General features: G+C 39.9%; 10 protein-coding genes and 4 long non-coding RNA genes across 17 annotated transcripts; 8 read left to right on the top strand and 6 right to left on the bottom strand.

Moving 5' to 3' along the window:
* Positions 1–44717: 44717 nt before the first annotated feature.
* On the top strand, positions 44718–45717 carry LOC116726795 (uncharacterized). Its single transcript, XR_004340665.1, has 2 exons — positions 44718–45549; positions 45630–45717. It is a non-coding gene; the product is annotated as an uncharacterized LOC116726795 (long non-coding RNA).
* A 9063-nt stretch (positions 45718–54780) lies between these two features.
* LOC116726800 (uncharacterized) lies at positions 54781–60785 on the bottom strand. Its single transcript, XR_004340670.1, has 2 exons — positions 59170–60785; positions 54781–56017 (listed from the first exon to the last, which is right to left on the bottom strand). It is a non-coding gene; the product is annotated as an uncharacterized LOC116726800 (long non-coding RNA).
* A 76-nt stretch (positions 60786–60861) lies between these two features.
* LOC116726786 (transmembrane protein 100) lies at positions 60862–65161 on the top strand. Its single transcript, XM_032573671.1, has 2 exons — positions 60862–60976; positions 61175–65161. The coding sequence occupies exon 2, from the start codon at positions 61349–61351 to the stop codon at positions 61820–61822; it is 474 nt and encodes a 157-aa protein (XP_032429562.1). The 5' UTR covers positions 60862–60976; positions 61175–61348; the 3' UTR covers positions 61823–65161.
* A 33966-nt stretch (positions 65162–99127) lies between these two features.
* Positions 99128–102927, bottom strand: LOC116726761 (solute carrier family 2, facilitated glucose transporter member 11-like). The gene is made up of 2 exons (XM_032573640.1): positions 102142–102927; positions 99128–102107 (listed from the first exon to the last, which is right to left on the bottom strand). The coding sequence occupies exon 2, from the start codon at positions 102045–102047 to the stop codon at positions 100452–100454; it is 1596 nt and encodes a 531-aa protein (XP_032429531.1). The 5' UTR covers positions 102048–102107; positions 102142–102927; the 3' UTR covers positions 99128–100451.
* Positions 102928–103084: 157 nt separating this feature from the next.
* On the top strand, positions 103085–108221 carry LOC116726767 (uncharacterized). Of its 3 annotated transcripts, XM_032573649.1 has the most exons (7): positions 103085–103192; positions 103258–103397; positions 105839–106180; positions 106291–106410; positions 106562–106885; positions 107502–107628; positions 107749–108221. In XM_032573649.1, exons 2-7 carry the CDS (start codon positions 103295–103297, stop codon positions 107903–107905), a joined length of 1173 nt encoding a protein of 390 aa, XP_032429540.1. In that variant the 5' UTR covers positions 103085–103192; positions 103258–103294; the 3' UTR covers positions 107906–108221. The 3 variants fall into 3 exon arrangements, with proteins under 3 accessions (XP_032429540.1, XP_032429541.1, XP_032429542.1); XM_032573650.1 differs by lacking the exons at positions 103085–103192; positions 103258–103397 and adding an exon at positions 103424–104240; XM_032573651.1 differs by lacking the exons at positions 103085–103192; positions 103258–103397 and adding an exon at positions 105686–105729.
* A 141-nt stretch (positions 108222–108362) lies between these two features.
* On the top strand, positions 108363–112097 carry LOC116726775 (Fc receptor-like protein 5). Its single transcript, XM_032573660.1, has 6 exons — positions 108363–108569; positions 108966–109007; positions 109673–109948; positions 110503–110748; positions 111102–111293; positions 111517–112097. Exons 1-6 carry the CDS (start codon positions 108473–108475, stop codon positions 111603–111605), a joined length of 942 nt encoding a protein of 313 aa, XP_032429551.1. The 5' UTR covers positions 108363–108472; the 3' UTR covers positions 111606–112097.
* Positions 112098–117182: 5085 nt separating this feature from the next.
* cox19 (cytochrome c oxidase assembly factor COX19) lies at positions 117183–118867 on the bottom strand. The gene is made up of 3 exons (XM_032573672.1): positions 118676–118867; positions 117642–117753; positions 117183–117558 (listed from the first exon to the last, which is right to left on the bottom strand). Exons 1-3 carry the CDS (start codon positions 118755–118757, stop codon positions 117471–117473), a joined length of 282 nt encoding a protein of 93 aa, XP_032429563.1. The 5' UTR covers positions 118758–118867; the 3' UTR covers positions 117183–117470.
* Positions 118868–120700: 1833 nt separating this feature from the next.
* LOC116726769 (arf-GAP with dual PH domain-containing protein 1) lies at positions 120701–149240 on the top strand. Its single transcript, XM_032573653.1, has 11 exons — positions 120701–121161; positions 131503–131630; positions 134998–135089; positions 138866–138948; positions 142065–142177; positions 142272–142418; positions 146127–146210; positions 146903–146965; positions 147539–147610; positions 147692–147920; positions 148252–149240. Exons 1-11 carry the CDS (start codon positions 121071–121073, stop codon positions 148278–148280), a joined length of 1131 nt encoding a protein of 376 aa, XP_032429544.1. The 5' UTR covers positions 120701–121070; the 3' UTR covers positions 148281–149240.
* A 2384-nt stretch (positions 149241–151624) lies between these two features.
* sox8a (SRY-box transcription factor 8a) lies at positions 151625–157539 on the bottom strand. The gene is made up of 3 exons (XM_032573647.1): positions 155919–157539; positions 154207–154454; positions 151625–154121 (listed from the first exon to the last, which is right to left on the bottom strand). Exons 1-3 carry the CDS (start codon positions 156317–156319, stop codon positions 153397–153399), a joined length of 1374 nt encoding a protein of 457 aa, XP_032429538.1. The 5' UTR covers positions 156320–157539; the 3' UTR covers positions 151625–153396.
* Positions 157540–157951: 412 nt separating this feature from the next.
* On the top strand, positions 157952–172521 carry lmf1 (lipase maturation factor 1). Of its 2 annotated transcripts, XM_032573638.1 has the most exons (11): positions 157952–158162; positions 158762–159071; positions 159735–159745; positions 161506–161654; positions 164885–164950; positions 166950–167117; positions 167264–167444; positions 168031–168184; positions 168700–168883; positions 168957–169069; positions 170102–172521. In XM_032573638.1, the coding sequence occupies exons 1-11, from the start codon at positions 157952–157954 to the stop codon at positions 170286–170288; spliced, it is 1734 nt and encodes a 577-aa protein (XP_032429529.1). In that variant the 3' UTR covers positions 170289–172521. The 2 variants fall into 2 exon arrangements, with proteins under 2 accessions (XP_032429529.1, XP_032429530.1); XM_032573639.1 differs by lacking the exons at positions 157952–158162; positions 158762–159071 and having other exon boundaries at positions 159735–159833.
* Positions 172522–175416: 2895 nt separating this feature from the next.
* On the top strand, positions 175417–257662 carry LOC116726780 (ras-related protein Rab-26-like). The gene is made up of 9 exons (XM_032573664.1): positions 175417–175992; positions 179281–179391; positions 209826–209867; positions 212096–212162; positions 224669–224721; positions 248063–248128; positions 250021–250077; positions 250664–250740; positions 255025–257662. The coding sequence occupies exons 1-9, from the start codon at positions 175816–175818 to the stop codon at positions 255125–255127; spliced, it is 753 nt and encodes a 250-aa protein (XP_032429555.1). The 5' UTR covers positions 175417–175815; the 3' UTR covers positions 255128–257662.
* LOC116726770 (uncharacterized) lies at positions 234728–240456 on the bottom strand. Its single transcript, XM_032573654.1, has 3 exons — positions 240161–240456; positions 238455–239491; positions 234728–237156 (listed from the first exon to the last, which is right to left on the bottom strand). The coding sequence occupies exons 2-3, from the start codon at positions 239449–239451 to the stop codon at positions 237116–237118; spliced, it is 1038 nt and encodes a 345-aa protein (XP_032429545.1). The 5' UTR covers positions 239452–239491; positions 240161–240456; the 3' UTR covers positions 234728–237115.
* LOC116726789 (uncharacterized) lies at positions 251463–276446 on the bottom strand. Its single transcript, XR_004340660.1, has 3 exons — positions 276264–276446; positions 267032–267035; positions 251463–251473 (listed from the first exon to the last, which is right to left on the bottom strand). It is a non-coding gene; the product is annotated as an uncharacterized LOC116726789 (long non-coding RNA).
* Positions 276447–276504: 58 nt separating this feature from the next.
* Positions 276505–282756, top strand: LOC116726792 (uncharacterized). The gene is made up of 2 exons (XR_004340663.1): positions 276505–276775; positions 281508–282756. It is a non-coding gene; the product is annotated as an uncharacterized LOC116726792 (long non-coding RNA).
* The last annotated feature ends 5602 nt before the right edge of the window (positions 282757–288358 follow it).

Raw genomic sequence — 288358 nt, 5'->3', positions numbered from 1 at the left:
AAGCAGAATGTTCCAGAAGCTTCAGCAGCTTGGGAATACGTGTCAGCCAATCAGAGATTGTAATTTTCCCGCGTGTATGACGTGCTGCTGCCTCACGCCCTGTCCTTGCTACTCAGGAGTAGGTGTCAGGTTACATTGTGGTGCATTCAATGTTGTCGGGAAAAAGAGATTCATGCGCTTAACGTCTGATTTGCCATAACTATTTATTGAATTCATAGTCGCCAGCTGGGGTGGCAAGGCTCTCATTTGACCCCAGTAGATCCGCCCCTGGGGCTGCATCCTTAATAAATCTACTGGATTTATTGGATTCTGATACTGGATAATGGATTCTCCAACGCTCAACCATGGATTCGTTCACGCAGAGCTTACATGCAGCGGCTCTATTTCCCTCCTGTACTACCAGATCGATAGCCCTCAACTTAAAAGCTGCATCAAATGAACTTCTTCGTGTGGTTTCCATGATGAGGGGGTATAAGTTTGAAGAAATTTCTCCGTGGAGAAATTTGCTGCCAGCATGTGCTTGTTCTAAATGAAAATTAGCTCTTTCTTCAATGACTCACGTTCTGCTAAGGAGCCCCGTGGCGGTTGAAGAAAAATCCACAAAAAAGCCACACCGGGCTATCCACCTTATTCCTGCGAGGCTTACTGGGGAAACGATTGTGGGTCTTACTTCTGGCGCCCACCGGAAGTAGCTGTATTTCACTGTCATTTGTCGCTTCTCTGCCTTTTGGCTAAGACAGCAGTCCCCTCCATTGGGTGGTGATAGCGGTGGTCTTTGTGACTTGGCTATTACCACTGATTTAGAGGTCCATTAAATCAATCAATCAATCAATCAAATTTTATTTGTATAGCACATTTCAGCAGCAAGGCATTTCAAAGTGCTTTACATCATTACAAACACAGAAACACAATGCAACATAGAATCAACAATCAAAACACAGCGTTAAGTCAAATTCCATCAATAAATTTGTAATTGATTACATTTCAAATACAATTCTAAACAGATGGGTTTTTAGTTGAGATTTAAAAGAAGTCAGTGTTTCAGCTGTTTTACAGTTTTCTGGAAGTTTGTTCCAAATTTGTGGTGCATAGATGCTGAAAGCTGCTTCTCCTCGTTTGGTTCTGGTTCTGGGGATACAGAGCAGACCAGAACCGGAAGACCTGAGAGGTCTGGAAGGTTGATACAACAACAGCAGATCTTTAATGTATTGTGGTGCTATGCCGTTCAGTGATTTATAAACTAACAACAGTATTTTAAAGTCTATTCTTTGAGCTACAGGGAGCCAGTGTAGGGACTTTAAAACTGGTGTTATGTGCTCTATCTTCCTGGTTTTAGTGAGAACGCCAGCAGCAGCATTCTGGATCAGCTGCAGCTGTTTGATTGATTTGTTGGACAGACCTCTGAAGACGCTGTTGCAATAATCAATACGACTGAAGATGAACGCATGGATGAGTTTCTCTAGATCTGGCTGAGACATTAGTCCTTTAATCCTGGAAATGTTCTTCAGGTGATACAAGGCTGACTTTGTAACTGTCTTTATGTGGCTCTGGAGGTTCAGGTCAGAGTCCATCACTACTCCCAGGTTTCGGGCTGATCGCTGGTTTTCAGTTGTAATAACTGAAGCTGTGCATTGACTCTAGATCTATAACTCTAGATCGTTCCTCTTTAGGACCAAAAAAAATAACTTCAGTTTTGTTTCTGTTCAGCTGGAGAAAGTTTTGGCACATCCACACATTTATCTGTTCTAAGCATCTGTTCAGTGATTGGATGGGCTCTGAGTCACCTGGTGACATTGTATTAAAGAGCTGTGTGTCATCTGCATAGTTATGGTAGCTAATATTATTTCCTGTTATAACCTGAGCTAGTGGGATGTTGTTGCGCAACACCCCCCCCCTCCTTTCTGTCTCTACTGTCTCACTCTCTACTTCCTCTTCTGAGAGGGGAGATGTGCTACCAGCTCTCCTTCTAACGGGTTAATTGAATTTCCTAAATCTGCCGGGATTTACCCTGTCCAGGACTGAAGTAAACTCTGTTTAAGCTGGTTTCGAGAAACGATTCGCCTGGTTTTCTGACGGCCTACATCCAGGTGTCCCACCCTTCTTCCCCCTGTGAATTAGCCAGACTGAGCAGCCTACAGCCAACTAGTTTCACAGAGCACACCTGTTAACGGTCGCTCGTTCTCTATTTTACAACTTGCATTTGTTATTGAACCAGGTAGGTTTTAGTGACTCGGGCGAGTCCCAAGGATGACGTTTTAAATTTGGGCTACCAGCAACCTAAAAACATTTTAAACTTTTTCCTCTCCAGAATCAAACATCATAGCTATTTTACAACCATCAAAGAACTTTAAGGTGACTCATTAACTGAATGTCCACAACATCTTTTAGATTTTCTTTATGCTAAATATTTTATTAATAAGGCATTTTTGCAAGGGTCAGTACAGCTTAATTCAGTAGCAGAAATAATCAAATAAGTAAAATCAATCATCTAGTCTGTCTTTCCCTACTGCTGATACTAAGAACTAAAAAAAAGGGAACCTTTGAGAGAGACGGACGGAGTTTGGCGTTTCGAACCCCAGACCTGGCTTGATGATGAAGAAGGTGCTGCAGCAGGAGGAAGATGTTGATCGGCGAAGGCAGGAATCTCTGTAGGTCTGATGAGCTTCTTCTCCGCATGGATGGTGAGGTCACACAGGACTTGGTGCTGGCAGGAAAAAAGGCACCAGTTCTTCTTCTTTGTCTTTGCCTTTGTCTTCATCTTTGTCTTTGGGGTCTGAACCCAGCTGATGAGAGAAGTGCGATTTGAAGCCACAGATTGTGGGCCTGACGGGTTGGTCTCCATGAGAAGGTCAGTCTTCGGCTCCGTGGCCCCGGCTCTTCTTCAGCTGCAGAGTTCTTTGTCCATCTCTTGGCTCGAAGCTGCCCGGAGGATCCAACAAAAGGTTCCTCTTTTGCACCCACCTTATATAGGGTTTATCCACCTTTTGGTGCGTTTTCATTGGCTAGTACTGTTGCTGTGCTTGTTTAATTGGCTGACTGCTCAGACAGATGATCTCATATCCATCACTGTCTTAAGAGACATTATGTCCTGATGTCTGTGCTAATGTCTCAGGGTTGCTCAACCTCCTGTCCATTGCCTGCACAACCTTTTACCTAAATAAGGCGTTGATCATCTCTGCTCTCCTGTTAGTTCCTTGCCTTTCACCTTTCACCTACTCTCTACCTCCAACATATCAGTGATGTTTAATTGCAGTTACACCTTTTTACACCATTTCAAGTTCAATGTCAAAATCACATTTATATCACATTTATTTTCTTTAGCTTCTCTGATTTATCATTCATTTATAATTTTATAACCATAACTTATTAATTATATTTATTTTCTTCAGCTTCTCTGATCTATCATTCATTTATGATTTTATAACCATAACTTATTAATTATCCTTATTATAATCCTAATGTGAGTTATTACAGATGTTTTTCTGAAAAGAAACCAAGAATAATTCATGATTCTAATTATTTAATACTAAAGTTACAGTTACTTGTTTTTCTTGTAAGTGTTTCCACAAATGTTCGTGTAAATATTATTACAAGTAAACCAATATTAATATAAGTATTTTACTTTGAATCTTATCAAATTACCCAAAATGTTTTAGATTTCATTCTTTAAAACTTTCATGTTTTAAAATAAGAAATAGTCTCAGCTATTTTTATAAATCTGCAGGCTGGAAACTTACTTCCTCTTTTTCCAGGAAACCTGCTTTTCCTGTTTAATGACTCTCTCTGACTGACTATGATTTCTTATGATTAGATAGAAAAAAGTAGAATTAAAGCAAAGTTTGCATGAGACAAAACAACACACACAACCAGATTTATTTTATTGACACTTAAGTCTACTGCTGGGCCTAGATGTCACTTGAGTGATTCATTTTAAAGATAACTTTATTTTTTATTACTGCTAAACTAAAATCTCCAGCATGGGGAAGTGGGATGAGCTCGGATTTTCTTGACAGGGAGCATATAAATATTGAATAAGAGGGGTCCTAGGATTGACCCTTGGGGTACCCCACATGTGACCTTTGACCTCTTTGATGAGAAGTTTCCAATTGAAACAAAGAAATCCCTGTTCTTTATGTAGGATTCAAACCAGTTAAGCACTGGACCGGAGAGTTCGACCCAACTCTCCAGTCGATTCAGTAATATGTCATGGTCATCATTGTCAAAAGCTGCACTGAGGTCCAATAGAACCAACACTGTGGTTCTCCCACAGTCTGTATTTATATGGATATCATTGGACACTTTTACGATGGCGGTCTCTATGCTGTGGTGAGCACGAAAACCAGACTGGAAGGAGTCAAAGCGGTTGGTTATCCGGTTATCCATTCAGTATACTAAACATGGCTAATAAGTAAGAAAAATAGCTTATAGCTTATTTAAGCTAAAATGCTTAAATAAGTGATGCGCCTTTGTAGTCCTAATCAGCTGCTCTGTGTTCCGTTGCTATGGTAATTAAGCATGTCTGCCAGCTGTGAGTGAGACACAGCAGCTCCCCAAGCTTTTTCTCACTCTAATGGAGCGGCAGTTGGTGCCATGCTGGTGACTCTCCCCATGCTTTTCGAAAAAGCATGGGGAGAGTCACAAGCATGTTGACTAACATGGACTTGAACCATTCAATATGATGAAATTATTGTATAAGCTAAAATTGGCTAAAATGCTAATGTAAGCCTAAATGCTATTGTTATTATAATATAATATTAGTTCAATAATATTAAACATTATTTAATTTTTCTTTGAAATCAATAAAATATTTTAAAATTTATACGTTAGTTACTTTTGTCACTTATACAGGTAAATTAATGTACTTCATAATAGTGACAAAAGATTTTATTTAAAAAACCCACACAAACAACAGATCACGTTTAAATATATATTGAACTTATGTTAAAGATTTCTTGTTAGGTAAATTGTATTAGTAATTATCAAATATTTGTTGTATCATGTAGCTTTGTAGTTACATTTTGGATAATGTTTCTGTGTGTTAAATAACTTTGATTCTATCCTGAGACTTCCCTGGGAAATAGAGGTGACAGCTACTCTCAGCAGCTGTTGCCCTGCAGGACTTCCTACAAGACAGAGGTGTTAATTGCTCCCAGCAGAGTTTTACATGCCTGACAATAAACTCTGCTCTGTGCTTCTTTGTGATACAAAGCCGTTGCTTTGAAGCTATGCAACGTGTTTTGGTCGACACCGTGCCTGGGGAAAGAAAGATTTAGAGTATAGATAACATGTGTCTAGATTAGTGAATGTTATTTAGCGCTGCAACCATGTTTTGACTCCACCCTTTTAGAGTTGCAGCGCCCCGTGTGGCAGGGTTTCCTAAAGATCAATAAAAGAGAGGAACAGACAGATGTGTTGCAGAGCGGTCGGAGGTTTGTAACTGTAAACACATCTCTGTCTGCTCTCCTCGCGAGAAACAAAGAATCTAACTCTCTTGTCTTTCCTGTATTTGTTTAAATTGTCTCTAATAGGTATTTAGACCTGACATTATTTGGTCCTTCGCAGCCGGATGCCAATATACCGGAAGGATTCCAGCGGGCATGGTGGACCCCAGTAAAGACCGTGCGCACGGCAAGTTTCCTAGTGGAAACTTATGAGATCCTGTTCAAGGGCTGGCGCTCTGCCTGCCTGCTGGGATCTTACGGTTGACGGCTCTGAGGGGAAGACAGAGGGTGAGTGGATTCTTGTTTAAATATGTGGCGAATGACTGAGGGTCATTGCGCGAATAAGAAAACCCTGTCAATTCTAGACTCTAACAGGTAAAAATAAAACATAACATCCGTGAAGGGCGTCCGAAGTCCTTGGCCAAAATTTCGTGGAAAAACAACAGGCGCACGGAGCCTAGTATAAACCTGCAGTAAAATTTAATAAATTGGAAGATAAAAAAAAAAAAAAAATAATAAAATTTAATCAATTAGCCGATAAAAATAAAAATAATGAAATTTCCTCAATTCGATATATAATAATAAAATTTAATCAATAATAAAAATATTTAAATCAGGCATTAAAATTGTAATTGGAACGGATGGCGGAGTCCGGCGAAGCAGGTGCTTAAGTTCCGCAACAAACGTATGATTGTGAGTGTGATTGGAGATATAAATACCGCTTGGTGTTTTATCTCATATAAAAACAGTAGGGTTGTAACCAGCAAACCTGTCTTGGATGCAGAGGTAAGAACCTCCCACTCGAAAGAGTTGAAGCGGGGGTTACCACTACAGGTATTTTTAATTGCTGGCCTACTGAAAAGATCTCCAGTTTATAGGATTCCCTATGAGTCGGACAAACTGGGCTAAATTGTATAAAAACAAAAAAAAAAATGGGGAAGAGTCTAAGTAAAATTAAGCTGACAGCCAGTTTAAAATCAAATGACTGGAAATATGTTGAAAATCAGGATCCGCATAAAATAAAACATTTAGATAAATGGATAACAAACTATAACTTTGACGGCCGTCTAAACTCACAGAAACTAACAGTACTACAGGATGAAATAATGCAAAAAACACAGTCAAACCCAAAGAAAATGCGCAAAGAAGGGTATGAGGATGTAAAATTTTGGTTGGAATTAGCACAAAAAAGAGAAGAGGAGGAAGAATCGTTTGATGAATACAGCCTGAGAATACATCAACATTACATAGGATTGAAAACTGGGATTTTAGATGGATGCATTAACCACGCTATACACGTAGAAAAGGTCTCAAAAGAACAGACAAAGGTTTCAGGAGCCTTTTTCCCAGATGAGGAGCAAATATTATATCATGACAGGAGAGGAAGAGGAAGATTTAGGGGCAGAGGTCAGAACCCCAGAGGACAGAGAGGGAGAATGGGAAGAGGGAACTACAGACAAAATAATTACAGACAAAATAATTTCAAACAAAATGATTTAGGATGTTGGTGTTGTGGGAAGGAAGGACACATAGCCAGACATTGCCCAGAAAAAATACATAGATCAGTCAGCATGACTAGAATCAGAAAGTTTAGAGAGTGAAGAAGTCCAATTTAAATCTACAGGATTTATTATCTATGGACAGTGTAAGACCAGAAATAACACTTTTCATGCAGGGATGGCCTTATGTAGCTAGGATTAGTTTTGATTCCAACCACTGATGGGCACATAGCGGTTAACAGGCAGTCGAGCAGCAGGAGGGGGAGGGGAAGTAGCTGAAATTACCAAATACCAACATAACAAAACAGAAGGGGAGGAAAAAATAGTACAAAATGCAAAACTATACCCCGACTTGCCCGCACCCCCACACTATGAGGAGAAAGGTAGTGAGGGGTCTAACACAAGATCACAAAAAAGCAAACTTTAAGTGGTCTAAGAACTGGGGAGAAACTTTTCTCCCTCCCCCATGTTGCCCTTTTAGAAGAGCCAAATAGTCAGCCACACACGACTGATCTTTATCCTATTATACAGTTAGCAAATCCAAATGTAGGGGAAGATGGAGCAGCGTCCACAATTCTGGTATATAGAACGTGGACCTCCCCGCATGTAACTCTGTTTAAATAAACTAAAAATAAAAAATAAAAACATAAAAAAAAAAAAAAAAACAAAACCCCAAAACACAGATGATGTCTTTTCTAGGGTTAACTAACTATTGTCGAGACTGGGTGCCTAATTATGCAGTAATAGTGGTTCCTTTAAGCAAACTAATATATGAAAAACAAAAAAAAAAAAAAAAAAAATTTAAAAATGTCTTCCTCTTTGGAATGGACAGAGGCAGCAGAAACAGCACTAAGTGAAATAAAGCAGGCCCTAGTGTCAAGTGCTGCGCTCGCCTTACCAGACTATAAAAAACATTTTTTCCAGATGGTGGATTGCAAAGGTCAGTATATGACCTCGGTGCTAGTTCAGCAACATGGTGATAAAATGAGACCAATAGCATATTTTTCTTCCAAACTTGATAGTGTGGCATGCGCCCAACCTCCCTGTGTGAGAGCAGTGATTGCTGCTTCTATGGCAGTAGAAGTTAGTGGTCCTATTGTACTGTTTCATCTGTTAACATTAAAAGTACCACATGCAGTTTCAGCACTATTATTACGAACAAATATGATTTTTTTATCGCCTGCGAGGCATCTCTCCTGTATGAGCACATTATTATCGCAACCTCGTCTGACTATTGAAAGATGCACGATTTTAAAATCCTGCAACTTTGTTACCTCTTCCAGATGATGGTACAAAGCATGATTGTCAGGAAATGGCAGAACAAAACGCAAAGAGTAGAACTGATTTAAAAGATCTACCATTAGATCACGGTGAAATACTTTTTGTTGATGGTTCCTCAAAGAAAAATGTACAAGGGACAACTCAAACTGGTTATGCAGTAGTGACTGAAAAACTAGTGTTAAAAGCTGAAAAACTTCCCTCGCATTATTCAGCTCAGGCTGCAGCATTGATAGCGCTAACCACCGCTTGTAAACTAATGAAAGATAAAGCAGTGACGATTACACCGATAGTCAATATGCGTTTGCAACAGTACACACGTTTGCACAGTACTGGCAAAATAGGGGTATGATAACTTCTACAGGAAAACCAGTAACTCGTGCAGACCTATTAAAAGATTTACTACAAGCTGTACAGCTACCAAAACAACTAGCAATCTGTAAATATGCCGCACACACTACAGGGAAAGATAAAGTGTCTCTAGGAAACGCCTTCGCTGATGAGATGGAAAAAAAAAAAAAAACAGCGGAGGGACAAATAACGATTTTATATATGGAAAAAATAAAAAAAATCAAACATATGACAAAAGATCCTAAAAGACATGCAGCAATTAAGTCCTGAAAAAGAAAAGGATCTTTGGCTTAAAAATGGAACGGAAAAAAATGGAAGATCAAATTTATAAGTGACCTGCAAATAGGCCTATCTTGCCAACAGAAAAACTTTGTAAAATGGGTTGCAATATTGAGCCATGGCGTTTTCGCATGTCTCAACTGGGGGGATGGTAAGACAGATACATTAACATTACTCTATTTATGGATTTATTTCTTTTTTAAAAACTTTTAATGCATTACAAAAGGTCATTTCATTTCAAAAAATGCCTACAGAAAGAAGAGAGGGCTGCAAATGAAATAAGGAAATATGATTATTTTTAATGCTTAATACAGTTAATCTTAAAAGGTATATGGAACACTCTTATTTTGAACAGGTTTGTGTTAAGCATTTAAAACTAAACCAGAGGGGTAAGCATTCAGAGACACAGGAACCAAATGCAGATTACGGGAGATCACTCAATGGGACCCCCACTGTGGGGCCAGGCCACAGGCGAAGCCATAAAATTTGCATTTTCCTTGGGAGACAGAGACTTTAGATTTCTCAGGTATCTGTGAGGTCTTATCTCAGGTCGTTCTGTACTCAGAATGACCGTGGGAGCCACGGGGGGTCAGGGCCAGCTATCCGCTCTTTTGTTTCGGTAGAAGGCAGATGGCCCTTTGATCTTTGCGTAGATCAGGGGGAGTTTCCAGTTGGTCAACAAGGGGAACGCCTAGAATGCATAAATTATATAGAGAAACAGGCTCTAACTGTAAGAGGCATTGCTCAGATAACAACAAACTGCAGTATGCAACCGATTCTAGATAGTTTCACAATCAGTCTTTTTAAACTGACCAAAACTTTAGGATAGATAAAATATTATTAAATCTACAGGACAGAATAAAATAGAAGTAACTCACTTGTTGACTAAGAAATTGATTGAATATAGAAAAGTTTGCTACACTGTACAAATTTGTTGTTAAAGGATAATATTAAGTTTGAAATACCTTATGGGTTAATGGTAAAGATCATATGGAACTTTTGTAGAGATCAGGGGACTTGCAGCCCCCCCTTGCAGCCGCTCCAGGAGGGCCACAGAGCTGGGCTGCAACTGCTACCCCACTAGATTCAACTAATTAACATGTGAAGCCTTTTTGAATACCATTATTTTTTAAGTGTGAAGTAACCCCCACTTGCAGTAGCTTCGCAAGACAGAACGAGAGGGTGTGATGTAAATCACTTTCGCTCCCAACATCTAAAAGTACCTCCTGACAAAATATCAGTAGTGGTACGACGAAAGGTTTTTTTTTAAGTTCAAATTTTACAATTAGAGACTAAAACATATCTGATGCTTTACGTGCCAAAGCCTACTAAAGTATTTAAAGAATTGGGAGTTCTTCCTGACATCCTTATCGGCTCTCTTTCCTGCCATATAAGTCAGTTCCTCCGAGAGGTGAAAGGGGGTTTTATGGTGGGCTTCAGAATTTGTTTTATGGTCTGACAATAGAGATTGCTCAGAATAGTGTAGTGACTTTAAAATATAACTTGTGAAATATAAGCATATACGGATTTCATAAATTTTAGAGAGTCTTTATCATTACATAAGGCAGGTTTGTGCTTAGATTTAGTGAAACATTTTCTCTTTAATGTAAATAGTTTAAGCAAGTAAATACTTAGTGAGCAAGGAATAATGTGGAAAATGTTAAATATAAGTTTTTTTGCATCCAAACACTGATTTGCTGTTTTCCTTTAATATTACTTTATATATCGATTAGTGAGTAGTTTGGATTTTTTTATTTTTTTTGAATTTTGTTTTCGTTGGTCTGACTTTTTGTTTAGCTATTTGCTGTGTATTCATTTAGTTAACTTTAAGTGTCCGTTCTTTATATTTTGTTAAATATAACAAATTAATTTCTTTCTTTTGAGTTACCAGTTTCCTCTGGACCTGTTGCTCATCATACAGATGAGCTCCAGCTGATTGGTGTCCATATATGGGTGTCAAACTTCCTTAGCGGGCCGTTCCATTTGTTCACCTAGGGAGGGGGAAATTTGGTTTTTAGTTTAATTTCTTTCATTTGTAGATTTGGTAATATTCTGACCAGTATTTGTTAGGTTTTTGTGTGTTTAACTACCGCTAGTGTGTGTTAATGGTCTGATCAGCCACTATTTAAGTTCCCCTCATGTCTTGTTTGTTAGGTCAGTTTGTGTTTGAGTTTGTTTTGTTAACAACTGAATTGTATTTGTTATGTTGATTTTAATTTGGGCCCAATTTATCATTTTTGGATTTCCTTTGTAGACTATAGTTTTTGAATTTTCTTCAACGTCTCTCTGGCTGGTTAATGCAAACACCTTCACAGAGTCTTAATTGGTGAACACGCCTTGTCAAACACTAGTGAAAATTTTTGAGGAGTTTATAAAATGAATTATTTGACAATTATAAGAATACAATGAGATAAGGAGCTTTAAAACTGTAATGTAAAGTGTTTTGGGAAAATAGTAATCTTGAAGATAAAGCATGCTAACATAAATTGTTTTGTTTGTTTTGACGGGTTTTACCTTTTGGGAAAAAGGCAGCATTGAATTTGGTAGAATTTCTCAGGGAACATCATAAACCTGTTTTATCAACATCGTTATTTAAAAGTAGTGGAAATGTGATGCGTTAGCAGATAATGCATCAACAGGGGGGAGAATGTTATAGGGTTATCTTTTATATTACTTGAATATTACTTGAATAATATTTTTTATTTTTGAAGAACATGTTTGATCCGTGTTACACATAAAAAGTGAAAGGAAAGATATGGTCTGGTGAAATATATGTTTCTTTTGAATGGATTTGAGTCGTTCTCCATTGAAACATGTTCTGATAATGAGCTAAAGGATTTTGAAACAATAGATAACAAATTTATAGCGATTAATGAAGCATATTTTGGTAAATTAACTTAGGAAAACAATTATAGAAATTAAAAATATTATTGTGTTAGCCATTTTCAGAGCATTAATTTAATGGAGCAAGAATGTTTAAAGAAATGTTTTGAAGAATCTGTTCTTGATTAAAGTTATCCCTAATCAGTAAAAGTACTCAGGTGGGATTATAATGATTTTTCTAAACTTGATTTTTGTTTTGATTTACATCCACTTAAAACGATTTTGAATAAAACTTTAAATTCAATGACAAGTAAAAGACCTAGGTAAAATTGGTATATTCTGAAAATGTCTAGATTTGTTAAATTATACATTGACATTATAATTGCTCCAAGTTTAACTCTTTTGAATTTTGTTTAAAGAAAGCATGTTGAATGTTTTAGACAAATAACCAGTAAGATCCAGTTTGTACTATAAAAGTAATTTAAACCGGACTGTCTAATTCACTTTGATATTCATTGTTTTGATGATAAATGTAAACTGTACAACTGCAACAAATTTTAAGCTTTTGTTTATTGTTTTGTTTTGTTTGTTTAGTTTTATTTTATAAGATTGATTTAAGAGAAAGATCTGCATATGTTTAACATTTTGGCAAAACATTACTTTGGAAACATGTCTTTTGAAGCTGGTGGTAACAGGGTTTTGTGCATTAGTTTTCTCTGTTATTGCCTGTATATGTATGTCCTACATTTGCTGAAGATCTAATACTTTCTTTGTCTAGTGTTTTATTTCAGAAGAGGCAACACTTACAGAAACGTGAAGTGACATGGAAAAATACAGATATTGATCCGACATACATCGATGCCATCGGAGTCCCTTGTGAAGTGCCTGATGAATATAAATTAGTTGATCAGGTTGAGGCTGGTTTTGAATCTACAATTTGTTGGTGGTGCACGATTGACAAAAACGTAGACAGAATAAATTACATCCATTACAATGTGCAAAGACTGGGAAATTGGACACAGGCTGGTTTCGAGGCAGTGCATGAGCAGCTGGCTGCTACTTCACTGATGGCTTTCCAGAACCGTATAGCTCTTGACATGCTGCTGGCTGAGAAAGGAGGGGTGTGCATGATTTTTGGAGAAAAATGTTGCACATTTTTACCAAACAATACAGCAGCTGATGGAAGCTTAACGAAGGCCATTACAGGGCTTCGAACCCTTAATGGCAAAATGAAGGAACACTCTGGAGTGGATACTTCCATGTGGGATGCATGGATGGATGCCTTTGGGAAGTATAGAAACCTTGTGTCCTCTGTCTTAGTATCAATTGCAGTATTTGCTGCAATTTTGACTTTGTGTGGATGTTGTTTTGTTCCGTGCCTGCGTTCTTTGTTTAACCGTCTCATTACCACAGCGATTTCACCCATGGAGGACCAGATGGCACAGATGTATCCTTTATTAGAGAAAAAATCTGATGTTGACAAAGAATACTCTGATGATGACTCTTCTGACAGGTATCCAGATCCTAATTTTTGGACTGGGTATAACCCCTGAGTGTAAAAATGTTTGCTTTCCAAAAAATCATCTCCCAGTTGAAAATCATTTGAAGTGACTGGTTTTGAAGGGATATGAGAAGTACACCAAATATCTGATAAACAGGGCGGAAATGTTAGGTAAATTGTATTAGTAATTATCAAATATTTGTTGTATCATGTAGCTTTGTAGTTACATTTTGGATAATGTTTCTGTGTGTTAAATAACTTTGATTCTATCCTGAGACTTCCCTGGGAAATAGAGGTTACAGCTACTCTCAGCAGCTGTTGCCCTGCAGGACTTCCTACAAGACAGAGGTGTTAATTGCTCCCAGCAGAGTTTTACATGCCTGACAATAAACTCTGCTCTGTGCTTCTTTGTGATACAAAGCCGTTGCTTTGAAGCTATGCAACGTGTTTTGGTCGACACCGTGCCTGGGGAAAGAAAGATTTAGAGTATAGATAACATGTGTCTAGATTAGTGAATGTTATTTAGCGCTGTAACCATGTTTTGACTCCACCCTTTTAGAGTTGCAGCGCCCCGTGTGGCAGGGTTTCCTAAAGATCAATAAAAGAGAGGAACAGACAGATGTGTTGCAGAGCGGTCGGAGGTTTGTAACTGTAAACACATCTCTGTCTGCTCTCCTCGCGAGAAACAAAGAATCTAACTCTCTTGTCTTTCCTGTATTTGTTTAAATTGTCTCTAATAGGTATTTAGACCTGACATTTCTACAAACTTTTTACAGGTAAAGTTTACAATGAACAAAAATTACAACTCCTTCCCTAAATGCTGTCAATAGCATGTGGGGTATCATTAGAATGTTGTGTGTAATTGACCTACTCCATTCAGTATATTAAACATGGCTAATAAGTAAGAAAAATAGCTAGTAGTTTATTTAAGGTAAAAAGCTAATGCTAATGAACCTCAGAGAAAAATATAATGCATGCTAATGTTATTGAGGGGGATAGTGAGGCTTTTATTTTGAAAAAAAAAACATAAGCTTCATACTAAATGATCACACTAATCCAATGTCTGACAATGTTTGGGATAAATTCGTTATTTACTGGCCAAAACAGCCAGTAGTTCTAAATGGCAGCTCAGCCCTCTGTTTTAATTGAATGTTGATTAGAACTACAGAGATGCGTATTTGTAGTCTTAACCAGCAGCCAATCCCCTCCTGTGTTCCGTTGCTATGGTTATCAAACCTCTGCTAACTGTCGTGTGTGTAAGACAGAGAGGTGGAGAAAGAATTCTATCTTTGTGAGACACTCAGTGAGTTTATATGGAAAACGCAGTCTGAACAACCCTTTCCCGTTCAGGAACCGAGAGACATATTCGAAAACCGTTTGAAGCGTATGAGAGGGCTATTTGTCGTCTCCCATATTACCGCGATTCATATTTGTAGCTCACTCACAGTAATTGCAGTGATGAGACAAAGATGGTGTGTGTTGAGCTCAGAAATTTTTCAGGAATACATGGAAGTGAATCTGGGAGATCTGTCAGTTACCCTGGCGCATGATTTCACTCTGAAACACCTTGACAGAAAACCGTAAGCCCTAGAGAAATTTCGAAATCATTTTACGGGAGCAGGCATTCGTATCAATGTCATGACCAAGTTTGATACCAATAGCGCAATATTTGTGGGCGTGACAGCAATTTCAAAATTGTTTTGGGGTCAAAATCCACTTCAATTCTCACTCTAACAAAGCGGCAGTTGGTGTCAGTTATGCTCTGCGTTTCGGCAGTTGGAAATTTTGCTCGTTTTTCGCTTTTTACGTTGCCATCGTAACTCCGATTCCCAACAAAAGTAATGGGCTCTTTGCACCTCAGCTTCCGCGTTCGAGAAAAAGCGGCTCGATCGTTTCCGATCTATTGAAAATGGCACTTTACACTGGGTATTTGCAGGGCTTGTCCAAGGTAACAATTAATGATGTACATCGATACGAAGCCCCAACAAGTAAGCTGGAGAAAGGTTTTAAGATGTTCGCCTCGTTATACACAGATACGAAGGTGAGTTTTACTTTCTTTGAACTTTGTGGCTAACATGCTTATGCAAGTAGGCATTATTCTCAGACATTTTTCTTGTAAAAATGTGCTATTTAAGTATCTAAACATTTTTATCCATTCTAATGGACAATGTTTTTACCTTATTTTCAAGTATATTACATGTGTTTATTGTCGTTAGTGTCAGAGACCAAGTAACGGTGGATTTTACGGTTCAGGCTTTTTGCTTCTGAAGCCTGAGGAACAACAAGCCCATAGCTTAACAGTAGAGCAGCTCTGGTGTCGGAGTTCTAGTTCAGCTGACGGTTCAGGTTCAAAGTTGTTGCTTTTAGAAAAATATGGCCGTGTTCCTGAAGGTCTCCGTGTTATTTCGCTTTATTAGTTTTGCATGCTTCTTGTGAAGCAGGACAGTGTTTACAGCAGTGTGTACAGGCGGATCAGTAGCTCGGCTGTCTGGCTCTGGTCTGCTCTCTGGTTCCCATAAACTCGCTCTTTCAGGCTGAATACAGAAGTGATTCATTCATGGAAATAACACAGAACGGCTCCTCTACCTTCTTCTTTAGACTGAAGAAGTTGATCCGGAGTGAATTGAAGGCTGCAAACGTTGCTGTGCAGCTTTAACTGGCTTTAACTGGTAGCGACGAATATTTACAAGCCATCGTCTTCTTAATTTGGACCGTTTGGAAATCCATGAAAACTTAAAAGCCCATTATATTAGGAAGACAACAAAGTGCATAGTATTGTTTTATTTGGGTCTGAAATACGACTTTGTCTTTTCTAGCCGTCATGGTAACTCAAAGCGGGAAAAAGAGAGCCGCATTTGCGCATGCAGTTGTGACGTCAGCGAGGGAGGTGCAAAGAGCCCATAGCTCCCCTCCTGGCATTGAGCTGCACGTTTTGATACCACTTTTGTGGGTGGGCACGCAGCGGTACGAGCCGCATTAACGGTAGTAGGAAGCGGCAGTTATTTTGAGGTGTAGAACAATAGGTGCCTGCCATGCAATGCATAGGGATTGCATCCCTATGCATTGCTATGGGCAGGCCCCAATAATAATAATAAAGAGGCGTTCTATTAGGTGTAGAATAATAGGTGCCTGCCATGCAATGCATGCTTTGCAAGTCAGTCACTGCTCTCCTTATGCATTGTTATGGGCAGGCCCCAATAATAGGTGGGCAACTCATACAAAAAGACCGATAACTAAAGCTGTGGAGAGAGTTATCCTTAAACACTTTAATATAAAGTGTCATCATGGTTTTTTTGTCATATGAAAGGAGGAGTCCAAAATGGAGGGTGGAGGGATAATTGCTGATTGGGGTCAAAGAGACAAAACAGAGGTGATGTAAAAGCAACAGGATTCCCTGCTTATTATGACAGGTAAATGAATAAATAAATAAAAAAATAAACAGTCTGTGTGCAGGATGCGTGGAGTCCTTCATGATGTGAACACTGACGTTTGTAGCTTTGGGACAAAAACGTGCAAAAGTTACAAGAAGGAATTTTCATGGCATCTGACCTCATTGTCCTTTTCTACAGGTGTTGCATGTTAAGTGGAATTAGTGATGCTGAGGTTATGCAGCCAAAGTCGACCAGCAGTTGCTTGCTAGAAGCTCTTTCCCTCCAGGAAGGTGCGTTGTACAATTGATACCTGTCATTTTTATGGTCTTTCTGCATCAAAGTCTATGAATCGCTCTTGGTCTGTCCCCGTCCTGAAGCCTTTATGCAATCTGGTGATGGACATCTGGTGCCATCACCACATGATGACTTTGATCATCTGGTGATGAGTTTCATCATCTGGTGAGTTTCATCTCCACTCACAGACAGCCAAGACTTCAAGACCATAGGGGTACTCGAACCCCTCCACCACATTAAGGTGGCGATTCTGCGAAGGGGAGGAAACCAGCAGATTGCATCAAAGCTCAGGATGCAATCTCCCATCCTGAGCAAGCACGGGGCTACAGTGGAGAGGTAACACTCCCCTTTCAAAGGAAGAGACCTCTAGCAGAACCAGGCTCAGGACGGGCGGCCGTCTGCTTCGACCGACTGGGGTTGGAGAGGACAGGAAAGTGGACAAGACAAAACATAGACTGAAGCTCTGGCTCTGATGGAAGAAAAAAACCTAAAAATGACAAAGAACATGTTAGTGGGTCGATATTGTTGTCTGAGTGGAGTTACAAAAGCAGCTCATAGACGTCTTCAGGATGACCTAGATGTGGAGGAAAACATAGTCAACAGAACACCAAAAAGACTAAGTGACAGAACATTACAAAAGCATCTGAGGTTTGTTGAGTCTGGGGCCCGTCTAATGTCTGGATTTGATGAAAGACAAGAAATCAAAGACAAGGGGCAGGAGAGAAAGTGAGACAGGATAGGATGAACAATGGAAATGTGACTAGCAAAAACAATATGCATTGCACAAATACATATGTAAACTACTAATTCAAGGATACTTTGTTCTTCATTTTCTCGGCTGCTCTCTATCTCTGTGTGCATGTAACTGTGATAGTGCCTGTGGTTGTGTCCTAACTGATTTACCTAATGTGAAATCTGCATTTTTATTGTTAAAGAAAGTTATCAACAACATGAATGTACTGTAGGCCATTCCTATGCAACAAATGCCCCATAGAGGCATCTCACCCTGTATGGACTCTAGAGGACAGGAACAACTTATAACATATAAATTGTTTATAACATATCAGTTATGCCAATAAACACCCATGGCCATAGATGAGGTAACGAAGTCTAAAAATCTCAGTTTAAACATAGCCCCTCCAGCGTGTCCTGAGTCTTCCCCGGGGCCTCCTCCCTGTGGGACATGCCCGGAACACCTAACCAGGAGGCATCCGAACCAGATGCTCCAGCCACCTCATCTGGCTCCTCTCGACGTGGAGAAGCAGCGGCTCTACTCTGAGTCCCTCCCGGATGACTGAGCTTCTCACCCTATCTCTAAGGGAGAGCCCAGACACCCTATGGAGAAAACCCATTCCGGCCGCTTGTATCCGCGACCTCGTTCTTTTGGTCATGACCAAAAGCTCATGACCACAGATGAGGGTGAGAACGTAGATCAACCGGTAAATCGAGAGCTTCGCCTTTTGACTCAGCACTCTCTTCACCATGACAGACCGGTACAGCGCCCACTTCACTGCAGACGCTGCTCCAATCCGCCTGTCGATCTCCAGCTCCCTTCTTCCCTCATTCGTGAACAAGATCCTGAGATACTTAAACTCCTCCTCTTGGGGCAGGACATCACCCCCGACCCGGAGAAGGCACTCTACCCTTTTCCGGCTCCAGTACCCTCTCGTTCCGGGGTAAACCCCAATGTACAGGCACCGAGATGGGGAGCAACAAGTATGCCCACTCCTGCCCGGTGCCTCTCACCGTGGTCAACTCCAGAGTGGAAGTACATCCAGCCCCTCTCAAGGAGACTGGTTCCAGAACCAGAGCCTAGCTGGAACCTCTTAACCTCACACACTAGCACTGGCTCCTTCCCCACCAGAGAGGTGACATTCTACATCTCAAGAACCAGCTTCTGCAACCGAGGATCAGACCGACAGGGCCCCCTCCCTTGGCCATCACCCATTCCACACTGCACCCGACCCCTTTGGCTCCTCTCACAGGTGGTGGGCTTATGGGAGGGTCCTGAAAACATGCTAGAGGAGGAAACCAGAGAGCCCATAAAACCCCAACTTACAAACCTGTCCTTTAACCCTAAACCTTAATCCTCATCCCAAACTAGACTAAACTAACTACCAATTATTAAATTTAATAATTTAATGTTTGTGTGATCTGTAGTTTAAGAAAACCATGGGTGATTGAGCAGCTCTTCCAGTGTGGGACGCTCCTCTGGGTGTGTCTTCAGGCACCTAGTCAGAATATCATGGCAGTCTGGAGGGTACAATGTTTGTCTCACTTTTGGAAAGACTTTTTGTGATCTTCAGCTTCTTTTTGAGAAATTTGTTGGTCTCAAAATTGATATTGTGAAGAATTTCAAACAGGACCACTCCCAGCTGCTGTCATGTTGGGTTTAACGTTCTTTGCCCACATGCAGAAACACTCACAGAGAGACTGGTGTAAAAGTTCAAAAGGGTTTATTTTTCTTATTCACAAAAACTCAGAACTGGTAGTTGGACTTGGTATCAATAAAGGGTTTCGGGTTCAGCCACTCATTGTGGGAGTCGGGGTCCGAACAGAGGAGGAGGAAGGCCAGGCACCAGGAGGTGGGTTTGTCCAAAGGCGACAGCTGGGCAGAGAGTCGGAGGGTGGACAGGTTGTGCTTAGACCGCACGGAGAAGTAATGGAGCTGACTGCCAACTGAGGACTGCACCGGTAAGTAACTGGGAAGGTGATGGTGAGGCTCGGGCTCCCAGTTAGAACTCTGACAGCGCCTCTGGAGGATTCCTTCCAAAGAAGGGATGGCTCGAGTTCTCCTGAAGGCTTCCTGGAAAAAGGATCACAAAGGGAGTTTTAGATCTCCAAACAACTCGAATTTCAACAAGTGTACTCAGCGAAACAACTCTAGGGGGCTCAGTGTACCAGTTCAGGCAAACACTCTGGCGAAGATGTGCTGGCAGTCAGCTGCTCATATACTCCACCAGGAGATGGCAATTCCCCACAGGTGCGTCTGGTTAGCACCTGCCGGCACGCCCTCCAAGAACCAGCTGTCATCAGGCGCCCTCTGGTGGATGATCTGAAAAGAACCCACCAGCCTGGTACCTAACAGCTGCCACACTGTTGTGGGTCCAGCAGAATATTTCTTCTGCGTACTGAAGCAGCAAGTGACAATATTTAAAAAACCCACTCGAATTTCCATCCAGCAGCTTACCTTGGCCTCCTCCTCATTTAGACAACCTCCATTCTCATCAAGGTAGTCATTGAGGTCCTGCGAAGGCGTGGGCCTCTCCATCACTATGAGCAGCTCCTCCTCCAGTTCATACCAGTCCAGCAGGGACACGGTGGCTAACTGCCCTGATGAACTGCTAGTCAGATTCTTCAGTTTCAGCATGATGGCCACCTCCAACGCCATCTCCCTACCGTTCTCATCCTGGACCATAGAAGCAAACAGGAGAAACTCACAATGCATCTGGAACCCAATAGGACTTGAAGTCAGTCCTAGATGCTGCTGCTCACTTACCTTATGTTTGCGGTCCACCTTTTCTTTTGGAATGTGTTTGATGGCCACCTGTACAATAGAAACAAAGCGTTGCTCAATGTCCTTAAAGGGAATGTTCAGATTTCTGAAGTTGCTTGACGTTGAGTTATCAGTACTTTGAGTATTGTGGTGAGTTCACACCAAACGCTTTTTGAGTGTCAGGCACTTTTGGTTTACATTCAAAGTCTATGTGTAAGCGTGTCGAGGGCTGTTGTTTCGACTGTCCAGCGCAACGTGATTTGAACCGTTTGGAGCATTTGACACGTCAAGAGCAACCGATGCACCTCCACATAGATTTATAATATAAACCAGCGACCAGATTTTGGTCTTTCCAAAATCTAATTTAAAACTACAAGTACTGAAAATGTTCACAATTGTGCAATTCTAGTATGTATTAGAAAATACATGTACCTTAATTCTTAAAGTCTCATTGGTTAATGAAATTATTTATCTAATATAGTCTTATTTTACAGATCTGAACTTTTTCAGTTTGAGATATTAGCTAAAATCAGCTAAAACAGAGTCTGACTAGCTGTTAGACTTGCACCTCTATGAGGATATTAACTCTTTTTTACAAACTTTGACTCCTACTGGCCACTGTTAGAAGAACTATTACTGATAACTTCACAGAGCCTCATTTTAAGTATTCCAAATACACCTACAGGTAATTTATCCACCTCGTGACTTGTAAAAACACTTGACCTCTTGCTTTTGCACATTTTGTCACATTACAAACACAAAACTTAGGGTATATAACTGGGATTTCATAACAAGGACCAATATAAGGTAAAGCATCACTTTCAAGTGCTAAGCATATATTTATAAATGTAGATCTGAAAAGTTGTAGCATGGAACTGTATTCAGCCACAATCTCTATAAAGAACCACTTTTTGCTGCAACTTCAGGTGATAATCGTTTGGAGTTTGTCTCAATCAGTTTTGAATAATCAGATATATTCAAACCTTGCAACAGATTATCAATCTGATATCAGCTTGGACTATGACTAGGCAATTATAGGGTCATGTTTTGGAATGATGTGCAGTATTTTCAGTCACACACATGTAATCTTCCAATTTGCCTAAAATCACAATTTTGATTTTGACTTAGGGAAACTTTAGGTTGGGGTTCTGCTGGCTTTCTCTGACAGACCTCTGAACAACAGTGGGATTTCTGAAAGAAATTTGTTCATTTTTGTTACTTAGGACCCCTTTTCCTTTGATCAATTTTCAGGTCAACACCATGTCTGCTTCTATCTATCATTTTGGTTTGTCAACATCATGGGCGTAGGTTTGGGTATGGACGGTCGTGACATGTCACGACCAATATTCAAGGGATATAAAATAGTCCCGACCAATTTTTGCCATATTAATTACAAAAAAAGAAACATATGTATTCTTTAACAAAAACAAAATAAATAAACAAAAATCTACATTGATTAGTTCAGTAAGTTGTAAGGTCCCACCAAAACTTAGACCAAACCTACGCCCTTGGTCAACATACAGAAGAGAAAATTAACAGAGGTTTCACCAAAGTAGCCAACCTGTTCTGATGACCACTGAGGATGGGGGCTCTTTGGTTGCGTCCTGCTGCAGGAGTCCCTTATTCTTATTCTCTGCCGGTGTTGGAGATCCCTCTCCTTCTTCGGTTATTTTTCTCCTCAGTCTCCTCACAATCCTCGTCCGGTCCTGGTGGCTTTTGGATGGTCCGAAAATCTTAGCAACCCTGGTCCATTTTCGGCGGGTCTCTTTTTTAATCCTTTTCCCTTTCTTTGTTGTTCTGTCTTCAATATACTCAGCACACTGTGGCATCATGCTGCTGTTGATCTCTAAAGTAAGAGATATTGGGAATAAATAGTGATTATTTTTTACATGTTTGCTCTGTCAACATAAGCCAATGAACATTAGTTCCATTAAAGCAGCCAACCTATGAGAATGTCCACTGAGGAGAAAGACTGTTTGGTTGGAACCTGCTCCTGGAGTTCTTCCTTCATGGCCGCTGTTGAAGATTCATTTTCTTCCATCGTCTTCCTCTTCTGTATCGTTTTGGCTCTGATCAGGTCCTGGCAGCTTTTTGAGGTTCCGGCCACCTCAGAGGTCCTAAACCTTTTTCCATGGCTCTCACAGTCCTCAGCAGACGCTTTATGTTGTAACATCATGCTGCCGCTTCTCTCTATGGTGAGAAATATTGTGGAAAATTAATGATTGTTTAGAGTACATGTTTAGTATTTCTGAATCACCTCACATATTGATATCTGATCAGGGACTTTATTACATAAACTGTTGAACATTTAACTCATTTTCATCCAAATCCATGCTTCAAAGTTTGTAAAAAAAAAAAGAAAAAAGAGTTAATATCCTCATAGATGTGCAAGTCTAACAGCTAGTCAGACTCTGTTTTAGCTGATTTTAGCTAATAACATCTCAAACTTAAAAAGTTCAGGTCTGTCAAATAACACTATATTAGAGAAATTATTTCATTAACCAATGAGACTTTAAGAATAAAGGTGCAGATGGGTAATATTTACTAATACATACTAGAATTGCACAATTGTGAACATTTTCAGCTCTTGTAGTTTTAAATTAGATTTTCTAAAGACCAAACTATATAGCTAAATTTTCTTTCTATTCTAAAGGTGCATTCACAACAAATGCGTTCGGCACATCAAATATGCGTCCAACGCTTCAAGTTCAACGCGTGTTCCCTTTGAATATAGACGCTTGACATATCCTGCGTTTCGCTGGTTTTTATTATAAATCTATGTGGAGGCGCATCGGTTGCTCTTGACGTGTCAAATGCTCCAAACGGTTCAAATCACGTTGCGCTGGACAGTCAAAACACAACAGTCCTCGACACGCTTACACATAGACTTCGAATGTAAACGGAAAGTGCCTGATACTCAAAAAGCGTTTGGTGTGAACTCACCATAATACTCAAAATACTGATAACTCAACGTCAACCAACTTCAGAAAATGTGAACGTTCCCTTTGAGGACATTTTTATTGCTGAGCAATGCTTTGTTTCTATTGTACAGGTGGCTATCAAACACATTCCAAATGAAAAGGTGGACCGCAAACATAACGTAACTGAGCAGCAGCATCTAGGACTGAAAATTATGAGCTTCAAATCAATTTGGTCTTTTAGATCATTTTAAAACAGCTGGTATAAGCAACAATTCAACTTCAGGATGCCACAGACATATTAAATTGGAAAATGTCCTTATTGAGAGGAGCTCACTAGGCCTATGAGCCTATCTCATAGACTTCGGTCTAAGCTGCTTTGACCACGGAAGGAAATTTACCATCTTCCAAGGAACGATGTCCCACTTCTTTCTGTCAGTTCTGAGAAAACAAAGATTCTTTTTTACTGTTCTTCTTTACTGACTCTCTTAATTCTGACACATTTTCTAGGGACCCATGCTCTTGATCCACCAGAGTATCGCACACAGAAGAAATATTCTAATGTTGTAGTGCTTTTGGAATTTGTAATTGTTCTTCGTTAATGTTGTAGTGCTTTTGTAATTTGTAATTGTGCTTCGTTAATGTTTTAGTGCTTTTGTAGTTTGTAATTGTGCTTCGTTAATGTTGTAGTGCTTTAGTAGTTTGTAATTGTGCTTCGTTAATGTTCTAGTGCTTTTGTAATTTGTAATTGTGCTTTCAATTTGCTGAAGTGGTTTGCACCTCAGGGCCACCCTAATTAAGTGACCACTGAACAATTATTCATAAAACATATGAACTTTTCCGAATAAAACACAGAAGGTAATGTAATGTAGGAAATATTCATGTATTTACTGTTAATCTATTCATATGATTTGTTCTTTAAATGGCCACTTATTTTGGCTAATGCTATTATTTATTAAATATCATCCAACCTCGACATCCTAAGCAAAAAATCAAAACACAATACTGTAGTCAACTAAAATGACAATAAGAAACTTAATCAATCATAACAAAATGTTCTGTACCATATCAGCATCAGGAGATGATTTACTATGAAGAAACTCTGATTCTTTAGAGTCTCTTTAGAGCCTGGTTCTGTAGGTTCTGACGGGTCTGTCTGACTGATATACAGCAGCACACAGCGCCATGACGGACACTTTTTTTTTTTTGGTTTTTGATGTAGACAGTATCCATCCTCACTGAAATTGTTCAGCTTATAATGCGCGTATTTTCACTCGCTTCTGTATTTTTAAAAGCGTTTTTGCTTCTAAGGACATGGAATCGGGTCGAGGACGTTTTAAAAAGAAGCGGGTTGATAGCAGCTCACCGCGGCTGCGTAGTGTCCGTATCTAGGCAACCGTTACGGCAGGTCGGTCCGCAGCGTTCAAGGGGTCCTTTTTCCTCCCGCCACGACAATTTAGCTGACCTTAACATTTCCTGTGTTTTATTTTGGTCAATATTGTTAAACTTAGTGTTGATATGTGTATGATAGGCGTGTCTATCGAACAGTTATCGGTTCAATACGAGACGCACGTTTAATAGCCAAATATGGGACGACTCCGTATTTTACGGGATAGGTGGCAACCCTATTCAGGGGATTCGCCACTGGGAAGTCAGAATTGGAAATCAGAGAAGAAAGAGCTAATTTTCATTTAGAACAAGCACATGCTGGCAGCAGGCACGACGGAGGAATTTCTTCAAACTCATACCCCCTCATCATGGAAACCACATGAAGAAGTTCATATGATGCAGCTTTCAAGTCGAGGACTATCGATCTAGTAGTACTGGAGGGAAATAGAGTCGCTGCATGTAAGCTCGGCGTGAACGATTGGAATCCATGGTTGAGCGTTGGAGAATTTAGTATCAAATATCAGAATCCAATAAATCCAGTAGGTTTATTAAGGATGCAGCCCCAGGGGCGGATCTTCTGAGGTGGCAGTTGCCACCCCAAATGAGAGCCTTGCCACCCTTGTTGCCACCCCAGCTGGCGACTATGAATTCAATAAATAGTTATGGCAAAAAATCAGACATTAAGCGCATGAATATCTTTTTTCCGACAACATTGAATGCACCACAATGTAACCTGACACCTACTCGTGAGTAGCAAGGACAGAGCATGACGCAGCAGCATTTACCGCCATTGCTGTCCATCGAATAAGGAATATCGGTACGTAGTCCGAAAAATACCACAATCACTCAAAGAATCTGAGAAAAGGACGCAATGTTTTCCTGTCAATTCAACACTTTGACCGTAGTATGTCACAAGGTTAATTGGTTTAACAGGTGAGGAAAAAGTTTTAGTTTAAAAACAATATTGAGAAAGTGGGCAGTGGGTCACTTATGCTAGCCTAACTGTTGCTAGCCTGCTACCTACTTCGGCAACCTTAACATGTGCTGCGCAGTTCGGTGTGTTTTGGTTCCGTTAGCACTAAAGAGAACAACCCACACACCAAGTCATCAGTAGAGCAGGTGTTTAAATCAGCTAATGAATATCGCAATATAGACATCAAGCCTGACAACATAATGTAACAGACTGAATGTTATGTGTGGCTGTTTTTGCGTACTTTTTTTGTATGGGAAATTTTTGTTTTTTGGTAATCCTGATAGGATTGAAGGTATTTCTGCTTTATCCGCTCATTGAACTTTTGTCTGTCGGTTTAGAAGTGGTTATAAGAAGTTATATTTAATACTCAGTCCTAGATTAAGCTGATTTTGAAACAATGCAAGTAAAAAGCAATATCTTGTAACAAGTAAATCAAGTGAATTAAGTCCAATGTTAGATCTGTGTAAGCTAAACGTGGTATCTATCTATCTATAAATATAGATAGATAGATAGATAGATAGATAGATAGATAGATAGATAGATAGATAGATAGATAGATAGATAGATAGATAGATAGGCAGGCCTATATACATTTATAGGCCTGTCCCGATAAACAATAATTCAATTACTCGCACGATACATTAAAACTATCGACCTCATTTTAATTATCGGCTTTATCGTCTCTTCCGGCCTTTTTCTCTTACTGTTGATGACACTGAATGAAAAAACGGTCAACTCCGGTGCTCTCCACTGACTCCTCCCTTTCTCATTTCCTTGGTGTAATGCCCAGCGCATTACACAATCTTAGAGTTGTCGGTCCATTGTCAGCCCATTTTCAAAACCCGAGAGACCACACATTAGCCAACAGAAATCCTAGGTATAACGGTTCGATCGGGTTCGTTCCTGCCGTGTGGTGTCCAACAATGGGCACGAAATAATGGCTACAAGTTCAGTTAACTCATTTTAAAACCTGGCATTAATCAATGCTTTACTACAAACTACCCGCAACGCATGTGGATTGTGTCAGCGTAAAGTCCTGACTGAATGAAAATCATTATAACCTATTTACGTCATGTTAACGAAGAACAGCTGAAAAGTTACCGACTTTATCAACTGCGGTAGCAATTTCGCTCCAACTCCTCTCCTTGTCATTTCTATATTCTTTGCACGAAATGTTGAATAAACATTAATGTTGTTTCCACATATCATCTCCAATGTCCGCTGTGTGGGTTGTTCTCTTTAGTGCTAACGGAACCAAAACACACCGAACTGCGCAGCACATGTTAAGGTTGCCGAAGTAGGTAGCAGGCTAGCAACAGTTAGGCTAGCATAAGTGACCCACTGCCCACTTTCTCAATATTGTTTTTAAACTAAAACTTTTTCCTCACCTGTTAAACCAATTAACCTTGTGACATACTACGGTCAAAGTGTTGAATTGACAGGAAAACATTGCGTCCTTTTCTCAGATTCTTTGAGTGATTGTGGTATTTTTCGGACTACGTACCGATATTCCTTATTCGATGGACAGCAATGGCGGTAAATGCTGCTGCGTCATGCTCTGTCCTTGCTACTCACGAGTAGGTGTCAGGTTACATTGTGGTGCATTCAATGTTGTCGGAAAAAAGATATTCATGCGCTTAATGTCTGATTTTTTGCCATAACTATTTATTGAATTCATAGTCGCCAGCTGGGGTGGCAACAAGGGTGGCAAGGCTCTCATTTGGGGTGGCAACTGCCACCTCAGAAGATCCGCCCCTGGGGCTGCATCCTTAATAAACCTACTGGATTTATTGGATTCTGATATTTGATACTAAATTCTCCAACGCTCAACCATGGATTCCAATCGTTCACGCCGAGCTTACATGCAGCGACTCTATTTCCCTCCAGTACTACTAGATCGATAGTCCTCGACTTGAAAGCTGCATCATATGAACTTCTTCATGTGGTTTCCATGATGAGGGGGTATGAGTTTGAAGAAATTCCTCCGTCGTGCCTGCTGCCAGCATGTGCTTGTTCTAAATGAAAATTAGCTCTTTCTTCTCTGATTTCCAATTCTGACTTCCCAGTGGCGAATCCCCTGAATAGGGTTGCCACCTATCCCGTAAAATACGGAGTCGTCCCATATTTGGCTATTAAACGTGCGTCTCGTATTGAACCGATAACTGTTCGATAGACACGCCTATCATACACATATCAACACTAAGTTTAACAATATTGACCAAAATAAAACACAGGAAATGTTAAGGTCAGCTAAATTGTCGTGGCGGGAGGAAAAAGGACCCCTTGAACGCTGCGGACCGACCTGCCGTAACGGTTGCCTAGATACGGACACTACGCAGCCGCGGTGAGCTGCTATCAACCCGCTTCTTTTTAAAACGTCCTCGACCCGATTCCATGTCCTTAGAAGCAAAAACGCTTTTAAAAATACAGAAGCGAGTGAAAATACGCGCATTATAAGCTGAACAATTTCAGTGAGGATGGATACTGTCTACATCAAAAGCCAAAAAAAAAAAAGTGTCCGTCATGGCGCTGTGTGCTGCTGTATATCAGTCAGACAGACCCGTCAGAACCTACAGAACCAGGCTCTAAAGAGACTCTAAAGAATCAGAGTTTCTTCATAGTAAATCATCTCCTGATGCTGATATGGTACAGAACATTTTGTTATGATTGATTAAGTTTCTTATTGTCATTTTAGTTGACTACAGTATTGTGTTTTGATTTTTTGCTTAGGATGTCGAGGTTGGATGATATTTAATAAATAATAGCATTAGCCAAAATAAGTGGCCATTTAAAGAACAAATCATATGAATAGATTAACAGTAAATACATGAATATTTCCTACATTACATTACCTTCTGTGTTTTATTCGGAAAAGTTCATATGTTTTATGAATAATTGTTCAGTGGTCACTTAATTAGGGTGGCCCTGAGGTGCAAACCACTTCAGCAAATTGAAAGCACAATTACAAATTACAACAGCACTACAACATTAACGAAGCAAAATTACAAAAGCACTACAACATTAACGAAGCAAAATTACAAAAGCACTACAACATTAACGAAGCAAAATTAAAAAAGCACTACAACATTAAGGAAAGTACTACAACATTTAACGAATTACTAAAGCACTACAACATTAACGAAAGCCCTACAACATTATTGAAGCACAATTACAAATTACTAAACAACTACAACATTAACGAAGCACAATTACAAACTACCAAAGCACTACAACATTAACGAAGCACAATGACAAATTACAAAAGCACTACAACATTAACGAAACACAATTACAAATTACAAAAGCACTACAACATTAACGAAAGCACTATATTAACGAAGCACAATTACAAATTACAAGAGCACTACAACATTAACGAAAGCACTACAACATTAACGAAGCACAATTACAAATTCCAAAAGCACTACAACATTAGAATATTTCTTCTGTGTACGATACTCTGGTGTATCAAGAGCATTGGTCCCTAGAAAATGTGTCAGAATTCAGAGTCAGAAAGAAGAACAGTGAAAAGAATCTTTGTTTTCTCAGAACTGACAGAAAGAAGCAGGATATCGAACCTTGGAAGATGGTAAATTTCCTTCTGTGGTCAAAGCAGCTTAGACCGAAGTCTATGAGATAGGCTCATAGGCCTAGTGAGCTCCTCTCAATAAGGACATTTTATAATGTAATATCTCTGTGGAAGATGTTTGCATCCTGAAGTTGAATTGTTGCTTCCACCAGCTGTTTTTAAATGATCTAAAAGACGAAATTGATTTGAAGCTCATAATTTTCAGTCCTAGATGCTGCTGCTCAGTTACGTTATGTTTGCGGTCCACCTTTTCATTTGGAATGTGTTTGATAGCCACCTGTACAATAGAAACAAAGCATTGCTCAGCAATAAAAATGTCCTCAAAGGGAACGTTCAGATTTTCTGAAGTTGCTTGACGTTGAGTTATCAGTATGTTGAGTATTATGGTGAGTTCACACCAAACGCTTTTTGAGTATCAGGCACTTTCCGTTTACATTCAAAGTCTATGTGTAAGCGTGTCGAGGGTTGTTGTGTTTCGACTGTCCAGCGCAACGTGATTTGAACCGTTTGGAGCATTTGACACGTCAAGAGCGTCCGATGCGCCTCCAGATTTATAATATAAACCAGCGAAACGCAGGATATGTCAAGCGTCTGTATTCAAAAGGAACACGCGTTGAACTTGAAGCGTTGGATGCATATTTGATGTGCCGAACGCATTTGTTGTGAATGCACCATTAGAATTGAAAGAAAATTTAGCTATATAGTTTGGTCTTTAGAAAATCTAATTTAAAACTACAAGAACAGAAAATGTTCACAATTGTGCAATTCTAGTATGTATTAGTAAATATTACCCATCTGCACCTTTATTCTTAAAGTCTCATTGGTTAATGAAATAATTTATCTAGTATAGTGTTATTTGACAGACGTGAACTTTTTACGTTTGAGATGTTATTAGCTAAAATCAGCTAAAACAGAGTCTGACTAGCTGTTAGACTTGCACATCTATGAGGATATTAACTCTTTTTTTTTTTTTTTTTTTACAAACTTTGACTCCTACTGACCACTGTTAGAAGAACTATTACTGATAACTTCACACAGCCTCATTTTAAGTATTCCAAATACACCTACAGGTAATTTATGACCTCTCGATGTCCAGCAAACATAGATCCATAGCCTCGTTTTCCCAGTAGATGCAGCTCAGTATATTTTTCCTGGAATTCAGCTAAACACGTGAACCCATCTTTAAATTTCATAGTGTCTCAATCAGTTTTGAATAATCAGATATATTCAAGCGTTGCAACTGATTATCCATCTGATATCAGCTTGGACTACGACTAGGCAATTATAGGGTCATGTTTTGGAATGATGTGCAGTATTTTCAGTCACATACATGTACTCTTCCAATTTGCCTAAAATCACAATTCTGATTTTGACTTGGGGAAACTTTAATTTGGGGTTCTGCTGGCTTTCTCTGACAGACCTCTGAAGTCTTTATAAAACAACAGTGGGATTTCTGAAAGCAATTTGTTCATTTTTGTTACTTAGGACCCCTTTTCCTCGTCCAGTCCTGGTGGCTTTTGGATGGTCCAAACATCTTAGTAACCCTTTTCCATTTTCGGCAGGTCTCTTTTTTAGCCCTTTTCCTTCTTTTTGTGTGCTGTCTCCAATAGACTCAGCACACTGTGGCATCATGCTGCTGCTGTTGATCTCTAAACTAAGAGATGTTGGGAATAAATAGTGATTATTTTTTACACGTTTGGTCTGTCAACAAAAGCCAATGAACATTAGTTTCATCAAAGCAGCCAACCTATGAGGATGTCCACTGAGGAGGAAGACTTTGGTTGGAACTACAACATTAATGAAAGCACTACAACAGTGTTTTAGATCCCTCTCCTTCTTCTGTTATTTTCCTCTTTAGTCTCCTACTTTAAGGTACGTCAGTTATCTGTAAGGTGTTCCTTATAATTTCTGTAGATTAAAATAATTTGTTTGATATAACAGCGAACCTGAAGTGGACTGAAAGTACATTAATCCAGAGAGCAGCACGGAGACCCCGGGGATTTTGTCAGGAGAGGTCCATAAAGATCAGAGCTGGAGCTGCTTTTCTTCAGACTTCTGTTTCGCAGTTCATCTCTACAATGTCTGTGTTTAGATGCTAAGTCAATGCGCCCATATGGTGAAGATGTGTTTTTTTTCCTGAATGTGAACGAATCAGGGATGTATTTTCTATTACACTGTTAGATCAATCTCTGGTAGAGTAAGACGTAACTTTCTGCTTTCTCTTGTGAATAAATTTACACCGATATGGATGAAGAATCTGAACAGAAACGCAAAAGGCCAGCCTTCAGGAGAACAAAAGGTAATTAGTTTGACTTATCAAGACATGGTTTATGTTTCAGTTTTTTGGAAAATTATACTGTAAAATATTTGAAGGTCATTTAACTTGAAAATGAAATTCTACCTGGTGCCTTGAAAATGCAACTGAAGTCAACAAGAAAATTATATTGGTTTTAATTAAGAAGTTAAAGTTCATGCAGTTGATTTAGCAACAAGAAACAAGTTGTTTAAACTTTTTTTAAGTTCATTAATCTTGAATTGAGTTTTAACTTAATGCTGTAATTTAAAGAGTAGAAGAGAGTAGACAAAACTAACAGTCCACCTTTTCATTTGGAATGTGTTTGATAGCCACCTGTACAATAGAAACAAAGCATTGCTCAGCAATGGGAATGTTCAGATTTTCTGAAGTTGCTTGACGTTGAGTTATCAGTATTTTGAGTATTATGGTGAGTTCACACCAAACGCTTTTTGAGTATCAAGACGAGGTTTATGTTTCAGTTTTTTGAAAAATTATACTGTAAACTATTTGACGGTGGGTGTGGCCTAGGTCTCAACATGGAGTAGACGTGCTTTGAGGGAGCTCCGACTCAACGCCACCATTATTCCACCCTAAATAACATTTAAACTTCTGCCTAGCATATTCTGCCTAGCATAAGAGGAAAATGATGGAAGAAAATGAAGCTTCAACACCGGCCAAGTGCAGGAAAGAAGATCTCCAGGAGCAGCTTCCAACCAGAGCCTTCCTCCTCAGTGGACATCCTCATAGGTTGGCTGCTTTGATGAAACTAATGTTCATTAGCTTATGTTGACAGACCAAACTTGTAAAAAATGATCAGTACTTATTCCCAACATCTCTTACTTTAGAGATCAACAGCAGCAGCATGATGCCACAGTGTGCTGAGTCTATTGGAGACAGCACACCAAAGAGAAGGACTGTCGGAGGTGCTGTGCAAGTGCAAGATGACAACTTTGGGACACCTGGTGGAGACAGCTGGACCGGACTTTGCCAACACCCAAGCCATTGCTTCTCCGCTTGGGGTCCGGTCTGCTAGACTGGTGCAGCGCTTCCTGGGCCTGGTGAAAGAAAGACTGACGGCCGAGGAGAGGCATCTCCTGCAGCTGCTTCAGGAAAGAGATGTTTCACTGGACCCGACAGACCCGATCCCTGATTTGACCCTGAATGCCAGCTTCACAAAAGACAGTGGTCCTCTGCTATTCAGTAAAAACTCACAGATGTGTCTACAGAACACGAGCCCAAAGGTACTCTACAGAAACTGCGTTAAAATCCTGAATTAAAGAACTCTGCGGAATCGAGCCGTGAGCGTGTGGGCGGACCGATTGGAAGGACAAACCCCTCCGTGGAGGACCCTCTACAAACCTCCTATAAAAATACGGACTGGCGATCTGTCACTGGGAACATTCAGTTCGTCAGAAATCTCTGATAGAGTGAGACATAACTTTCAGAGTTAAACCTGCTTTCTCTTGTAGTGAATAAATTTACACTGAAATCTCCAAAAACACCGAAATGGATAAAGAATCTGAACAGAAACGCAAAAGGCCAGCCTTCAGGAGAACAAAAGGCAATGAGTTTGAGTTTCACTCTTACTTATCAAGACGAGGTTTATGTTTCAGTTTTTTGAAAAATTATACTGTAAACTATTTGACGGTGGGTGTGGCCTAGGTCTCAACATGGAGTAGACGTGCTTTGAGGGAGCTCCGACTCAACGCCACCATTATTCCACCCTAAATAACATTTAAACTTCTGCCTAGCATATTCTGCCTAGCATAAGAGGAAAATGATGGAAGAAAATGAAGCTTCAACACCGGCCAAGTGCAGGAAAGAAGATCTCCAGGAGCAGCTTCCAACCAGAGCCTTCCTCCTCAGTGGGCATCCTCATAGGTTGGCTGCTTTGATGAAACTAATGTTCATTAGCTTATGTTGACAGACCAAACGTGTAAAAAATGATCAGTACTTATTCCCAACATCTCTTACTTTAGAGATCAACAGCAGCAGCATGATGCCACAGTGTGCTGAGTCTATTGGAGACAGCACACCAAAGAGAAGGACTGTCGGAGGTGCTGTGCAAGTGCAAGATGACAACTTTGGGACACCTGGTGGAGACAGCTGGACCGGACTTTGCCAACACCCAAGCCATTGCTTCTCCGCTTGGGGTCCGGTCTGCTAGACTGGTGCAGCGCTTCCTGGGCCTGGTGAAAGAAAGACTGACGGCCGAGGAGAGGCATCTCCTGCAGCTGCTTCAGGAAAGAGAGGTTTCACTGGGCCCGACAGACCCGATCCCTGATTTGACCCTGAATGCCAGCTTCACAAAAGACAGTGGTCCTCTGCTATTCAGTAAAAACTCACAGATGTGTCTACAGAACACGAGCCCAAAGGTACTCTACAGAAACTGCGTTAAAATCCTGAATTAAAGAACTCTGCGGAATCGAGCCGTGAGCGTGTGGGCGGACCGATTGGAAGGACAAACCCCTCCGTGGAGGACCCTCTACAAACCTCCTATAAAAAAACGGACTGGCGATCTGTCACTGGGAACATTAAGTTCGTCAGAAATCTCTGATAGAGTGAGACATAACTTTCAGAGTTAAACCTGCTTTCTCTTGTAGTGAATAAATTTACACTGAAATCTCCAAAAACACCGAAATGGATAAAGAATCTGAACAGAAACGCAAAAGGCCAGCCTTCAGGAGAACAAAAGGCAATGAGTTTGAGTTTCACTCTTACTTATCAAGACGAGGTTTATGTTTCAGTTTTTTGAAAAATTATACTGTAAACTATTTGACGGTGGGTGTGGCCTAGGTCTCAACATGGCGTAGACGTGCTTTGAGGGAGCTCCGACTCAACGCCACCATTATTTCACCCTAAATAACATTTAAACTTCTGCCTAGCATATTCTGCCTAGCATAAGAGGAAAATGATGGAAGAAAATGAAGCTTCAACACCGGCCAAGTGCAGGAAAGAAGATCTCCAGGAGCAGCTTCCAACCAGAGCCTTCCTCCTCAGTGGGCATCCTCATAGGTTGGCTGCTTTGATGAAACTAATGTTCATTAGCTTATGTTGACAGACCAAACGTGTAAAAAATGATCAGTACTTATTCCCAACATCTCTTACTTTAGAGATCAACAGCAGCAGCATGATGCCACAGTGTGCTGAGTCTATTGGAGACAGCACACCAAAGAGAAGGACTGTCGGAGGTGCTGTGCAAGTGCAAGATGACAACTTTGGGACACCTGGTGGAGACAGCTGGACCGGACTTTGCCAACACCCAAGCCATTGCTTCTCCGCTTGGGGTCCGGTCTGCTAGACTGGTGCAGCGCTTCCTGGGCCTGGTGAAAGAAAGACTGACGGCCGAGGAGAGGCATCTCCTGCAGCTGCTTCAGGAAAGAGAGGTTTCACTGGGCCCGACAGACCCGATCCCTGATTTGACCCTGAATGCCAGCTTCACAAAAGACAGTGGTCCTCTGCTATTCAGTAAAAACTCACAGATGTGTCTACAGAACACGAGCCCAAAGGTACTCTACAGAAACTGCGTTAAAATCCTGAATTAAAGAACTCTGCGAAATCGAGCCGTGAGCGTGTGGGCGGACCGATTGGAAGGACAAACCCCTCCGTGGAGGACCCTCTACAAACCTCCTATAAAAAAACGGACTGGCGATCTGTCACTGGGAACATTCAGTTCGTCAGAAATCTCTGATAGAGTGAGACATAACTTTCAGAGTTAAACCTGCTTTCTCTTGTAGTGAATAAATTTACACTGAAATCTCCAAAAACACCGAAATGGATAAAGAATCTGAACAGAAACGCAAAAGGCCAGCCTTCAGGAGAACAAAAGGCAATGAGTTTGAGTTTCACTCTTACTTATCAAGACGAGGTTTATGTTTCAGTTTTTTGAAAAATTATACTGTAAACTATTTGACGGTGGGTGTGGCCTAGGTCTCAACATGGCGTAGACGTGCTTTGAGGGAGCTCCGACTCAACGCCACCATTATTTCACCCTAAATAACATTTAAACTTCTGCCTAGCATATTCTGCCTAGCATAAGAGGAAAATGATGGAAGAAAATGAAGCTTCAACACCGGCCAAGTGCAGGAAAGAAGATCTCCAGGAGCAGCTTCCAACCAGAGCCTTCCTCCTCAGTGGGCATCCTCATAGGTTGGCTGCTTTGATGAAACTAATGTTCATTAGCTTATGTTGACAGACCAAACGTGTAAAAAATGATCAGTACTTATTCCCAACATCTCTTACTTTAGAGATCAACAGCAGCAGCATGATGCCACAGTGTGCTGAGTCTATTGGAGACAGCACACCAAAGAGAAGGACTGTCGGAGGTGCTGTGCAAGTGCAAGATGACAACTTTGGGACACCTGGTGGAGACAGCTGGACCGGACTTTGCCAACACCCAAGCCATTGCTTCTCCGCTTGGGGTCCGGTCTGCTAGACTGGTGCAGCGCTTCCTGGGCCTGGTGAAAGAAAGACTGACGGCCGAGGAGAGGCATCTCCTGCAGCTGCTTCAGGAAAGAGAGGTTTCACTGGGCCCGACAGACCCGATCCCTGATTTGACCCTGAATGCCAGCTTCACAAAAGACAGTGGTCCTCTGCTATTCAGTAAAAACTCACAGATGTGTCTACAGAACACGAGCCCAAAGGTACTCTACAGAAACTGCGTTAAAATCCTGAATTAAAGAACTCTGCGGAATCGAGCCGTGAGCGTGTGGGCGGACCGATTGGAAGGACAAACCCCTCCGTGGAGGACCCTCTACAAACCTCCTATAAAAAAACGGACTGGCGATCTGTCACTGGGAACATTAAGTTCGTCAGAAATCTCTGATAGAGTGAGACATAACTTTCAGAGTTAAACCTGCTTTCTCTTGTAGTGAATAAATTTACACTGAAATCTCCAAAAACACCGAAATGGATAAAGAATCTGAACAGAAACGCAAAAGGCCAGCCTTCAGGAGAACAAAAGGCAATGAGTTTGAGTTTCACTCTTACTTATCAAGACGAGGTTTATGTTTCAGTTTTTTGAAAAATTATACTGTAAACTATTTGACGGTGGGTGTGGCCTAGGTCTCAACATGGAGTAGACGTGCTTTGAGGGAGCTCCGACTCAACGCCACCATTATTCCACCCTAAATAACATTTAAACTTCTGCCTAGCATATTCTGCCTAGCATAAGAGGAAAATGATGGAAGAAAATGAAGCTTCAACACCGGCCAAGTGCAGGAAAGAAGATCTCCAGGAGCAGCTTCCAACCAGAGCCTTCCTCCTCAGTGGGCATCCTCATAGGTTGGCTGCTTTGATGAAACTAATGTTCATTAGCTTATGTTGACAGACCAAACGTGTAAAAAATGATCAGTACTTATTCCCAACATCTCTTACTTTAGAGATCAACAGCAGCAGCATGATGCCACAGTGTGCTGAGTCTATTGGAGACAGCACACCAAAGAGAAGGACTGTCGGAGGTGCTGTGCAAGTGCAAGATGACAACTTTGGGACACCTGGTGGAGACAGCTGGACCGGACTTTGCCAACACCCAAGCCATTGCTTCTCCGCTTGGGGTCCGGTCTGCTAGACTGGTGCAGCGCTTCCTGGGCCTGGTGAAAGAAAGACTGACGGCCGAGGAGAGGCATCTCCTGCAGCTGCTTCAGGAAAGAGAGGTTTCACTGGGCCCGACAGACCCGATCCCTGATTTGACCCTGAATGCCAGCTTCACAAAAGACAGTGGTCCTCTGCTATTCAGTAAAAACTCACAGATGTGTCTACAGAACACGAGCCCAAAGGTACTCTACAGAAACTGCGTTAAAATCCTGAATTAAAGAACTCTGCGGAATCGAGCCGTGAGCGTGTGGGCGGACCGAGTGGAAGGACAAACCCCTCCGTGGAGGACCCTCTACAAACCTCCTATAAAAAAACGGACTGGCGATCTGTCACTGGGAACATTCAGTTCGTCAGAAATCTCTGATAGAGTGAGACATAACTTTCAGAGTTAAACCTGCTTTCTCTTGTAGTGAATAAATTTACACTGAAATCTCCAAAAACACCGAAATGGATAAAGAATCTGAACAGAAACGCAAAAGGCCAGCCTTCAGGAGAACAAAAGGCAATGAGTTTGAGTTTCACTCTTACTTATCAAGACGAGGTTTATGTTTCAGTTTTTTGAAAAATTATACTGTAAACTATTTGACGGTGGGTGTGGCCTAGGTCTCAACATGGAGTAGACGTGCTTTGAGGGAGCTCCGACTCAACGCCACCATTATTCCACCCTAAATAACATTTAAACTTCTGCCTAGCATATTCTGCCTAGCATAAGAGGAAAATGATGGAAGAAAATGAAGCTTCAACACCGGCCAAGTGCAGGAAAGAAGATCTCCAGGAGCAGCTTCCAACCAGAGCCTTCCTCCTCAGTGGGCATCCTCATAGGTTGGCTGCTTTGATGAAACTAATGTTCATTAGCTTATGTTGACAGACCAAACGTGTAAAAAATGATCAGTACTTATTCCCAACATCTCTTACTTTAGAGATCAACAGCAGCAGCATGATGCCACAGTGTGCTGAGTCTATTGGAGACAGCACACCAAAGAGAAGGACTGTCGGAGGTGCTGTGCAAGTGCAAGATGACAACTTTGGGACACCTGGTGGAGACAGCTGGACCGGACTTTGCCAACACCCAAGCCATTGCTTCTCCGCTTGGGGTCCGGTCTGCTAGACTGGTGCAGCGCTTCCTGGGCCTGGTGAAAGAAAGACTGACGGCCGAGGAGAGGCATCTCCTGCAGCTGCTTCAGGAAAGAGAGGTTTCACTGGGCCCGACAGACCCGATCCCTGATTTGACCCTGAATGCCAGCTTCACAAAAGACAGTGGTCCTCTGCTATTCAGTAAAAACTCACAGATGTGTCTACAGAACACGAGCCCAAAGGTACTCTACAGAAACTGCGTTAAAATCCTGAATTAAAGAACTCTGCGGAATCGAGCCGTGAGCGTGTGGGCGGACCGATTGGAAGGACAAACCCCTCCGTGGAGGACCCTCTACAAACCTCCTATAAAAAAACGGACTGGCGATCTGTCACTGGGAACATTCAGTTCGTCAGAAATCTCTGATAGAGTGAGACATAACTTTCAGAGTTAAACCTGCTTTCTCTTGTAGTGAATAAATTTACACTGAAATCTCCAAAAACACCGAAATGGATAAAGAATCTGAACAGAAACGCAAAAGGCCAGCCTTCAGGAGAACAAAAGGCAATGAGTTTGAGTTTCACTCTTACTTATCAAGACGAGGTTTATGTTTCAGTTTTTTGAAAAATTATACTGTAAACTATTTGACGGTGGGTGTGGCCTAGGTCTCAACATGGCGTAGACGTGCTTTGAGGGAGCTCCGACTCAACGCCACCATTATTTCACCCTAAATAACATTTAAACTTCTGCCTAGCATATTCTGCCTAGCATAAGAGGAAAATGATGGAAGAAAATGAAGCTTCAACACTGGCCAAGTGCAGGAAAGAAAATCTCCAGGAGCAGCTTCCAACCAGAGCCTTCCTCCTCAGTGGGCATCCTCATAGGTTGGCTGCTTTGATGAAACTAATGTTCATTAGCTTATGTTGACAGACCAAACGTGTAAAAAATGATCAGTACTTATTCCCAACATCTCTTACTTTAGAGATCAACAGCAGCAGCATGATGCCACAGTGTGCTGAGTCTATTGGAGACAGCACACCAAAGAGAAGGACTGTCGGAGGTGCTGTGCAAGTGCAAGATGACAACTTTGGGACACCTGGTGGAGACAGCTGGACCGGACTTTGCCAACACCCAAGCCATTGCTTCTCCGCTTGGGGTCCGGTCTGCTAGACTGGTGCAGCGCTTCCTGGGCCTGGTGAAAGAAAGACTGACGGCCGAGGAGAGGCATCTCCTGCAGCTGCTTCAGGAAAGAGATGTTTCACTGGACCCGACAGACCCGATCCCTGATTTGACCCTGAATGCCAGCTTCACAAAAGACAGTGGTCCTCTGCTATTCAGTAAAAACTCACAGATGAGTCTACAGAACACGAGCCCAAAGGTGCTCTACAGAAACTGCGTTAAAATCCTGAATTAAAGAACTCTGCGGAATCGAGCCGTGAGCGTGTGGGCGGACCGATTGGAAGGACAAACCCCTCCGTGGAGGACCCTCTACAAACCTCCTATAAAAAAACGGACTGGCGATCTCCAATGGAGGATCCTACATGGCGCCATAGCGACAAACTCGTTTTTATCGGTTATTAGTCCAGGGGTTTTAAATGAATGTCCTTTCTGTGGTTTGTCTGAGAGTGTTTTTCATGTTTTTATTGATTGTAGGACACTGATGACATTTTTTAGTTTATTGATGAGTGTTTTTAGCTGTTTTGGCATTGTTTTTACCAGTTCTATTTTTATTAATGGACTGCGTTTTAACAAAGCCAACAAATCAAAGGGTCAGATTTTACATTTTTTTAATTGCAGAAGCAAAAAATGGCTATTTATTTATCTCGTAGAGACAGACTCCAGACTGGACCTCAACTCGATGCAGTGGCTCTGTGGAAGTGCAACGTCAAGGCCAGGCTGAAGCTGGAGTTTTGCTTCCACAGAGTCACTGGGAACATGCAAAATTTTCTGCAGCTATGGGATTTTAATGGGATATTGTGCAATAAAACAATGCAAGGAAAACTGAAATTTAACAAGCACCTTAATTATTTTTAAGCTTGTCATGATGTGATACCTTGTGTTTTATTTCATTGTATTTTGTACATTTCATAAATTGTAAATAAATGTTTTGTTAAAAATCAAATCAAAATCTTTCTGACTCTTAATTTTCTCTTAACACATTTTCTAGGGACCCATGCTCTTGAATCACCAGAATATCGTACACAGAATAAATATTTTGCTGGGAGCGATCCTGTCTGAAATTCTCCACAACAAGAATTTTGAGACCAACAAATTTCTCAAAAAGAAGCTGAAGATCAGCAAGGGGCTTTCAAAAGTGAGACAAACATTGTATTATATCTTCTTACAGTTAGAGCTCTGTTCTCTGCCGCAACTCTAACTGTTGTTGCACTTTGACCCCTGACCCTCCAGACTGCCATGATTTTCTGACTAGGTGCCTGAAGACACACCCAGAGGAGCGTCCCACACTGGAAGAGCTGCTCAATCACCCATGGTTTTCTTAACTACACATCACACAAACATTAAATGATTAAATTTAACTTTTTTGTTGGTAGTGTAGTCTAATTTGGGATGAGGATTAAGGTTTAGGGTTCAAGGACAGGTTTGTAAGTTGGGGTTTTTATGGGGTCTCTGGTTTCCTCCTCTGGTTGAACATTTGTTTTTCTAGCATGTTTTCAGGACCCTCCCATAGGCCCACCACCTGTGAGAGGAGCCAAAGGGGTCGGGTGCAGTGTGGAATGGGTGATGGCCAAGGGAGGGGGCCCTAGCGGTCCGATCCTCGGTTGCAGAAGCTGGTTCTTGGGATGTGGAATGTCACCTCTCTGGTGGGGAAGGAGTCAGAGCTAGTGTGTGAGGTTGAGAGGTTCTGGCTAGAAATAGTCGATCTCACCTCGACACATGGCTCTGGTTCTGGAACCAGTCTCCTTGAGAGGGGCTGGATGTACTTCCACTCTGGAGTTGACCATGGTGAGAGGCGCCGGGCAGGAGTGGGCATACTTGTTGCCCCCCATCTCGGTGCCTGTACATTGGGGTTTGCCCCGGAACAAGAGGGTACTGGAGCCGGAAAAGGGTAGAGTGCCTTCTACGGGTCGGGGGTGATGTCCTGCCCCAAGTGGAGGAGTTTAAGTATCTCAGGATCTTGTTCACGAATGAGGGAAGAAGGAAGCTGGAGATCGACAGGCTGATTGGAGCAGCGTCTGCAGTGAAGCGGGTGCTGGAGATTCTGCATCATCCTTAGATGATATAGAGCTTTGTCTCTCAGCTGAAGTTTCAAGTCAGCTGACAAGTCCTCGATTCTCCTCACCACTGTATTTCTGGGTAAGCTCACTGTAATGAAGAGATCTTCATTACTGGGACTATTTTTACTGAAATCACTGTATAGCACTTTTAAAAGTACTTCTTGCACTTTATTAACAAGCACTTTATTTAGCACTGCACTTTAAGCATAGATTTGCACATCAATAACAATTTGCACACAAGAAGTTTTAATTGTATTTATTGAGTATTTTAGAGATTAGCATGTAGCCTTCTGTTCTGGGCTCTGCACAGCTGCTCCTCATTGACGAGTGAGGTGGTTGCCTGTGGAGGGAGGATAATTGTTACTCAGAGCAATGAGCTACTGGTGGGTAAAGCTGAGCAAATGTGTTGTGCATAATCTGTTGGGTGTGGAGTGCTAATGTAGAGTGACTCACCTGTCTTTTCTGTGTCCTCTCCAGGGTGTTTGGACAAATACTGCCCGGGGGTCCAGACACCATATATAGTCTCCAGAAGAGGCCATTGAAAAGTGTGGGGGAGAATTGTTTATGGGTTTTGTGGTGTTTCATATGGTGTAATGATAAAACATAAAATGTTTATAAAAAATAAATTTAAATGTTTGTATTTAGTAAAAGGTATTTTAATTAAATAAGTAGATATTGATGAATTGAGATTCCCCTGTGAATTAAAGGTGGTTTGATCTGTCACAGCTGGGACTGTTTAAGACGGCAGTTTCATTTGTGAAGTGTTGTTGATTCTGTGTGAAGAATAAACCACTGCTGTTTTCCACCTGACTCTGCCTCAAAGCTTCATCCTCACTGTAAAATCCAACCACAAAAGGCTACCTTGTTACACTCACATTGTTGAAATCAGGCACTTTTTCTGGGCACATTATTTCTGTGACTTTTTATGAGGCACTGCTTTATGAAATTTGCCATGCTGGGCAATAAGTTTAGCAACTTCATAACTTGCTGTTGTGGCTAGCTGCCATTTGGTTAACTTTCTGTGTTTGTTCAGCACCAGTGTACGATATGTAGCTCTGATGTCTGGTCTCATAGTGCCGACGGACATTATACTCTTTCATCACAGAAACATTTTCATTGCAAATCAAACAGACACACTTTCCTTTGATTTCTTTGAAAAAATACTCATTTTCCCACCATCTCCTATCACTCACTTGCTATTTTGGGTTTCTTCGGTGCTGCCATTTCTGGTGACTCCCGGTAAAAGTTTTTCTTCACTTAATTTCGTTTCTGTGGCTGGCTCCATCTAGTGTTGAAACTGAGAAGTGCAACAAAGTTGAGCTCAAGCTTCGTGTGCGGGCCATATTCAATTGTATTTTCAGAATATGATGCGGGCCAATAAAAACTGGACCGCGGGCCGCATTTGGCCCGCAGACCATAGTTTGGACACCCCTGGCATAAAGGCTTCAGGGCGGGGTCAGACCAAGAGCGATTCATAGACTTTGATGCAGAAAGACCATAAAAATGACAGGTATCAATTGCACAACGCACCTTCCTGGAGGGAAAGAGCTTCTAGCAATCAACTGCTGGTCGACTTTGGCTGCATAACCTCAGCATCACTAACTCCGCTTAACATGCAACACCTGTAGAAAAGGACAATGAGGTCAGATGCCATGAAAATTCCTTCTTGTAACTTTTGCACGTTTTTGTCCCAAAGCTACAAACGTCAGTGTTCACATCATGAAGGACTCCACACATCCTGCACACAGACTGTTCCATTTACCTGTCATAATAAGCAGGGAACCCTGTTGCTTTTACATCACCTCTGTTTTGTCTCTTTGACCCCAATCAGCAATTATCCCTCCACTCCTCCTTTCATATGACAAACCATGATGATACTTTATATTTTATCTTGTAACCAGGTTGCTATGTATTGCAAATTTTTTGCTCAGGTCCCTCTTGAAAATGAGATCTAGATCTCAACGGGGTTTACCTGATTAAATAAAGGAATATGAAATATTAAATTGTTTAAGGATAACACTCTCCACAGCTTTAGTTATCGGTCTTTTTGTATGAGTTGCCCACTTATTATTTATTCTACTATTTTCAAATAAAACACTATGCATCCTCTATTTTCTCAGAGTTCAGGCAGTCTCCGCTCAAAAGTCATACAGATACATCCTGGGTGCACCTGTGTGGCTTGGTGGTCATAGAAATGAAATTTTAAATTCACCTGGAAAGAAATTATACAAAAATGATAATTTTCACAAAATTATATTCAGTTTAATAAAGCAGAAAATGTCTACAAAAATGTCTACCAACTAGTTTTTAGTTTATGTATTCATCATCAGTCAATTTAATAGGTGATCTCTTACTTTGCCCAGCCATTTATAACTTTTGTGTCCATGTGTGCGACGGGATTTGGTACCTTGGCAATACACTAAAACACATATGACAGTTATGTACCGCCACGATGCGCTCCACCACTCATTTGTTTCAACCGGGATGATATTAAATAAATGTTTCTGGTTCCTCCATAAAGCTACAGTTGCGCTAAGCATCAGGTGCAGCAGCCTGCTGTGTTCAGTCTATCCGCTGTACCTGCATGCATACACCCGCCATGCACTAGGCAGCAGCCCTGATAAAAACCTGGAAATCATCATCAATTAATGTGAGCTGTAAATACCAATTTTGTTAAACATTTACTGATAAATTGAGCCAAGACTTTTTTTAAACAAAGTGAACACTATTTACTTTTTTTTTTTTTTTTGCTTAAGCAGATGTAACCCAGGTGGCCGCCATGACCCAATCACCTTCCCTTTAAGCTGTCCCTTTAAGTTGAATGTCATGTGTGCTTCCGGGTTGGTTTTTTTCCCCCCACTTTGCTGCTGCTCACTGTTGGTTGTCGTGTTGGTTGTTTATAAAACAACCTGAAGTTTCTAAATCGACTCATCACTCATTTAATCTCTAAAACTTGAAGATTGCGGTTGTGATCCATTGACAGCTGGTAAACCTTCCTGATTTGAGCAAGTTATCATTGCATCCACCTCCTCAGATAATCCGTTACTCGACGGTCAGGTTTTTTCCCTTTCCCCTTGCATTGACTCACTTGATGACGGAAGATGGCGAGCTACCCACCCACCATCTGGTGGTAGGAAAACGGAACTACACTTTCCCTACAGGAAACGAACTAAACTCTAAGGAGTATTGAAAAGGGAAAATAATTATTCTCTCTTTGTTCTTGGATCTTTTGTGGACTCTATTACGTTTGAAGTGTCACTGATTATTATTATAATTGTTTTTGTTGGTTTGTTTTTTCCCCTTCTGTTTTTTTGGAAATTTATTGTTTTGGTATTATTATTATTATTATTATTATTGCCACTGCAATAAATAGCAATATTAACAAACTTTATTTTTTTGTATCAGTTGTATTAATTATTCACCCCACTCATGACTCCGTGCCGTACCTACTTCTGATTATACAAACTAGTTAACACTACACCTCGCAGTCAGATCTGCTCAGTTGAGAAAAGCGCTACACAGAACAAACTGCTACATTGCTTTGCCAATTTTCTTTGGACCGAACTGCTGGGAACTGAGGTTTTTGTTCCCTTTTGTGGGTTTTTTCTGTTCTCCCTGGTCTGTGACTTCTCCCTTCATCCACCAGATGGCACCAGAGGCTGTTTTCCTGGAAGGGCGTGCCTATGTTTCATTATCCAATCATCCTGAGGCTTAAGAGGAGCAGGACAGTCTGCACTTCTTCGCCCGAGTGTTAGCCAGTAATGGTACTCTGAGCCCTCCTGAGTGTACTCTCTGAGCTTTATCCGAGAAGAACTCTTTGTAATCACTCTTGTTGCTTCTCTGTTCTCAGGTTTTTCCTCGTGACGCCATGGACTCGGGCAACTCACTGGTTGCCCGAGTCCCACCTTCACCTCCTCCGTTTGATCACAAACCACTCCTGGACTCTCCAGCTGGTAGTCAGACTCTGTCTTCCTCCACGCCTGAACTTACCTGTCCGCCCTCCACCGCAGCCTCCACATTTCCACACGGAACCTCCCTGATCGAGCCACCCTCTGGAACCCGGATTACCTTCTAGACCCAACACAAAGGATTCATACCCCAGGGCCCTCAGTCAACTCTCTCCCCAAAGGAATATTCCATCATTACAAGTAAGATCAGTCTTCAACATTTTTGGTTGCTCTCATCTCCAACAGCCACAAACTCACCATCTCCTTTTACTTTCCTTCAGTGTACCTACGACTCCTTGAACCTGCCCCAGGGATTATTCTCACCCGACCTCTCTTGCCTTATTGTATAAATAAACATCCTCTAACTGATTCCAGTTCTCCTGTGGTGTTCTGCATGTGGGTTAGAAAACTGGAACTAAACATGACACGAACTTAAAAATTGGACATTATGCTACTAGCATTTAAGAATTTACTCAGTCAGAATCGTTACAGTTCAAGTTCATATGAGCAGCACATTTCGGCAACAAGACAGTTCAAAAGTGCTTTCATAGAACGCACAGTATACAATGGAAGTCTACATCATAAGTTTCAACATTTATTACTGATAAACACAATTTTGTTGGCAGTCGATGGATGTTATGTCACTCAACATCATCTTACTTTACCATATGTGGCAACCTGGGGTGGGTTTTCTTTAAGGTTGTGCAACCCAGATAGAGGATATTGAAATTTACAATAAATGAAAGAAACCAGCAAAGCCACCTGGAATAACACTCCAGAAAAATTTTATAGTAATAAGGACACAGGTAAGATCTACTGGAAGAAGGAGACAAGATTTTTTTTTATTGGAATTCAATATTTAAAAAGTAATTTTAATGGACAATATCCTAAAAAATAGAATAGTTAAGACATGGTGAATGTGGTTCAACAGTATCGTTCATTAGAGTAAAATAAAAAGTTTAACTCATTTAATCCCACCAGCAACTGTTGCCAGACAGTTTTTCTAACTTCTGGAAGCTCTAGAACAATTGTTTTGACGTTTGGCAGCTAATTGAAGTTTTAAAATAAAATGTAAAGCAGTATCAATTTCATATATATAGTGTGAAAGGTCACATGACCAGACCTCTTTACTCCCCGCCTGTAATGCTGGAGGTAAATGTCAGTCACAAACCTGTACAAGAGGAAGTTAGTAAAAATATTTAAATAAACAAATGTAAATAAAATATTTCTGAACATATGTTCTTTCAAGTGTCTCCTACTGAAAGAAAATTGTATCCCTTCATTCATCTTTTGATCATATGAAGGGCGAATGTAAGCATGGCAACAATTGTTCCCACTAGCATAATACATAGACAGCACTATGCTATGTGTCGATTGGTTTGCTGTTTATGATATTCCTGACTACCAGTAGTTCAAATTTGTCCTCTGTAGAGGACATTTGTAAACTCAAATATCTCCCACCCCACTGCATACTACTGAATTAATTCCCTTTGCTATCTACAGAGCATTTAGGACATTTAGGGCTTTTCAATAATACCACATGTGAAGGGGTGGGGCTTTTGAACCGGGATGTAGATCAGTGCCTCCAAATCCGAGGCCATGGTCTTGAGCCGGGAAAGGGTAGAGTGCCTTCTCCGGGTCGGGAGAGTGGAGGAGTGTCCTTCCCCACGTGGAGGAGTTTAAGTATCTTGGTATCTTGTTCACGAATGAGGAAAGTAGAGAGCGGGAGATCTACAGGCGGCTTGGCGCAGCGTGCCAGCGGGCGCTATACCGGTCATAAACTTTGAATGTAAACCAGAGGCCCCTGATGCTCAAATTGCATTTGGTCTCTGGACGTAACATTGCACATCCACGGTCTTCAGAAATCTGACTAATTTGTTTATTGAAATAAAATTGTTGGGGTTTTTTCAGGTAAAAAGTTAAATAAAATATAATTTTTTTTTTTTTTGGCCTCCTTGAGTTCTTTTATGATGACATGTTTGGCCCACATGGCAAATAGTTTGGACACCGGTGGTGTAAGTCTGCCTGCCTTACTTATTGTGAATAAGTAATAGTAACAGAAATCTAGAAAAACACAAAGATGGATGAAGAATCTGAACATAGGCGTAAAAGGCCAGCCTTAAGGAGAACAAAAGGTCATTGAGTTTGACTTTCACTCCTATCAAAGGTTCATGTTTCAGTTTTTGGAGAATGTCAGTTTATTTAACCATTTAGGTCATTTTACACAGTTAACACACAGCAAAATTGAGTTAAAAATTCAGTGTTAGCACACATTGGAGTACAGTATTGAGACTTTAGTGTTGTTTTCACTTTCACAGTAATTAACTCAATGCAAGTGTGAAATCATTAAGGGTGATAAATGTCAGAGTTGACGCTTTTCAACCCCAATAGCAAAATCTTGAACATCCGGGTACTAGACTTGCTTCTAGTAGAATCTCGCCTACCCCATTTTCCTTTTACTCATTTGTATGAGGAAGGTGGAAGTAAGTAGTAGCAAGCCTTTTGATATTGATTTTCCGGTCATCTATTATTACTGTTGCTGAAATGCATCGATATTGGGGTTTTCTTTAAGCTTTTGGTGGATAGACTGAAACCCTAATGAATTTTTAAATGTATTTTTTTCTAATTTCGTTCTGCGATTGTTTAATCAAAAATAATTTATGTGCACTTGAGTCCAGCAGAAAGGAGTACAGAGTCATTATATTAATCATCATACTTGAATGTATGTGGAAACATTGTGATTTCTTTTTACAGTTTGGTCTGACATTTTGGTCTGCTTCGTCAATGTGGAGAGAGAGAGATAATTCTGCTCATAAGCATTGGTTTATTTGAAGCCAATGCTGCTTGGTTGTCCACCATTTAGTTAGCCTAATGTTAGCAGCTAATGGTAGCTCATATTGTGACAATACTGAGATACTAGCAGGCTACAAATGCTTCCCCTGAGTTTGATGCGTTTGTGGTGTCACCTAGTTATGTTGGACCAAGTTAGCTAGGGATTTCCAAGAAAGCGCTTTTATAATGTATCGACTATACCACAGCAAACTAGCTAATATTAGTGTTTTGTTTTATTGTGGGTAGTCGGGAGATAATCTTTTTCTTTGGAAAGAAAGTCAAGCCCAAATATGCAACTTCACATTCAAAACAAGCCCAAAAAACGCGACTTTAGAAAAAACCAAGCCCAAAGTTGCCTGTGATAAGCGGGCTTATTACAAGCTTTTAATATTGCTGCATAACACTGCTTGGAACCAAGAACAAAGTAGATTCTAAAATATAGAGTCTGGTACCACATAGCTATTACTAGTCGAAAACGCTTTTAACCAGTTAAAGTCACTCTGCAGGTACTAGCAGAAAAGAGGCATTTATGCCAAAATCTTAAAAAGAGAAATTGTCAGTGAGGTTAAATGCTTTATTTTTTGGGAAATGTTCATTTCAGTCAATAAGAAAACACTACAGCTCCCACGATTTACTGCAATAGATCCCAAAATGCCTGACCAAAGTCATTTGAGGCTACCATACTCAAATGTCTGTTTAGCCTTTTTTTCAAACAACACAGCAAAGAACAACGGCTTCGGATAGACAACGTGATCTGTCTGTCAAAGTGAGAACAAAAGCAGCTCAATTATCCTGTTAACTATACTGTTGCTAAGCATTGTAAATGTGCGCATAATAGGCACGGATCTCAAGCAGGCATGTTGATGCCACACTGTACACGAGGATTTGTGGAAAGGCTGATTTTACACCTTGTATCTGAGAACAACCTTGTCAAGCACCGTCTCAAACCACTCAGCCGGTGGAAGAAAATACTATAAAAAGCTGAATTTAGCAGGCTGTTTCTAGACCATGTAAAACAACAGAAGACAGGGTCCTGCAGGCGTTAAGAAAGGGGGTGAACTACCACTTCAACTGCTACCTAAGTCTCAGTGAATCATAACTTTAAGTGGCAGTCTCTGTTCTTTCCACACATTTTGGATCTCATAATAAAGATTCTTATAAGTCAATTTTTGATGGCTAAACACCAAAACCGATGTTATGACTGATCCTTAGCTCTTGTTGTGGAGCAAAATACACAAAATGTTCAGCCTCTAAGTACGCAAGACTTGTACGGACATACCCAATAATAGTAGAAACAGCAATTTTTAGGAAGGGCTTTTTATTTATAAAAAAGTGTTGAAAATCATTTGGCATTTTGCTTCAACTTCACAATTATTCACCACTTTTTATTTGTCTATCACGATACGTTGAATAAAACCCAACAAAATACTTTATAAATTAGGGGCTACAACACATTGAAGACTGTAATTGTAACCTAAAATAGCAAAAAGGTTATAGTTGAGTGCAAATTGCTGCATATTTTTACATCTTTATGTAGGACAGATACAAATAAACATGCAGAGGCAGGATTACGTTTTGTTCTATAATGGTCCGTTATTTCCAGCTCTGTAAATGCCCGCCAAGGAGCGGCATGAAGAGATGAGATGCAGAACGAGCCTGAATAAATAATAAGTGGAACCGGGGTAGATCATTTTGTGCTATTTCCAGACACAAAGGGAGGCGTAGAAAACACACGTAGTGGCGGCCGATAAGGAGAGGTCAACCCAGAGAAACGGTTCATCCTGTAAATGACAGAGGGCTGATGAATCATGGCGGTGGGTCCTTTTAACAAAATGAGCTGCTTCATACCAGAGTGAGGACAGTGATTATGGGAAAACCTGAGAAAGGGAGACCTGGAGGTAAGAAGCACTATTCACCATAAAATTGCGCAAATTGGAAATACTGAAATACATTTTTTTTTATGGAAAAGCAACAATTTCAAAAAAAATTTCGATAAAACGTGCTTGCATTAGGTGATTTTTCAGCTGTATGGAAACAGATTTATTTCACTAAGCTGCAATAGAAACACTTTTTTCACATCATGTGAGTCACGTGATCAAGAGCTGGATGTTGCTACTGGCGGAAACAACGACAAAGACGACAGGAAGTGGTAGGAGGATGACGATTTGTGGCTGGCTCCACCAGAACTCTCACACCATTGAGCAGTTCATAAAGATTTTGTGTGTCACTCTAACGCGTTGACTCCATAACGCTTCTTTATATACGCAGCCGCTCCCAAGTATAAGCTCCAACGGCAGAGTGAGACGCTGACTCCTACGATAAACACTGTTTAGCTAGTTGTTTAGCTGTTTACAGCCGTCACCACCATGCGCACTTATCATGTTCAAGCTTATTCATGTGTGATTTTAATTTAACCTCTTATTTAATGTAAACAGAAAATGGTTTTATTTGTTGTTTTTTTCAAACATTAACAGCGTATAGACAAAGATTCAAACACGTTTGTAATGGAAACGCAGCTACTGACCTCTAATCGGATTCGAAAGGACCCCAGGTGTTCGTTCCAGAGGGTGTGGGTGAATTGAAACTCTTTCTTCACTTTTACAGCCCAAGAAAGTCATTTTCTATTTCATAAAGTGGTTTTCCCTTTCCGCCGCCTACACTGTACGTGCCGCCTGCTTTAATAAGAACGTTTTAAAGAAAGATTAAGAGGAAGCTTTTGATTCTGCATGGTAATAGACTTCACAAATTGAGTGAGTCATCATTTGACCGGCGGCCCGCAGCTCTCCTCTGCTTCATTGGGTCATTATCCGTAATGGTAAGCTGATGGCAGACTGTTTCCCAGCCGCTGCGTGTCGTACAGCTTTGTTTTGGACGGTCGGACCTGAACGTTTGAGTCTCCTCCATGGCTGAGGTGCGACTTCCTGGAGATGAAGTGGAAACAGATTGAGCTTTCAAAAAAAATTTTTTTTGAATTTATGGTAGTCATTGTTATGTATGTTATGGCTTAATTGCGAAGATGGGAAATCCACAGGACGGAAGGAGAATCGTCTTCTTTGTGGTTTGCACAACCACCTGATCCTAGTGCCAAAATTCTCGAGTGAAATTAGTGTTTTTTCAAAATTGTAGCGTTTCCATTAAGCTCATCCCCCCCAAGCTATCAAATTACATGGTCAATGGAAACGCAGCTGCTGGTCCATTTGCTACTAAACAAAGGCAACTTTAAACAGGTGGGGTTTTTTAGTCTTAATTTAAAGGGATTCAGTGTTTTTTCAGTTTCAGAGTTTTCTGAAACTTTGTTCCAGGAAGCTTTATTTCTCAAAGAATTGAAAAATGAACATTGCTAATCAAAGAAGACAAAATCATAAAACACACATAAAAAGCACAAGAATAAATTAAGATATTAAATACAAAGGAGTGAACAAAATACAGCAACACTTAATAATGTACTGAAGAGGCAATAAAGAAAGGAACACAAACAGAAATGACTCCCTGGGATCATAACAGAGGTCTTTATTGTCACAGCATGACGTGAAATTAAATTTCAGACACATTTCCACTCAGATATACGTAATTAACTTAGAAGTGCTTCAAAGGTTCACATGGAGTGTGCAGCTCTCGATTTCAAGCAGAATGATTCACAAAGCGTAGCGCCGCGCCACGGCTTGACCCCTGTATACGAGACCAATTAGCCGAGCTTTTGTTTTAGAAATGTTAACGTTGTAGTTCAGGGCTCTCCGGCTCTTCGACAGTGAGGTCTGCCGCTTTGAAATCATGCCGCACTCATTAATAGAAACGCGGAATTACACTCAACAAAAATATAAACGCAACACTTTTGTTTTTGCTCCCATTTTTCATGAGATGGACTCTAAAGATCTAAAATACATTCCAGATAAACAATATTAACATTTCTTTCAAATGTTGTCCACAAATCTGTCTAAATGTTTGATAGTGAGCACTTCTGCTTTGCTGAGATAATCCATCCCACCTCACAGGTGTGCCACATCAAGATGCTGATCTGACATCATGATTAGTGCACAGGTGTACCTTATACTGCCCACAATAAAAGGCCACGCTGAAATGTGCATTTATTTAGCTTTATTGGGGGTCTGGAGACTCAGAACCAGTCAGTAGCTGGTGTGACCACCATTTGCCTCATGCAGTGCAACACATCTTCTTCGCATAGAGTTTATCAGATTGTCAATTGTGGCCTGTGGAATGTTGGTCCACTTCTCTTCAATGGCTGTGCGAAGTTGCTGGATATTAGTGGGAACTGGTACACGCTTTCGTAGACGCCGGTCAAGCACATCCCAAACATGCTCAATGGGTGACATGTCCGGTGAGCATGCTGGCCATGCAAGAACTGGGACATTTTCAGCTTCCAAGAATTGTGTACAGATCCTTGCAACATGGGGCCGTGCATTATCTTGCTGAAACATGAGGTGATGTTCATGGATGTATGGCACAACAATGGGCCTCAGGATCTCATCACGGTATCTCTGTGCATTCAAAATGCCATCAATAAAATGCACCTGTGTTCTTCGTCCATAACAGATGCCTGCCCATACCATAACCCCACCACCACCATGGGCCACTCGATCCACAACATTGGCATCAGCAAAGTGCTCACCCACACGACGCCACACACGCTGTCTGCCATCTGCCCTGAACAATGTAAACCGAGATTCATCCGTGAAGAGAACACCTCTCCAACGTGCCAGACGCCATCGAATGTGAGCATTTGCCCACTCAAGTCTGTTACGGCGACGATATGGAGTCAGGTTAAGACCCCGATGAGGATGACGAGCATGCAGTTGAGCTTCCCTGAGACGGTTTCTGACGGTTTGTGCAGAAATTCTTTGGTTATGCAAACCAATTGTTTCAGCAGCTGTCTGAGTGGCTGGTCTCAAACGATCTTGGAGGTGAACCTGCAGGATGTGGAGGTCCTGGGCTGGTGTGGTTACACGTGGTCTGCGGTTGTGAGGCCGGTTGGATGTACTGCCATATTCTCTGAAACGCCTTTGGAGACGGCTTAAGGTGGAGAAATGAACAATCAATGCACGAGCAACAGATCTGGTTGACATTCCTGCTGTCAGCATGCCTATTGCACGCTCCCTCAATGCTTGTGACATCTGTGGCATTTTGCTGTGAGACAAAACTGTGCATTTCAGAGTGGCCTTTTAGTGTGGGCAGTATAAGGTACACCTGTGCACTAATCATGATGTCAGATCAGCATCTTGATGTGGCACACCTGTGAGGTGGGATGGATTATCTCAGCAAAGCAGAAGTGCTCACTATCAAACATTTAGACAGATTTGTGGACAACATTTGAAAGAAATGGTAATATTGTTTATCTGGAATGAATTTTAGATCTTTGAGTCCATCTCATGAAAAATGGGAGCAAAAACAAAAGTGTTGCATTTATATTTTTGTTGAGTGTACAATTAGCATACCGGCCTCTCTGACCTCTTTGTCTCTAACCAGAGTACGTGACCAGCGTTTTTTATCAGCAGACTGTACACTTAAGACGCCCACAACTTGTTGTAAATCCAAGTCGTGATGTTTTTGTTTGTGTGGAACTTGGAGTACTGCATGAGTCACCGGGAGTAGCTGTGGACAACAAAGAGACGGAGACTGGTTTTGGTTGCAGGAGCGGTGATATGTGCAGTGACATCCGCGCCCGGCGTTTATTCGGCTCCGGCTCCATTTGAATCCAGAGTTCTCGTCTCTCCACGTCGACGGGAAAGGATGCAGCAGAACAGTGAGCGAGTTTTTAATTGAATGAAGGCAGCAGAGGCAATCCGTATGTGCCTCGTGGCTTCGACGCTGAATAGGGATAATAATGTAGACAGAAACAAAGCACGCACTGACCTTTTTAGGAAGAGATGAAATGCATGACAACAGTTCCAGGAAAGATAACGTGGCATTAGTCGAGTTTCTTATAAACCCCATTTCTGTTTTTCCAAACTGTTCCCGCTTGTTTTGTATATTTAATGTCTTAAGATTAAAACTAGAGCATCTGTCCTTTTGAGACTCATAGTGCTTTCCTTTAATATTATAAACGGCTACAATCTAGTTTATTTCATTGAGTTCCTGCACTGTGTGAGATAATTAATGCTCAGCGCAGCAGATAGCATGGCCTACAGCTACACACTTTGAAAGTTTTCGTCTGTTAATTTGACTTCTACAGACTTGTGAGAAACATAAAACTGGTCCATCTGACCTATAACATTAATCAGATTCTGCTAAAAAAAATTATTCTTGTCACCTTGCTTCAAATATAAAGGTTAGTGATGGGGATGGAAATTTATCGTATCATTTATTACATTTTGTGATCTATTTCTTGTCATAAGATTTTTAATTTATCGTTGTCACAATAAATTCCAGTGATGTTTAAAAAAAATTTATACCTTTTTTCCATGAGAGCAAAAATGAATATCAGTGATTTCAAAAATATGATTAAATGGAATCTCTTTATGCATTTTAGTGACATAAATCACACTTCTTTAAGTATGTGGTGTCCTGAAGAAGCTTATTTTAAATAGAAATGTCAGTATTTATGTTTTCTGTCATGCATTTACCTTTAAAAAAAAGTACTACATAAACTTACACCATTATTTTTATTGTCACCACAATAGTACTTACAAAAAATGATGATGAAATTGTAAGCCCATATTGCCCACCTTTAGCCAGGACTTTAACACGTTAATTTCGATTAAACACTTCAATGCAATTAATCCCTTTTTTATACAAAAGTCCCAACCCTGGAACCTTTATATTTCTGCATTTCTGGTACGCCCGTAAATCTGACACACAAGAGACATCGAAGGTCGACAAAATCGCTTCTCTTGGCCCACAGGGGTTTAACTTGTGCTTCAAATCTGCTGGGACTGGAAACGACTAATGTTGCAAGTTGTGCTAAAAGGAGTTAGCCTGTTAGCGAAGCTATTCAAGCCCACAATAGCATCTCAACTCAATTCTAATTCAATTCAAAAATATTTTATTGATCCCAACCCAAAGGGAAATTAAATGTTGTTGGAATTCATATTCATTTCAATTCTGCAAAGAGTTAGTGTAGATAGTGATGGCTAAACCATGCTAAATATGTAGCAGCAGCACAGACGTCTCCGATGCTAACGTCAGCGTCCACAGAATACGTTTCTAAACGGGTGTGATAGCTTTGCGCACCAATCTGATGGCTGAATAAAATAAATAACATATCAAAAACAATAAATATCTTTGTTGTTGAGCTCATATGTTTACCTTTTCTGGAATTTAGCAGAAAAAATGATTTTTCTAATTGAAACAGACAAAATTTAGCTCATATTGTCGATAGATGGTTTTTGATTCATTGCAGGGAATTCATTAGAGTTCCACCACCAGATGAAAATAATTTTTTTAAAATTTGTATTTTAATAAAAACCTTTTTTTTCTTTCTTTCTTTTTACTAACCGGTAACATCACCCCTCATGGTGGTAGTTTTCTTTGCTTTTTGACCACCGTGAACCTAAAACTAAACCCACCTTAACCAGCAATAGTTTCCTAATCTTTATGACTGATTTATTTTTAGACACCTCAGTTTAGAGTTTGCCTACTCAAATTAATTTGCTTTGTGCAGCTGTCTTCAGCTCATTTCTCTCCGCGCCGAACTCATTTACGCCTAATTATTTCGACTTTGTTCCGGTTTTTCCTGTGCCATTCTCAAGGGTTTCTTTGTCCTCCCCTGTTATCTCCCAGCAGCAAAAGACTCCTGTTGGAGGTATTGATGTGCGACGTGGAGGTGGAGAGATCCTCAACCTTATTAAGGCGAGGAGACGTTCTGCAGGCAGCCATTGTTCCCCTGGGTGTGCAGGTGGGCGACAGAAAAAGGTGCGTTAACACAAATGTACAACAGGCTTACGTGACTAATTCAATTCCCGTAAGCTTTTGTATTTTTTTTTACCTTCTGTCCACAGAGATAAAACTTTGTTTTTGTGGGATTTCCACTTGGACAACAGCATAAACAAACCTTGTGTTGATGAAATTTGTACGATAATTTAATGCTCTTCACTTTGCTCACAAAATCTGTATCTTAGCGACTGACCATTATGGTTTCTAAATTTTGTTTCTAAGTTCCCAGTTTAAAATTAAGATTTTAACATTTTGGTATTTTGAGAGGAATATTCACATATCCACATAAAAAGTTAAATGTTGCTTAATAATAGTGTGCCTTTATCAAATCAGACTGTGATAATGTCACTAAAAACAGTAACAAGCAAAACTGATGCAGTAGTTCATGCAAATGGAGCAATAAGCAAGTATTGAATGCTTAGAAGTTGTACTTTTATACTTAAAATATACTTTTTTATTGATTCAATGTGGTATTCTAATTTTCTGAGACACATAATTTTTGGTTTTCATTACCTATAAGCTGTAATTCTCATAATCATTGTAAATTACAGTTTGAAATATATTCACTCAGTGTTGTTTTAGCCGTATAGTCATATTTGATACATGCAGCATTTTTATTACAACTGAAAGTAACATAATTACTTGATTATGGTATAAATTGTCACTATGTGGCTGGAAAATACATACTACTGCCCCTTGAAGAGGAACATGGGAACCTCATGTTTCATGTTTGGCTTTCTGTTGATGCATTCAATACATTGAAAGCACATATTGGGACGTGTTCATTGAAAAGTTAAGCTCACATTGACAAAAAGTGCTTGTATTAGTACACAACTTTTCATCTCTTAGCAGGACTACAATAAAAACAACAGCACCAGTAATTCCAGTATAAATCAATATTCACCAAATACAAATTTTAACACGTACTTATTATGGCAATTAATATCATTCAAGCCAGTAAAAACATGCCATTTGTGCCGTTCAGAGTTGAAATCGAACCCGCCCCAAGCGAACAGTAGGATGTATGTGGGTGGCGGAATAAGCAAAGGCTCACGAGGCATTACTTTGGTGCCGGTAGTTGCCAGATGGGCTTGACAGCAGGGCAACGGTCAACCTGCCAAGGCGAATCACGGCACCAGACCAAATGTCGTGTTCCTGTCCCTCCAGCAGCCGTTGTGGTAGCGGGCCCACAAGAAACGTGACTCTGGTGTGAGCTTTACGTTGGTTTTTCTGAAAAACTTAATGCTGATTTTGTGCCAAACAGAGGAATTAACATGTTGCAGTGGATGTACAGTTTGTTTGTTTGGATCTCAATTAGCCATTGCCGTAACCGTGGCTACTCTTCCTAGGGTCCACATCATTATAAAAAGACATTCATTACAAAGACACTTAATATGACATTAGCAACAAAGCACACTAAAATGTACAATTGCAACATTTCATATAATAAAATAATTAAGCAGGGCTCTTTTTGAAAGCTTTAGATTTTGCTATGTTTAAAACAGATGATGGGAGTGAGTTTCATTTTTTCATTTCTCTAAATATAACTGGTCATTTGAATAAAAGAAAAGGAAAACAAGCTTTTAAAGAACACCTTGTATTAAAACTATGTAAAGACTGGCTAAATAAAAGTTTAATTTATGAAACATTTGGTATCATAGAAACAGCAACTACAACAAAAAAGCATGAAAGGCCCATTTCAAAGTTCTGTTTAACCAAGGGCCAACTGATAATATTTGTGAATATGGAACAATTCAGCTGCCCTATTCTGGAATATGGAAGACGTTTGTGTAATAAAGAACTCCCTCTCCCTTTTTTAGTTATTGTGTTTCCAAAATGTGAAGTAGAAACTCGGCGGCAGCTCTCTTACAACTCTGAGAATACGCAGTCCAAACATAATGAAAATTTAGATCATAGTTCTGGCCGTTTTTGTCTGCAGTGTTGTAATTTTCAGTCACATTTTGCTGCAACTAACGATCCCCCAAACGCGCATACACATACCCGAATCAGCTCCGACTTCCTGTCGAGGTGTTTCCCCTCGCTTCCTGATAGACAACCACCAGCTGCACTGACCCACGTCGGAGTGTGTAGCGGGTGGAACAATGTGTGTGTCTTGTGTGTGGGTATATTCGGCTATCTTCGGCACAAAGCTGGTCTTTGTTAGAGTGTGAACGCCAGCATGGCGGACGGCAGCGCGTAAGATCTTTGTGTCGCTTTCATCCGTTCAGCCGCCATTTTTTTATTATTTTTTTTCCAGAATATATGTTGGAACAAAAATATTATTGCAAATTATCACAGTTATATAATTTTTTTTTTAAATGTACCTATTTGATTTTTTTTTTCATAGCACACATCTAAAATATAAACAATAACCCAGCTTGGGAAACTGAAATACATACATTATACACAATGCTGCTGACAGGCTATTTAATAGCATTTGCAAAGCAGCCAATCCAGGTTTGAGACAATGAGGAAGACTGGAGATTGTCTCTTCTAGAGTAGTTTTCCACTGAGTCTACTAATGCATGTTAAGTTATATTTGGTGTGTATTTTATTAAAATATGGAGTTGTAAGTGTTTTTATTCGAGTGGGTCTCAAGTATTTGTGTATTTCAACTGTTCCAGGGGGTCAACTGTACTGCACTTAAGAATTGCGTGCCTCCAGGTTGCGAAGGTGAAAAGGTTCTCCTCAGTAAAACAGTAAAGGGTCAACAGACTGTGGCTGGTGATCTATAAATACAAGTGACCTCATTCTACAGACCAGGGCAGCTTCAGGAGATACTCAGCTCTTAGTCGACTCTGACATAACTTCAGTCTTCTATGCATTGCACCCTTGGGGGTTCCTGCGTCAATAGCGGCTCGTCTTTGTCTTTTCCATTTAACTAGAGCTTGGCAATAGAGATCTCTGACTCTACAGCCGTTCCATTTATAGGTTCACGCAAACAACAAGAGCACAGCAGTGCCTGCGAGGGATGAGATTGAATCAGATATTGGACAATTATGGCAGACTCTGCAGATAGGAAGACTTTTAATGCCTTGAGAAACAAGAAAATTACGGAGGGCCTACATCAATATCCGTGCCCACACACACTCACACACTCACCCACTGACGCTGTTATCGGTGATACGATCTGTCCCCAGGGGATCACTGCCATTGGCTCATGTGTCCTGCTGACATTGTCTGAACATGGCTAGGTAGTCTGAACAACACATACGCTGTAGGAATGTGACAAAGACGGTGACTGTGGGGGAGCTAGCTGCTGTGTCTTTGTGCAGGGGAGCAAGGATGACGAGCACAATGAGGAAGGTACAACTGGAGGACACACACACACACACACACACACACACACAGAGAAAGGAGAGAGGAGTTCGAAGGATTTTTAATTAATGTCTTGTGGATGGCTTGATGTAAATCCTGAACACAGATGATACACATCTGTTGCTACAAGAAAATCCCTTAAAACCAATTTCACTGTTTTTTTATTCCTCACTAATTACATTTCTTGCTTTTCCACCCCTCTCGCAGATCAAACAAAAATAAAAAAAAAACCATGATAAATTAAGCCATCATTCCAGAAACAACCATGGTTTTCATATTGCGATTACTGATATTCTAACACGGGTCCCAAGACAGGATTCTTTCCCATGGGAAATCTGCTACAGGTTATGGAAGCAGTTCGTGTTAGAAAGAAAAATTGAAGTAGGAGAATTTTCTGTCTACAATGGAGGGATGAATTACTTTCTCCCTAATGCCTAGGTCACACTTCAAAATTTTTATACCATTATCGTTGCCCTGATTTTGCCCTCCAGGCAATGTTAAGGATGCTCTAATTATGGGAATGGCTCTTAAAATAATCTTTAGAGACATTCCTGCTGAGTGTGGTGTGTTCAGAGTGACCTGCCAAAACACTGCATGGTGTCAAAAGGAAAAAAAAAAAATTTGATTGATAAAGCCATGTCCACCCCACACTGCGGTTCTGACTTCACCATTTATACGTCCAAATGGAAGCAAAGACATAATTGAAACACCTTAACATGCACACAAAAATCCAAACCTCTAATCAATCTTTGACCTTTTTGGCCCAGATGTCGCTGATGAGAAGAGCCTCTTGGTGGGTGTGGCAGAAACCCGTTTTAGCCTCAAACAAACCCAAGACCCCAAACCTTCATGTGATCATTGGATATCTGCCTTTCCGGTACATTAATAGAAGAGTCAGCAATTACCAGGCCACACTGCGCCAGCAGGGGGCACAATCTTAAAAAAAAAAGAGAAAAAACGTACCCAAGCCAACTTGTCATGCAAAACAGTCATTGATCTTGAAACTTACAAATGGTTATGCCACTCCTGGCCTCAGCAGCTGCTATTTGGGGTTGCTTTTCTTTTCAGAATCATTTTAATTCAGCCACATTTATTAAATGTTGACTGATAATCTGAAATAGCAATTGTTTAACAGAGAAAATGGAAAGGACATCTCATCAAGTAAACTAGTGACAGTAATAAAAGCGAGTTTTCATGAAAACATTGCTGTTGTTCTCATTATACCAAGCGCTATTACATTTATTCTTTTTTAATGCAATCATCCCCTTCCTTATACCTGTTCCCTCTGACCATGCATGATCTACTATCAAAGGAGCATCTCAAATTACTCTAAATAATGAATTAAATTCGATGAATGGAGGCGCAGAGCGGTCAGCCTCTCTACCACCCCGCCTCTCCGAATCAGTCCGTCGAGCGAGCCAATCCGACCCTCCAGTCGTGTCTGACACTTCCCACAGTCTCCTCCTCCTCCTCCCCCCGCGCTTATATAGTCTGTGAGCATCGACATCACAACACACAAACCATGCAGGCTGCTGAGGAGGCGAGCCTGTGCTGGCAGCAATCTCCCATTGATGGACAGAGAAATAACAGGGTGAGTGCTTCCTCTGTCTTATCACCTTTCATGTTTCACCTCATCCATTCAGCCTCTTTTTTTTGTAAAAGTTGCAGGTACAACTTGATTTGTTAGGTTATTTTTTATGCATCTTGTCCTAGTCACTCCCCCCCAACCCTCCCCTCTCATCTCCTGGTCTATTTTCAGCTCTTTTCATTCCTCTCTTTCCTGCTGCAGATAAATGCTGACAGCAAACCTTGTGAGTAAAAACACTAGAAGCAGCGTCAGCTTCAGAGAATCCTACTGCTACGTCAGAGGCAGCGGTATAGTGGCATTCAATACAAGGCGCGCTGACAGGACCAGCGTCAGGCAGCCGTTCTCACTCTGCTCCCCAAGGACGGCAGCTCTGGGATGGGCTGCTCCTCTGGACGCCAGCCCCCGGCTTCGGTCCTTCACCCAGACCTGGACTTTGGCAACACCAGTGAGGCCAACACCTCACCCCAAGACTCCGACAACCGAAAGCAGAGCCTGAATGGCTGCGGAGAGGGAGCCGACGGGGAGGACAGCCTCGGTCGGGGGCAAGCCAGACCCCCGGAGTCCCTCCACACCCTGGAGAGGCTCGCCCAGGCAACGGGCGGCACGGAAAAGTCCTGGTACCGCTGCGTCTTCCCGTTCGGCGTGATATCACTCGTGATAGGCATGGCGGGCACCGGGGTGACATTCACCTTCAACACCCTGCCCCAGACTAAAGTGGTGTCGGTCGCACTGCTGTGCAGCGGCGTGGTGATGCTGCTTGTGGCGGCCGTTTGTTGGAGGGCCCACAGACTGAGAAGACGGAAAAAGAAGGAAAGTGGATTCTTCACTGCTGATCAGGGCACTTTGTGACGGAGCGGGGACTTCTGCTGGACTGTCACAGAGCTGTAGATGGGTTTCCACTCAGCACTCACTGATGAAGACTTGAACGACGCTGGTATTATTTAGATGGGGGTGCTTTGACAGATAGTATCAAGTATGAAGTCACTTCTGAGGAGTAACAACTCAAAGATTTCCTGATGTGATACCCCAGCAAAATAACAGTATAAACACAGATTTAGTTGTAGTTTGTGTATTCTTAAGCAGTCAGCTGCTGTACAGACATTCCACCCCAGTAAGAGTGATTAAGAGTGATGGGTGGTGCCTCTGTGCAACTATCATTTTTCTTGACTGGAACCGTCTCCAAGTCAACAAATCTGTCTTTCTAGACAGTGATTGCAAGAGCATGCAGCAGCAACAGGTGTGGGAGGCGCTGTGCTGCCGTATTTGATTTTGGCTTCTCCTTAAAAAGACTTAAAAAATTGTAACTGTATGCATCGACATTTTTGCGTTTTTGAAAACTCTTTAACTTCTTAAAACCTTGACCCCGGTAACTGCCCCATGACGAGTTAAGAACAGAGACAGGAGCGTATTTCTGGATACTCCTCTCCCGCTGTCCACTTTGGGTTTGAGGAATGCTTTCAACAAAGGCGCCTCAGGAGTAGCAGTTTATTATGTCATTATTTTCTCCCTGAAGCTTCACGTGAGACAGAACAATAACCTTTGAACATGTACTGCCAAGAGTAGAAATACCCGCCGGTCAAATCTAGTCTTTGTGCTCCGGTTTGACAGTTTGAATGTGCAGCTGGTTAAGGAATGAAAAGCAGCATCTTTTTTTTTCTTTCACTACTAATGGAGCTGAATTGTAACAAGAGCTCATAATGGCAACATTACTTCACTGCTAAATGAGTTTCCTTTCATTGCAGGGCAGTGAGTTTTCCTCCATGGTCTACTTAGAGTGCAGTGGTTCATTAGAAGAAAGCAAACACTTTTGGTCAGGTTTTTTTATTTAATTTATATTTTACATTTACAGATGTCATAAAATTTGGCAAAACAATATGCAATACTCAGCGAGTTAACTTTCTCTGCAAAATTATTCACGTACAACTTTCTGTCTACAGTGTAGTTTCCTCCGTCCATCGTCTCTAGCCACTTGTTCTAACCGGGTCGCTGGGGAGCTGGTGCCTACCTCCAGTGGTCAGTGGATAAGAGGCCTGGTACACCCTGGACAGGTCACCAGTCCATCACAGATCAATCAAACAAGCATTGCCTTTATCTCTCGTCATCCATCTTAACTCTCAAGTAACAGGCTTTTAACATTACTGGAACTTTTAATCTAGTCGCTAATGATTTATACAGTCTATACGGCAAATCCCACTACAGATGTGTCTTACTGAGTTCAAACTGATAAAGAGAATGTGGATTTCTCCCCCAATGTTTTTACCTAATGAGGGAACTTAATGAATTTTTCTCTTCAAGTCTCACTTTTTTTTAAAAAAGTTCTCATTCTGGTTGCGGTTCATTTTCTTTATATATTTTCAGCTAGGCTAAACTCGTCATTGGTCGTTATCGTAAGTTTGTTTATTAAATAGGAGCTTGCTACTAAAATGGGTTACTCTTTTTTTTAACTTAAGTCTCATTCACAAAACAACTTTGTCTTTTAGTCGCAACAAACTTCCCTCTGGTAGTTTGCAATTCACAAAAACAAGGAGCACACTCAAGAAGCTGTACTCAGTGCAGTTAAAGTAAGTGAAACCTATTATGAACTAAATAATAACTAATAAATAAATGAACCATCAGTACAGTGGAAGACACTGCTCATAGTTAAAGTCCCTCAAATGACGCTCCGCATCGAGGCATTCCTGGTGTGTTTTCGCCTTAAATCCTTCAGTCGGTGTGTCACATCCTGGAGAAAAACCAACAAACCTTTTCATAAGTCAACCTGTACATCATGAGCTAATGCTTACAATGTGCTTAGTATCTCTCCAAAGTTAAAAATGAATATAAATCCTACCAGTTAGCATTTATAGTAAATGTGGGCCACATTATGTATAAATAACAACAGTAAAGCCAATGAGCATCTAGCTAATGAGCATCTAACTGATTTAGCTAACGTGAAACGATTTACTAAATTGTTCCACGATGCTAAACGTGAAACGTAAGTACCTACCTTACTTACCTATAATAATAATACACGTAAGTATTTTGTGCAAGAACCTGACTGATCTGTGAAGAAAGAGTGAAATCCTGCTCTGTTCTTGTCGGGCTAATATGTAGCATTCAAGCTAGCCGAAACAGCTATGGTAGCATACGGTCACTGCCAGCAGTAACGGGGATTTGAGATAGACCCAGCAGTATCACATGAGCTCCAGAGTTTTATTTTATGGATGTTGTTGGATAAATATTTTCTCTCTGATCTCATCTTATGCATGAAATGTTAGCATTTGTGGAGAAGCAGCTAGTTCTGTGTGTTATTTGCAGTTTCTTTGAATTTATTTATGGTTTGTTACAAATCTGTGTGGTATAAATGGAATTTATTTGATGACAGTAGTTCTTCTTTTTTGAGACTGGGTGTTCCTACAAATTACATATCATGGATCTATTGTACTACTTATTATCCATAAGAGTGTAGCCACGTTTATGAATGTCTCCTTAACAGTGTCTTATTATCATTCTTGTATAAAGAGTAAAAACCCTGTGTATTTTTAAGTGGAAATATATTTTGTAATGTAGAGAATATATTTGAGGCCTTTCACTGCTATCCTTATATTTCTATTTAGGATGTCTGGTTGTAATGACTGTAAATTTGTTCATCTGAATGTTAAATACACGTTTCATTCCAAAAATGTGAAACTGCCATTCCACTCAACTGCTGCATATAAATATGAAGACTTTCATTTGCATGGAGGCCATAATTACCCGTCTTTATTTACTTCAGAGACGAGGAACTTTTGAACACTTTAGTTTTAGAATGAAACACATCAGTGGGTTGTTGTTAGCTTGCTTTGAGTCTAGCAGCATGGTCAAGCTTATCTCTCAGTGCCTTTTTTCTTGCTATGTAAAAAGTTCTACGTGAAGTGCAGTTGTTTGTGAGCTGTGAAGGCCGACCGGTGCCGGTGTTAGAGTAGCCTGACAGAGAGGCAGAAATACCGCGGTGTGTCCAGTAAAAGTCGGGTTCAAGTCGGTGGAAGTGAACTGGTGTGCATGAAGTTACTGTTGGATGTGGTTTCTTTGGTCCAACTGCCTGAAATCCCAAAAATATTAATCAAGAAGTTTATTTTTGCGTCTCTCAAATGTCTGTAAAAATGTAAATTTTTTTCTTGTTCACTGTTGTTCAAAGCACATAATTAAATCCAAGGTTAGTTTTTGGAAGCAGGCGGTGACAGTGTTTTTATTTGTTAATTTAATCTTTTTGGGGGTTAGTCCAGGACTCTTCTTCAAATGACATATCATTAAATTACTTTAATAACAAGAAGTCATTATGACTTAGACTTAGACTTAGACTGACTTTATTATCATTTTGCATGCACAGTCGTGTTTTGAGTTAAATAAATGATTATTCTTGGTATTAAGGAAAAACATTTTTTATAAAATCCTAAACTAAAGTTTTGGTTTGGAAATTTTATTCAAAAGCTGCAGAAACAGTCATCTTCAATACTGTCCAAAAGTCTTAGTCTTTTATTTCTGTATCTTTGGCTGTCTTTCTTTGGTGTCATCATGGTTCCTATAGCTTCCTCTGACTGCCCTCTCACACTGCAAATACACACAATCTTACCAAGTATTTTTGGTTTGGTTTCTAGTAAAAACTTCTTAGTACACTTGAATTTAGACAAAACTATCTTGCAAGTAACTTTTCAGCAATATATGGGAGCTTGTTGTAAGCACATAATCACTTAATATTGATTTTAAAAAGTATTTGTTATATTGGCAGATTATTTCACTTATAACATGGAAAAATCCTGTCATATGTAAAATAATCTGCCAGTTGAACTGGTTAAAAAAAAGCCCCTATATCTTGCTGAAAGTTGCTTCTAAGATAATTTTGTTTTATGTTAAGTGTTCTATAATATCCTTACTAGAAACTAGACAAACGGACACAAAGATTTTATGTGTTTTGCAGTGCACCGCTGCTGCAGCAGGCCAGAAGATTGATTTGGAGCAACCTTTAAAGATGCAACTGTTCTTTCATGTGGGCCAACTTTTTGTCTGGGAAAATCCAGACGCACAGTAACAAACTGTGTGTAACTCAGACAAACTGTGTGTAACTCAGACAAACTGTGTGTATTCCAAATGTGGTCGGATCCAGGAATCTGAGGTACGGCTGTTAAATATCATCCAGTCCCAAAACATCTACATTCCTATCATTACTCAGCTACTCAAATCATCTCTGACTGTGGAAGTCAATGTTCACTAACATCCGTGTATCTTGTAATTTATTGTGCTCCAGTTATTCGTCATGCCAGTCATTCCAGAGTGTGAAAAGGAGCGTGCTCCACAGATTTCCGCTCATAACTCCGCACTCATCGCTCCCCCTCCCACCCTCACTACTCTAGCGAGCGCAGCTGTTTGATATAAATATTCAAATTAGCACACGTCTTGAATCTGCCCACGCTTTTTTCCCCCCCAGTTCCTCCTCCCCTGTTTTCCTCCGCCGAATCTACAAGGGACCGTGTGGTCCTCTCTCCGTCTCCTCCTGCACGGAGGCTAAAAATAGCTCGGCGTGATGTCAAAAGCAAGAGAGCCGGGCAGCCAGAGAGGCTGGCCGCCGGCTGAGCGACGAATGTGTGAGAAGGGGAAAGCAGGAAGGCTGTTTAATTGAACCGCACACTTTTCACGACAGTTAATGGCCTCTAGATGGGCAGAGAACAGCTTTAGAAGAAGAAGAAGAAGTGGCTGATTCCTGTGAGTCATGCCCAGCAAATTTCAGATTAAATAGAATAGAGTAGAATAGTCCTTTATTGTCCCTGACAGGGGAAGTTAAGGTGAGAAAGTGACAATCAAATTGAAACATGCAGATACACATAAAAGTGAGATGTAGCAATAGAAAATAACAATAACCTGAGGAAAAACTAGTTGTGAAAAATAACAGATGCAAACTCTTTAACTTTTGCTCCAGTCACTGACTTTGTTGCTTCCAATATGATTACAACATCAGGTCTTTAAAAGTTTTTACTCGTTAGCGTTAGCCTGAAGCTTTGCAGTTCAGGCTTTATTTAATCGCTCATTGGTCTATAGTTTCTGTTCCATGTGTAGAGTCGAGTACAAAAATCATATCGTTTTCCTTAATGTAGCTTCCAACATTTACAGAACCGTGGCGTCTGTGTGTTATAACATAACAAATGCATGTATTCATAGATGGATGGAGACGTGTTTACAAAACGTCACTAGGCAACAACACAACCCTCTACTTTTACGTTACTTCATGTCTGTTTGAAATAAATAAATAAAATGCAGTGAAATAAATAAATAACGTCGAATGATGTTCCTTTATCCAAATTTCTCTCTGGTAGACAACAGTCATACATTAACTGTAAGAATAACAGCACCAAAAGTTTAAAAACAAGTTTTTCTGACGTTAGTTGGCTTTTTTTTTTTTGACGGGTCACACGGTCCTCGAAAACGTGAGGGCCCAAAATAACGGGGTCCAACAAAGGGTGGTTCAGTGAAAGCTCTGATCTGTCAGACGGGTATTGTGTTGAAACAGAGGGTCGCTGTTTCACAGGCAGAACTCGGCGCCGGGGTTTCATAGGTTGCCTCTTTCCAGGCTTGTGCTTTTGGTAAAAAAAAACAAAAAAACTAATGTTGTTTCTCTGCATCTGGGTCAGGATGGAGCACTGATTTTAAAAAAATAACATGTTGGCCTACATATATTCATTCCCTGATATCAAGCAGCACTACTCAACACAGCCTTGAAATAAAAGCGATGCAGATGCAGCTTTAATATGAAACGTCCGTCTGATTCACGTACAATTTTGGCCAATTTATTCAAAACTGGTGTTGCTACATGTGGAAAAATGCCATTAAAATATAAACACTTGCTCACAAATCAACTGCAGTGACATTAATGAAGTGCTACTTGACATAATTGTGGTGATTAACAAAGGGCAGCAATGCAGTTGTATTCAGAAAGCTTCAATATTATTGAAAAGTACATTTTTTTCGGTGAAACATTATATACATTAATTCCACACAGACTGTTGTTTTCAAGCTTTCGTTCCCCATTTATTATTAGGATTTACTGCTGACAGCCAAAGAAAACACATTTAATTTTCTTGAAATTGAGAATATTACAGCAACAAAAAACTGTTTCATCGTGGAAATGTTTGACTGCCACAGCGAGGAAAATAAATACAGGAGCTCAATCTCTTTAAAGCAATAAAGTTTCTCATTATAACAAGATATAAAAGTCCTCATAATGAGATACCGCTCCTGTATTTATTTCCTAGCTGTGGCAGGTAAACACTTTCGTAATTAATACCTGCTCGAAGGACTTCAAATAGTACTTTTAATCTGTCAAATGAGCCTCATCAGAATGCATGGCATGTAATGAGTTTTTAATTGTCTGTTATGATCAAAATAAATAAATAAAAAAACAAGATAAATCCCTAAAGAAGAATCAAACTTAAAGGAGTCAGATAACTGCTGATCAATTACCTCCTTTGCTAAGTCATATTCCCATTTTGTCCTTTTCTCTCTTTTTTGCTTCAAACCTGAAGGTTATCCTGCAATAGTCAGCCCCGCCCACTCCTCACTACTTCCCAGGGCTGCCTACTGACCAGTTCTCCGTCTAACAGGTCCGGAAAATCTCTGAGACCTGGGTATTACCCTAAAAGTACTCTATAAGAGATAATCTATTTAAACTGGTGGCGAAAGTGATTCGTCTAGCTCTAACTACCTCCAATCCAGAAGTTATGACCCTTTACAGTTAAGAAACAATCAGCTGAGTAGCCCTCGCAGCTGCATAATTCCAATAACCACTTCTGTTAACGGTAGCCCACTTTCTAAATCATAACTTGCACTTGGAACCGGCTAGATTATGTTTAGTGACTTAGATGTAAGTCCCAGGGTCATTATTTACTCTCACCAAAGGAAATTATGAAGCCTCCTATTTACTGGAATCATGTATATTAGTTTTACCTTAATTAAAAGTACTGGGCAAAGATTAAATGACTCTATTAATTCCAATGTCCACCAACCTCATTAGAATTTTGTAGTATAAATTTATTAAGCAAGCTTAAGCAGGGATATGCGACATACAAATTAATAATCAATCGTATATAGTTCAAAAACAGTGTAATAAAATTCACATGTACAATCATACTACCCTGTCTCCTTTCCCTAACAGTTAAGTCGCACGTTCTGAAATGGAATTTCAATGAGCAGATTCAACTCATACCCAGACGATGGTGGATCTTTTGGCAACAGGAATTTCTAGCATCCTTGGTTGAGGTCTTTGCCTTGTGTGGAAAACCCTCCTTAGAAAGGAAACAAAGCAGAACGGGTCCGAATCCTTTTGCAAAACCCAGTTCCTCATCCCTGAGGGACCTTTGTCCTTCCTCCAAGTCTTGTTGCAGAGTTTTGAAATTGCTGGGTTGAGACGAGACCAACGGTCGAATAAAGAACCAGAGATGGGGCGATGGGACCCAGTCCTTTCTTAGCGGTGTGAAGTCCGAGCTCCCCCGTGGTTCTGAAGTGCGGTCCGTAGCTCAATCTACTCCTGCAGGTTGTCTCATCTTCTGCGCCGCCGGACTGGGAACAACTGGTTCCTCTTTTCAGCCCGTTTTTATACATTTCTCCCCCATGTGTGTGTATGGGGGGGTTTGGTCTACGTGACTTTCTTCACATCTGCTATCTCTCATGAAAAAGTCCCCACATTTCCCAACCTGTTTTTGCTGACCGTAATGGAAGTTCCCGTACTTCCCCATTCCCCGTTGCCTCAGCCAAACTCACCGCACCACCCATCCTGTGCGCCCTGGCCATCTGTTCAGAACTGCTTGCGACATTTCCTGTTATCAGGGCTGTACTGCATTTCTCTCTGTTTTATAATTCACTATCATTTATTATAATTCATTAAACACATTCAATCTGTTGTTAAACCTGTTTGAATTGATTACATAAGATCACAACTTCATATTCATTGACAATAAATCACATCTTTTTTCTTATTGTTAATCATTAACATAATCATTACATAGTTAAATCATTACAGATTATTAATCAGAGATTCTTTGCAGAAAGTTATTGAGTGATTACCTATACTCATATTATTCAGATTTATTCAACTTAATTAACTTTTAATCAAACCACAAGATTACTTTATTTCTTCCAAGCCATTATGCATCTTTTTCTGCGTGTGCCTGGAAAGATCTCATACCCTTATGCCAGTTTTCTTGACAAACCCAAAGTAAAAATGCTTTATTAGAGATTAAATTATATATTTTCTTGAGTTATATATGATACTTTATTTCTGTTTTGTCGTACCTGGGTTGATACGATGTCTTCATTTTTACTTTCCTTATCTGTGGCTCTCTTTGCTCCTCCATGCCATCTCTCTCTCTCTCTCTCTCTCGCTCTCCCTCAGCCTGCCCTCTGCTCTCTCCTCTCAGCTGCACCCTGTTTGTAATTAGACTCACTCCATTGTTCCAGTAATCAAGCTTCCAGTATTTAATCTGCTGTCTCCTTCATGCTATCTGGTTCTTGTCTGTTTCTGCCGATCTTGTGTACTGTCGCCCTTGTTTTTGTAAATTCTTGTTTAATTATGTGTTCCAAAAATATTTCATCATCTATTCGTTGCCTCTGATCCACACCTTGGGTCCAACAACCACAGAAAATCATAAGTTTATTTACGTTTTGATCCCCTTTTGAGCCATGAATATAAAAAAAATCCTTTGAGTGACCGACCTTCTGCTGTTAAATCATATGAATGAATAACCACATTTTCTTACAATAAAATATACATAGATTTCAGAAAGCAAATTTAAATTCTGATAAGTACAAAATGTGTCTCTAGAACACAGGCGTCACACTCCAGTCTTGGAGGGCCACTGCCCTGTAACTTTTAGATGAGCCTCTGCTGCACCACACCTGAGTAGAATAATTAGGTCATTAAGGCTCTGGAGAACATATTTACACAAGGAGGTAATTAAGCCATTTCATTCCAGTGTTTTGTACCTGTGGCACATCTAAAAACTGCAGGACAGTGACCCTAGAGGCCTGGAGTTTGGGTCTGTGCCTTACCAGAGGCGCAAAACTCTAAATAATTTAAAATTCCAGAATGAATGAGGGAACTGTAGTGTGGTGTGGCTGGTTTGCAACATCGACATTTAGTTTATCACAGCTGTGTGTAGCGTAAACGTCTGATGAAGTTGCACTTAGCATAGCCTGGTTGATTCTCTCCAAATCAGCAGATGGAAACGCGACTAATTGGCATTTTTATTTTTTTTGCAACATTTAAGAGCTGGGGTCATTTGGCCCTCACAAGACTTTTCCTTTGTGCGTGGTCCGGCGGGATCACACTGACCCCGCGTTTGTTTTTATGAGTTTTCTTTTTTGTGTAAATGGTTTTGGGAACTGACGGTCTGACGGAACAACCTGTCCGGTTCCCCACTGTCTGACTGTGACATTTTCTGAGCGTAGCACTAAAACCGTGATATGGTTAAGATTCCCATGACAACATAGTGGTAACAGAGCTAATAACTAGTTTGAAACGTTATGTCCAAAACAACGTTTCCTTCTTTAAAAAACAGCAGCAGCTTGTTCCAATATTTAGATTAGGTTACTGAAGTTACTACTAAAAAGGCCATTTTTAATTAAAATTCTTCAAGATGACATGTGATTATACAAAGTTTCAACCAGCTGTAAATGCAAACCCTTTCATCTGTATTTTAAGCAATCAACACCATTAGAAAAGCTGGTGTCTTTGTGGCAGTCATTTTAACATACAAGGAAAGTTTGACAACACAACAGAAATTTGACGAGTACAACACATATCTTGGCAATCCTGACCATTTCTTTGTTGTACCAGTCATATAACAAATAATGAGGGAGAGAAAAGTCTTCCTGGTAATTTCTTTTCAATAATTCTGGGCCGTTCACGTGATCCGAGCCTGTGTTTGAGCCTTTACCTGTCGAGCTTCTCCAGATTAGCTCTAATCGTCTTCAAACATCACTCTTCATGCTTTCATCTGATTGCCCCTCAGCGCATCCTCCCACATCTTTCTTGCTTCCCTCTTGTAATTTCCTCTTCAGTGGTTAGAACCAGCAACTCATTAGCTTTCTACGCTAACGAGCCACGGATTCCTTCTTTGTGTTGTGTCCAGTGTCAAAGGTTGCCAATCACTACCATTCAAAATCTCAAACATTCGGGGGTTTCCAGGTCTTTGCCATCCTCCATATTTCCATACTCTTGCTGGATGCTAATTATGATTATTTTTTATTTTTTCAGAAAACATGAAAGCAGAAGGTGCTATCATCATAAAAGCTGAGCTCTGCCTCTTATTTTCTAAAGCTGGCACCTGGCAAAGGATCATTACTGCACACACGAGCGTAATGGTGCTACTCAGCCTCCAGCTCGACATTAAAAGCCAGAGACGAGTCAAAGGTTGTGAAAATCCTTAGTGCGCTGCTACATGGTTGCACACATTTGTTTTTGGGTCGATACCTTTCAAGAATGGAAACCAAATTAGAAAGCAAAGCCTAATTTTCAAGGTACATCTTGTCCATGAAACAAAAACCAAACAACTTGCATAAAAGAGGAACTTCCTGGGGTTGGAGTGATTGCTTAATTTTGTGTCGTTCAACCCAGACTGAAAACCAAGGACTTTTTTTAACCAAGGAATTCTTTTGGGAACAATTTGGCAAAAATGTTCATTATTTTAAGGATGGTGACAATATGACAGATCTAAAATCAGTTTCTGAAATATTCTAGTGGCTACCACCAATGCTGGGAGCTACTAACCAGAACGTTAGTTGGCGCGAGCCCCAACAATACTAACCCATGATCATTAGTTCTGCTAGCAGGCTGTATCAATGTGATTTTTGGCAGAAGCTAATGCTAAATCACTAAATTCAACTGTGTTACCCATCATGTGCCAATACCACAACATATTATATAATCTTTAACAGGGTCAAATTTGTTATTGCACACCCAGTTGTTGTGCAACTTGTGCTTCTGGAAGTGATTTTATTTTTGAACAGACTTTGTTAAGTATTGCTAACTCTGTTGCTAATTGATGACAGCAGGGTCAATTAGACAACAGAAGTAAGAATTCTGGACAGTCCATAACCAAAACGTCAACAAAGATGTTGAACTTTATTCAACTGAAAGTTTACAAAACAGGCAAATAAATTAGCACCTTAGAAATATTCATTTATTGGAATCTAACGTTTGAGCTGAGCGCTAAGGCGCTAAATAAAAAATTAGCTACGCTATTAGCATAGCAGCAGAAATGTGGTCGTTTTGTGAGCTGATATAAAAGCGCACAGTGTGTGTCGGAAGTTCTCCTGGAGCTCCAACCTGCGATATCATCAGCTCTGTCACCAGGGGAGTTCAAGCTCTCTCTGCTCCCCAGCAGACACTGACATAACGGCCCCAGGAAAGGCGGTGAAAGCTCTGAAGCTACTGACTGGCACCACTGTGATGGCGTCTGAAGAGAAGTTCACAAATATGTCCATTAACACAACCGACAGTAAAGCAACGCACACAAAAATAAGCTTAGATTTATGTATACGTTGGGGCGTGCCATGGTGGCGTAGCGGTTAGCGCGACCCGTATTTAGAGGCCTTGAGTCCTCGACGCGGCCGTCGCGGGTTCGACTCCCGGACCCGACGACATTTGCCGCATGTCTTCCCCCCTCTCCTTCCCCGTTTCCTGTCAGCCCACTGTCATATAAGGGACACTAGAGCCCACAAAAATACCCCCTGGAGGGGTAAAAAAAAAAAAGATTTATGTATATGTTGAGTATAACACTAGAAAGAAAAACAAAATGGACACACGCTAATCATGGGCATAATTATGATCAGTTTGAGGCTTTCAAGTCTTCAGTTTACCCTGCGAGGACAATCAGACATACAGTAAATGCTGAATATCTGACCTGCTCTGTAAAGTAGCATTTTGGCTAATTCTGCTATATTAGCATTGAGCTGATCATTAACATGCCCCCTTCTATACGTTCTGATTTAATATTTCTAAGTGTAGTGCCCTGCCCTTTTTTAGACTTTGCTTTAATTTGAACACTAAGGCTTTCATAAGATGCACAGCTTGTCACCAAATCCACTCAGGTTTAAAGAGTGTGATCATTTGAACTTTAAAAGTTCTTCATAAACTATGGACTCTTTCAGATTAGTAAGTCTCTCAGATCAGTGTGTGCTGCTCATCAAGCAAGCAGCTTTCCTCGCCATAATCCGGTCCCTCATTACGGTGCGTCATGACAAACGGCGTTTGTTTGATTGTTTTTGTTTTTCTGTTTTCCCTGATACGATGATCGCCGTCTTCTGGGGTTTCTCTAACATTTTTTGATGCATGTTTGTCCTTCTTTAATCTCCAACGAAAATCATGTTTTACAAGCGAGACAAGCGCATTAAATTAGTCTCAGCCTGTGATGAATCAGCAGTGAGTGACAGCAGCGTAAATAGGATCTCCTGTCTTTGTTCTGTCGGTGTGGACGCATTCCACCGCCAGTGGAACGGTGTCAATGGAGGCCCCTCTCTGTTTACGTTTTATTCACTTATCAGTGAGCGTCCATCAGCTGTAGAAGCATCAATTATTTTGTCTCTCACAGATGTACACACCAGCACATCGGGAGCAGTCAGCGAAGTACTTATAAACACACTGGACATTTCTATTGCAGGGTGGCTTTGCTTTGTAGAGACCCGCAATATCAAGAAGGTTATAGAGACACAAACCCTCCCTGGACACTTTTATTAGACACACCTGTGTCTGTTGATGCTATGGATTCCTTCTGAAAACTCCTTCTGGTTGAACTCGCACCGACACGCCCTGATGGCGTCCTTTGTTGTGAGAGAATGGAGCTGGGCGGCCATTTCTGATACCCTGCCGCAGTTCGATTTACCAGACGGAAAATTCCTGCATTTCAGGAAGAACAGAAGACGACATTTGGCACGACTCTATTAGCGACTGGATTTTATCCAACATTATGTTTCTCAACCACCAAATTGCCAGCAAATCATTGCTTCTGCTGTAAGCTGACGCCAAAGTAGATTAAAAAAAGGACTCATGAAAAATAAAGTATTTTAGTTCAGAATATTACTGTAAAAATCTTTAAAGTGTGGCTGGAAGCATAAACATTGGCATGCAGACCCCTCAAATCAAATGTTTTTCATTAGGGATGCACAATATTGAATTTTTGTTAGATATCCGATATATCGGATAGCTAATATCCAGTATAGCCGATATTTAGGATATCGGATATACTTGATATCCGATATCGGCTAGCCAGTTTGGCCGATATCAATTATCGGCCAAATGAGTAGAATGGACTGGTGGTGAGGTTTTTTTTTCTTCTTCCCGGTTAACCGCTCTCTCACTTTCCCTTTTGGCCACCATGAACTCATCGTAATGGTCAGAATATTGGTTGTTCAGATGGTTAATTAGGTTTTAAGTGTTGCAGGACTTTGTTGCTGCTCCTCCTCACATCATTGCAAATAGAAGTTCTGCTATCAGTTTCCAACACTTTAAAAAGTTTCCTCACCTCTGACATTTCCACTTGGCCCTGCTCACCCTCTGTGATCAGATTAGGTTGGCACGTGTGACGTCATTACGTTGTGCTGTGCTGCAGGCATCATTGTCACTGGTTTGTCATTAAAACCAACATCTTTTATATAGTTATTTTGACAGGATGTCCGATAATAAATTCTACAGCCAATATCGGCTGTAAAATATCTCCATGATACCGATACCATGCAGATAATATCGTGCATCCCTATTTTTTATATTTGCCGAATTTCAGCACAATTTCAGCACGGTGGCTATTTTTCAAGATGGCCGCCAATCAATTATTGGCATAAAATGTGGCACATTCTCATGACTTGAATGAACTTTATGTCATGTCATGTTTTCAGCGTTGGTTATCCTCTTCATACAACTTCAAAATAATAATATGGAGCTAAATCAGAAACGGAAGGTAAATGGAAGTAGGTAACTTGTATGAAAGGTTCGTAAGCAGGTCAAACATTTTGAACGGCGCTGTGTTCAGCAAAGAATGTTTCCTAGTTTACACAGAGTAAATCCAATATGTGTTTAATCACACAGAAATATATTTTCTTTGTTTAGTTGTCTATTTAATTCTCTCTAGTGTCAGATAATACAAAAAATCTAATTACAGAGAGAAGTGGCGCATTGGACGGCAGGCCAGGCGGGGTGTGTGTGTGCGTGTGTGTGTGTGTGTTCTCTCTCACACACAGCAGATAAACTCATCAATCCAGGATACGCTTCCTGTCGGTGAAGGTGATGATTGTGGTTTGCGGTAACGGCAGAGAGATTGTACTTTCAGGTCTTCAGTTTGTTTATCAAACTGTCACCTTAAGCCAGCCTATCCCAGGAGATTACATAGTTGAGCTGTGTGTTGATGGCTCCTCCCTTACAGCTGAACACACAACAAGAATCCTGCCAAGCAAACGGTGTCGCTTGCAGTTTGTGCGCGTTTAAATGAAGTATCCAGTAGACGTTTAGACGGAAATCCTGGTTACAAACGAAGCAGAAAAGGACGCATTCTCAAAAACCAGAGATGGAAAAAAAAAATACCGTCTACTGAAAGCTGAGTTAGTTTGTTGTTGTCGCCTGTTATCGTTTGACTGGGCGTTCCAGCTTCCTCCAAAAGTACAAAACTCTTGTTTTAGAAAGATGAGTTTTCTATCTCGACATATCGAGAAATAAAAATACGCTTTATTATCTGAGAAAAAGGCATAAAGAGGCTCACTACGACTCTTTCTCCACATCATCTGTTCCCTCTACACATCTAAACATGCTGAGAGGTGTTTGCTGTTTTACTGCTGTGATCTTTATTTTAAAAAGAACATATTTTGGTTTTAATTAGATACAAATCTTGTTTTAACAAGCTTTTTTAATCTCGTGAAAACTAGGAACATTTTGTAATTTTAACGAGATTCTGCTCCCGAATTTATTTCTGAGCTCTGGCAGTTCTACTCTTCCGTACTGTAGTCTGCAGTCAGAGTAATTAATCCTTTAAATGTATTGACAGGTGCAACTGGTTCTTTTAATTTAGATAAGGGATCATGTAGGCGTGAAAAAAAAGAGAGGATTAAAACAAGACAAAAAAAGTGCGTCTAATATGACGACACACGTGAGTGTGAAGGTCCAACTCCCATCACTCCGTCTGCAGCAGAAACACACTTCGCCTGCGTACTGAGTCATTCATGAAAGATCATCAGCAGGGAGCCACAGATGGACAGAGCGTGGTGTGTCGGCTGCTTCCTCGAACAGAACGCCGAAGCCTAAAGCGGCGCTGCGCCTTGTGCCAGAGAAACTCACGTTGGCCTCTTGCAGTCCTATAATAAGACTTACTAACAGCACGACTGAAATATTACACGTCACAAATACTTTTTTGTCTGAATTCTTTCCTTCACCTCTTCTTTTGTGAAAATTCTTTCCATTTTCTTTAAAATTCTATCGTCTACATAAACAGAATTCACAAATCGACAGTATATTTTACTTTTATTTCCTATGTTTAGCTACAACAATACTGCCTCTACATTAGCTCCACTTAAAATGTTTTTCTTTTATTACACTATATGTAAACTTATGGTTTGAGCCGTATTCTGTGAATCCAGCCAATAAGAGAGCCACATTACCCGTCATCACTAGTGGCAAACACTGTTCTTCATCCTTAGAGACATCCCACAGCAGGTCACACTCAATAAATACGAGGTAGCAATGACGACTAATAAAAGATACAACCTGTCAGAGAGGATCAAGAAAGCACATAAAAGAGGTTTCTGTGTCCATTTCACTCCCACGCATCACAACGGGACGGAGAAGCGATCCAGCCGTGAACCGTTTAGGGGAGCTACTCGACATGTTACAAAGAACAGAGAGAGTAGGTGTGGATCAGGCTGATCCACGAGAGAAACGGCAGCCAGGAGCCGCTTGTGAGGAGTGAAAAAAATCAAAATAGGCCAAAAGCATCAAAATCAGAAAATGAGCGCTCGGACTCGGAATATGAGGGAAAATGTCACTTAAGTTTTCGACCATAAACTGAGCTCTGCTAGTGAAGGTTTGAGCGGTTTGCTCAATCTTGTTACCAAGAGAACCGGAGATATTTATGTCCACAACGCATGGTTAAGATCCCTAAGTTTTTATGTACATCTATCGTGAGATGTATGTCATTTTGTAACGAGATGCATGTCGTTATGTAACAACTGGGAAGATGGGTGTCGTTTGCATATTCAAAATGAATAACACAACATTTCAGAAGGCGCACATTCACACAAGAAATTCTTGGATACAAAAGAATCTCAGATGCAACACACTCAGAGATCCAAGCAGTTATTATTCAGACTGCAAATACTTAACTTTATCTATCTAGCACATCTGACACTAATTTTGCTGTAATATATTCAACAAGTGCTTTAACCTGAATCAACAAAAAAAAACAAAATTTTCTGAATAGGTCTTGGATGAGTGGAAGAGAATGTTGAATGTTGGTTGATGTTTTAGGCGGCGAAGGCTTGTGCTGTCAGCTTCGGTAGGAAAAGAGAAAAGTGAGGCAAAGCAGGGCGAGCAAATCTGTCTACGGTCATGACAGATGAAAGACCTGCAAACATTGTAATTCCTCTTGTTTTTTTTTTGTTTTTTAATTACAATTCTTTTGGATTTCATTTTATTCCCCAATGAAATAAAATTGATTCTAAAACTTAAATAAAACTACAGTTTTGCGTTCCCACCCTTCTGTCATTGCAATCTGGCAACCCACAACCTTCTTCTACAGACGTGTGCGCAGCTCCTCATTGCACAGGTTGCCTATTTCACATCATTTCTTGACTTGCAGCGTATGTCTCCAAACGGCATGCTGAGAAACACTCCATCTTCCTCCTACTCTGTCTCAAACAACAGGTTTTTCTTTTAACGATGTCCCGGCAGGTATGAGACAGATGCGTAGACTTGTGGAAACTGGAAGCCAAGACCACAAGACCACAGACACATACATGAACAAATATAGATACAGCAGAGGAAAGGGATGACTAGACCATTTCAAAATCCGGAGGAACGACCAAGTCTGTGGCACCCAGAGTCAAAAACGTTTGCACCTCTTTCTGATACGCTGCCTTCGTACTGAAACATTTCAGAAGTTTCTCAGAGTTTTGAACAATTCATAAATCTCTCGTCTATCACTCTCTTGTCACGACCGCAAAGCTTCTGAAACATTTCAGAAGTTTCTCAGAGTTTTGAACAATTCATAAATCTCTCGTCTATCACTCTCTTGTCACGACCGCAAAGCTTCACCTCTAAAGGTTTCCTTACATTCAGAAAATGGAAGCAGCATCTCATTCAGCAAAGGGAGGCCAGTCTGGTAATGACTCGATGTTAATTCACACCTTGTTCTCAGCGGATGTGGGCGGACCACCGAAGAAGCTGAGCGCACACTGTGTGAAGGAAGCCACTGTTTGCCCTACAGGGGACGGCACAGAGAGGATGAAGGTGCAAAAACAGGAAGGGTATTTCAAGGCATGTTAAGAAAAGATGAGGGAATGTGTTCGTCGGTGCTCCTACTCTTAGCTTTCACTATCACATACGCAACTTTTGTAGCACCTTCCTCCGCAATTGTGCAAATAATAGAAAGTCTACAAAGGCTGTTATTTTAATAACCACAGTGGTAATCTTAGCCATTTACTTTTTGTTCTTTGTTTTTCTTGTGAACCTCGCGCCTCTTTCACAAGACACTTTAAACTCTGGTTTGAGACGACGTCTTGGCATTGGGGTTTAATCCACGTAAGGACCAAGGCAGCATGGCGGTTTGAAGATGTTACACCCTCAGGCTGACCAATACATCAAGTTCAATCGCAAGATCAATACAATATCTCATTTTGCAAATAATTTCTTGAAATGTGATGCTTGGTTAATGACTTGCTGTTGCGCGAGCCCAAGCACAGAGAGATGACCGACAGAAGGCGGGACATTTTAGTTCATAAAATTCCTAAATATACATGGTGGAAACATGGGAGAAAGCAACACCCTTTAACAAACCGCCAGAGAGCAAATAGACTTTAATCTGGGGTAGAGGAGAAGGATCTGACAAGGTGTGACTGAAAAAACGAGGCATCAGTGCTGGGGAGGGAGATTATGAGAATGAACACAGATGAGTTTCTTCACAAAAACAAGAACACCATAAAAAAATACTTAATCACAATCCAAATAATGAAAAAAAAAGTGTAACAGGAAAACAGGATGTCAATGATAGAACACAAAGAAACTAGACCACCAAAAAAATCCCCTAAAAAACCCAGAATGAATGTTTACAGAGGAATAAAGTCATCACAACATTAAAAGACTAGGTACACCAAACCACAAGATGATCAAAAAATACAAAATTAAATTTCAAAGGGTCAACACACCAACAGCCTATTGAAGTGCTCAAAATGATTTCAGCGACTGAGTGCCAATAGTGGTTTTGATGTTGAGAAAAGAAAGAAAAAGGCGAGGAAAATTGGGGTCACTTGAAGCCCCCATTACTGTAATTTGCATAACGAATCTCAACATGTAGGCATTGTTTTATAGCTTCGTCCATTTGTGCTCCCTCTGTGTATATTCTGATCCATTGTTTTGCTTCACAACCTGCTGGTCTAGCCAGGCTTCCCTTCGGACTGTTTTACCGTTTTGGATTCTTGTTTTCTAAGACTCCATCACCTTGGAGTTTCCTGCACTGCCTCAGCCTTTGTCCTGTCACACCCACACCAGTGGCAAAAAATTATCTTTTTCTGTCGGATTTGGTTTCTCACACTTCAGCACACTCGTTAAAACAGATTAGAAACATGAAGTAAGAGTTCACTTTTTTTTTTTTTACAAAAGAGGGTCAAATCCTCAGACGTTGACATAATGGGTACATAAAAGAAGATTTCCAAGATCAAAGATCTGCGAATACACGTCTATGTAAAAATGCACAACCTGCTGCAAATCGATGAGTCATCCAGCATGCGTCGGCTTCAAATGGAGATTAATATCAGCTTCGCTTGTGTCTCCCTTTGTGTCTGAAACATGTAAAGTAGTAAAAGGTCTGGCTACAAACATTCACACCAGAAAATCAGCTGAACTGTCAACATCATTTTTCAACATTATCCATCAAACAAAATTTTGCCTAAATTTAAATGGACTTCCTGCTCTGAGCGTAAAAATGGAACACCGCCAAAAACTCAGACAAAGCAGCGAACATCTGTTTGAGGTGGAGAGCATGCCATCTCTGTTTCTATTCACCAGAGCTGGAGACCAGACAGACCAGAGAGAGGTTTGTGTGTGTTACGTCCAAATATGGCACAACATATTTGAGGACACGGGCAAAACTGAGGGTTCAAAAACATTATTTTATTTTTAAACTCTCGAACTTTTCTTTTGGTTCGGCTGCTTTGATTTTCTGTGGAAGAAAAAAAGAGAGAGAGTTAAATACCTTTAATTCCCCGTGTCCCAAAAAAAGAGAGGAAAAAACAAAAACCCCAAAGGTATTAACGAAAAGTCGGACCTGGTGAGCCGATCAAAAAGAACAAAACGCAGGGGCCAGCAGGAGGCCGAACCTATACACAGGGCCGTCGACGCCCCGACTAGTACCGGACTAAAGCAAAAAAAGAATCTACTGGAAAGAAAGAATCGAAAACAGGACAACCGGTCCCACCGGGCCAAAACCACAACGAAAACAGCAAACAAACAAAGGCTAACAAAAATACCGCATGGCAGGCTGGAGACGTCAGCTGCGGCCTACAGCGACTGGAGACGTGCGCGCACCGCGTCAGGACGCATCCTCGGTGGTGGTGGAGCGAGTGGACGGGCGGATTGCCACACATGTCGAAACCCAGACTGTTAATAGGCGGGCCGACAGCGCCACAAATTAACGAAATCAAATTAATTACAAAAAAGAAATGATCCAAACTCCAAAATATACTAAACAAAAAGTCATTCAACTAAAGTCAATACACAAAGCAATCTTTGTGTATTGACACAAGCACATAGCAGTGTATGATTATGTTGAAATGATGGGTTTCTATAATGTTACGCAGTCAAAAAAGAAAGCATACGATCTTAGTTCTACAAAATGTTTTAGTCGCGAAGGTGTAAAGAAAAGGTTCATTAATTTGACTTTTCCCTTCAACTCCAGCGACGTCCTGACATCCAGAAGGTTGCCGGCTCAACTCTGGCAGTGCGTGGGTTTCCTCCGGTTCCTCCCGCTTCCACCCACAGTTCAAATACACGTTTCGGTTTGAGTGAAATCTCACTTTCAAAAGCTGAGCGTGAAATCTGCGTCGTCTATCACCTCCCATGTCAAGATATGTGGAGTAAAATGACAGCGCGATTGGGACGAATATCGTTGGCAAACCGCTTTGGTGTCAACAGTTCTGCCAGACTGCCACGTTTAACACAACACAGAGCAGGAAAAAATAATGAAAAGAGGGCTACAAAAACACGAAGGAACTGATGTGCAGAGCATGAGGAGTTTAAAAAAAAAACTTCATCAGCAACAGCAGCAGTTTTTCTTATGGCTCACCACATGGGGCATCACGACTTGAGGGGCGTCACATAGATTCAATAAAAAAAAATTCTGCTCAGTTCAAAAATATGGCGTATGGCAGGTGGCTGCTGATGACAAGCTGGACTCTGATTCATAGTTTCTGAGGCCTTGTACACACATTGCTGGGTTTTTATAAAAATCTATAAATATCTCTGCCACATTGTTTAAAAAAAAATATCGCGCACAGACGATTGGTTTCTGTAAAGTTTTAATCCGCACGAATCCCTCCCCAAGTGCTGTTTTAAACATTCCAAACCCATAGGGGGCAGTGCAGCGCAAAGCTAAAACCTATGTCAGCCAATCAGATTTCTTCAAAACAACCACAACGTCCTGTTATGAGTTAAGCACGAAGGACATTCATTTCTGTGGACAATTTTATAGGCTGAACTACTTTTTAAGTAGCGTATTAAGATATAAAGTTTACACAATCGACATCTACATACTGTACTTGTCAAAGCAAGTATGTAGATATAGTGGCGACTTATTTGTCGCAGACTCTAATGTGTAGGACCTCAAATCTCCGTTTTCAGACATACACAGGCAAACACAAATACCGAGTTTTATGAAAAATCATTTTTGGTGACACTTAACAAAGTTTTCATATGGATGGAAGCAGGAAATGCATAATTATGTGTTTGTTTTCCCAGATATCCGGTGGGCTAGGCCTGAGTGGCTGCTACATTAAACAGCTGCTTATGTAATTCTTAGGGAGTCTGGAATTGATTAAAATCTCTTTATATGAATATTCATCTGTCAAGGTTGTAAAGGTACGATCTTTACTCAAACATCGTATTACTAGAGTTACAGAAACTCGACATCAGCCCGATTAGAAAAGCTGTTATAAATGATCTATTTTCTAACCGCATTAGCAGCTGTGGTATCTTCCCCCTAGGAAAACCTTGCTAATTTACCCACATCACTTCATTAATAGATTTGTTTTTCCCCTTTAGGAGAGTGTGGGCTTAATGCATCAACAAAAACATGCATGTAAACACCTTTTTGACTCAAAAACGACTTGCGTCAATACTTCACCTTTTGGTTTTGCTCAGTAAGGGGGTCTCAGGTGAAACTACTCGCATTAGGTGGAGGAAGTTCTCCACTCGGCCACACAAACTGAAGGTGCACTCAGGTTTCAGGTTTGGTTGTGTTGCTCAGATACGGATAAAAGTGCTTCTTAAAAATAGCAAAGTGGAGGCAAGAAGAGGTTCAAAAGAAAAAGAGGGAGGAAAGGGGGAAGCACAGACTAGACGCCCCGTTGTGATCGCGTTCTGTCTGTTTTAATGTTGGAAAAACACTATTTCTCAATCGCCGTGTTAACCATTAAATGTAAAATGCAATTAAAATCACATGTGAAGAAGTTTGTTTACATGATAAGTTATAAGAAAACAAAACGTACCGCGCCATCGTCCTCCAGCTACTTCCTGTTGTCTTCTTCTTCGTGGTTTGCACCTGCGGCAGCTTCCGGTTGTTGGTTGTGTGACTCGTGATGTGAAAAAAGTTGCAGTTTTGTAAAATAAACCAACTTCCACATGGCTCAAGAAAAAACACATCATGCTGTCGCTAAAAATTTGTCGAAAAACTTTTTTTTTTTTTCTCAATTTCCCATGAAGCAAATTTGTTTTTGAAATGTCAAATCGCGCAATTATGTAGTCAATGGAAACGCAGCTAATGTTAGCCTTCCTGCTAACACAATCTTTTCGATATAGGCCAAAACTGTAAAAGCATGTTGCCATTTCCCTTTCATGAATTATGGCAACCTGCAAACAGGACATTTTAAGCCTATATCTCAACAACAGCTTCGGTAAACTCCAGTAGAGGTTGTATCTATTAAGATTAAGACTCTTTCTACCGTCAGTTTTTATCAAAAGTACTTTAGTTATTTCGAATGCATGTGCTGTGTCATTTGTGCAGACTGGCTGCCAGCTTATTAGGCCGTACGCTGTCAAAAATAAACTGTGTTCATGTCTGCTGCACGTGCGAGTCGCCGTGACATGTGGCGCAGACGGCAGATATCAGACGGTAACCCCGTCGCCCCCTGGGTTTGTCGTCTCCGGGGGCAGGAAGGTGGAACTGAATGTCAAGAAGAGAGCAGAGTACCAGAGGATGAGGGCAGACAAAGCAACCCGAAACTGAGAATCTGGGCCTTGCAGACAGCCCAGAAAAGATTCTTCTTTATTATTTTATTTTTGTGAATCGGAGGAGGATAAAAGGCATCAAGTGGGAGAGAGAAGTCTAGAAACTATCTTTGTTGAGGAATCCATGGCAACGTTCCCACTTGAAGCATTTTTTTTATAGCACTCTGCAGAGAAAAGAATCGGATGGTTCACGTAGTATGACTTTAACACACAGAGAGTGGTTTTATTTTTGAAATTCTTTTCTCAGCTGCTCAATAATCACATCACCGCCTTCACCACGAGATGGACCAGCGGCCGTGGATCGATTCGGATTCCTTCCTCACCTGCTGCAGGTTCGCAGGTTTAGAACAGGAAATGGGCTTCTGCTATTGTTGGTGTTGTATTTCTCTTTTATTAATCGGCCAGCGTGTCGTTCAGCGCGAGGCAATGGGTTATTTTACACAGTGCAACACTCTTAACCGGGTTTTCATCACATCCTCAGTGTGAAGCGGTGCTTTCTGTGAGGGGCAGAAAACAGAATCATCCTGATGTTTGGGTTATAAATTCACTAGAAACAGGAGGGAAGTTGGTATTTTTATGACACATTCAGACATGAGGGTATTTTCAATAGCAGGTTTTATGAAAAATTTGATTTTTAAGGCTGTACAGTGGTTAGCACCGTTGTCACACAGCAACAATTGCCCATGTGTTTCATAAACTGGATTGACGTGTCGATATGTTTACACATGGCTTTTATTTTATGATAACATGCGAAACACTGGATGAGCTTCAACACATGAAATGTTCTCCCCACAATTTATATGGTGTGGTAACATGTGAAACACATAAGAATAATGTGAAGAAAACGTTTTACTGTGTTGCGTAGTGACATGCGAAACACTGGATAAATATATGGTGTAGTAACATGTGAACACTTCGCTGACACATATGGAATTACATTGTGAAACACCTGGAAAATCCCTACATATGTGGAATATATTCTCACGTTTCACATGTAGAATTTATAACGTTTATTCACATGTGAAATACACTGGAAAAATGTGACATATTTTTCCATCGTCATTTCACATGCTGAATTTATTTGCTGCAACATGTGAACACTTGGTTGACATGTGAAATTACGTTGTCTAGTAATATGTGAAACACATGGAAAATTTCTACATGTGAAATGGCTCATCTTTCACACGTTGAAATGATGCTCTTGTAACATGTGAAAAACATCAGACAAACCTAAATGTGTGAAATGTTTTTCCACATGTACATGGGTTTTTATAACATGTGAACACTTGGTTGACATGTGGAATTGCATTTTAGAGTAACATGTGAAACATATGGCAAATCCCCACTCATAAAACATTTTCTCACATGTTTCACATGTTCTCCATGGGTCATAACATGTTTAACTGTAGGAAAATTTTACTCATGTGAACTGTTTTCCCACATGTGTAGAACGCAATGTCCACAATACATGTGAAACTGCACAATACAAACTGGTGAAAAAACTTGTCTTCAGTGTCATATGTGGAAACTGTATTAACATGTGGAAAAAAAAACTTCCAACCATGAAATATTTACAAACTGAAAATGTTCCCAGATGTAAAACATGTTTTTCACATGTTAACCTGCAGTTATTCTCTCCTGACTTTCTGGTATAATCACATGTGCAACATGTAATCACCTAGAAAAGCCATGTGACGTTCCGCTGTTTTATTCTGTAAGACATTCAAATAGCTTTTAGTTTGAAGTTTTAATTATTTTAGTAAAAAGGAACAGGAAGAAAACGATCGTCCTCGACAACCATTAAGGACAGCAGTGCGAATCAGAAAGACAAATGAAGCATCAACGTTTTGTCAGCCTCCTTTGTCCAAGACGACAGACGTCTAATGACGCCAGGCAGGCGCTGCTGGATTTTTCTTTCCAATCATGTTCCTGCAAAATAATAAACTGGGTATTTCCTCACATTATGAGAGGCGCACAAAACAATTTATGTGACAAGAAAAGTGGTTGGTTTTCTTTCACACACAAAATTGAGTGATTTTTTTTGTTTTTTTAAATGGAAAAGAAAAAGCTTCGTGATGACTCAAGTCTAAGACAGCTAACAATCATGAAGCCCAATTATGGCGGAGAGGAGACGGGCGACCAAAGGCGCCGGCTGCTGGAGAAATGCTTTTGTTTAATGGCATGGCAGACACGGAACAGAGTGTGAGTCTTTTTTTTCTGAGCTATAAAAATCTTAAAACCCGATAAAGTCCAAACCGATATAGGGTTTTTATAAGTACTATTCACATACCTTTAACATAAATCAATGTTTTAGAACCAATTATAAGCAGCTGGAGAGTGTTGCATACCATCTGATTTTAAATAAAACTTGTGTTTTTGCACTGTTAACCATCTTAAAGGAGACAGAAATGTATCCTTTTATGAGTTTGTACATGAAACAAAATCGTAAAAGGACAATTTTGTTCAATGTATAAACACGTTTGAACAACAAAAAAAAATTACGCTGTTAAATAGCAACAGAGTGACGTGTTACACAGACTGCTACAGGAGATCCTTCCTGTTGTAGATCAGGATCTACAACAACTCAAGAAAAGTGGACAAAACATGTATTTCCCCTGTGGGATCAATAAGGAATGTTTTGAATTTAATTTAATCAGGTATCATTAGATCTGTTTTAAAAAAAATGTGAATTTTGTGTTGGATTGTATTTTGCTCGTTGACAGCTGGCAGGCCCGTTTCCAGCCCAAGAGCCGGCTAATGAAATTCAAATGAGAAGCTGTGTGACGCGATGGCCATAAAGGTGAAAGATGCTCACAGTCTGATCATCTCTCACAAGATGCAAGATCGTGACTGATGAGTTTAATTACGCAGCAAATGTATGCAACGGCAAAAGGTCAAATTCTGTAGGAAGTCCCTGAATCGCCTACGATATGGATCCATTTTGTTTTAAGACATTGTTTTTCCGCTCATAACTTTTAGCTTGAAATAATGTGATATTAAAAACATGCCATGTCTTTCCACAAGCCCCTAAACAGAAGTTCCCTCCACAAAACATAAAACAAGTTTAAGCTCTAAAACAACAGTAAAATAAGGAAACTAGAAAACCTTATACTAATGACTATAGTAGGTTTAGTGCGAGTTTCTATGAATAGATATGAAATGTTAATGTATGTATGAGTCAGACCACAGTCTAATATTTATTCACTCGCTCGGCATCAGAGGCGATGGAAAACTAAAAGCCACGAGAGAGAAAATGTGTGCAGCGACGGGAGCCGCTGTGTTGCTGGGCTGTTGACATTTGCTAACAATTGTTAATGTTTTTACACTGTAAACTTTTCCATCAGATCGATATAGGAGGATAACAAACGTAACTGTGTCCTTTTGATGCTGTGAGCGTCAGTCATGGAGCATCTCCAATCATATACAGCAACTTATATTTAAGCTTTGTAAAGATTTTGTCAGCTTCATTCACAATTTACTTTAGCAATGTGTTATGTGTGTGGCGGCCATATTGGAAGGAACTCGAGATATCGCAGTCAACTCTGACTTTTTCCAGCTGGAATTCAGACTTCATAGAGCATTAATGTACTTTTTTATTTGACTAAGTACAGTAGGAATGCACTGAAGTCCCAAAGGAAAAATAACAATGTATGTTTATGGTACTTAAAAACCACACCTTACCACACACTTGTATTACTTGTTTCCCGACCATTAGCTTCATCTCCATTTCCTTCGGGACAAAATACATTAAAAAAAACTGCCTTCACAATAAAAGACTACAGATTTCAAAAAGTAAAGCCCACAAATAAACAAGGCTGTATAAAAAAAAGGTAGACACGTTGAAAAATATTTTTGAGAGGTTATTGTATTTGGCAAAACTGCAACGGAAACTCTACTTTCGCATCACACAAGTCACGTGACCAACAACCGGATGTTAACACCGGCAGAAAAGATGAAGACGACGATATTATGAAAAGATGCACTACAGCCAATATTTTGAGAGAGAGAAAAACTTATTAAAGTTCCTTCCCATAGACATTAAGTGCTGGACTCACAAAATGATTCTGAACTCTGACTTGGCCTAATGAGCTATAAAGTTGAAATCTAAAGACAACCAATGAGACGTTTGAGTTTCACAACTGGTGATTTTTTCCCCCCCTCTTCCCATGTAACGGTTTGATTGTTGAAGGTGTAAAGATTGTAAACCACAATTTAGTGTAACACTATCCAAGTAGAATCTCCAGCTAGCAGCAGACGTCAACGGCCTGGTTTTACTACTCCTGTGTTAGTAATTGTTTCAATTAATATCCATGCAAAAACACCAGCAATACCTCGTGGCACATTCTAAATGAGGGACTATAACCTTTAAGTTTGGTTAATAATGTGTGTTTTGTTGAGGTTTGGACAAAGCCTACTCAGAGATGTCATAAATCGGTGTTTGGTATCGTTCTCTCACATTGGTCTACCGGATTATTAGCTCTCCCTGAAGGGTCCATTCTTGGCCTGTTAATGAGTAGTGATTTTTCAGCCCAATTTCTCGGTCTACTGTTGCCACACCACTTTAACAGTGCTTGCATTCCGTAATGAAGTTACTCTGAAGGGAGACCCGTTGCTAGTGGTGATTAAATTTTCCTTTCGGCCTTTTGGCTCTCTTTTGGTTGTTGGCTTTGGAACAGAATTCAGCAAAAACAATGTTCTGCAGATGTACGTACAAACCGGGAGCCGTTTCGTCATCTAAATAATCTATATTAAATGGCCAGGACCCCCTGAGTGTGTGTTTTGCCCCTCAACAGCAGCAGGTTCTCTCCCGTTTCTACATGGATGCATAACAGAGGCAGGCTCATTCCTCATTTCCCCGGTTCTGTCTAAGCAGGATAGATGGTGTCATGGGGTGAAAAATGACTCGGCAACATGTTTCTCCTGGAGGTGCCGCCTAATGTATGCCAAGGCAGGCGCTGCCAGATGGCTAGGTTTTAGGTCCAAGGATGGCAGAAGGTCACGCTGCTTCTTCTTCTGTCAGTGGGTGAAGCAAGGCGAGGGTGTGAAGGCCAATACGATCTGTAATTTTTTCAGCACTGAATAAACACATAAACCCATCAGTTCGGGGTACCACCTTACAATTTTACCAACCTGCAGTAAGTTTTGGATTCTCTTTGCATCATCCACGGTGTAGCTTTTAAACGACAACCTCAGCGTAAAGCCTTGTCCTTGAAATTACAGAACCTTCTGCCTTTAGGCTCATTTTTTGTTCGTCTTGTCCGCTCACTGAACTGAAGAAAACTTCTTCCACTCTTGCATCCAACAAGGCAGCAATTAAGAATAGCTCCTTTAGGGTAGAGTAAAACAATTGAACCTCTACTGTTGTAGGTGAATAAACTTTCAACCTGGTGTCTAAATGTGTTCTGAATGCCTGAGTGTGTGCTGTGTAAGGACTAGTATACCATCAGTTATGACCAATGATCAATGTGTGATCACTTTCTTGGGGCAGGTAAGATCTTGTTGTACAATATCTTGCAATATTAAAACATTACAATATTTCTCATCAAGGGGACAGCTGTCTCGCGAGCACTACGCAACTGCAGTCAGAAGATGCTCCAACAGCTCTTAAATCATTAGTTTGGCAGCATTTTGAGTTTCCAGTTGGAACGACAGAGTGTGACAGAGTTACAAAACAAGAAACAAGCAGTAGCTTAGAACAGGAAGTTGTTCAGATGCTGAAGAAGGCAGAAAGCATAGCTATAGCTTCCAATGATTGGACGTCTAAGGGCACGTTGAGCCTCATCACAATAACAGCTCACCCTGTCAAATAGCAAACTGAAGATCTGAAGAGATTGTGGAGTGACCTTAGTCTTCTTCATCATCCCACACCCCAAAACCCGATCGGGGAGTGTTGCTCAGTAGGCAAGAGGGGATGTGTGCTAAGGAATGAACCCCCTTTCCCAGCTGGTCATGTTCTGCCCCTGCCCACACCATCACAGTGGATGCCACAGAAATATAAGGAAGAGAAGGCAGCAGTTAGATGGGTTTTCTCTCTACAAACGTTTGGTTAACAGCAAAACGAAGAGTGACGGAAAAAGGGAATTGAGGAAAGCAACGATGAATGTTGTGTGAAAAGCAATCTGATTAAAAGCCATCTCCCCTTGAGACAAGATGCTTCAATGATGCAGAAATTGAAGAGGCTCCCAATTGAGGAAAGCCGGTCGATATCAGCTCTGTTCGCTGTGGCCACGTTTTGTTTCTGATTGAAGGTGTCAAATGGAAAAAATCTGATGTTTCCAACCAGAACTAATGTTACTCAGTCACAGCACCTCTGAATCAGATATGTCAGCAGAAAGGCCAAGCTGTATGATTACATGTAGGGGCCTTTAGCTATATTGTAGTCCTGCCACATACAATAATTAGTGTGGTGGCTTAGTTAATCATTTGTGGAATTGAGCTGTTTTATGAAATTGACAGTTTGGAAATATTTTTGATGCATGATGATAGATCTGTCACATCAGTTTTGCTCATTCCAACAGGCAACCTGATGAATTTAGACGTATTCTGAAAGATTTTATGACCCTGAATGACTCTTCTAAAGAGGAGTGGGGCTCCTGAAGGAGAGATGAAACTATTTTTATTTGATTCATAGGCGACGCTGCAAACCTGAGCTGCTCAACCACGATACGTTTAGAGAGAAAAAGCTTTTTCCCGCACTGAATCGCACCGTCATGAACTTTACTAGTCAAAATGCCTTTAGAGTCTTAGCTACAGCGCTGAGGTTTTTAGTTTTGTTTTTTTTAAGTATGACAGTATAATCTACATACGTAACTTTCATTTCAGAAATGTCTGGCAAATGTCTTTAATCTTGTGAATATTCTTTCTCATCGTAAAATCATTAGCCTTCAAATTGTTTATTACAGTTAAACACTGCCGAGTGGCAAATTTCTGAAACATCTGCTCTAAAAGCAGCTAAATAAATCGGGTACATCGGATTGGCAGGACTTTATTAAAACCTTTACAAATGTAGATTTCAGAATTTCTGTATTTAGCGTAATGAGTTTGGAATACACCCTTTTGGCTTACACGATGCTTAAAGCTGTGCCTGACTTACATCAGGCCTTCGGTTAACCTAGTCCATCTGGATCTATATGCTGTTGTATGACCCAAGTATGCTAATGCTTACGGTCACCTGATAGTGTACTGGACTTTCAGGTGTGAAAACACTCTTAATCTCAAATTTTACCCATAGACATTTGGAATACAACATAAAAAAAACACAAATGCAAAGTGGAGATCAACATTTTTTCCAGACTTCCTAAATTGACACATCTCACATTGACGGCAGAGATAAAAAGTACTTCAGTTTACTTCACTGAAACATCTTCTTAGCAGCAGTGAGTCTATTAAGCTGATGTCACACACACAGGCATACGCCCCCACACACACATACACCCCCACCCCCACCACACAGACAAATTAAATGAAGGCTCCTGCTGGTCTAACTTTGGTTCGAGTTTATTTATTGTGATTCTTACTGAAATTGATTGCAGAATCATGAATGGAATCTTTATTGCGTCACATGACTCCTGTTCATTGAGTATTTTAAGAACAGCGTTGTGAAATGTGTTGATTTGACGTGCCTCTTGTTGCTACTTATTCTAAATAACAGTTTGGTGTGTAAACGCCTTTAAAGTGGATGGGAATGTGCCGCTGGGAGTGCTTGCTCGGTCCTTGTTACGCTCACTGGGGGTTCTCCCCTCCCTGAAAGAAGGTTTCTTCTCCCAGTGATGGATGATGATAGACAGAAATGAGATTTTCCTCCATCGTCCTGCTGTCGGACCCGGAGGAATCCGCAGGGAGGCAGTTCTCCAAGCTCCTCGTCTGCTGTAAATGTCTTCTCTCTGGCTGCATCTCATCACTTACAACCCTTAAAATGCCCTTGTGCCTCCCTCTGGGTGTCAAAGCAACCGGAGTATTTCTCTCTTAGTCGTTACAAATGTGCCTAATTTGTTTTCTCTCTCATGTTGCTTATTACTTTATTGAAATGTCACTTTTCCCCCCCCCCCAACTAGAGATCAATACGTTGATCTGAATATGGCTCCAAGAAAGGTAACAATGCTAGACACAAAGATCAAGGTACAGGAAAAAGAGCTTAAATCTAAATAGAATTGTATTTTACCTTCTGAAAGTATTAACACCCCTTACTAAAATCGCTAACTTTTACTGGGGGATTTTATGTGATCGACCAAAAGATTAATGTCGGTCAAGAAAAGTGATCTATCTTGAATGGTTCCGAATAAAGTCTGAAAATTGTGGGCTGCATTTAGAATTATCCCAATTTTGTGCCGATAATTTACATCCATCATAAATGTGAGAATTTAAAACAGAATTAGCTTTAAACATCTCACAACATCTCTTAGTTATTTATCTGAAAATTAGTGAGGCACAACTACGAACCTCAATAAATATGCAAGTGTAGCATTATAAATTATCATGCTAAATATTTTTTGTCACACTTCAGTCATATTCATTGTACGTACCATGGGATGCTAATGCTAAAAATGCGCTAAATGAGCTTCAAAGCACCATTAGCTCTAAAACAAACTCCTTGGTGCCTTCTTCAACGAAACAACGCAAATCTGACAGATACGCTGTTGACTTTTCATCAACGTATCAATATGCCAGCAAGAGGAAATAAAACACAGGGCTATGGACTCTGATAACATATCTGTCATGTTGCTCCATGCCTACTAGTCTCTGCTAAAACAAAGCAGACCTGTCCAAAAGACGGCCACTGGACTATTTTCGGTGAATGGTTTTCAGAGGGGCACCCAAATGGGAAAGATGTATCATGTATCATCCTACGGTTCAGATCTCAAATGAGGGCAATGGGTAAGGTGTTAAGGTCAGAGTGGCCAGAATTGAGCTGATGAGAGCCAAAGTATCACATGCTGAGAAGATCCGAGGTCACGTCTCCTCCGTAGACTAGCACAATATATCATTATGACTGTAGAGTGCCCAAGGAACCTTTCTATGCCAGGTACCATGAACATCTTCAATGTCTGCTTTGAGGAACCCAGCACTCTCAACAAACAGCAGATTGTTCACAGTTCCTGATGGTACCTCCCCCCCCTCAAGCGTGATCACAGCAGCAGGAAGAAGGACCCTCCAGAGGATTCAGCCCAGCAAAGTGGGAGTCTCTCAACAGCTCTCCTGTTGGACAGAAGTTGGGGAGTCATGGATGGAGTTGTTTACGCCGAGTGCTGGACTTCTATCGTTATGAGTCTTCTCAAAAGAGACATTTTCCTTTTGGAAAGGCTCTATGCCTTTGGATATGTTTCCTATCCATGCTGCCCCATCCATAATTGGGGCCTGCCATGCAAAGCAATGGCAGGAACCTATTGCTATTCTCCCAATTCTTTATTTTTCATCCGTAACCGTTAATGCGGCTCATACCGCTGCGTGCACACCTACAAATGAGGTATCAAAACGTGCAGAAAATTCACGCCATTGGAGCTATTACTTTTGGTGGGATTCGGGGTTAACATGGCGACATAATTCGCAAAAAACTACGAAAAAAAACCCACTATAAGTCAATGGGAAAAATCCTAGAAATACCCTATTTTTGAGGATTTTCTGTGTCGTCACGAATTCACGTAGAAATGCCATTCAAATTTCATTTTGTAGATACGTCTGTGATCTCTTCGAAAGTGAAGACGGCTCATTGATACCAATTACGGTTTGTCCACAATTTGTCTCTAAGCGACCCAAAGTTTTTCATTTTTCCTAAAATTAGAGTGCGTCTCTCACTGATTAGAGTGAGAAATCAAGAGAACTTTTTCACCCCAAAATAATTTTGAAATCGCCATCACGCCCACAAATATCGCACGATTGGTATCAAAATCGGTCCTGACATTGATACGCATGTCTGCTCCGGTAGAATGTTTTCGAAATTTATCTAGATCGTACGGTTTTCTGTCACGGTGCTTCAGAGCAAAGTCATGCGACAGGATTTTCTAGGCTGTCTCAGGCTCTGTCACTAACAGTTCACACCTTGGTGAGAAACTTATTTACCATAGCAACGGAACTCAAGAGGCTATTGGCTGGTGGTTAGGACTACAAATAAGCATCACTGTAGTTCTATCTATAGTGGAACCCTCAGTTGAAACAGATCAGGACTGAACTGGCCTTTAGAACTACTTGCTGCTATGGGCTGTATATAACTGATTTAACTCAGTAACTGTTACACATGGGATTAGTTTGGAACTTTAAAATTAAGCATAATAATAATTTCAAAATAAAAGCCTTGAATATAACAAAAATTCCAAAATAAAAGCCTTGAATATTTTTACATGACGTAATTGCTCTTTTTGGCTTTCTTTGACTTTTTCATCCAAAGCACTGTTACACATGGTATTAGTTTGGCCCTTTGAAATGAAGCTTAACAAAAATTTCAAAATAAAAGCCTTGAATATTTTTACATGACGTAATTGCTCTTTTTGGCTTTATTTGACTTTTTCATCCAAAGCACTGTTACACATGGTATTAGTTTGGCCCTTTGAAATGAAGCTTAAAAAAATTTCAAAATAAAAGCCTGGAATATTTTTACATGACGTAATTGCTCTTTTTGGCTTTATTTGACTTTTTCATCCAAAGCACTGTTACACATGGTATTAGTTTGGAACTTTGAAATGAAGCATACTGAAAATTTCAAAATAAAAGCCTTGAGAATTTTTACATGAGATTATTGCTGTTTTGAGCATTATATAACTGATTTTATACAATGACTGTTATTCATGGGATTAGGTTGGCCCTTTGAAATGAAGTTTAACAAAAATTCCAAAATAAAAGCCTTTAATATTTTTACATCAACTACTTGTGTTTTGAGCATTATATAACTGATTTTATCCAATGACTGTTATTCATGGGATTAGGTTGGCCCTTTGAAATGAAGTTTAACAAAAATTCCAAAATAAAAGCCTTTAATATTTTTACATCAACTACTTGCGTTTTCAGCATTATATAACTGATTTAACCCAATGACTATTACACATGGGATTAGTTTGGCCCTTTGAAATGAAGCTTAACAAAAATTTCAAAATAAAAGCCTTTAATATTTTTAAATCAACTACTTGTGTTTTGAGCATTATATAACTGATTTACCCAATGACTATTAGACATGGGTTTATTGGGGCAATAAAAATTAAGCTTAATGAAAATTTCAAAATAAAAGCCTTGAATATTTTTACATCATGTAATTGCTCTTTTTGGCTTTATTTGACTTTTTCATCCAAAGCACTGTTACACATGGTATTAGTTTGGCCCTTTGAAATGAAGCATACTGAAAATTTCAAATTAAAAGCCTTGACAATTTTACATCAGGTATTTGCTCTTTTGGGCATTATGTGAATTTTTTATCCAAAGCACTGATAAACATGGGATTAGTTTGGCGCTTTGAAATGAAGCTTAACAAACATTTCAAAATAAAAGCCTTTAATATTTTTACATCAACTACTTGTGTTTTGAGCATTATATAACTATTTTAACCCAATGACTATTACGCATGGGATTAGTTTGGCCCTTTCAAATGAAGTTTAACAAAACTTCCAAAATAAAAGCCTTGACAACATTTTAAATCATACTGAATGGTGCACGTCCACCTTACTTAACGTTCTTGTGATTCTCCACATGCTATTGATTACGTTGCAGCGTTCTTTAGCATCGATGCTAATTTGTAGCGTGACAACGCCGGGCCCAAACCGACGGGCACGCCTTGGCAGGCCCCGGCTAAATTTCTTCCGAAATTTTCTAGTTCAGTTCTACAAAACCATTAAACCAAACTGCACAAGTTACAATTCGGTAATATCGTACTCATGGTAACTATTCATATTAAACCGAATGAATTGAAGGTTATTCAGAATGCGACGAACAGGTCCGACATCGTTCTAATGTGCTTTCAGCCATTTCTAACTAGATTTCTCTGCAATCCCTTCTCTGAGAGAAAAGGTCAAATTGTAATAATGTCACAATTTTCTCCATGCCGTGGGCTCATGTCGGTGGTCCAACCTAGTCTGATGATGATGATGAGCCTCTCTCGAAGGGCCATTGTGACCTTCTGTCTGGTCTATAATAGCATCATCAAGTTGATTTTCTACCGGGCTCCACGCAGAGGTCTCAAAATCTCTGAAGGAACTTTTCTTATTAAAACTATCCTGGCAGTGTTTGTTGGAGCAAACAAAGCCTTTCTCCGGCATAAAAGATGGTCGCCTTTTATTGCTTTTTCTGTCGACATCAAGGTTCATTTTCCTTGTCGCTTTGGTGCCTGGCAACGTCCTCGTATGTTTTCATAGTAACAAAAGGTCCTGTTAAAGATGAAACCCTCGGCTGCCTTGGTACTTGTCCATTCTTCATCGGGCGGCGAGAAGGAGAGGCTCTCGAAGCAACGATGAAAGGGAAATAAACAGGTGCTTCTTGTTGAACTGATTTGTATTAACATTTAAACAGGGCCGCTTTCATGTCCGTCAACACAACAATACTCTGCCTGTCAACTGAGATTATAATACGGAAGCTTTATCCGTCTGAAATCGAGCTCATGTGGAGTACAAATTTAGTTAATCAGCTTTAAATCAGTACGTTTTAGGTTATGTTCACACAGCAGGCAAATGCTAAACATGTTTGACTTTTTCACGACCCCAACTGTGATGTGTAGTGCTATGTAGATCAGATAAGTATCCAATAGCTTTCAAGTAATAATAATTTTGCAACAGAAGAAGCCAGAATCGGTAACTCCAGACGTAAACAATGGCTGAAAATAATAATTGTGAAATTACACCGTGCCAGTGGAGCGCATCACGTCAGAACTCCACCACTCTTGGCTCCGACTATTAATCCAAACAGACTTCTCTCCACAAGTTTCAGTCAGTGCGAAACCGAAGGCCATCGCCGTTAGATGCGTTTTGTTCTTATTTCCTTCCTTCGTGTTGTTATGATCTTGTGACGATGCTGTCGGCTCCCATTGTTGAAAAGCTATAAAATGACTACTTCCGTATTACTGGCCGCTGCTGAAGGACGTCCACATTTGACTTCTGCGTACGCTTTGGGGTCGTAAACCGTTCACACAGAGGTCTGATTGCGGTTGCATCTAATTAGTAGTATGAACAACCACTAAAAGAAAATCAGATTTCAACAAAAATAATTGGAATTGAACAACAAGACTGTGAACGTAGCCTTAGCTAAGGGTGTACTCACGTTTGTTGCCAGTAGCGGAGACAAAATTAGCTCGGTGTTGAGCTACTCTGAGGGTACAACAAATCTATACTGCAATTCAAGCTTTACACTTCTTACTACTTTTACATTATATTGAAGTGTTATAAATGAAATATTACATTTTTAGCATTGTCATAGGGAAATATGTCGTAAAATATTAACAAAAATGTGAAGGGTGTACTCACTTTTATGATACTGCTGTATGTTCACTACCAGGTTCTTAAATGATTTATATCTAGCAAAAACACTTTAATTATCTGAAACTAATGATAAAACATTAATAGTCTCCCCCCCTTTACTTTGATTAACCCCTCATTAAAATCCAGTGAAACTAATGTAGACGTCATTTAGAAAGTAACTGGAGTGAACTAAGTATTGGAAGAAAGCAAAGATTTTAGTCCACATAAGACAAAAAGACACTCATGACTCAGGGGTCCTGAAAACAAATGCATGCCACACTTTTCAGATTTTTGTTTGCAAAAAATGTTTAAAACCTTTTCATTGTCCTACCGCTTAACATTTTATCTTTCACCCCCAAAAAAAAGCTAAATTATTTTTTTTTTTACCTTCCATTCGAGTGATTTACACAAAGATCTGGAAAAATCTACATAAAATCAATTAAATATGGGAACACAAGAGTGTGGCGTTCCCTTTAAACAGCTTGTTGTTCATTTTTTTGTGTTGCCTTTTATATGAAGTGATGCAGCTGGCACCTCAATAATCTTTGTCGGAAAATATTCTTAATACTAATGGGGCTTAAGTGTAAGAAAAATATTTAAAAAAATAGATAAGGTGTTTATAGTTAATCTGATGAAATTAGCTATGAATCTCTTCGGATTGAAGTTGAAGCCGATATTACAGCAAGCAAATTGCATCTGACTGGTTCATCGTTTTTGGGGCGTTATATTAAAAGGAAAGCCTGAGCTATACTTAAAAGTACATCTATTTCCTCTGTAACATATTTTGCTTATTTATGCTAAATTGAGAGATCTACTGAAAAATCTCACCTGAAGTCTTGCGACCTTCCTGGCGAGCTTCCATTAATAAACCGAGCCACAGTGACCATTTAACATAAGTGGGCAGGAGAAATTGAGCTAAAATGCTGGGGACTGAATGGAGCTTGAGTGGTGTGCTTAAACGCAATTTTGAATAAGCAGCCGCCTCAGACAGCTGGAATCAGTCAAACCGCATCAGACAGGAGACAAGCATGAGTCATCACATCTTATTTATTCATTGAACATTGCAGGACAGCCATCTGTATGATAAATATTGTCTAATAAATATTGGCCTGCAGAAACGACAGCCTATAAATAGAGCCTGAGAATGCTACAGAGATTTATATATATATATATATATATATATGTGTGTGTATATATATACCAGCACTGACGATTGTCAGAGAACTCTTTGGAATAACAGTGCCATACAGTGTTTGTACATTCAATCATTCATTCAAGGCAAACAGTCGGCAGCATGCAAAACATTAGATTTACGCATAAATAGATGAATATGTCACATGTTTGATTCAGTTTGGCGTCTGGATGTAATTAAGGAACACAGAGAATCTGGGACCGACGGTTCGCCGGAGGCTTACAGGAGTGAGGAAGTGCCAGCTGTTGACTGGAAAACGTGTCATTCATGCCTGGAAGTTAATATCCCATTCATTCTCCTGACTTTGGCATCATATTCCAGCATACAGATAGTTTGAGGACAATGCTGACATCTGCTGGCCTTTTTTTTTTTTTAAAGTAGTGCAGCTAAAATTCTAAACTTCTTATTCTTCATTTACGAAATGCAAATATATGCCCTTATGGGCATAACGTATAGAAGAATTTAACTAGTATAGTTAAACTGAAGGTGCAATCCAGCCGGTGCATAAATAAATGTAAATAAAAAATTGTCGCACATGGTTTGGTAGATGGGGAAACGTGCGCAGGGCATTGCTCGGGGTGGGCTGGAGAGCCAGGAAAGATTATCCCACTAAACAAGCACGGCTCTCTGGGAGTACAGATGTGTCCATGCACCGTAGATAATCCTTTATCACATGCAGTTCAAATGATTACTCTCTCCTCTGCCAACATATCTACTTGCTACAACCTTCAAAGGGATTTTGGTGGTGAGTTGGAGTAATCTCGTTAAGTTGTAGGTATGCTGTGTTTTAGACTGGCTCTGTGATGTTGGATCCTGAAGGGAGTTAAGCATCAGTAAAAGGCACTTTCTCAATGTTGCTTTAAAGCATTCGGTCGTGTTAAGAGCAGGTTAATGGGTTTACACTGGTTTATGTCACGCTACAGTACGCCAGTAATAAAAGATTTAGTTAGTTTCCAGCATTATAAGGAGTAAATCCCAACATTTTCTAACAGGATCATCATTTGATATCCATATATCTATCCATCATACAGGCAATTTGCCAGCATCCTTGGTAAAGGTATTTAGTTTACAAGGGGTACCAAGAAATGCATAACATCTGTATGACATGTTAACCAAATGATATTTAAAGTGCATAAAATTATTTCAATACCGCTGTTCCGTTTACACTTTTCCTAGAAGTTCGTCAGTTTTATGATCAGATTCAGAATTAGCTTCCATTGTTGCTAAGGAGCTTGCTTTGCCCAGCTGGTACTGCTCAGGCTCTTCAACTTGTAAGGCCCTTCCATTTTTTCTGTCAAACTCAGCTGTAATCTCTGCCAGAGTCTTCCCCTTAGTCTCTGGCATGGTTCGACCGAGCACAACAGCCGAGACCAGACAGACGACCAGGAAAGGCAGGAAGCAGTAGTTTCCTAACCCGTTCACAATGAAAGGGAACAGCATTCCGACCAGGAAGAGGCTGATCCACATAAACGAGCCGGCGACCATGTACGCCGCTGGTCGAGCTGTCTGGTCAAAGATCTCGGCCGGTAATATGCCCGTGACCCCCGCAGGGCCCAAGCCGAAGCTGAGGATGTAGGCAAACACACATGCCATGCTGAGGTATGGCATTCCTGTGACACCGTGGCTCTGAAGGGTGAGAGCAACAGTGAAGACGATGGTCCAACAAACCATGAGGCTGTACCCACCGATGAGAAGGTACCTGCGGCCCACCCGTTCAATCAGGACGTTACTCAGCAGGGAAGCAGTAAACTCAGATGCCCCTGTTCCAATGGTGATATACTGAATTTTCTCTGGTGGAATCCCTGCTTCCAGAAATATGTAGTATGCATAAAAGTAGATGGAGTCGTTGCCACAGAGCATCATAGCACTGCTTGCAGTCATGACTGTCCTGAGCTGAAGTCGTAGGTCCGGATCTTTGAACAGAGACCACGGCGTCTTGGCAGGAGCAGAAGAACCAGAATTTAAGGCCGCAGACATTTGCTGCTCTTGAAGCATCTCCTTCATCTCCAGAGGAGGAACCCTTCCTCCACGCAATCTTCCAAGAGCCTGGACACAAGCTTCCCTGTCTCCACGGTCAATGAGGAGGTATCTGGGGCTTTCGGGAAACCAGGGCAGGGTCACTAGCTGGATCAATGCCGGCAAAGCATTGCTAGCTAGTAAGTAGGGCCACAGAGGCTCTGAACCCAGCAGCTCAGTGAGTCCGACAACCTGTCCAAAGAAGATTCCAAACGCAGTGAAAACGGCCGAGGAAAACGCCACGGCGCCTCTGAGGTGTTTCGGAGCACTTTCTCCAAAGTACATGGGCTGGATGTTCATACTGACTCCGGAGTTAATCCCAACCAGGAAACGAGCGAGGACGATCATCTCAAATGATTTTGCCACCTTACATGTCAGCACAAGCACAGCACCAACCAGCAGGAAGGAGTTGTTCAAAAGCAGCGACACTTTCCTCCCAAAACGAACCGCCATAGGCCCTGCCAACAGGGCCCCCAGCAACCCGCCCAGGGAGAACGCCGAGACAATAAAGGTCCACAGTAGGGTTACTTGAGGAGTATCCAAGCCTGTTCCCCAGCGTTCCATGTATGTGTCATTGATGAAGTTCTGGATATAGCTGGTCGGGGCATTAATGATTGAGATGTTGTAGCCATACTGGAAAGTTCCTCCAATGGCAGCAAAGAACACAGTTAGTGCAAGAGTCCTGGCACCCCCTGCAGAGTTGCCTCTTTCTTCTGTCTCATTTGTACCTGTAGAACTCATCTGGATGCCAATCGTCTAACAATGTCCTACAGATTTATATTCATTGCAGTTCTCTTATAGGCAGCTTGGAAATGCGAAACCTTTTCCTTTTCTTCACTAAAAGAAAGCATTTAAACCGTCTTGGGACTCTTTTGCCCAGCTTACCTTAACCTTGTCTGGCTGATACAAAAATACGGGAAACAATTTTTCATTGAAGCCGGTTGAGAAGGAGCTGATTCACCCAGAGTTTAGACTATCAGGTAGCTTCCCCTTCAGATAGTCTAAAATGGTTATTGCTGTCGTGAGACCAGAACAGTTTTCATGAAGATATTCATGTCTTGATACTTCAGTTAGGCATATTGAGGGTGAAAATAATAACAACTGGCGGAAGATATTAAGAGTATCTACATGAAATCGTTTGGAAATGCTACCTGACAGTCTAAACTCAGGGGTAAATATTTCACAGCTGAAACGAGTTCCCATGCTTCTTCCTGACTGCGTAACAGGCGTCCAGGCTGTTGATTGGTTAACGTCAGAGCAGTTTTATGGCGCTTTACGTCACACTTTGATCTAGCCGAGAGACGGTCACGTGGTTTATTGGAACGATAGTGAACGAGCGATAACGGAGACTTTTCTCAGTCCTTTTTTATTATTGAATTTAATTACATTATATTGGCAAATAAAACCATGAGTATTACATTAAAAGCATACACGGCAATCTTTTCATAAACAATGAATTAAAAAAACAAACAATAAAACAAAACAAAAAACTGTCATCTTTATGAAACACCTATTTTTCCCCACTCAACCTCACCTTGACACAGTATTCTTCAATAAACTTTCTTGTTCTAGGATTTATATCTCATTCCTCATTCCTTCTTGCATACTTTTGCCTATGCATCATTATTTTCTTTCTCCATCCAGCCGCTGCTGATCTGATGAAGACAAATGTGATTGTAGTTTATGCCCACCAGGGGGCAGTAGACCGCAGAGAATACATTTATAAAACCTGAGTCTCAGAGCTGTCCGTCTCAGGTCTGTCTCTCATGACAGTCTGTCTGCTTTAGTCCCAAAACGCCTTCCAGGTTCAGTCTGGAACTGTCTCCATGATCTCGGCCAGACAAACCCTGGTACGGGTGATTACTCCTGTCCACACAGAGGAGGAGCTGAAATTTCAAGATACAGGAATCTAAAGACATGTGATAACTCATCTTTGAATTAGAAAACCTCCGACAGTCCCCAAGTTCAGATCTGAAACCGACTGCCGGATGCTGGATCTGATTGTGGAGTTCGAGTGCCTTTTAGAAGGTTGCAGGTCTTTCAGCAGTAGAAGGTCTGAGATGCTTCTACAGCAGCTGCTGGTCCTGCTTGGTAAGTGATCTCTGAGCACAGTATGAATCCAATATATCAGGAGCGGACAGTAGACTCTAGAGGCTGGACTATTACGGTTGCGGTAAAACCAGTCTCCACTTTGAAAACAGCACATATTACACCACTCCCACTTGAAAAACTCAAAGGGTCATTTATGGTCGCTTGATAAAGCCACCATAGTCATTCCTGGTTTTCTAAATTGCATTCATACAGGTTTAAATTAAGGATGTGTCTATAGCTCATTTATTCAAAGTTATTTGATAATCTAGTGTACAATTTAAGCAGAAGTACAGCTAATGAACAAATATTTCTTGATAGGGAGACAGACTCGATCTTGAGGATGTGCTGAAACCAGTCTGTAAAAACCCATTTATTGGCCACATCACCAATAAATGGGTATAATAGTCCGGAAATTATACCAAGTCTTTTGCCACTTGGTCTGTAGTTCTTTTATGCCTCGTTCTGTCCCTGCCAACATGTAACTCACTGAATCGTGTTTGCTTGATCCAACACTGAAAAAATGCCGTATTTCTCTGTGACTTCTCTGGGAATTGGTTTGGGGGTGGGGTACTGTCATGAGCCTTGGGTATTTGGCTTTTGGTTTACATTTCATGAATCAGTCCTAAGAAGACCACAGACTTCTGCTTTCAGAAGCCTGGGTAATTTTTCTGCTTCTGCACTGAATCAAAATCAGGTCACCTTTCTGCCAATCTATTGCACCATGATGACTCAGTGCTGGGAGGGGCACAGCTGCAAGGTTCGTGCTCATTCAGAAGCGCTTCACCTAGAGGGTCTCATAAAACAGGATGAAAATGTTTGTTGTAGCTGGGATTCTCCTTTACGGTAAAATCTCTGAATGTTCTTCTAAAGGGTGCGGTGTTCTCGGTGCTGTCTTGTTTAATGTTCCATGATCTCTTTTAGAGAGGTGAATGTTCCTGGTGTCTCAGACGTTTTACCAGGACTGGACTTAGACGTTATCCAGCTATGTTCTCCACAAATCCTGAACCAAAGACAAAAAATTGAATTTACCTCCATAACCAGGAGAAGTGGAACAAACCAGCCTTTCTTTGTTGGTCTGACCTGTTTCAGCTTGTTACCTATTCCAGTGTATCTAATCACTCTGTGTTGCTGGTTCACCGTGTAGTGAGGACCGGAGCACCAAATAAAGCTTAAATTTATAGTAGGAACATTACAGCAAACTTAGTCATACAGGAAGTTTTTAGAATATTGACATTCTGTTTATATTGACTCGATATAATGTGAACAAAGCTAACTCAGCCGAACCTGCCCTTGTCGTTAGACACAGACCTGTTCAGACTTGTTGCCATAGCAACTCACTTCCTTTTCTAGGGATTTCCCTAAAACTTCCTGTTAACCACTTGATGACGCTACATGGTGGCACAACCAGTCTACCATGATGTCCAACGTCTCTTCGCTCGCTTCCAGCTACAGGCTGTAACCTGTTACGCTGTGACAGTGTAAATGATTTTAAGCCAGCAATACCAGCCAATGTTAGTTCACACTCATCCAATTCACAGCGTGTTTCAAGAGTTCAAAATCCTGCCAGAACCTTGCAGGTTTCAAATAGCGCCTGGTTATATTTTATTCACAGTTATGGTTCTTTAGGATACATGTCTTTTATGACTGGAGGTCTACCTAACACAAGCATGAAACGGGTAACAACTGATGAATCTTTGCATGAATAGACACCCATTCAACTTTCTGATCCAGCCGATCAGAAAGTTTGACTCTTGTGCTATGTCAGTTCCATTTCACCTCGGTCTTATGCTCTACTTTGTTCGTTTGTTGTATGCTTGCCACTTGCAAGTATACAACAAATGTAGAAAATGCGATGTAAAGAGAGGAAACAGAACTCCTGCATAAAGACTTCAAAATAAGAGCAGGAAAATAAACTTCTAGGTGAAGAAGTATTAATAGTTTTCAACTTATTACATACATATTAATAAGTATTAAAGTTATTAAAATATATTATCAAGTTGAAGTCAAAACTTCAAAATGAGCAAATTTAGTTATCTAGCTGACGTTGAACTTTGAACTTAATTCTGAAAATTTGGAAAGCAGACAAGTGAATTAGCGTTTTAGAATTTATCCAGAACAGTCGATCAAGGGGAAGCTAAGTGTGCTAAATGTCAGCTAAAATTAGCAGCTATTAGCGGAAGAATGCTCACTACTGCCCTGCGACAGACTGGCGACCTGTCCAGGGTGACCCCGCCTCTCGCCCGAAACGTTCGCTGGAGATAGACACCAGCACCTCTCCTGACCCCACAAAGGACAAGGGTGTTAGAAAATGGATGGATGGATGCTCATTACTGTAAATAAACTTTACTTCTTTATTTATTTAATTACTTACGTTATGCTAACATCCAGTCTTGGCTGTTTGAAAATGTAGAAAAAAACAATTGAGCCTGTGTTTCCCTCAGTTTCCCAGCATGCTTTGGGTGTGGAGGTGTTCGACGGCATGGAGTTGGTCCAGCTGCCCTGCCAGGTCAACGTCTCTGTTTCCATGGAGTCCACGGTTGTGTGGAGCCGCGAGGACCTTAGGTTTTCTACTGTTCACATCCATCAGCAGAGCGGCGATGATCTGTCTGAGCAGAACCCGCGTTACAGCAATAGAACGATGATGAGCAAGGATGCTCTGCAGACCGGAGACCTCAGTCTGACTCTGAAGAACCCTACTGTCTCTGACAGTGAGACATACACCTGCACTGTCCGCAGGTTCGGACGGGAATTGAGCTGTATCCACGTGCATCTCCAAGTAAAGGGTTGGTGCGGATCCAAGTCATTGTGGGATTCTGTAGTGTTGCTAAATAGTCACATACAAGTCACTCAGTTCTTGATTGAACCTTGGATGTTTTCTTTGTGGTTCCTGCAGAACATCCTCATCCGACATGGTTGATACCTATGTCAGTGGTGCTGATTCTATTTTTCGTCTTGGCTGCTGTCTTTGGTTTGGTCGTCTATAGGAGATACAAGAGGATAAAACGTAATCCAGGTATGTAAACCTTGAGATTGTACCTGCTTCATGTTCAGGCTGAAACCTTTAGACAAACTCTGACTAAATATAGCAGGATGAGATGTTCACCATCACTGTAGATCATGGCCTTCAGCTGTCAATTGACCATGCTCTCTTGCTCGCTCCTCAGTCTACAAGCTGCAAGTGGTGAAGACTGCAGAGGGTGCGGAAGCTGTTGTCCTGCCCTTTCAAACCAAAGTTCATCTTCCTCCCACGGCAACAGTAGAGTGGAGGCGTATAGACACGGACCAGGTGGTCCACCTGTATCCAAGCACCCTGCATTGGCCTGAGATGGTTAGAGGTCTTACACAGATGGAAGACGACCCATTTAGAACCGGAGATCTCAGTCTGACTTTGTACAGCCCCAACCATTGTGACAATGGTCTCTATGTCTGCACCGTCCAAAAGGGTGGACACAACTTGAAGCAGAAGGTTGTGTCTCTCTTTGTTGAAGGTTAGCTTTGTGAATACTTCCATGTCCTGTCCTCTAAGCTGGTTTAGAAACACCTCCTGACACCATATGGAGCAGATCATAAATTATCTGATGATACAGAGGTCAGAGTCTATCCATTCAATAGTCTAAAAGATATGGAGTCAATCCAACCCTCTGCTTGACCAAGTAGAACTCCAAGACTATTTCTGACCAGGCACTAATTCTAGGCACCTAGTTTGACCAGGCACTAATTCCTTAACACATCTGTTGTTAACTGGTGCTGTATAAATTGCAGAGAAAGTACTGCAAGTGTATTTTGCAAAACTGCAACGGAAACACTTTTTTCGCATCGCATGATCAACAACCAGATGCTGCCACTGGGGCAAACCACAAAGAAGACACTACAAGGAACTAGTAGGGTGATGGGGCAGCACATTTTTTATTGACACTTAATTGTGTTTCTTATTTAATGGAAACACAGCAATTGCGAAATTGTGTTTGTTCAGCTTCAGCAGCATACTGACAAAGTTTTGCACACATTTATGACAGCAACTGACAGACCTTAAATATGGATAGGTGCTTAAATACTTGCTTTCATGGTTCCGAATTGTTTTTAATAGTTGTGTGTGGTCCACAGAACATCTGGTCTGGTCTGACAAGAACTCCGACCAAACCGACCACATGCCTGAGAGGAACAGCCTTAGACAGAGTCTGAAGAGCAGCCTTGGAGGACGATTTTACTACAATCAATCTGCTTCCTCTTTGTCCGTACACCATTATCTGTTCTTCTTAGATCAAGCTTTGTGTAACAAAGTTGACCCACGTCCACAGGACCTGTCTCTGCTGTTAATTTGTGTTGATTAACTGTCTCGTGTCTTCTGCAGGACTTACGACAGAGATGGATCTCAGCTTAATAGATCACAGATGGATCTGGAGATGACTCCAGACGTCTCCAGAAGGCTGCCAATTTTCCAGGAACTGTCTAGATTATCAGTGGGGTCAGCCAGCGAACTGTCTTTCTCTAGTTTTCCGCGTATGTAATGTTTCTGCAGAGAGGAGGATCAAATGGTTGGACAGACCTCCACATGTGGACATGTCCGTGGGGCTGGACATCTCCACTTGTCCCGGTATTCAAGTTCTGTAGAACCCAGTCGGCTTTTTAGAACACCTTCAAGTCAAGTATATGTGCAGCCTTCACTAATCATGACTCTTCCTCCTCCATGCTTCCCTTTGGCTGTACGTTAGCTCTTTTTTTATGAAAATGTTTTGTTGTTGGTGGTGTTTTTTATATAAAGTATTTTCTCCCAGTAAAGTTTCTGATAAATTTCAATTGATGCCATTAAAAAGGTCGAAGCTCTTCAGTGTCGTTTCATATTTCACCACACATTGTTTCGTTTGGACTGGGGGGGCGAAAGCAGACAAAAACTGACCAGTTTGTATTAAGAACCCAATTCTAAAGAGTCATCTTCATCAGGTCGGCTCAGAATCACACACCAGCACTGCTGCAGTAACAGGATGCATAAATGTTACTTCAGACAGGATGTGAAACCGATGATTCTCCTATAAATGTGACAGAAGCTGTTTGTTCGGAGAAGGTGTGTTGTTCTGATGACAGGAAGTGGTGCAGGACATCCTTCTGTCAGTCACTGGTCTTTCAGTCTCCATCCAGACATCATGACGCTTCCATCAGCGTGTCTGCTGCTCGGTGAGTCCATAACCAGAACTTCTACATCCACCTCTCCGTCCGTCTGTCCTTCCAGGGTCACAGCAGGTTCATACAGATGAACTAACACCGTGAAGAATTGATCAGACGGGTTCTGAATGGTGATGAAGATGGAAGTGAAATAACAGAAATTTTGCCCCAGCGTTTTTACTTATTTATCTACAGTATCTAGTAGTTCTTTTATCATCATTCTAGAATTTGTTTGTGTGACGTTGAGAATTTGTTTGTTTTTTTGTCAGTTTATGTTTTTCTGCCAATGTTCAGGTGCATAAATTTACTTAATTTAAATAAAGCGTTAAAAAAAAACTTCCTCTGGATGTAACCAATCACCACTTCCTTTTTTTGCTGACTGTGGCTCTTCAAACCTTTATGTTCCAGGAGTCTCCGCTGTTCTGCTGGCAGGAGGAACTGTCTCTGAAGGTTGGATAATTTGTCTACTTATACATTGTAATATCAATGAGGAGGTAGTGAGGTATACGTTCACTATGTCAAAATTTGACGTAGAAAACATTTACCTTGCTATATACGAAAGTATATAACAAGGTACAGAAACGTACCTCACGGTAGAAACTATTAGCAGAGTAGGCTTTGACCGTCAAAGCCTACTTAGCAAAAACTTTCTATCTCCCCTTTAGAGCATTAACTCTTTTCAGAAATGCCAAAAACCACTTCAGTTGAGCACAAAACTTATTTTTCCAAAGTTGAGGAAGTTACTTAGAATTTTTCTGTTCCATCAACCTTTTCTAACGCAATTCCTCAAAATGTGAATATAAAATGTTGATCGTAACACGGCTACTGACAGTGGTGACATACAGATGATCGAGATAGACTACTGTTAATGAGCTAGTCAAAATGTCTGAGTACCATCAGTAAAAACAATTCAAATGTTTACGATACAGGACCCTGTGGTACTCCACAAGTAACAAACTGTAATCTGCCAGACAAATATGACCCGTTCCCACAGGATGTTGGATCCTCTTACTGGTTTATGTGACAAATGTGGCTTGAGCTTCTTGAAATTCCTCAAGCTAACTGAAGAAATAAAAGCTCAAAGGATTTCTTTTATCTTCCCATTTGTCCTCCAGTGTCTCTGATCGTCAGACCAGACCTTCAGCAGTTCTTCAGTGGACAGTCAGTGTCTCTGAGTTGTGAGGATGGACAGACAGCTGATGGGTGGACAGTTAAAAGGACCAAAGGAACACTCACTGAAACCTGTGGAGCATCCGGATCAGACTTTGGAGTGTTTAAGGACTCCTCCTGTGTCCTTGACCTTTTGTCTTCTTACACTGGAGTTTACTGGTGTGAAACCAGTGCAGGACAGAGGAGTGACCACATCAATATCACTGTTAACCAGAAAGAAGGTATGGCATTTTGCTTGGTCTGAGGTCTTCAGCTTACTGGCCTCTGTGCTTGTATTGTTGGGACCAAAAACATTGACTTCAGTCATTCTTTTGAACACTTAACTCAAAGACTTTAGTGAAATATGGTCAAGTGGTCATATTCTGGGCATAAATATGTTGTAGAAAATGTAGTAATCTGAGCGAGGGGGATTGCTCAGGAATCAAATAAAAGTGTCAGAGAGTGGAGCTTTGGGGTCCCTCACAAATGATCTTTGTTAGCTCATCATTATAGTGAAGAGGGGATAGAATAATCTTTGTCTGTCAAAGAATATCAGAGCCAGTTTAGGATATTATGAGATCATTCTTACACCTTTCCCATTTAAGATCAACTAACATAGTCCAGCAAGCAATTGTGTCTCAATAGCCAAGGGTCTAGACATAGATTTTTTTTTTTTTTTACCAGACTAAGGGGAACGCAGCTTAGGAGAGTTATCAAAACTTGTTGGAACCACATCAAACTTTTCTGAACCTGACATTGTATCGCCATGATGTTTGTGATGTGTCTCTCTGTTCAGACAGGGCTTTTATTCTGGAGGTCCCTGCTCTTCCTGTGGCGAAAGGAAGTAACGTCACTCTGCATTGCCGTCACAAAGATGGCTCCACCCGTGCCGCTTATTTCTACAGGAACAGTCATATTATTGGAGAGGGAGTCAAATCTCAGAAGGCCATTATCCACAGAGTCCAACAGTCCGATGAAGGTTCCTACTGGTGTTCTACTGACACTTCTGGATCATCACCTCATAGCTATCTGAGAGTCAGAGGTGAGGATAGTGACATCACTTCCTGTGTCCAGACATGGGCTGATGATTGATTTCACTTCATTTATGTACCCTCAATTCAACATAAATATCGTCTCACTGTATAGAACATGCAGATAATAGTCTATTTACAGAAACATGTAATAAGATCAGTCCAGCACTACACACAGACGCAGATGGGGAAGCATTTATAATAATACTATCTTATTTATGAAAAAGCTGAGTTTATTCTCTCAACTGGCACAATTTCTAAGCAAACACAGCCGATTCCATCGCTAACTTTGCAGCAATTCCTCCCTCTGACCAGCAGGTGGTGACGGCTTTAGTGACCAAACGTGTCTTTTATCTCTATCCAGATCCTCCTCTCCCTCAACCATCTTCCCACCCCATGACAGCTTCCACTTCTTCAGCTGATGGTGCTAATCATACAGCAAGTTCTCCTTCTCCTTCTGTGTCATTGGTGCACCTCCTGTGCCACCTGCTGGTCCTCTGCCCGTACTGCGTGTGCAGCATCCTGCTGGCTTCAATCTGCTGCAGCAGGGGCTCGGGTAAATAACTTTAACTTGTAACAACATCTCTAGAATAACTTTGCATAAATGATGTTTTTCATGATATTCACACTATTTGAGATGCACCTGTACGTGACGTGCACAACGCAGCCACTTTGACACTAAAAGGTGACGAAGTGAAAATGACACATCAGCAGTGAAACTGACTGGATTACGCATTCTGATCACTTCCTGTTAAAATTTTATCCTTTCACCCCTGCAGGAAACCAGGATGTGGTTTCCATAGAAACCACCCAGCTTGGTGAACTGGGTGATGTTGCTGCTGATGTCACTACAGAGCATGAGTTCTGATGGAGCGTTTGGGTCTCATGTCCGGCTGCTTAGCCACAAACAGGAAACCTGGACCCGGAACCCAACCAATCAGAGCAGCTTTTGAAAGGAAGTCTCACTTCCTGCTCAGCTTCTTCTGAGTGAAATAAGATCTACTGACACTTGGACCACCAGCAGCACCAAGCTGCTCAGTGTGCTCACAGCACTGAAAATACTGATCCAGCTTTAACCCGAGCTGGATCAGGTCAGAACACAGAGCAAGTACAGACGTTTTTCAACACTGTGAGGAAGCAAATAATAAAAGAAGACATTTCTATTCACCTGAAAATATATTTACTAATTATACAAAGATTAATTTGATCAAACTGATCTTTTCTTTTTTTTTTTTTTTTCTTTCAATGTTTGAATATTTGAGCGTGTCCTGTGAGATTTAATTACCTTACTGTTATGGATTTCTATGTTTGTTATTATTACTTCCCGCAATGATAAAAAATGATGGTAATCAGCAGATAATTAAATGGAATCACTTAACCTGCATCAAGGACACAAGAGCTAAAAATAAATAAGAGATTAAAAAAAAAAACTCTTTCGGGATGCGAGACCAATTCACTCAGATTGATCTGAAACTGCTGCAGTAATCTAGTGAGATATGAAACCACAGTGACAGTAACCGAAGGAACCAAGAAGCGTAGCAGCTCAGGAGTTGGCCGGTCAAACAAGGTCAACTGTTGAGGAATCGTTGCGCTTGGACAAGAAATGTGTTACTGGAACAAGACGGCAAAGGAAGAGAAGCTTTTCTCTGTTCCAAAGCTACCATCCAGTAACTATAGGCAGCGACGTTACATGAAAGACAGAGGAAAACATTGATGCTTTGATGCATACGGTCTAAGCTAACAGATTATCCACAAGTGGTAGTTACTTCTACATTTAGAAATTCAGGAGATACAGTGATGCTCCCCACCCACCAATTTATGGTTCAGTCTTTGCACATTTTTAGGAGGTAAGTAACTCTAAAGTATTTGTGGAAAATTTGCCTATTTGTGGACTTTGTTTATTATTATTTTTTACAACATGCCAAAAATATTACAAGGAAAATTCTGCATACTCAGGAGGCTGTACTGCTACGTGATACGCTATTGGCTGATGTCGGCAAAGCAGCCAATCCGTGAGTGTCATTAATTTTCCAAGGAGCTAATTGGCTGAACCCCTAAGAGTGGGGAAAAGGAAAACTGTTGATTGGGAAATAAACAAAAAATAAATTTTTAATTGAAGCAAATTGTATATATGAGGGCCCCTGTGATTTCAACTTGGTAATTCTGGGCCACATTGCAAAAAAAAAAAAAAAAAGAAAAGGTGGAAACGTATACATGTGAATCATCCTCATATCTCACCTTCAGATACGCTTCCATTCTGCTCATTTTGAAAACAATGATTCGTACCAATGATTTGAGTTATTCGCTGTTTTTTCAATTAAACCGCAACTAAAACCAGTGGGACGATTAGGACAGACAAATATTTAGAATCTTTGTTGTCATTCTCCAGTAATACACATTTCACATGCACCCAGTCATTCTGTGGCATTGAGATATCATGTATGTGAGTCACCAGTCTGCAGCCTTACCACTGACGGAGTCACAAAAAAGGAAACGACACCAGACTGACTTTCTCTAGGTTTTAAAATTCCTACGCCATGACCTCCACGCCGCTGTATTTGTCATGTTCCGAGTTTTTCTGTGTATTTATTTATTGTTTTCTGTGTCCTTGAGTCTCTTCGTTGTCCTGTCCTCCCCTTGATTGTTCCCAGGTGTGTCTCGTTTCTGTGATTACTCCCTGTGTATTTAACCCCACCTGTGTTCCTGGGTCCTTGTCAGTTCTGCGTTGTTGTCGCACCAGTCTGTCTTTATGTCCCTCGTTTATCCTGTCGCTACCGACGTTGAGCCCAGGCTTCCGCTCCGTCGTGCTGCCAGGTTTTGTGGACTTTGTTTTTGGACTGTGTTACTTTCTGGATTATCACCATTAAACCATCATCTTCTCATTTCAACCTGAGTCTCAAGCGTCTGCCTCACCACCTCATCCACCAATTCATGACAGTATTTGTCATCAGCAATTTTTCCAGCTTAGCTTAGCAAGGCTCTCTTCTCCATAATTTAAGGAATAAGTCTGTCATTTCAGATCAAAGCAAACTGACCCCAAAAATTTTCACCAGCGGTATGAATAATTTTGAGTCCAAGCTTAACATTTATTTTAAACTTTATAAAGTAAAATGAATAATAACCCTTTAACATAACGTGTGATTTGTTGCTTAAGCAACTAGCTTCCTTCATCATTGCTCCTAATATTCCCCCCATGCCCCCATTTTATATTGTAAATTTACTGGAAAAGACATTAAGGAATCATAAGAAGTCAAGGATGATGTCAGAGCATCAGACAAGGCTGCCTGAAGCTGTAAATCTGAGTAATTGTCCAACACAGACGGCAACGTCAATGGAACCCTGACGTCACTTTCGCAGTCAAGATGCTCACAGAGCCGAGCCAAAATGGACAACCCTAACATCAAATTGTGAAAGATGTTGGGTGAGAAGTCACCTATTTCTTACCTAAACTCCACGTGTGTGATATTTAAACTTGCTATAAATCCAGCTGTTCTGTAAAGATGTTTGTTAGAGGACATTAGGGAACAAACAGCATCAAGATCAAGGAGTCATAGCAAACATCAGATAGCAGACAGGTCAGGCTTAATGTTGTTTGGAAGTTTACAGCAGGGTGTACCAATACAGGGACCTCGTCCAAAAGTGTAAAGAATGTGTCCGAGCGGCAAATTCATCAAGACACGGCATGGGAAAAGAAAACAATTGAGCATAAAAGAGAAGAAATCCCTTCGCCCCTCTGACGTGGTTTGGGTTGAGTGCTGTTTGTCACACAGCACAGAGCAATGTCATCCGGTGTGTTCTTTGTAATCGTCCAGTGTGTCACATTCCTATTTAAAGGATTTTATTAAATGGAATATTGAGCAACTGGTCACAGGGTTATGTCGTTTCATCCTGAGAAATGAGGAGTAGAGGGAGTGTCCATTTTTCTGATTTGACTTTATAAGCAGGGTTTGTCTTTGGATAAGTCAGAGCTTCACTGCTGCTCAGTGGTAACTCTGAAAAACAAGAACTAAAAGACTACTACTAAACGACTCTACATCTCCCTGATTTATTTCTATTTTTCTCTACTTCCAAGATGTCCTCCTCAGCAAACTGGAAAGTAGCTATAATCTGTGCTACCGTGCTGCTCTTCCTTCGTGCACAAGGTGAGTTCAGTTTCCGTTTTCCTCTTTTATCGGCTTCCGACTTTAGGCCTCATCACGCATTGATAACTCTGTGACAAAACCCGGATTCATGGACCCCCCCAGCCCCCCATTTTTGAACCGCTCTGTGTGTTTTGCATTGCAGGACAGAAAAACGGGACAGTGGATACATATTTTTTTCATGCTGGAATTGATCTCTCGTGTTGTGTGGAAATCTCGGTTGCCCCCATCAGAGAAGCGGTCCGGGCCTGCTACGAACAGAGGGAGTACTCACTTAACATTTGCAAAGTGCATGCCTTCATGTAAGTAATCGCTCTGTACAAGCTGCTTCCCCCCCCCAATTTTGGATTCTAAAAAAAAAAAAAACAATTAAAAAAAATCTAGATTTGGAATTCAGTCAAGATTCCGTTCACATTGCACTGTTATTCCATCTATATGTGTTCACATTTCTTGTTTTTCTTTCCTTTGCACAGTTTCGTGACTGTCTCAAACAATTCATACTGCGTGGATCCAAAAGCAAGCTGGCTGCCAACGAGACTTGAAACACTATCCGCTGTAAGTGTTAACATTGATGTTAGACAATAAACCCAAATTCAGAGCAGAAACCAATACCATGTGGAAGTTGCTCAAATGTCATGGACTCATTTGTTTTCTCCACAGAGAGGAATAAACTGCACTGTGCTGTGAATTGGGCTGTAGCGGCCTACAGAACCCATAATGCATCTGGAGGTACTGGATATCCAATGGTATCAGTTTCAACTTTGTCGTCTCCCGCAGTTGGGATGAATTTTTAAACAATTAATTTCTTTAAAAAAAAAAAAAAAGAAGAATCATCTGTCCAGAGTTGTCCTGTATTTACAGCCTTTGCTCTTATAAGTGTCAATTCTGTAAAAGTTTAAAATCAGGAAAACTAGTATAAACATCTGCAATGTTAATCAGAGTTGAATTATCTTTCTTGCTGAAATGTCTGAGAGCTTACTTTTAAGCTAATTAGCTAATATTTCTAGAGTCTTACAAACAAATTAATAAAATAAGTACACCCTTTGCTTCTTTTTGATTTACTTATTATTTTTTTTAACAAGTCTAATGTTTTCCTCATTGTCCTGAGGATCATGTGGGATTAATTATGTATTAAGTGCCACTTTCTTTAGGAAAAAAAAAAAGTTAATTCTAGAAGCTAAACCCTTAAATAATATTCAAAACAGCCGAATTGTGTCCTGTTGAAATTAGTGTAGGAGCAAAACTGTCGTCCAGAAACAATAACAGCATAATTTCTTCATCTAAATTCTCGCTGCCGCTCCCAGTGGAAAGTATTCAAACAAACATATTTTCGGTTTTGAATTTTTACCAGCTTTGTGCTCACAATATGGAAAATTGCAAAGTTTGGAATCATTTTGTCTGAGATGAAAATGCATCTGCCTGCAGTGGATGTCTTTGCGAGTCAGAAGCGAGGAAACACGGCTGCATTGAAAGGAAATATATTGAGCCTGAATCAGAAACTGTTCCTGCTTCCTTAACATGGGATGTACAGTATGTTGGTGGCTTACAAAAAGCCTGAAAACGTTGAAAAGTGTAAATCACTTTACAAATACACCAACGCAGTGCTGTGTTACATTTATGCTTTTTCATGTTACGACCACAAACCATGATGTATTAAATAATATAAGTTGGGATTTTGTGTGACAGGCCAACATGAAGGAAAATGCTACTTTTGGTAGCTTTTCCTCTAAAAACACCCGGAACTGGAATTTTGTAATAGTTCAGTCACCAAATATGCCTTAATGTGAGTTAAAACTTATGTTAATAAATGAATGTTACATCTCAAGTCCTATAATAAAAACACATCCGTTCAATTAGAATTTGTGTTGAATGAGGCTCAGTATGTCGCAATAAAAGTACTTTTTGAAAAACAACAACCACCTTCAAGCAGGTATTAAACATTACATTTTCAAACATGCAAACATTTTCAACGTTTTCAGCCTCTTTGATTTCATTAAATCCGCATTTACGTATTAAATATATATTCTTTATTTGGTCTTCTGTAATGCTCTAATCTTAAATGTCATGTTTTCAGCAACTGTAATTAGAATCAACAGAAATAAAAGCTTGAAAACAAAGATTTTTGGTAGAAATTTACTCCTCCCTTCTTCTTTTTTTCTCCCATCTGCCCCTAAGAGGCCGTTGTGCCGACGGATCATCAACAGAGCAGACGTTGAGAAACGTTTCTATAAACAAGTTGAGCTGATTTAAAATCAGATGCATGTAGTTGGATTAGTTAGCCTAAAGCACTGAATTCAAATCCACCATTTTCTCTTTCTCAAACAGCAACAAAAAAAGGAACAACTTTATTTTGACGAAAACAAAACATCAGCTCTTTATATTAAGCACTTTCTGTTCATGCAGCACATTATTTTACAATCCGCAGTCGCTTATCTCAACCCAGTGTCCGCTTCCACGGCCTCCGTTCCCAGTCCTTAAGCCCTCCTTCGCTTCACACTGCGGTCTCTCTACCATACGTGTGGTTCCGGAGGGCGTCCCAACAGGAAGTCGGATACTTTGAGTTCACAGGGACTCCAGGTGGAAGCGACACCGGGTCAGGGTTTGGATCCCTCTTGGCTGGGAGGAGGATCCATCAAGTCCTTGAATCCCAGTTTCTGCAGAGGCTCCCTGGCCATGAGCTGACTGGAAAACACAGGAAAACACGGAGCTCAGTTTGTCTTAACCGTTCAGAGACAGAAGGGCAACGAGTGGAGCGGCTTCCTTACTGATCCATCCTGCACTCCAGATAGTCTTTGGACTGCAGCCGGCACTTTGAGTTGTCAAAGGTGTTTTCCCTCAGACACTGCATGAACGTCTCCTTGAAGGCCTTACACTCTCCTGAGAAGAAGAGTTCGCCCGTCACCACAGATGTTTTAGGATGCAACAGAAACGCTCAATTCTAAATAAGACCTAATATTCATGCTGTTATTCATCCTTCACTTGCAGTTTGTCGTTTGTGGCTCGTTTTCTGCCGTTTAAGACCAGGAATCAAAGAACTCGGATTGTGGATTTAATTAAATAAATTAGTTTTTTGTTTAGTTTGCCCCCCTTAGTGTAGTTGTTTATCATTTGTTGAATTATAATGAAGTTCTGCTTTTGAGAAATCTGGGCTACTTGTGATTGGCTCAGAATCTAATACGTATCTCTAGTTACTAAACTATTCTAATTTAATGAAGCGTTTTTTTAAAAATGTACCTTTTTTTGTAGCATTTATCTTATATAAAAAAATATGTGTGTATGTATATATAATTTAGTTATATTTTACATTTTTCAAACATTTTATTTTTATCTTTTTATTGTATGTACAGACATACAGACATATAAAAAGTTTATTTTTGTAAAAAAAAAATTATATTGTGTATATATATATATATATATATAGAAATGTATACATAAAAAACACTACTTTCTTTTTTTTTTTTAAAGATCTAAAAAAGCCACTATTTTTATGTTATTTTTTATTTTTATTTTTGCTGTGCTGGTTTCTCTGTCTTCTACTTTGATGGTGGCAAATAATTCACCATCATAGTTTCAAGCTGTTTTCTATTGCACATTTTTGATAATTATGTTACTAAAAACAGTCCTAATTGTTAAAAAAAATAGCTGTGAGCTTTGCTCTGTATTTTATAGATACAACATTAAATGGACCGAATAACTTGAAAATGATTAAACTACCTGTTGAACACATAAATTACAGGTAAGGGTCAATGGTGGGTCACAGGTGTTGTTTAACCAGAAGAACGACGCAACAGTCGCTCACCGAAATGATCCAGAGGGAAGGAGCCTTTATCCGGAGCCCGAGGTTTAAAACTCTTCGAGCCGAAATTCATAGCGGTCGACATGTTTGCGTTTATATTAAAGGAAAAGAAGAATATCTGAACCGGAGAAGCTGCGGCTTCAGAGCTAAACAAGGCTGCGACCCTGCCGTCGCGGAATGTGACGTTTTGTTTTGGTGTCAGCAACCAGACATGAATAATCGAGTCCATCGCGCCGAGTGTCGATAACAGATTACATCGATGTTTGTTTCATGTTTTTGCATTGAAGGCTACTACTGTATCTGGCTTAAATACGCACCAGTAAATGCGCAAAGCCACACAGAATAGCTAAATATAAATATATTTAGCTATTCTGTGAACTTGACTGGTGAAAGAAACTCAATACGAGTTAATTATTGATTTGTTATTTTTATGGGGAACTTCAAAGGCATATAGCAGTTGGTTTTATTTCATTATTTCAGATGAGTAAAAACTGTAACCTAAGGATATAAGTGAAATGGACAAAACAAACATGTCAAACTTGTAAAGATATATATATATATATATATATATATATATATATATATATATATATATATATATATATATATATATATATATATATATATATATATATATATATATATCCATCCATCCATCCATTTTCTGTTCACCCTTGTCCCTAATGGGGTCGGGAGGGTTGCTGGTGCCTATCTCCAGCTACGTTCCGGGCGAGAGGCGGGGTTCACCCTGGACAGGTCGCCAGTCTGTCGCAGGGCAAAAAAAAAAAAAAAAAAAAAAAAAAAAAAAATATATATATATATATATATATATATATATATATATATATATATATATAAAACTTTTTTATCATCCCAGTTATACTGCGGGGAGTTCAGTTCAGTTAACTTATTTAAGTGTTTAGTAAGACCTTTATGTTTAACACTCATAGTACAATGTTTCAGTGTTTTAATTAATGTTTCTCATCTTAAATGCCAGAATATTAAAATTAAGAAAAGATACTTTTTATATGTATTCTTAAACTTTCTTGACTTGTGTGAAACATTTTATATCTGCAGATATTCCTTTATTGTCAAAATGGGAGACAAGAAAGGTGATTTAACATGTAATAAGCAAGCAAAATTATGATCTTATAAATGCGGGCTTTCCCAAACATTTGAAAGATTTTCATAAATTAACAAAGTATCTTTCATTATTTAGACATTAATCTATTAGAATGTTTTTATTTAACAGACCTCTGAGTGACTCAGTGTGGACTTCAAATAAAATAAAAGCTCAGGAAAGTTTTATTACAGCTACGTTTTTTTTGTTCACAACATCAACAGTGAGCTGAGAAGATAATCTCTGATTAAATTGGCCCACAAGTTTCCTTTGTGACTTTATTTGCAACAGGTAGTTAAGCTGTGAGGCTGAGAACCACCAGCCTCAACTACATTGAAAACATTTGCCATGGCTGCAGAAAAAAAAAAAACTACTACAGTGGAGCCACCAAATAATGTTCCCAAGTGTAACCAGACCAGACTAGCAAAAACAGTTCAATGTGACACCAAAATAATTTCCTATTTATATATTTATTTATTCATTTAGTAAATAAATGTATATATTTTTTTCCACATTTATTTATTTAGTTTTACATTTATGTCTGGACTGAAGAAGATGACTGTATGCCTTTGTATGAACTAATCACGAAATAATGGCCGGCATTTTTCCAGCTTTGGCCATGGCCCCCCCTTGCCCCTCTCTTGGGATCGCCACTGCAATTATATTCACACATTTCTCAATTTGTATCTCATCAAATCCACACACTGAGCATTTTTAACTGCACACGACGTACGTTTAAATATTATTAGCTTGTATTGCTAGTAGCAGTTAGCCTATAGTTACGAAGCAGAACAATTAACAAATCATGTCTTGTTTCTACTCGTTTATACTTATTTTGAGGTGATGAAGGTACAACGGACGACACCTTTAAAATAGCAATTCAACGCCACCTCACGTCTTTATCCAATTCTTGTATTAAATTTCGTTTTACTGAGTGCAATTTACGTATTGTGCCGCTAGATGTCTCACTTCTAAACGTCTTTTATTGAAGAAGGGAGAAGGTGGAGGAGGTGGAGGAGGCTCTGGTGGTTGTTCTTCAAGCTTCATTATTATGCAGTCAGAGATACAAGGTGCCAGAGTAATCAGAGACAGCGGCTCGTCGGCACGGATAACTCGGTCTCCGCCGCTCCAGCTCAGACCGGAGGTGACAGGTGATCTCCCGCTCTGACTGTCCGTCCGTCCGTCCGTCCGTCTGTCTGTCTGTCGGGCTCCGGCGGCGGATGTTCTCGGACAGGCTTCACCCCACCGCGGTGAGGCTGGACCGACAAGACGCACGCCATGGCGCTGGAAGCGGACGGGAACAAGTTGCGGCTGCAGGACGTGCTGGAGAAACCTGGCAACGAAATGTGCGCTGATTGCGGCAACCCAGGTAGGACGCTCCCCGCTCCCCGCTCCCCCATCTCCCTGAAGCCGGCGGTGGCTGAGCATGCGGCGGCTGCACCGTGGGGACTTAATGTGGGAGAGGAGGAGGGGAGATGAGACAGCTAATAAGTCTCACGTTTCCTATCTGGTCCATTTAGGTAAAGAAGCAGAAATCTAAAATGGTTTTCTTTATTATAGTTAGAAGAGGATGGACTCTGGACTTAAGTCTGAATCATAAATCCATAAAGGTGTTATCTTTGTGTGTGTGTCATTGTTTTGCCTAACTGTGTGTAGTCAATGTGTGGTCTGTTATTATCCACTGTCAGCACCTCAGCTTGTACCCTAATTACTCTCTGTGTGGATTGCACTACAGTTGCTATTTGTTTTAGCTGGAAATCTTTTCTATATGCTCCAGTTCCTGACAGATACATTTTTTTTCAGTCCATATTCTCTCTTTTGTGATTTCCTCCCTCCATCCCGTACCTATTTGTCCTCTCTGTTGTGGCAGTTAACCAGTAAGGCTCCAGTACGGGCTGAACGCCCAGTGCTGGGAGCCCAGCCCTCCCAGGATGCTTTGGCTTTGCTCACAGCCTCTCTGAGGCATGGCTCTCGTTGAGTGTGTGTTCGTGTGTTTGTGTGTGTGTGTGTGTGCGTCTCTGAAGCCAGTGGTACTCCAGCAGAATCAGATAGATAGCTCTGTCAGGGCGGGGGTCCCTGAACAGGTGGAGGGGAAACAGCCTGAGATCAGACATGAGGAGAAGATCTTCTCACTGGGTCTGTGGGTGCTATTGGTCGCCATGGAGAACAAAACCTGACCAGATATCTGCACCGCATCTATCTATTCATCCATCTACTCCTCCATCATCTGTAAGTTTCCACATCCATCCCTTCATACACCTATTCATCCGTCTATCCATTCATCTATAGGTTTCCATATCCCTCCGTCTGTAGGTTTATCCATCCATCCATCCATCCATCCATCCATCCATCCATCCATCCATCCATCCATCCATTTTATTGGCAGGTTTTTATCTCCAAGCCTAACTACATTTGGTATTATTGCCATAAATAAATTTGATCAGTATTCTTATTTATTTTGGCCGATATGTTTTTACCATCTGTGAAGGGTAGGGTCTTGACATGGGACCTGATTTTTGCAGCTATTTTGGCCATGAAACATCTATTATCAAAAGGTTTCAACAATCGTAAGAAATAAATAATTTTTCCACCGAAGACATTCAGGTGATTCCAGAGTACTGATGTTAAAGTCATAGTTAATGACTTGTGAATTTTCTGCCCCTTTGTACTCTTTGCTGAATGAGTTTTAGCTATAAGGCTAATTTTTAATGAGCGCACAGACATGTGGCCCACTGAACACTTAAACATGCTAGTATGTTGGGTTAGCCTGGTAAAACCAGCTTCTTTTTCTTTGCTTCGTACAGAGGTTCTGGACCCTGGGCTATTGAGGAACGATTACTTCCTGGAGTTGTGGACACTGTTGAGATTTAAAATTTTACATAATCGCTAACGTTTGGTCACGACAACATATGTAATGCGCCAGTTTGAGTCTGTGAAACTTGCAGGAAATTGGCTGTGCTGCGAAAAATCATTCTCTCCTTCGGAGAGAGAAGTGCCGAGCCAAATGTCGAGACGTCTGTTAATGCTAATTCAATATTTGGAAGAGTGGCCAACACGAGTAATGGTTGGTGCTTTTTAAAACATGGAAATAATTTGTGGGTCAGAAAATTGTGTGTCAGAAGGCAGAAGTCTGCTTTGGAACCGGTTCCAGTATGGCTAGCTAGCTAGGTTGAAACCAGCTAGCTAGCTTGAATCTCCTGTCCGTTCCTTCCTGTATCTCCAAAGTCATTTAGTGCTAAATACCCTGTAAGGTTCTGTCTGAACATAACACCACAACTATCAAAACATTCTACTGCTGATTTCATTGAAATAAAACTAGCTGAATAGTAATTTATATGGCTAATTAACCATTTTTCCATGTTTACCTTCATGAGGCATTTAAGGAAACAAGTGGCAGTACAAATAAAAACCGTAAGGAAACTCAGTGATCAATCAAAAGTACAGCAAACCCTCTTCTCTGTTACCAGGAACTCCCAAGCTTATAATTCATAACTCCTAATGGTCAGGACATGAATTATTGATGCTAGTTTGGTGGCTCAGTCCCAGCATGGGGACAGAGTGCTGTCTGGTTCACTACTATCTATCTGCCTCTTTTAGGGAAGAAAAATGCTTTTGCAGTACTATCTCACCTCATAAAAGGAAGCCAATAGGAATACTATAAGAGTAGTTTTAAACTATATTTCAGAAGGATGTTGCTCGTATGGGTATAGAAAAATAATGTGTATTGTAAGAAACTTTACCTACTTTTTTTGGAAATTATGTGAACAAACATCATTTGATCCTCTTTTTCAGTCCAGCTGAATAGTACATTTAAAAGGTGAAAAACAAGAAGTGCATGTTTCACAAAAATAAACAAAATCAAATTGAGATCAGTTTGTTTTAATTCATGTAAAGTTGGAGTTTTATTTTGTATGAACATTTGGTATCTTCATTGCTGTGTGTGATACATTCTGTTTTTATAAGGCTGTTGTTTAAACATGAAAAACTTCTGAAGAAGTAAATCTTAGTAAATCGTGGACATGATTTAAGACTCATTGACGGCAGTCATTGGCGCCAACGGATGGCTCAGTGACATGTTGGGTTTTTATGACTCAATTCCTTTTTCCCCCCGTTTTTTTAAACAGGAACAGTATGGTTTGGATAGCATTTTGTGCCTTAACAAATGAAATCATCATTTAAAAGCACGCTATGCTTACTCAGATGGTCTATGATACTAGAGTTGGTTTGATGATTCTAAACTTTTAAGTGTGAACAGAAATGGAAAACGGAAGAAATCTGTAAGGGGGAAACAACATTTTCACAGAACGGTATACGGAATGCTAACGCCGTAGAATGTTTTGACCCGTCCAATCCATGCCAACCCGTCTTAGCTGGGGAATAAATTGCATAGCAACAAAAAGGCAAAGTGTTGTTATTGACCTCTGCCACTGAAACGCATCGGAGATTAATTTTTAGCCCTGGAATGGTTCAAAAACTTTATTTTTACTTCTACTGCTGGGAACATTAAGAAACCTGGTTTCTGACAAACTGAAGGCTCAACATGATTCACATTTGACAAAAACTCTGAAACGTATTTCGACCCAAGACCATTGAATTAGTCTGTTTGAATCTAATCCCTCTGATTTCTGGGTCCAAAAGCAATGACTTCTATCTTTTCTTTGAAAGGCTATGGGATTTTCTAACCCATTTGGTCACTGAGATTATCAACACCATGACTCAGTGAGTGTAGGGACTGTGGTTATGTAGTGACACAGTGATATAATTCGTGTGTCATCATCAGCATAAACATTGTGAGAGAACTTGTGGTTCTCTATCATCTCAGCTGTGGGATCCTATAGATGTTAACTAAAAGTAGGCCGAGAATACAGCCTTGAGGAACCCCACAGCTGTTTTTTGGTTTTTCCAAACGTACAATTACCAAGTAGTCCCTGTCTACCAATAGATATAATGTAAATAATATTGTGCATCAGCCATAACAGCAATATTCATATTGGATATTGATATAGACAGACATGTTTTACACCAGTATACCCCTAATACCAGACAGTCCCACCCATTTTTACAGTCTAGAAATCTGTATGTTGTGATCAATTTTCAGATACTGAGTTTGAATAATACCATGACAGACATTCTAAATCTATGTTAAAGTTCCTACTGTAAATAGCTTTGGTTTATTTTAAAAAGTGTAGTTTTTCTTATTTATCTCTAAGGTCTTAAAACAAAGCTACCCCTGTTTAAATTCTGTCTATAAAAGAAATCAGAAAAAAAAATAGTTGATGGGATAATATTTTGTTATTGAATGGGAATGGGCATCATAAACAGGAGGCTTCTGGGCCGCACTTGTTTTCGTAAAATCCCAATAAACTCATTATTATGTCATCATTGACATGAGGTCAGTGATGACTTTATGTCAACTTCCTGCCACAAATGTGCAGAAACAGAATGCAACATAAACCGACAGCCATGTGGGTATAGGGGATTTTGACGATGATGCAAGCAACCGTTTTTAGTGCTCAGTTTACTGCAGGTTGAACACACATCTCACTGTCCATAAGTGAGGGGGTATTGTAAATGCTCTCCAACGGCCAGGAGAGATGAAACGTTTTAAATCACATTTTCATTACGGACTGGTCAAAAGTACAGGATTGGAAAACGTTTGGTTCCATATCAGTAAGTGGAAAACGTCGGGCTGTGCTGCTGCTTGTAGGCGCTCACAGAAAACTAGCTTAGATTATAAGCATGAGAAGAGTGTTGGTGTGTGTGTGTTACTTTTAGTGCCACAGTGATTAATCGGATTCTTGAAATAGTCATTAACTAATTTTGCAATCGATTAATCTTAAACTGGAATACACAAAGAACATCAATTTGCTGAAAGAACAACATACTCTAAGCAGTTTGCGATTAAGATTAAAAAAAAAAAAAACCTTTGTCTGTACATACGTTCCACCTAGAACTTGAGCGTAGACTAAAGGAATGCTATGTTGTTGCATTTTAGGCAATGAAATGTCTATTTTCTTGTTTGAAAAATTGAATTAGTTGCTTATTTTTATCAGTTGCAAATAACTGATGCAACGGTTATTTGCAACTGATAAAAATAAGATAAAAAACATTTATCTTTTTTGATAAAATATTAGAAGTATATTTTATTAGAAGTGTTAGTACTTCTAATATTTTATCTAAAAAAAGGCTTAAGTGGTTAAATGAAAAATCTGCAGAATGTGGCAAAAACAAATTTTTTTACCCGATTAATCGTCGATTGCTACACTAATCGTTAATTGCAGCCCTAGCTGCTTTGATAACAAAGCATATCTGTTTGCGCTGGGCGGTGGCCTAATTAAACCCTGGGAATAAGACAAATTCAAATACACGAGCTGAGTTCATCTCGACTCTGGCAGCAGTTTAATCAAATTTGCGAGAAGTCAGGGTGCTGTATGACGTCACATACTGCGCATTTACAGCCTCCTTAGTAAAACCAGGGCATTTCGTCGTCAGCGGCGACCTGGCTGACCTCTCTGCCAGTCTTCCTGTATCCCCTCCATCCATTTACTGAACAGAAACACTTTTAGATGGATTGGAAAAACACATAAACGTAAACTGCTCATTGATTTTTTATGCTTAGTCACTCTTCCTCCTTACCTATGCGTTTTTTTGTTTTTGTCCCCCCCCAACCTCTAACTTTGCTGGTGAGCTTTGATGAGAGGCTGAGCTGGGAGCTACGGCGGGGTTTCTCTATAGCTCAGCAGCGTCGCAGTGCTGACCTCTGTGAAGGACGCACAGATGAGTTATTCCCACCTCAGAGGGCTCAGCAGTCCTCTGAGGCGGTGGGGAAGATGTTTGTCGAAACGCAAAAAAAAAAAAAGGGGGGAGAAAAACCCCAGCAGCATCTTGGATGGGGATGTGAGGCCTAAGCCATTCTAGGATATCACTCTGTGAGTTACTGGTTTGATATTTATTGTTTACTCTGGAAAAAAGCAGGATTCCAAAATTTCTTCATGTTCTGTAGCTTCTGAACTGCTGGTAAATCTGTGAGAAACGATTCCAGCTCATTACAGTTGGGAGTTGCTGTGTTTGGGTTGATGTTAACACAGTAAGATCTTTATAATTATGGTCAAGTAGTAACTGTATTGATACATTACTCATAAATATTCTTGTTCATCTTACAAGCTTAAGCATAGCTAGCTGTTTTAACCTAATCGCACTTTAGGCAATGAAATGTTTATTTTTGAGGTGAAGACAGCAAAAGTACACTCTGTCGGACTAAATCATAAGTACAGTACGTTCCTTCGTTGGTTTCTTTGTTAGTTCCTTCATTTATTCCTTACTTCGTTGCTTTCTTCCTTTGCTTGTTGCTTTGTTCATTCGTTCCTTCGTTTGTTCCTTCGTTCTTCAGTCGTTCCATTGTTCATTCGTTGTTCGTTCCTTCATTCAACGAACAAAGAACATTGAATGAAGGAGCGTTCATTCAATATTGCTTCATTCAACGTTAAATGAACGTTGGCTCCTTTGTTCGTTCCTTCATTTTGTTCCCTTCTTTGTTCGTTCGTTTCTTCCTTTCTCCATTCCTTCGTTAATGTGTTCCTTTGTTCGTTCCTTCATTCGCTCCTTACTTTGTTCATACCTTTGTTCGTTCCTTTGTTCGTTGCTTTGCTCATTCCTTCGCTCCGTACTTTCTTTGTTCCCTGGTTTTTTCTTCCTGTTCTGGTTTGGGAGTTCCTGCAGCTTGTTTTTGACACACATTCTGGGCTACACTTTTTCTCTTACCCATGGCTTTTGAGAAATATTGATGTTCCAAGAAGCCTGCCTGCTAGAAGATCTGCGCCTTAGTTTTTTTTAGAGGTATGAAACTTCCTGGCCAGCAAGAGTTCTTCTCTTGTTCTCGAGTTAAGAGCAAATTTTTCGGATCTTGTAGAGGATGTACAGAGCTTAAGTCCAGACGGCATTTTATCATCGGCGCACAGCCTTGGATGGTACAAGTGGATTTTCGCTCTTGTACAGTTGTTTATTCTAAGCAGCATGTAGCTTAAAATAAACTGTGTGTTGTTTCCATCTGCCTCTACAACACAAATATGTTAATATTTCTCTCTATTTAAAACTATTCTCTTCCCTTTAGCTCTTAAATGAGCGATAAATATATATGTAGACACTTTTATTCCTATGTCGATAACCATCACTGCAAATTTGAAAGCGAAAAGATGGTGAAAAAAGTTAAATGTTTTCTATTTATAGACCCACTGTAGTTCATGCTAATGTTAAAGTGTTTGTACTGGATTCATAAAGGCGAGGTAGAAATTCTACACCTCTTATTTACCTTTACCTACACTTACCTTTAACTTCTGAGCTGCTACACGACTCTGTGTTTCCTATGAAGTATGTCACTAGCAAGAAAAGAAAAAAGAGCTTCTTATCCAAGTTGGAGCAACAAAGTCAATACAGTCTGTACATTTATAGAATAATCAAAGACAATGTGTAATTATTAAGTTTCATCTTTTCAAGGCAAGTAAAATGTGAGAAAAGAAAACATATTATTTGATCAAATCCCCCACAGCCACCTAGAACCGAAGGTAACACACGTTAAGTGAAATCAAAGGAGCTTATGGAACGACAGCATCTTCCTGTGCGCTGGTGTTTTGTTTAGTGTAAGGGTCGCGACCTCAGCGGACAGGACCAGCTGGTTAATTCCCGCCAGGATGCAAATGGCCGTCTGCATTTGCATCCAGACATTCAAATGATGTGTTCAAAAAAAACAGGCATTTTTTATTAAGTATTATTGTTATAGTCTGCAATAGAAGCCAAGGTGCAACAGGACCATAAAAAAAAATAAATTTCAGACTTAGTTCAGTGTATTCTATTTTATTTACTTATTTATTTTTTAAATAAAAAAAATATATATTACCATCCCTCTTTGAGCAGAATTTCTCAATGGGAAACATGGTGGTGGCAGCATCACGCGTAACAGCCAGGCAGACGTTGCTTCCTGCGACGTCTTAAAACGATACGGTTGTAATTTGACAAAAATCAATAAATTACAAATAAGTTATGGCAGCGATGTCCAAACGTTTTTACCCCGGGAGCCGAAAACTGTCACATTTAAACTACTGCTGGGCCACAAAATGTATTAAATAAAACGATGCAAAACTTAGTTCACTGTGATTTTGTTTTTAGTTTTACCTGCTGAACTATAAACACATATTTAAAATGAAATATCTCTATAATTAAGTATCCATCCATCCATTTTCTAACACCCTTGTCCTTTAGAGGGGTCGGGAGGAGCTGGTGTTTATCTCCAGCTAACGTTCCGGGCGAGAGGCGGGGTCACCTGGACAGGTCGCCAGGCAGCCATGCACACACACACTCACACCTAGGGAGAATGTAGAGAGATCAATTAACCTGACAGTCATGTTTTTGGACTGTGGGAGGAACCCGGAGAACCCGGAGAGAACCTAATTAAGTATCCAAAAGGTCAAACTTTTTTGTGTCATCAGTTCTTCCTCTTCTGTTGACCAGATTTTGACCATTCTTGACTTGTCATCAGGGGCCGAACAAAATCATTTCAAGGACCACAAATGCCCCCCAGGCCACACTTTGGACACCCTTAAGGTGTTTGACTGTTACTGTAAGTCACTGTGTGCGGAACTAGCACACTTTCAGCTTGCTGTTTTGAATCACACATCTGTTAAGATCGCGCTCTGTTTATATATATATATGTGCGTGTGTGTGTGTGTGTGTGTATGTGGGGGTGCGCGTGTGTGTGTGGTAAGTCAGTCATCCTGCTGTGGTAATCTTCCTGAGTGCTGCCTGCTCATCTACAAGCTCTGACTCAGACAGAGATGACCTCACGGCTAAATGGCAGGCGGCGTGTTTTGGTGTGTGGTGGAGCCGGCGTGTGTGTGGGTGTGTGTTTGTCTGCGTGCGTGCGTGTGTGGGAGGCTGGTAAGCAGGAGGCCTAGCAGGTCTTTAAAGAAAGACGTTTGATTTATTCACACTGAGGCCTGGGTGCAGTTGTGCTTAATCACAATCCAGAATGATTAAAAGATAAAGTGACATCGATCGAAGCTTTGCTCGCTAATCCCGGGGCGACGGGGAGAAATCCGAGGTGGGTTTTTGTTAAAACGCCGGCGAAAACCTCAAGAGGTTTAAATCTTCAATCCCGTTCCCAACATTGTCTCTAAACTTTTTCATCCCCGAGTTATTTTAAAGTCCACTTCGACGAGAGACATTAAAACTTTTGCAGCGTTGTTTTATGGGTTTCTATCAAACAAAATTATTCGTTATTATTGAGAGACTTTCAAAGTGCGGGATTTTCTGAGTCACAAACAACGTAAAATGCTTAAATGTAGACCCTTCATCATTTTTCCACTCTTCTTGAATGTTGACTTGGGCTGCAACTTACAATTATTTTAGTAATCGATTATTCAGACGATTAATCGAATACAAAAAATCACAATATTCTAATATTCACAGATTTTTCATTCATCTTCTGTCCTGCACAGTATTAGAAATACTTAAAAATATACAAATAAACAATTCAATTCCTTTTTTAAATAATAAAATGCAATGACAGCATTCCTTTAGTGTACGATTTGTGATCATTTGTAGCAAAGGATTCATCAATACAGTGAAGGATTGACCAGTTGAATATTTTTTTTACATTAACCAATTAATAATTAGATAGGAAAAGGTGAAAAGGAAGATTTTTTTTTCTTACAGAATTTGAACCAGGTGAAGCTGAAACTATGCAACTTAGAAAGTTCTCGGTAGAACATATTTACAGACAAAGTTTTTCTTATCTTAAATGCTAAATATGTAAATATACATAAGTATTTGCACACTTTTGACTTTATGTCTGTTGACTAGACTTTTCACCAAAAGGCCATTTAAAAAAAACAAAACTCTGAATACTCCAGCTAACGATTAATCGATTACTAAATTAGTTGACAATTATTTCAATCATTAATTCATCGCGATTAATCGCTTCAGACCGATCATTGGCTCAATTCTTCTACCTGTAGTTGTTGTGAACACTTCATTTGTTCTCTCTCTTTATGTGTGTGCGTGGGTGTGCGGGTGCGTGTGTGTGTGTGTGTGGGTGTGGGGGTGTGTGTGTGTGTGTGTGTGTGGGTGTGTGTGTGGGTGTGTGTGTGTGTGTGGGTGTGTCGGTGTGTGTGTGTGTGTGTGGGACTGAGTGACTCAACCGTTCCACTGCTGACCACCCACGGATGCTGCTACTGCCGTGTTGTGGTGTAGTCCCTCACGTTCTCTAGCTGCTGATCAGTCTGTGTTCGGCCGCAGATCCAGGTCACACTCGGCGCCCGTACATCAGCGTGTGTGGGTGTGTGTGTGTGTGAGAATTCTCTGCTTTCCTGTTGGAGCCTGTGCGTGTTCCGCTGCGCGGTAATGCAGCTAACCTGATCACTGCCTCAGCTGACTTCTGATCAGATCCCAGGCGGTCTGCTTCCTGTTAGAGGGCCGCAGCGAATAGGATTTCCATCAAATGCGATCTTGCTTTATGAACAGCGACCTTCTAAATGTGCGTCTGTGCCCCCCCTCCATTACCCCGACCAGCACCGGCACCAGTATTTATTACTCAGACTCCGTCAGCCTGTTGTCTTGGTTGCCTCTCCGTCTGAACTCACATCCTTCCCTTCCGCCTCCATGTTTGCTCACACCATATTGCCTCTTTAATTCTCCCTCATCTTTCTCTCTCTCGCAGAGCCGGACTGGGCGTCGCTGACTCTGGGCGTGTTCGTTTGCCAGGCCTGCTCGCTCCTTCACCGGAGCATCCCCCACATCAGCCAGGTCAAGTGGGTGCAGGACACGTGGGAGGACAGCGAGGTGGAGGTGGGCTGAAGGAAAGGATAAATGTTTTTTTAACAAAAGAAAATGTAAATACTGTGGCCTGCTGGACTATACGGCTGATGACGTAAGCGTTTCACATCAGTCGATAATTATTGATTAGTTGTTTTTGTTTTAGATGTCTGAAATAATACCAAACTGATGACGTGACCTTTCAAGTTTTATCCTGTATCATAAGTCGTTATCAGGCACGGTGGCGAAACCTGCGCAACTTGCTCTAGTTTGCTAGGTAACCACAAGTTACTCAAGTTGTTGCTAGGTAACCAAAGAGTGAGTGAGTTAGTTGATGCCTCATACCGTTCTTAGCTACCCTTGAAAGGTTGAGCGGCTAAAGCTAAAGCCTTCCCTCTGCCTACATCTCCCAGAATGCTGTGAGGTTCTACATGGGAGTTCAGTGAAATTACTGCATATTCTGTCCTGTCCCGCCGTTATGGTTCACGGCTGGGATGGTGTTGTGGGGATTGTTCTCATCCTTCTTCCTCCAAACACTGGTGAGTGGAGTTGATACCAGAAAGTTTTACATTGGACCTGAACATGCGCTGGCCCGAGCAGGGGAACCTCGCATGCGTGGCAGGAACTTAAGGCATGATGGCGTAGTGTGTTACTAGTGGTAACCTTGGTAACTGTGGTCCCAGCCCTCTTCAGGGTCTTGCCCTGGGCCTTCCATGTAGTCGTGGCCTGATCCTTCACCTTCCTCTTAATCCAGGGTGTCCTTGAAATGTCTTAAAAGTTCTTAAATTCATGAGGCCTTGGAATGTCTTAAATTATTTCAAAAATAAATAAGATCACAGGTCTTACATTTTGTTGTGGCAGAACAATGTAACCTCTTATGTTCTACATAGTTTATTTTTTTGCAGTACATTTCTGTCTGCCACATGCTTGAGTCGCACGCAGGTATCTTCATCCTGTTTGTTGACTTGAGGCGGTTGAGGCGACTGCTAACTCGATGCTACTATACCCTTCTTAGCTAGCTAGCTTTTTTGTGTCTGTCATGGGGAAGTTGATTCACTTCTGTTGCCAACCCATAAGATGTTCTGAGCATTTTGTGCATATTTTACACCACAGTATAAAATATGCAGTTTTCTTTCGTACATTTCTGTCATAGTGCAGTTCCTAAATTTCATTCATTGTGGTCTTAAAAGTCCTTTAAAAACTTCCTAAAGACGGACTAACGGGTCTGAGAGAGACAGAATTTGTGCTGGATGCTAACTAATTATTTAAAAATCATACAATGCGTCACAGTTGAAGAGAATCTGTGAAAAAAAAAAGACATCCATGAAACTGATAAAACTTGAAGTCACAAATGAAATACTTTCTCCACTGTGTATTTAGTATGCTTTATTTAACCACGGGAAAGTATGAAATATGTAAAACTGTTAATCAGGATGAGTAATAAACAACCAAACCGTGTGCCAGAGCAGACCACCAGAGAGAGACATCCAAACACTGACACTGACCAGCACAGTGTGAGCCGTGGTCAGTGTGAGTAGGTCTCCATGGTAACCAGTTCTCACAGTTTGAGCTCCTTTTGTAATTTAATCTTGGATACACTGTTCATGTCTAGCAGACTATTTTTATGATTGTGTTATGACTCTGGGAATAAACACTCGTAAGTTACCATGGGAGATCAGACCGTACTGGGTGTGGCATTTACACTAATACATAGTAAGCAAACAGTCCAAGCAGAGAAGTAGGCAGACTTTAAAATAAGATTTTATTTTAAATTTTGCATTTTGGCTTTTTAAGTTGATCAAGGAGTTTTGGGAAAACACTAAATTGTTAAATTAACCCATTGTTTCCATGGGAACAATGGGTTGCCCAGTGGCCATGTGATCTATAGCCACTGGACATTAGGCTGGACTTGGATCCATATTTATCTTCACATTATTCATTATAAACTAGAGGGCACAGAAATGTCAACAGTCTGTTGAGTTCACTGTTGGAGAACTGCAACAAGGAGGGGTGTCTTTTCATCAGCAAGTCTCCATGACAACCAGAAGACACTTTGTAAATGCAGACTGGTGGTTTGGGAGTGATGCCAGAAAAAAAACAACCCATAACAATAATAAAAAAAAAACAAACAAACAAAAAAAACACCTGTATTCTGGAAACTGAAATGCGTCGACATGGTGTCGTTTACAGGATAATGCAGGATAGCAGACCGCTTTGCTCCAGTAAAGGTGCAGCAAAAGCTGCAGATATAAACGGTTTCCTCACTTAGAGCCAGTTTGAAGTTGAAGACGAGTCGTTCTGATCTAACCTGCCAATTACTGAATCTTATTTTTTAAGCAATTACCAGGCATGAATGTCGGTTTCATGAAAATTTACCCGGCTGGCAGGAGTACTGCAGTCTTTTTCTGTTTTTGTCTTTGTTTCTTTTTTTTCAGTAAGAGAAAAAAATTCAAATAAAAAAATAAGTTTATTTTTAAATTAAATCATTAGGCCTTTATTATTATTATTGCCACCAAGGCCTGAAAATTCTGTGAATGTATCAAAGACGCTAATGTAAGAAACCTTTTGAAAAAACTTCGATAATATGAGTCAAGGATATTTTATTTCCTTGTGAAATTCATAAAGTCTTTTTGCATCAAATTCAACTAAAAAAAAAAAAAAGGTTTATATTGGTTATTGTCTCTATTGGCCCAAATGTTCATGTTGATGCCATCCCCAGTTTGCAAGCGAGACTCCACAAAAGTTTTCCACTGGGGGTTTACGCACCTGACTATTCCTTGGGAAGATGTAGTTGCTAAGCAACCAGCTGAGATTCCAGGAAGCTACTGGTATCTTTATTTGAGCCTCAGCAAATAATCCACTAAGCTTATTTCCCAAAGTGCTGAACCCAGCGCCTCATTAATACGACTGTACCAGCTCCCAGTTTGATCAAATCAACCGTGTCAACTTTATCTTTCAACTCCAGATTCCTATCATGAGCAATTCCCAACGTGTGTGAGATAAAGCTACAAATTTCCATGTGACCGAGCTGAATAACACAAAATACATCACCCAAAAGTGGCCACTGGAACTCAATTAGCCTGAAACGTCTCTGATGTTTGATTAAGAAGGAGGCAGTGATGGATCATGTTCTTTATAATAAGATGGGATATGAAGTGAAGAGGATGTTTTATGTATTTTCCAGGCACATTGAGCCATTTTATAGCACAACAAAGTAACTGTTACCTTTAGTTGTTACAAAAAAAGCTGCACATGTCAAATATGACTTAAAATTAATTTGATTTTGTAATTTAGCGCCTTGAAATTGGGGCCTCTGCCTCTTTAAGAAGCTCCTGCTCTTTGTGAAACTCCACAACAATTTAACAACATAACTAGCTCGTGTCTTTTGTCTCGGTTGCAGTTAATGGCTGCTATGGGAAACGGTGCCGCTAAGGCCAAGTATGAGCAGAAGGTTCCTGCTTTCTACTACAGACCAACACACACTGACTGCAAGTAAGTACACCTCTTTTCAGAAGTGATGCCAAACCTAAATTATGAGCTGGTTTTGTGAAAAGTTGTGTCCAAGAGCTTTACAATTTAAAATAAAGTTATATCTGAGGAGCTAGACAGACTGAAATTTGTTCAGTCTGGATCGATTAAACTGCGTTCTGTTAAAGAACGAGTCCCTGCGGAGTGACAAAAAAAAAATTTATAAATTGATTCAGCCGTGCTTCTTCTCGGAAATGTGGTGAGATAACGTTGAGCCAGCCGCACGGTCAACATGTTACTCTGTGTTCACAACAGTCTTCAGTCTGTCACTTCATTTTGTCGCCTTTACCAGGCGTACATGTGATGATAGCAAGAATAACGGCTTCTATGCAAGTGGAGGTTTAGTCAAATGAGTCGGTGCTAAAAACAAAATAAATTCAGAGTTTTATGAATAAATTCAGAGTTTTATGATGTAACGGCTCAGCCTTTCAGCATCATTAACAATTAAAAATTGTTTCCGATTTTAGCCATTATTTTGCTCTCTGAAAAGAAATCTTAAATATTTGTGAAATAGACAATTGGGCTGCATTGAAACACAGAGGAACATGTGCACAGGAAGTAGGAGAAAAGCAGAAAAGTTGTACTTGATGTTAAAAGTGGGAGTACCATTAGCATAAAATTTTACGGAAGCATTTAACTGCCAGAACTAGAAAATAAATTCTGGAGCAGAATCTGATTAAAATAAGACACTTTCTAGTTATAATGAGACTAGTTGTATATCTTAAAAAGAGAACATTTGTTGTTTTTAACAAGATGTAAAAGTATGTGCCACTGACAGATTACGACTTCTTAAAAATTCATAAAGGGGCTCGCTCTCATTCTCCATCTTCTCATTGTGTTTCTACTAGAAAAAACAAAAATCTTGTTATGGTGGGAATTTATTTCCTAGTTTCATATGGTAAATAAATGCTACCATATAGTACAAATATAAAAAGTTCTTGGGTATTCATAAGTATTATATTCTGTTATGTACTGTTTTTACTTTTATTTGATGTTAGACCAAACATTGTTTGGCATTTCAACTGTTCCAGCATCATGAAGAATGTCCCTTTCTCAAATGGTGCCATAAAAAAATACTATATTTATGGCCAATAATCTGGATAAAGGGTTCGCTTTTATAGTTGTGCATGTAGTCTTCTTGTCCTCCTTACTATATTATCTACCATCTATTTCCACCACTGTGTCAATGTCAAGATTGTGTGAACACACATGTTGGTAATGTGCACTCCTTCACACCTCTCACTGTGCGGGTCTCCTTGCTTCCTCTTCCTCTTTTTGTCTATAAAAAGGGCAATAATAAGTATTTTCACAGCTCCTCCTCAGACCACTTCCTGTTTTAAATTTAAAACTTTCAACCATACTGGATCTAAAAAGAAATTACATTGTCAGGCGGCTGAAATATGGTGCAGAGCATAAAAACGATCAGTGTCGGGCAAAACTTTTTTTCTTGTACTTTTTACATTGTAACCAAAAGCTAAAGAGTTTTAACATATTTTATGATAAACCAACACAAACTAGCACATATGTGAAGTGGAAGGAAAAGGATAAAAAAGATCTCCACCCCGCTGGCCACCTCAGAAAATGATGTTCATTTGATCCACTTCAATCAAGACATGATGTGAGACCCAATAAATGAACTAGATGATGATAGACATCAGAGCATTCACATTACAGTGTGAATGCTCTAGGCTGAATGTCGTCAACATTCACAATTTGAAGTCAACTGCAGAACACTTGCTGAAATGCAATAGAATAAAAAGACGCAGCAAAGAAAAGTAATACAGTACAAACACACATCTGAAAATCTGCTTACAGCAAAACTGCCTGCTTAAAACAGATAACTTTAAGTTGATGCTAAAACAACATCCTAACAGTATAAAAAATCCTGCATAATCCTGCTTAGTGAGCGTAAATATAAGCTAATATGCTGAGTAATCTGAAGAGTGAAGAGATAGGTAAAATTATCTAAAAAGTTAATGTTAGCTTAAATTCTCTCATTCTCATGTTGGCTTATGATAAGATAAGATAAGATTTATTTGTCATTGTCATCAACAGATTACAACGAGATTGAGATTTGCTCGACTCGAGTTAAAATGCAGGTTATGTGTATATACATAATATACAATATACTTAATACATACATACATAAAAAAGATAAAGAAATAAATAGTACAAAATGAGAAATAAATAGACATCAGAAGATGGTTGCAGCGCCTGGAGGTGTCGCAACAGAATTTAAATTTTTTAACAAAGTGGTGTCAAGAGCAGAAGTTCTTATGCCTTTGAATTTAGTGCCGTGATTGCCATCGGGTAAAAATGTTATGCTAACATGTTCTGTAATATTATCTTAATCCATGCAGTAAATTCACTTTAGTTTCTTATTTGCAAATTAGCTTAAAGTTCTAATGTTAGCTTAAATGCTATCATTGTTATGTTGGCTTACAATAGCATGTTGGGTAATATTTTCTTATTCCATGCAGTAAGTTGACTTTTGATTTTATATCCAAATTAGTTTCAAGGCTAATGTTAGCTTAAATAGCATCATTGTCATGTTGACTTAAATCAACATGCTGGGTATTATAGAGCTTTGGAACCGACATCACTGCGTATGACGTTTACCTCTTGCGCAGTCGCTAGGCGTCATCTTTAAAGGCCACAGACCAAAAGAAAATTTATTCCGAAGTTTTCATTGTGTTACCGACTGCAGTGAAGTTGTTTTCAAGTTGGATATTGGATTTTCGCGCTCCGCGGAGTAAGGAGCGTTTAGCTCAAGGTTGATCCGATTTATGAACGCTCATTCCGGCCAGTTGTTCTCTACCGCTCCCTCCTCAAGCGCTCAGAGGTTCACTTGGGGACCGTCAATTTCCAAACCAAACACTCCTGTAAATAAATGCCTTGCCTTGTGACCAACTGATACAAAATTACACGAGGCACACTATCTCTATTAAGATTTTAAGTCATATTCAATATTTTACATAATTTTAATATTAAATAATATGTTTTCTTCAATTGCTTCCAAATCGTGTGCCCCATTAGCTCAAAATCAGTGTGAAATTGTTCTACTAGATGAGGCACACTCACTGACTGAGAAGTCCGACTCTTTGGAATATGAGACTCGTCTACCTTGCAACATGTGTGCCTTCCTTCCAAAAGGCCTAAAGCAAAGAGACAAAACCGGGAGCTAAGAGTGTTCCTTTCTTATTTCTGACGGCTCAGACGAAAGGAGAAATGCTTTGTCACCTCCCCGTAAGCACCACGAGGGATTAGTGTTCAGGTTCCAGTGTCACCGGAGGATCTCATTCAAAGGATTCCAGTCAAAAGGTTCTTATCTCATTGTGCTGACAGAATGGTTGATTTTATTCTCAACATAAAGGAGACTAAAATAAATGCAGAAATGCTTTTAAAAAAGCATTTCTTAGCGGGATAAAACCGATTTTGAGTCTATAGGAGAGAATGAAATGAAGAGAGAAAACCAGATGAGAGGGCTTGTTGGCATGGTGATGAACTTGCTGCGTTTGTATTTTTTTAATTATTTGTCTGCAAGAGAGAGGGGGAAAATCCTCCTTACTGCTTTTGCATGTAGAGTCTTTTACTGCTGACTGAAAACTCCCAAGAACTTCATAATGAACACAAACCAGCTGAAAACCAGTGATCAGCAGCAGCGGGTCCTGGAGCAGATCACTTTAGATGTGTGTGCAGTTCCCCTAAAAGCTAACCGTGGCTTTTCGTTGGGTCTCCAGGCTGCTGAGGGAGCAGTGGATCCGAGCCAAGTACGAACGAAACGAGTTTGAGTTCATCGAGAAGCAGGAGCCTTACTCTGCAGGTATGTGAAGTAGGAAAAGCTTTTTTTTTTTTTGAGTGTGTGTGTGTCATCATGAAGGCAGAGATTAGTGGATGTGAACCTTTTTTTTATCTAGTTTCAGCAGTGGAGTCCATTTCCACTTCTCAAAGTCCTGGATCCTACATTTTCCAGGTCTATCTGCTTCGAAACATGTGACTCAGCCTGTTAGGCGCTACGCTAATTAGCTTCATACCTCCTTTCGCTGAGGATACAGTCAAAGGGAAGTACGCATACTACAAATTTTGGTTGATATATGTGCCTCTCATATTAAGGTCGCTAATGGTCGAAGTGTGAACTACACGTGGTTCATGGAAGTGACCACTATATTTGTATCAAAGCACTATTAAGAGCAACCTTAGTATGAGACTAGCAACCAGCATTTGTAGTATTCATGCTTCCTTTTCTCTATTCTCAGTGAAAGCGATATGAAGCTAATTAGCTTAGTAAAGTACCATAAACATATGGTAACGTGAACAAGGTTTCCCCCAGAAAACTTGCTAAGCCCGGTGGTTGTGCGCTCGGCAGTCATTCATCCAGCGGCCCGTCATGTTTTTCAGTAAAAAAAATGTTTGAAGTTGACAGGAAATTTGAAAATTTCACTCGATAATTATGTGTTATCGAAAGATTGGAAAATTAATACCTCAACGCCAACTATAAAGTCTTAAAAAATGCAAACATTTTAAAAAGCCTTGAATAAATAACAAATGCTTAGCCTGGTGGGGGGCACAAATAAATCCTGGTGGCCCGCCAGGCTTATAAAACACTGGGGGAAACCCTGGTGAAATTTAGGTTTGATAATGTAATGCCAGTCTTTGAAGATCTGGGAATAACTCTGATTTCTTTAAAGATCTGGGAATAACTCTGATTTTCCTGGCCGTGTGTAGCTGTTTCCCTTCGTTTTGTTTTTGTTAAATCAAACGCATACTCTGACTTTACATCTGACTGGACTCGCATGCCCACCCTCCATCCAGAAAGGGACTCGCCGTGTCAGGCTCTCGTCGTTCACCCCCCAATAAGCAAAACCTTGAAAACTCCTTGCACCAACGTCTCCTGGTGGCGACCGGCTTTCAAAGATTCAATTACCCTGAAACGTCCGTTGACGTCTTTCAAACTTTCTGTGTTCCGCTAAGTGGACGCTGTGTATACGTTTGCCGGTTGAACGCCCATTGAAGCAGTGACATTGTAACTGTCACTGCTGGAGAGAGAACTGCTATTAAAACAGAGAGTGCATTTCTGCTGGTTGTGTGTGGGGGTGTGGGGGTGTGTGTGTGTGTGTGTTGGGACCAAAAGTACTCTAGGTGTGCTGATCTGTGATCAAGTGTCTGTATTGGTATACATTTCACATCATAGTGAAGGGATAGTCCACTCTGATTGGTTTTTAGTGACCTCACTCTTTTATTGAAACAGTGTAGAACACACACACGCCACACACACACACACACCCACACACACACACACACACACACACACCCACACCCACACACACACACCCCCACACACACACACACACACACACACACACACGCCCACAAGAAAAGCAAGTAGGGTTGAATGAATCATTTTGTCATTTCTTATTTGTTCATTTCTCCGTCCTCCTTCCCTTTTTTGAGCCTTGTGGCGTGAGAACCCAGCCTTTGTTTGACGGCGTGTGTGTGAGTGTGTGTTGGTGGGTGGCTGAAATCGACTATATACAGTAATATGACCCAGACCGCCAACAGCGATGGTATGCAAAGGACAGGAGGAGGAAAGCGGTGAGGAAAGAGTTGATGGTGGGGATGGGCTATTGATCTATGAGGTAATGCCCGTGTAGGTCAATGTTTTGAGTCAGGAAGTCGCGAAGCAGAGACAGCAGACCGCAGAGCAGGAGAATGAAAAACAGCTCATCAACGGTGGTGAAGAAGGAAGCAGAGAAAAACAACATAAGGGGGGCAAAAATGAGTAGACATGAAAATAGCGTCTAGGATGTGAGTTGTTACACAAACAAAAAAAAATTAAGTTGACAAGTTTTGACGTCTTAGATGGAGAACCGCATATACAGTATCACTATGTTCCATCATATGGCGACACGATGATGATGGTGATATCTTAACTTTAAGTAATTCAGGAAATTGTTCTGAAATTCCCCCTCAACCAAAAAAGTCAGAAATGAATCCAAAATACAAAGAACGCAACATTTCTTTACGTTTCTTTTAAACATAAACGCTTTAGAAATCGAGTTGATTTCTCTAAAGCGTTTGTTGAAGTACTGCACCGTGACACTACGAACTGCTTCACGTTCCCCCTTCTGCTGTTTTACAAACATCAGGAGACCAAAATGGAAACATTCAAATTTTCCATCTATTTAAAATTGGTCTAAAACAATGAAACAGTAAATAAAAAAAAATGCCCTGGCATGTTTCAGTTCCCTCTCTAAAACAGATTTACAGCCATAGATTCTAAAAATCACCGATTCATGCAATGTTCCAGCAAACGTTTACAACACATTCTCTGCTGTTTCTAGAAATAGATTTATTGTCCGTAATTTGCATAGTCGGTCTCACCGCTTTAGATTCACATACACATTTCTGACGGCGCTGTTGTTGTTGTGGGAATCAGGAAAAAAAACGTTCAGCGTCAGGAAACGTGGACGGAATATAAACCAGCCCCTGATTTCCAGATTATGCTACCTGATCATCCTTACAAATCTTTATTCTGTTAAAATGGGTCAGGATTAAACACAACACTTGACAGCCTGCTAGAAATGGAAGAAAGGGATGCTGTGTGGGCAGAGCCATCTACTGAAATAGACTGAGGAGGGGTGACTTTACGGGCCGTAGATAAAACGGCACATCATGACAGCGTCACATGCAACAGGACGGTCGATAGTCAAGACAAGAGAGAACGTCTGCTGACTCATTCTCCGTGTTTACTCTCCGTTTCATGCACTCTTTCCTCTTTATATCGTCGTCTGTAAAGAAATCCCCTCCGACAGAAGCTGGTTGAAATGCCTTATCCTTTCTACTGCAGGTGACTCTTCTGTTGAATGTCTTCTAAAGACGGTTTAGTGCCGTCCTGCCTTCAAACTGTTTCCCCCCCTCCACCTCCCTCTCTCCATTCAGGGTACAGAGAAGGGTTTCTATGGAAACGAGGAAGAGACAACGGCCAGTTCCTCAGTCGAAAGTTTGCCCTGTCGGAAAGGGACGGAGCTCTTAAGTACTTCAACAAGCAGGACGTAAGCGACGTCAAAGTTTTGACTTGGCAATACATGTTTTTTAAAAAGCGGTGCTTGTATGAAACCGTTGTGTACTGTTCCTGCCTCCATCAAGGCCAGAGATCCTAAGGCGGTGATGAAAATCGAAACGCTCAACGCGACCTTCCAGCCGGCCAAGATAGGGAATCCCTGCGGCCTGCAGATCACCTACCTGAAAGACAACAGCACAAGAAACATCTTTGTCTACCACAGTGACGCTAAGGTACAGTCTTATAATCTTACACTGATATTCTTGTGTCCGCTGAGTGAGTAATGTACAAGTACTGATTGGCTTTTCAAATGCTCTGGAAAATCTTGAAGAGCAAAATGGAGAGAATATAAATGTTATCTGCTTCATGGAAAACACTGAGTCATCAGCGTAGCGACAAATTTTGGGTCCGTTTTTTTTCCATCGTGGCCTAGTAGGAAAATGAACTAGTAGTGAAATGTTTTTGTCTTGAGCCAAAGGTTTTTACAATATTCTGCTGAAGTTCCAATTGTTTTATTTGCAAATGAATCACATTTATAGAGTCAATATTTCAATATTTATATTTTGAGCATTCCCATTTAGAACTTCTGTAATTTACCTTGCTAACTATCACATTCTGGTCTAAATCTTGACTGATGGTGGTCCACTGTCACTGGTGTTAAGGGCAGTTTTTTTGTTTCTTGACCACAAGTTCTCGGTCTTGAGAGTTATCTGACCACTGGTCCAAAATGCAAAAGAAATGACCAGAAGTGCATTTTCTTGTCAGCACAATTAAAATAAAAAACAAAGCTGGACAAAACGAAATGTCAATTTCAGTCCAGATTTCCACAAAAATCTGAAGTTTTACCAAATTGGCCATTGCATTCCTACACAATTCCACTTGATTCTCATGTCCTTGTCTTGGATTTCTTCCATTGAGCTGGATTTCTCCATTTGCATTTCAACCGGGCCGATCAGAGACTAAAAGAACACGTGTTTATTTTCTGCGCTGTTTTAGAATTGTAGTCTGCTTGTATTTCTGCAATGGTTCAAGGCTTCCATATATTGGGAGATTAAAGTCGGAGCAAGAGGAATGTTTAAGGTATTTTATTGCTGGCAAAGACGTTCTTCTCTGCGGGGTTGTTTACAGCGGACGCAATTTCCGGTAAGCTTCATCACGTTAACGCATTACAAAAGTAACAGACAATTGTTAGCAACTGGGTGAAATTTAACAGAGTCCACGCCGCCGTCTAGCAATCATTTCTCAATAGATGAAGGTCCAGACTCTCCGTATGAGGCAAAGTGTAAAACAAGGAGATGGTTTTTATTAAGCTACCAAAGTGCACTAAAAAGTAAATGTTGCATTCTAAACATGAGCGACACTGGGATTTATAAGAGCCAGGAATAAACAGTGAGAATATTAGTCAACAAAAATAATAATAATCTGCGGTCAACACAACAAAGAAAGTTTCAAACTTATTTGTTAGCTTTAGCAAACACTATGCTGAATGAGAGACTTGAATCCTGAAACTTTTTCACCCAGACTGACTTAATTTTCCTCGAAGAATACGAATCAGAGTTTGGAGAAAACAAGGAAGGACAGACAGAGGAAACATGTCGGGTCCAAAATGTTCAAACTGATATATTTGAGCCAGAATATAACTCTAACTTGTGTGCTCTAAATATTTTTAGCGTTTATTAGCATGTGTTTTGCTCTGTTTGAAAGTGATCCCTAAATATAGCAGGATTAAAACTGATTATTGAAGGTTTTCAGGTGATTGATTTCCTTTCATGTTTGCCGCTTGTAAACGGGGCATTCTGCTGGTGTCGCCTCAGCTTGTTATATGGCATGCCAGCGCAGCTGTCGTATAAGTGACACATAAATCCAATGTAATAAAAAAAATAAAACATTCTCCAAAGTCCATAAACAGATTAGAGGATTTTGTTTTGCGACTTGTTCAGAGCAGAATCTAAACGTGAAATATGTTTACTGCTGTTTTTATCGTCTGTCACTGCTGGTTTTGACTAAAATGATGGCGATGGTAAAGCTTGTACTACTGGTGAAGACTATTTCTGGAGCTTAACAAACTATTAGAACACTAATCCATTGGAGAAAGTAACTTTTCTAACTGAAAAATACCTTTTTTTTTAAGCTTTCCTTCAATTTATAATGAGACTCAGGGATCCTTTGGACTAGCTAGCAGCAGTTAGCAAACACCAGTTGGAACTGCGTATCTGCTGAGCTCATTATGCGAGCTACTTCTCGGTGAAAAGCTGGTAAAAACGTTATTAGAGGGTCAACAGAAGAGTAACGATATGATGACTTCCTGAAGGCGGAGTTTCAGAAAGAGCGGGAGTTTCTTAAAGAGACAGATGCCCAATTTCAAAGCGTTAAATCATGAAGTCAAATGTATTTTATTTCATATATTAACTGAAGTTAACAGAGTTAGTTGATTATGCTATAAAATGGCACTATGTGCCTGGAAAACGGATAATACTGCCCCTTTATAAACATGACGTTTAGCCGAAGTTACAAAGAGCCATTTTGTAAGATCCGAAGAGACACTTGCGGCTCCGGATGATCACTTTACATGAGGTGGCGGTGAAATACGTTTGGTTTTTCTGCTCAACATCAACCCTTTTGGAGCATAACTTTCAAATGCCAGGCCAACTCTTGTTATAGGAATCCCATGACATCCATGAAACCGGTTTGAACGCGTCTTGCCAAATGTGCTCCAAATCGTGTGGAAAACAAATTACATGTCAAAGAGTCATGTAAGTCAGTGCGGTTATGAGCTTGCAGACTTTTGCAACATTTATGAAAAGGACAGACAGCTTTCCTAATGCATGAACATGCATTAGTTTCAAATGTCCTTCATGGAATTTGTTGAATCCTGTTAAAACTCATGTACATAACAGCAAGCAATCTAATGCTGGTGTGTGCTTGATGTGGAAAAATCAGAGTAGTTCATAATGCTCTGCACAGTTATAAAGATAAATCTGAAATGTTTCTGAGCCAATGATTAACATGTTTGGAACATCAGTTTTGTTTTGTTGAGACTTCATTGCCTGTTTTATTTTGTTTATTTCTGGAAGATATTTAAAATGTCTTCCAGCTCCAGCGTGAAATGTTCTTTGGAAATGAAACGTTACTGATCTTTGTGAGGACCAACTTGCATTTTTAGGTCATTATTGTAAATTGTCTTTGAAGAAAAATTCACCTTCACCCTGTTCTCATTGCTGAGAAAAGCCCCCAAAATAACATGCATTTCTTTAAATTAGGGTTTAAGTAAGGTGCGAGTCTGAGCGAACCTGAACTGCAGATCCAACTACTTCACTTCCTCTCTTAAAATATTTCATCTTTACATAATTGTTAAGCATTTAGAACAAACAAAAAATTCCAGTAGAAGTAGTTTTCACATTTTTGTTTAATAGTAAATTTACTACTTAGTTGAGTACTTTCGACTGCACAGCTTCGGCCTGCATGGCGAAACATTTGCCCACCACTGGTCTTAATTAGATCATACATTTTAGCTCGAGGAAATGAAAACATCACTCTGACTCTATGATTATTCATCAGCAATGATATGTGAAGGGAAATCTTGAAAATTACATAAAAATTTCACTTCTGTTGCAGCTTCCGGTTTAATCTTATAAATTTATCAGCTATTAAAAGATTACTGACTAGAAAAATGAATTTCAGAGAGTGAAGGGGGGAAAAAAAGCACTGCTCCCTCTGCTGGTAGAATAGGAGTATTGAGGGATTGTGAAAGGAAGAGTTCATGGAGTTCAGTCTGTCTCAGTCTGTGGTGGAGCTACTGACGGAGACCGGAAGTCAAAACTCGTATTTCTACATCAGAAACAAAAAACAAACAACAAAAAAAGTCCTCGTTGGACTGGTAGAATGTGAATGTCGCGTCGTGCAGGACGTGTTCCTAATGAGAGCGTTTGTGTGCTTGGCAGGAGATGGTGGACTGGTTCAACGCCATCAGAGCGGCTCGGTTCCACTACCTGCAGGTGGCCTTCCCCGGAGCGAGTGACGAGGAGGTGAGAAAGACGCACTTTAATCCAACACGTTTCTGAGAGTCGGGCTTGTGGCTCCGGTCGCTGCCTCGGTGATGATGGTTCATGTTTTAAATTCAGACTGATTTCCCTGTAAAGCCTAAAATGAGATGATTTTTCCTTGACACTCATTTTCTCTACCAGTTTCATCCTCTGTTTCTAATCCTTCAGAAATGTTCCAGTTGGGCATCTTTGTTTGGTTGTTGATATCTAGATTAATTTGCTTGTCTTAAATAAAAAAATGTGTATTAATAGAATAATTATTAATTTTAAGACCACCTACCATTCTATGATGTTAAAGTTACTCATACTGTTGTTGGTATTAGTTGGTAGGTGTAAAAAGAAACAACACACACACAAAAACGCATCCACTAGCATGATTGACAACGCTAGAACCCTCCTCCTGGCTCTGATTGGTTGTTTCTGGGAGAGGTGTATGTCTGCAGATGGCAGTATAACCACAGGAAGAAGGCAGAGGAGCTCAATTTTTCATAGATTATCTTTCTCATACTTTACTCTCAGAACATAGTGACAGCTTTAATATGTAATATGTAAAATAATATTTTTATATAAGATGGGGTAAACCTAATTCAGTTTAGGATTTTTTATGATGATTCTTCATTTGTACTTTTTAATATTTCTTGCAACTCTTTAATGTTTTTTGTTTTTTTTTGTAGCTGGTGCCCAAACTAACACGGAACTTTATGAAAGAAGGCTTCATGGAGAAAACCGGCCCAAAGGTTTGTATTGAACCCACTGAAGAATAAATAAAGTAAAACTGGAAGTAAATCAATAATTTCTATTGGACAGATCAATAATACATTTTAGAATCTTTTCTAAATCATGAGAGAACTTTCTGAATTACCTAAGCGCCTCAAAGAAGAACTGCCTAGAACATAACTCCCTTCAACGGAACTCTAGGAGAACCAAGCTTCTTATGATCAACCTGGAGAGCATGGCTCCTCTGATCAGACGGATAAAGTTGCTCATCGAGCCAAATCCAAGAATTTTACATTGTTTTCAGCCAACCAATGTCCCTTGAAGGTCCCTCAAAACAAGTAATCCAAAACTTTTCTTTTTGGATCATTTGAGAAATAGTTAATGTCAAAACTGGAACTTGAGATGGTTATTCATGCTTTTTATTCTCCTTGGTCTAGACTTGTTAATTTTCTTACTAATTTACTCACTCATTGCCTTTCCCTTAGTCTCTTCTGCCAAGCATTCCTGAAACCACTATTTTCTATGTTGGGTGCAAACTGCAATTCAAAAAATAATTTTTCCCTCTGTGATTTCTCTGTCTCGCTCTGCTGCAGCACACGGAAGGCTTTAAGAAGAGGTGGTTCACCATGGACGACCGGCGGCTCATGTACTTCAAAGACCCTCTGGTGAGAAGAGACCAGATTCCGTCCCGATCCTCTAGAGGCCTGACATGTTGGACTAACGTGACCCTCTCTGTCCCCCCCCAGGACGCCTACGCCCGGGGCGAAGTGTTCATCGGCAGCAAGGAGAACAGCTACACCGTCCTGGCCGGCTTGCCCCCGTCCACGCAGGGCTACCACTGGAACCACGGCATCACCATCGTCACGCCCGACAGGAAGTTCCTCTTTGCCTGCGAGACGGAGGCCGAGCAGCGCGACTGGATCGCGGCTTTCCAGAGAGTCATCAATCGACCGATGAGGCCACAGGAATACGCAGGTTTTTATTTGGAATGTTGGGCAGGTGCCGATAGGAAAGCGGACCGAAACTGATTTTGATTGATTACCGCATCAAGTCCATCTACAGTGGCACATTGTTCCATTTGCTTCCATTTCCTGTGGTTGCATAATATTTTCCTTCCTATTTCTTTAGTTAATTGTAGGTTTTTGCTTGTTTTTTTTTCTGATTGCAGCATTTTTTGTTTGCATCGTTTTGGTATATTTAGAAGTTTGCCTCTCGGCCGCCGTAACATTCACACACTAAGGAAGGCTAAATGTGTATCGGTTTGTGTCCAAACCTAATCTCTGTTTCCTTCATTGTTTTTTTTCAGTGGAGGCCCATTTTAAACACAAGCCTTGAAGCCTACAGCATGTCCAAAGTCATCTGGACCGGCCCAGTCAGAGAGATCAGAGACAGCCCCCCACCCCGCACCGCACAACAAGTGGGGAGGCATTGGAGTCCCGTCTGGGTAAGGAGGAGGTTTTTGGAATGGGCCAAGATTGGAAAAGAAAAGGAGAACAGAAGGACTCCAGTCTATGTTAAAGACGATGGTTGGTATGATCTAAGGTGGAAGGGTAGAGATGATGTCTTTTAATACTGCTCTTACCAACTTTGTGCTGTACATTGTCATACCAGACCCCACTCCCTCTCCCTGTTCTCCTGCCCCTCAGCCATGTGGACCCCTCATCTGCATCAAGCTACCCTTACACCCTTGGATCTCATCTTGTGAATGGTTCTTTCTGCCTGTGATCTAATGTAGCTATGTAACTTAGAGTCATGTCACTGGTCGCTTAACGAAGACCAACACGTTGTTAATTTATTGAATGTACAGTTTTAGACCACAGTGTCTTAATCGTGCGTGTGGAATTGTCATGTTTTCATTGAGGACTCTTGCGAGGTCCAACCTCTGGCGCTGAAACCCTGGGAAACCTGAATTCTACCAAGTGCTGTTAACAACAACCATGCCTACAAACGAAACTTGCACACAAACGCTCAGTGAACACCACCTGCTGTTAACGACGGCGGAGCATGCTGATCCTCCGCGTCCAACCAGGGTCCCTTTTAGAAAAACTCCAAACAGAAGCCGCGCCCTTATTTATTTGTACTGTCGAACATACCATGTCATCGTGGGATGCTAATTCTTTGCTGCTTTCTTGGATTGTAATGTGGCGGGATTGTAATTTGTAGAACACTTCTACAAATGTTCAATTTGTTCTTTGTATCTTGATTCAAAGGCACACTGTTTTGTTGATTCTTGCATCGTCGTGGGAAATAAATTTGAAAAATTAAAATGGAGGAACCGGAGACAAGATTACAATATTTATATGTTCTGTGTCTCATTTGTTGTTTGTATGGCGGCCCAGAAGGGACAACAACGTGCAAACGTCACAACGGAAGTTATGATAAATTTGCTAGCATGATTTCTGTTTTAGTCTAAAACAGAGCTGCCTTTGTGGTTTCTGCCTTTTACTGACCCTTGTGGGCCGCCACATATTTAACTGTAGAAGTGTGTAATACTGCATATTTTGATATTGATGTAGATTTTTTTTCTTTAAAGTTTCTTGTCAAAACTACTGGAATCAACTGGAACACGCCCCCGTAGTCGAATTTCCCAGATTTTAACATTCGGAAGGCGTATTTGGTGTTTCAATATGGTCACTGTAGTAAGCTATGATGATGGCAGGTTTACAAGGCATATAAGCGTGTCTAAAATCAATGTTACGTGTAGCGTTTGAAACTGGTGTTTGCTTTAAGTAAAGCTTAAAATGAGGTTTGTAATACAATGTTTATGGACGTCGCCATGTTAAAATCCCGACTTCTTAACTATAACGCCGTTACCTCGGGTCTGACCTCAAACCCAGCTCCCATGACCAGTGCGGCATGGCCTCTCTATGCCGCTGGTTCTGACTTCCGGGGTAAATAGAAAGCAGCATCACACTCACGAAGGCTGTGGTCTTCAAAGAACCACGCCTGCCACCATCACAGAGCCCCATTTCAGCAGTTAAAAGTCACCCTTTATTCAGGTATTAGCATTTTTGAGAAACGATGCCGAGGACATTCTGGATGTTAGGGTAATGCTTAATTTGTCCAGCAGATGGCGCCATTAGACTGTATACACAGTTACTCCTCCAATGTTAGAGGAGTAACTGTCCTTAAACCATCGCTTACAATGGTGTCAGAATTACATTGCTCTAACTGTCACAAATAATTTTGCTGTATAAAAATAAGAATTTCAGTGTTTAAAGTTGGAAAAATCAAGCCCATTGTCCCCTGAAGTTGGAAAGTTAGTAGGTTACAAGAAGCCAGAAATATTCATATATCTAGGTGTTTTGAGTTCATGGTTTTGCAATAGATTCACGAACCCCCAATTAAGGACCACTTGATCTGTTGACATCTTATAAGTAGATCTGCGAAGATCTCAGACCATTTTCAGGTCATGCAGCTGGTGTTGTGGAACCAAAGATGCTGCAGCTCTTACCATTCATAGGTGTAACATGCGTTAGATTTGAGTAATGGGTGTCTAACCCATATATCTAGCTGAGCTCTGTGTTGTGATCCTTATGCAAAGTAGTCTCGAGTTAATTTGGTGTTTAAAACACAGGAAAACTTGACACTTTCTAAACATTATCACATTCTCCTGATTAGTGTGTCCAACTTCAGTTATAATTCCTCCTGGTGCTTACACTGTGTATAACATATGCCTCATTTCCACTGAGCGGTACAGCATGGGTTGGTGTGGTTTGGTATGCTATTTTGTATGTTTCGATTGTAATAGCGACCCATAAAACCGAGCCATACCACACCATTCCTGGACCCATTTCAGTTGTAGGTCTATACAACCTGCATTGTATAGACTTACAACTGTGTGCGGCAAGCACAAGATACACTAGTCGTCATGTTTGTCGTCGCAGTAGTATGAAGAAATGTTAGCAGGTCAGGTTTAACCCTATGTCACCAACGAGAGTCCAACTGGCAGTGGAAATGCTTTCCTGAGTACATTGGACCATAACATAGTGTGCCAAACGGCGTCGACCTGTGCCGTACCGCTCAGTGGAAACGAGCCGATAGAGGGACACCCACTCTCCACGAGTGTGATAACATAACAAAAAGCAGTAACTCAAAGCAAGTGAAATATATCTATTTTTCAGCTGAGAGCCCTTGACAGATAATTACCTTGGGCGGTGAGGCATAATATCCTTCACTAACCCTGGCTGTTGTTCCTCATCAACAGCTATTTGGTCGAAAACTGTCACTGGCAAATTTCTGGGTTTCAAGTTGCAAAGACCCGTCTTCTCATAGAGGGAAATCTACTAGACGGCGGTCAGTGTTCTCCTTTAAAAGTCATGATGATTTGGACGTTTTCCAGTAGAAAGAAAAGTGGGCTAAATAACTGCCAGTGTACCTGCCACCTGATGATCTCCCTCTCTGACATAACCTTCCACAGGATTCCAGCCATTGCAAACATAAATTTGTCAATGCTTCTTCTGTCTGGCTGTGCTGTTGTTGTTGGCTGCCAGGTTCTCATGGTAAACTGCTGAGACAGAGAGCCAGTGAGCAGTACGTGACAGGCAACAGGAAGAGTTTAAAACCGGGTGGGACCTTTGGGTTCCAGCATGAACCCTGGGGTTCGGTCATTGGAACACGGAACAAACATCTGTTACCAGGCAGATGAACCTTGGTGTAAGAGTATGGAACCAAAAAGGGGACATAGACTTTTTTTTTTTTTTTTTAAATGCAAAATAAAGTACTTGACCAAAGAGACCAAAATCTGAAAACATAATCAAACATTTTTTCTATCCATATAAACATTATTAGTCTCCACTGGGGAGATGTGCTCAATCATATTGCTAAACTGCTCCATTTAAACTTTATAAGAAATTCTAAACAAATTGTTTCCTTTGGTGCTTTTATTTGTTGCCCCTAGTTGTAAACACATCTTCCGAGCTAAAGTCTACTGTGTCTGCACACCATACAAAATACACTATAAAATGTCTTGTATCTGTAGAATGACTTTAACAATAATATCTGATTAAAGCCTTTTGGATGCATAATTGTTGCCTAAGAAATGTTATTCTTATGTAATGTGACGCTAGAATACTTTGCAATAAGCCACACCCTCTACAATCAATCAGAGCCATTTTATTCAGCTGAGGTCCCACATTAGATAAATCAGCTCACAAATTGCACAAGTTACAAAAAATAAACGCTCAGATTTTTTTTCGTGCAAACTGGAAACCTTATAAGCAAAAGACCAAGGCACAGTGGACAAGAGCAATTAAAACAAGAATTCGATAAATACCATGAGATTACAGCAGGCTTGCAGGACTGTCGCCAGGCAGCTTGTGGATTCAAACTTGCTTTGAATGTTTTCACAACGGTAGGTTGAGTTCCCTCTGCATAGGTTTCTTTCCGGAGTCCAAAACATTCATGGTAGATTACCTGGGCAGTTAATATACGTATAATAAATAAAAAATACCTGCAAAGAGGTCAATTTGTTGTGAATGTTTCACTTTTAGAGAAGTGGAAATTGTTGGGAGCCACGTCCCAACCTACAGATGGTTTTGTTGCTCAAGTATGTTTAAGAAGCTGTCCTAAACTACTACCAGCTGGACTGGTGGCAGGTACCGTTAAACTCTTTATTTGTTCTCCCCATTTTGTACCCACACGATGCTGTTTTGTTGCTTCTTGTCTCAATTTTATAACCCATAAACAAAGTTGGTGCCCATCAGGGATAGAAGTCTCGAGACCGGTCTCAACCTGCTTTTTCCTGATCTTGAGCTCGGTCTCAGATTGTTATGTCTTAGTCTTGGTCTCAGAAGATCTGCTCTTGCTCTTGGAGGGTGCCATCTTGGTCCAGCAAGAACCAGTCCTGACTCCATCCTTGGTACCCATGTACTTAAACCATGGCATATCAAAATTTGCTGAGATATTTTCATGAATTTTTCAATGAAATAGTCTTTTAAAATCTTCAATCTTACATATAATTTCATTGTACATTGTACAGTACTTAAGACCACCTATTTGTATGTATTTTACTTTTAAACTCCATTTGAACCAGGTGACTATTGTCAAATATGATAGATTATGACTATTGATAAATTAATATAACTATGAGCTACCTTCATTTGGCAGATATTAACTATTAGAATGACATCATCAACCCGGTTGTCAAAGCTGGTATGAAACAACCCTGGTGCAAGGTGGGTGTTAGCAGATGTCTTGATTGTAAGGATTTTTTTTAAAGGTTCAGCTAAAACTACAAAGGCATGGAATGCCAAATGAATTTGAGTCTGGAGAATTTTATTGATTTGCCCTTTCAAGACATCCAATTTCAAACATATTTCTAAGTACTTGTCAGTCTTGAGATTTCTTCTGCATGACAACACAGGCTCGTGATGTTTTTCACAGAAACAGATGAGATTTTGTTTACTGTCTGTGAGCTGTGGTTGAGTCTGAAGGCAGACTACAGTCCCTGTCAAGGCCTGGAGAGTGACGCGTAGACGGGCTGCTCCCAGACAGAGGGAGGGCTGCGTGGAGGCGGCGCCAAAGCCAGGCTGTTGATGAGCGGAGCGGCGTACGACCTGCGAGATGAGTGAAGGTACGGATATTGGTACAGGCCGGCGGGGTAACCTGAAAACGCGCCGTAGAGGCTGGCGTTCTGAAGGTCAGTGTAGTCTGGCGGGTTAGGAGGAGACACGGGGGTGGAGGAGCTAAGAGAGGTGTACTGAGGTTGGTGTGAAGGTGGAGCAGGTGAAGTAGAAGAGGAAGGTGACGAGCTGCAATGGCCCGGGCTCATCTGCTCCATTTTGATCTGAGGTTTTTGACCAGTGTCCTCCTGCGGTACCTCCGCTGATGTCCCTTCAGGTGTTTTGAGGGTACAGTTGACTGGGCTGTGTGAGTGAGCTTGGGCGCTTTGGGGGACGTATGATCCATTCAGGCTGCCGGGTTCCATCTGGGCTGGAAGAATTGTGCTGTGGCTGTTCGGGGGCAGGTACTGGTCCAGCTCGTGCACATCAAAGCCATCCATGGTACCGATGACCTCGGTGCTAAGCTCTGAAATGTCCACGTTGCTGAAGTCGATGTTTCGGTTGGAATGAATAGCGGAGCTACTGTCAGCAGGACGATGGGCATCGTGCTTGTTAACAGTGTGGAGCTCAGTTTTGGGGGAAGTCGGGGGTGTTGGAGGACCATGAGGTTGACCTAAAAACAAGCAGAAAAAAAAACATTCAGTTTTTTTCACTTTACATGAAAGTTTGTAATTGCTGAGATTTTGTAATCTCGTCACCTGGTCTGTCTGGATGGTAATGCTTGGGGGCCTCTCCTATACCACCTAGCCGGGTCAACCCAGCTTCCGTCTTATAAAAGCCCTGCTGGGCCTGGTGCTGGTGTTGTGGTCTCTGGTCCCCTTGGCCCGGTTTAGCACTTTTGCGTCTTCGAGGTTGGTATTTGTAGTCTGGATAGTCTCTCTTGTGCTGCAGTCTCAGCTTTTCAGCCTCCTCTACAAATGGCCGCCTTTCTGTTTCAGAGAGAAGTCTGAAACAAAAGGCAGGAAGAAGTGAAGTGAAGTGTTTCTTATTTAGAAAAGGCAGAGACTGGTATTACCACTAGTGTTTGTGATTTAAAGGTTAGAAAATTTTTCCATCATACTGTTCGAATGGTTTAAATCCTTTAACCGAAGTGCTAAGAATAAACTCCAAAGTGTTCTTTTTTCTCTTTTTTTCATCTGTACGCAGCATTGAATAGTCCTGCGCAACCTCCAAATCACTTGTTGCTGTGCACTGCTAGTTAGCGGTTTGATATAAAATTAGTACATTGTTCCCTAACTTAAAACAAACATATCGGCGCAACACAAATACCTCTTATCAGGCTAACATTATAGCCTGATAATGTTAGCCTGATAAGATGGCAACGAGCGGCATGTCTGTTAAAGAGTAGACTGCAGTGTCTACCACAGTAGCATTACTAATTAACTTCGGGTTAATTCATTTGCCTTGATTTATTTAAAAAAAAAAAAACACTGAAGACTGTGACTCAAAAACAGCTGAAAAGAGCAGAATATTAAAATTTGCGAGTAGTTGTAAAATGTTCCACATATAATTGTTGGTGAGTGTTGTGGCTCCTTATTGGTTGGTGTGAAAATAGAGTCTTTCACTTGTAATAGTGCTTATATTTCAGCAAAACATATGTTGCATATTTTTAAGCTTGAAAAAGCTTAAAAACAGACTGAAACATTAGACTTGGATTATTTTTCAAGTGAAACCTTATAGTTAAATTCTGACATTAAGATATAAATTACACATCTTTTGATGGAATGACCTCACAGGAATCATGTGCTCATATATGAAATTGGTTTTTAATATGTGGAAAACAAACTATTGAAAGAAGTGCTTTTTTTTTTACATTGCTTTAGTTTTTATCTCAGACATATTGTGATATTTTTAATAAAGATAATATTACTTATGCAAATATGGATCAGCTGCTGTGTAAAATACAGCTCAATGCAAATGTCACAACAATTCAAAGGCCCATAAAACAACATTTACATAAACAGCGAAGATGTCGTTTTAGATTTAGATTTTAGGTGGTAGAGATCCATTTATGTCTTGGATCTCCATGATTGTGTCTTCCTGTTGGCTTCAGCCTCTGGGTCTAACTAATCTAAATTAATGAAAAATGAAGGAAGCGGGAAAGTAATCGATGAAATTTAAGATATCAACAGAGTATAATCTCACTTCAAAAATTCTAATATCACTTTTCTCATTTTTCAAGTAGTATACCTCACTCATTAGACTGGGTCAACCACATATGCCAATCCTACAATGTAAAATTTCAAATGTTCTATTTTCAAATTCCAAAAGTCTCCATCATATCTATGTCTATTTTCAAGAATAACTTCTGGGGACATTTTGGGGCGCTTATTGTCTGTTGTGTTTTACTGTACTGTGAATCTTACCCTCCTTATATTTTTGCTGCATGTCTATAAAATCAGCCACTCACCTCCACAGCTTCCCCAGCGTCTTGCTCAGCTCCGCGTTGTGGAGGTGCGGGTACTGGTCCGCCAGTTTCCTCCGCGCCGCCTGCGCCCACACCATGAAGGCGTTCATCGGCCTCTTTACGTGCGGCTTGCTCTTCAGCCCCCTCTCCCCCTGACTCGGCACGGGCACCAGCGACCAGTCGTACCCTTTCAGCACCTGCGACACCGCGTCCCGGATGCAGGCGGGGAACCGCTCGTCCTCCGGGGAGCTCTCCGCTCCAGCGAGGGGACGCGCCGCCGCCAGCGCGTCAGATCCGGCGGGAGAGTTCCCGAGCTCCCCGTCAGGTTCGTGCCGGGGCGTAGAGCCGCCGCTGCTCTGTGGACTGCACGGATCCTCAGTAAGTAAGCTGTGCGCTTCAGCCATAGTTTGTTACTGGGCTTATTTTAGCGCCTCCAAAGTTCGCGAAAAGCTCTCCAAATGCGTGAAGGCGCGCTGTTGTGACTGGATCGCCACGAAAATAAAGAAAGTTCCCTCACTGGAAAGATCTGGCACGGGGCTGCCATCCCCCTTCACATTCTCCCCAATGTATGACAACTTTGACAAGCTCATCGAAAAATAAACTCTGCCATCTCTCCACCTCCATCCTTTATTGGCTTGCACACAAAAAAAGAAAGACATTGGGGACCTCCTTCCCCAATTAATTGGAAAATTCAACGTCAGACAGAATTCCAACTTTAGAAAGTCTGCAATTTTGAAAACTGTTGAGTAAAAAAAATAAAATAAAGCAATTGCAGTCAATTTGGACCCTTATTCTCTACTAGCCTGAAGATGTAAGCCTTTCTATTGAGGCCCAAACGTGCCTCAAAATAATTTTGGACCTTCAGATTTAGAGACTCGACATGCATTAGGACATGTATGTCACTAATAATATTCTTCTAACGAACAAATGGACATTTTGTCAAATATGTGATAGTAATTATTATTATAAAAACATTTCTGCCACATTGTTTTCTTCCACTGAACTTGACCGTATTTGCTTTGTATTCAGAATCCTGCAAACAGCCTGCATCATTAAGCTTATCAAAAACAATTTGGTACAAAACAACATATATTAGCACCTAAATGAATTCTAAATCAAAACAAATGGACAGTTTGTGAAATATATGATAGTAATTATTATCATTACTATTGTAAAAAAAAAAAAAAAGTCCTGTCACACTTTTTTCTTCCCAACCTTTGCTTATTTGCTTTGGATACAGAACTCTGCAAATAATGAGCTTCTTTAGCAATAGACCTTAGTCGCTTACTCTCCTCGAGGAAGACGTCAATGGCTGTCCGCTGGAAAATGATCAAGTCGGCAGTTTTCCCCATCAAAACTCTTTGTGGTGCACTGCAGCAGCACTGCAGCAGCAAAGGAACCATAAGTGTATAGCACTGACATAATTATGAAATGCAGATTTAGCAATATAATTACTGAATTTCACACTTACAGTTGTACTTTATACACGACTTGTCTAAATAACTTGTGACACTTTTAGCAGTCAGTGTACTTCAATTTTTTTTAAAACAACCCTTTGCGACGATCTGCTACCATCTGTGTATTTATATATCCTGCTATAAGGATATACAAACACACAACTTTAAAAAAAATAAATGTTTGTGTATTTTTGAAAATCAGTTTTCTTTTTTATTCCACAAATTTCTTATTGTTTCCTTTTTTTCTTTATTTAAAATATTACGGTAAGTTTTTCTTGGCTTTTTTTATTACATAGGTCTGTTAGTTGTCTTATTATTGTCTTTGTTTTTATGGTTTACCTGTCCAAATAATTTATATTAAATTTACAGTTTTGAGGATAATGTTATTTATTTATTTCTACTACAATAATAATAATAATAATAATATTGTTATTATTATTATTAATAATAATAATAATAATACATTTTGTCTTGTTTTATTTAGATATATTTTTCAGAAAAAACGTTGTTTTGGGGGGGTAAGTCATTGTTATTCACTTCCGGATATGTTTTTGTCACGTGACGGAGAGCTCCGTAAACATGGCGGCCAACGCTGCAGCTGCAGAGAGCTCGGTGAGGAAGAGGCGCGTGGACAGCAGGAGGACGGAGACGGAGAGAGTCCCCGGCGGCTCTTCAGACGGAACTGCCGCCAATGGAGACTCGGAGAAGAAGAAGCAGTTCGTGTCCTTACAACCCGGAACTTACTGGCTCACTCGTATTGTGCTGCTGCGCTCAGTCTCTTTCATTTACTGTGAGTTTCTCTGACTTCTCCAGAACCGAGCCGTGTTCGCTGTTTCAGTGCTTCCTTTTCCAACCCAAAACTGCTCAATAAATTTCTTCAAAACTATTAGATCCACGAGCTCTGTAGTTTTAAAGCCTACTGTATCCTGGCCTCAATATCACAGCTGTCAGCATCTGTATTGACTACGATGAACACAGAACCCTGATTACTCCGCAGTTAATGTGTGCGGGCTGTAACACTGTGATACACTGTTATTGTGGTCATGTTGCTAATGGTGTAGCTATGAAATACTCTTTTGGCAGCAACACTGGTGTTTTCTATTGTAGCCTACAATGCGGGGTCATTGTACTTAAGGACGATCCGTATTGCTTTTATAGATCTAATGTGTAATAAAACATTTCTGCACTGGAACAAAATCGATCAGCTAACTTAATGTCAGTGCAGTCATATCATCCCCACAGGTGAAATTGTGAAACTCCAGCTTGAATGAATAGATTGATTGCGAAAAGCATGAAACACTGGTGCTTGGGTTGGAGATGGGTCAACACTGCAAACATTGACTCTACACACAAAAGACATTAATGCTAAGGTTTTCTTTTTTATTCTAGTTGTGGCCTTCATGGTTGCCTACAACCAGAACAAGCAGCTGATTGGAGAGAATGGGCTAATGCCTTGCAAGAACTACCTGAACAGCGTCAAGCGCTACGTCGGAGGAAAGATCGGCACGTCGGCCCTGGCATACGCACCTTCCGTCCTCTGGTTCTTGGACTGGACCAGCATGGACGCCAACCTTGACTGCATTGCCTTGGTTGGGGTGGTGTTGTCAGGCTTCGTCCTGGTGACAGGGATGGCCAATATGGTGATCATGGTGACTCTGTGGGTGCTTTACCACTCCTTGGTCAACGTGGGACAGCTGTGGTGAGTGTATACGCACACAGCGGAGCCTTTATTAGCTAAATAAACAAATATTTTCTCTGAATGTGACAAATAAAGACTTGACTGTAAATGAGACGGAGGTGTGATTAAGTCTGCTGGACTTGAACCACATTGAAGTGCTGCTGCCAAAAGTGGGTAAGCTTTGCACTGGTGGCAGCAGGATTGTGTCTACAGATAAGTGTAGGGTTGCTTTTTGTAATCTATTTAGTTATATGTCTTTGGTTTATTTTAGAAGCCTGCTTTGTTAAGGTTTATGGTTTTCTTCATCTGCCATTTAAAATGGGATATGATCTAGTGCCATCTAGTGGCAAAACTGCAGATGACATCCCACTAAGTGTGGTCCGGTTCCTCCTCCTGATGCTGCAGTTGTGGTTCATCTAATCAGGTGCAGAACATATGTGTGTGTAGGAGGAAGTAAGAACACAAACAGAATCACTCTACAAGAAACAGCAGTTTTGATGATGCAAGGTGTTTTGCATTGACCGAAACGTCAATGTAAACCTCATCAGCTAACTGTGTATTCATCATGCCACGGCCTCCATAGGAAAAAAACCATTTGGTTATTTCAACACATGTTAAAGTTTTACGCATTTTTCAAAAATGAGAGCAAATTCTGATGTCGTTGTTTGTATTTTTTCTTTCTAGGTACTCCTTTGGTAAGTGAACGTCATACTAGTTCGACCAGGGCTTCCTTTGTTATTCCTTCGCCAAACAAAGATGTGGATTGGAAGCATGAGAAGGAAGGTCCTGATATAATTTTGACCTTCTTTTCTCAGATTTACCACCATCTAAACACCACAATGGCAAAAAAGTGCATACCTAAAAAAAAAACCTTCCTTTTAAATACAGTAATATTTGTTCTGTCTTTTTTCGTGCTTCTCTTAAACTGCTTCATATTTTCTCAAACTTACCAAATGTTCAGTCTCTTTTTAGAAGTTTAACTCTTTAAATTGCAGTTCGGTTGTTTCTGTTTTAAATTATTATATTATTTATTGCAAAAAAAATAAATAAATTGAGATTTGCTTCATTTAGATAAGATAAGATTTATTTGTCATTGTCATCAACAGATTACAACGAGATTGAGATTTGCTCGACTCGAGTTAAGATGCAGGTTATGTGTATATACGTAATATACAAAGATAAAGAAATGAATAGTACAAAATGAGAAATAAACTTAGACATCAGAAGATGGTTGCAGCGCCTGAAGGTGTCGCAACAGAATTTACATTCTGTTCATTTACTGTACTGCGTTACTTTAAAGTTCTCTTCCTCGTTGTAGTCCTGTTCATTAAAGTCTTGGATTTCCCCTTGTGGAGCCATATGAGACCAAAAAAAGGGACTTGATGTCTGATACAATAGCAGGTTTTAAAATGTGGATATTTTTGGTGCGAAGGTGTTTAGAGGATGCGAAGCGCTTGTAAAACGTCGGATTTCAAAAAATTGTAAAAGGTGGAAAGAAAAGTTCTTATAAAAAAGTTACCCTGGGCGTGCCGTGGTGGCGTAGCGGTTAGCGCGACCCGTATTTGGAGGCCTTGAGTCCTCGACACTGCCGTCGCGGGTTCGACTTCCGGACCCGACGACATTTGCCGCATGTCTTTCTCCTTCCCCGTTTCCTGTCAGCCTACTGTCATATAAGGGACACTAGAGCCCACAAAAGACCCCCTGGAGGGGTAAAAAAAAAAAAAAAGTTACCCTAAGAGCTGTTAAACAAACCAAATGATTATAGAAGCAAAAATATATGTATTTTTTTAAATGAACAAAAATTGCCTGGTGGGCATAGGGGCTAAATCATTACATTTTTGTAAGCTAACTGCTATTGGAAACAGATCTTAATAATTATTTCCTTGTTTCATTACATTTGTAGTGGCGTTCAGCCTTTTTTTTCTTTCTTTCTTTCCTTTTTTTGTACCCAATTATTTTGTAAAAAAAATCTTGCACCCAATTTCTTACGAACAGCTGATTTTATGCTAAAATGCTAAACTGAGAAGAATATACTTGCTAAAGCTAAGTGTGTTTCAATTCACCGTGTCTCTCTATGGTAGAACGGGTCCGCGCTTGTATTTTGTAGCAAAAACAAATGCAACAATTCAACAGTTGTGTTCAATTCTCAATGGAAAAATACTCCTCTTTCAGCAGAGAGCTAACGATCCTGAGAACTTATCAGATAGGAGCGTAAACTGCAGACCACTGAGTCTGTGGCGCAGCTGAATCAAAGAAATAACACAAACACGAACATGTTTGCATTGGTGGCTCTGCTTTCTGTCCTAAGTATAAAAAACCCCCCAAGACTTCAGTGTAAAAATAAATATCACTGTGGTAAATTTCTGCACTGCCTGCATTAAAAAAAAAAGTGACATCACAACCAGGCCTGGGCAGCGTCGTCTGCTTTACTGTGTGAATGTGTTTGTCTGTGCAGGTTGGGAGAGCCAGCTGTTGGAGACGGGCTTCCTGGCTGTCTTCCTGTGTCCGGTGTGGACTCTGTCCCAGGTTCCCAGCAGCTGTCCCCCCTCCCTCGTCTGCATCTGGACCTTCAGGTGGCTCATCGTTCGCATCATGCTGGGAGCCGTGAGTCAAAGTCGCAACTATTCAGTCCTTCAAATCAATGGATCACGTGGAGCTCCGGCAAAAATTGATAGTTTGTGTTTTTAATGGGATTAAAATATGGGAAAAAGTTCACGCAAACAGTGAGCAGATGGAATCATTCTGGTGTTTGTCCTCCTAATTTTAAAGCGATACTTCGGAACCGCTGTCCTGCTCTAGCACTCTGCCGGTGTTTGGTAAAGCCAAACCAAATATGTGATCGACTCAACAACACAGCGCCTCGTCTGTCAGATTTCACGGGGGATTGCAGAGCTGGGGTTTATTTGACAGGTCGTCGCCGCCAGCCGAGTGGAACTCCTACCAGCAGGAGCACGGAGAAAACTCAACACACCTCCACTTCGCTGAAACACGCAATCTACTTCACATATAAACTCATCGGTATATTTATGGTTCTCTTCCAGCCTAACCCTGCTGAAGTCACGCCATATTTTAACGCCGTTCTGGTGGTGATGTACTCAATAATGTCTACGGGGTTTGCCTTGAAACTGTTCAGACTGCAAAGAAAGCGTTTGCAACAAAGTATCTGCAGCTCTGGAGTGAAACAGCTTGTTGCATCAGCAGCAGGCTGGGATGGTAGCAAAAGTATAGCGAAGTGGCTGACTGAGTAATACTGCAAATATGTTTGGTATGTTCTCAGACTGATGCTGGATTGCGACACGTCAGGCTCTACGTTTTACACATTTCCATTTTCTTCTCCATTTTTAGATTTTAAAGACCTCAGCTGAAGCCTAAGACATGCTTAGCTTTGTTTTCAATACAGCCGGCTGATCCAGATGCAGTATTCGTCCCATTTAGAGTCAGTAGTTGGTGTTTTTATAGATGGATGCAAACGTTTAATTGAACTAATCACTAATCTACTGGAAGGCTACTAGATGATTGTACCTTGAAAATGTAGTGTTGCAGCCCAAGGCTTCATTGTACCTCAAAGCCGTTTTCCCTGACAGAGTTACACAAATATTTTGTGCTTGTGAATAGGAACAAAACGCAATCAAAACATAAAAAAACAACAACATTTTGAAAGGTATCGTGTGAATTTTTATCTAGTTGCCTTGCCTGTACTCTGTTAGCCATTAGGGGTTCACTGATTGATCGTCCCCAAGTTCCTTCATTTTGGTTGATCAGCGATCAGCCTTAAACAGACACCTTGAGCTGCACAGGAAAGGCTTAAAGGTGACGTACACCCCTAAATCCAACTGAGAATCTTTGATTACAGTGGAGCCAGGCTCATGTTAGTAGCTTTATTATAAATTAACAGCATCATGTTGGCAGAGGTTGAAACCTTTGCCAGTTGCTCAGAGTGTAAATGCAGCAGTTTCCATCGCATCATGCGGTTTCTTTAAAGGCCCATTGTTCCATTGAAGATGAGACTAAATGTTTCTTTGGAAGGTGGTACAATCCTTATTTTAGGACTTGTAAAAACTCCCGCCATGGTGCCCTATTGGTGTCACATGCTGACAGATGAGATTATTCCATTAGTGACTTCTCTAAGTCTTTTATAGCTTCTAACGGGCTTCCTGCCAACATCGCCCAGGGTTGAGCTTTATCCATCTTCCAATCAACTCAGGTGAACTTTTGTGTCTCTTTTGAAGAAAATAATCTTAGCGTGATGCTATGCTAACCATGTGTCCCTGGTGTTTTCAGAGAGATGTCCAGTAGTATTCCACTATCAGAGGATAGTTGTGTAGGCTTAGGTCCAGCTATCTCTCTACCTGGTGCTCCATGTTTTTCAATCCAGTTGTAATTGGTGAAACGTCTTCGTCTCATGACTGAAGAGGATAAACAGCATGGTACTGGACCTCGCCACCTCCACAGCCAAGCTCCTAATCAGAGAGAGACGTTCTGCTTTTTCCTAAATTTAATCAAACAGGATAGCGGGCGCCTTACTGTGCGTTCCGTGCTCAGCCACATGACCAGCTGATGTGTCAATATCGGCGGTCTCGTGTTTTGGATAAGACGTTATTCCCTTTGCTGTTTGGATGGAAAACAGCCACACAAGTGAATATGCCTTTATGAATCCCTAATTTGTTCATACCGCGTGAATCTCGCAAACTGGGATTGGGTGTTTTGCAGATATTAGATGAGATCTGATGAGAATCTGTCCCATTGAAGATTGTATTGTCAGAGCGATGAGATGTCCTTTGTCTTGTGGTGGTAATTATGCCTCTTCCTACTGATGTGACTACAGTCCACATTTCTGTGGTGACAACACTTTCATTTGGTGGGAACTTACCCATTACCGATTGTTCCAAAATACATGGTTTTTTTGGAACTGCCCTTTTGGGTGAGCAGTGGTGTTTGTCATGGAGCTCAACCATGAAATCCTAACTGTGGAAACTGAAACCTTAGTAGTTCCTGCCATCAAGTGACTTTGCAATCAGTCAAGGGTTTTTACCACCTGTGTCCTCAGTTGTTAATGGAGTCTTTGTTCTCTCCCCAGGTGGCGTAGCCACTGTTATCTCTTGGAAGATTTAAGTCATTTGCCATCTTTTAGTGTCTTTTTCCTTGTTTTTGTAAGACAGTAAGCTCATCTCTGAAATTTTTGGATAATTTTCTTTGCTTAGAAAGCAAACTCTGATGCAGACCAGAAAAAAAATCAAACTCTGGTCTGCCTACAAACCTAGGTTTCGGTTTAGTAAAAGTGAACTCTGGCGTGGTTGGATTGCCAAGCGGACCAGGAAGACTTCCAAAAGCAGGAAGCAAACTATAGCACAGGGCATTCTGGGTAAATGCTACCAAATTCAATGCTAGAGTCTAATACTAGTGGGAGAAATAGCTCATGGTCTTTTGCTAAAAACGAAAGAGAAATCCTATAAAAGCTAAAATCTGACTCCACGCCACTATATTTCGCAAAGAAGAAAGTTGTGATCAGTGTCTTTTGTGTCATTTCCATCTGTGGTTCTGTAAGTAGCGCCACCACTGGCGAAGAGGCGAACAAGTTTTTCAAAGGGTTTGCTTTGTTCGACAGAGGCAGTGTGAAAGCAAAACACACCAACTGATCATGTAACAATTTTGGTCCACAATCAAACAGAGTCTACCAGACTTATCAGGTGTGAAAACACTTTCAATGTTTAATTTGAATAAAGCCCATGTAACATTAGTTTTGATTACGTATTCAAACTCCCAACTGTGACTTTAGGATGGTGTCCAGTTGTATTTCACATTGAGTTCAGTGCTTGTTTTCTCTCTTTGTTCAGGGCCTCATTAAAATCAGAGGAGACCAGTGCTGGAGAGACCTGACCTGCATGGACTACCACTATGAGGTGACTCTTTATTTATTCCATTAAGTCATTGCACAGCAGTGTATCTAACACAGTGATGCATGCTTCTACTTGTTAAAATAATTCAATCGATATTTTTTAAAATCATATTTTGTTTCATTTTGGGTTTTGAATATTTTCTAAAGTGAATAAAAAAAAGACATAAAATTGTTTCCTGGGCTTTTAGTCACACCCAGGCTGCTCACATTTCTGCTCAGTCATGATCTGGCCCACAACATTCTGTATGATAAGGTCTCAGATGGAGGAAGGGTGCCTTCTGTAATGATCAAACACATAACTGGAGAAAATACACACAAGGCCGAAGTCATGATATCACTTGTATCATTATGAAAGATTGTTGCTTTATTGAACATGTTAATTAGATTAAATGTATCTCAGTTAAAACACCCGTGCTTGTTTTTCTGCAAGTCTTGATGTACTGTATTGCATGAATGTTTTTGCAATTCAACTCTCTGGGGATTGCGCATTTTTAGGCCAGAAGTCAATGGATGAGTGACGATTTCTAAAACTTAAAATTGTATTCGAGGCACCACGGTGAGAACCCGTGATGGACAGCTTCACTGGTTCCTTCTGAGTGAAACAGAATGAATCTTTTATATCTGTCACGTAGCAGAAAAAGTTTTGAACTGCCTCGTTGCTTTGTGGATTTTATGCCTCGCTGGGTCAGTTTCCCTGGTCCAACTTCAGCTTTCGACACCCTCAGTGCTAATGTTGATATACACACACACACACACCCCCCCACACACACGCACCCCCCCGCACACCCACACGCACACACACATGCATTCTAATACCGGAAGGCCATGGCGCCAGTTGACGCCGCGTTAACCCCTTTGACACACTGCTCCCTTTCAGACCTGCAGTGGGACTGCAGATTTCCTCCTGTCCGGATTCTCGGGGGTTACCGTGGCGATGCATTGCAGGACAGTTAGTACTTTGTTCATACAGGGTGGGTTGTCATTAACGCACCATATGGAGATTTAGGTCCCCCGCCTGTTAAATAATGCAAATTTTTCTTGTGTTTTATTAAAAAATACAATAAAAGTATTGATCTGTTTGACAGCTGCATTTTTTTTATCCTTTCCACCTATATTTGTGCTATATTTATTTTTCCTGACCTAACCCGCGTCTGTTTGCCTGTTCAGCCAAAGCACATTTTGCATGGACAAACACTGAGAAACCTCTGAGTGTTTGCCTGGGTGAAGGTGCGGCCACCTTTCATTTAAATAAGGTTCCATCTTTATTTAGTCTTGGAAAAGTTCTCCTCGAGGTGTGGTGCAGAAATGACTCCCCTGACTCACTCTCAGATGAGCGCCAAAGCAAAGCGCTGAAAACTTCCATCCTTAGTTCTCCTCACAAATTGAACATGTTGGCTGTAAACTTTCTATTGGTCATGCACTGATTCACCATGACCGATTTTTGTAGAGTTCTGACCTGACCTATTTAGCTAAGTAAATCTTACAGAGACATGTCTGATTCCCTCATAGATATCTCTAAATATCTTTGGACAACATAAATTAGGCTCTCTCCTTTGGTCCTTTACAAGACCAGATTGTAGCTTACCATTGTTATAATCGAGACCTAAGCAGTTTTCCTGTGAATGATCATAGTTTATTCACATTAGGACATGAGGCGACGTCACACTGTGTGAGCAGCAAAATAGATTTTCTCTGTTCTTGAAGTTAAAATGATCAGTCTTTAGCATCTTTCAATAGCATTTAGTACAGTTAGGGCTAATCTCAAACATTAGTCTGTGCGTTTATTCCTTGTAAGGTGAGTAAACCTGAGATTTCCAAAAAAATGGCCAATATTTTCTCACCCAACTTGTCTTGTGACAGATAGTTGGAGGATACAATGAAGGGACTTCCTGTTGTTTGCTTGAGGCATGAGACTGTCAGACAGTAACAGTCACAACATTTAATTTCACTCTGAGATAAAGTATGATTGAGCCTAAGTTTATTGAATTGAAATGTGTCTCCAGACCCAGCCAGTGCCAAACCCCGTGTCCTACTACCTGCACCGCTCCCCGTGGTGGTTCCACCGCTTCGAGACTCTGTCCAACCACTTCGTTGAGCTCATCGCTCCCTTCTTCACCTTCCTGGGCCGCCGGCTGTGCATGGTGAACGGAGCCATCCAGATTCTCTTTCAGGTAGCTCTGTGGAAGACTAGCAAACACGATCAGCGCTTTTTTTCCCCTTGTTGTTGTTTTTTATTTGTTTATTTTTTTAAACTGTACATTGTACCCATTCTGTTCTGTGGCTTTTATTTCTTCTATAACTCCTTTCTGGCCTGCAGGTGGTCTTGATCATCAGCGGGAACCTGAGTTTCCTCAACTGGCTGACCATTGTTCCTAGTTTGGCCTGCTTCGACGATGCATCTCTAAGCTTTCTGTTTCGCTGCGGCTCCAGAGCTAAGGAGGCGGCGCTGGAGATCCAGAAGAAGGAGGTGACCGGACAAGTCCCCAAACCCACAAAAGGTGTCTTTACACTTTGTTTTTTAATTATTATTTTGTATAATATCCGATAGATGCCAGAAAAGGCAGTGTGTTTGACCACGGTGGAAAGAGAACTGCAGTAAAATACAGTACAAATTAGTAAAAGGGGTCAACACTGCAAAAAATAATTTAAACTTGAAGGATTTTCTTATAGCACAGGCTTTCATGAATGCAAGAAAACTCCACTCTTCTATAACTAGACTCATTGTAGATTTACTGCTTTTACTTTACTCAGTTTAAAATAAGTTTATAGCTGTAGGTGGGAACTTGCTTTAATAACTCAAACAGAACCAGAGTGGGATTTTATAGGAATAAAGACAGTTTCTGTGGATTATACAGAGGAGTTGAACATGCAGGAGTGGGAAAGAACCAACAAAAATTTGACTACTGCTTTGTGTCTCTGTAACATCCTGCCAGGCTGTCAAGATTCAGACCCAGCAACGATAAATGTGCCCGTTTTCCATTGTTGGACCATCATTCCCACATATCCCACAAGACACCCTTGAGACGCTATTGATTCATCCTGTTCCTGTGTGTGTGTGTGTGTGTGTGTGTGTGTGTATGTTAGGCATGTTGATACGGCGGGTGGTGAACATTTCTTTGGGTGTTCTCATTGGCGTCCTGAGCGTGCCAGTGGTGATGAACCTGTTGAGTCCGCGGCAGGTGATGAACACTTCCTTCGACCCGTTGCGCATCGTCAACACCTACGGGGCTTTTGGAAGGTACAGTTTGGAGGATTTCAGGATTGGAGGATTGGAGGACTTGAAAACAGGCCAGGTTTATTTGTATTGAACATTTTAGCAACAAGGCAGTTCAAAGTTTGTTATACCGTAGAAATATCATACAGTCACCAATCATGAAACAAGAAGTAAACATTAGTTTGTGAAATGCCATTATCAAGCAAATATACATCAAATATATTGATCAATGTTCCAGTTATGAATCAAAGGCAACTCTGAACAGGTGGGTTTTTGGCCTTGATTTAAATGAACTCAGTGTTTTGGGAGTTTTGAAGTTTTCTAGACATTTGCTCCAGATTAGTGGAGCGTAAAAACATAATGTTTGGTTCCTTATTGTGGTGATGCAGAGTGAACTAAAACCAGAAGACCTGAGTGATCTGGAAGGTTGCTACGACGACATGTCTTTAATGTAATTTGGTGCCGTTAAAGTATTCCCCGTTAAAGAAAAACCCATCTTTATCTCATTTAATCTTTTCGTTTCTCTGTCCTCTGGGAAGCATCACCAAAGAACGGACTGAGGTGATCTTCCAGGGAACTCTGAGCCCAGATCCCAAAGACCCTGAGGCGGTTTGGGAGGAGTACCAGTTCAGGTGTAAGCCAGGAGACGTGTACCGACGGCCCTGCCTCATATCGCCCTACCACTACCGGCTGGACTGGCTCATGTGGTTCGCTGCCTTCCAGGTGCATTAGCAACTTCTACCTTTCAATAGTAGTTATTTTTCGGTGCTGAGTCTGGAATAACATTGTTGCGCAGACCTACGAGCAGAGCGAGTGGGTCATCCACGTAGCAGGACGCCTGCTGGCCAACGACAGCACCGTCCTCTCGCTGCTCGACCACAACCCCTTCCAAGGCAGAGACCCCCCCAGGTAAACACACACATGAGCTTTGCTTTCAAAATTCACTTATAAATCAAACTACCTCTGCTGAGCAGAGCACTTTTTGTCTTAGGGCTCCCCCTGGTGGAACAAATAACAATTATTAAAAAAAAAAAAAAGTCTTTATAATAAAAACCCTGGGAATTTATGTCTTTATCCTAACAAAACGCAAATCGTTACAAGGTGTGAGAGTTAAACTGCCCTACCCAGTTTATTTCAAATGTATTAAGATTTCTTAAACTATTTTGTGTTCTGCATTTTTGAGACGTAGTTGCAGCTGTTTTCTTTGGCAAGGGAGTTAACATTATAATATAGTATAGATTATTGTTAATTGCAAAAATGTCCATATCCCTTGAACTGTTTTCAAGTTATTCACGTAACATTCACACACTCTTGTGTGTTTTATTTGGATTTTATGTGATTTACCTGCAGAAAGTAGCATTGTTGTAAAGTGGAAGGAAAATGACACGTGCAGTTGAATTCAATTCAGAAATACTTTATGTAGCCCAAAAGGAATTTAAATGTTGTTTGCAGTTATTGCTAATCCCCTTTTTTTCTTTTGCAGCTCCACTTAAAATCTTTATCTTTGATGTGAGGTCAAAGTTCAGCTGTTTTTTGAGCTTTTGAGATTCTAATCAGCTGGTTCCAGTTATAAAAACAAAAAAACAGCACTTGGTGACATGGTTGCACAACAGAACTATCTGAAGGTAAAAGAGTAAGAGCGAAACTCCTTCCAACTGTCCAGCATCCAAAACCAGAGGGAATAATTGTCCATACAAGCAATTCCTCAACCACAAAAATGATTAAAAGTCTACACAAAGGACAAATCAGAACTCAGGTAACAGAGAAATTGCAACAGCAATGTTCTAGACATAAATAAAATACTCTAAAATATGATAACTCCAGCAGGTATTATCATATTGCAAGCAATTTTGGGGAAAATGGAATGTTACCTGTTTGCTCCACAGCAGGACTCAAAAACATGACTACATCGGTGACCTTTCTATGCTTCTACTTTGTCAGATGGGTTCGAGGAGAACACTTCAGGTACAAATTCTCTCAGCCGGGCAGCACCAGCGCAGCGCAGGGCAAATGGTGGCTGAGAAAACGCATCGGAGCCTACTTCCCTGCTGTAGACCTGGAAGGACTCAGAGGCTACTTCCAGTCCAGGAACTGGCCTCACCCACACATCCCACCAAGCAGGAGCTAAAGTCACGTCAAAGCAGTTTGGAGCCAAGGTTACTCTATGCAGATGACATCAGGTTTCTCAAGAACTGCTTGATAAAACGTCTCTTTACTCAGAACACCAGTACAACTATTCCCAATCAATGTGAAGGTTTTGAAGCTCTCAGTTTTAAATGATTAAGCCCTAAAAACATGCTGAGGACACCTGAACGTAAACGTACTAACCGGTTGAAAATGTAAAAAATGAAAATCGCCACCATGACAGCGGTCAACTTGATTAATTTTCTCACCAAGTCTCTGTGGCTTCCTACATGTTTTGTTTTTTTTAAACTAGCTTTAGCTTAGCTGGATTTTGAGAGCTGAGCCACATTAGCATGTTATCTGGGACCGGAATACAGTGTCTAAACAAGCTCACTTTCACTTTAGCACATGTCAAAATAGCAAAAAGAAAAAGAAAAACACTAAGGAGGTCTTCTTTGTCAAGACATTTTCAAATCTAAATATTTTTCTTTAAAAAAATCACAAATAGGGGTGCTGTGGTGGCGCAGGGGCAATGCATGACCCACGTATTGAGGCCTGCGGTGGTCGCAGGTTCGATTCCCAGCCTGGCGATATTTGCCACATGTCTTCCCCCTTTCTCATTACCCACTTTCCTGTCAGACTACTTTCAAATAAAGGCCACTAGAGCCAACAAAAAAAATCTCAAATTCACAGGAGAAACACTTGATAGACTAAAAAACCTATTTTGAATACATTTGGACAAAATAGTGTTTAAGGAAGGCAGATGGGCAAAATTATTTTCTCTGATGAAAGATCCTTTTATTAACAGGGAACAGCTGAGAATTTATTCATCTTCCTCTGAGATTTACTTTTTCTTCTTCTCAAGCTCTTCCATTAATAAAGAGTGAGATCACAACAGAAATGTGAAAAGTATGTTTCCAAGAGCCTTCCCAGATCAGAACAATTCTGAAAATGTGTTGTCAACAGCAGGTTAACCAAAAGTATCCAACAAACCTGATCAACTCTGAGCTCTGATGACAAGAATGGGTCATTATAAATCAATAGTTGGTCCAGAACCTGCAGCAGGGAAAACTTGAGTTTTAAAGAAGAAACATAAACACTGTAAGTGTAAATTATTTGCATACATTTTAATAATTGACACATGAAATACTTAAAACGTTTTAAAAGTTTGAATCATCCACCATTGAGCCACAGAGACATGGAGAAGAAACTAAAAAGCCACAGAACAGACAGCGCAATAAAAAAGAAAGACCAGCAGATGGTGCTGTTACTCCAAACACCCAGTCTTATCTGACCCCAACTGAACCTCTACAGATAAAAATATGTGGTTAGAATATTTTTCAGGAACAGCTCAAGTACAACCATGGGTGTCATAAACTGGAAGATGTTGGACAACCAATTTTGGACTTCTTAACCTGGTGAGAAAAAGAACCAGATGGGTGTGAATGCAACTGTAAAGCACGGTTGGGGAGCTTCATGCTGAGAAATTGTTTCACTGGGGTTTAATTACAAAGAAATAAAAGAATTGACAGTGGACTTTGTTGAATCCTCTTCATTCCTTGTCCTCCCTCCCTTAGTTTGGTCCTTCTTAACTCTTTCTGTTGCTTTTCTTTTTACCTTCCAAAATGAAAGGCAACAACATATCATATTTCTGTCCTTGCCTTGTATCTTTCCCTTCCTATTTCCTTGTGTCCTTCGCCTTTCCTTCATTGCGTCCTACCACTGTTCTTTCTTTCTCCCTTGTGTCTTCCTTCCTTCCTAATTATTCCTTGTGCCACCTCCTTCCCCTTGTGGCATGCCTTGTTTCTTCTATGTGCCCTCTCTCTTTGACACCCTTATATCCGTACTTCCTTCTTTTCCTCTCCTTCATTTTTCCCCGTATTCCTTCTTTGTATCCTTTTCTTCTCCTTGCATTCCTACCCCCCTTCATTCGATCCTACCTTTCTTCTACCCTTGCATCTTTGTTCTACCTCTCTTCCTTACATTATTTCTCACCTCCCCTCCATTAATGGCCCTTCTTTTTGTCCTTCCTTTGGATCCCCGTTCCTTCCTTGCACAAACATTTATCGTGTATTTATAGAGATTTTATATTTTATGGTGAATGCATAGACTGTGATTTCTGGAAAGTTGACTTCACCCTGAGCTTAACAAATCATGTCTGTCCAGATAACAGATAAATGTGTCTTTTGTGGTAAAGGTGTTACAGCATGATGAATAAATTCCCCAGAGAATGAAAAGCCTTTTACTGCACAGTCTGTTTTCCACGACAACATCCAGTACAATTTATTTCTCAGTGTCAGCTGAGGATCCAAACTGTTTTAGCAAAAAGAAAGAGACCTTGAGAGTCTCAGCCACGTTAACAAGCAACCATTGTAATTCCTTATACACTGCTGTAGAGCATTATGTGCAACAGCGAGAAAAACTGTACTGCTTACTTTAAACATCTATTGACATAGGAGCAGACTTTTCTTTACTGCCATGAATGCCCTGGTTTTCTGCTGTTCATTTTGGCCATTTCTCAACTTTTTTGCCAGTAGGACAGCACTTTATGTTCACCTTGAACATTTCACAAGGATAGAACATACAGATCTTAAACTCTCTTCTCTTTGGACCTCAGGTATTTCTATAGGATGTAGACCCTGTGAACTGATATGGCTATGGAAGACAGCTGTGTTTTGTTCCTGGTGAACAAAACCCATTTTCAGTTTTCCATCAGCAGCCATCAGACATTTATTTAAAATGTCCTGAAATATCAGAGAGTGCCATGCAGTCGAACAGGGTTCCCAAGACAGTTTGAAGAGAAACAGGCCCACAGCGCCTTACGTTTTCCACCATAGTTAGGAAACTGGTGGAAAACAAATAAAATGTATTTATTTGAAACTATATAAACAAAAAAGTGTCTCGTTGTTTAACAGATTCTCAATTAAGATGGAATTATTCATCTGAATACATCCATCCATCTATATCCACTGGGTCACTTCAGAGCAGGTGGCCGTCCCCAACGGTCATTGAGGGGGAGATGGGGTACACCTTTGAGATGTCGCAGTGCATCACTGGGCAATAATTTGAATATGCAAACTAAATTATTTGGGGATAACTTTGTCTTATGCGACATATTACTTCCAATAGGTTCCTTTTCATGTGCAGCAGTTGCATATTTGTGGGGGCAACCTTTGATTCACCCTAAACTCACCTGGAATGTTCTTTGCCAAAAAGCTTGATCTTAGTTTTCCCAAAGCACACGGTCTCAAAAGATTATCAAGCTCCACATGTTTACATTTGTGATGGTGGGTCATGAAAGGCTTTATTTGCATAACCAATTAGCATGTGGATGGTGTCTAACGGTTGATACCCAGAAGATAGCTGTGGTCCACTAGTTAGAGTTGACACATTCTGATCAACTTCAAGTATAAATAAATGCATTTTAAGGGATACAACTGTGTGTTTTTCTTTTAAATGCTATTTGAGCTACTGCTATCAATAAAATAACACATTTTTCTTACCGTAAAAGAGTCAAGTGAGAAAAATTAATTTACACCAAAGCTAAACAGGCAGCGTTCCTCAGTCCGTTTGCTTGGAAGTCCGTCTTTCTTAGAGCAGCAGTCATGGATGGGCGTCTGTGCTCCACCTCGTGTTTTGAAGCTCATTGGTTTTGATACATCAGTCGCACAGCAAGGGTGTTTTTAATAGCCTCGCCTCCAAACGGATCTGCATGCTTGTTCGCTGCGATCCCCGCCTCCAGACTGCAAATCAATTTCCTCGTAGCCTTTCTGTCAGGTTTTTCCTTTATGGGGACTTTGATGGTTTTTCTTACAGATTGCACACTCTGTCACACCACTATCTATTCCAGGCCCCCACCAACTGTTTTGTGTGTCGCAGACATTTCTCACCTTCCACCAATTTAGTTTTGAGATATTTCCAGTTGGGTTGATGTAAAAGCAAACATGCCAAGATTAGGAAAGATTGCAGAAAAGCGTCCCACTAGGAAACTCTGTCCTCAAGAATAAACATCAAACTGCATCAAAACTTTTTAAAGAAATTGATGTTCTGCAGATTTTGCTTCAAAGTAGCAATAATACACACTGAGAAGAATGTGGACAGCACATCCTTTGTGCTCATGGTTATAAAAATGGCATGTGGAGCATGCATTAATGGGTTCCTAAAAGATGTGAGCCAGACTAAAACTTGGTGACATGTGCTATATTTTCATGCAGGCTGGAAGTTGGTCCAAGGCCTTTATAGACAGACAATTTTTTTCTCATTGTCATGTTGCAGCCACATATTCCACCCCCTTTCAGTCAATACTTTCTCATAGTGGAAGTTTTTTGGGGGTATTTTTGCACATATAGAAACTAAAACCTTTACTCACTCTGCAAAATAACTCAAGCTCAGTCAGTCCGGATGGAGAGTTAGGCTAACCCATTAGGTTCATTATCATCTTAAAATTAATGTCTGCAATCAGAAATGTGTGCAGAATGTCAGGTATTTTTTTATATCTTCCTCAGGTGGCTTTTTATTTTTTGTTTAATTTTAGTTGCTCAAAACAAACACTGTATGGTGTATTGAAATTAATTAATTTGATTTGTTATGCACTGATAAATGCCTAATTTAGTTGAAAAGGTTGAAGTCATTTTTATATTCATTAGACAGAAATATATAAAGGGTTTTTAAAAAAAACTATGTATAGTTTTAGCTTTGGTGTTAGTTTTGATAATTATGGCTCATTGTATTTTCTACCAATTTTTTCTTCCACTCAACTTTCCATTGCGCTTGGATACACAGTCGACTTTTTTCGATGGCTAAATGACCTACTGTCTTTGCTTTGGAATCTGCTGGACAGCTGTCAAGTCAGTAGACTGACCTTGTAGCCCACAGCTTAACATTTCACTTAAGAAGTCTTCTTTAAATTGATATGAAATGTTCTATTTTCCTGGAAAACTGGATTTCAGATTTTCGCTAATCCTCAATAAAATAAAAAAAAAACGAACGAGTTCAGACGTTAAGCTGAATTGCGAAAATAAAGGCAAGTCTCACTCGGGGCGCTATTAATGACAGAACTACCTGCTTTGATGATGAGTAGGATTGATTTCGGTATTCCGAACTGCATTCATCGGTTTTCTTAACAAGCCAAAACATATTCTTGGCTCTATGTAATGTTTATGCGATTTATTAACATTACGTTGTTCTATTGTTTTATTTTTATGATTATTCTAAGTCTAGTCTTTCGCATCGAGGCGACGAAGCAACAGACTGCGAGACGGCGCGAGCGTAAACAGTCCTCAGCTTTCTCACATCCAGCTGCGCCAGCGGGACAACAACAGCCGCCCCTCCTCAGAGGCAGAGCGCTGACGCTTTTCTTCTTCTTCTTTATTTTATTTTACGCACAGCCACGATTCTGACGCACAGGTGAACTTCTCTTCCCTCGACCGCGCAGCAGCAGCAGCAGCAGCAACTTAACGCGGAGTAAAGTGTTCTCCCCTCTAACCAACCCGAAACTTCACTTGAGAAGCTTAAAAGTTGAACCCGGAGCCATGTCCAGGAAGAAGGCAGCGAAGGGCAGAGGGACCTCCAAGAGCCCAAAGGCGTCTCCGAGCAGCGGGCGGACGGCGAAGGGTCTGGCCGCAGCCGGCGCGCCGTCCTCGGCTCTGGTCTACCCGAGCAAACCGTCCATCAGCAACAGCGGCGAGTTTTACGACATCGCTTTCAAGGTGAGCGGAGCTGGCATTTTGAGAGCCTCCCGAAACGCTCGCGCGGGTGAACCTGTCTGTCAGGGAAAGCACGTGCAAGTTTTCCCAGCTGCAAAATCCCACTAATTCGGCTTCACGCGGGCTGCTTTAATTCTGTGATGCTTCATATTCCTAAAAAAAAAAAGAAAAGTTAACTAAAGTGCCTCAGTGAGATTTTATTAGCTATTGTTTGAAACCTTTACAGTGTTTTGGTAACATATGGGAGCGTATCTGTTGTACACAAAAGTAAAATATGAAGAGTTTTGAAAATGAACAAAAACAAGTTGCGTTTTCGACGCATTCTATGTGGTTGCTGTCAATGTTTTGAAAAAATACCTTAAATTAGTTGTTGTCACATCCTTTGAACGTTATTTACAGTGCTTATAAATCTATTCTTTCTTTTGGATGCGGCTTGTCTATATAGTTTAATCTTTGTGTAGTGCGCCACAGTCTAGTGCAATAACCCAGAGGAGATGATGGAGGCAGGTTTCTATAATTAATGAGATCAATTAACTGCAGAGCAGGAGGAGGCTTTTGCTGGAGCAGGAGTCCAGCTGATAAAATATGTTTATTGCACCGACACACCCTGTAGTAGTAGAACATAATCATATAGCTTTGAAGTTATGATCAATAAAGCGTATATACACAAATTAGGTGCAATATTTGAATGCAGTGAGTGAGGTTCATGACTGGATTTTATATTTCAACTTTAACCTGAATTGAGACATTTAGCAATGCATTATATATTGTTTAACAAAATAATAGCAAGAAAAATAAAATGGTAAACTTTTTTTTTGTTGTTGTTAAATGGTGATTTGGACCAAAGATAAGTTGACCTGGATTGTTTCTAATCCAAATGGATGTTTTCAGTTTTTAAATGCGTAAAAGAAGAGCAAACATTGTGGAAATGTATAAAAAGTCAAACGATCCCATGCTTTTTTTTTTTTTGTGCTATTGCATAATTGTGAGATTATAGATTTAATATATTGGGTTTAAGTGACAACTATCTGCAGGTAGCAGTATTTCCTACAAAAACATTGTGCCAATGGAGCTCAGTGCTGCCCCCTATCAGCACTGATAGGGCACAGTGCTTTCTTCCTCCCCATGCACATTTTCACTATATATTTGTGGCCAATCAGAAGATCAATTCAGTTTATTTATGTAGTGCCAATTTACAACACGTCATCTGAGGGCACTTTACAAAAATCAATCCAATCATACACACATTCCAAAAAAGACTGTCACTCACATTCATTCAGGAGTGGATTAAATGTGTAATCAAACATGCATATTGGTGATATAAAGAGAAATGGCAATGGGCCTGACACAGAGCCACAAGAGGTGAGGTAAAGCACACCATTGCCTCGCCTCGCCCTGCCTCCAAATATCTGAACAAGCAAAATCAGCCATTTTGACCAGAAAAATGTTAAAATCATTCAGGAAACAAATTTCTAGGACAGTCAAGTGGACATATTGATTGTTCTCTTGTCATTGTTGGCATTTGACTTGTCATAGTGACTCACCTGCCTCCCCTGATTGCACGTCACTGCACTAATGGAAAGCCAAATCAGAGGCTGGTGATGAATTATGTCCAGTTCCTGAATAACTTGGATTCCTTTTAATTCTTTGGAAATGCTGGCACCATGTGTGGATAAGCGTTATTGTCACAGTGCCTTGCTAGGGAAGTTTTTTGCCTCTTAATTTTTGTTTTGTTGTCATAGTTTTGCCATGGTACAACCACAAACTCTTAAGGCATAAGGATTAATAATGGTGATTGATGTGGGTTTCTTCCAGAAAACCTTCCAAGCCCGGTGGTAGGGGCATTAGGGCAGTCCACCACTGCGTTTTTGTGTTGAAAAATATGAAAAGTTACAAAAATATGGAGGTGCATCATAATTTGGAAGAAAAAGCGTGTGAGGCCAACGGGCAAGTGCAAGGACGAAACAATTCATTGCATCAACTACAAACCTAACTTAATCTGTCTTTACACATAAATAATAAAACCTATTTAAAAATACATAAATGACACTTAGCCTGGTGGAGGGCAAGTAAAGCCTGGTGGCCCGCCAGGCTTATATTACTCTGTGGCTCTACATAAATCACTTCATAGGCCAACACAGACTAAGAAAAGCTGAATGGAAATGCAACAGTTTCATAATTTTGTTTGCAAAGGTTTTACACCACGTACCATTTCCCTTCCACTACAAAATCCTAAACTACTTTGTGTTGAAATCCCAGTTAATCACATCAAAGTTTGTGGGCTGACATCATAAAGAAATGTGGACATTTTCAAGCATGAGGATGCTTTTAGTAGACACTATGCTCTAAATAATTGTAAACGGTTATTACTTGAGGGCCAGTTTTATGCTAATGCGCTACTGCACTCAGTCTGCAGTCTCCACATGCTTTAGACCGAGCCGTGCATAAAGTGATGTAATTACTGTAAAATGCATGCTGCTACTTTGGCAGTTCACAGTAGCTTTCCAGTGTGATGCAGGGATATGTTGAACATATGAGTGCCGTTTATATTTAGGTTTTTTGAATTTATATTGAACTCTACAGGGCTTCCATTCAAACATTTATGTAAACGTTTCACGCAAAGCCACAGTTTCCTTTTTTACAGTCGGTTTCCTTTTTTGTTCCACTCAACAAAAGCTGTTGAGTGGAACTATGCTTATTAGGTCACACCCAACAGTAAACATATTTTCATAATCCATATGCCACCATTACTGTTTTAAAAGGCAGAGTGTTTCTTTTGGTGTTTTTTTTTTTTTTTTTCTAAACCAAGAGAAACATGTTTAAACTTTTTTTTGAAAATCCAAAATGTCAGTCGTATGATATGAGGAACGACTACGATGTGGACTGCATGTGAACAAAGTGAGATCTGGGAACTTTATCGACCAATGAAGTCGGCGGTGTTACTTTTCCAATATCTGAGCAGGGCTTAAGAGATTTAAATATTAAACATTTAATAGATTAAGCGATGGATAATCAGGGACGACGGACCACAGATGGAGAATGCAGAGGTAATTAGAATTGTAAAATGCAAATGGAAGACTTAATCATAACCTGCTCTGAGGAAATGTCAATCCAATCTTCCATCACTCATTCCCTGATTTGTACTCTGCCACGGACAGCCCGTCTCTGCATCAAAGCGACACATTTGAAACTCTTAACTGTTTTAAATGTTGCATCCAATCACTGAAAATGAATGATTATATTTAAATTTCATCAGGTGGATAACCATATGCTGTGTTGTTTCTGCTTTAGGTGATGCTGGTGGGGGATTCAGGCGTGGGAAAGACCTGTCTGCTGGTCCGCTTTAAAGACGGAGCCTTTTTAGCCGGCAGCTTCATCTCCACCGTCGGCATCGATTTCAGGGTATGCACTCACACACGCTCACATGAAGACATTCTGAAGGTCAATGTGTTCAGAGGTCATCACCTTTAGATGCTTCTTTTACAACGCCATGACAAACAACTAATACATTTTGAAGGTTTCTGTATTTTGTCATGTTACAACCACCAACTTTCATGGATTCTATGTGACAAACTAACATCTCTTGTGTAAAAAAACAATGTGGTTTTCTTTTTTTTTTTTACAAAGACAGACCTGAAAATTAAAACAGGCTTTGTACAGTACTGTTTTGCTTTCAAGTTTTGCCACGTTGTAGTTCTTGCTGATTGCTGAGGGTCCTGCTGGGCGGTTGATCTCTACCTCGGTCTCAATCGTTTTGCAGCTTCTGACAGGTTTTTTCTGGGACTTTCCTTGTTTGACTCCGACCAGCTTCCCTGTTGATGCATTCCCACAGTATGATGCTGCTACCCCCGTGTTTCCCTGTGAAGATGGCGTGATGTGCTACAGTAGTTTTCTGTCACACATTGCAAGTTCAGTTTTTGTCTTCTATTGTTATCCCCTCATCAAAAACATCCCTGGATTGTTGCTTTGATTCTTCCATGCATGTTTTGAGAAATCCTTTTAACTTCCTGTGGCAACCATTCAGCTCTGCTAAACGCCTGGGTAGACATTTCAAAGCGACTCCCCCACTCAACTCCTTTAGACTAGCTGAAACAATTTGACAAACACCTAGTGGAACTGCACATCTTTAAACATTGTTAAAGGGTTAATAGAAGAGCGATGTTGTGATGACTTTCTGAAAGCGGAGCTTCAGGAAGAGGAAGAGTTTTTAAAGAGACAGAGGCCCAATTTGAAGGCGTTAAATTAGGAATTGAAATTTCTCTTCAAACCAGATTTAATATACATAGCCCTTTTATAACAAACAAAGTTAACAGTTAATTCATTATTTTACAAAGTGGCACAATGTGCCTGGAAAACACACAATACTGCCTCTTTAAATATAAAAATAAAAGCTTGGATTCATCTGATTTTCCACTTTGGTTGTGGCAGCAGAAATAATATGGCAGTCACATGAAAAATAAGAACTTGAACAAGACAGAATATGAACATCAAAGCGTATGACTTCTGCTTCATGAATCCCTCTGTGTGTTAAATATTTCGACTGTATTATGACTGAGATTCCCTTTCCTCTAAGGTGTCGCAGATGAATATTATAATGACATCCTCAGAACTATTTTCCACAATAATTACCTTCTGGAAAGAACCGACTCTTAAATCTAGAATTCATTAAAGTCTGAACATTTCCTGACATCATTAGTAGTTAATCGAGGGTTTTGACCTTGAACCAGATATTTTCCACACCCAACAACATGTTTGACCTGAATAAAGCAAACATGTCAACAATAGTTTAAAAAGACTGTTTCGATGGGTGAATGGATTATTTGTTTTACTGCTAGTGGCAAACCAAAGTACTGGCTACAGTGCCTTGAGGGACAATTACAGAGAGGTGTCACAATGGCAATAAAAAAACAATCACCCATTAATTGTGGCTGCTGAGGACTAGGAGAGATGACCGGTCTCTGTCTTTTACTGCCTTGCTGCTCCCCGAAGCAGGATGCCCACAGAATCTGACACAGCGCTTTAGAGAAACCCACCCCAACACCAGCACCACCCAGGAGGTTTCTGAGCCCTGATTCACTGAGGCTGTCAAGCAGAGCTGCTTGTAGGGGAGCAATAGAGTAGAAAGATGCTCAAATCAGGTCAATAAACACAGAACTGAAAGGTGGGATTCAGCAGCGCAGCAGACTGCTTCAGGATATGTAATAATTGGCATGTGTACGCACACTAGTTTGGTTAATCACAACTAAAGTAAGGTTCTGGCATCTCTGTTAAAGTCATCTTATAACAGTATTTCAGTAGAACATTGTTTTGTCTCAATATGTCAGGGAGACTGATTACCCAAGTGTAGTTTTGTGTTTCTGTTCACACCATTGATTGCTTCCTATTTTAGATCCAAACTCCTCTAAATATATCCTTTTTCATCTGCAGAATTTGAAACTTCTTTGATTCTTAGTTTTTTGTTTTTTTTCCCAGCCTGGAGTTGCTACACTCCCACTCACTTGCTGTAACCGAGTCAGCCTCCGTTGCTACGGCTGCGTACCAGTTCTCTATGCCCAACGAGTTCAGCTGAACAAAAATGGAGTTTGCTATCGCACACGGTGGCCCTCGGGTAACGGAGACAAGAAATGCTTTGTCAGGGTAGAATAGTTATTCCTGACTGAGATTTCCTGTTGACTAGCAAAAATATGGAAGATTTTAAAGCTGTGGCCTAAAGGCAGGTCACTGCATAACAACCCAATGGCAGATATTATGCAAAGAGGAAAGGTCAAAGGTTCTTTTTTCCCCATCCTCCAACCTAATGAAAGGGTGTAGCAGTAGGGGATGGTGTGTCAGAAAACAAAATGTATTGAGTTAGAGGGTCATGTGCCACTGGTGACTTTGTTAAAAACTGGGCAGCTTGTTTTTTTTTCCAACACCAAAAAACACGCAAACATTTCCCACACAAAGATCAGAACATTCAGTCTGTTACAGTTTTATGTTTTCAGGCCTGATGTTTATCTTACAGTTTTTAATAAGTGATCGCTGTGTTAGATTAGCTACCATCTAATTAAAACCTGCTGTACTGATGATCTGCCAGAGAGTTGGTGTGTGGGTTGCCTTTCTTTAGTTTTATCTGAACTGAATTCTGCAGCACTTTACATGTTAAGGTTGTCAAAGTCAAGCTAGCATAACTGACCTACTTCCTTCTTCCTCACTAATTATTTTTTAATTAATTTTTTTTTCTTATCTGGTTATCTAGTTGTCGTAGTGCTGACAATTAGTAGCAAAGCACTGTGTCCCTTTTTCTTTTATATATATCAGCAATACATTTAAGATTTAACGTGTTGGGTTGAGAACTTGGCAGCTAAAACCAATGGCTGTCATTGTCAGTGAGCAGCTTTTTTTTTTGTCATCCAGCAAATAGTTAGGGGGAAAGGTGGTGGGCTCTAGAGCTAGTGACGTCACTCTGCAATGTGTCTATAACCACTTAAATGAGATGTTTTCATATTTCATGCACGACACTAACGCTCATCATCAGCCATCAATTGGTGTTTTATTCACCCAAAATCTTTAAAGTTTCCATCAATTTGCAGCCGATTTCATTCATTGTCAGCAGACTGAATGTTCAAGGAAAGTACTGCCAGAGATGCTTTATTCAAAGAGCTTTCTAATTCTTCTTAAAAATGAAGCCAACCAGTGTCTGTTTCTCCCAAAGCTGATTTGTTTTTAAATTTTTTTTACATTCAATTAAAATTGAATTAATTTTAATTAATTTAATTAAAATTAAAATCTGTGAGCTTCAAGCTGACTTCAACCTTGAGAAGCTTGAAATGCAGATTCAGGTTTTAGCCAATTCCAAATCCTCCACCTATTTTTTCAGTTTCAATTTGAGGTGCTGGACAAGACTTTCAAATTATCCTGAAACACTTGAAAGCAGAATAGGTATAATAGTACTTTGCAATCTGATGGTTTAATAACCTACGCAACAGTTAAAAAAACAATCAATATTTGTTATTGAGCTCGTATGTCTATTAATTCAATAATGTGGCAACTAAAATGATTTTTTGAGTTGAAAATGTTGCTTATTTTGTCAATATGGAGTCTTTAAATTGTGGTTAATTAATTACAAACCCTCCAATCAACTCAAACAGAATTTTTAATGGCGTCTCAGCACTAATATTAATTTCAAATGAGGTGTTGCTCAACTAGGTGTGAGAGGGCAGTCCAGGTTAAATGAAACTCTGTTTCCAAATCCATCAACATACTGTGGTATCAAAAAAAAAATCTATTTAAGTATCATGTAAATTCCAAAAGTACATTGTTTTATCTAGAGGGAAACAAAGAGCTACTTTTCTCATCTTTTGGAAATGTATTCTGGTCTTTGTGCCCATCAGGCACTGAAGTGTAGTAAAGTACTGCTCTTTAGTTAATATATGCGGTTAATGCAGGAGTTGGAGTTAAAAAGCAGCACTTTTCAGCACCGTCAGGGATGTGCTCTGGTGACCTTTGCAATAATGAGGTGATGGTGTCCGAAACCTAGAAGCAGAGGGAAAGTTTTTCTGGAAAAGAGGGTGGACCTGCGAAAACCTTCTGTGCTGCTTATATTTTTCCTCACAGAAAGAGACGACGCACCAGAAATCAAACTTCAAACGCCGCCCCTCGGTCCCTATTGTTTTCTGTCTTCCCCAGCGAGGCCTCAGTTAGAATTGCTGATGAGTTTCATCTCTTTTCACACTGGAAGAAGTTTTATTTTTTACTAACACCCCTTCACCTCCGAGGCTTACATATAAATATCTGCCCCTTATTTCCATAAACTTTTTGTTTTTTGTCTTTTTAGATGGAGTTGCAATTCACCGGACAGTTCAGTTTATCTAAATAGCTACAATTCTGTCATCTTGAGGCACTTTTACCACAAAAAGTAATTTGAGTTCAGTTATACATACATTCTAGCAATCCCTCATAGTGAGCATGCATGTGGCGACAGTGGAGAGGAAAATCCCTCCTTTAACAGGAAGGAAACTCCAGCAGAAACAGGATCTGGCTCAGAGTGACATTACACAAACTTGAGTTCTGCTCGCTCCTTTATACACAAATGGTTGTTACTTTACCTTTTAGCTCAGTTAAGTTATAACTGAAACAAACAGCTAAATGGTTGAATAGTTGTATCTTTGTTGCATGTACAGGTGCAAGTGTTTTTTTTTGTTGTTGCTTCTTTTCAACTTAAAAAGTTGAAATGTCCTCTACTCCTTTGCTGCGGTTTTCTTTATAAGAACAATATAATGAATACAATTTTATTTAAAAGCACTTAAAAACAAGTACAGCACATTGGCCAATGTGATGTACACTAAAACAAATGAAACAACAATTAAGAGTTACAACTTGTTCTCTCCATAAACCATGGCGTGAACATGCCAATTTACAACAAAAATGCTCTTGTGCATAGCAGTAGAGGCAGAGTTTATCATTTTTTTTCTTTGATTGGTAAGTGGTTGGATATGGAAAAACACTCTAAAGTAGAGCATTCTAAAAACTTTATCTTGAACCTTTTTAACTTGTCAGCTTACTTGTGATACAGAGAAACCAGTTTTTTGACGATTCATCATGGATAACTGAATTATGACACTCAAGACATAAAAATTCTCAATGGAAAAGAAAGAGTTGATCATTAGAAAATGTCTTTAAAGTGACATTTCTCCTACTCATTGCATCGCCCGACTGTCTGGTTTCATCCATAACCTCGTCAAGGTCATGCTCCTCCTGGTTTAAGGCAGCAGCTCCTGATCACTGAACTCAGTTTCTTTGGATTCTTCCAGGAAAATCAGCTTAATTCTTCCCACTCCAACTCCTGCATACCGATGGTCTGGACTGCTGCCAAAACTAAGAGCCACTGTTTTGCTCTTTTTCATCGTTGCTGTGTCTTTTAGTCGAACAGTGACCTGAAGCTTGCAGCCTGCTGATGCTGGTTCTGGTCCATGCTGTGTTTTTCTGGATGAACCAAAACAGCAATTAATTATTACGATTACTTTGTCCTTAATGAACCCTGTCAGTTATCTGTGCTACATAATGCTGGAACTAATACATAATATAGCAGGTGAGTAATTTTTTGATTAATTTCTTGATTAAATAATCAAATAAATGCAGGTTTTCTTTCAAAGCCTGCATTTTCCTGAAATGTCCCCCGCCTGCCATTTACAGTCTGATTGGGAACATTGTTTCAGTTTATACAATTAGGTTTTTAGATGCATTGTAAAAAAAATAAAATAATGTAGCTTGTTGCATTGTTTCAATGGTTTTGTTAATGGGTATTTGTTGGCAATAAAATCTTTCTGTATTGATCTTGGTAAATACCATTTGTTTCTATGTGTAACAATGTACTTGATCTTATTTTTACTTTTCTTAACTAATCTGTTTTTTTTATTTATTTTTTACTCTAGAACAGTTATAGATCAGTTCCTCTTAGATATTTTAAGCTGTAAATATAGAACTCCATCATAACTTTACAGGAATATTTCAGCGTGGTTTTATGTGAGTTACTCTCCTCCCTAAGGTTGTTGAACATCTTTCCATAAAGACGCTTGTAGGCAGACCGTTCCATCGTTCCAGCTTTTCATGGACTCTGCTCTGTTCAGGATGATTGAGAATCATCCATCTGCTTGAGGCTCCAACAACTCATAGATCATGTCAGTAACACCTTTTAGGCTCCTCCACAGTGAATGCATCACCAGCTTTGCATTAAGAGAGCTTTGCACCTAGAATTTAGAGAGACCAATTAACCTAACAGTCATGTTTTTGGACTGTGGGAGAACCCACGCATGCACAGGGAGAATATGCAACTCCATGCAGAAAGACCCCGTGCCGGGAATTGAACCCAGGACCTTCTTGTTGCAAGGCAACAGTGCTACCAACTGCGTTGGCACACTGTGCACTGTGCAGCCTCACATTAGAAGTATTTTTTGAAAATGATCTTTTTCACTAAGCCCACATTTAACACTCCAGTCTTAAATGTCATGTTTTCATCAGCTGTAAGCAGGAAATCATCATAATTAACACAAATAGACTTGACGTTCACAATATTGTCAAAATCACTGTGTGCAAGAAGCAGAGTTTAATTTAAAGTATCCAATCATCATCCAAAAACTGGACAACAGTTTGTGTCAGCATATGATAAATTATTGTAGCTGTCATGGCACATCTTATCATTTCTATTAGAATATATTCACCCAAAAACTGTACATTTTGTACAGTTTTAGACGATGAAGGCTGTGAATTCCTTCTCTTCTCATTCTCATCATCCTCAGCTTCTGAAGCAGTTTGGCTTCTGTCTCTAGTGGTTTCTCAGCAGCTGTTTTCAGAGTGAAATGTTGCTGGGAACATTAAGCATGAGATTACAGTAAGCTGTCTTTCCTAAGAGCGTAAGGCAGCGTGTTCATGGGAAACGTGTTCATTTGAGAGCAGGCAGTAGAACTACTCAGAGAAACATGCTGGATCTCCTGACTGTGATCTCTGTAATTAAAGGAGTAAAATAGATGGTTGTTTACTGGCACACTGAGGAGCACGTTGCCTTCCAAGAGTATTCAGGCACCGTAATCTTGCATTTTGTCATGCTGACACCTTTTTATTGGGATGTTGAGCACAAGCACAAAAGAGAGCATAATTGTGAATTGGAAGAAAAAACAATTTTTTAAAGTAATCTGAAAAGTGTAGAGTGCACATGTACTCTGTTTTTAGGGATTTACAATCTGCTGCGAATATATCACCATTGCAGTATTGTGTGTACAAAGGATAGTTTGGAGCGGAATATTTGTTGGCAAATGTGTTCAATGTGTTTTGAACCTGCGTTTTTCATACGAACATAACATTCAGCCAGAGAGTCTTATGGCAACTGATATTCACACTGGAGATTAAAAACGATGCCCAAAATGCTGAATGCAATATGTATCGCACGGTTGAAAAAACTGCAATGTGAATTTCTTTCACTATCACACCACCCTCTTTACTCTAATGCTCCTAAATAGAATAAGTAAATATAGTCCACTTGAGTGTAATTTTCTCAGTACAAATCCAGTTGTTGTGTGGGGAGCTGAGATGTTTGCTAAAGAACATTAGTTAAAAAGTCGACTTAAAAAAGAAAAAGAAGTTGTCAAGATTATATAATATTTTGAAAATACTTTGAAGATCGCAGAAAGGTGATCTATCCAGGTGAGACAAAATGGAACGTATTGATTTGTATTCCAAACAGAATGTCTGCAGCCCATCACCGTAAACATGAAAAGTATTGCAGAGATCACAGATTTTGTTTGAAATATGACTGGGTTCAAAATGTAATATTTTATTAGCGTAATTCATCTCCCGACTTTCAAGTCCAAACACCCCGCCAATAAAAACTGTACCTGTGATGTTTGAAGCGTTACCAAGAAAAACCTGAAGCTGATTTTACTCCTCTGTCTTGGGGAGAAGTGAAGACAAACGATCTGGATTTGTTGTAGTCTCTGTTTTGGACCTGATTAATTTTTTCCTGGTGTGTGACGGGGCTGAAGTCGGTCTACTCCTGCAGACCTGTCATAAACACACACACTCTCACAGTCCAGCCTGCTTGTCTGCTCCGTTTTACCTTTTTCCTTTTTGCATCACATGACTCCTCAAGTACTTGTTGTACTCCCAGGAGACCGTTGTTACGGGCGAGTAACCATGACAACATAGCAACTGCGCGGCGACTGCTTCTATCAAATTCTGCCCGTTTAGCGAGGCAGATGGCTCTCGGGCTTGTTTTGCCTCAGGTTTGCCTGAGGTGGAGATGTCGACTGTTTGGATGTTGCTGTACCCGCTGAGTAACCGTGACCACATCTGGACATGGTGGCAGATTTTCAGATGGGTCTGTCACGCACCGTTTTGATTCTTGCCACGCTGGATGATGAAAAGCTTTACCTCACACTCACAGCTGACTTGTGTTCTCTGAGAGCTGGAAGCCTTCCAAGTCAATCAGAGTGGTTCAGTGAAGGCTGCTGAACAGCTCCACTGGAGCGAGACGAGGTTAAAGTGTTGATCTGCTCCCCACGCAAGGCTTCACATGGAGAATTGATTTCTTCCAGTGAGAAAATAATTATTTTCTGCTCGCAGCATAACGGAATGGTTGATTGTATCCGAATTGCTCATGAAAACACAACGCACGTTTTTGGCGTCCGTGGGATTTTGTTGGAAATGTTTACATTTCACATCTGGTCTCAACTTTTTGATAAAATAAAAAAATTTGACACCAGTTTAGGTTTAGCCCACATCATGCGTCAAAGGACAGTTATCCCTGATACTGGCAAATGCATGAAAACTTATGAATTTGAAGAAAGTTACAAAAAATCTTAAAAATTGTTCTCTCTGTGTTTTCTGGCATTTATCAAGTACAAATAATTTTGATAATTCTGACCTAAAACAAGATAATTTTGGTCTAATCTTTTCCTTGGACAGAGGCATGCATGTCTTTTTATTCAGTGCATGTAAGCATCTTTAAAAAAAAAAAAAAGGGTCCAGCTCCAGATGGTGATGTCTGAAGCTTCAAAACCCACACCCTTTCTACAACAGATGTCTTGCAGAACAGGAATTTTCTTTCTACTTTATCCGTCTGTATGTAAAGATTTTTACACTTATTGACCACTTGCAAAAATATATAAATGCCCTCAAAGGTTTACACATACTCTGCTAGCTGGGAGTAATCAAGCCACTTCTACTTTTGTTTGAAGGACTGAACCTTTCTACCGACAAATCTGCACATAGTCTGAGGGACGGCATTTCACATTTGATCGTAGTCACTCCATCATTTATAACTAGAACTGTTGTAGGAAGGAGGTCAAGTTGTTACATAAATCAAAGGAACAGGTCTCCCTTAAAACACAATACTGAATCATTCAGTTTGCTGCCGCTCACAGGATGTAAAATGTGCTTATCTGATGAATTATTTTACGTGGGTGAATGAATTTTTAGTTGGCTGGAAAGAGCAGTTTGTTAGCAAACTGCCTCATCACGCGCGGCGCGAGGAAAAGATTTGCCTCTGATTTATCGCAGTTGTGAGAAATCACAACACAGCTGCTAAAACTTCTGTTCCCTCCATATGGAGCGCCGTCTCTTCTTCGTCGTTATTTTTCACAAGACTGCAACTTCACACAGGGTGCGCGTTTGCTTTGAGCAGTTTGTTCCAAGGAAATAATTTTAGCAAAATATTATCACAGAAAAATTCAGGGATATTTAGATTTTTTAAATTTATTATTATTTCTATTTTGGTCTGGCCTGATATATATATATTTTTTATCTATTGTAGAAATTAAAAATAACTTTTTATTTATAACCCTACAGTTTAAGTTAATTTAAAAGGACCAGCCAGTTGTAGTGCAAAAGCAAAGAAATCCCAGGCTGCTTAGGAAGCGCGTACTTTCACCCTATTTTAACTCCAAGCACACATTTCATACTAATTCAATAGCATCTACAGTCTAGATTCAAATCCATGTTAAATTCCAATTTCTTATTTTTCACCACACAAATCTGACCATTTGCTTTTCTCTGTTCAGCTTTGCTGTTATCTGGTAAAAATCTAAAGAAACTGCAAAGTACATAGAAAGTACAGTTTCTTTTTAAAAAGGTTCACAGACCGTCGGACTTTCTTTTAACCATGAGATGAAATGAGAAGTCAGTTCAGCCGCCTCAGCCAGGAAATCTTCTTATAGACTTATATTTAAGACGTGCAGGACAGGATTCTGGCAACCAAACATCACATAATTGGCTTTTAAGAGCTGAATGTTGTAGGTAATTTCATGCTTTTTGCACTGGCAAAATTTCAAAAGTGGAGACCAGATTAGATTATTTTTGCATTCAAATGTACAAAAAGATGCCATCAAGCATTTAATTTAGCTTTATCCATTATTAGTGATGAAGGATAATAATGCTGCAGCTGCTTGTCTTTCACCGCATTAGAGGATCGGAGCTAATCATGTTTTTCTTGAGTTCTTTTTTTTTTAATGTCAGATCACTCTGTAGGTTACAGGTTATTATATTATTGTTGTGTGCCAGTGAATCCAGCTAGCTCTTTGCATTCAAATCAGATTCATAGTTTTTGTAATACTTCCCATCACTTTCTTAGGCCACTGTGGGTGATATCTGCATTGTGTTTCAGGTAAAATATTGTTCTTCTTTTTTTGCTGTTTTTGGCTTAAAACATTAAAATAAACGGTACATGTATGCAATCCATCACTCTTATTATTACAACACAGTTTTTAAATAACAGTTAATTAACTATGAGGCATGTCTGTAGGCAGATGGCTGCAGGTTGGTTACCTGAGCAGCAACAATTCACACACAGCTCATTAATTAAGCTAATCAATCAAACCATGTTTTTTTGGACTGTGAAAGGAGGCTGAAGCCCACAGAGAAATCCCATTCATCACAGGGAGAACATGTCAGCTTCATGCAGAAAGACACGGCCGGGCATAGAAACCAGGTTTTTCTTGCTGCTCTTGATCTACATCATTTTTCATATTTTTGTGTCACTAATGTGAAGTAGTAACTGTGTTTCCATGTACGCTTTAAAAAAAAATAAAAAATTCAGATTGCTGGAAGCGGCCAAATTCAAAATAATTTACTCAATTTTACAAAAATGTCAGACGATCGCTTGAGGTGTTGGGAGGGAAAAAAAAGAGTTTTTGCATGATTTATTGTTTTTCTCTTTTCTCCCTTTCCACCAAAAACTGGATGATAAAAGTCTTCAGTCTGGTCCCTTTTAAAAGAGTAATTTTGTTTGGACTTGATTATTCATCTTGTTGTTTGTTCTCTTGTTTATTTATTTTGGATATTTAAAATGTCTCCCAGTTCCAGTGTTGAATGTTCATTAGGATTTAAAGTTTATTGATCGTTGAGAATGTGCTCTTGCATTATTGTGCCATTATTATTATATTACTCAGGTTATCTCAAAACAACAGTATTATCATTTGTCGCAATAACTTCTGGAACAATTTATCATCCAGCAAAATTTGTTATCGAGACACAGACCGCCATCCAATGGTGAGACAGAGACACAAAGATTGTAAAAAGTATCAAACCTCCAGCACAGAGGAGGGAACTCTCCATTTTCCTGAGATGTGTGGTTCATGCTGCTTGCTGCAGCAATGCATAGCGTCAACATCTGACAAAATTACGCATTGCTTGGCCTTGGTGACTGGCACCAAACCAACCGATGGTTTGGGAACCCGCCTAATTCGCATTTCTCTACTTATTCGCAACATTATTAAAAGTTCTCTCAAAATTCGCATGACAATTGGATGGAAGCAGTTTGTGAATCATAGTATCTTTACTCAAAGTTAGCACATTGTGAGGATCTTGTAATAGTAGTTTTTTAAAAACTGGTCTCCGTTTAACATTTTACACACAATATATTCCAGTTAAAGTTCGCTGGCATTTTATCTAACATCTTTAAGCTTTCCTGACCTAAAAACATTCCCAATAACAACAAGATTATCTGTTTGGATGAAAAAGGCCAATGTTGCACTAGGAAGACTGATCTCCTAAGGAGTTGAATTTATCAACACAAGTGACAGACTGTTTTATCTGCTAATTGCTATTTGGAGCAGAAGAGTAGAAGAACAAATTGTTCCTCTGATTAGAAAGTTAAAGGACCCAGTAAACACTATTTGCATTCCAAAATTAAAGATTTGGAAGGTTTATTGTGTCGCCAAGGTCTCACAATTGAGAGAAAATCAACAGAACCTTCAAAAATAATCTGCATATTCAGAGCCTGGTTTTAAAACAGAAATGGAAACGAGAAGAAGCAGCAGCCGGCAAATTTCCATCTCATATGATTCTTCTGCATCCTTAACAATTGCCATTTAGAACAATCATGATAAATGTCTGATGTTGTGGGTTATGTGTTGTAGCCCATTGGAAAACAATCAAGAATCAACTGCCTCATGTTTAATTCTCATTATCTGCAGGGCATGATGATACCTCGATGATTAGTTAATGTTTCTTCAGTGTCCTTCATGGAAATAACGTTGTCTCCTCTCCGCCTGTATGTCCCCGCTGCAGTGAATCAGGATTAATCAGATATCGGTGATGCTCGGAAATCCTGGCTTCATATAAACGGGACCAAACACAGCAGTGTAGCTATATTTCACTTTAATGTGCTGAGGATTTGAGCTATATTCCAGATTAATTTTTTTTCCCCCCACCGCATTGAAAACAAATGAATACATTACCCAATAGGTGGTTTATCACAAAGATAATGATGTACCCATAGCTAAGGATCATCACAAAGTTATCCCTTAACTGATCCTCATTGCGGCATAAAATGAAATTAGATTATAAACTGGTTTCAAATATGATTCTGGTGGTATGAGCGATGACGTTTGTAAGTGCGTCAAAAGATTCAACGATCAAAGGTCTTGTGTTTTTTGGTCACCAGATTCTGTAGTAGAAATATTCTCTCTACAGTAACACCCAGGTTTCTGGGATTACAGTGAGATTAAGCAGAGTTTCACTACGTTATGGTGTGATCTTATTGGTTGACATTGTAACCTCATTAAACCATTTCAGTTTGCTTAATGCTTTATCCAAGTTTAATGTCTCTTATGATGAGGCATTGAATAAACTACACATATTTCTGGAGATGACTGATATTTTTGGAAGATGGACTCTAGTTCTGAGTAATCTTTGCACCACAGATTTTGTCATTTTGTTGTTCATTTTTAATGTGGCAATTTATTACTTTCTTGTTTCAAAACCAATATTTTACAGAGAAACTACTCTTCTCTACGTCTGTAGGACTGGTGTGAGTGTAATTATGCACTTTTCCATGAATTAATGACACTTAAAACTGGTGCTGATTAAAAATGAATTAAGAACAACTGACTTCCCAGACTTTGAATCTGCCTTTGTGGGTTATAATCCAAAATTATTAACACAATTATACATCATATGGTCAAACCAGTAGGTAGACGTTTTCTGTTAAACCTCCTGCAAGTCCTGCAAGTAGAAAATCAATCTGACGGATTGACTTTCTACCCAGTCAATCTGTAAGGTTGCATAGAGTGTCTTTGGACTCCTACTTCCATGTTTTACCACCGATTTAAAAGTGAAATTAGGTTTAACATGTGGATGTGTTTTGATGGAAACCATTGGGTTGTTGTCCTGCTGGAAGGTAAGAGTGGCATTCTTCCAGGATTTATCTGGATTTAGCTTCATCATTCTCCTATAAGGGCCCCATTTGGGAATTGCAGACATAAATAACTTATCACCTGATTCTTCCACCTGAGGTATGAATCTTTGCAGCTCTTCCAGAGTTACCATGGTCAGATTAAGTGGCCGGCCATGCTTTTCTAGGTCTGCCAATGTCGGCTTTATCCCTGACCTGTCTGGTGTCATGTGGGGGGAAAAGTGTGAATACTTTAGCAAAAGCACAGTAATATTATCAGACTGTAAATATTCCTAGCTGCTGTGTGAATGAGACTCAAGGACATAGCTTAAAAAAAAAAACTAAAAAAAAACTGAGGCTGTTAGATCTGATCTGAGGAGCAGAACTCAAAGCTTTGATAAACAAACTATTTTCAACATTTTGCTGAAAATAGTTTGCCCTCTGTTGCTATTTTGAATCGAGTAAAACAAATGCTCCTAAAGGCTCTGCAAACGTACAGCTAATCTGCTCTGTATCTATAGCAACATGCATATGCATCATACAGTATGAGTCAGACATCATGAGGGAGCAATGTTATTTAAACTAATAGCTGGTCAGGTAAGTAATGATTATCTTTCCCCTGAGAATCGTTTTTTAAAGCTATGATTTGTCAAAAGTGGCAAATGTGGATAAAAAATCACAGTTATTAGCTTTTTAAAAGGGCTAATACTGCCATGAATAAATAAGGTAAAATAAACATTGTAAATAATAGGCTAGCATTGACTTTTTTCACTGGCTGGCTACAGGTCACCAAGACCCAATATAAACATGTCAGGAAGAAACAGACCATACTGCAGCTTCTTGAAAAGTCACAGAGGTCATAGTATCAAAATGAGCGAAATACATTAAAATTATGGATAAGCAATATGGACTTAAAAGTTTGTCATGACATTTTGTGGTGGTCTATTTTGAGAATGATAAAAGGTGATCGTATAAAGGGATTTTAATAAATCCCTCGCTGTGATTTTGGGAGTAGTCTGTGTTGAGAAAAAAAAAATTCTTCTCTTTTAGCTATTTGCATGCTTGTATTCACATACATGCATTCACATAGACCAATTGCATGCAAAGCTAAAGGAAATTGCATGTTGGGGAACACCCTCAAAGCTAATGTTAAAGGAAATGACACACCAGGGAACGCCCTCTTTAGCTTGTAGCTTAGGCAGAGGCTAACAAAGGGAATTACAAACTGCTGTTTGATGCCATTTTGCTCTGTTAGGATATAAGAATAGTATGAACAAAGGGACCAGGTGTATTTTTGTCTTAATAAATGGAATTCATGAATTCCACTCACTGATTCTTCTTCAACCTCATACATCATGAACCTAATGGAGAAAGGATAATTCTCTACATCTGGAAATGTCAACTCTCCTCAGTGGGAACATCTACCAAGATGTGAAACTAAGGGTGCATTCGTACTATCTCTGCTTAGTCTGCTTTAATCGAACTCTAGTTCGTTTGCCTAGAAAGTCTGGTTCATTTGAGGAGGTGTGAATGCGTACTCAAACTGATGCGGACCACAAAAGTGAACCTACGTCTCGGTGTGGTTGAAGTGAACTCTGGCGCAGTTTGAATACATATGTGAATGCCAAGTGGACTGGAGACCACTCTAAAAGCAGGAAGTGGATTATACTGTAGGGCATTCTGGGAAATTCAACCAAAACCAATGCATTAGTCCAGCACTAGTGGGAGAAATGGCTTGTATTTTTTTTTTGCCAAAGGGAAAAAAACAGTCGTTAAAATCTCCACTCCAGTTTTGTTTACATTTCCTGAAGAAGGAAGTTGCGCTCATGTCATCTTCAGAGGGGTTTATGTCTTTTCCTTCAGTGGTTCTTGGTGCAGCGCCACCACAGGCGAGGGAGTAAACAGGTTTTTCAAAGGTTTTTGATTCATTTGAGACAGTGCAGTGTGAAAGAGAACTGTACCAGCTGAAAATGCAACAAATGTTGCAATTTTTGTCTCCAAACGAACCAAGTCTACCGGACTATCAGGTGTGAAAACACCCTAATTTAGTCTTCAGATTTTGTTTGTCAAACAAAGCACAGTTTCTATGAAACAGCCCCTTGGAAAGCTGATCTTTGTAAACCATTGTCTATTGAACAATCTGTCGGCATACTGTCTTTACTTTAGGATATTTCAACAGGATGCTGGACAATTTGATCAGAGAATGCTTTGACCTTTTATAAATCTGCTCTCAGTAACACCTCTGAATATTGTAAGATAAAGCATAGGCTTGAACATGAGTTTTTAAGCCTGGTAAGATTTAAAATAAGACGACCACATGACCCAATAGGATTCCCAGCCTATTGTTTGGATAATACTATCATGTCTGGGAAAGGATTGAATGGTTTAGATGGGCTTAGCATGCTCCTCGCCTCATAATAGGAATTTTTTCTAAAGTCTCTCTTGTGGGGTAAAAAATGGGAGCAACCTTACACATCTACGTAAGATGTGTTCAGGCTTTTATTTAAAAATATACATATATTGTGCCGTTGTAAAATGCTTCATTCCAATTCATTGGCTGATGTGAGATTCTTGCAGCCTAACCTTGAGCATAAATAGCATCGCTGCAATCGTGAGTGGAAATTAACTCCCGCCTCTGGCTAAACGTAGGGAAATCTGTTCAGTGGAGGATAAATGGGATCAACCGACAAGCCAAAGTGGGAGGCTTGCAATCTAAACAAGCGAAAGTGCTCCATATTTTTTAAACTAGCCTGTTGGGAGACCTGAGCTGTTCTATATATCTGTTTGATGTGACTGGAGCTCATCTCTGCCTCACACCAACAGCTGGAGAATGGAGGCTAAACATTATGAATGACGATGCTCAAATCGCTCCGTCTGTACGGGAAGGCTGCACAAGGTCAAATATGTCCACTCAAATCCTTACTGTTACCGTGAGTATCTTTGGTAAAACATAATCATAATCATTGCTCATACTGGTGTAAACTTACATTCTTGGACTTGTTCCTTATGCCCATAATAACATGTGCTGGTTTGTTTAAAACACCAAGCTGTTAAACTGCAGTACAAGTAGAAATTCTCTGTTGTGAGAGTAGAAGTTTGTCCCCCAGAATAGAAAAAGAGGCTTTAGGTGGAAATGTGAGCCCAACTTCGGTCGACTACCCCTCGTTTGAAATCCGTGTTGACTTTTGACAATATGGCCAAGACGGAGAGGGTAAGCGCTTTCATGGATCTGTAACTTTCATGTCCATAAGCCAGACTTCTTCTATCAGACACAGCTGTACCAGCCCACAGGGAATTAAATAACAAGAATAGAAAATCTGTAGATAAGGATAAAGAAATAAATAAAGGGAAAAATCTTGTTTCAGCAGTTTGTTTGAAAGGAAACTCTGGGATACAAATTGGAAGGCATGGTCGTTGTTCAGAAACCAGAGGTCAAAGCTGATGTGAACAAGAGTCTAACCGGACGGATGAGCTGGCTTGTTTACGTGGTAGAAAGATCAAAATGGTTACCCTGTAGATTAGTTTACAGTCCTCAGGCTTCAGAAGCAGCAACATTGGAGGCTTTTAAGACTCTAGAAGGAAGGCAGAGTCATTTCTATCAAAACAAACAAACCACAAATAGAATTGGATGAGGTGTGAAAGAGAGAGTCACGGAGGATGACAAATCTAGGATTAGCTGGTCTTATTACCAGATGTTGTACATTAGCATAACAAATTTTATTAAAGAGGATAACACATAAAAAATACAATTATCAGTCACCTAAAAGTGTGATCTAATTATGCGAATAATCAATTATTTCAACTCTTAATTCCCCTCAGTGCAAAACAGAAACAGTAACTATGACTAAGCAGCCGGCTAGAACCGACCTTAACTTTAATTAGTGAGTCTGACTGCAGGAATGGCTGTAGCTTCCTCTATTATTTATTTAAGGTCTATTCAGACTACTAAGCTACATATTGAAGGGTTTTCATTTTAATGACGTAGTCACAGTTGAACAAGATAAAACATTGATACTCAAGGTCAGTATTTGGCTTTTTCAGAAAGTGGATGTGAATAATGCTTTTTAAAATTAGACAGAGAGCTATTTGAATTTTTGCATGATATGTTTTGGTTATTTTCCAGTATTACTTTTTTCTTATATTGGTATTACAAAATGGCTCTGAATCAGTATTTATCTACTTTGAGAAATATATCAGTTTTATTGCTTATTAACGCATGAAAAACTACCGAACGGTTACACAAATCAATATTCTGTTCTTTATGCTGCACAATATCAAAGTTCCCTTATTGACCCCAGCTTATGCCAATGTTTTCAGCATCTTTCATGTTTAAGTTTGTCCACAATAATGACATTGCTGTGTTTTTAAAATGGTATTAATCAGACGCAGTCAGGTGCAATCAAATGGCTTAAAATGCAGCAACCGAATTGAGCTGTACAGGATTTCCTCTGGTGTATTATAAGCATGGCGGGCTGCCAGGCTTTACTTGCCCCACCAGGCTACGCATCGTTTATGGGAGATATTGCCCCATCTTTTTTCAGGCAGCATTTTCTATGAACGACGATGTTGCAATTTCCATCTAGGAGTTTTTAGCCATTTGACTATCTTTGTCAAATGGCAAAGCTGGATGATTATAAACTTCTGATTAATCACCCAGCAGAGTTCTGTTGAAATAGTTCGACCCGGGTCTGGTGTCAAGAAGGGACGGCGGATGTCTCTCAGGGAACAAAATCACGCAATTTTTGTTCCGCCACTACGTCAATGAGAGCCCATTTAGTTGCTTTGGATGAAGTGTGGGAGAGCCTTTAATCGCCAACAATGTAATTTGTTCTCGACTGGCTTGTGTTTTCCAATTTCACCACATTTATCAGGTTTTAGATGCTAAAACAATTTAAATGCAGCTGAGCGACTAATTAGACATCCAGAGCAGTTTTTTTCCGTTCTTAATCAGCAGATCACATTATGTTGATTACAGTTCACACAAAACCAAGCGTATGTTGACTTTGGTTCCCTCCAGTCGCAGAAGACGATTTTTCGTGTGCAGACTGAGACAGCAGCAGGGCAAAGCAGATGTTCATGCCACAACGGGTTATTTGGACCCAAGGCTGGTGAAAGGAAATTACTTTTCGAATTTCTTCTTCCTTGGTTGGGTTGAGTAAGAGATATATTTGTCAGTGTCAACCAAGGGCCTACAGTAGCTCTTGTAATCGTCTTGTTTTTGGAGCACACCGGTCTTTCTCAGACCTACGCTCTGAAAACTTGAGGAGCCAGCAAGTTGGAACTATTAACTCTCATTAAGTCCCCATTAATTGGACTGAGCACTGTTGACACCTGCATTGCTGAAGCCCAGCTGTGTTTGTTGTTTTAAGCTTTTTGTTGTTTATTTTCCAGCAGTGAATCATGTAGATGTGGTGGAGGAAATTAGCAGCAGCTGAAAGCCAAATGCTGACAGTTTAGTTTGTGTCCCTGAAGTTTCTTGTTATCTGCTTTGCTGACAGATTTTCTTCCTTCCTTTTTTAAATGTCTGGCTGAGCTACTTGGTGTGAAAACTTGGAAGCTTAACAAGCTCCCTTGCCTGCAGGTTGACTCTTTAGAGATTAAAATTGCATTAGAACAGGTCAGAGTTAATCATTTCAAAATTCATCATTTTTACATGAGCTTGTCATGTAAAATTTAGCAGATAGTTTCATATAGAAACAAAATTCGACTTTGAATGTGCTTATCTGTGTTAATATGATGCGATAATTATGTTAATAAATTATCGCATGAACAAACTTATTGATTTTTATTGCATTTATTATTTAAACATTGCCATTTCAAAATTGTTTTTCCGACATTAGCGGATTATCAACAAAGTTTTACACACATTTGTAAGGGAAACACTAGAGGCTGAACTTCCTTCTTCACATGACTTCAGCATCGTACGCGCTCGTGGTTCTGGTGGCTTCTGGTTTGCAGATTCTGCTCTGTGTGAATCATGTAGTTTCTAAGAGGTTTTAAAGATTCCCTCTCTAAATGCAGACCTTGAGGTCTACGTTTCCTGTCTCAGCTGAAGGACTTCTTGCAGATTGATTGTTCATATATATTCAGAGCAGACTCTGGTCAGACCGGCAGATTGATTGGCATGGCTGTCCTATGGCGGCTGTTGAATCTTAATGTTCATTTCTGTGTAGGTGTTTGTCATTGTGCATCATTTTGTCCTTGTTGTTATCTTTTTTTTTCTTTACTATATTTGTGTAATTAAAATGTTCTGCTTGTGTAAAACATGCCATCCTCTCCGTTTGATAACCTGTCCTCTTGGTGTGGATTTATGTGGGAGTGTGTGGGTGGGTACACAGCCCAGTATACTAAGAATGTGTCTGTCTTTTCAAAAAGCCCATTCCAAAATCTGCTGCGTTCCTGTTGCTATGCATTTCAGAGCTGCCTCGGTGATTTACTCACTCAAACTGACCAAGGAGCTGTTTGTGCCAGCTTTCAGCATTCTGCTTTAGTCTTAGTGTGCTACAGATAAAGGAGCGCAGTGGTGACCAGTTTAATCTTAAATCTAGAGTCTGGAGTTATCAGCAGTGAAATGTGTTTTTACCACTGTTTCTGAACGGTAGCCAGTGTTTTCTGCACTGTAAAGACTGCAGCTGTAAAGACGACAAATGAAAATAGTGTAGAATTAGAAAACCACCCATGGGGTAGTAAGAAGTAGAGCTACAATATTCTGACTTGTACTGAAGTGATTAACAATGAAAATAAAAACAAAACTCCATCACCTATAATTCCTTTCATCTCACTTTTTTTAATTTATTATTTTCCCTCAGCTATGGACCACATCTCTGAGGAGAGACGTGGAGGAAATTAGGGGTTGGAAACTCCACACAGCTGCTCTGTCCTTTTGCAATCAGTATAAAATTTAATTTCTAGTCAATCTTATTGAGTAGAAGTTCCCAGTTTCACACAAAAACTCGGACTTTTTGTGTGAAACTGGGAGTCGACTGAAGGGGCGGTCGACTCCCTTCGCAGACTCCTTCCATATATTTATCATCGCTGTAGTCTGCTTTTTTGATTAAAATTTTATTATAAAGTTGTGATTTAAATTTACATTAGTATATATTTAATCATGTAGAAACCTATTTTGATATGGGCAAAAATAAAAAAATCAATTGCTCTTGGGTTCCCCCTGGTGGCCGCGGTAGGTAATGTTTCACCGGTGATTTGAGCTGCCGTTCAATGCATATTCAAACCTCCAAAGCAGCGGTGGAAGATAAGCAAGCAAACCAATGTCGCAAAAAATAACTTATTCTTCAGGGAGAGAGGAAAAGAGAAAGAATAGAAAAAAGCCAGGATAAAGGTATGTTTTCATGTCTCTTGGTAGAAGAGACAAGAAAATTAGCTTCATAGCTACCTTGAACGTCCTGTTCGACATCCAAACATTTATGCTAGCGTCCTTGTATTTGTGTGAAACTGGGTTTGAGTTCATTCTCGAGGTTGGCCGTGTATATATATATATATATATATTTTTTTTTTTGGCTTCATAATGTTTAAAAATTATAACTTCTCAATGTTTGACATTGTCTAGCAAAATGTTTTTTACATCAGGCCATAGTAGAATGTTCAGTTCCATTGCTAACAATGACATCCGCAGTGATGTCATAACTCTATGATATCACAAAGGATTCTCTCTCTTGACTGTAGCTCACAGACAGTGTTTTCTCAGACCTGTTCCACAGTTCTATCGCGACAGATCACTCTTCAGAGCACTTTCGAAATTAATCCTTTCAGAGAAGCAAGAAGTTACCAGAATATAGATATGAAGCAACAACAGAATACTTGTGAACATGAAGCTTTTCCAGCTGAGCTTTCATGGATTGAAATGATGGAGCAAAACATCCAAGTCGACTACGACGAAATCCTTGTTTTTGACGACGACAGCGAGCCGGAGGATGAATCAGCAGAGATCCAGGGGGAACCAAGTCCTTCCGGCGACTTTGAGAGCCCAAGATCATTGGAAGTCGAGCAGAAAACAACTCCTTCTGCTGGCTTTGAGATCACCCCCTTAGTGGAAAATGTGGAAGAGACTAGCCAACATGTCATCGATCTCACAAAGCAGGTAGACGATCTTAAAGAAGAACTGCAGAGTAAGATTTTTGAACTCCGTGAGGAAAAAGACCGAAGGATTGCATGTCAGGCTGAAGTGAAATCACAGCAGGAGGAGATTCAAAAGCTGCAAAAAATGTTGGAAAGAGAACGTCATCTGCAAGTCAAACGTGAAGGTGAATCAAAGAGCGTTCTTCAACAGCTGGATCACTTCAAGAGGGAGGCAGAAAAATATGAATCCCGCAATAAAGGTCTGATTGAAGTAATGATTGAAGGATACAAAGAGAGACTTAAATTTGAGGAACAGATCAAAACTCACACTGAGCAAGCTTCCAAAATCAAAGAACAGGAAGAAAGAGTGAAATCATTGCAGGGTCAGGTTGCAGACCTGAAGATAAAGTTGAAACTTGCTCTGGAAAACAAGCATCCGAGAGTCTCCACCCAACCAGAGGTCCCCCTGCAAAAAGAAGACTCCCTGCAAACAGAAAAGACCAAGGAAAGACAGACCTCCAATCAATCAGGGAGGTCCGAAGAAAGATGGACCTCCAATCCATCAGGGAGGTCCGAGGAAAAATGGACCTCCAATCAACCAGGGAGGTCCGAGGAGAAGCAGACCTCCAATCCATCGGGGAGGTCCGAGGAAAGACGGACCTCCAATCAACCGGGGAGGCCCGAGGAAAGACGGACCTCCAATCAACCGGGGAGGTCCGAGGAGAAGCAGACCTCCAATCAATCGGGGAGGTCCGAGGAAAGATGGACCTCCAATCAACCGGGGAGGTCCGAGGAAAGACGGACCTCCAATCAACCGGGGAGGTCCGAGGAGAAGCAGACCTCCAATCAATCGGGGAGGTCCGAGGAAAGATGGACCTCCAATCCATCAGGGAGGTCCGAGGAGAAGCAGACCTCCAATCAACCGGGGAGGTCCGAGGAAAGACGGACCTCCAATCAACCGGGGAGGTCTGAGGAGAAGCAGACCCCCAAACAATCGGGGAGGTCCGAGGAAAGATGGACCTCCAGTCAACCAGGGAGGTCCGAGGAGAAGCAGACCTCCAATCAACCGGGGAGGTCTGAGGAAAGATGGACCTCCAATCCAACAGGGAGGTCTGAGGAAAGATGGACCTCCAATCCAACAGGGAGGTCTGAGGAAAGATGGACCTCCAATCCAACAGGGAGGTCTGAGGAAAGATGGACCTCCAATCCAACAGGGAGGTCTGAGGAAAGATGGACCTCCAATCCAACAGGGAGGTCCGAGGAAAGATGGACCTCCAATCCAACAGGGAGGTCTGAGGAAAGATGGACCTCCAATCCAACAGGGAGGTCCGAGGAAAGACGGACCTCCAATCCAACAGAAACATCCGAGGAAAGATGGACCTCCAATCAAACATCGAGGTCCATGCGACCAACCTCTACTGGTTGCATGGAGGGGCTTCGTGTTGGCGTTGGCCTGAAGGCCAGTCTAAGCCCGGCTCGGCCTTTACGCCGACCCACACCCAGGTGGTACTAACCTGGATAACAATCCAAACCCAGGTTTTGCCAACACTGGGCATTATGAAAATTATTTGCTCTACACAAATTTAGGAAATCAAAACAGACACTGGCAAATAATAATCCTAACTCCAAAGTGAATGGATGAAACACAAGATCAATTTCAGAGTTAAAAACACCAAAATAAACATTATTAAAACTTTCCTATATATAAAAACTGCAGCTGGTAGAATTTCTAAAAAATTAATTGGTCTCTCTAAATTGTCCTAAGGCAGCGCTTCTCAATTCCAGTCCTCAGGCCCCCCTGCTCTGCATGTTTTAGATGTGCCTCTATACCAGAACAGCTGATTCAAATGATTGCATGACCATCAAGTACTGCAGAAGCCTGTTAATCACCCATTATTCAATCCAGGCGTGTGGCAGAAGGGAAACGCCTAAAACATGCAGGCAGGGAGGGCGTGAGGACTGGAATTGAGAAACACTGTCCTAAGGTGTGAATGTGTGTGCGCAAGGATAAATGTGTTAGATGATGATGGATGAATATTTGTTAAAAGAGTCTGACAGTAAAATATGAAACTGAGAATCTGAAAATTCCTCTGACTCTGCTGCTGTCCAGAAACAACCAATCAGAACCAAAAGACAAACTTTTGGTTCTGATTGGTTTCTAATGCGTTGAATGTGTCTCAGCACATTCAACACATTAGACTACTAATGTACTGCAGCTATGCAATTGGCAGAAATACAACCTAACATTATATCATCATTATTTATAGAATGATTTAGAAAACAAAATGCTATACAGATTTGTCAAAACTATTTCGACCCATATTAGAACTTTGCATTCATTTCCCTTCATTTTAGTTGCTGTGATTTTGCTTAACACAGACATTTTCCCTAATCCTAACCCTATCTAAAACTTAATTCACATTTTACCTCTAAATGTTACCCCTGACTCAAAGCAATGAGTCCATCATATTAGGACCAGGCTTTGGTCCTAATATGATGGAACTAATATGACACTGGACATATAATGGTGCGTTCACACCAAACACGTTTTGAGAGTCAGGCGCATCTGGTTTACATCCAAAGTCGAGGGCCGATGAGGCGTTTGGAGCGTTTGACTCGCTCGTCAAGCTAGTCCAACATTCCACATAGACTTTGAATGTAAACGACTCACCTGACGCTCAAAACGTGCTTGATGTGAATGCGTCATTAGAATATTCAGTTCCATTGGCAACAATGACATCCGCTGTGATGTCATAACTCTATCATATCACAAAGGAATCTCTCTTGACTGTAGCTCACAGACAGCATTTTCTCAGACTGTTCCTGTTTCAAACTTAGGAATCTTTTCCATTTATTTGAAGATACAGAACCAACCCATTCTCAGGTGAGAGAGACTCACCTGGTATAAAGTAAAATTTGAGGTACTTTAATTACACCGAAGATAAATTAGTTTAATCAAAGCACATCATGAATATGTCGTCATGTACTCCGTCTTAAGTCCAGAGCATACTAGTTTTTTTTGTTTTTTTTTACTTTTACCAATAGATGACATGATGTGTATATATATACTGTACTGTATATACTATATGTTACCATGGCGACGCCCTATTTGGCTATAGCTGCTTCGGCTCTTGGTAATACAACCAATTTATTGCTTAATTAATTCAATATGCATATAAGATATAACAAACAACTTTATTGAACTTGTGAGTTTGTGGAAAGTTTCTGCTTGAATTTCTTTGCAGGATGTCAGAAAACCTTCCCAGAGCTGCTGGTTTGATATGAACTGCATTCCACCCTCAGATCTTCTGCTTGAGGAAACTCCAAAGGTTCTCAATAGGGTTGAGGTCAGAGGTCAGAGGATGGTGACCACACCATGAGTTTCTCCCCTTTTTATGCCCATAGCAGCCAATGGCACAGTGGTATTCCTTACAGCATTCATTGTCATGCAGGAAGATGATTTTGCTGCTGAAGGTTCGGCTCTTCTTTATGAACCATGAAAGAAAGTGATCAGTCAGAAAGTCCATATATTTTGCTGAGGTCGTTTTCACACCTTCATGGACTCTGAAGGGGTCGACCAGCTCTCTCTCTCTCTCTCCCCATGATTTCAGCCCAAAGCATGACTCCACCACCTCCTTGCTGACTTCACAGCCGTGTTCGGATGTGGTGGTCATCCACCACCAATCCACTACTGCGTCCATCTGGACCATCCAGGGTTGCACAGCAGTCATCAGTGAACAAGTCTGTTTGAAAATTAATCTTCATGTACGGCTGGGCCCACTGAGACCGGTTCTGCTTGTGAGCTCTGGTTAGGGGCCCAATTGTAGGTTCATGCTCCGCAGGCCTCTGGAGGATCCTCCACCTTGAGGTTCCAGAGGCTCCAGCAGCTTCAAATAACTGTTTGCTGCTTTGTAAGGGCATTTTAACAGCTGCTCTCTTAATCCGATGAATTTATCTAACAGAAACCTTTTATCTGTAGAAACCCATCTTTGTTCTGAATCAGCCACAAATCTCTTCAGAGTACGATAACGCTTCAGTTTTTATTAAATATCTAATGTTTTCATATCTTGTCATACGGCACTACACTATCTGATGATTTTCGTCAGCAGAGATCCTTTCTCTTTCCCATATTGCTTGAAACCTGTGGCCTGTTTAATAATGTGGAACATCCTTCTTAAGTAGATTTCTTTTAGTTGAAAACTCACCAGACAAACTAATCAAACCAGCTCTCTGAAATTAATTATAGTGATTCAAAGAGCCCTGACACACAATACCATCTAGAAATTTAATAGCACAACAAAACATTTAATCTCTGACACTTAAATCCAATTTGCGTAATAATTTGGAACATGGTGTATATGATTTTCTGACCTATTTGATTTCTTTTTCTGTTTTTTTAAGAAATGTTGCATTTTTCTTTTCTTTTTTTTACGTTTTTGCATTTCTTTCCATTAAAAGTTATTTACCACTTAAACATTTTTAAGTGGTAGATAAGCAGTCAAAATACTTAATGTGAGAGCCATATTCACTGACATGCAGTTCAGTTTCCCACCAGGAGTCAAGTGCCTTGCCCAAGGGCACGCTGACATGTGACTGCAGTATGATGGGATGGACTGTGTTTGTGCCCACCGAAATTTTCAGAACATATTGTTCATATTTTCCAAGCTACATAATTGAGCCATCGACACAAATAAAACTTTAAGGAATAAATTTATGTTTTATGGCAATTTAATATTTTAATCAGGTTGTAGCTCACTACCTGTATTCATTTATTTATCTTTTAACTTCACTGTCTACTAAACCTTAGTTATTCATGTTTGGCCCAGAGCTGACATCCCACAGTGTGTGAGAGTAAGTGGTTAATGTTACTCATCGTTCACTTATTACAAAACAAACGCAAAATAATTACACTTAACATTTTGATTGATGCTAGCATCTTATATTAGAATTATTGCCCTTTAGCATAACCTCTTTTGAAAATGCAGGTATTCCAGTTAGGAAATTTTTTTATCAACGATTAAACTCACTTTTTATTATTATTATTATTATTATTATTATTATTACTACATTCCTTGACAAACAGTGATATGTTCAACTTTCTGCATGTTGTGTTTAGTTCTAGGACTGCACAATGTCAGAAAAATATTGTGATATGGTTGGTAAAAATTGTAATAATATAGATTACGATTAAGCCAGTTTTTCCGCATGCTTTAATTTTATTAATATTATACGATGAGTTTTAGTATCTCGGTTCCTAAACATAAACCTCTAGAGCAGACATACAAAGGCAGCTAAAGACCATCCAATTGGCCGGGTACATAGTCAATAGACAAACCGTGAAGAAACTGAAAATATATAAAAATAACAATATTGTGCATCTCCAGTTTATGTTATAGCGGGAGGTTGGCTGTCTTCTGAGTTAGTTGATGGATGGAGACTTTCCACTTTCCTGTCCACAGATTTCTCACAGTTTGTTCTAAAAGTGCAAGACAACCAACAGGAGATGCTCTGAGAAGACATTAATTTAATGGAGACAAATGAACGACAAGTTCCATTAATCACAGTAAATTTCAGTTTTACACCTTTTTAACTTTAGTCAAAGAAATGCCATGTGTGGTCATGTGGAACCTGTTTTTTTTGCTTTAGTTTCTACATTGTGCAGCTTGGACACAAACCACATTAAAGAGCAGAGCAATAAACCAATGAGTGACGGGGTCTGGGGAACAATGAGAAAACAGACTAAATGACAGGAGAGGAGATTGAATTGGAGCCTCAGGTTGTTGGAAAGTCATTACTAATGCAGTCGTGCAGAGTATTGCTTAAATGTGAAGGAGAAGCAGCAAGTGTGTGGGTGTGTGTGTGTTGTAGTAGTTTAATTTAATCTAGCTTCTTCCTGGGTCATTGTCCCCAAGATGGAAGGTCAGATGTTTTTGGTCATGGAGAAAGTTTGGACGATGGTTCAAATGTTGGCTGAATGATTCTTGAGGACTGTTTATTACCAAGTCAGGTGAGCGGATATTAAAAGCTGGAAGCGATTCCTGACTGTTTTATTCATAGCAAAAGTTGTTTCAGGTTTGGAGAATGCTCTCAAATTACATATCAGAGCCTCCGGATCCAGCAGGATGGAGTTCACACAGTTTAACAGCCGTCCTACACATAGAGCTGCCAACATCTTCACAGCAAAACAATGTAGTAACACTGCATACTTTATTTGCCAACAGTCCTGCTCTCACCACATACTATTAGGAGAGGAACTAGATATAGAAGAATAAAATTCAAGAGAACTTAAACATCCTTCAACATGTCTCTTAACACTGGAAGAAGATTGGGATAGATTCGTAAAGCTGGCACTGGAGAACATCTGCTGTTCTGGAGCTGAGACTTTTTGGCTGCTGGGTAAAGAGACCTTGTATTTTTAGCCATCTTGGTGTTCAACGCCATGGTACCCAATTGTTAACAGCTATACAGATTAAAAACCAAGAGGTCTATTATTAAGTTTCTATATTTACCGTGGCATGACGCTGCACATGGTGATTCAAGTCTGAGGAATCCATTTCTGCTGAATGGATTTGGATGTAGGAGAGAATCAGAACCGTCCCCGAACCCTTCAGTGATTCGTCACATGATTTAGAGAAACACGTTTCTTTCCAAGGGTTCCTTCAACTTCTAGAAATTTCAGACAGTAAAAATGTAGAGCTGGACATACAGATACAATAAGATTGTTCCATGACATTTAGAACAAAGCAGTAAACATGCTAGCTTATTTAGAGTTAGCATGTTTGTTAGCTACTCTATGTTTGGTCTGTACAGAGAAGGACCCACGTTGTTTCTGGCATCCCTTCAAAACTAATTAAAGCTGTTGCAAGAGGTAGTTTATCTGACTAAAATATAATTATGATTATTAAATATGTTGAAACCAAAGCCAGGTGGTTTCCTAGTGGTAAGGTAAATCCTTACAATTCCTTACTTGTCCGTTGTCTTACTTCTTTCAGAGCCTGCTTAAGCTTGGCAGCTCTCTACTGCTAACAAAATAAGCATATACAAGATAAAAAGTGTTTTCCATTTACAAAGTAAACTAAACCAAACTTTCGTATGCCATGAAATATGAATGAAATGCATTAAAAATGAAGGAGGTCTGATGTTGGTGGCTGGTGGAATTGCTCCCTGGAGGTTTCACACTCAGAAAAACAGCATCTGGGTGGGCTGTTGGTGAAAGAAAGAAAACACGTTTTGGAAATTGCAATGATAATAATGAAAAACTAGTTGAGGAGGCTTGAGTTATGTGAATTTAAAAGAATCCCAATTATTTTATGTTAATATTTAACTGAAAAGTACAAACCAATAAGTTTTCAACTAGATAAAGTTGAAATACTTGTTTTAAGTTGATAATTATTTAATAAAGATTATTAAAAAAAATACTAATTCCAATGGCAGATTTTTTTTTTAAAAACAGAATGAAAAAAAAACGTTCCATGTAATTGAATATAATCTATATTCAATAATTATTTACGTAAATCTATCGTTTTGAAGTTATTTTTGTCTTATTTCAAGTGTAGTAAGATATTTGCTCTAAAGACTAGACAAAAATACACTAATGCAAAAACTTTATATTAGAACTAGAACAAAAGTTAAGGGTGACACAGTTTAAGAACGATGAACATTATTTCTATTTGAAGGATATCAACGTTTTTTAAAAAAAAATGTGTAAGCAGGTTACATGTAACTCAGCTTTTACAGTGTTTGTCTTTGATTTTAATAAACGTTCCAGGCTGAGAAGTGCTACAATCATCTGTTTGTTATGATGAATAATTTTTAATAAATAATCTAAAGCTGCCAGTCATCGCTGTATAAACAGTCCTTTGCTACAAAAAGAATCCTATTCTGCTTTTTCAGTAAAACGCTCTAAAGGTCTGACCCGAGAGAGAGACCTCAGTCTGTCAGTGAATACCAAATACTCTCACAGCAACTCTACCTTCTGCTTGTTCTGTCTTCAGGGGACAAATATGTAGTGGTTGTAAGAATGGTTGCAATACGCCAGGGCTATGATTCAGCCTCCAAAGCCAGCAGGATCAAAAAACAATAAACATTTCTCAAGCGTTGCAGCTTTGTGTCTTCCTTGCGTGTTTTTCTTTGCAGCTCTAATAATCTGTTTAGATCCTGATATTCCCACAGTCTCCTGACCGTCTGTGAGCCCATCCATTTTATTTGCCAGTGTTATCACAAACCTTGTAATGATTGATGGCTCAGTTAGCTCCATTCTCGTTTCATGGAGCCAGAATCATTCCTCATGAGGTGACACTGCAGACGAATGGAAATGCTTTTGTGTATTTTCGTGGATTATGCAAACCGCCTTGCGGGTGTGGTGTTGGTAAATGACGCAACTCTCTGAAACAAAGCCGACATCGAGCAAAGCCGGGGATTTGTGTCTGTGACCTACAGATAGTACAGTGTGGTGACAGCATTACAGCTGTAAAAGAGGGCCTCCCTGGAGAGGCCAGTCATTTTACAACAAATGTTTTCCTACATACTTCAAAATCAACTCTTTCTACCTTCTTGTTCCTCTTTGTATGTACGCATATTTAAGTCACTGAAATATTGATTTTCTCTTGTCTTTCAGAATAAAGTCATGACCATCGATGGTGTGAAGGTCAAACTGCAGGTGAGACAGAAGAGCTGCGGATTTAAACAGATCAAGACTCTTGTTTTATTCTCCTTTGTGTGTGTGTGTAGGGGGGGTTCTTTTACAGGGTGTCTGTGAATCATTAAAGTCTTAAATTGATGTATATATTAAAGCCTCAAAATGTCATAAATTCTTTTACTTTTTTATGTAATTTGGCCTTAAGCACATTAATCACAGGTCTTATATTTTGTCATGGCAGGACTACTTAATCTCAAACATTTTATGTGGTTTTTTGTTTTTTTCTCTCACTGGACTTTATCAGTACCCTCCACCACCCAGTCATAGTACGCAATAAGGTTTTTACTGGCAAAGCTGCCATTATACTCTAGCTAGCAAGGTAAACTAGCTAAATAGATACCTTAGCCAGTTAGGTTAGCTAGCTAGATAAATGCCCCATTAAGTTAGCTAGTAAGGTTAGCTAGATAACTAGGTGCCCCATATGGTTAGCAAGTTAGGTTAATTAGCTAGACAGATGCCCTATTTAATTAGTTAGCTTAGTTGGGTAGCTAGCTAGATAGATACCCTAGTTAAATTAGCTAGCTAGCTTGAGAAAATTTAGCTTTTCTCAAGCTAACTTAACTAGTCTACCCTACTTTGCTATGTACCTAAGTATATTAGCTAGATGACTAGTTCCTAGCTAGCTGTCTGGCTAGTTTGGGTACATTAACAGCTACATTACCAGCTAATGTAATAGCAGCATATTAGTTGGCTAGCTGACTAGCTAATATACTGTAATATTGGCTATTATTAGCTAGCCAGCTAATATACTGCTAGCTGTGTTTATTATGGGTAAGTGTAAATTATCAGTGGTTGGCTTGACAACGTTCATCTTTGCCATTGCCTCATTTCTGTTTAAAACCAGGTTTCACCTACTCTAATTAAAATAACTAATGAAAGGTAAAAACATCCAGTGGCGTAAATACATTCTGTACGTCTTCGTTGCCTTCAGTATGAGGGCAAAGAGGCAAAAGCAACGAGTTAATGAGGCGTGGGTTTATCCATCAGTCAATTAGGCAGCCGCTCTGCCTGACTGAAGAGAGCATCAGGAGACACAGAGGGGAGGGAGGTGGATGGATGTCAGTCAAATTTCTTTTCTCAATTACACAATCTTCCTCATCGCTCTTTCTCTTCCTTTTTTCTCTTGTTTAATTAATTCATCTGTCAGCCTGTGAAACCTGGTATTTCAGGTGATATTTCAAAGATGGGCTCAATTATTACTATTTCTTTAATTGGCGCACCACTTTTCGGTTTGAGAGAGCTGACCAGTCTGAGGAGAAATGACCTTGCTACATTGTGGTCATCCCGGCTCCTTAAAGGGGGGACTGAGCTGAAATACTGAATCTTTCCTCTCGTTAAATTTAGTAATTGTGGCCAGAGATTAGTTGTCAGTCCAGTTTTTATATATCTGCACCTTTTTTGTGAGTTTCAAGCGAGTTTTTGTTTTTATGCTCCTCTTTTAATTAGACGGTAATGAAATGAAAATTAATGAGTCTGAAATGGAAAATAAAAATAGGCCTTTTTTACAAGTGTAATTACTGTCTAAACAAAATTACAGTGAAACCAAACATGTTTCGGGTCTTCAAATAAAAATCAACATTAAACGACGTGTTGTGAAATTCAAGTTCTTCTGATAAATTCAAATCAGTCTTTCGTAATCTAAGTAGTCTTGTCTCGTTGGAGACAAGATAACTGAAAATACTGTAAGTGTTTTGGATTTATATGTATAAAATCCTGCACAAATATATATTTTTAAAAAAGTATATTTTCCTAAGAGGGTGGTTTCAATTTCAGCCATGTTTTTGGTTTAAAAAAAAAAGTATTATGTATTATAAATATTTGGTAATGATCTATATATTGAACCGCTGATCAAAATGTAGTTTTAAAATAAGCCTAATAGATAAAGAAAGATAATTAAAGAACAAATTAAAACATTTAACAGCTATTTTTCCAAAATTTACACAAATTAAACAGAATTCCCTGAGAATTCGAGTTCTTCATGGATTAATGGTGGCACTTTCTCAACTGTGCAACCGTTTTACTCATGTACTCAGCAGCCATAGTGGTGTGTTACAATGGCATATGGCATGCTTTTTTTTGTTTAGTTTTTTTCTTTTTAATAAGCTTTTATTTGCAGCTTTTATTTGGCAAAGATTTCAGTAATGTTATTAATAATCACCTAAAACCTTTTCTTCCATCTTCTCTCTCAGATTTGGGACACAGCTGGTCAGGAGCGCTTCCGCAGCGTCACACACGCCTATTACCGTGATGCCAACGGTATGTGTCCTACCGCTGTGTGTGTGTGTGTGTGTGCCTCAGCTGTCATGACTGACAACACAGCTTTAATTTTCTCCTGTCTGAACTAAACCGCCCTGACATTTTGTTGTGCTCTTGTCTTCAAAATGTTGGCTGACATCTTATAGCTCATCGTAGCTCCCTCTCTATGAAGAGGCACAAAAACTCTGATTATTGTGGACAATAAAATGTGTTTTGACAGTTGCACCCAGTATTATTTTACCGATCTACTGGGTACAAAATAAGTTAGGTTAGGGTGAGTACTTACATTGAGGAGGGCGATTTAGTAACCTCAGCCGAAACCTATATACAGAAGGATGGATGTGTGTCTTTGTGCAGAACTTTTTTTTTGTTGCCACATTTAAACAGCAAAATTAAAACCCGAAACTTTAATATGTTTTATTGGGAATTTGTCTTGTTTGAAAAGATTGAACTTAACATCTAAATCTGTTGTAAATAATCTAAAATTGTAAATGCGTGTATGTGTGTATAAATGAATCAATAGTGTATTTTCCGGACACATTGTGTCATTTTAAAGCACAACTAAGTAACTTCAGTTATAAAGAATGCTGCAAATATCAAACTTAAATGATATTTGACTTTGTAATTAGACACCTTGAAATTGGGCCTCTGTCTCTTTAAGAAGCTCCTGCTCTTGCTGTGACTCCACTGTCAGCACTTCATCACCTCAGTGCTCCTCCATTATCCCCTTTACAACCGTTTTTAGGAAAGTTTGATAATTGTGAAGTATCTCTTATGAGTTAAGTAGACGTGGAGGTCCACCAGGTGATTGCTAATCGCTGCTGCCGCTAGTCTGGAGGAGCTGAGTCAGGGAGTGGGTGCTCTGTAATGCAGAATCTCAGCTAGTAGAAATATTTGGAGCGTTGTGAGACCAAACCTTTAGGCACTGCCAAATGGTTGCCAAGGGAGATTCAAGTATATCTCAAACATCCATGAAAAAAATCAATGCAACGTTCCGTTTATATTTTTCATGAGGAAATCTCTATGCCGACATTCTTCCAATATTTTTACATTTCATGTAGAGGATGTAGAAGATAACATTCTCACTAAACTGAAAAATATAGAATTTTTTTTAGAAGAGAATGAGGTGCAAAGCTGCAGGTTTACCGTCTCTAAGATATTTCGACTGCAACTATTACATCAAAGCAAAGACAACATTACAGTGTACATTAAATTGAGATAACATCCTGTAGATTGTCACAAGATAAATTCCATCCATCAGTTAAGACAAAAGCTATAAAGTTAAATCTAAATAATATGTCCATTAAAAAAACAACTAATTTGGGTCTCTGGATACAAATTACCAGTAGTTCAATGGTGCAATATGTACGCTATACAGTCTTCGTGGCTATCAATAATAGATATATGTAATTATACAAGTGTATTCTTATTATTACTGTTGGACCCTGAGTCTGGACTATAACCATCAATCCAGGTAAAATACACTCCAGCTTGTTATGTACAAATACTTTCAGAAGTATCTGTAGATTTCAAACAATCCCAATAAAGTTCACATTCCAGCATGATAATCTGGTTAATAAATTACAAACCGAAAAATTTGTTTTGGTTTCCACCTTTAATTATTAGCCCGTGTTGGATTTCACACATGGTCAGCTCCCATTCCACTGGATGTCAGGTTATTTATAACAACATGAGAGAGGAGGGGTGACGTCTCTGTGCTCCTCTGGCCCATTGCCTGTTGTTCTGATCTGTGAATTCTTCAGTTTACCCTCACTGATCTTTAACAAGACACCCGGGGAGCCTCGGATCAGAGCCTCTGAGCCGTCCGTCTGTTCCTGACTTTTAAATAAAACTCATTCAGCCTGACAGGCTGGACCGGGGGAGAGGACGCAGCCCAAACACAGCTAATTCCATCACTGCCTTCAACTAGCGGACGGCACTTCATGACTTGAAAAGATCCGGCTGTCAGAGGATTCTGCCCAATTGGAAAACATCAATAAGTTAAACTGAGCAAGTTCTAAAACGCGTTTGAGCCTCGGCTCAAAGTAAAAACTTAAAAACAGTGCTGCAAATAGTATGTGCGCCCTTACAAATTTCTCTCATTCATAAAAGTTTCAGACCACCAAATAAATTTAAAATGAGACAAAGATGACCTGAAGGATTGGAAAAGGCTGTTTTCAAACGATGATTTTACTAAACTGTCCAATAAAACCCTGTAAGGCTTCTGTGAAAAGGAATTGGACCTTTGTTCAGCATGTCACACACTAGCTGCGTTTCCATTGCAAATGTGTGCAAAACTCTCTCAATATTCTACTGATCTCAAAAACACTATTGTGATGTTTGCATTAAGTAAGAAGTACAATTAAATTCACAAGTGAATCAGTTGTCAAGTGAACAACTGGATGATCAACAACCTCCAGTTGTTGATCATGCTGAAACGATGGAAAAGATCAACTAATTTAGAAATCGATTAATTGTTAACTGGAGCATACAGACTCAAAAAAGGCCAAGAACAACAGTCAGAGCAAAACAAAAAAATATAGGCAATAAAATGTTTATTTTCTTATTTAAAAAGGAATTCGGGAGTTTTGTTTGTCTTTTACTATACATCCAATCTTGTATTAAGAAAGACTTCAGTGCTTAACTGATAAATCTGCAGAGTGCCACTTTTATTTCTCCTATCAAAGGTGGGCTGATGATGACCTGCTGTAGATGACGGAAATATAATTTTCTGCTTTAAACCGAAATATCCTGAACGAGAATTTTTGTTCTCGCTTGTTCATGACCTTAATAAGAAGCACAGTCGGGCTGTGATGATGGTAATAATCCAAAGCACACCAGCAAATCCACCTCTGACTGGCTCAATAAAAACAGGAGACATTAGGCTTGCCGAGGTCCAGACTTGAATCTGATTGTCTATGTGATAGTGAGATCCTTGAAATTCATCCAATCTGTCTGAATTAACACATCCTGTAAAGAAAAACTGGCCAAAATTCCTTCACAAAAAATGAGAGATTTTCCCACTTATTAAAACCATTTGATGCCAGTGGCTGCTGCCAATAAGCGTTTTGTATTATGAAGTACTCATGGTGTTGGAGGATGAAATGTAGTTCCATATTCTGTCTCTGTAACTATGGGTTTTGTCTAGCCATAGAACTCAGAATGAGCTGAGTTCTCGCAGCTCATTCCTGACAAATTACGGCCAGAACTTACAGTATTTCCTGTGCGGTGTCTAGTATTGAGTGTTTTACTGCAGTGGAAAAGGCAAAAAGAGTTCTTTTGAGTTGTGCTCTGCAGCTCCTGTGAAGCATGAAATGACCTGGCTACCAAGAGATTTGTTCTTGTTCTTGGAGGCTCGCGTAAAGGAACTAATTTCTTTGTTCTAGTGGGTTGTGAACAGAGCCTTAGAGCTAGTGCGAGTTAAAAATCAGGAAATTACTTTTGATATTCTGAGGTTTATTCTGTTACGTTTTGTGACAGATCAACACAGTTTAAATTCAAATCCTCCTCTCATGTCCAAAGGCTTCACTATGGCCATTTTCTTTTAACTTTTACACAAGAAGCTGTTGAGATTTTTACCATTAGCTTTTTCTGAACAGATATTTGTGAAATTCCTCAGTACTAAATCAGTTTTGACAATATAGAGAGCGTCATTAGCATCTTTGTGACTAGTTTAAAACTTATGTCCCTATCTTTTTTTTATATTGGCTCATATTAGCGAAGTCTCGGGTTCTTGAAAAGTCCATCTGATTTGGGGTGTGAATTGACACATGGTATGATGCGGTGGATGGCCCAATTTGTTGTCTGGCAAAAGTTGAGAATCTCTAAAACTGCAAAAATATGGAAAGACAAAGTGGTAAAATGACCAGTACCAGCAGCAGTGGCAGCACTTGGCAAAGAAAAAAGGCGGTTGGTTAATTTTTTTTGTGAGAACTCTTAGGATTCTGACACAGACACAGATCAAAAATTCATGATTTAAAAGGTTTGTTAATCAGCTGTGTCTCCACTGACCAGCAGCACAAAAATGGCACAAAAACTGCAGGAAATTTAAAGGGGCAGCATTATGTAAAATCAACTTTTATGAGTTTTACATCATGTTATAATGTTATTCCCATCAAAAACACATGTGGAGCTTTTCCTTGATTCTTTCACACATGTTTGAGAAATCCTTAAATCTCCCATGGCAACCATTCAGCTGTGCAAAACACCCGGCTGGACCTAGCCCCGCCTAGTTCCACAAAACTCCTCCTCGGATCTGCAGTTTCCAAGAACAGAACAGCCGTCCCTTTTGACTCCTCCACTCAGCTCCTTCTGACTAGCCAGCAGCAATTAGCAAACACCTGGCGGAGCTGCACATCAGCTGAGCTCCTTATAGGAGCTACTTCTCAGTGCAACGTTGGTAAAAACGTTGATAAAGGGTTAACAGAGGAGAGATGTTGTAATGACTTCCTGGAGACGGAGTGTTGGACTGAGCCAAGGCTTCTTAAAGGGACGGAGCCTAATTTCAAAGCATCAAATTGTGAAGTCAGTTTTCTTTTAAAATCAAAATCAAATTTTATTTGTATAGCACATTTCAGCAGCAGGGCATTTCAAAGTGCTTTACATCATAACAAACACAAAGTCATGCAACATAGAATCAACAATCAAAACATTACATTAAGTCAAGTGCCATCATTAAATTTGTAATTGATTATGTTTCAAAAGCAACTCTAAAAAGGTGAGTTTTTAGGTCACGTTTGATATATGCAGCACTTCTATAACAGATGAAGATAACATAGTTACTTGATTGATTGAGCTATAAAATGATACTTAAAAATACACAATACTTCACTTTAAACTGAGTAATCTGTTAAGAAATAACAGTGACTGGAATTTATTGAATATACTCTATATACACTCTGCATTTAAATAGACAGTAGTTTCACTTAAATGGGCAAATTTTAGTGGTCAAAATAAATATTTGTTTCTCTCTTATATGACTCGTGGGCGTTTTTAATTTCACACTAAAATGTAATATTTCATCTTAAAGTACACTTTTGTTGATTTTTCTATAAAATCTGACATTTGAACAAGTAAGAGTGGCAGGAGCTGATAACGTTGACTTGAAATGTAAAGGTCGTGCTGTGGAAAACATGCGAGAAAAGTTAATTTAACAGAGAAGAGATTAATCCAGCAGATAAGATCATGTTTTGAGATTCATCAAATCTTCTCTGCTAACAGACCCGCAAAGGGCCACGGAGATCACTGGGTGTATTTTTAGCACCGATTTGTACTAAAGCGTAATATTCATTAAGCCCGTAATGTGAGAGCAGGAAGATCCTGGCTGTCTGAGGCTGGAGTCAGCCCAGCGCAATCTGCCAGGCCCATCTGGTGTAGGGCACCAACGAGGTCTGGACGGGTCCAGAACCCAGCTGCACACTCACGGCACACCTGCAGCCCTCTCCCCGCCCAACTCCACCGCTCCTCTCTGACTGGAGCTGACAGTTTGTCATTTCCACAGCGTGAACTGAAACCACAGGCTGCGAAATATGAGCAGAGGAAGCACGCTCTGCAGGTGGAACGAGTTAGGAGGAGCTGCGTTACCTGGGAACGGGGACGATTAAAATTAGACGGAGGAAAGAAATCCGAGAACAGAGAAGGAAAACTTGGAAGAGACGGGTTCAGTCATTGTTTTAAAGAGAGCAATGGTGGCGTTTTAGAAGAATTTAAATATAAAACTGTCTACCTTTTTAACTGTGTGATTGGAATATAATTGTCTAATACAAAGGAACAGTTTTCTGTGAAAAGCACTAAATGTTCCTCTGAATGATTTTCAACTTTTCCTTTAGGGGAAAGTAGAGTAAAAGAAATTGCATCTAAATAAAAGTTAGCTTTTTAGGATAATGAGTTAATATTTCCCTTTCAGATTAATTATTCCTCAAGTTTTGATTCTAAAGAATGGAAAAAGCACAAACTACTTTCCAAACGAGACGCTCGAAGAAACCCTCATCGCTACAAAGGTAGAAGAAATGGAGTGCGAAAATTGATTTTTGTGAAACAGGTAATGACTGCGTTACAAGTTATGCCTCCAAATGCTTCACGATTGAGCATTTTAGGCAATATTGAGAACAAGGACTCCTGCTGCTTCATTTTGCGGTAATGGCCCCACTGCTCTCTCTTTGTTCCCCGTGTTGTAAAGAAACTGATAATGGCTCTCTAAATACATCTCAACCAGACGTCGCTTTTATTGTAATCCTGCCGAGTTGGGACCATTTCATATCGTTAAGTGTGTTGTAGGACTCTAATTTTTAATTAAAAAAGACATTAGGAATCATGTTCCTTCTTTTAATTGCATATCTAAAAGTGTATTTCTGCAGTTCCAGGGTTATAAAAGGTCATAAAAGGGAATCAAAGAGACCTCTCTTGGGTTTCGTGTCTGAATGGGAATTGGGTTGGGTGGAATGGTTTTTAGAGATTTCATCAGAGCACAATGTCAACTCAACAGACATGTCAGAATAAGTTTAGATTAACATCTAGTGCAAAGTTCAGGAGGGGGAAAGAAACCCTTCTAAAGAATGAAGTAATTCTGTTACACCATGATCTGATGTTGACCTATCTTGTCGGTCTAATGGGAATGCTTCCTTTTCAGACAAGAGTTTTGACCTTACGTTTCAGGCTGTCAGAAAAAAACAATTAGATGTTTTGGATCAACAGATGTACATTTGTAATAGACTACTTTCTTTATTTTAAGCTTTATTCTTTATATCTCTCAGTGGTTTGTATCAGTTTAACAAATCAAGGTATTCAAGTAGATGCGTCCATATCTTATAATTGATGCCTCATGCATTCACATCAACCCCGTTTAGTCTGCTTTCATCAAGCTGTAGTTTATTTGCCCAGAAAGTCTGATTTCATTTGGGGAGGTGTCGATGTGTAATCGAACTCTGATGCAGACCCAATAGAGCGAACTCAAAAAACTGGTTGAAGTGAACTCTGGAGCAGTTCGAATGCCAAGTAGACCAGAAACCGCTCCAAAAGCAGGAAGCAGTTTAAAGCGCAAGGTATTCTGGATAAATACACGTGTGTCTGGTGCTAGAGGGATAAATTCTCAGGGTCTTTTACCAAAGAGAAATCTGACGCCACTCAATATTTGTTTCCGTTTTGTGAAGGAAGTTCAGCTCAGTGTTTGACGTTTTTGTGTTGTTTCCTTCAGCGGTTTTTGGTGCAGCGCCACCACAGGTGAAGGAAGGTAACAGGTTGAAATGAATCCATTCGGAAATTCAAAACGGTGTCATAAGGTAGAACAAGTTCAGCATCTAACCTTGAGGTTCACAGGCTCCACCTCAGGGGTCTTTGTTTCTTTTTATATGAATCCATAAAAACAACCAGATTGGAATAGTCCTTCAATCTCATTTCTGAAATAAGAGAAACTTTCTAAGTTCCTGTCTGAAACTATAAACTGTCTTCTTTTCCCTGTGATTCCTACAGTACCAGTGTCCTCTAAAGATGACAGCAATTACTCAAATTTTTTATTTATGTATTTTTTGTGTGATCAAGGTCAAAAATGTCAGGAAGCATTTGTCCATCAATATGTCATGACTTTGTTTCTGGCTCTCCACCCTTTAAGTCTCTGAAGACGCATGATCCAGTGACTCTGACATTTAATCTTTAGTTGACAAAATGAAACCATCTGCCCGTCCTAACAACATCCTCCACATGGTGATTATAAAGCTTTTTCCTGCTATTGGTCCTTGTATTGTAGAAATTTGCAATACTTCACTTTTAACCGGTGTGGCCTCCAGTCCCTTCAAGCACGCTGTTGGGGGACCAATGGTAAAAAAATCCGTAAAATCCACAACTTTGTATCTAGAGCATCTATTATAATGGTTCTCATGGATTTCTCATCTGCTTTGACGCTATTTGCCACTCGGCCGATGAAGCTGCCAGCAGTTCTGTAAATGTTAAGGCATAAAGTACAGACCAAATCAAACATTCATCCCATGCTGGCATTTCCGACATGCTTCTTCCACAGCAGCAGTGTCAAATGTCAGGTTCCCTTTGGTGCAGTCGCTAATGTAATTACTTTTTAATTTATGTGACAATAAATTGATAGAAGATTGTGACTTGTAATCCCACCGAGGCCCCAATAAAACACTTCCAACCTTCAAACGAGTGGACTGGTGTTAAACGTCTGTTTATTTTTAATTTTTTACGACGGTAACAATTCCATAAAAATGCTGTGAAAAGCTGATACTTTCATCCACGTCGATTTGTATTACATTCGTCTGTGTTCTGCTGACCAGCCAAAAGAAAGGAGAGCGTCAGCCTATAGAGAAGCATCAAAGATGTTGACGCTCTTGAAGGATTCGGTTGTAAAACCCAGTCAATACCTTAATTTATGCAACTTCAATTCAGAAATACTTTATTGATCCCAAAGGGAAATTAAATGTCGTTGTAGCTCATCAATTCAAAGTCGTCAAAGAGTTATTGTAGATGGTGATGGCAACCAATTGAGTTGATTAACTAAATGGGCAGGTAGGTTATTTTTGGACAGAACTATCTGTCTCCTACACCTCTGTTATCTTTTTTCCCCCTGATTGTCTCAATATCACAAAAGGTCAAATGTCGAACCACTCCACTTTTCAGGAAGGAGACGGTCATATTTTCATATTGGACCAAAATAATGCATGTCAGGGAATGTAAATTTTCCAAATAGAAAAAAGTAATGTATTATTACTACATTTAGCAAATTGAATTGCTTTTGTATTCCTGGCTTATCAACCTCTATAAATGTTTAGTGGGATTGAATGACAGACGATCTCATATAAACAGTTTTATATATCTGTTTCAACACCTCTAAAATAATTGGGTCATTAGGAGGAATGTGTAGAGCTTAGCTTTACTCTTGGGTGTGTTGATGGCAGAGAGGAATTAAGAAACGTGAATCATTTAGAAACGAGGTGAAGAGTGATGGGGGAAGCAAAACATTAGAGACAAATGGAAAAGAGTTGGATATAAATAGGACAAGGCAAAGCTTCATCTTCATCATCCAAAAGACACCTGGATGCAGAAAAAACATCCGACTTCTACTTTATTAAAGGAAAATGGAAAGTTAGTTTAACACGATGTCTGAACCCACGTCATGGAGCCAACTTTCATAGTGTAACATTTTGAACCTCGGTAATGCATTGAGCTGCAGCTGTGAGGGGAGTTTTAACTCTATTATGATTGATCCACTGTTCTGTAAAAACTGACACGGCAAGATGAAGACTTGCCGCCCACTGTTAAACAGGAGACTCGGCAGAAATGACAACAGCAGCTGGAACGATGAGGGGGCAAAGGGAGAAAACCACGTTGGTCACCAGTCAACATCACTCTGTTTGTTGTACAGTAAGCCTGTGGATTTATTAAGGGAGCGGTTGTTCTTTCAGGCATTGCTTCTCGTGTTTACCTCTCCAAGGTTCACGCCCAGATCAGACACACAAATCACTGCCCTGAACTCAACATGTAAACACTCTGCTTGGACGTCTGCTCAACGTCCCATTTTTGGTCTTTTGTGTTGGCAGTATCAAGTATCATAGGAGCTATGAAACATAGTCAGCAGATTACTGGCTTTCATATATTTGACCAATGATAAAGCACATCTGTACAAAGATGAGCTTTAAAGAAAACACGTCAGACTAAACAGAAAATTTTAAGCAATTAAGTCTTTATATGTCTGAGTGTCATTTAGAAACAAGTCATGAGTATTTTAGATATGACACCTATTTAGGGTTTCTTTGGTTTGTCCTTAAGCAGAATCTCAGGGAAGTTTTTTACCTTTGGATAAAAATCTGTACTCAGTAGCTTTATACACTGATCAACCTCTTAAACCAGAAAGGTAAAAGTAATGCCATCTTAGACATTAGCTATGTTTTTATTCAGCTTCAATTTGAGGGTATTTAAGATAAGATAAGATTTATTTGTCATTGTCATCAACAGATTACGAGATTGAGATTTGCTCGACTCGAGTACACTCGAGCGTAAAGTTCAACTCAGCTACATGCAAAGAAGTTATACCATCCCAAACGAGTAAACCTAATCAGGCCTATTGTCTGAATGAATTACCTCATTGCCTTTGTTTGGGGACAAGCACGCTGAAGATGCTCCTTGAACAATAGTTGCCAAATTTCTCGTCCACCTCAAAACTCGCTGCAGCCAAACTGATTTTCTGAGACTAAAATGGGTAGAAATTATTGTATTTCCTTTCTTTTGGGCAATAAATGTAAAAACTATAACAGCAAGGCTTTGTTTTGGTTTGATATAGTATTTAAACAAATTGCACAGCAATCAAAATGACCGCCTTGACCACTTTAGACGTTATTTACACGGGACCTCTGTACAGAGACTGCTGGTATTCTCGGATGTTGATTGGGGATAATTCTTGTGTTTAGACGGCTCTGCATCACTGTGTAGGTGAGTCCGCCAAGACTCCTTGAATCCGTTGTAGGGCTTATTGTGTCAGGATACTGTGATTCTAGCATGTTCTTCACCTCACAGGTCCGTTCTGCATCAAATGTAATTTCTGTCTCCGACAAACCGTCTCTGTCTCATGCAAACATCCATATTCCGTAACAGACGTGTTAAACTGCAAGGTTAAGTGACACACACGTTTTACCGTAGAACAAATCCTGCAGCCGTGCGTTCTGGCATGTGCGCTTTCACACCTGCGGAGTATTTCACGCTTACTTCAGCTGTGTACATTTTTTTTTTATTTTTCCTGACATGCCTTCGTCTCCAAATACGCTCCAGTCAACGAATTGGACACTCTGTCCTTAAGTGACTCCCGAGTCCAGACCACGTTGGTTCTTCAGCAGGTTTAGACAGTTTCTCACTGGTAGCTCGTACTTCTCAGGGTCTCGATTAAATTTCACCTGCTGCATTTAGCTGACGCTTTTAGGACGGGCGTTCTTTTCTAAAACATCCCTACTTACGCAGCTTTTTTGCATGTTGATGTCTGGTGTGTTTTCAGACTCACTAATTGGCAGATGGAGAGTTCACAAGCAACACTCGGCCATTATATAGGAATAATTATTCAGGCTCCGATCTCGTATGGTTTACAGATAAAACATCACAACACCTTCTGAAACGAAGAAATGTGCTTGATTAAAAACAAAGTCCCACGTTGTGAAATAATGACTCATTCCCACAGGAGAAAACTGTTGACCGGCTTAAGTAAAGTCTTCAACTTGGAGGTGTTGGGGCTTTATTTGTGACAATGTTTTTTCCTTTCTTTTGTCTTCCTAATTGGATTTTGTGTGTATGCATGTGTGTGTATGGACTCCTTGTGGTTTGCTGTGATCGCCTTACAGTGGCAGTCCACCAATGAGAGAGGAAATTAACTCGTCGGTCACATCTTCCCGCTCCTTCTGGATACTTTCCACTGTCCACCTCATCCTCCGTTTCTTGGTTTGACACGCTCAGACAGCACTCAGTGATTACAACTCATTAAACGCCCTTCACAGACATGCCTGGCTGGAATACGCAAGCCAAACTTTTAATTCAGTTTGGATCTGGAGACGTAGCAGCTACGGCTGAGATGTAGAAGGGTCGAGTACGGAGGGGAAAAGTGAAAAAACAAAACAGGACGGGACAGTGACATATATGTAACGGAGACGAGGACTGTGGGGATTACATGCGGCAGGTAGTGGTGAAGTGTTGTGGAGGTAATAGCCTAAGGGCACATTTTCCAGCCGAAGGTTAAGCCATCTGTGAAAATGAGGTAAAATGAGCCTTGTAGGTGTAATGATTTTCCTCCTGTCCTGCAGAGCCTCATAATGCCCACATCTCTCCACTAAAAACACGCCTGAGGTGATATTATTCTCTGTGGCGGCGCGAAGCTGCTGGAGCTCATTAGGATTCACATGTGTAGTTATGTTGTCAGCGAGCAGACGAATGCTGCGCTAAAGAGCAGAGTTCAGCACTTCCCTGAGCCAACACTGTAATCCATTTACATTTTTTATTTTCTTTTTGTCCCTGCGTTTCACCTGTGCAAATTTCTGCAAATTGTTATTCAGAAGGCGGGTTATAGACTGTTCTTTTTTTTTTTTTTCTTATGGGTTACCTCACCACATGAGGTTGGGCTCTGAAACGGCAGAGTGGTGCGATGCTACGTCATTGTAGCAGATAGCTACTTTAAAATATAAACGACTAAAAAGCACGAGCTATAAATATGTTAAGATGTCGATGTTTAACGAGTAGCAGATCCGATAAAAGAACTGAAGGTAAACAGTTCCAGATTCTCTCATCTTGTCTTGTTTTATCTTTGTTCTCTCATTTAATAAATCCTCTCCCAGTGGTGCGATGTCCCTGTTTCACCATCACTTTTTAACATCTGCACTGAGATGAATTAGTGGCTATCTGGCAGAAACTAAAGCCGAATTAAAACTTGACAGGAGTTCCTCTGCAGGATTTTGTTGGGTTTTTAAAGATAAAATAAAGCTAAATGCAAAAATGTTTTCTTTTTTGTCTTGTCTCTTTCCTCCCAGCTCTGCTGCTTCTGTATGACGTCACCAACAGAGCGTCCTTTGACAACATCAGGGTAAGATCAATCACCTTGAAAGATGCTCGTCTTTGTTTTTTCTTTCTCTCTCTCTCTGATGCAGTGTTGGTGTCGTTCTATTTCAGAATGGTTTTAAATCCACAAGCCTGAATCGTGTTATTTGGGCAAAGCTCGTTATTTACCAGCAGACTGTTTTTTTTTTTCCTTTGGTGAAGAGTTCATGAGGTTAATAGCATATTAACTTCACAGTAGGTAAGCTGTATGCCTGATCAAAAACAGCTGGGAGATCTTGCTGTGTGAAATTCCACATCTCCTTAAAAATGGACTCGTTAGTTATTGCATCATCTCTGACCATCGGTCTACCATCAGTCCTTCCTCTTTTGTAAATTGTTTCCTTGACGTATAATTTACATCCAACACATTTTAACGTGTGCAACAGTTTTTCCCACTCCGAGCCGTTTGCAAGCGCGCTGAAACTCCCCCGCCAGCATCAGATAATGAACAACAAGGCCACCGAGTGAGGATCACAACAACGGCAGCAAATGAGGGAGGTGACGAAGGCGAGCAGCATGGGCCGCGCAGATAAGAGCGCGCGCTGTCGCTAATAGACGGATCTCTTTGTAGTCCCAATCTCTGGTGTGTGAAGTCTTCTCCTCTGTTATTCTGCAGCCATTTCCTGTCCCATTTGGTGTTGCTCTCCTCTCTGCTCGGCGCGTTTCTCTCCTTTGATGAACATGGAGCAGAGATGAGAGCAGGACATGGTCATTGTAGGAGAGTCTCACATGTAAATAAGTGTGTGTGCGTGTGTGTGTGACCGCAGTGTCCATGGATGCTTGTTATACAGTATGTGTTCACACGCCTGAACTTTTCCACATTCACACCTGTCGCCATAACAAATTTTGCTGTCCGATAAATTGTCCCAGAATAAATCGCAATAAACGATAATACTGTTTTAAGACCATTTTCAAGTAATATGATGATAAAGCTCATCCTCTCAATGATCAATAAACTTTAGTTTTGTTAGGAACACGTACCACTGGAACTTTAAGGTATTTTAGATTTTCAAAATGTCTGAAAGAAAAATACCAAAAATTATAAAACTGAAATAAAACCACTTACAACTGAACCCATAAATGGGACGATTTATAAAGTCTGTAAACAAAACTGCCCTTCAAAAACTATTCATCATCACAGTGGAAATTATCAAACATTTTAATTTATTATGTGATTGATTTATGGTGAAAGTTTTAGTCAGACTTTGTCGCATCATAACTCCAAACCTCTTGAGTAATTGGGAGTTTATGTGATTGAACAAAAAAAAGCACAAAAAGAAAATCCCATTTTCTACAAAATATTTCCCGCTCAGTCAGATTGGATGGTGATCATCGTTTATTTCCAACTTTTGCCTCAGATCATCAGTTCTGTTTAGGTCTGGACTTTGACTGGGACATTCCAATGGGTGGCTATGGTTTTAGTGTGGTATTTAGCAAAGGATTGCTATTTATTTAGTTAACTCCATCACCCCATCCATTCCAGCCAGCTTTGCTGTTCCTGATTAAAAAAACCCACAGCATGATACCGCCACCACATTTACCCAACCAGATGATGTGTTCAGAATGATGGTGCTTGATAATTTTCCATCCCATTTTGAATTTAGCATTAAGCTAAAAGTTTAATATTGGAGCAGAGCGCCATGTTCCACATGTTTGCCTTGTTCCACATAAGGTTTCTGACAAACTCACGGCTTTCTGTTCATAGTGCTGTTCCTCTTGCCGCCCTTAGATGGAGCCAGATCTGTTGAGTGCATGATTCCTGCAACATCCAGAGAACACATAAGCAGGAAAACGTTCCTTTGAAACTTGGATTAAATTCTGGGATGAAAAACAAGCATGTGAAGCAAATTTAATCCATCTTAATTCAAATTTAGGAAGCAGCGTCGCTTCAATTTTCATTTACTTCCCTTCAGCAGACTAATCCTTTTTTCTCCCTCGTGTCAGAGAACAGCTCTGATACGGCTTCAGTGAGACGCATCGACTCTGCTCCACATTGAAGTTTCCACTGTTAGGCAGTGAGTGTGTTTAGTTCCCATCATCAGGACAAAACGGCCCCAATGGCCAGGGCAGATGCAAACCCAGTAGGAGGCTGATGAACAGTGGATGTGTGTGTGTGTGGGTGTGTGTGCGTATGCGTGCGTGTGTGTGTGTGTGTGTGGGTGTGGGTGTGGGTGTGTGTGTGTGTGTGTGTGTGTTTGTGATTGTTGACCAGGCTGTTTTTGTTTCTGGGGCGGTCAGAGACGACACCTGTTCAACACAGAGCTTGTAAACAAATTCAAAGTACATTATACAAAATGTCTGACTGGTGTCACATATATTTTATGGAGAAGAAGAACAGTAGAGTGATGGTGAAGTTTGGCTCCTGTTGTCAACACATCTCTGTACATAGTGTCTTCTGTTGAGTATTCATTACCCAACCAATGTATGCAATATGATACTTTGACCTTTTTGAAATCTGTACCCAAAAAATTAACCAATGTGTGGAAAAAGTAAAACTACTAATATTAAGTAATTAAAACTACCAAACCCACTCTAAAAAACAATTTAAAAGACCAAAAGTCATAAAAAAATACAACTAAATTACAATGAAAAACCCAAAACTATTATAATCTGGGGCCAGACTCGTTAACCAGCCAATACCAGCATCACTTTACAAAAGCTGTGCGGCGCAATAGACATGTTTACTGAACAACAACTAAACTCCATTACTAACTTCTTCCATATTTTGCTGAAGTCCTCAAGTAAGTCGATGCCCAACTTCCTCATCCTTTTATTTTGAAATATCTCTGGCTAAAGTAAACTGAGTGAATCATTGATGAGAGTTCATGGAAAATCCCTTTCCAATAGTCGTGTCCATGTATTAAAATTAAAATGTTAAAATTAGCACAATTGTAATTATCAGCGCTTTTAAGTGGACATTATTCTACCACCTTTTACTTCTGCATACATAACTACATCATGGTTCAAACATACCGCGTATGAATGCCATTAAACTGTGCGGCTTTTACTCTCGTCTGCTAAGCTGATGCAAAATTCATGCTAATTCTTGCTTGTTAGGGAGAAATATTCCAGTGTGCCTCAGCAGCAGGAGAACCTTGCACCAAGTGGATTAACAGACGAGTTTATTTTAAACTCGTGTTGACTACACAGCTTTCCAAGGCCGCTGCACAAAGCTGTCTCCTATAGTGTGAATCCATTAGCAGCTGAGGCTGGAGGTGAAGGCTGAAGGGCAGCGAAATGATGGCGAGATAAAGAAGCGGGGCGCGCTGCTGTCCATCTCCCACTGTCTCACTCTGGCGCCCATGCTTTCCTTTTCTCTCTCGCTATTCTTTTCACTGCTGCCAACAAGCGCACCCAAGGCCCTCTTCTATCTGCCTTTCTTTGCTGCTTTCATCACTTCTGCTACATCTCAAACCAGTTAGGTCGTCTAATTGAACAGCCAACTTTTTACATTTGCTCTAATGCGTCTTTTTTTTTTTCATTTAAAAAGGTTTTATGCAGAATGCAAAATGTTTTGGGCTCTTTGCATTTGTCTGAGACCCTGTTCAAGTACGTTTTCTTTTGACGTTGAGGATTATTCCACGGATAAATACTAAGGATAAACATTTACAGTCACTGGCTGCTAATGTTAACCTTGCATATAATCATTTAAAATGTTATGAAATTGCACTTTTTTGTTCTCTAGAAATCCTGTTGTCTCCAAACTAGGAGGCTCTCACAAGCACGGACTTGGTGGCTAGATTTGTCACCCGATATGAAAAATGTAATGGCAAAGATTATGTAATATTCATACTGCTCTGCTTAGTAAAGCACAGGTTTAGAATTGATTTTGGCATAGTGTTGCCAAAATCCTCATACAGCAACTCAAAAACAGGCGCCACAAACAATAAGATGTTATATTCAAAACACTTTTAGTTTTATTGCTGTTTGCAATATTGTTGCATACTTTTCATTGTATAATTACTCTTTAGACAAGTTCAGGTACATTTTATATTGGGATTTAATCTACTCCCATGGTAAATGTTTCCTTTTATGGTCACCAAGTACAATAAGTTTTGTTTCATTAAAGTGGAAAAATTAAGTTTTTGAGGTTTACCTTTTTGTCAACAATATTTCTACAATAATTTTTCAGTCACAAAAAATAGCATCTGTAGAAATACAGATTCTGTCCCGACACTTCAATGACTTTTAGACTTAAACTAAAAAGTTAATGTCCCAACACTGAACCTTGTGGGATTCCCCCTTTTTTTTGTTATTTACGGTGTGATACTTCATCATCTAATGGTACAGTCCTTGTTTCTGTTTGTCCAATAAATGCTCATGCTAAAATAAGATAAAAACAACTCTTCCACATCTCAAACATCTTGTCTATTGGCACATTCGGCTTTGCTTACTGCTCAGTGTTCTCTGCTCCCTAGAGAACAGATGGTATTACTGTAACACTGAAATCTCCCACACATGTTCTGTGACCGGCAAAAGTTAAAATGGATAAAACAAAGCTCTAATATCCTTAGTTTTGTTTTATTCTGGAAATCTCCACAAATTGATGACATCACACTTGAACTGCACGCGTCTAAATGTACGTAGGTAAATATGATTAAAGGTCATTGTCACTTGATTTCACCGTTGTCATATAGTGACTCGATGCTTTTCCGCACATGCTTTAATAGATACATAAGATAGTTTGTTAAACTGACACATTTCGGTTTAATTAAGAGTGAAAGCATTATTATCATCACACAGACATGTACCATGTTTTCCTTGCCTCCATAGCTGAAACCTCTAAACATGCCAAGACTAATGTGCTTTCAAGTAGTTTAATGATACACAGGCAAAAAATCATGGTTGTCTTTCTGATTATATAAAAGCTATAATTACATCCATCCACATTAGGGACTTAATTGATAACTTACTGTTGTCCTGTGATTGTTGTCATGCCAACTACTTCTTGAGCAATACTTTCTTTTTTCTGCCATCCCTGCTGACATTTAATTGGAGCGTTATTGTCTCCCACAATGGTGGGTGTGTCCAGTTTTCAATGCTAATTATGCTAAAATGTTCCGAGCTTGTTTGGTCTTTCGGTGTAATTATAGCCGTCTGCAGCTTAATTTGAATAATCAGAACAAATAAAACAAATCACTGAGTGGAAAGTGCTGGAAGCAGCCAAATAACATCACCTCAGGCTGCTGCCTAATCTCTAAAAGACACATCATCGGCCGTGTGGAGCGGTAGCATTTCAGCAAGCTGAAGGTTTTAAAGCGCTCGTATCGAGGCTGTACAGCTGCTGCCATGGCACCAGGACACCCTGTTGGGTTAGGATTTCTGCTTAAATGCCAGAAAAGAAAAAAAAAAAAACTCAAGAAGTGCGGCAGGAAGCACAAACATACAGCGGGCCTTCTACTGACCAACATGCGCCCGCTCAAAGGCCACGAGGGGAAAAATATTTAGTTTGGGAAATACATTTTTAGTTTGAGAATTAAATGTTTAGTATGGAAAATTTATATTTTGTTTGGAGAAAAATATTTATTTAAGATAAATATTTAATTTAGATCTAAATATTTAGTTTGTACAAAATATTCACAGCCATATTAAATATTTAGTTCACAAACTAAGTACTTGTTTAATTTGTAACCTAAATATTTACCCTACAAACTGAATATAACACTAAACTAAATATTTAGCTTGTGAAATAAATTCATAATTTTGAACTATACATTCAGTATAACTTTGAAAACCACATTTTTTCAGGCAAAAAAACCCAAATGTTGCTGTTCACTTTTTTCTGTGTAACTTTACAAGTGGTGACCCATATATTTCCAGCTATAATAATAATTATATTATTGTCAAAGTTTCATATGTTTTGTTTCTCATTTCAGTAAATTTTCATCTTATATTACAATTTTAAATCCGTCTCGTTTTCTTCTGCCTGTGCTGCTTTTTCCTTGAAGCTCCTTGCCCTTCGCCTCCATGGTAACCATGGCAGGTTTTTTTGTGTTTTTTCCTAAAAAGCCGTCCCCACTGTTAGCTGGCTTATCAGTGGCGGATGGAAGCAGCATGAAAAGGCCAGCCTGTGTCCCATCGTTATGTAAAGTACAAAGAATAGACAATTAAGCTGGGAAAGGGTTTTATAAGCCCAATGTAAATCAGTTTTCTATCCTGCCAGGAGAGACTTTAATAGCTTCATTCCTGGTTTGCTTGAATTATGAACAATGTATTCTCAGTTGAATCCTTCAAAACAGCTCTATTTTGAGAGAAAAGTTTAATTTAAAAAGTTTAAATCTCAATTTCCACAAACCTAACCTTAATCCCTGATCAAATATAATTTCTGAAATGGAGACAATCGAATAAATTGAACAAAGTTGACTTAAATCCCACAAGTTTGCTGATGATGGCTAATAAAACATTCTTAAATGATTCATACTAGAATCTGAAAAAAAAGGCTATTATTACATATTTATGTGTTGGTACTTTCTGATGGAATGAATATCAAAACTTACTTCATTGTCACTGTGTGAAGTATAAATATGGATCATCTGTAAATAGTCCTAAATAGTCCTAAATAGTCCTAAACACACTGTGTTATTAAAATGTATGATTGCATGTCGGATTACTCTGAGACTAGATTGTCACACTATGATGAAGAAACATGTGACAAATGTTTCAGAAGAACCTGTACTGACATTTCTACAACATTTTGACATATGTCACCTGTAGAGGAACTTATATGAATGTCTAAAATCAAAATCCTGCAGCTAGAAATGTTGAGCATTTCACAGAAGCCTCTCAGCGAGCTGTAACAGGGATAATGAGGTGGGATCAGGTTCAGAGTGTCTAGTCCTGATGCTAACCTTGTTTTTTTCTGCCTTTTCTTGACTGTACTGCCAAACCAAGCAGAGAAGCTTGAACACCCACATATGCAAACTCATGCACATATTGGGTAAACAAATTCTGACACAATGCTCACATGATGTGCCGTCATGCGCTCATGCGGACTAACAAGCATCAGTGTGTTCAGCCTGTTCAGCCTGTGCTGCTCACCCTGCTGGGTGGAAGAAGATTTCCTCCTCTCCCGCTTTACGTCTCGTCTCATTATCTCTTCTCGGACTCCATCTGTCCGGCTCACTCACACTTTTTCGGAAGTTTCTGTTATTTACTTGAAATCAAGTCCCAGCAAAATTTCTAGAATTGATTCACTTCAGCTTCATGGTTAGTCTTACTTATGAAAAGTTGTGTACCTTATGTAGAAATATTTACTAAAACTGCCACTATGTCGTGATAGTATAACATGAGACGGATAATTTGTGAAAACATCAGGCTCTTACTGCCTCCTACCTACTACTGTTCACATCCTCCTCCTGGCTCTCCGCTACGCTACAGCTAGCTCCAAAAAACAGAGGCTGCCATGAATGCTAAGGCTAGTTAGCATAGCCACCGATGACAACGAATGGAAACAGTTTTCCTTTAACGGTAAGTTGTTAGCACATTTAGTAATGAATACATAAGGATGATTGACAGTCGTAAGACCCTCCTCCTGGCTCCGATTGGTTGGTTTTGGTCAGGAGCGGTTCATGAAGATAGGAGATATCAATCTTATCACAGATTATCCGTCTCATCTTATACAGTCACAACATGGTGACGACCTTAACAATTATGTGGGAAAAAAACAAAACATTTTTATTAAAAGTTACAAACTGTACATATAATGGAATATGTGATTAACACTGCAGACTTCTCCCTGACCTGTCTGCTGTGTTTTTCATGTTTGCTCACTAATGCAAACATTTAATATCTTAGTAGAACAGCAGTATTTATAATGAGAAAATTCTCTTCTTGTTACTTCTGAAAGCGATTGAACATGATTTTATTTATCAAGGTTATAAAGGTACGGGGAGCAGAATACAAATGCTGGCTATATCTTTCCCCATTAAGCATTAATTCTGCAAGCTGAACATCATAATGAGCTGAAGTGTTAAGTTGCATTTTTTCCCCTGGTGGTTTAATTTGAAACAAGAAGCAAAAATACCACATAAATTCACAGAAAAAACATTGTAAAATGCATTTCACCTTAAATTTATTTATACATTTAGAATCATGCTGTCTTGCTATGTTTTATTTCTGCTTTTTAAAAAAATGTTTAGAGGCAGGCTGCAGTGACAGGCACTGACAGCAAAAATTTCTACTTTTTTTATGCCATGACACCTGGAAAAGAAGGACTGCATGACATGTCACATACTGTGAAGCCACATTTTGGGTCACCAGCATCCACATGTGGGGAAAACAGGGCAAACTTCCATCTCTGATGTCTCGCCTGAGAATAACACTCTATTTTCTAAAATGAATAAACTCATTTATTCCAGTGTTCTAACTTCAGACAGCTGGCTTCCTCTGTATCAGGGGTTCGCATACTTAATGTTCAAACTTCTAATCTTATTTATAGATAAGATCTAAGGTACATAATTAGCAAATACATTTTGATTTGACTGAATCTGCTCACAAAGCAATGGATTTAAGGCTTTACGTTGAACAGTGAAGCATAATGGGAGCTTCAATTGGATAAAAAATGTAAACTTAAAACATAACCAACATAAAGTGGCTTTCTTTACACACAAGAATAAAGAAAGTAAATTGAGCATAAAGTGCAAAAAGCAGCAACATCAAAAAACTGAAAACTTTCCACGAGGCACTGCCTTTGTTAAGCTAATGCTAATTAGCTAAAGTAAACGAGCTTTAAATGGAAAATGTACTGCTCAATGTACAATGCAGAGGAACAACTTACCATTCCAGGAAAACGTTTAATCAGCAGTCTTGGTTTCAATGCTAACTAGCCTTAGCATTCACAACAGGCTCTGTTAGCTGCAGCGTAGCAGAGAACAAGGGGGTGGAAAGAGAAGAGGGAATGAGCAGGTCACACGGAGGGTGATTGACAGCGCTAAGACCCGCCTCCTAGCTCTGATTGGTTATTTCTAATTAGCACTGGGAGAAGGCAGAAGAGCACTTTTAAAAAAATTTTTATTCATTCTTTTCACAGATTATCTGTCATAACGTAGTGTCGATATAGTGACAGTTTCAACAAATTATTATTTTTTTTATAAAAGTTGCATACTGCAGCTTAAAAATACATTAAAGTTTGTAGTTGTAACAAAACAAAATTGAGAATCCTTAACTGGGAGTTTATACTTTAACCTGATACTGATCGATTTTGTTCAGATGTGTAATTGTTTTTATAGATATTCTGATTTTATTTTAATTTAAAATAAATTGAAATAAACATGGAAGGAATCAGGAAACGGCAGAAACGTCTCTGTTGGATGTCAGGATGAAACAACCTATGGGGGCTTGTTGGGACGGCTTCAGATTTTCTACTGGCCCCTTTTCTGTTTTTACATTATTGGGATGCTGTGCTACCTCTCAGTGATTGCTGACGATACCTGTGGCTCTTTCTGACATCTGTTCTCATTTGTAATCATGGCAAAAATACTTTTTCTTTTTTTATTATTTAAATGATCCCACAGACACCTGGGATAGGATTGAGCTCCCTGGCAGGTTAAGTAGCAGGAGTGAAACGAAAAAGGAAGGAGGAGAAATTTGAAACTATTCCTTCACATGATTGTCATGGTGATTAAGGTGTCTGGGAAGTAAATTAGTCCTTGAAGTGCCAACAATGAGAAGTGACAGTGCGGTATGATTTTGAATGAAGAGCAGAATTTCCTCACTTGGCTTTCAGACTGCAGACAGAGAGCAGCGTGTTGGATGAGTCTGCAGGAAGTGATGCAGAGCATGAAGCATCTGTTTGGCCCCTGCAGGTCACAAAATGCATTTAAACCTAAAAACTCAAGAGTCCCAGTGCATTCATATCAGTATCTGGACATTTCAACATCACCTCTTTTTGTCAACTCTTCTTATTTAGAATGAATTTCTCTATTTTCCTGGTGTCATTTCCTTTTGAGGATTAATATTGTATTAAACAATTGAATTCAAAACTAAGCCACACGTATTTCTTCTTCAGTCAATTAGTTTATTCACTCGACTTTACAAATTCCATCATTAATTTACTAATACACTTATGAAAAGGACGCAGGGAGAAGAACAATGTTATACAAACCTGTCCCTAATTACAAAGTAAATTTTCAAGGCCGTATACATGAAATTAAATATAAAAGCTGCAAACAGTATGTCATTCTCCTTTTTAACTCAAAAATTTATTGGATTTAATCATTTTTTTCTTTTAAAGTGTTTTAAATGGATTTACAGTAAAGCATTTTTCCTACTCTTTATCCAAACTATTCCATAATTTAACTTCATGCACAGAAATGCACATTTATTTTAAAGTAGTACACACTTTTACTTTTGAAATTGTATTTCCTTCTATTTTTGTTACTTGAGCTTAAGAAAATGAACTTTTGTAAATATATCTTTCCAGCCTGTTCTGTATCTTTCTGATTGAACTTTGGTTATTCGTTACCAGTGAGCCATAATGATCAAAATTAGAAGAAAGAAATGTCAGCGTGTGACGAATCTATAGGAGTTTTACTTTCTGAAATAAGGATCAAAAAGTTACTTTTTCACAATACTCCAATTTTTTGTGACGTACCCGTAAACAGCAAGTCCTGGACTATCACTATCACTACTAACGGTTAATATAAGCGACTACTACTTTGTCTGAGTATAAAAAAACAGAAAATATTTGCCACCCTTGTGTATGCGTCTTCAATAGAGTTTCCATCGAGGAAAAAAATTCAGCGCCCGATCCGATCTCACTCACACCTGAAGTAAACCCAACGTATTTTAATTCAGATTTTACTGCTTTCGTTTTTAGATCTCCATTAATGTCAACATTGTAACTTCTCCCATTTTTAGCTTTTATCAAATCAAGTTTATTTGTATATCACATTTCTGCAACAAAGTAGTTGAAAGTGCTTTACATCATAAAGACACAAAAAATACCGAACATGCAGTCAGCAATTGAAGCATTACATTAGGGAATACTGCCCCTTTAAACCTTTAATTTAATGTCTTCTAGCTCTACCTGGTCATTTGTTGTAACATCAGGATGAGTCGAGTGCAAATCATCTGGGATGTGTGTCTGATAGTGATGTAACGTAGGATTGTGGAGAGTTTGTCTGAAGCAGTGATAAAGTTGGTGTCGTGATTGTTTTTTTTAAAGGGTAGTGAAATATTCATAAAATGTATTCATCAGTTAATATTTGTTATTTACCATAACAGCAATATTAATTTTGGATATTGATATCGGCCCAAATTTTCATATCGGTGCATCTTTGGTAACTTTGGTAAGGCATCCAGTCCTGGAAAGGTTCAACACTGTTCCATGTTTTTTTCCACACCAATGAAAGCTAAAATATTTGGTGACGAGGCTGAAAAGGGAAGGAAATCTTCCTGCCTTCACTTTAAAGCTGCAATATGTAGCATTATATTTAGGTAGAAACTTGTTTTCCCTCTCAGATGTTTCTGTCAGAGTAGAGGTTTTGAACATAACCGCATCTGAAGCTTGTTTAAAGTTTCATTGTCACTTTATGAGGAAGCCGCGCGGCAACAGGCAGCTTCATACACTTATTAGCAAGTTTCTTCTCCCTAAAACGGTTCTTTACAATCTTATCACCCACTCTGGGTCAGTGGGTCCTGCATGTACGGGAATTAAAATGCAGATGAGGATTAATGTGTTAATAACATTTCTGTGGTTATCTAAGCCTCCCAGAGCCGCAAACTATTACATTATGAAGAAAAATTGTATCCCGCTAGGAAGTGCAATGTCAAATTTATTGTAACCTCGGGTTGTGCACATTAGGATTTAGTTTGAAATCTTATTCATATAAAGCATTTATAAAAGCATTCATTTTTGCTGGATAAATTCAGTATTCTCATGTCCATGTTGTTTTTAATGATAAAGGGAACCTGCTGTGTTTTTCACACACACTATCTGACAACAGTAGTTGTAGTTAACAGTAGTTAAATCATGATGCCTCATTATCTTTATTTCAGACTTTTTGTTCAACTCAGATGAGGTAATTGCATATAAAGAAACAAATTTGACTAAGTTCAATTCAAAAGTAATTGCATAACCTGGGCATGTACAAACATTTTCAGTCACACCAATAATTTCCACAAACAAAACATAGACTGCAATTGCAAGAAGGCACAGATGCTTTGGGGGGGGAGTAAAATATTGAAGTAATGACACATTTTTGTTTTCAACAGTTTCAGCAATATTAGTCCTTGGAGCATAAAAAAGGAAAACTTGACTGAACTTCTCTTCGGGGACAGTTTGTTCTCTCGGCTTCACACCCTGTGGTCGTAATTTGTGAAGCTGAGGAGGAGACTCTTCAGTTATCTCCTCACATTTCACGGCCGGGGAAGCGTGGGGTTCACCTGTTCCTGTTGCAGACGTTATCAAGATGCAGCTCGGCTGAAAGAAAGTTAATGCGGTTAGCATTGATTTCAAGTGTTAGGCCCGTCTCTTTCTTCTCTTCACATCCTAAAGAAAATCATTGAAAGTTAATCAGGATGAAGAACACTCTGGGCTGTCCACTTTGTTGTGGGGGCAAACTGCAAAAACTGCCTCATGCATCATTTATTTATTTTTTTTTTTAAATAACTTGACTTTGTAGGATAACGTGATGTTTGTGGGCAAGTAAACTGACATTAAACTTCCAAGATTGTATCAGCTTCTTGAAATTTTCAACTCGCACTGAAAAATGGATTTAAAGTGGCTTTCTCAGTGTGTATTTTACAATAAATATTTTTCTTCAATAGAAGTTTAACTCAGAGGTGTTACTGATTATGCCACAGGTGTCAAACTCCAGTCCTCAAGGGCCGGTGTCCTGCAACTTTTAGATGTGCCTCTGCTGCTGCAGTCAACCTGAACAGAATAATTAGGTCATTAAGGCTCTGGAGAACTGATCTACACAAGAAGGAGGTCATTAAGTCATTTTATTCCAGTGTTTTGTACCTGTGGCACATCTAAAAACTGCAGAACAGCAGCCCTTGAGGACTGGAGTTTGACACCCCTGGATTATGCAGTCCTCAAAGTAAAGCACTTCATACTATTCTACAATCCTCATAAATGTTACCGATTGACCTGAAATTATAGAATATTTCTAAATTAAATGGTTAAAAAAGAGAAATATTTTCACAGACATGTTTAAAAAATGATCAATTGCAGTCAGTTTGTAGAAAAATGAAGAAATTCTCAAAAAAGTTGAAAAAGTTCTACATATTGTGCTTTTCTAGGTCTCCCTACTAAAGGTTACTGATATCACCAGTAGCATCGACAAACATATTTTTAATAAATAAATCAAATGAAATTCTAATTACAGGGTTTCTGCAGAGCTAAATGACTGCTAATTTGATTCAAGCATTGGAGCAGAAGGGAATCTAAAAATTACAACCTTGTCTCATACAAGCACAGATGTTTCTTCAACTGAGAAAACGGTGACCAACCTAATGCTATTTTATGAAATTGTATTAATAAAACATTATTTTTATCTTGCTGAAATGAGCTAAAACTGGGGATCCAGACTGTTGGCCTTCCAGTACACTCAGGATTTTGTCGCGTTTCTTTATATCCATCATGTCATCTTTCATCAAAGTCGTTGCAGTACACCTCTTGCTGGATTGCTTGATTAATAAATAGTGCACTAAGCTTTAGGTAACACATTTCATCCTTTACAAGATTGTAAAAGTTGACTTCTATGAGCGACTCACCCATTTTTGTGGCACACATGTTGTTATAGTCGTTATTCTGCCAATGTTCAGATGTTGGCTTCATCGCAGTGATCTTGTTGATGTTGGCTGTAACTGGCCTGCCAGGCTGCCGTGAACAAGCAATCAGCTGTGCTATTTTCCTGGCCATGGCTGTCTTCTCTGGAATAGGGGGCGGTATTTTACGGGGTGAAGCAGTCACCCTTCCCTGGCTTTGACCCGGCTCATCAAAGACGTCGTCCGATTCATCGGAAAGGCGAACTCGCCGGAGATGCACGGCATGGAGCTGCTCAAGAGTCACCACAGGCAGAGTCTTCCCGAGCGATTTCAGGAAGGCAGAAGACTCAGAGTGGTGGCGGCGGGAAGGTTTGGGTCTAAGTTGAGGTTTGGTTTGAGATGAAGGTTCCAGGTTTGGAGAGCTGAGAGTAGGGAGAGTAGGGAGAGGGATTTGCAGAGACAGCCTCTTGGTGCGGTTCTGAGAGGAGTTAGACCTGAATTTGGGTTGTATTTTCCATCCTAAAGGATCTGGGCCGACGATGACAGATGTGGGAACAGAAGTTGGGGAACAACAGGAGGAGGTGGAGGAAGAAGAGGAAGATGTCGATGAAAAGATCCCAATTGGGGGGCATGAGTATCGCTTGAAAGACGAATGCGAGGATGTCTCTAGTCGCAGAAGGGAAGCAGTGCGCTGAGGAGGGTCAGGTTCCTTTTTGTTCTTCCTCACCATGATGACAGGCGGTGTCTGGCATTTAATGAAGTCAACTGACCAGCGTCTCTGATGAGAGCGCAAGCTCACCCCGGATGTCAAGACCGTCGAGTTCGGTCGCTCTCTGGGGACGTGGCTGCATGTTTTTGGACATCTGGGCCCTGGTCTCTCTCTGTTCTGTGCTCTGATGCTGACGGTATTTACATGGCACACTTTTTCTCTCATTTTAGCAGAGCTGTGAAAAGCAGAGGCTATATCTTCATTACCATTAATAGGAGTGGAGCATTTCTTCATCTTGCTTGGTTAAGTGGAACCTTGGTGTGTAAAGAACTCTCTAAGGAGAAACACGTAGAGAAGAAGGAAGGGGTGTGTTCAGGATGTTTTACATCTAAAAAGAGGAACAGCACAGCACATACCCATCTGGACTTTTTAAAATAAAGTTTCAAAACCACTGACTTTTCACAACAGGGACTCTTCCAGGAGCGGCAACACATGTCCTAAACATTGTACATCAGACAAACGATGGAATGACATTCCGTAGATAAACACTTTTCTTTAAATGTTCATGACGACAAATCCTTCTAATTCAAAGTTTAAATTTGAGAAGAACATTTTAGAACCCTTTAAATAAAAGGTTCACTGTGACTTTTGAAGTCCGCAGTGAAACAATAAGTCAAAAAGATTTACTATATACTCTGAAATGGTTTTGTAGAAATCCATTCGATTCATTACGTTAACTTTAATGATGCTGATCTTTTCTTAAAGTTTGTTCTTTCTTACATTTTACAAATGTATGATACTTCTCCTGATTAAGAAAAAAACTAGTGTAGCAGAATTGATCAGTAGAAACATGTTAAACAAATGTTATGAAAAATGTGACGGCATTTTTGCCAACACATTTTAGTGAGCACTTACTCCTTTCATAGTCGTCAAATATTAAGGTTTATATCAAGCTAACACTTGATTATGAAATGTAAAATATCAAACGTGAGAAGCTCTTTACCTGCAGCGCTGTCCTGATCTCAGTCTCGACTAATCTCTTCAGAACTTTTGTCAGTAACATCCTTTCTCCGTCTTGGCCTCATAGCGGTCCACCCAAATCTTACCACAACTTCCTGAAAGTAACACCCTGAGAACCACAAATGTCTCAGTTCTCACTCTGTCGTGCAATCACATCTCACAAACACGGTTGGCAAACAGCTGTTGCTATCGTACTGTGAAGCGAGTGTGTGAAGGCTTCTAAGAAAGACATTTCCCAGGGTTGTTGTGAGGTATACAGATGTGATCAGGGTCTCACCATGACCACTATGAATCGGTTCTTAAATCACTATCAGTTTCACATTCTGCATTGAAAAGCCATTACAAAGAATTGGATGTCCCCTCAGTCTGTGGGGCTTATTGGCGTCTGTTTGACTGCTTTGCATTTTGAATGTCTTCTCTGCATGGCGTTTACATTTAAGTGCTCCCTGTCTTAAGATTAAACGGCTTAAATGATTACAGACATTTGCTTTCACTCATTTCATAACTGCTTTCTGCTCCACAAACTCTGCTCCAGCTGCAGGCAGAAATGTTTACAACACCAGCAGGGCGTCTCCTAGGGAGGTGACATTGCCAGTCAGTTGCGATGTTGACATAATTTTCAGTCCAGATTTTTTTTTCTTTTTTTGCAAGAAGTCAAAAGATTGTTTTGATGTAACTTTACAAACGACCCATCACACCACCCATGTCCTGGTGCAGTCTTTGGTCATCTCCCACCATGACGACCACCAGGCTCTCCTAACTGGTCTCTGAAGATCAGCCTGTGCTTTGACATATCTGCCAATGGCACATTTGGTCTTCAGTCAGCCTAAAAGAGAATAAGTGTGTTCCTTGAGCTGCACTTTCTACCTTTAGCTATCCGTACGTATTTCAAGAAACTAGTGTTGGCCTGCAAAGTGGTTAATGGAAAAGATTTTCTCGTCCTGACTGTTCTCGCAAAGGTTAGTGTCATAACTTACTCCGGTTGTCAAGGGCTTGAAAGCTAGCAGTGTCTTTGCCGCACTCAAAACACTTCAGACTCTATCATGCAGTGTTAATACAAAGTTGTATCAGCACTGGGGGGTCACTGTCTATCGTCAAGAAACTCTTGCAGACCTAGCTGAAGAGCTAGCCTTAAAAAGCTCATCGTTAGCTCTGACGTTACCTGCATTGTTCCATCCTCACCTGCAAGTCGCCTCGGATAAAAACATCTGCCAAATGTAAAAACATAACCAGCTTTCTTTTTATATCATAAATGCTCATTTTGGGATATTTGTAAAAAAAAAAAAAAAAAAAAAAATTGTTGACTATTTATAATATTTCAGGCCTATTTGTATGACTGTGTGGAAAAACTTGAAGTGCTTTCCTAATAAATGAGTTTTTTGTGTTTGAAGCTCGACATGAAAGTTTCTAGGTGGTGGTCGGGTATAAATGGGATAGCTGCTAGCATTTTATTGCTTACAGCTATTGGGAATGCAAGCCCATATTAATATATTTTCATCTGCTTTATTTGTTTAAATGCTGAGCTTTTCCTGAGTTGCCATAAAATCTCAGTCAATACGTTTGTCTAGGAAAGAGACTGTTAATCACTCAAAGCCTGGGTAACTCCATTGTCGATGTGACAATGGTAAGTTGATGGCAGCAGTAGCTCAGATGATGACACCTTCAGTGAAGGAATTTGGCTATTCATGGGAAACAAGTGATAGTTTAACTCAGTAGCTAAACAGTGAAAAACCTAAATCATCTTTAGGAGTCCACTTCTGAAATGTTTTGCTTTTGGATTTGGTGTCATTTTCTATGTTGATTCTTTAACAATCATTTAGGAGGAGATTGTATGTAAAACTTCAACCATATTTGGCAAGTTGATGAATGCAGTGTGGGATTGGGTCTTGCTTCAGTACCAAACTGGGCTCACTATGATGAGACAAAAAGGGTTCTAACTGAACAGGGTGAACATTGAGCGAGATCCCATTTTAGTCATTTGAACCATAAAGGGTGGAGGATTTGTAGCAATATGTAAATTTCTGACTTCTAGAAACCCCTGAAATCTCTGTCTGGCCAGCAATAACTTTTTAATTAGTCAAATGGAACTTTTCTTTAACACCTGAAAGCCTTTGTAGGTCACTCATAGTCAGGCCCTGCAGCAAGGTGGCCAAGTACTGCAGCCCTTTGACTGCATCTGGCCATTCCTCTCTCTCTATTTCTCTGTCTCTCTTTTTCTGGTCTGTTTGTGTACAAAAGTCAACGTGTCGAACTGGGAGCTGTGCAAACGTCCCAAATCTGACAGCAAGTCACAAAGCATCACATGTAAACTCGGCCGAACACGTGTCCTCGGCGCATCCCTCCTCATACCGTATGCATTCTGACTCCGCGTGTCGACAGCTAGTCCTTTTGAAGTCGGATCACTTTCAGGTCCCAAACTGGGGTTCCTTCCCCCTCCACTTCTCACCTAATCCACCCCCAGGCTGCCGGGATCTTTAAAGGCTATGTGAGTAATTGGCAGGTTTGTGTGTTGTTGGGGGGCGTGGGGTCGGGCTCTGCACCATTGATCTTAGTGTAATGAAACGATGTAAAACTCTCGGGATACTGTAGACCTGCACACGGGGGGGAGGGATTACTGCTGATCTGAGAGCTCTTCTTTTGATGATTCACACACTGAACACTGGAGGAAGACAAGTGGGGGTGTGTTTGTGTGTGTGTGTACACTATACAGAATCTGTGTTTAAGAGAAAGCTCTGACCTTTTATCCTGTTTATTTCAATAGCAATGAAATATGTTTGCGTCTGCTCCCTGCTAGCAAGAGTCAAAATGTGCTTATTGATGCTTGAAATGGTAACGGCAGCCCTCTGTTCAGCTCACCGTCTCCACTTGAGTTGAGTGTTTCTTTCATTTTAGTGGACTACACATCATCCAGGAGAATACTATGCTTTCAATGTACTTAAAGATGGAGAGAACAATAGGCCCAGAGCAACTCGGCACTCAAATCCGGTAGAGAGACATAGTGTTTGAAGCTTTTTGTTCATGGTGTTAGAACTCAGAGACCAGCAGAGCTGAAATGGAAAACACAGATTCGAGGTCTGTTCCCCTGTCGTTTGGTTGGTAGAATAAAAGATCTCAGATTTTTGTTTGTTGAAGGGAAGCGTGAAAGGTGGAAGGCTGTCAGGATTGAGAACCTTCTGTGGGAATAAAAACGGTTCTTTCAACTGTGTGGTAGATGTAAGCTGGGTGACTACATCCAAACATTTATCAGAGAATGCTCAAATTCCATGTTTCAGATTGTGTTCAATTCAGTTTATTTATGTCGCAACTATTTGCAACAAATGTCGTCACAAGGCACTTTACAAAAGAAAAAAAGCGTATATGCGTTCCAATCGATCCCAGTTTTCAATCAGAATACTTCCTGTTTTTCTTAATAGAAACCACTGTATCCTGATCAGACTCCAACTTGACTTTTACACAAACCCACACTTAACTTCCCTGCCTGGTTCTGCTCACACATCATCAGGATTAACAGGATAATGACAGAAAATCAAACTATTCATCATCATCCGTGAACAGAAAATTACACAAGATTGAAAGTTAATGAAGTCCTTAGCAGGGCACGCTTGGATCCCGCTGGACTCATTATTTAGTATCTTGTCCTTCAGATAGTTTTAACTAGAAAAAGCCCATCTTTCAAGGAACACAAAATAACAAATTAAGCCCCTTTCCTCTTGTTAAGCAGCTTCTACAAGTGTGTAGAGGAAATGATTGTATTTCCATTCATCCATCCAACCAGCCAGGAGCGTCTCACCAGGGAGACGTCCTAACTAGAGCCAAACAGTTCCTCTGAGATAGTTTAAAGTTGTCCTGCTGGAAGGAGAATATTTGTTGATTGTTGATTTCTTGGGTCATAATCGATATCTAGTTTGAACTTTTCTCAATGACTCCGTTACAGATATTTCAGTTGTAAAAAAAAACAACTGTTTATCTATTTTCATGGCAGTAAAATCTTGCAACTCATTTCAGCATTAAGTATTAAATTGTTCCCTTGACATAAACTAGATGTTATCTTCACTCCTGATGAGAGATGTTAAAGGACGCCAGATTGTTCTGTGTTCACTTCATGTTTCTTATGTTGGTCAGTTGGTTGGTTTAAGGTTTTAGATTTTTATTTCTACGTAGCAAAAAACTCAAAATCTTACCGAGTATTTTTGGTCTAGTTTCTTGTGCAAATAACTTACAGATGACTTTTCAGGACACTATTGGAGGTTGTTTTAAGTCTGTTTTATCTTGCTGAAAAGTCACTTGTAAGTTAGTTTTGTCTTATTTTATGCGTACGAAGATATTTGCATTAGAAACTAGACCAAAAAATACTTGGTAAAACTGTGTATTTGCAGTGTAAAACATTTTAAAGGACTATAGATGACTTCCTTTTACTACACAGGGTGGGCCATAAGTTTTCATACATAGAAAAAAATAAACATTTTATATTGGACAACTGTTTTTATTTTTGTGGGACTCTCTGTATTTGCTGCACGCCTCGGACCACTTTATGTTTGATCTGCAACATTTCCACTTTTCTGAACCTTGTAAATAAGTTTTGCCACTGTGTTGTGTGTGTGACGTTCGTTCCATGTTTCCTGTTAAAGTTTCGTGCAACCATGCAACTGCTTCCCGATCCAGCCATCAGTATAATTTCAATTCTTTGCTCTTTTTTCAAACGCATCTTCTTGAGTATCTGAAATATAAAAGAAATATACATTTTACATTCTCCCATGTATGGAAACTTATGGCCCAGCCTGTCGATTCTAGCACTGTTTTGTATTAATCTATCTATCACTATCTATTATCTATCACATGAAATCCATTGAAGTTTTTGAGGTTGGATTATTTTTTCAAGGCACTAAATGGTGTCTTGGAAACGCTGAGCTGAGGAAAGGTTTTGCATATTTCTCTTTTCTCTTAAGATTCTATCCTTCTTTCAGACATCACTAAATTTAAAAAAGATATTTTAGTTTCTCCTCAGCACTCTGTGATAAAAGCTCAGTACAGCTATTTAAAGGAAATGACACTGCGAGATTATTAGGCCATATTTTTGTCAGAGTAATTGGCATCCTGAGGTAGAGTTTTTTTTTTTTTTTCTCTTTCTGGGTTTAATTTTGTTGCACCTTTCGCCACCGTGCCAACAAACTGTCAAATTGATCCCTAATCAGCTTCAGGTAAACATGGAATCGATGGCTGGATGTGAACCCAAACCTAAACATTATGAACACACAGTGCCGCCTCCTCCTCGTCAGTAGAAAGTATTGCCAGGGCTGACATATTAAAATACACATTGTTCAACCAAGGCTGCCACTGAAAAAGAAAAAAAAAAAAAAACAACTCTTCCAGGAAATTTTATTTTGGTTCTTATCCACTGGTGCCAAACCTTAACCTCTTTTTTTCTTTTATTTGTGTCTGGCTTGAACTGCTTATGCAAGCAGAAAACAGCTGGAAAGTAGTTATACAAAGAACAAATAGCAGATAATGTGAAGTTTTCAGTGTTTCAACCATTTAATATTACAAATAGAATTATTGGACACCCAGAAATTGTAACCAAGATAACAAAACTCCACTGAGAAGCTTTGTTTAGGACTAATTATTGACACAAAGGTTAAAACAAAGCAGAAAAGGGGAAAATGTGCTTAATCTTCTTTTAGATTAAACATCTTTTTAGATTTGTGAAAGTGGGGGAAAAAAACATGTAAAATCTTGCACTGTATTGTTTTCCATGATCAAACACACCAAAGAAACTTTTACCTTCTTACACTTGAAAACACGTTGTGTGTAACTGAGGTGAGATGACTGCGTCTTTAATTGGTAAATATTCTGCCAACTTTAGCTTTTTGGCTTTTATTTTCTAGAAACAATTGAATGTTACCCTGCAGTCATGATGGAAACTACCTGCACTCTAAAAGTCTAAAATAGCTTTGCTATATGACTTTATGAATCTATCTCAGGGCTTTCATCCACTCTTCTAGACAACTTTAAGTTATAACTTTGCAGACGTTCTCTTAAGGGTCCACCACAGAATGATACAGTAGAATGGTCAGTCTGATCAATTGATTAAGTGTTTTCTTTCAGATGGATAATAACTTTCAGAATTTGCAGCTGGTTCTGTAGCTTAAGAGTCAGATATATGTATTGAAATAATCTATTAAAGAGATTTCCAAGTCCGTTCCTCAAAATCTACCATCCTGCAACTTTTACATGCATCCCTGCTTCAACACACCCCTGGTATATTTCATCACCTGCAATAAAATCCAGCCGTTTTTTGACTGTTGTACAGCCTGGCCATCATTAATATGTTAAGTACAGCAAATAAACGCTGAAAGAAAGCTATCAGGATTCCAGAAGCCATTGGCTCAAACTCAACTTTTCCTGTTGTCAAAACTTCAAATATAAAAAGTATTATTATTTTGAAAGCCCCTTAAGGCAGAGTGATAGGGTGGTATTTCCTAACTGACCAGAACCCTGCTGCAAGTCCCCCCGAGCAGAAACAAATCTCCTACCACAGTAGGAGGGATCAACCTCTGAATGTCTGTCTTTAGTCAGTAGCTGGAAGCGTTGCAGAGGCAGAGTGGGCTTCATGCTGACTGCACTTGCTTTTATTGTTGTTTTGGATTTTCAGATAGCTTTATGTCTCACGATTTGGTACAAACCAAGTTTGATAACTTCCCTAAGATTGTTTCACATTGAAAATGTACATCGGCAGTACTTGGATTGGAGTTGAGGGTGTTTTCACACCCGATAGTCCTGTAGATTTGATTCTACTGGGTTCCATAACAGCAACATTTTCAGCTGGTGTGGTTCGCTTTTGGAGTGGTCTCCAGTCCGTTTGCAATTTGAACTGCATCAGAGTTCACTTCAATCAGACAGACCTCGGTTTGTAGGCCAAACTGAGTTCACTTTGTTGGCCGGCATCAGAGTTTGCTTGCTTGTTCATACCTCCCCAAACAAACCAAACTTTCTAGGCAAACAAACTAGAGTTTGATTAAAGCAGACCAAACAGGGCTGGTGTAAACTCACCCTAAGTCTTCAATAATCTCCACGCTAAGGAGTCTCCAAACCTGATGAGAAGGAAAACAAAAAGTAAAAAAATAGTATTAAAAAAAATAAAGGGTCAACACATGAAGCACGATTTAAGCAGAATACAAGTTCAAGAGAAAACACAAGATTCCATTGAGGCTGAAACTACTTGGACATGCTAGTTGCCATAGCTACTCATCTCTTTGCATTGACATTCTGTTCTGTCTCATCTCTTATACCAATACATAGAAAACACACTTCACCTGTCCCTTAATTGATGCATTGGAGTATTTCCAAGTGCATTTATTCAGTTTTCCACGTGAATTTAATTATGTCATACAAGCCGAAGAACTGGACCAATACTAATTGGATCTGGAGATACTACAGCAGTTTGTCTTTGTCTTTGCTAGTCCTGTTGGAGTTAAATCTGTCATTACTTTCTGCGGGTTAGAAGTACGCGGTTATGTTACTCTTCGTATCGCATTTCAAAAGGTTGCACCCAAAGGTTGAACGCATCCCACAAATAAATGAGAAGCTTTCTAGAGAGAGCTGTGAGTGACTGGAAACCAAAGACTCTAACGAGAGCAAAGGAACTCTGTAATTGGAAGGAGATGGATGGACTGAGATACCAGAAGAAAGCACACGAGTTGCTGATGATCAGAGAACAACAAATGCGTCTTTTGTCTTTCCCTTCACGAAACAATCCATCTTCTCTCACACAAGCCTTCATCCCCGACTCTCCTCTTCATCACCGCTATCTCCGTCTGTCGTCCCCCGTTCGTCCTTTTGTTTCCTTTTTCATTTCTTTCCCTAATCTTTGCTCTGTTTTCACCCGCAGGCGTGGCTGACGGAAATTCACGAGTACGCCCAGCAGGACGTGGTGGTCATGCTGCTGGGCAACAAGGTGAGGCCTTGTTGGCAACACTGGGAGGTGGATGGGCAGATGGACTCGGAGGGTGGCCGGGAAGGCTCATGGAGGAGAGCATGTGAGCGCCAAGGCGGACCCGTGAATGCAAACGGGTGACCAAACGGTGCAATAGGAGCAACAACACAGCGACTGTGGATTTCATAATAAAACTCTATTACATTCCAGGTTATCTTACAGAACTGGGGACAGGTGAACAAAAAAAAAAAAGACTGTTCAGTTAGATTCCTATACTGGTTTACTGGTCAGATAATGGTGGATCACAATAAATAGGAAAATCATGAAGTTCATCTAGTTTGGTTGAAAAAAATACTTTATAGTAGGGCTGGACGAGATGGGCTTAAACGTTTTAGCACAATACTTTTGTGAAAACGATAAAAGTGGCAAGAAAAAACCATCCATTTGTAATATGCTATAAAGAAGTGTCATTTGTGTCACTAAGTTGTATATAGTAACTGAATTTAGTCATATTTTTTAATATATATTTATATAAAGTATTGATAGAATAGAAAACTTTACTTCGGACTCAAGAACCAGCTTTAAAGAAAAAGAAAAGAACAATCCACTAAACAAATATGCTTAATGGTAATCATCTAAAAATAAAATTGCATAACACGTAATGACTGGAAAAACAAGGAAAAAACAGTAAAAATAAATACATTTATTCATTAATTGGAATTTACTGTGGCGATAAATAAAATTCTTATGATAAGAAGCGTATCACGATAAATGATAAACATTACGATAAATGTCCAGCTCTACTTTACACTATATTCACTCAGGAATTGGTACTTTAATCTAAGTGAGCAGGTGCAGCTGGAAGATGAAAGCTTGTCAACAGAACAAAGCATCCAGTTCTCTAAAATATCTGCGCTCATTTTGAATTTGATAAAACTCAGTGGAGCGTCGCCAGCAGAGGGCGCCATAAACCATCTCCTGCTATGGAAACTTCACTCTGGGCCTAAAGAAAGTCGGTTCTGTGCCTCTAAAGATCTGGAACATTGATTTGAAAAAGAGATGGAAATTTGACCTTAATTCAAAAATGGACAAACGGCAACAGAGCAACCTGAGCCTAGAGACACCGTCCTGGAGACACCTGTGGGTAGCAGCTACAAATAGCAACAAATACAAAAAAAAAAATTCTTGACGATAACTTGACCAAGAAATTACAGTGATAAACAGTAATATTGTTTTATAATATTTTCAACTAATAATAATTGTGGCTTAATAATGCAGGATAACTCTCTCAAAAACCAGTTAACCTTAATTTTGTACAGGACATGCCAGAGTGGAGCTGGAAGACATTTTAATAACTAAAATAAAACAACCAAAATCCATAAATAAAATGGTTAGGAAGTCTCTACACAAAACTCCCCTTCCAAAAATATTAGTCATCAGAATGGAAATGATTGAACTCATTTTAATTGTTCATTGCAGCAGGCCTATGAGTGATGGCTCCTGAAGGTCTAACTGTTGCTGCATTCACATCTTTCTCAAGTGTTTTTTCCTTCCACTGAACTTTTCACAAGCTGTCCAGACAGCTTTTGTGGCTGTCTGGACAGTCAATTTGTGGAAATTGAAAGAGAATTTTAAGTGCTCGTATTCTGTAAGCTAAAATATTCCAAAAATATTAACAAAACATTCCTACGTGAAATAAATTTTTTGAGTTTTACTGTTTGAGGCAAATTCTTGAAATAAAATTTTGTATTTGGTGATATTCAAAAGTATTTATCTGCACCAGTTACACGTACAGAATGTTGTTTGGTATTTTCTAAAATAAAATAAAAAGTTGAGTGTATGATTGCATATTATTCTCACGCCACGTCAGTGTCGAGTCTATCAGAGCAACCACATGTTGTCGTGTTTTCCAGGCCGACTCCACACATGACAGGGTGGTGAAGCGAGAGGAAGGAGAGAAGCTGGCCAAGGTGAGCCTTCTCCAATTCACACAAGAGCTTTCTGCCGTGCTCCATCTTCTGGCACAAACACCCTCCGTCCTTAGTCTGTGTGTCCTTTCTTGATTATTCTGTTAAATTACACATTTGGTAGCCCTGCGTAATGCTGTTATTATCATAAACGGTGGCGCCTTGCTAAATGAATTATCCCGGCCGTTTCACTCAGAGAACCTCTGAGGATAAATTTGAATTCACGGGGAGGAAATCTGGCCGAGCCTCTGCAGACGTCAGGACGTTGTTCTCAGCTGGAATATTAAGACTCTTTTTGCTTTCACAAAATCATATTTCTGTACCTCGGAGCACTTTTCATCGACTCTGCTTGGAAAAAAAGAAAAAAGAAAGCGAAAAATGGCTTGAGGCTAGAAATATTGACATGTTTTCAAAAAGAGGCTGAGTTATTGCCGCCAATTTCCAACTCCATCATGCCTCTGCAGGTATTTTAAACCCCAACCATCAAACGAAGTGTGCATTAATGAAAGACCTAATCATTTCCAGGGTTATTTTCTCCCCTCACTAGATTTCCGTCAGCATGCTAAAAGCAGTCGTGTTTTCTGTGCAGGAGTTTGGAGTGCCCTTCATGGAGACGAGCGCTAAATCAGGACTGAATGTGGAGTTGGCCTTCACTGCTGCGGCCAAGTGAGTCACACAAATACAGAATCCCAGCATGAGCCACACCAAGTCCAACGGTATCGCGAGTTTCATAGAAAACGCTCGTTTGTTGCTGCTGTTGCCCCAGAGCAGCTGTACAGGTATTTATTCCATGGAAATCATCCTGCTGTTTCCTCCTGGTTCAGAGAAAATAAAGGAGCTTTAGTGATTAGGGACTTCATGTGAGTAGTGACCAGAAAACAACCCCCACCACCAGGGGGCAGCATGAGAACTGCTGGGATTCTTACCAGTATTTAAAGTCGTATTTCGTCCTCCATCAGAAAAACTTTGGTGCCCGTTAATATGCCTGGACGGCTTTTCACAGAAACACTCAAATTTAAACAACACCAGGACAGAATATGGAAGTTATGTTATGGCTGTCATGGTAAAGATGTTTAAAAACTTTAATGTGCTTAACATCAAGCTTAATATCAAGCTTAAAAGCATAGAAACATTTTAATATCTCTACATTTATTCAGTGGCGTTGATCAAACTCCATATTTGGTATGTAAACACTGTCTAGTGGTTGTTATGGAAACAGTTTGAACAGAACATGCCACTTTTTGCTCAGATTCTTAAACCGTGACTTTGGAGGATGTTTTAAATGTCTTTTTATTACAGGAATTCTTTAATCAAAAGCCACCAATCCATCTGGTTAAACTCATTCCTCCCTCTTTTAAATAGGCTTGATTCTTCATTGACTATATGACTGCAGGAAGAACTCTTCTACTAAAAGCCTTTTACTAGGGCTGGGTCTAACCGTGGTAATTTTGATTAATTAGTTACATAGATTTTATTTATGTTGAGCCATATAGAATCAAAGAAATGCATGTTATACATAGGTGGAAAAAAGCAGGAGCAAACAGAAAATATGTACCTTATTGTTTGTATATTTACAATATGTACAAACAGTAAGGTCAGGACATCGTGTTAGTCATCCAGCTCATGTTATATTTAATAATACTGTATTCAGACACACACAAGAACACCTTCAGCTCAAAAGAGTGGAAAGAGTGCAAACATATTTACTACAAACAATTTTAACGTATTAAAATGTTTTAAGTAACTAATCAGTCCTGGAACTTTTGTATTTGAGTGTTTCTGCTACGGCCATAAATCTGACGCACTAGCAAGATCTGCGATGGACGACAAAGTTCTTTCTATTGGTCTACTGAGGGTTAATTTTGCTTCAAAAAAACAATCTGATTGGACGCTGGTAGAGACTATTGTGTTGAAGTTGTGCTAAAAGGAGTTAGCCTATCAGCAAAGCTGCTCAAGGCTAAAATAGCATCTCAATGCTGCTGTTGTAGCAGCACATGCTAATGTCAGCGTCCACAGTTCATATTTCTAAAAAAAGATTTTCTCAAAAAAGTTCCATGACTCATAAGTTTTTCAGTTTCCAGAGGTGGGCGATTTTGAATATTTTGGTATTGATACAATACCAAGTAAATACAGGCCCGTATCGCCAATACTGATACTTTTTTATTTATGTCTAATATAGCATCAAACTTCTGACCAGTCAGTGGGGATTTTTATGGTTATTTATTTTCTTTGAATGATTTTGTTCCAATCTATGATGAAATTTGGACAGTTTATAGGCACCATATTAATATGACAAACAGTAACGATGTAAAAACGAAATTTCGAGTTGAGAAACCAACTTTATTTTATCTGATTAACTGAACAACACAAATCAAACTCTATGGGAAAAATAAGTCAAAAGCACAGAGGGTACTATTTCAACTGTGTGTTTTTTCTTTATGTATAATGTCAGGCAGTTTGTGTGGGAGTCGTTTCCCTTTTATAGCCTCGTTATGGTAACAGGCTGGCATGCTGAGGCATTGCCAATAATAGACTCGCTGTCTGGTACACAATCCTTCTGCAAATACAGAATATCAAATCTGATCCGTTCATCTCCTCGTCCTCCAGCTCATGTTTGTTGCTTAATAACTTTGCGTCGCTCATCTGTTTTGTCACAGTTAAATCTCCACTTTATCACTTTTTGTTATTCGCTCCGATCGCGTTAGGGTTGGGAAATCTACCAAAACAGGGCAGGGGAATGTAATGTGTATATTAGTGAGAATAAATAACCCAATTTTTATTCAAATTTTTAGCTAATATACTGCTCTAATATCACAGCAGTAATCAAAACATTTATTTCTGTGTCGACAAAAGCATCCGGCACTCCTTTTCAATATTAGGTTAAAAACTCATCAAGCTCCTGGTTTCCGCGTCTTAATGAGCTAATTTCCACGGTAACCACAGGTGGGTTGCTGGCACGCGCCGCCAGATACAAACCCGGAGGGCTCAAAGGTTCAGGAGGTGATGGCATTAGTTTGAAATTATTACTTTTTTTTATGGCAGGTCAATAAAGGGAGTGTGGAGGCTCCTAATGAGACACAAATCTAGCATGAAAGAAGCTCAAAATGACAACGAAGCAGCTCACAGGGGACGCAGATGGCTACAAAGAGAGGCAAACAGAGGAGAAAAATGTTCTGTTATAATAACCAGATCGCTTTTATGCCACAGAATTATGAGGGGAGTTTCCATGCAAGCCGCTGAATCCTACACAAAGAACCACACAGCCTGCTTATTTACCTCTAAAGAACAAACCACTTCAATGTTTTAACTAACTTAGGCTGCGTTCACACTGCAGACTGAACTGACCCAATTCCGATATTTTGTCAAATCGGATTTTTATTGCCGGGGCCGTTCACACTGCCACACATATGCGACCTGTATGTGTTCTGCAGTCTGAACGGGCAAAGGACCTGAAAGTGTCCCGCATGCGCAGTAGAGGGCGCAACAGCGTCAGCGTTCTCGGTGTTCTGCCAACCGCTATAAAAAGAAGTGCTCAGTGTTTGCGGACGTAAACATGGAGGCTAACGGTGGAGCATAGCTTACATATTTGAAGTTGTTGTCCAACCGGAAGTAGCATATTAACAACTTAATCCTCATTATAATCCCGTCCCGCTTGCGCGTATCATGGCGCAGAAGAGTGAGATTTGTCCAGTGTCAGTGACGTTCAGTTCGGATGAATGTGACCTGAACGTTAGGTCTCATTTGAATCTGATACGTATCGGATATGGGTCGCATTGGAAAAGAATCCGACCTGTGCTGTCCAGACTGTCATGAAAAGATCAGATACAGGTCGCATTACGTAAAAAAAAAAAATCTGAATTGGGTCACTTCAGCCTGCAGTGTGAACTCAGCCTTACTGATTCACTACCGGACCACCTTACAGCCAATACATTCAGGTCATGGAGTTTAGTTCAAAATAAAAATAACTTCAAAAATAGACGGATACAAATACAGAATGGAGGCCAAATAGATAATCAAAGCAATATAAACTAGACTATTATGAAAAGCATTCTACAAAAGGACATGAACTTCAATATATTAAGCAACATATAAGGAAATACATCCACAGTCAATACAGCGCAATTTTAGGCTCAAGATGAATCATTGAGTAGAGCTGTTTTAATGTAAATGAGTTCTTAAAGCTGTATTAGCATGATGAGACATTTTTCCCTAAAACAAATGAGTGGTCCAGACAAAGTACAGATGTTGTTCCAGAAACTTTCATACAGGTCATGGTTGGAGACAAATGAGCAGATTTTACGTAGAAAATCTTCATGTAGTGAAGTTAGGTTAAAGTGGCCATCTTTGACTGATTCCAAATGAAACTGACTGAGTTTGTTAAGAAATGTAGAAAGCGTTCAGTATTGTTTTCTAACTTACTATACTTGTTTGAAAAGGAGTGATAAGAAGCTTACTTTTTTGTTTTTTAATTCCCCTTTATGCTATTCTTCAATATAGCGTTATATCAAAAATACATACGACAGGATATATTAAACCAATATCTTGCATACAAAACATAAATTTGAAGTAAATATGTGTATATTTATCTGAATCATCTAAGAATATCCCATATTATTTTGCTGTTTGTGTAGCCATCTTCCATATAAATATTTGTTTCAACCTTTATTTTTGAATATATTTAATTACTCTAGTCATACAATTCTAAATGTGCTTTTATTCTTTAAACTCATATTTCCCCTTAAATCACAAACTCCTTCAACTTCCTGCTTTTCCACTAACTTGTGATTATTGAAAATGTACAAAGGATCGAGATCTTTGCAGAAAACCTACGAACACGTAATCGTGTTCACTGACTCCGTTTGTGCGTATGTGTGTGTGTGTGTGTGTGTGCGTGTGGGGGTGTGTGTGGGGGTGTGGGGGTGTGTGTGTGGGTGTGTGTGTGATCACCAGAGAGCTGAAGCACCGGACCATGAAGGAACCAGACGAGCCAAAGTTCCAGCTGCAGGAGTACGTGGACAAAGAAATGAGGGTCGCTGGCTGCTGCCGGACCTAGACCGCACCCGGTGTGTTGATCATGTCGGTACTGAACGCAGCGAAAGAAAGCAGGGATCTTATTATTATTATTATTATCGATAATATTATTATCATTAAACTACACAATAAGCTAGAGTGTGCGTGTGCCTGGGAATGACCCTCTCACTTTCTGAGTGACTATAAGGCCAACCTGCTCTCCCATAACTCACCCATCTGCTGCAACTGTGAATGTAAATTAACTTGTGCATGTCCACACACACACACAAATACACACACACGCCAATACACACCCATGCCTACACCTACACACACACTCCTACACACACACACACACGTTTCAGCTCAGTTCACTGCCTGCAGAATCTATGTTGCTCAGATTTTCACATGTGATGTACATATTTTAAAAATGCCGACTAATTTTGTTTTTTGGGAGCTTTGTGGTTTGTTAGAGCGTTAGAGCAGAACTCGGCGGTCATGATGTTGTAGTTTATCAAATCAACAGAATCGGATCAAACTCACTGATGCAGCTAATCAGCCATTTCTAAAGTCACTGTGTCCTCTTCTTGTACAGTATCTAGCCTGTTTTATTGATATGTGTGAAACTTGATCTGAGCCTTCGTCCGTATATATGTGCTCTACATTTCATATTTGAAGACGTGTGATGAGATTCGACACTAAACGGCATTCAGTTTCCATGTAATTTTGACCCGATATGAAATGTAAAGAAGCGCATCATCAGCAAAAGACTGTACTCTGCACTTTATCCCAACAACACAGAGGATTTTCAGGAGATATCCAACTTATTCATGATGGCTTCAAATGCTTTGAGTGTATTTTTATGGCCATAAAGTTCGCCACTGCAAAGTAAATGACTGGGTAATCTGTGTAAAGGTTCACTGTAATAAAAAATGTCTGATTTCAAACCCCTTTCATTAACCTCTGTGGAAATGACTTTAATATTTCACTTAGTCTACTTTACCCACCGTCATGGAACCTGCAGAATAGACTGGAATAAAGTCGTCATAAAGCATCAACTTAAAGTTTAGGCTACGTTCACACAGCAGGTACTGATGATCAATTCAGTTTTTTTTTTTATGTTTTTCTTTTTTGCGAAAAAGAACTGATACCACAAATTAATTACGACCTCAATCAGACTTCAGTGTGAACGGTCTGTGACCCCGAAGCGACGCGAACGGACAGAAAAGGAACGTCTAACCAAGACGTCCAACAGCAGCGCACCGTTTACGGAGGTAATAATAAATGCCGTCATGTATGTTTAAATTTTAAAATTATTCTGCAAAGGGAGATGACAGCATTGTCACAGAATCATAATAGGTTGAAGTAAGCTAATAAAAAGAAGTCACAACTAATAGCAACGGCGTTTAGCAGAGCATTGAGTGCGACGTCTGTGGAGGAATCGGTTTGGATGTGGAGTCAGAAGTCAGAGTGATGAGATTGTGATGCGCTTCACTGATACACACGTCTTTCATAATAGCAGAACTAGAATCTTCCATCATTGTTTACATCAAAGTTTACCACGTCTGGCTTCTTCTGGTGCAGAATTAAGACACCAGTATGACATCAAAGGTGGATAAAATGCGACGTGACCGTTCAGTCTGTAGATGCCGTGAAAACAATCGGATGCATATCTGATTTAGTGCCACATGTGGAACAGATCAAATTTTTTTTGTAGGGTGACGGTGTCTGAATTGGACTGTTCAGTGTTTGACATGAGTCGCATACGGGGGGAAAAAAGTCCGATTTGGGTCGGATCAGGCTGCTGTTTGAATGTAGCCTTGGAGTGCTGTGGTGTTTTATCAGTATAAAGCTCATGGAAATACTTCAGAAATATCTATATTTTTGAATGACAGATCCTCTATCAGAGCAGGTTTCTTCTACATTCCTGTTAGAGTCTTACTCATCAGATGTGGCTAAAGCCCCTGGCATCTGCCCATATCCTTCCTAAAACAAAAAATATTCACTTTTAGTGAATCAGATCCCAATTCAAATTTGACTCCTGATGATGCTGGGCAGCTGAAATGAAAGCCAAGGCATTAGTGGCTGCTTTCAGACTGGCTTTAAGAATTGTTAATGTCCATTACCATAGTTTCTAGATTCTTTCAGTTTTTTATACAATGTAGACATGTTATTTTTTTGTTCCTCTTAGTGGATGAGATGAACCTGTAACCAGAATCACTAAAGTAACAGCTGGAATAGTGAAGGTTCCTCGCTTTAAGGAATGTTTGTTTCAGCTTTTATCTCCAGCTGAGTGTTTTTCACGGATGAAGTCGATCTTTGTAAAAATCAGTGCTGGATGACGGTTGATTTCAAGTTGAAAGACACTTGGCTTTGTTCTTCAGATGCATCAAAAAGATGCCTTCATGTTTATTCTTTTCAGATGATTAAAGCACTTTTTGTGTACATGACAGATTTTTTTTTTTCTGAATATGAAAGAGGGAAATAACTTAACTTGTGGTCTTGTAATTTGTATCTTGCTATTATTTATATTGTAAATTGTGTTCAAGAATAAATTCTGTCAGATTCTTCCTGTGAATCGTTGGTGCCATCTTCTGGTAGCAGACCGGAATTACAGATTTTTCTGGGACAAATTGTGTTTCTGCATCCTGGGGAAAAATAGATGATTAATTGATTTTATGGTACCAGCAGGGTGAAAAACCAACCTACTAAATAAATTAGTAGTTAGTAGATCAGCAAATATAAACCCTTATATAGAATTAAGCTGAACTGGAGAAAGACGAAAATGTACTCTTCTAAAAGCTGAAACTTTTGGAGGGTTTTAAGTCAAAAACAATTTTTTAAAATCATGTTTTATTCCTGCTGACAGATATCATTCGTAGCTAATTTAAAAGATATTTGTAGTCATAACTGAACCAGTCTCACTGGTTATCAAAAGTCAGACCAGTCTTGGCTTGCCAACAATTTATTTTCATCTAAAGATTTGTTTTTAATCTTTTCAGCAACTTTAATGCTGCATTTAAAGTAGATGACACATTATGGAATTTTTATTAATTAATATAATAAAGTAAAAATGTAAAGTAGAAATGGTTTTCTAAAAGTTGCAGAGGACAAACAACGTGGACCAGTGACATAAACTATCCTGCTTCTAAACACACCAGCTTGTTTCCATCCACCTCTGATGCAAGTTGACTTAAATAAACTTATTCACCAGTAAAAAAAAATTTTTTGACATTAGCGGAATATTGACACGGTTTTGCGCATATTTGTAATGGAGGTGCAGCTAAAGTGTAATTATGTCCGATGTTGACGCTACCCATGAATCTAACAGGAAGTAGAAACATTTCAGCGTTTTGTGCCTCTGGTAAGGCACAGACCCAGAACGTATTCGGCAGATGTGTTTCCATCTCCCCTTTTGCACATTGACTCTTTTTCGGAAAGATCCTAGAACCACCTCAAAGAGGCGTCAACTTTTTTTTTGCAAAATTTAGGATGTTTTTTTCTAACCATTTCTAATGCGAGACTTCAAAATGCGCATAAAAATCCTTGATGGAAGGCACGGCTACTGAGAAACTAAAAGACAGAAGCTCTTTTGTATCAGAACTAAGCTGAATTTAAGTGCTGTCAGTAAGGCATCTTTCTTTTAATCCTATCTTGATGTAATTTATAAACTCAGATTCGCACTCATATTCCTTAAGTTCTCTAATGTCAGATCGTCCACAGAGCCACAGACGGCTGATGCTGAGAACGACGCAGCGGAGAGAGCCAGAAGGACGGACACGACGAGGCACCAAAGGGCCAACCGAGACACCAGGAACAACAACGTTCAGTCGAGTCAGCCGAGTTTGACCCGCTTGTTTAAAAACTCGATTGCTTTCTTTAATTCACTCTGACCGTCTTCAATCAGTTTATTAACTGTGGCCTGAAATTGCTGTGGGATTCAGAGTATTGCACATTATGCAATCAGTTCCCAGAAAACTTGTTCTGATGTGGGAAATTTCCGCTTACAGTTACTGTGATGTGTAATAACAACGGGGACATGAGCATCAGAGCTAGAAAGTACAATGAACACTTCAGCTACACACTTGGCTCTCCCCTTCTGTTTGAGGTTATTTCCATCTGAACCTCTGTCTTAGTGTTGGTAAAGTCTGTTCAAAAACACATCCAAATGTTGAACTTGATCAGGAGTACGTAGGTACACACCAATGAACTTTTTAGAGTGCTGGTTGTTTCAATTTTTTGCATTTTTTTGCTAATGTACCCTTGCTAGCCGGCTGGGTGCCGTTTTTTAAATCCATCATGGGTAAGTGCACATTTATCGCCAATTTATCATGTTTTGTACATTTCTGTCCTGATTCGTGTCTTAAATTTCATTTCATTCATAATTGTCTTGAAAAGTTTTAAATTTGAGTTGGTCAAACCGGCTAACCAGACGAAACTCTCTTACCCAAAGTTCAGGAGCTTTAAAATTGTTGGGTTGTTGTTTAGGACACTTTTGGTTTTAATGTATAATTTTCTCACATGATAATCATAATGATTATATCATTATGATTATATCATAATGATTATATCATTATGATTATATCATAATGATATAATCATTATGATATAATCATATCATAATGCAGAACATTGACATTGTGTAAATAATAGGCTCTGTTGTAGGTCTAAGCCATGCAGGTGCATCAATCAGGACAACAGCCGGTGAGTTCATCCCTGTGTGCTCTGTCTCCAGAAAAATACCCAACACATAATCCACGTCCTTGGGCACCGGCTGTTGGGTTGAGTGGACCCGGAGCGATGAATAAACGAGGCAGAACAACTTGCAAGAGCAGGAACCTTTTCACCCGACGGTCTTTTGTTTCGATTGGCTTAAAACTGTTTGCAACATTCTGCCAAACCGGGCTGGAACACAGCGGAAAGATCCAGCTCCGTCAGTAACAGGAGGGGAGGGGACGAGGTCAACACGGAGCAGAAAGGGAAGTCGATACGGGCAAGCAGCTGAGAGAGCGGCCAAACAGGAAGCAGGAAGGGAAACCAGGGTAACACGCTGACATTTTGTGGTTTTAGTTTTAAAAATCGAAATGGAAATGTTCACTCTGCAAGACAGTTGGTCTGCTTCGCCTTTTTTAAAGTTTGAGTGTGAACAAGATGTTTGCATCCTTCTAAATAAAAATGTCTGAGTGTTTCCCTTTTTCAGGATCAAGCCAAAACATAACCCTCCAGGTACTGAAGGAGGGAAATCAAGACATCATCAGTATCCCCTTATTCACACAGGGTGAGTCAATTATCTTAGCTCATATTTTATAATGATTGAAAAACAGATGAGTTTTTATGCTAAAAAAATGTATGGTTCCAAAATTATTATTTTTTATTTTTTATTCTCATCTGTCCAGCTTTCAGAGGCCGAGTGGTCGAACCATTTTTGAAAACCTCTGCCCTAGTGGTCATTAACAGATGCCTACCATATACTTAATGTATGTGTTGCGTACGACAGTGTATTCCTATAACAGAGCGAATACGCTCTCTGCAATAGGAGTACATTACTGCCAAAAAACTCTGAAATTTTAAGATTAATCTGAGAAAATTTCTAGGGGAAAAAAAACTCCAAAGAAAGTTTTTGACTTAGGAAATTTTTCTGAGATTTTTGGTGGAAATTTACTCCTTTTTCTTCTACAATGGCCCTAATATGTCATCATAGCTGTATGCAGATATCATCACCATCAAACTTTATTAAAACAGGAGAAAAAACCCCCCGAAACTCCTTGGCATTAAAAGTCTCTTACCAGACTGTCCTGGCAAGTGACAGCAGCACAATTACAAGCAGTTACAGATACACACACTTTCACTCGACTACAAATTCATAATTTGTTTTTAAACCGATCATAAATCATCTTAAAAACAATGACAGACTGTGATTCTGTAAGTTCTTTTAAAATCCCCTTAAAAAAAATAAAGTTTTGCCAAAACATTTATTTAAAAAAAATCCATATATACATCCTGAACAAGGCACATTTTCAAACATCAACTCCTCCCTAACTAAATTATTCCATTTATAGCAGCTTGAGTTGTCACTGTTTACTTTAAAGATGCTTCCTAAGACACGGTGAACGTTTCCTCCGTGTTATTTTTGCCCAAACACCTTTTCCTGCTGCTAATGATGATGAAGATAAAAACCTCTCTACATGACTTTCTCTCCATTTTTTATTTTTTATTTTATTATGTAACCTGACTGCGCGACCCGATCCGTGTCCTCGGCTGCATCCGGAGAATATGTTTCCATGCATCCATGCGATCAGAGCCCTGTGTGTGTGTGCGGGTGGGTGCGTGGGTGGGTGTGTGTGTGTGTGTGTGTGTGTGTTGGGACGAGCCGTGACTCACGTTCTGACTCATTATTAACTTTCCTTCAAAACGTCCCAGTCTGGATCAGTGTGACAGAGACATTTCCCCCCTCTTGTTTCGTTAATAGCATCTGAAGCATGTCACTGTGACACACAACAGCATCATCGCCGCTTATGTCAGCATAAGATGAACTGGATTATAAATGGGCAAACCTGGTGTGTTTTCATGTGCACCTTAAGCTTGTGCCGGAACTAAGTCAATCACTGTCTGGATACAAAATGCTTAAATTCCCTTTTATTTTATTTTATTTTGAACTACTTTTACGTCACTTAATACTTTGATCCTTTCCAGACATGGTGTTTGTCTGCCTACTATTACCACACCAGTAAATACACACCAATGCACGACTCCTGCAGCCACAGTTCACCATCTCTGTGAATGTGCTGGTTAATATTGGAACTAGTTGTAGTCCCTTTAATAGTCAGTAGGTGTCTCCCTTGTAACATAGATTTTCATCGAGGCATTATGGAGCTTTGTAAGGTCGCTGTTCAGTTTCATTTGCTGAATGGTGAAATAAAAAGGTGCTGTAAATCTTTCTTTTGTCTCCTTTTTTTTCTTTCTCTCTTTCTCTCCTTGTTTCTCTCTTCAAAATCCTGACCATGCAAGTTGTCGCAAATCTCACTCCAAAGGATATAGTTTTTTTTTTCGCTAATCCTAAATAGCTCTGTAGCTAATCCTTATCATAACAATGTAGTTATGTTGCTAATCCTAAATGTGTAGTTTTATCATGTGGCTTTGTTGCTAATCCTAATCCTGTAGTTATGTTGGTAATTTCAACCATTTATTTTTGTTGCCAAACCGAACCTTGTAGTTCGTAATCTCGATCATAACTATATAGTTATATAAGTTGATAAACTTATTCGTGTACATCTACAACCTGTTGCCTTCCTATCCAACATGTTCATTTCTGTCCTTTAGCTCATGATCCTAATCTTGCTCTATAGGCTTCAACTGTTTTTTTTGTCAAAACCTAAGCTAGAAACATTTTGAGGTAAATCTGTTTCAATCTTTGTTCTGAAAAAAGAAAAACTGAAATCCTATAATTACAATGAACAAATGCAAACTGCTAATTGGGATGTCTTACTCCTTACAGCAGAAAAGTATCTCTATTTCTGGATTTCTTGTTCCGTTTGGACGAACCAAAATGTGTTTTTCTCTGAGAACTTTCCGATTGTTCCTCCATATTTAGGTCATGACATGGAAAAAACTGTGCAGAAAGCATCTTCAAGTGATAAGTGCTGCCCGACTGTGTGTAAATATGCGCAGTGGTGTGAATAAGTAAACAAGAGCGAGTCATTGACATCCCACTTGCTAACAGGGGCCTTTGCATGGCTTCTTATAGCTTAGCGACAGCCATCTGTTGCAGCGGTTACTCTCCGTGTCATTAGTCCTTCCTGAGGGCGCCATAACCTCGATGGCTCCTCTGCAGAGGTGTGTGTTTACGTCCAGCTGTGTGTGTTCATCCTCAGCCAGTTGCCAAGCAGTCCTCTCTACTTGACTAAAGTGAGCAGGATCCCCAAACAAAGCCATGTGGTGTGTGCATTCGTGTTTGTAGAAATGCTGCTTTCAGAGTGTCATGGAGTCCGTCCATACACCAACTGTGTACACACACACGCGCACAAACCAACCTAACTGGATTATATTAGATGATTCCTGCTCAAAGTTAGCATGTTAACCTTTGGTAGTCATACTGTGTATTATGCTGTTTCTGGGATGAAGATAGTGTTTTGTTTCTTTAAATTGCTTCTATTTTTGTGTGGTGGAGAACTCAAGAATGAAGCTTCTCATTTTAAAGCTACGAGAAACATTTAACATAGCCCACTTAATCTTACTACGTGGTTTATAAAGGACTGATTTAAAGCACATCATAAAATTCAGGCCCTGGTTTCTGTCATGGGAGACGCCGAGGCGGCTATATTTGGACACAACAGAGGAGCTCCAGATTTCCACAAGCAGCCGGATGGAAGTCAGCTTCCAGCTTCTGTTATTGTGGGTGAAACGTTTCTTAGGTTTGTACCTGCTGCGCCAGTATGACTGGCACATTTGAAGGCACTTATACTTAAATATTTACACTGAATTTAAAAATGTCCCCAGGAGATATTTAGTGAGGTATGGAAGTATTCTGTGACAGAAAAGCTTCCTTCCTTCAGTCCTGACTGAGTTCTGAACCTCTGGAGCCTTTCTACGAATGCTGACTTTAGCTTAAGGATCCAGATGAGTAAATACTTTTTTAAATCCTTCTATGTCAGCGGGTTATTCATATTATTATTTATGATTAATCTCATTTTCTGGAATTTAACTCAGGAAGACCTAAGCAAAGCAGCCAATCCAGCAGCGCCATTCATTTTCCTTGGCGCTGATTACCTGAACCCCCAAGTGCAGAGGAAGGAAAGTCTGTTGAGTCTGTTAAGTGGTAGTGCTAAGACAGTCTCCACCGTCCGTGTTAATGCATATTAAAATATATTTGCTGTTCGAAAGATTAAAATGGGCAGTTCTAAGCATTTTTCCAGTGGGTTTCAAGGATTTATGGATTTCAGGTAGCTGCGGTTCCTAACCCTACCAAAGCCGGCTGCGTGTTCTGATGTTCCCACGCATCAGAACACGGCCTCAATAACTATTTGGCTGTTATCAGCCTAAGCCACTATGAAGCCCCAAACACAACACTTCACAATTCATATCCTAAGTGCTTGAATAGATGGCAAGAGGACTTCTTCTCTTGTTTCATTAAAAGATTTCACCTCTCATCCAAAAGATTTTTCCAGTTCTAATTGTGGGTCGAAAATATTAGGCTTGTAAGTTGCCAGGACCCAGCATCATTGTGCCAAAGTCACACTGTCGATGCGTGGTTACATGGTTGCAGGACATTTGTTTCCGCACACAACCTTCAAAGTCCATCAGACACACCAAATTGTGTTCATGTGAAACCCCTCCCACTGCAGTATATGTCATAGTCTTACAAATTCACAAGTTTGGAGGAGAAGGAAATGATTGACAACCTGCAACATCTAATTTTCTATGTTATCAGAGGGGAAGAAAAGAGCAGAAGGAGTCTGTGGGACGTTCGCTCGCAGCATCGGACAAAAGCTGAGCAGTGTGATTTTAGTGTTTCGGTCCAACAGTATGTACTTCCTCTCATTCTCTGACAGTTGTGTCTGTCCATCTTTGTGTGAAAAGACGTCTCCTGGAAGTTGAGTAGTTGGACCTGTTTTCTGCACAAACACACCCACAAAATTCTGACCAATCGTACAATAGTTGAGCATAGAGAGGGGAGCGAAAATTTCACAAGAATGGGGAGGTGAGGGGGACAAGAGAATGAGGACAAAATGTCACAATTTCCGTCACGCAACTACAACAATGAGAAGAGTTTTTGTCGCTTTGGCTGGACAATGCAGAGCCCTGTAATCAGAACAATCACACTAATAGGGCTATTAAGGCCACTTACCCTCCCTCTGGTTCAGTGTTTGGGTCATTATCACTTGACTATCCAAACATGTCAGTTAAGGTTTCAACATGCGAGTTGTTTTGGTCTCCTTTGTCATGGTGTCGATGTCTCCAAACTGATATAGAGGGATAAGTCAAGGCTCCAGCTGTTAAGAAGATGAAACCTGAAACTGTCCTCTAGTGTTTGTTAATCGACTTCTGTATTATGTATTGACATTTTTTTATAGGTAATGCTGAAGAAAAACTACCTTCTTCAGCAGTTTAAGTCCGTCGGATCCGACCTTATAGGCCAGTCGTCACTTCCCAGACACACACTGACCCAGTCATCCTACCATCCTAACTTGGCTCTTGTCAGACTGTCTGTTTTTTTACACACAGTCCATTATTCCTGCCTCTAACGCACAGGTGTCAAACTCCAGTCCTCAAGGGCTGGTGTCCTGCAACTTTTAGATGTGCCTCTGCTGCACCACACCTGAATAGAATAATTAGGTCATTAGCAAGGTTCTGGAGAACTGATCTACACAAGGAGGAGGTAATTAAGCCATTTCCTTCCAGTGTTTTGTACCTGTGGCACATCTAAAAACTGCAGGACGGCCCTTGAGGACTGGAGTTTGAGACCCCTGCTCTAACGCATCAACTTGGAGGAAATAAAGCGTCAACTTGCTGCCCAAGGAATCCCACCCCTTATCGAGTGAAGTGGCCATGGGTCATGCCTATTCGGGGTACATTACTTATTGTTGTAGGCAGAATTAAATCTAGTAACAAAGAGGACTAAGTCAGTCTGGAGACGTCTTTGAGTCTCCATGATTGCTTGGTTGATCTGATGGAGCTCCGTCCTGCGTAAACATCATTGATTTCTTGAATTCTGCTCACGTCATCTTAAAACATAGTTGGACTTAAGGACAATGACAAGATATACTACCTCTCCCCCTCCTCCTCAATACAACCTAATTCTGATATTGATCCAGCTTTGTTCCACCTATGAGTCACCCATTTTAACTTGTCAATAAAATCCTCAAAGAAATTTGGTCTTTCTGTGTTTTCCGTCTCTTAGCATTATGAATCATACCCAGGGCTTTTCTTAATACATTCTCTGTCTTTGACCATGCTACTGAGACATGAATGCTTGTACTTCTGTGCCCTGCAGAAAGAATAATGTATGTCTGTTAGCTTCAATTTAAATATATTTGTCAAAGTGTATGGAGAGAGCCTCTCGAAGACAAGCAGCAGGGATTAGATGACACTGGATTACTCTTTGTGTTAGAACTGATCTTTTTGTGTGTGTGGTCCTTCCTGCTACTAATGAAATGCCACCACAACAATCAGCCACACAAAGCGACCCGCGTGCCCAGAAGAAAAACGTAGACGTCACACAGCAGTGCACCGTTTATGGAAGTAATAACGAATGCCGTTGCCCATAAACCAACTTTAGAGTTTTTCAGAGCTACCGTATCGCCACAAGATCAGAAAAACATGAGAGAAGCTGACAAAAAATAAGTACAACTAATGGCAACGGCCTTTCTGGAGCATTGACTCCAACTTCTGTAGAGACGTTTGTTTGGATGCTGTTAAAAAAGAGGATAATTTAATGTTAACTTTGGACAAAACGTTTGGCTCTTTCCTCCTTAAACTTCCCGGATCCTCAGCAGGCGGCGGCGTGCGCTAAAGTGAAACAACAACAAAGCGCGTTGACGTCACAGATCACAGAGTTTAATCTCATACAAAGCAATCAACAACAAAGCTGCAGAGGAACAGAGATATGCATTTTTCTCATAAAAATAAAGACAGACAAGGGGAGACAAACAAACACAAAACAAAGACAAACAAAAAGCAAAGACGCGTCTTTGGAGAGAGCCGATGCAAAAAGGCAAAATGGTGGCCGCTCTCTGTATTTTTTCTCCTAACACGTAATCTTATAGTAAGGAGGTGTTTTCCTATTTAATTTATGCACTCAAGGCGTTCCTCTTGTTGACCAACTGGAAACTCCCTTAAGCACTCAGAGAAACTTGGAACTCCCCCTGATCTACGCAAAGATCAAAGGGCCATCTGTCTTCTAGCGAGACAAAGAGCGCATCGCTGCGCTCTGACCCCCCGTGGCTCCCACGGTCCTTCTGGGCAGAACGATCCTGAGATAAGACCTCACAGATACCTGTGAAATCTAAAGTCTCTGTCTCCCAAGGAAAATGCTAATTTTATGGCTTCCTATGGCCCGGCCTCACAGCAGGGAGACTCCATTGAGTGATCTGCATTTTGGCCCCTGTTTGTCTGAATGCCTGCTCATCTGCTCAATTCCCAAATGCTCAACAGAAAACTGTTCCAAATAAGAGTGCTGAATATACCTTTTACACATGTCGTAAGATTAACTGTATTAAGCACTAAAAATAATCATTTTTCCTTAACAATGCGTAGAGTTTTGGGATTGTGACATGTCGTTCTGCTAAAACCTGCAGAGGCTAACTAGAGAAAACTGAAAAAAAACCCTGCATCATAAAGGTAAAGAACACCGCAGATAGGTATAGGAGGGAGTTTAAAGCAGGGTCATGTTTGAACATCCTGCAGTTTAACCCATCATTGAAAGAGTGTGGCACACCAAGCAAACCTGCCAAAACATGGCCAGCCGCCCAGAGCATTAATCATTAGTCATGTTCTCCACAAATCTGACATGGAAGCTGGTTGGATGGAGCTGAATGTATTTACATCTAGATTTCATTTCCCTTTTTATGATCAGTAAAATATTTTTCAATTGAAATAGAGGAAGCCTGTGTTTGAAGGTTCGACTCTTATCACCAAACATTTCGTCCAGTCTAGTAAAAGGGCTATTCAATTTGTTTGAATAGCCCTTTTATGTTGCATGAGGTCAACCCACAAACCTTCTGCCTTCTGTTTCCACCTGCCTTGGATTCAGACCCCTGCTCTGTTTATTTGTGGAGTGGATGGTAAAATGCCTCCCAATGTTTATAGATTAAAAAAAAAAAAAAAAATCAATGTTCTTGGAAAGCAAATGTATTTGCATATCAATACTGGAAGTCAGCAGTTATTTAATGTTTGTCTGCATGTGACTCGGCTTAAAGTAATATGGATTATTCAGCTTCAGCTCACACACTGGACGTGGAAGACATCAGTGTGTGTGCGGCTGTGTTTTCGATTGCGTCGACATCCAGCCTTCCACCTCTGCAGTCCTATTAAGATAAACGTCCTCTCCGCTCAGCCGAGTGAACGACAATAAACACAGAGGAAAACCTCCGGCGGCAAGACTCACGTGCCAAGTTTGGTTTGTTTACTGCGCCGAAGCGTCGCTGAAACCGATCACGTGTTTCTACTCTACTGTACGTTTGGAGCCTCGGACATCACCCTGCTTGACTCCACCGTGTTTCATTTTCACGTGTTCATTCTTGACAGCTTGGGGAGTCGAGCAGATTCAGCCTACGAGTACTTCTGTACTTCTCATCTTGTCGAGGCGGCAAACACGAACGACAGGTCTCAAGTATGAAAAAGGGAGAAAACGGTGGAGGTGGAGAGAGGGGCCATGATGCTTGCACATTGAAAAGCAAACGTAAAATACATTTTTATAATATAGTCCCAGAGGTATTGAGTCGCTTTGTATTACACACACAAGCTCTGATGACATGCCTGTTGTGTTCACTGTGCCGCTTATTGACCAAACTTTAAAAGCATTTTTACATGTGCAGTTCGTTTATTTTGGTCTGAATCAGTTAATGGGTTTAACTTTTTCGGTTTATTTTCATAGAGAAATTTCAAGTGACCAAACCCTGTCACGATGAGAACGTTCAGTGGTTTTGTTGGTCAGGTGTGTCCGAGTCAAGAGTACCAAATGCAAAGACAGGAAGCAGACGCTGTCGTTTGTTAGCTTGTTTACAGCAAACTTGTCTACCGGAAGGTGTTTGGCTGAAGGTTGCAGCGTTTACATGGCAACCACTTCTGATCGAGGTTAGATCACATTTACGCCATAAACAAACCACTCTAGAGTTCATTTGGAACCGAACCGAGACCACTTCCTCCAAATGGTTATAGTACGATCACTGTACTCACAAAGCGAATCGTAGCAAAGAAGGGAAACGAACCAGTTCATTTTAAATCAACTATAAACCCCTCAGGTGTGACAACACCCCATGGGTTTCCTTCACTGGAACCAGGGGGGCAAGCAGAACCTGTCCTCTAAACTCTCGGCGCCAAACTTTTACACTTGACCCAGTCGAGTTCAGTGAACTGCCGTTCTCCTGCCAACAACCAGGAGTCAACTCGTGCAAACAACTTCCAGGTTTGACTGTATCACTCTAAATCCAAATGTAGCTTAGCCAACAATGGAGCCAAGGACTGAATTTTACACTAGACTTTCTGTTGCTTGGACTATTCTTTAGTATTCATATCTTCATGTTGTTAAAGTTGCAGGAATACAGATGAACCATAGACTGGATCTTCCAGATTTCTGTTTCTCTAAAGCCCCACTGCCCTAAAAGCGGGGATGGAGAGTTTTGTGTTTCTGTGGGACTCGGCTCCACAGGGATAATTCAGATGCCAGTGGGGCATAATTTCACAACTACTATTTTTATCTTTGTGTACGCTACAGATCATATGCACTCTATATCTTTATAAACATTTTTTGGCCTGTTAATGGAGCAGGTGGCCGAGTGGTTCCTACAGGGGGCTGATTGGTCCCACTTGGCCCAAAATGACTCAGCAAACATGGACTTGTGGAGACGTGAATTTGTGCCAGCAATAGTTAATGCAATTCAGTTATAACAGCCATGTTCCAGAACAGCTGAAAAATATGTTTTAATGTTCAGATGAAGAAAGAAATTACTCATACATTATTCTGTTTGATCCAGAACTTGTACGGTTAGACTACAGTCAGTTTACGTTACTTTGTATTATCACACAGAATAAACTTCTCAAAAAAAATCTCAAGTTTCTCTTCAGCAATTTGCCAAAAATAAATGGACAGAACGCCTGTTCAGCTATTTTCAGTAATGCTGACCACTTAAGGCGTTTTACACTAGATCAATATTCATTGATCCAATACTACAAAACCAGCAGGTAACCTGAGGTAACGTGCCTTGAGTATAAAATCTCAGAATTTTCTGAAATACACCAGCCAATCTGGCAACAACAACAAGGCTTTAACACATTTCTTAAAGTTTTCTTCACCCGTCTGGATGCCGAAATGCACTTGGTTGTCGTCGTATGATTGGCCATTTCGCTTTTTGCTAAGAAGCAATTCAACAGTTGTGACAAAGTGTCTGGTGAGTGTCTTTGCTCTCACTGGTTCTAAGCAAAACTTGTCTGGAAAGCTGCAAAATTCAACTTAACCGTTAAAAAGGAGTTAACTTTTATAAAACCGTACTGTAGGAGAAAACGGCTTACCTCACGGTGAAGTGGATGGATCACAACTTCATTTCACTTTTAAGGTAAAAAAAAGTGAAATATAAATTCCTTACAATTATGGAAAAATGCAATTTCTTGAGTAGAGAAAGGGGCGAATGAGTTAATAAGTAAAGGACTTCAGTTACAGCATAATGGCACGACAAACTAATTAAAAGTGCCAATAGCATCATTCTGTTGTGGGAAACAGAAGAGCTTTTCTTAGGTATTCTTATAAACTCTATAGCGAAAACCAATAAATCAGACATGTAAACTTTGACTCTATCTTATTGACTTGGCAATAAGACAGATTGCTGAGTCTATTTTAGACTTGACAATCAAAGATGGACTTGGATCCCAGGTCCAAGACTAATATGTTTGTGACTCAGCAAAACACAGCTGAGTCACAAACAGTTTTCTGACTCAGCAGCTAAACTTACACTGAGACAAGTACCATAGTAGTACACAAACTTTCCGAGGTAAGTTAGCCCTATCAGTCATATGGAATGCATCGTGACTTCGATTTAAACACAACTGTCAGACCGGGTGAGTCAAAGGTTATATTTTAAAACCTTCGCCCCTTCAGATCCACACTGCCTGTAACTGGAGTCACATCAGCTTGGACGGCTCATAAGTCCTCTGAGGTCTTCAATAGCTTAATAAACTCTGATTACGTTTCCACAGGAGCACATTGGCAGTTGTTCCACATCGATAGAAACTACACAAATGAATAAATATTGAAATTTGATTATTTATGGTGGCATGTAGGAGCGTGGAAAGTTTTCGAGGACTAGGCCTGCCTGTGGAAAATCTCAAGTCCTCTTCAGACATTTCTGTGCAACGTTTACATTCTTTAAGGAGCAAGTTTATTTGCCAAAGAGGTAATCACTAAGGATACAGTGCACATGCTTTGTTTATTTCGAATTTAATTATGTTTTCCTTGAAACTCTCCATGTAAATTAGCACTGATGGCTTCCCTGAATGAGATAGAAAGGTAAAAGTTCAAAATGAAGCCTAAAAAATCCTCAATTTTATTTAAAGTTGGAGCTGTTTCTGTAGCTTCACATTAGCTCTTTGTTTAAACTGCCATTTGCTTGCATCACACTAATATTAATACGTTTCTGCAGCACATCAGATGTGTCACACTATTAATTTTTTGGATGATGGATTGAACAGTCGTCCATATGTTAAAAACTTGGAATATTGTTTCATAACCTAAATCCATTTTAAATTTCTCGGCCTTATTCCCGACCTGTCTTGTGTCCTCTTAACCCCGGGTGCAGTTTAAAGAGGAATTAGCTGCACAGCATTTTATTTAAAGGCATCAGACATAACGGGGTTAGGTTAAAGGGAGAACCTAATAACAAGATAACAGAAAGTGTTTTTTAGTTATCCTTTAATGATTTATTCTTTGTTCTGGTATATACATTTATTTACTGGGGCCTGCCATAGCAGAGCATAGGAGAGCGTTGAAATCCCTTGCAAAGCAAGGAGGGCAGAGATGTAGAGAACTACAGAGATGCCAGAACATTCAGCTTCTACAGAGGAGGGCAGAGCTTTCAGAATGACCAAAAAAATAAATAAATAAAAGAAGAAAAAAAAAAAATATATATATATATATATATATATATATAATTTTTTTATTATTATTATTATTATTAGGGTTTTTTTTCGCTTTTCTGCAAAATTCTCCAACTCCACAATTCTGGTTAAGTAGTAAGTAGTGGAAGATAAATTTGTATTTCAAAAGAGCAGAAGAAATCTTATGTTTTTTGAACAATAACAATATTTGTTGTTAATCTGTTGCTAAGAGATGAGTGTTTTCTGGTAACCAAGTGCCACGAAGTAAACATCTGATTTTTACTTTAGCAAAATTTACCAAGTGTAAAGTTCTTATGTCTGAGCAGATAAGCAGTATATCAAACGAGACTATGCTTTATAAACAATAATTAATTTGGTGTTAAGAGACAAGCATTTTTTTTTTTCTGGTAACGAACTGTCACGAAGTGAACATCTGATTTTTACTTTTGCAAAAGTAAAAATCAGAAGGAAGTGCATTAACATTAGCACAAACATTAACAGTGCCCTGCCCACATTAGCAGTAGCATTTTCCCTAAAATAAGCCTTTTAACTATTTTGTTTATTAATTAGCCATGTTTAGCACACTGAATGGAGGAAGTCAATGTAAGACAACATGCTAGCTATACTCTGTGCCACTTTCAGCATTTAGGCTAACATTAGCATTTTGGATAAATACACTAATTTTAACAGGCTGAATGGAGTACGTCCATGTTGCTCAACATGCTATTGAGAGCAGTAGCAGTAACAGTAAGTAGCTTACTTTAGCATCGATGCTAAGTTTTAGCATCAGAATGCTGGGTTCCATCCGACGGGCACACTTTGGCAGGCCCCGTTTAAATTTCTTTAAAAACTTTCTAGTTTAGTTATCAACTTATATATAATCTTTCTCTCTCTCTCTCTCTTCCACTTCTATCCAAAATATTTGTGACCCTAGATTAATCAAGGAATATTAGAGATTAGGAAAATTATACTGCAAATCAAAACTAACTCCCAAGATTAAACAAAAATATATGTAAATCTTCTAACCCACACTTGTTATACAATTTAATTGTTTTTGTTGTGACTCCATTTGATTATGTTCTGTGTTTTGTCTTTGTTCTGAATGTACAGTATGTTTGTTTATTTTATTATTCGTTCTCTTATTCGGTTATTTTGCAGTAATTTGTTGGTCAGTCATGGGGTTTTTTCTGTGTGCCCTAATTGGTGAAAAAAAAAAAGAAATAATTAGTTAAAAAAAAGACATAATGGTCGATACATATGCATGCCTCATTTTTTATATTATTACTATTTTTTGAAAATACTAATTACCATTCCATTGATTTTGTCCGTGTCCTTTTGACATCACATCCTAATAAACACAGATGTTTTAATTGTATGGGGGGCAAAAGGAGGAAAAAAGGTGGTATGAAAACCTTTACAAGACATATCTTTTCTGTTAATATTCAAAATATTTAACGATAAAACCTGTCAATGGAACATCTTTGACAGAAAGAAATATTAAGATCTAGTTTTTTTGACTGAGAATCGCACACTTACACCTGCAAACATTCAGAATACAGATTCCCATTTAGCTGCCTACCCAACATTTAAACATGAAGTTGACAAAAGTGACATTGTAAGTGAAAGGGTGAAAAATCCTCCCAGAGAATCACAGATAGTAAATTGCTGTTGCGCTTTCTCTGCGGTTTAGCAGAACACAGGCAGCCGCTTCACATTGATGTTTCATGTGATTCTGCTTCTGAGCCACCTGAGAACGTGTGGGAGGGATGACACGGTGGGAACACAGTAGACCTGTTAACCCCGAAAACATCACTGTCTCTATTCATGTGTCCGCCGGCTGCCCTGAATATAAATCGCACTTTTGCCGCGGCGTTTCCGCGCTCGCTCGCATTGCATCATGGCAAAGTCTTGATTTCAAAGATCAACGAGTACAAACCACCCGAATAAAGAAACCGATCCCTTTTCTTGCTACTCTCCGTCTGCACATGAGCCACACTGTTCCCGAAAGAAGACTAGGTTAGTGATTAGGACTAAAGAACACATAATCCCTTTCACCCCCATTGGAGGTTTCCTGTAATTAATTCATATCTGTTGGCTTAGATAAATAATTTAATGGTTTCTAAATGCAAAGTTAACTGTTGAATAGAAAATCAAAAAGTGCATCATGGCACAATTTCATCTGAAACAATCGCTTGTTAACACATATGGTGAATCAGCCAATCACAAGGCTTCCCCAGTCATACACAATATCAGACTAAAATGGGTTAAGGTACATCTGGAGGCCTGAGGACGTCCAACCTCGAGCTGCTAATGGTTAAAGAAATGGCCGGAGAGTGTAGAGCTAAAAAAAATTAAATAAAAAATTAAAAACTCTTTGGACTCTGCTGGACAACACGGCTGGTTGCTTCTACTGCTCAGGGTGGAAATGTGTAGGAAGAAACGGACATCTGCAAGCTTTCAAGTCCAAGGAGACATTTTCCTTACAAAACAGTATATGTATGGGGCCATAAACCTGACGCAACTCTTGGGGAAATACATAAGCACTACACAGTTGAGTTTTAATGTGTGCTTGAGGAATAAATAAAAATTGTTTTAGACGTTAGGACAAAAGAAAAGTCTAACTTTTCCAAACAGCAGGACACATTCTGTCCTAGAATGAAGCCAACTGAGTGTATTTATGGTCAATGAAAGAGTACCGTTTTCAGAAATCTTTTCGTCCACATGGCAAAACAAACAATAGCCCAAAACGCTGTTTTTTTTTACTCCTCCAGACTCTAAGTGGCGTTAAAAAATTAAGCCTGGGCCATGTACATAAAGCCTTCACATAAAGTTAGCAGTAAATACAAGAAGAAAACAACAATGGCGAACAACACAACATGAAGGGAGTCTTCTGTGGAACTTTTTGTAGATGCTGCAGATCCTATAAGGAGATTCTGCGACATCTGCATCTGCTACAAATATGTGATCCGCCAGAGTTGCTGCTATGGATGACACGTTATAGGGTTATAGGTCAAGTTAGTTAGGGCTAGTACAGTCCAGAAGCACATGAATATGTGAGGGCGAAAGAAAATAGTTTGCGTGTGGACACGGAGCAGAACTGATGGCCCTGCATCATTCACACATGTGTCTGTAAATCAGTACAAATAGATTAGTAGATTCATCTTCACTGTGTCTGGTTGATTTCCGGGGTAGAGCTGGGTTGAATGATCAGTTTTGTGTTTTAATGTATTTGAACACATTGCGTGAACTCTCGGATGAATTCAGTGTAGTCTCGCAAGCAGTGTGACGAAGTTATAATTGTTCTAATTGTTCCTGCTCGCCGCAGTTATTTTAAACAATGAATTTCTTAGAACTCTTTTCGTCTTGCCTCCAGTATCCCCTCTCCTGTTTTCGTCTCTAACTTTCTGACTTGGCCTGTTCCACTCCACTCACATTCCAAAGGCTTTCCAAGAAACTCCAGGCTTGTTAGGCCATTTGAGATACGCCTAACAAGCCTCGAAGGTTCGTTAGAGAACATTAATAAACAAACTGCGTCCGGTAGACCAAGAAATGCCTGGTGCAAATCGCATTATTCTTTTCAAAATAAGAAAAAAAACCAACATTGGCTTGTCATTGTAATATGCCATGTTAAACTAAAGATCAAGGAACTCTTGACTCATTATTGTTTTGATGTTTAAAAGACGTGGTGTGCCTGTGAGGCTTTCAAAGAAAGTGTTCACTTGCTAATACCTTTTTCTTTCAGTCGATGCGCAACGGGATCAATCATTCATAACCACCATAAGATCCAAACACCTACACGATTATGGGTCCCCATCGGTCACGTCAGTCACTGATTTATAGAACCCACTGCTTTCCCTCGCCGACATGTTTTGAGCTACAGGAATAGCTCCTCGTGAGCCCGCGGGCTGCTGTGGAAAAATGAAATCAGCGTCGCAAAGGAAATGACAGATGAGTTCACGGTCTGCTTATTGCTAACGTCTACCCCAGCGATGAAAAATAATGAAAACTGAGAAGGTAAACAAATTCAGCAGCTGAGAAAGCATACTTAATTTTGCATGCATGAGCATTACTCCAAATATTACACCGGAGCTGATCTAGTTATCAAAACACGGAATCGAATTTCTTTGCGCGATGGCGAGCTGTTTGCATGAAGCAGGAAATGGCCAATTTGCTAAAGCCTGGGAATTTAAATAAGACAAACCGTGACATCTCTGGTTTGGATGAATCTTAATGGTGTGGGCTGGAGGAAAGGCACTGACAATGCCTCACGTCTCTTCTGTGAATGTAGCTGCACTGACTGACTTCAGTGTGTGTACTTTTGAGATACTGGTGGAGGAAACTTGAACTTTATTTATAAAAAAAAAAACTAAAAAAACTTGGCATCAAATCCCAGCCTGGGTTTTTCTACATGAAGTTTGCATGTTCTCCCTATGCATGAGTGGGTTCTCTCTAGGTACTCCAGCTTCCTCCCACAATCCAAAAACATGACTGTTCGCTTAATTGGTGTGGGTGTGCATGGTTGCTTCCTTCTTGCTCACTGACTACTAGAGATGGGGACCCGTGATCCACCCTTGAATGCAGAAGGTAAGCAAAAACACATTTTTGAACAAAATGTGTGACTGGAGACGCTCTTTTCCCTGAAAAGGTCCGGGAGGCGCCTGGTGGAGAAGAGGAAAGTCGGCTGCAGGTTTGTGAGGTGATTACATGGTTTGTTTGTATGCGTTGCAGGAGGTAAGACGGGTTTGGAGGTGGCAAACTGGAGCCTGAATCCTGGACAGGTTGTAGGTTTGAAGATCTGAGGAGTGGGACGATGGAACGGAGGGGAGTGATCCACCGGGTGAAGTCCTGGGGATGCTTGAGCTGCAGTGGATCGACCTGAAGAGTGGAGGTAAGTTTAACTCAAGATGTTTCACCAGAGGGAACACTGGAGACCGCTAGCAGACAAGAGGCCACCATGGACGGTGGTCATCCAGCGAAAAGGCGTTGTCCTGTCGCTCCTTATATCCACAGCGGCTTGATGAAGGAATCAGCAGCAGGTCTGGAGGCTGCTTGGAGTCAGTAATACCGTCTGCAGAGATCCTCTCTAGAAAGTGTGACTCACACTCAGACCAAAACACACCTACACACCCAGGAAGCAAATCATAGCACAGGGCGTTCTGGTTAAACACAACCAAAACAAACACGTGTGAGTGGGAGAAACGGCTTGTGGTCTTTTTTTTTTCTTTTAATCAAAGACAAAAGAGAAATTCTACAACGGCTAAAATCTCCATTTTGGTTTACATTTAGTAAAGAAGGAAGTTGTTCTCAGTGTCTTCTTCAGAGGTTTTTGTGTTGTTTCCCTTCAGTGGTTCTGATGCAGCTCCACCACAGGTGAGGAGAGGAACAGGCTTTTTAGAAGGTTTGGATCGATAGAGTACAAGGTTTACCCCAGTATATAATAAGCCTGGTGGGCCACCAGGCTTTACTTGCCCCCCCACCAGGCTTAGCATTGCTTGGTCATTGGGTTTTTTATACACCAGTAACAGTGAATAAGTTTGTAGTTGGCGTATGACAAAAACTGGACACGAGGAGATGCACACCTGCCCATTGGCCTCAAACGCCAAGTGATGATGCCTTCGGGCACAACATAGTAACATTTCATCTCTCTCTGTTCTATCTGAGCACACTGTAGCTGCTCTGTGGTTCTTTTGATGGAAAGTCCAGAAACGACACACGGGGCATTTCTGCTTGTTCTTCCCTGCAGAAATGTGGACTCAGAGTCAACAGTCTGCGCTAATTCTTCTGCAAGAAGAAAGAAAGACCCAAACACAACCAGCGGTCTATGATCTTCTACTGACGCAGGATACCAACATACAGCTTCTGCCCTCAGGAGTCATATGTTTAGAGAGTAATTCACCATGGAGGCTCGTTGCATAATTGAAGCAAAGTGTTTCTTTGTGCGCTCATTTGGCCGTATCCCCGGGGTAACAGGGATCCACCGAGTACAGAGGATCACATGAGAATGAAAGTCTGTTTGAGTGAGGAAGAAACTCTGAGGGGACATGTTTAGAGACGGAATTTTACTATAATTTTTTTTCATAATTGTAAGTCAGCAAAGTTTCGGTCAAAGAAACAGATTTTAGCTGAAAATAGTGTTTCATAGATGTAGATCACCCTCAAGTTGATCTACATCTATGATCAACTTGATCATAGATCAAGTTGATCATAGGGACTGAGTTTTTCACTCAGTCCTTCTGAGTGAAAAACTCAGAAGGACTCGAGATAAAACTAGCTTGGTTATGTCAAGATGAGAGAGCAGTGAAGTAGTATTTACAAGAAGGAAGCCAGTTTTGAAAGAGAAACTGAGTTTGAGGTATTTTGCAAAGGAGAATGAGCAGAAGTTTCTTCCTCTGACTGTACAAATCTGGCAGAGACATGCTCCCAGACTAAAATATTTATTGAATTGTGATTTTCTTTCTTTCTTTCTTTTTTTTTAATGCCTCATCTGTATGACAAAGCCTCAAGTGGCCTGATTCTGCTTGGAACATGGAAAACATGTTTTTCTTTTGCTCAAACATATAAAAGAGAGATTAAAATGTTTACCTTCACCAAAAAAAACAACCTTGTTAAACATTTCAAATGCTAGACTTTCCAAGGGTTCAAATTCAAAAGGTTAGTTCTGATATATTTTCAGTGTGTCAGACAGTGAATAATGTAGAAATACATAGGCAAAAAAAATACAGCAGATATCATTTTTTAAACTAAACATGCAGTTGAAAGCTGACATTCACATACACCAAAGAAAAACACATATATATATATATATATATTTCTCTCTGTCTGGCAGTAAATTATCTATGTATAATAAATGCCAGAAAACGTACGAGAACTTTTTTTTTTTCTCGAGATTTCTTTGTAACTTTCTCCACATTCAGAAGCGTACGCAAACTTCTGGTATCAACTGGAGCTGTTGCTGCAGATTTCCCTCTAGTGTATATTATTATATTAAGAATCAGACTGAAAGGGGTTGAATACGGATCCGTGCCACACTTTCCAGATAAAAGTCAAGAATTGCAGTCATATTCAATGAATTCAAAAATGCGTTCCTTTGGCATACATCCGTCACCGCGGAATAAATCTGTATAATGTTTCATTTAGTGGTGAAGTTCCTGAAGAAAATGAATTTATCAATAATATTCAAATTTATTGAACGGGTCTGAACTGCTTTGTGCTGGTCTAACACATGAAAGCTGAATTTAAAAAAAAAAAATATTAATCTGACGTGTGAAGAAGTTCAGCTTGTATCATTTTGCGTTAACAAAAACTAACCACAACATTACAGGTGAGGCCATCGGCTCCGCGGGCCCTCGGCAGGATTCCCACTTGAACCCCTTGTTCAAGTCTCAACTAGTTGTCAATGTTTACCTACTTTTGCTTCAATAACCCACTTCCCCGCTTCCCAGCGCAAACCGGAAAAATCCCAGCGCCGAGCTGATTAAAGAGGTGTCTGAATTATTAGCGGCGGAATGACGGGGGGGTCAGAGGGCAACAACCGAGTGCGCGAGTCAATGAATACATAAATTATTGAGGAGCTGGTGGGCTAAGTGAGAAGGGGCCTCCATGCTTACGTCAGCAACATGTCATTAGACAATAAATGTGCGGCTGATGAAAGACTGGAGGGTAAGGGGCGGCGAGTGGAAAAACCCAGGAAGGGTCTGAGGGAGCAGCTGACAAATGCCACAAAAAAAAACTTAATTGGATCAAGGATCAAGATGAATGAGTTAAAATTTTTTTACATAACTAAATAAATGACAGAATGAATCAGGGTTTCTCTCGGTTTTCACAGCAAATTTATGCCCGATTCGTTCTCTATTCTGAAACTGTCTGTCAAAATTAAAGCCCGCTTTACCCCCTTTCTCCTCTGACAGCATCATAATTAAATTAGAAAAGCGTGTCAACCTCGTCTAAAAAGAGCCTCCCGCCGAGAGGTGACGCATGTTTCCCGGTGATGATGTGGGGAAAGGGCAGAGCCAACGAGCTTCCTCCTCTGTCAATCTCACTTTTAATAGGGGGGTATTTATTCACTGATATGTCGCTAAAGTAGGCCGCTGTGTAATATTTTTAATGGGAACTGTCGGTGTCAAAGGTCAAACTCAAAGCCAGTGTCACGGCATAACAAGGACTGGTGACAACTTCTCTCCGGGATCTATTTATAGATCATTCACAATTACATTTCCTTCGATTAAACCTTCGGCAGAAAGCTATATTAAGTTACTGCTAGTAATTAAGAAGTGGCTTCTTCTTCACACTGGCATCTCTCTCTCTTTCTCTTTCTCTCTCTCGCTTTTTTTTCTTTCCATCTTTGTGGCACAGTTAATGATCTGCACGAGCATGCCGTTTCCCATCAACCTGCAGCGACGCTCACGCGGGAACCATCACCAGTATCGATCCGCTACCATGGCAACCCAGTGTTTACACGCGGCGTTTAGTCGTCACGCGCCTCATTTGCGCCTTAATGGCCGGACGGGGGGCGAAGAGGGAAACTCTTAGGCGGGAACAGAAGATAGGAAGAGGTGTGACTGTAGACAAAATTAGCCGAGCCTTTTAGGCTGGTGAAAACTTCAAGAACACATTCCATATTTAATTGTAGTGGTAGTAGTAAAATGAGACAAGGGACAGATGGGGCCAATCAATGGGAAAATCGCAACAACACAGGAACTAAACACAAAAACACACATCCCTACAGTAGTATGAATTTTAGTGGTCGTTTCTCTTTATGATGATTCATTTTTGCTGCTAGCTCTAGAATTGCATGTTTGTTTTAGTTGTATTTACCCACAATGCCCTCCACTGTAGTCCGCTTCCTGCTCGACGTTCACATATACGTTCAAACCGTGCCAAAATTCACTTCAGCCGAACCAAGGCCAAAGTTTTTTTGGCGGACTAGAGTTTGCTTTTTTTTTTGGTCTGCGTCAGAGTTGGACCACGCATTTGCACCTTTCCAAACAAACATGGACTTTAGACATGCTTTGATTAATGTGAAGTAAACAGGGCTGGTCAATATCAATTTAATTCATAACGTGCTTTAGAAACAGCTATTAACTGCACCAAAGTTCTGTACAGTATTCATAGAACCAGCAGCAGTAATGCACCCTTAATTACATACAGGTTTATTATTCATTTATTGAGTTCTGAAAACAGTCTTTTGTCTGAATTTTATTACCGGGTATCAGAGTAAACAGGACTGAAAATGAGGGGATGTTCACCTGCTTGTCTTTGACTGTCCTTATTAATTCACCAATTGTACTCAAATAAACCGTTCTTCCAATTCAAGTCCTTTCTCTTGCACAGTTCACCTGTGTGCGTAAGTAGTTATTTATTGACTGGATTTGTTGCTTTTCCAGTATTTGCAACTTTGTTTTGCTCTAAAAAAAACAAAACAAAACTGGAGCTCCAATCCTGCATCATTCTTATAATCATTAGCGTCCTCGTTTATGAGAATCTCGTCACTGCTGCTGTCCTGCCCCAGTCCTGCCCCTTATCGCAGACCTAATTACGCACTTTTAATATATTTTATCATAGTACGACGGGGCCATACCAGCTCAAACCTGATTCTATTCCGTCTGTTTGGTTACCTGCAGGGTACAAGGTCGTGTACATGTACCGGCACAACAACGTCAGGACTCCGCTGACGCCCGTGATGCCCGTCCTCCTGAGCATCAGGACATCGTGTTGCCTGGTGTAACTGTTAGTCTGCGTGTGCAAGTCAAGAGGGGGAAGACGGGGAAGGCCGATGCGTAGATTACAGTCAGTTCAGCACATGATTGCAACAAATGAATGGACGAGGTGTACAGTACTGACCCGCTGGCGCTGACGACAGCAGTAGTAGGAATGACTGGGACGCAGAGTTGGACGATTATTGGTTTTGTTTGCTTCAGATTTACAGCACTGGCCAATTTCCTGTCCTGCGTTATCTGATCGCCTGCGCCGGTGCGATCGGGCAGGACGTCGCCCAGCAGACCGATCAGTAGGGGGAAAAAAACAAAAAACTAGTCATGATTTATAACTGTGGATGTGTGAGTGAATTATGAAACACATGAATGTCTTATTGGTAGTTCTGTAACCGGGTGGATGATTGGATAAGGAGGAAGAAAATAGATTTATGCAGCTAAATATGGCTGCATGGATGAATGACCTCACTAAGATGTACTAGAGGATAGAAACTACTATGGTGGAGAAATGATGGCAGCTGTCATTTTTTCTATTGTTGGCTCCTTGCAGAAACATAAACAGCTTAAAAAGGAAAACAATGCATAACTATAGAAACCAGTTATTTCCAGCTCAACTACTTTCCGGAGTGAATTGTTAAAAACATTTCACTCTTTTATTATTTCTTTATAACTGTTGCACAAATGTGGACACATTGATCCCCTATGGCTAAAATTGTGTAAAAAAGAGACTCTTCACTTTTTTATTTTCAAACCATCATTTATCCAGTGTAGAATCACGTCACTAGAAATAATTGAGTTGACGTAAATTGCTGTGATTTTACTTAACGTTTTTAAGTTGATGTGCGCTCAAGACGCAGTGGCCAATTTCTTTATTTATTTTTGCCACCATTCACTAGCCATGTTTCAAGTTATCATAAAATGTTATTGGGTTTATGTACATTTTTTGGACCAGTGATCCGACTCTTTGGATATGCAACACAGTCCGATAAGTTTGTGATAACTCCACATTATTCTCTGTTTTAGTCTGGTACTTGTATTATTATCATTGCTATTGTTATAATTGGTTTTAATATATTTTTATGTTATTTTTGTGTGAACCTTCATACCTGATCCTTCTGTTGAATTTCCCCTCCGTGGGACAATAAAGGCTGTTTTTAAATTCTAATGTAGTGAATTCACTCATCCATTGGTGGGTCTGTCATTTTACAATGTTTCTAACAGTGTAGCGTACACGTCTACATTGAAGCCATAGCATTTTGTCAAAGACCCAATAGTAACATTGTCATTTAACTCTATACTATGGAGACACTTCCCTCTCCTCAAGATGCTGGATGCTTGAAAGCAAAAGGAAAACGTGTGGGAAATTGTACTTTCTAATTAATTTAGCAAAATAAAACCATCCAGTCATTTAGTGTTTGTTCACACCTACACATTCATGCACATAGCTATAGCAAAAACAAACAAAAACCCCTTCATGCCTTTAAACCTGTCTATATACTTTGTAAAATATTTTACAAAATAGATACAACATTTCCAAGCGACTTATACTACACTTAGTGCAGAAGCCAAGAAGGAACCGTTTGTAAGATAAAATAAGTACACCCTAAAATACTTAAGGTATGTATTGTTGAGAATAAATAATTTTTTTTTTTTTTTCCTCTATCTCTTTTAGCTAGTTGCAAAGCTAAAGCTGAAGGAAATGACATGTTAGGAAACACCCTCAAAGCTAAGGTTAGAGGATATGACACAGTAGGGAACGCCCTCTTTAGGGCATAGCTTAGATAGAGGCTGACGAAGGAGATCACAAACTGTTCTTGGGTGCCATTTTGTCCTGCTAGCTCCTAAAGGTAGCATGAGGAATGGACCAGCTGTATGTTGGTATTAATAAATGGAATTCTTAAATTCATCTCACCGACCTCAACTTCATACATCAAGAACTTAGCATGGAGAACGGATAAATTCTCCACAGTATTTTGTATGTCTTGAACTCCTCTATCATGTGCAAAGGGTGATAGACTGGATGTTTTGGACATTTTACACATCTCTTCCAAATTTAAAAAAGATATGAAATTTGTTAACTGTAAATTTAGGGTTTGTCTGCAGATGTTACTTTCAAATAAATCACAGGTGTCAAACTCCAGTCCTCAAGGGCCGCTGTCCTGCAGTTTTTAGATGTGCCACAGGTACAAAACACTGAAATGAAATGGCTTAATTACCTCCTCTTTGTGTAGATCAGTTCTCCAGAGCATTAATGACCTAATTATCCTATTCAGGTGTGGTGCAGCAGAGGCACATCTAAAAGTTGCAGGACAGCGGCCCTCGAGGACTGGAGTTTGACACCCCTGAAATAAATGAATATGCCACACTTAAATACCAATCTTGCCTTTCAACATGCAAATTAATTGAAGCATATTTACTAGTTTGCCACTCTTGTAAGGTTAAAATCAGTAGCCATTATTATGAAACATCCAATGTTGACATGTTGGTATGGGGGGGCCCCCCTGGATTTAAAATCTGCATAGGGCCCCAAAAACGGTTTTGGCCGGCCCTGGGTTGCTCTGAAAATTTCTTCTGGGCACCACTGATGGCATCAAGTGGCATAAAGACGGCCTACGTAAGGTCACTTCAGATGTTATAGGAAAGAGATATTGTAGGCATATTTTTCTTCTTTATTCAATAGTTTCCCCTCGCATTTAATTATGTAATCACCATGACTAATGTTTGTCCTTTGAAGTCGAAAGCTCATCTGCTCTCAGTGACGCATCGTTCAGGTTTAAGACTGGAAAAATGTCTCTTTATGTTGTTGTTGTCGCCGATGTGTTTGCATCCAAGCTGAACCAAAGACAGAAAGGAGACCAAATCTCCAAATACGTTCATAATCTTCATGTGATCCTTGTTTAGTTTTTTTTTTTTGTTATCTTTTTTTTACAGATCAGATGCCCTGATGAACAAACATTATGCTGGGTCACAATGTAAGGAGGGTTTCAGAGTCTGCCACTGTTCCTGCCTCCACATGAGGCGTCTTCTACTCATCCGACTCGCTCCAAACAAATGGTAGGGGGTAACAGAGGGGGAAGGTTGAAGCAAAATATCAGTTGACAACAAGTGTGCAATTAATGTGATAGACAGGAAATAATCAGCGAGGAAAAGACAAAGAGGCATCAAATAAATTTTTATTGGGGGGGGAAAAAACGTGGAATGATTTAAATGAAGCGTTAGAAGAAAAATAAGTGGAAATTGAGAGGAAAAATAATGCCATTAAAGATGGAAAAAGGAGTGAGGTAACAGATGGAAAGACAAATTATGGCAATGGGAAGGTAAACCATGAAAAGTGGATGAGAAAAAATAGGATGAGTAAGATGGAGAAATGAGGAGAGAAAATGTAAATGTAGGACGTGACTCCACATCATCATCGTCATGAAAACAACAAAACAGACTCAGACCTGGAAGGTTGAGACTATAAAACATTTTCCGTCTACAGTGACACATTTACTTCGGACGATGCATCTTAATCCAAAGCAAAGGTTAACTATATAACTTAAGTATACTTCCTGTGGCTGGTGGAGAAAATGTTTAACTTCCACCCCTGGATGCACTGTAGAATTCACAGAAGATGGTCTGCATCACCAAATGTCCAACTTTATGCTTCACAGTTGCTGCAACAATCTTATTTTTGAAGGCCTCAGACAGCTCCTTCAGTCTTGCTGTGGTTTAACAGTCGCAAAATATCTGAGGCCAAAGATTCTTTAAAAGGGTAAGGAACACTGTTCAGATACGGAAGAGGATTAGGGCCACTGAAAAAAAAAAAAATTATGGCCCAGAAAAAAAAAAAATCTCTGAATTCTCATGTAAAACAAACAAAAAAAAATTTCAGTGTCCCGAAAAAAAAAAAAAAAAAAATTTCAGTGTCCCAGAAAGAAAAGAAAAAAAAAAAATTCAGTGTCCCGAAAAAAAAAAAAAAAAAAAAATTTCAGTGTCCCAGAAAAAAAAAAAAAAAAAAAAAAAATTCAGTGTCCCAAAAAAAAAAAAAAAAAAAAAAAATTCAGAAACCACAATTCTGACTGATGGGCGCCAGCAAGCAACCACCTTCAGAACCACAGACAGACGCGAGTTGTGGCGGACAGCTGACGTTTTGGAGAAAGATGTCTGATTTAAGTAACTTCTTACGTGCCAAGGAGTCCCCGAAGCTTCTATTGCACTAATGGAAGAGCAAAAGGTGAGTAAATCAAATGAGATAGTTTGGTGTCTAAAGCCCAACGGTTACGGCTAGTAGTTAGCATGTTTGTTAGCTCACGCGGTTATAGCAATAAGCTGATTTACAATGTTAAATCACACAGATGAATAAAGGATGTAACAGCTGGTGATTGCTGGAATTGTCCCGTAAATGTTTGGTGCCTTTATTTTATTGTTCTGTTTGAATGTTTTACAATGAAACTAAGGCTAGCTGAATGTCAGCCACCTTCTAAATAAGATGCCCGCTGTGTTAAATTGTGTAACCTTTAGTTCAGTGGAGGACAGAAACTATAGTATAAAGTCACATAAACGTTTATATATGCAAATATTTAAAAGGAAAATGTATGACTTGCACCGATCTGCGGCTGGCTGTAGATCTGATCGTAGGATCTCTTCACCAACACCAACTAATGTGCATATCTGTGATATTTTATCTTATGTATATCATATGTTTGTGTTACTGCGTTGGAAAAAGTTACATTATGAGAATCACAAAATCATTTTCTTGCACTGTGATGTGTCAGTTCAGGACAGAAATTACATCTCAATCGCTGAACTAAACTATCAGCACATTTATCGCACAGGTGTGGAAATGGTAGGCTTTGTTTAACTAAATCAAAGTTAATGTGATGTTTAATTTTTGTAATAAAAATTGAACTGTTAACAATATTTCCTTGTGTGTTTTGATGCATGATACCTTTTACCTTAAACAGACTGTATATTTATGAATCTGTGTTTTTATACTTACATGCTAACCAATCCAGTTCTTCCTTTTTCAGTAAAATAGAGAATTGAACATTTACTGCTGCTGTTATTGTAATTCTCCCCAAAACAGTAAATCGTTTTAAGCAGGGACCTAAGGGTACAATCTAAAAGGTAACTTTAACGTTGATGTGCACAGTAAATAATTGTCCTTTCTCATCTGTTTGTGTGCAGATTGACTGTGATGTCGCAGCAACGCTGGAAAATTATGGAGACGGAATTGCTGTTTTAAACTTCTGCTAAAGCAAAAAACTGTCCAAAACAGGTCTTCTGCTAAAGACTGTTCCATTCTTAAAGTGAAAGAAGCTAGAAAATGTCAGATTTGGATGATATCATTAGGCTTTACTTCAGACTGTCTTTAAGTAACAAAGAAATCCTTCATATTTTAGCGCACAGTCATCATACTATATTAAGTAATCGAACTCTAAAAAGAATTTGCAGAAGACTTGGGCTGTTTAGAAGAAAGAATCAGTCCAACCTTGAAGAAGTGCTGGCCTTTATCCAACAACAAATATTGACTAATGGACAAATGCAAGGTTATCGGTGGCTACATCTTCGTGCGGTTCAACATGGATTGTGGTGTCACAAGACACTGTGAGACATTTGATCAAATTGTTTGACCCAGAAGGTGTGGAACTGAGACGAGCACGACGGTTGAGAAGACGTCAGTACAATTGCAGAGGACCAAATGCACTCTGGCTACGATAAACTAAAACCTTATGGCATTGCTATCAGTGGCTGTATAGATGGTTTTAGCTGACATGTTTTATGGATGGAGGCTTGTACCACGAACAATGACCCCAAATTGATAGCAAGTTACTATTTGAAAACAGTTTCATGCGTCAACGGATGTCCAGAGAGGATACGTGCCGACAGAGGCACAGAAAACATTTGTATTGAACAAATGCAGATATTTCTGCGGCAAAACCACACAGACAGTTTTGCAGGGGACAAAAGTTTCCTTTACGGAAGAAGTACATCCAACCAGCGCATAGAAGGCTGGTGGTCGACCCTCCGCAAACAGAGTGCACAGTTTTGGATGAACTTATTTCAAACCTTTCTGGATGATGGTCACTTTACAGGAGACTTTTTGGATAAAAGCCTCATCCAATTCTGCTTTCTTAATCTTATTCAGGTAGAAGTGGTCACTGGTTCACTGTAATGTTTTTGTTTTAAAAAGTATTAAAAGCAAATCTGCTGGTATGTTTACTAGAAATAATAAAAGCTCTTCTTCAAAGTATTTAGCCACTTTCAGTGCGCATATAGATAATTTAAAAAGTGTTGCTGTTTATCTCGATCATGCCATTTGATAGTTTTTGCAATGTCTGATAGGTGCCCTCTAAACAGGACTTCCTGCACTGCATTTAATTAAAGACATATTGTGTGCAAGCAAACATAACATTTTCGACATCATTCTGCCAGAACATGAAAGTTTATTGCTGTCATAATTTTATTGTAGAGTTCTGATTTGACCTGACATTAGTCTTCAAGCTGTTACTGTGCTGATAAAAGTAAAACATACAGTTTTGTTGACATGTTTTCATTTCCCAATCCATAGTTTGTTTTGCTTTCACACTGTCATTTGAAGAAACAACGCTGATGCAAAGTTAATTATTGTTCTATGATGATCAGTTATGTACCAAATATCAATCCTTTTAAATGGGTATGCATTATGATTAATGAAAAATATATTTTTTTTTCAAACACAATGCTGTTCTGTTAAACTAAAGATATTGACAATGTATGGTTGAGATGTGAACAAAATG

Source organism: Xiphophorus hellerii, chromosome 10 (genome assembly GCF_003331165.1).
Source record: "Xiphophorus hellerii strain 12219 chromosome 10, Xiphophorus_hellerii-4.1, whole genome shotgun sequence".
NCBI classification, from domain to species: Eukaryota; Metazoa; Chordata; class Actinopteri; order Cyprinodontiformes; family Poeciliidae; genus Xiphophorus; species Xiphophorus hellerii.
The sequence above is the reverse complement of the archived record's forward strand: the minus strand, read 5'-3'. Positions and strand labels throughout refer to the sequence as shown.

What these genes read in the sequence shown, in the direction of transcription:
- LOC116726769 (XM_032573653.1), top strand. Translation starts at nt 121,071, where the DNA reads ATGGCGCTGGAAGCGGACGGGAACAAGTTGCGGCTGCAGGACGTGCTG. An exon ending in CCGGAGCGAGTGACGAGGAG is followed by an intron (nt 146,211 to 146,902) that starts GTGAGAAAGACG and finishes TTTTTTTTGTAG; the next exon opens with CTGGTGCCCAAACTAACACG. An exon ending in TGGAGAAAACCGGCCCAAAG is followed by an intron (nt 146,966 to 147,538) that starts GTTTGTATTGAA and finishes GCTCTGCTGCAG; the next exon opens with CACACGGAAGGCTTTAAGAA.
- LOC116726767 (XM_032573649.1), top strand. Translation starts at nt 103,295, where the DNA reads ATGCTGGATCTGATTGTGGAGTTCGAGTGCCTTTTAGAAGGTTGCAGG. An exon ending in CGTGCATCTCCAAGTAAAGG is followed by an intron (nt 106,181 to 106,290) that starts GTTGGTGCGGAT and finishes TGGTTCCTGCAG; the next exon opens with AACATCCTCATCCGACATGG. An exon ending in TGTGTCTCTCTTTGTTGAAG is followed by an intron (nt 106,886 to 107,501) that starts GTTAGCTTTGTG and finishes TGTGGTCCACAG; the next exon opens with AACATCTGGTCTGGTCTGAC.
- LOC116726761 (XM_032573640.1), bottom strand. Translation starts at nt 102,047, where the DNA reads ATGAGTTCTACAGGTACAAATGAGACAGAAGAAAGAGGCAACTCTGCA.
- LOC116726780 (XM_032573664.1), top strand. Translation starts at nt 175,816, where the DNA reads ATGTCCAGGAAGAAGGCAGCGAAGGGCAGAGGGACCTCCAAGAGCCCA. An exon ending in CCGTCGGCATCGATTTCAGG is followed by an intron (nt 179,392 to 209,825) that starts GTATGCACTCAC and finishes CTTGTCTTTCAG; the next exon opens with AATAAAGTCATGACCATCGA. An exon ending in GTGTGAAGGTCAAACTGCAG is followed by an intron (nt 209,868 to 212,095) that starts GTGAGACAGAAG and finishes CTTCTCTCTCAG; the next exon opens with ATTTGGGACACAGCTGGTCA.
- LOC116726786 (XM_032573671.1), top strand. Translation starts at nt 61,349, where the DNA reads ATGGGCTGCTCCTCTGGACGCCAGCCCCCGGCTTCGGTCCTTCACCCA.
- sox8a (XM_032573647.1), bottom strand. Translation starts at nt 156,319, where the DNA reads ATGGCTGAAGCGCACAGCTTACTTACTGAGGATCCGTGCAGTCCACAG. An exon ending in ACGCTGGGGAAGCTGTGGAG is followed by an intron (nt 154,455 to 155,918) that starts GTGAGTGGCTGA and finishes CTTTTGTTTCAG; the next exon opens with ACTTCTCTCTGAAACAGAAA. An exon ending in TTACCATCCAGACAGACCAG is followed by an intron (nt 154,122 to 154,206) that starts GTGACGAGATTA and finishes GCTTGTTTTTAG; the next exon opens with GTCAACCTCATGGTCCTCCA.
- LOC116726775 (XM_032573660.1), top strand. Translation starts at nt 108,473, where the DNA reads ATGACAGGAAGTGGTGCAGGACATCCTTCTGTCAGTCACTGGTCTTTC. An exon ending in CACTGTTAACCAGAAAGAAG is followed by an intron (nt 109,949 to 110,502) that starts GTATGGCATTTT and finishes CTCTCTGTTCAG; the next exon opens with ACAGGGCTTTTATTCTGGAG. An exon ending in CTGCTGCAGCAGGGGCTCGG is followed by an intron (nt 111,294 to 111,516) that starts GTAAATAACTTT and finishes TCACCCCTGCAG; the next exon opens with GAAACCAGGATGTGGTTTCC.
- lmf1 (XM_032573638.1), top strand. Translation starts at nt 157,952, where the DNA reads ATGGCGGCCAACGCTGCAGCTGCAGAGAGCTCGGTGAGGAAGAGGCGC. An exon ending in CTCAGTCTCTTTCATTTACT is followed by an intron (nt 158,163 to 158,761) that starts GTGAGTTTCTCT and finishes TTTTTATTCTAG; the next exon opens with TTGTGGCCTTCATGGTTGCC. An exon ending in ACCTACGGGGCTTTTGGAAG is followed by an intron (nt 168,185 to 168,699) that starts GTACAGTTTGGA and finishes TCCTCTGGGAAG; the next exon opens with CATCACCAAAGAACGGACTG.
- LOC116726770 (XM_032573654.1), bottom strand. Translation starts at nt 239,451, where the DNA reads ATGAAGAAATGCTCCACTCCTATTAATGGTAATGAAGATATAGCCTCT. An exon ending in CATGTGTGCCACAAAAATGG is followed by an intron (nt 237,157 to 238,454) that starts GTGAGTCGCTCA and finishes ACTTTCTTTCAG; the next exon opens with CCGAGCTGCATCTTGATAAC.
- cox19 (XM_032573672.1), bottom strand. Translation starts at nt 118,757, where the DNA reads ATGTCGACCGCTATGAATTTCGGCTCGAAGAGTTTTAAACCTCGGGCT. An exon ending in CTTCCCTCTGGATCATTTCG is followed by an intron (nt 117,754 to 118,675) that starts GTGAGCGACTGT and finishes TCTTCTTCTCAG; the next exon opens with GAGAGTGTAAGGCCTTCAAG. An exon ending in CTGGAGTGCAGGATGGATCA is followed by an intron (nt 117,559 to 117,641) that starts GTAAGGAAGCCG and finishes TGTGTTTTCCAG; the next exon opens with TCAGCTCATGGCCAGGGAGC.